This window comes from Chiloscyllium plagiosum, unplaced genomic scaffold (assembly GCF_037043375.1).
Source record: "Chiloscyllium plagiosum isolate Xiang-an unplaced genomic scaffold, Cpla_swu_hap1 HiC_scaffold_12, whole genome shotgun sequence".
Classification (NCBI taxonomy): domain Eukaryota; kingdom Metazoa; phylum Chordata; class Chondrichthyes; order Orectolobiformes; family Hemiscylliidae; genus Chiloscyllium; species Chiloscyllium plagiosum.
This window is the reverse complement of record NW_028270150.1, coordinates 18,088,537-18,376,894: the sequence shown is the minus strand read 5'-3', so window position 1 is coordinate 18,376,894 and position 288,358 is coordinate 18,088,537. Positions and strand designations below refer to the sequence as shown.

Here is a 288,358-nt window from a genome sequence, read left to right as displayed (position 1 = left end):
GATATCCCTTTCACAAAACCATGCAGTCTAGTTCCATTATGTTTCTATAATCTCTTTTAACAATTAATTCTAACACACTTCCCATGGTAAACATGATGTTGAGGTGCTGGTGTTGGACTGGGGTGGACAAAGTTAAAAGTCACACAACACCAGGTTATAGTCCAACATGTTTACTTGAAAGTACAAGCTATAACCTGGTATTGTGTGATTTTTAACTTTGTCCACCATGGTAGACATCCATTTTAATGACTTATAGTTTCCTGCTTCCCCCTTTTCTTCAACAAAAGAGTTATATTTGCTACTTTTCAGTCCAATTAATTTTTGTCTGAATCTAGGGAATCTTGGAAAATTAACACCAAAGCATCCATTAGCCCATCAGCAACATTCTTTTCTGACCCAGAGATAATATCTATCTGAACCCAGAGCCTTGTCATCCTGCAGTTCCATCAGTTTGCTTCATACTATTTCTCTCGTGATTGTAATTGGCCAAGTTCTTTTCTCTCTTCCACATTCTGGTTTATAGCAATTATTGGAGTGTTTTATTCTCTCTGTAGTGAAGACAGAAGCAAAATATTTTTCATTTCTTCTGCCATTTCCTTATTATCTACTATTGACTTCTCATTCTCACTTCCTAGAGGTCCATCACTGATCTCACTTTTCTTCTGTTTAAATATCTGTAGAAACTTTTGTATCCATTTTTACATTCCGAGCAAAATTTCTCTCCTAGTCTAATTTCTTTTTCCTGATTAATATTTTAGTTATTCTCTGCCATTCTTTATGTTCTGACAACCAGCTGACCTACAATTCATCTTTGCGCAGTTATGCATCTTTCGCACTTGACACTTGCCATAACTTTAGTTAGTCACAGTGGATCTTCCCTGTAGCATTTTTCTTTACAGTAAGTATATACTTATTCTGAATATTCTTAAATGTCCCATTAGGCATTTTCCACTCTGCCTATGATGAAATTCATATCTGCAAGCACAGCTTTCATGCCAAAATTGTTGCTGTTATTTAGATTTAAAACACAAGTCATAAACACAATTTGTTTGCCTTTCAGACTGGGTGTAAAGTTCAATCGTATTAGAGTTGTTGCTACCTCGTGCAGTCTTCATTCTGAGATCATTAATTAGGCCTGTCACCATACACAATACTATGTCTAACAACCAGTTTTCTGGTCAATTGCAAAGTACACACCTAGAAACTAGCACAAAAGCCTTCTATGAACTTTTCATCCAAGATATTACCCAAATGTGATTTCTTTCTAACTCATTAGATTAAATTCACCCATGATTATTGCATCCCTTTATCACAATCACTCATTATTACTTCTTGCATACTTTATCCCACATTGTAGTTACTGTTAAGGTCTGTAGACCACTCCCACTAGCGATTTCTTGCCTCACTATTTCTCAACTCCACCCAAACCTATTCTACATTCTGACCTATTGTTTTAAGAGAAAGAAAAAATGGTTGGAGCAGACGAGCTCTGACACAGGTGCCCTACTCCACTACCACTTTGGATCAGTTTGAGCTCATGCAAAAACTCTGGTGCTTTTTTTAAAAGAACTGCATAACTACCAATTCACTGATCAATATTGGCTCATGTCCACGGATTAACTTTTAAAGGTCTCCTCCCTAAATTCAAAAACCTCTGGAACTTGCCCCAGCTTATCCTTATAACATCATTCAATCCTACGACCCTCCAAGAATTCTCCATCCTTCCAAACCTTTTGCAATCTCTCCTTCTTTCCTGCAGCATTGGTGGATATGCCTTAAAAACTCTGGACTTCCTTCCTAAACCTCCTCATCCCTTTGCGTTGTTCTCCTCCATTCAAACACCCTCTTTCAACTTTCCGTTTTTTTTTAAGTTTGTTAATCTTTATCTTGTTCCACTCTAGTGAAGTATCCTGGGATGTGCTAGAGAACTGCCTGTTATTCCTATAATTTACTTTAAATACCTTACATTTACAAGTGCTATGCAGAAATTGTTGAATATTACATAACGATTACGGATTAAGGTTTGGGCGGGAGAACGATTTAAATAACTTCCTGCGCACACACGCACACATAATAGCTTTTTAAAAAAATCTCTACCAGTGATTTGGTTTAAATAAGGGTTTATTGAGCGGTGCCGGCACCACCCAGCTTTCTAATGCCACCCACGGGGTTGTAACCTGAGATTGCGGCACAAGCCAGCAGTCAGAAAAGTGTAGTGCAACCGCAAAGCTGACGAAGAGCGACAGGCTTTGGGAATTTAGTTTGCAGAAATTTGAGCTTAATACCAGGAATAAGAAAAATAAATAAAACTAATACTTAAAAATAACGCCAGCAAGCTACCAAGATCGGGCATGGAAGTTGGTTTCGGAAGAAGACTGCCCAAAAGTTAGGCGGAAAGGAAAATCTCGGTTCGTATTCCTTTTCTTTCTTTTAACGTGGTGGATCCTCGATCCGATCAGTGGTCAGAACATCTGCTAGAAACGTGCACCAAGGAGGGAAGACTCGGCTAACCGGCCTGAGGTGCTTGTGATTTGAGAAACTGGGATATTAAAAGAGAGAACAGTTACGAATTCATCGTGAATGGACATCTTGAGGACTTACGGAAACTGTTACTTTCTTGCGTGTCTTCTCAATGTATTTTCAGGTGGGAAACAAAAACAGCTTAAGAAACACTACTGAGAAATCGTGCTTGCCTGAACCTGAAAAAAGTGTCATTCTTTTGAGGAAAGATCAGAGACGAAATATTCAGTTCAGAAAGAGAACTCTTTGGCACAAGCATTAGATAGTTTTTTAAAAAATACTTACCCTAAACAATGCTTTAAACTCAGACCGGAAAAAGAACTAATGAAGTTAAATTTAAATTCCGTCCAAACAGTCGATAAACAGATGAGGAAGAATTTTTTAAGGTGTTAGTGTGCCAGACTAGGTAGCATGTAAACAGTAGATCTGTGTAAATGGAGCTCTATGCTATAATGAAACTATTTTCCCTGGATCAGGGAACCGTATAATTTGGAGGTTTGTTTTAAGTTTAAAGGGCTTTGATATGAGTATAACAGAATACTTATTTCTCTAGTTTAGGATCCACTAATGACAAGTCATCATGGAGTCATTGAGTTATACAGCAGGGAAACAGACCCTTCAATCCAACTCGTCCATGCAGACCAGTTATCCTAAATCAATCTAGTTCCATTTGGCCCTTATCTCTCTAAACCCTTCCTATTCATATACTTATCCATGTGCCTTTTAAATGCTGTAGTTGTATCAGCCTCCACCACTTCCTCTGGCAGCTTATTCTATACTTGCACAGCCCTCTGTGTGAAAAAGTTGCCCATTTGGTCCTTTTTAAAACTTTCCCCTCTCACCTTAAACCTATGCAGTCTAGCTTTGGACTCCCCCAGCCTGGGGAAAAGATTTTTACTATTCACCCTATCCATGCACCTCATGATATTATAAACTTGTATAAGGTCACCCCTCAGCCTCAGATGCTCCAGGTAAAATAGCCCCATCCTCTTCAGCCTCTCCCTATTCCTCAAACCCTCCAATTCTGGCAACATCCTTGTAAATCTCTTCTGAACCCTTTCAAGTTTCACAACATCCTTCCTATAGCAGGGAGACTAGAATAATATGCACTATTCCAAAAGTGGCCTAACTAATGTCCACAGCCACAATATGACCTCCCAACTCCTATACTCAACACACTGACCAATGTAGGCAAGCATACCTTCTTCACTAACCTGTCTACTTGGAGCTCCACTTTCAAGCAACTGTGAACCTGCTCTCTAAGGTCTCTTTGTTCAGCAACGCTCACCAGTACCTTACCATGAAATGTAGAAGTCTTGCCTTGATTTGCCTTACCAAAATGCAACACCTCACATTTGTGTAAATTAAACTCCATCTGCCACTTGTCAGCCCACTGGCCCATCTGATCAAGGGCCCATTGTACTCTAAGATAACATTCTTCACTGTCCCGCTACACCACCAATTTTGTTGTCACCTGCAAAGTTACTAAACCCATACCTACTATATTCATGAGAGGAGTGAGGTTAGAATAAATTTATTTTAGTCCAATTGCAGCTTGAGAGAAATTATATGGTTGAATTAACTTCTTTTGTCATTTTATAATGCTTCAAATAGTGAGAAGCATTCATTTAATTGCTTTCACATTTTACATACTGAGAATGTGTTATTGAATGATTCAGAGTGTTTCAGTGCACACTGTGAAGACTGCATATCTTCCTACTGCTGCAGAGGTTCACCTCCATACTGCTGTTCATACTACGCCTATATCAGAAGCATCTTATCGTAAGTTGGCTAACCCAGTTATTTTGAAACCATGCAAGCTCATTCCGAATGTAAGCTCAAAGGATACCAGAGCTACTATCACAGTTTTATGGGAATGCTTTGTTTAAAACATGTTGAAATAAATTATACAAATGTATTGAAGAGAGAATGGGGAAGATGGTCAGAATATTTCCAGAGTTTAAGACTTTATGTGTAAAGTATTGCAGGGCTAGATTGTTTTCACTAGGAATTAGAAAATTTAGGGGGGTGGGTAATAAGTAAAGTCCTTGAATCCCTGAGAACTTCAGAAAATTTTGATGCAAATAGGTTACCTACTTAGACTGTTATTGGTCTTTCAGTTCTCCATTCTGCGTGAGAGCAACCAAAGTTAATTAATTAAGGAAACCAATTAAACTGTTTTTCTGTACCTGGCCATAACTAATCTTTTCATTTCAGAAGCTTAAAAATAGGGGCACCTCACTGTGACTTGGTGCTGGATGCAATTTTGAACTGAGTGCTGTGACTTTAGTGAATAAAGGAGTAAGGTGAAGAGGGGAAAGAGATGCTGCTACTTTACTTTCTCAAGTATTTTTTCACACTGTAGGAATTGGTTCTTACATTACTACAGGAGAACATCAGTTTGGTGTGTACCTAGTAAGTGATCAATGTTTATTGTGTTCCTAAGATTTAAGATAGTACAGGGACTGGTGGTAAAGTTCTTGAAATAGATACTGAATTAAATAATTAAGTCATCAAAATGCATTCAGTTAGATGGCATTGGTGTTGTGTTGAGATTGCAGAATGTGGAAACTCAGAGATGCCAGTGTGATCTGGAGCAAACACATCTGCATTAAGTTTGCAGTTCATGCAACATTGGTTCAGATTTGATGAGCTGAAAGATTAATTACAGAAACTGTGAAACACCTTTATTCCAGGAGGCTGTCACACATTTTAGGGCAGGATCTTCTGATTTGATCAATGGTCAGGAAAAGGTGTGTGTGACCATGTGTGACACAGGCAAGGAGACCCGGAGTGCAGGAGTATAGGAGCCTTATCACAATTATCCAACACTTTTGATGATATTTCAACTTAGAGTCATTGAGTCATAGAGATGTACAGCATGGAAACAGACCCTTCGGTCCATCCCGTCCATGCCGACCAGATATCCCAACCCAATCTAGTCCCACCTGCCAGCACCCGATCCATATTCCTCCAAACCTTTCCTATTCATATACCCATCCAAATGCCTCTTAAATATTGCAATTGTACCAGCCTCCACCACTTCCTCTGGCAGCTCATTCCATACACACATCACCCTCTGCGTGAAAACGTTGCCCCTTAGGTCTCTTTCATATCTTTCCCCTCTCACCCTATGGTCACACCTATGCCCTCTAGTTCTGGACTCCCGACTCCAGGGAAAAGACTTTGCCTATTTACCCTATCCATGCCCCTCATCATTTTTTAAACCTCTATAAGGTCACCCCTCAGCCTCCGACGCTCCAGGGAAAGCAACCACAGCCTGTTCAGCCTCTACCTATAGCTCAAATCCTCCAACCCTGGCAACATCCTTGTAAATCTTTTCTGAACCCTTTCAAGTTTCACAACATGTGGAAACAAGTCGGGGGGCATAAAGGAATATCATGGTCATAGGAACAATACAATGAGGGGTGGTGACACAATGCTGTGCAGCAAACAGTGAAGCTCTCAATTATTATGTTGTATGCCCGGTCCCAGGGGTGGCCTTGGCTCAGGGATGGAGAGGAACTTACAGCATGAGGGAAGGGGTACAATCATCATGATCTGTGTAGGTACCATTAACATAGGCAGGCCAAGGAAAGATATTCTGCATGACTAGTCGAGGAGCTAGACACTGAATTAAAAAGCAGAACATCAATGGTAATAATCTCTGTCTATTGAACCAATTCTCATCTGAGTCATGTGCAAATGGGCCAAATAAGATGAATATATAGCTCAAGGACTGTTATGGCAGAAGTGGGTTCCAATTCATACAACCAGAACTTGGGAAAGTCAGGACTGTTAGGACAGTCTGCATCTAAACCATGCTGGCAGTGATGTTCTAGTGAGCCATATCTGAGAGAAGTAGAGAAGACTTTACACTAAACATGGGGGCAAAGGATCAAATTTCAGAGATGCCATAAATCAATGATTAGGGACAAGGGAGGAAAGAAAATATTTATATGAGAAATAATACACACATTATAATAGAAAGGGATAGTACAAATCTAAGAGCAAGTCAATAGATAAGGCCAGGTGTTACAGAAGAACAGGTACCTGAATTTTTAAAAATACCAGTTTGTACTTATTTACTCATGGGACACAATTCTGGCTGGGCCAGCATTCAGTTCCCAATCACTAGTTAACCTTGAGAAAGTGGTAGTGAACCACTGCAGTCCATGTGATCTAGGTAGGTCCACAATACTGTTAGGTAGGGAATTCCAGAATTTTGACCCAGTGACATTGAAGGAACGGGACGTATTTCCAAGTCAGAATGATGAGTAGCTTAGGGAGAAACTTGCAGGTGGTGGTATTCCCATGTATCTGCTGACCTTTTCCTTCTATATGGTAGTGGTTACGGTTTTGGAAGTTGTTCTGAGGAGCTCTGGTGAATATCTGCAGTGGATATTGCAGATGGTACATACTGCTGCTACTAAGCATCGGTGGTAGAGGGAGTGGATGTAGTGTAATCAAATAGGCTTTGGCCTGGATGTTTCAAGCTTCTTGCGTTTTGCTGGAGCGACAGTCATTGAGGCAAGTATGAAGTATTCCACCATACTCCTGAGATATGCTTGTGATAGTGGTCAGGCTTTGGAGAGTCAGGAGGCAAGTTACTCACTGCAGTATTCCTAGCCCCTGACTTGAACTTATAGCCATTGTATTTATATAGCTAGTCCAGTTCAGCTTCTGGTCAATGGAACCCCAATAATGTACACAGTATTTCAGATGTAGTATTATCAATGTCTTGTATAATTGAGTTCAAAATCATACAACGCTAGGTTATAGTCCAACAGGTTCATTTGGAAGCACTAGCTTTTGGACCGCTGCTCCTTCATCAGGTGGTTGTAGAGTATAAGACGTAAAACACAATTTATAGTAAATGTTTACACTGTGACGCAACTGAAATTATGTATTGAAAAAGACATGGATTGTTTATTAAATCTCTCATCTTTTAAAATTGCAGGCAAAGATGTAAATTTGCCGATGACACGAAGGTTGATGGAGTGATGGATAGTGTGGAGTGCTACTGTAGATTGCAACATTGACAAGATGCAGAACTGGGATGATAAGTGGCAGATGGAGTTCAACCTGGAAAAGTGTGATTAATTTTGGAAGGTTGAATTTGAATGTAGAATACAGGGTTAAAGGCAGGATTCTTGGCAGTATGGAGGAACAGAGGGATTTAGGGCTCCATGTCCATAGATCCCTCAAAGTTGCCACCCAGGTTTGAGACAGTTATAAGGAAGGCATATGGTGTGCTGGCTTTCATTAGCAGTGGGATTGAGTTTAAGAGCCACAAAGTTATGCTGCAGCTCTATACAGCCTTGGTTAGACCACACTTGGAATAATGTGTTCAGTTCTGGTTGCCTCATTATAGGAAGGATGTGAAGCTTTAGAGAGGGTGCAGAGGAGATTTACCAGGATGCTGCCTGGACTGAATGGCACGTCTTATGAAGTAAGGTTGAGGGAGCTAGGGCTTTTCTCACTGGAGCGAAGAAGGATGAGAGGTGATTTGATAGAGGTGTACAAGTGGTGGCACAGTAGTTAGCACTGCTGCCTCACAGCGCCAGAGACCCGGGTTCAATTCCCGACTCAGGCGACTGACTGTGTGGAGTTTGCACATTCTCCCCGTGTCTGCGTGGGTTTCCTCCGGGTGCTCCGGTTTCCTCCCACAGTCCAAAGATGTGCAGGTCAGGTGAATTGGCCATGCTAAATTGCCCGTAGTGTTAGGTAAAGGGGTAAATGTAGGGGAATGGGTGGGTTATGCTTCGGTGGGTCGGTGTGGACTTGTTGGGCCAAAGGGCCTGTTTCCACACTGTAAGTAATCTAATCTAATCTAATGATGAGAGGCATAGATACAATGGATAGCCAGAGAAATTTTCTCAGGGCAGAAATGGCTATCACGAGGGGATCTAATTTTAAGGTGATTGGAGGAAGGTTTAGAGGAGATGTCAGAGATAGATTCTTTACACAGAGAGGGTGGATGCATGGAATGCACTGCCAGTGGTGGTAGTAGAGTCAAATACATTAGGGATACTTAAGCGACTCTTAGGTCGGCACATGGAAGATAGTACAATGTAGGTTAGTTTGATCTTAGAGAAGGATAAAATGTCAGCACAATAGAGAGGGCCAAAGGGCCTGAAATGTGCTGTACTGTTCTATGTTCTATGTTCAATACTGATCCCTGTGATATACCTTTTGGTACATCTTGCTAAACATAAAATGACCCATTTAAGCCTACTGTTTCCAGTTAGCTAGCCAATCTTCTATCCATATGAATATACTACACAATAAGTTTTTATTTTCTGTAATAACCTTTGATGTTGAAACCTTATCAAATGCCTTCTCGAAATCTAAGTACAGCATATCCACTTGTTCCCCTTTATCCACATCTATTACTTCCTCAAAAGAACTCCAATAAATTGGCGAAATGTGACTTTCTTCACACTCTAATTTTCCTTCCTTGTTAATCTTTTAGTAATTATTTGCTTGTTGAAATATTCTGTTCAATCTTCTGACCTGCCACATTTTTGCACAATGTGCTTTTTCTTTAAGCTTGATACTATATTTAACATTCTTTTGTTACCAAAAAGTAAGTGAGTCCTCCTCTCAGAACTTTTCTTTCTTGTTGCACTGCATCCACTCTGCATTTCTGAAATATCACTTTAAATGTCTGCCTCTGCATCTCTATTGACCTATTACTTTGCTTAACTGACAAGTTTACTTCAGCTGGCTCTGTGTTCATGCTCTCTTTATTGCCCTTACTTATGTTAAAAATAATTGTTTTGGACACATTCTTCTCCCCCTCCAACTGAATGTAAATTTAATTCATATTATGATTGCTATTATGTAGGGCTGCCTTCTCTATATGAGGTCATAAATTAATCCTATCTCACTGCACAATACCAGGTCTATGTTTTAATACAGCCTTTTTTCTGATTGTTCCAGAGCCAAAAAAAAAATGAACACTTCATACAGGCCATTTGATTTTTCCAGTCTATGAAGATTAAAACCCCCATGATTATCATGGTATCTTCCTGACAAGTATCTATTATCTCTTCTTTTACACTCCATTCTACCACAAGGTTACCATTCAGAGACCACGCCACTCCCACAAGTGACTTTGTGCCTTTGTAATTTTTCATTTCTACCCTAATCACTTCTACATCTTGATTTTATGAACTTAGGTCACCCGTCTCTCATGCATTAATACCATTATTAATTAACAGAGCCATCTTTCCACATTTACTAACTTGTGATCTTTCCTAACTGTCATTTGGACAGAAGAGAGAAGAATTCAGGAGGTGAGATGAAAGTGACTGCCCTGGACACTATGGTTGCATTTGACCAGGTGTGCCAGCAATGAGCCCGAGGAAAGCTGGACTCAATGGAAATCAGGAGAAAAATTCTGCTGGTTGGCATCAGACCTAGCACACAGGAAGATGGTTGTGGTTGTTGGAGGTCAGTCATCTCAGCCTTGGAATATCTCTGCAAGATCTCCGCTTCCCCTGAATGCGAACATCCTAAGCTGCCTCATTAGTAATGGTCCCTCCAATGTAAGGTCAAAAGTGGGTGTTTGCCAATGATTTCACAATGTTCAGCACGATTTGCAGCTTCTCAGGTAATGAAGCAGTCCATGTCCAAATGCAGTAAGATCTTGTCAATATCCCAGGCGTGGGCTAAAAAGTCACAAGTAACATACTCACCACACAAATGGCAAGCAATGACCATCTCCAATAAGAGACAGTGACAGACAGACAGACAACCTAACCACTGCCTGTTGACATTCAAAGGAGTGACCATTACTTTGACAGATCAGTTTTCAAGATGCATACGTCAGGAATATAATGTTACCATATTAAAGTCACTAACCTTCTGCAACACATTGTAACATTATTGCTTATATCCTAGTTACCTTTTCTAGAAAAAAGTTCTTAAACTGCAAGTGATACTTGCAAATGCCCTTCTGTTATTCTAAGCAGGTGCCAGGCATTCTTAAATAGCAAGTATAAGTGAGTTTCAAAGCCACATTAACAGACAGGATAGAAGCAGATGATGAGAATGTCAACTAGTGAAATGGGCAGATGCATTGTAGATTAAATTCACAGCAGAAAACTGAAGTGCTGCATCTGAAAAATGATCACATAAACAATGGTACAAAGACTCTGCTTTCCTTATAATGTTAAAATAAAGAATTGCAGATTTGGAGATCTGAAATAAATACAAAAACTGCTTGTGCTTTCCAGGATGGATGTGGAAGCACTGGAAAAGATGCAGAGGAGATTTACCAGGAGGGAAGGTCTTATGTGGAAAGGCAGAGAAACTTGAGTCTGTTCTCATTGGAAAGAAGGCTCAGAGGGGATTTGATAGAGACATAAGATAATCAGAGAATTAGATAGGATAGACAGTGAAAGTCTTTTTCCTAGGATGATGGCGTCAGCTTGTACGAGGGGGCGTAGCTACAAATTGAGGGGCGATAGATTTAAGACAGATGTCAGAGACAGGTTCTTTACTAAGAGAGTGGTAAGGGTGTGGAATGGGTGGAATGCCCTACCTGCTAATGTAGTTAACTCAGCCACATTAGAGAGATTTAAACAATCCTTGGATAAGCACATGATGATGGGATAGTGTAGGGAGATGGGCTTAGATTAGTTCACTGGTCAGCGCAACATCGAGGGCCAAAGGGCCTGTTCTGTGCTGTATTATATTATGTTCTATGAAACTCAGCAGGTCCATCAACACCTGTGGAGAGAGAAATAGAGTTAACATTTCAAAGTCAATATGACTCTTCATTGAAATTGAAGCTACATGGAAATATTAACTCCATTTCAATGCTGTTTTTCACTTTTGCCTTCCTTCACTACTACTTTTCTTTACCTTCCTCACAATAAAAGAACAGAAGCTTACATATCTGGCATTATTTACATGGTGTTGATAAAACAGAGAAAGTGTTCTGATGAAGGGCTTATGACCGAAATGTTGATTCTCCTACACCTCAGATGCTGCCTGACCTGCTGTGCTTTTTCAGCACCACACTCTCGACTCTGATCTCCAGCATCTGCAGTCCACACTTCCTTCTTGAGAAGGTAGTGGTAAGCTGCCCTCTTGAATTGATGCAGTCCATTTAGTGTAGGTATAACTACAGTGCTGTTAGTGAGGGAGTTTGAGGATTTTTACCTGAGCAACGGTAATCATAGAATCAATATATTTGCTACTCAGGATGGTGACAGTCTTGAAGGGAAACTTGCAGGCAGTGGGGTCCCCATGAATTTCCAATCCTGCTCTGTGATGGTCTCAGTTCTATGTTATAACTACGCCTTATTGGTCTGGGAGGGTGGCTGTCTGCAATTAGCTTCCAAAAAGAGGAACTCTAGGTCTGAATTTTGAAGTGAGTAGTACCCCTTGCCCTGTGTTCCAGTCCTCTGTCGCTTATGTTACACATCAATCACTGCAATTCAATAAGTCTAAGGTCTATTGCACTTAGAGCAGCACTCTTATCAGTTCTGCCACCCAAAACCACCGATTAGCAGCAACCTTTCCTGCCAATTAATGGGCTACTCAGATTAATAATGGAGCTTGAGATTGCTTTCGACCAGACAGTTCTGATGTTAGTTTCCCAATCACAAAAGGAAAATCTTGTCCCTTGTGACGATAGATTATGGAACAATGCTTATCTCTATGTGTGCTGAGGTTTGTGTGTAAGCATATTTGTGTAACTACTTTGATGTGTAACTACTTCTGTATCTGAGTGGCTGAATGTTTGGTTGATTGTGCTTCTGAGTGGTAAAGAGGTTCAGCATCTTTGTTCATGGAACATGCATGCTCTGAGTGACGGTGTTGCTTGCATTTAAATATTTCTACATAATGTTTGCTATTTTGAATAGCTGATTGTATTTGTATGAATGTATGCTTGAGAAGATTGTATTTCTGATTTTGAGTGACTGTGAACTTTAGTTATGTCTTAGTAGCAGTATCATTGAATGGTTATGTGTCTCACTATATTAGATTAGATTAGATTAGATTACTTAGTGTGGAAACAGGCCCTTCGGCACAACAAGTCCACACCGACCCTCCGAAGAGTATGTTTGAATAGCTATTTATTTGTGTTTAACTGATTTGATTATGTTTAACATGCTGTGTTTCAATGGCTGAATATTTGACTGATCATGTTTAGCTATATTTGAATAACTGCATGTGTTGATTGCATTTCTGAGTGGGTACGTGTTCAGATGTCTATTCACATAGTTGTTTACCTCAATGGTTGCATATTTCAGGAATGTTTGTGATAGCTTCTGTTGTGTGTGTTTAAAATATGATTTAGTATCTGCATGGTTGAATGGTACCCCAAGTAGCTGGATTTGCTTGGGTTTGGAGATGGATGATCACCTCTACTTTAAATGACAGCATTTCACTATATTTATGTAAACATTAAATATACCAAAAAGCATTTCAAAAAGAACAAACAGTTCTTCCTGGAATTCTGACCAACACTATACCCTGGACTGCCATTACCAAAAACAGATTAATTGGTTATTCAGTGGATAGGAGATACCTGTGTCTAAACATTTTGGCCAGCAGTTGTTTTTAACAATAATCACTGTACCTCAAAGTAATTAACTGCATATAAGTTGATTGATTGAAAATATGTCTAAGTGATGTGAGAAAGTACTGTGCAAGTGCAAGACTTTCTATTTTGTTTTCAAATAAATTTTAAGTATGTACGTGAACTGGGATGACAGCTTGTTTCAAATATATTATTTTGATAAAACATTTAATTTATTTACAATTAAAGGTCACTTGTTGACATTTTGAAAAAGGCAAAGTAATCTCTTTATTTTGCTGTCATAGCAGTTGATGAATTTGCATGTTTCTAGTATAAATGTCCTTTAGATGTGCACAGTTGATTTAAAGATTCCTTGGCTCATAACGATAAACGACTGACAATTTGGATTTCACTTTTGGGAGATTTCTGAAAGAATATAAAAAATGGGAAACACATTCATGATTCCTAACAGATAAAGACAAAGGCAAAGATGAATCTTGCTTCCACAGGTGAATCAGCACCGACCAGTCTTATGTTTGTAATGTCTTTTTCAATGCATAGTCCTACTCAGCCTGGCTGCTTGAAATCCATTGCAGAATAAACAACAGTTTATTAAAAAATAAAATTGCTGATCCCTTCTGACCCCACATCTTTTACACACTAGTATTGTCATCTCCTTACAAACATCAAAATAGTAAAGACATTACTCAATGTAATTATTTTTATGTATTTTCATATTCTTCCACATTTCCTATGTTGCAAATAATCCATGACAATCTTATTGTCCAAAAGGCCAACATTCTAGTCACAAATCTGTCTACAATAATGTTATTTTCCTCTTTACAATTTTTGCTGTATGTAACTGATTCCTGAAATATCTTACTTTGTTCCTCTAACCTTTAAGACGTGATATGTTATTCTTACCTCTGAATCTTCATTTTACAGAAATTAAGGTTCAAAGCATCATGTCTTTAAAATTCATTCTATACCGTTAAGTTTAGTATTAGCTAATAACTTTTAAATTTATCTTCTTTCTTTATCTTATATGATCTTGCACAATAAGTGTTGGACCATTACTTACATATTTCAGCAGTTAAAAAAAGACGCCAAAATTAAGTTTGAAAGTTCAGCAATAACCTGCAGAACAATCCCAGAGAAGGTATGGATTGACCAGAGCCTGGGATACTTGAAAAATAGTCGATTTGGTTTATTAGCTATCTGTTTCAGAACTGCCTAAATTGACCAGCGTAAAGCATATAAAAGATCCATCTACTGTGTGTGTATATATAGGTGGTCTGAATATAGGAAGTAAAAGCAAAATGGAAAATAGTCAATACTAATTATTTCAATCCTACGTAAACCAACTGGGAATGTTCTCTTGATTTCTTGGCTATCAGCATTTCAAAACATCCATGCTTTGTCTGCATTGTGCCAACAGCATCACCATGGAGGTACTATTTTATTACTGACAAATAGGCAGACTTGTTATTTGTTGCTATAGAAATAATACACAAAGCTCTTGACCGGCACCCATTGATAAGTGAGCTAAAATATAGGACAAGCTGTAAATTAGATGAACAGTTTTTTTTGTATTGTTTTCAGATTCTGTTAATTAATTGCAAACTTCATTAACAGGCACTTCTGTGTCCCTTGCATTCCTAATCTGTATTTTGGAAGTGTACTGACTTTAAATGCTAAAACAGTAGTTCCATTTAAGCTCTTAAAATCTTAGCTTAGAAGTTGCTGTTGTACCAAGGTAAAGTGACAATAGGATTTTTCAGGACCATGCCTTGGAAGATTTTCTCAAGGGATATCCAGATTGGAACTTGGATAACATACTTGTCATTTTTTTGCCATTGGAATAGAACACCAGTGAGAGAATAAAAAAATGATTGAACTAATCTTAAAGAAGAGATTTATTTAGTGGAAAAGTTTTATATAACATCTTTGACCAGTGCTTATATAAATTGTTACATCCTGTCTCAATTGATTTATTTCTCCAGATATTGTTTCTAATGATCTTTCTTTGAGCATACCGGAGGATGGCTATTTATCTAGACTTTTCTCTAACAAAAGGAAGAGATAGACTTTATAATGCCTAGTTATATCTCTCAGAACACATGCCCTTTATAAGTAATTCCCTTGATTACCCATTTAACCAAACAATGCCTTTCCAAAGATCCGAGGCTATGGTCAATACATCTCTTCTTTGCAACTGTCTTAAAAGGATCTCTACTCAAGGAAGATCTCTACTCAACTCTAATAGGCTGTTTAAAAGTTTTTTTTTTGTCTTTCTTCCTGAAAAACATAAGAAATAGTCCAACAGCATTATTAGTTGAAGAGGAAACTGGATGAATCCATGAGCAGTCATTAAACAATACCAAGTCAAAGGGAGAAAATTAATTCAAAGGGCATGTTGCATTGACTTTTTAATTTGTATTGAACAAGATTTGAACTAAAGTAACAGCATATTTCATATTTAGATAATTGGAGGATCAAAGTAAGCAATTCAGTTGTGTAATGACCTTATACACAAGAAAAGTCCAAAATTATTAATATAAATAGATGTAGGAGACTGGAGGCTGTTTAAATTTGAAAGGTACCTGGGGACCACCACCTCCAAGTTTCTATCCAAATTAGACACAATCCCACTTTAAAAATAATTGCTGTTTCTTTCATTGTCAGTGGGTCAGGTTCTCAGTGCCCACAAAGGAAAAATTCTAATATGGAGAGAAATCAGAGTTAAAGTTTGGGTCCAGTGCCCCTTCCTCAGAACTCTGTCAGAGCCCAACCTCTCTCAAAACCCAAAACATTAACTCTGATTTCTCTCTACAGATACTGCCAGACCTGCTGAGCTTTTCCAGCAATTTCTGTTTTTATTTCTGATTTCCAGGATCCGCAGTTTTCTCGGTTTATAAAAATTCCTAAGGTTTAAGGTCAAAGAGAAAGATTTAAAGAAGATGTGCAAGGATTTTTTTTTTTCCCCCACACACAGGATAGTTAGGTCCTGGATGTGCTGCCAGGGGAGGTCGTAGAAGCAGACGCAATAGCAACATTTAAGAGGCATTTAAACAGACGTGAAGAGGCAGGAATAGAGGGATACAGACCATGTGCAGGCAAATAGGATTAGTTTAGAATGGCATCATGGTAGGCACAAATATGTTGGGCTGAAGGGCCTGTTCCTGAGCTGTACTGTTCTATGCTGTAAAAGCATTTTGGATGTATGTAAGTCCCACTGACTGCAGTGTTTTAAGAAAGTGGTTCAACATCTTCTCATTGCCCAATTAATCTCATTTGCCAGCAATGTCCATATCCTGCCAATGAATAAAAATAATTGAACATAATCTTGTTTTCAACTGACAGCTACAGATAATATTTTCTAGCAGGTATTTCTGAATAATCAGGAGCCAAAGTCCTGATTCCGTTTCCTCCTGTTCCTCCTTAGCTTTGGCATTCCTGAAGAAGGGCTCATGCCCGAAACATCAATTCTCCTGCTCCTTGGATGCTGCCTGACCTGCTGCGCTTTTCCAGCTCTGATCTCCAGCATCTGTAGTCCTCACTTTCTCCTTTGGCATACTATAGCCAATTGTAGCATCTTTCAAGCTGAACATCGGGAAATGAACCTAGTATATTCTAAACTTCATGGGTCAATTAACATTCTAAAGCATGCTTACTAATTAAACCATCAGCAAACCATATTAGCTTCATAGATACAAAACAGAGTTTCTTATGCCTGCTAAGGTATACCTCACCTAAAGAACACGGCTATGATCCCAGCTGATGTTAACACTAGACAAATCAGAGCACAGAGTAAAATATGGCTTGGTAGATCCTAACTTTTTTTTAAAGGTGAAGGTTAGCTGTTGAATACATTAACAAACATCTGCCAGTGTACCTTTAACACAATTATTAAACAAGAACGAACATGATCTACATTATACTAGATAAAATGGTTGGAAATATTTCAATACCGACATCAGAATTTCACATTTTTTTTGTCTTCAGTAAGATCCTTGCAAACACCCAACCTCAGCAAAGAGTCATCACTATCTCCACACTAACTCTTCTCAAACAGACCAGTGTCACTGAGCACATTTTTCTCCAGTGAGTTTCTATGTATGCACTAGATGCTAATTTTCTTCAGCTGGTAAATCTTCCTGAGACAACTAAAACAAACTACAAACTAAACTCAATCTTATTTTAACTTTAGACCAAACACAAATTCCATAAATTCAGTTTCCAGCAGTTCCTGTCAAATTTCTTATGAGGGTGTTTGACACCCCAGCATCCACTCTATCATATTCACACACAGACAGACTGACTTTCTGGATTGATTTCTCTGATCATTTCATGTCTACTGTAATCTAGTTTTTTCTTCTGTGTGTCAGTAGACAAAAACATTGCTTTTACACTTTAACACACTGAACTATTCACATCCAGATCATCATTTCAAAAACCTCATTAAGGTAATGTAAATGAATAGGCTTCCAAACTCCTCGGTCACCAAGTTCCCAAGGACTCGAAAGCCATATCTTCATAACACAAAACAAAATACAAAATATAAATTCAACCTAACATTATACATCGCTTCTGACAACACGTTTTGTTTTCATAAGATGTCACAGTTTCGCAGAATAATGCCAATTTCAAGACTTCTTGTACATTTCCGATGGGGCCATAGTTCCAGATTTAAAACACACAGATCAAACTGTAACCATAATTTATTGTAATTCTACTAATTGTGCATTCTCCAGTATAGCCACCAGAAGGACTGTTAAGTACTAAGCAAGTAAATTCTTTAAAGCTATAGAAATGCAACTTTTCTTAACATTCCAGACTGTCTAAAATTTATCAGATATTGATCCAATCAAATGTTGCACCTATGAGATGACAATTGATTCAATATATAGTTAATTAAATTGCTGCTTCAACTGGAGGGAGTGCTTGGCAATTGGAAGAGGGGACATAAAAATATAAGTACTGTATTTCTTGTCCTTGCAAGGAAAGGTGCTGTTGGAAATGGAGGGATGTTGAGTAATTGAAGAGCTGAATCAAGCTTTTGCAAAGGGACCTGTCACTTTAAAATACTGAAATGTCAGGGAAACAGATGATATGTTAGTTGGTAGCAAAGTGTTAGAGATGGCAACAATGATCTTTTCAATCTGGAGGCTGATGGGGCTGGAAAGTGAAGACAATGGAAAATTAATACTATCACTTTGTATTCACAAGATTTATTTTCCACTAATTTTTGTAATAGTTCCTTGAATTTTCTGACAAAATAATTATGTTTAACATGCATACTATTATTAGTGTGTAAATAGTCAATCAGTTTGTGACAAAGAAGCAATGTTCTTTGAATTACTGCATAATTTGTGCCATTCTTCTGTTGAACTTATGAAAACAGCACCTTACTGATGACCTCCATATGTGTTTTTAGAAATTGCAGTATTTACAAGTTAATTACCAATTAAACCTACTGTAGCAACAGAGGGCTGGTACCTAACAGCACAAGGACCAGTTTAATGATGAGGTTTATGACAACTTCTCAGAATGATAAAAGGAATAATTGGAACTTGAGTTTGATTCATGTAAGCCATAAATTGTTAGTGGAGCTTTTAAATTTCAGATGTCTCTTTTTTTCTTCTTTTTCTTTCCGACCTCTTTTACTTTGTTATTTTTTTCTTTCTCTTCATTATCTTTCTATGTTTGATTTAATTTAAATTCATTCTGTTTATTTCATCAGTTTTTGTATTTTTCTCAACCCTTAAATCTCTTAATTTAAGGAAGTCCACTAGTCTCTAAGGTGCTTGTGCTCCATTGCCCTTATCACATTGTTACGACCTCAAATTTGCAGCAGTTTTCAGCTTGAACCATTTAAGAGCTGAACAGTGTAGGATGAGGCCTAGGTACTGGAACATGCTGTAGATGCTTATTGCCAAATTCTGGGCCAGTTACACAATTTCATGAACAAATTATTACTCTTAAGTAATTTAGAAGATACATGCAGAGCAATTGTCACAGTGGAGGAGTCTGAAGAATCTGCTTGTTTCTTTCATACATTTGTTACTCTGTAGGTTTCACACTCCGCCATTTAATGACCAACGCTCAGCAGTCATTACATATGGAATTAATCGCTGACTTTTTATGGACTTTTATGCTATGGTGTACAGGGGATCTCTGATTTACTAACGTCCATTTGATGAGCCTTGTACTTATGAACATGATCCTGTACGTGTTTTTATGTTTAAAGACCATTTAAAGGCCATATGAATATTTCTTGTCCTCCCACCCAGTCTCCTATAAAAATGCCATCCCTTATTCCCAATTCCTACGCCTCTGCCGCATCTGCTCCCAGGACGACCAATTCCACCATAGAACTGCCCAGAGGCCTCCTTCTTCATAGACCACAGTTTCCCCTCCCACATGGTCAACGATGCCCTCCAGCACATCCTGTCCACTTCCTGCACCTCCACCCTTGAACCCCACCACTCCAATTGCAACAAGGACAGAATACCACCATCACCTTCCATCCCACCCATCTCTGGATATATTGCATCCCCCTCCACCATTTCCGCCACTTACAAACAGACCCCACCACTAGGGAGATATTTCCCTCCCCACCCGTATCTGTGTTTCGGAGAGACCATTCCCTCTGTGACTCCCTTGTCAGATCCACGCCGCCCACCAGCCCACAGCCCACTTCCAGCACCTATCCCTGCCAATGCAAGTAGTGCAAAACCTGTACCCACACCTCCCCCCTCACCTCCATCCAAGGCCCCAAAGGATCCTTCCACATCCGACAAAAATTTACCTGTATTTTCACACACGTTATGTACTGTATCTGTTGCACCCAATGTGGTCTTCTCTCCATCAGGGAGACAGGATGCTAATTTATGGATCATTTGCCTGACCTCAGTGGTGGGCAAGTTGTTGGAGGGAATCCTGAGGGACAGGATGTACATGTATTTGGAAATGCAAGGACTAATTCGGGATAGTCAACATGGCATTGTGCGTGGGAAATCATGTCTCACAAACTTGATTGAGTCTTTTGAAGAAGTAACAAAGTGGAATGATGAGAGCAGAGCAGTAGATGTGATCTATATGGACTTCAGTAAGGCGTTCGACAAGGTTCCCCATGGGAGACTGATTAGCAAGGTTAGATCTCATGGAATACAGGGAGAACTAGTCATTTGGATACAGAACTGGCTCAAAGATAGAAGACAGAAGGTGGTGGTGGAGGGTTGTTTTTCAGACTGGAGGCCTGTGATCAGTGAGTGCCACAAGGATCGGTGCTGGGCCCTCTACTTTTTGTCATTTACATAAATGATTTGGATGCGAGCATAAGAGGTACAGTTAATAAGTTTGCAGATGACACCAAAATTGGAGGTGTAGTGGTCAGCGAAGAGGGTTACCTCAGATTACAACAGGATCTGGACCAGATGGACCAATGGGCTGAGAAGTGGCAGATGGAGTTTAATTCAGATAAATGCAAGGTGCTGCATTTTGGGAAAGTAAATCTTAGCAGGACTTATACACTTAATGGTAAGGTCCTAGGGAGTGTTACTGAACAAAGAGACCTTGGAGTGCAGGTTCATAGCTCCTTGAAAGTGGAGTTGCAGGTAGATAGGATAGTGAAGAAGGCGTTTAGTATGCTTTCCTTTATTGGTCAGAGTATTGAGTACTGGAGTTGGGAGGTCACGTTGCGGTTGTACAGGACATTGGTTAGGCCACTGCAATTCTGATCTCCTTCCTATCGGAAAGATGTTGTGAAACTTGAAAGGGTTCAGAAAAGATTTATAAGGATGTTGCCAGGGTTGGAGGATCTGAGCTACAGGGAGAGGCTGAACAGGCTGGGGCTGTTTTCCCTGGAGTGTCGGAGGCTGAGGGGTGACCTTATAGAGGTTTACAAAATTATGAGGGGCATGGATAGAATAAATAGACAAAGTCTTTTCCCTGGGGTGGGGGAGTCCAGAACGAGAGGGCATATGTTTAGGATGAGAGGGGAAAGATATGAAAGAGACCTAAGGGGCAACGTTTTCATGCAGAGGGTGGTACGTGTATGGAATGAGTTGCCAGAGGAAGTGGTGGAGGCAGGTACAATTGCAACATTTAAGAGGCATTTGGATGGGTATATGAATAGGAAGGGTTCGGAGGGATATGGGCCGGGTGCTGGCAGGTGGGACTAGATTGGGTTGGGATATCTGGTCGGCATGGACGGGTTGGACCGAATGGTCTGTTTCCATGCTGTACATCTCTATGACTCTATGACTCTTAATTATTTCAGTACAACACCATGGTAAAATATGTATATGAGCCTAACAAATTTGCTTATCTGTTTTTCTCTTCTCTTTGCCCACTCCACAGATAGAAAATATTTAAAGTTCTTTTGAGGAATGTTAGAGAAAACTCAAATTGTGAGGAGCAAAGCTTGAAGCTGTTTGTCTACATGTCTTTCACAGGCCATCTTAAAAAAAAAGCTTACTTTTCTGTAATCTTTAATTAATGGTAGTTGCTCTGATGCTTATTCAACTGGAGCACAAGCAGCTGATAGGATTACAAGGGTATGGCATGAAAAGCATAGAATAGAATGGATTAGAGATGTAAGGGACACCGGTTGCAACAAAGATACTAATTTCATGTGGATATTTTTCAGATCTTTGCTAAAGTTAAATTACTTTATTAGAGGAGGGCTATTTTCAGTGGATTAAGGATGGCCCAGTACTGAATAAGTTAGATTGAACGATTACAGGCAAAACAATAACAGAATAATGATGCCTTTAAAAAGAACATAATTAAGTCGCCATTTAAAGTCACATTTGCGTTTCTAAAAATTGCGACTTTAAGTGAGATTACCTTAAGTGAAGCATGCTTTCCCTTAGGAATCAATGTTAAAGCCAGAGCTTGGATTCTATGGACATTTCTAGCAGAGAAGTAATAGCATAGAGATTAAATACTGATCTGTGTGTATTCCTAGCTGAAATATCTTGCAAAATCAAATCACTAAATACAAAAGTAACATTACAGTAAGGTATTTAAGGATTTTTATCAGCACAAAACAGTTAAAAAATGAAGTTGAAATGATGTACAATACTAGATCCCTACATTAATAAATAAAATAACACTGATAAATTTAAAAATTAAAATAAATTCAATATAAATGTAAGTACAGGGACTGTAAATGGGCGGCACGGTTTGTGGGCGGCACGGTGGCACAGTGGTTAGCACTGCTGCCTCGCAGCGCCAGAGACCCGGGTTCAATTCCCGACTCAGGCGACTGACTGTGTGGAGTTTGCACGTTCTCCCCGTGTCTGCGTGGGTTTCCTCCGGGTCCTCCAGTTTCCTCCCACAGTCCAAAAAGATGTGCAGGTCAGGTGAATTGGCCATGCTAAATTGCCCGTAGTGTTAGGTATAGGGGTAAATGTAGGGGTATGGGTGGGTTGCGCTTCGGCGGGTCGGTGTGGACTTGTTGGGCCGAAGGGCCTGTTTCCATACTGTAATGTAATGTAATCTAATCTAATCTAATCTAAGTGCAGCATGTTAAAATTGCACTGTTCTGAAGGAGTTTAAATTGACCAGGTTCCATCTAGTGGCAGACACTGGTTGATGCAGACGGAAGAGCGGGCTGGAGAAATTGCAAACATTTCAAATTTTGCCAGATGCTGTCAGACCTGCTGAGTTTCTCTAGCTATTTTTGGTTTTGTTTGTTTCAGATTTCCAATATCCACAGTTTTGTTTTATTTTATGCAAACATTTCATCCTGTTTCCAAAATAGTATTTAGAAAAACCCGGTCACAACAAATCAATGAATTTAATGAGCTGAGAAAAGTTTTAGAAATAATCTGGTAAAAAATTAATTCACTTACACAATTATGACACTAATATTATTTAGGGAAGGAAACTGCCATCCTTACCTAATCTGCACTCCATATGAATCTGGACCCCATAACAATGGCTGACTCTTAACTGCTCTCCGAAGTGGCACAGCAAGTATCAACACTAGAAAGTCACAAATGAGAATCAAAACTGAATGGACTACTTGACTTCATTAACTAAATATGAAACTAAACGGAAATGACAACAGCATACAGAGCCTTGTCAAGCCTGTAAAGTCCTCTTTACTAACATCTCGGGACTAGTACAAAAACTGTGTCAGCTGCAAAGTAATAGCCTGACATAGTCATATTTACAGAATCATACATTACACACAATGCCCCAGCCAATATCATCATCTCTGGGTACATCGCAGAGGCAAAAGCAGAGGTGGCAGCACAGAGGTATAAAGTTGGAAGTTTCGTTCAGAATCCTCTACATTGGCTCTGATCTTGTGAATCTCATGGCATCCAAAGCAAGAAAGCCTGCTGCTGATTATCTTTACCTCCTCTTACCCACCACCCCCATACTTCAACTGATGAATCAGTACTCCATGATGAACACTTTGTGTATGAAGCATGAGGGTGAAAAAAGCATGGAATTTACCAGGGTAGTATTCAATGTCTATCACCAAGAGTGCTTGAAAGCATCACTAATGATAAGCAGGTTGAGTCCTAGAGGACAAAGCTGCCAGATTGGGGTGAAGAAGGGCTTATGCCCGAAATGTCGATTCTCCTGTTCCCTGGACGCTGCCTGACCTGCTGCGCTTTTCCAGCAACACATTTTCAGCTCTGATCTCCAGCATCTGCAGACCTCACTTTCTCCTCAAAGATTGGGGTTGTGGCAGGCAGGAAGATACCAACAAGAGGGAAAAAAACACTTGACCTCATACACATCAGGTTACCTGCTGCAGTTGCATCTATTCATGACAGCTCAGTGAAAATAACTACGACATAGCCCTGGTGGAAACAGTTCCTGATGAAGGGCTTTTGCCCGAAACATCGATTTTACTGCTCCTCGGATGCTGCCTGAACTGCTATGCTCTTCCAGCACCACTAATCCAGAATCTGGTGGAAACAGAAGTCCAGTCTTCACATTAAGAATATCTTCTATCGCATTGTGTGGCACTATCACCATGCTAAATAGGATAGTTTTCAAACAGATCTAGCAACTGAAGCTCAGCATGCAGGAGGAGTTGGGGACCATCAGCAGCAGAATTGTACTCTAATACAATCTGCAATCCCACGGCCTGGCGTATCATCAACTCTACTATGATCACCAAACCTCACCCTGGCTCAATGTAGCAGATTTCAGAAGGGTACATTAGAAGCAGCACAAACTAAAGCTAAAACTGTTGTTTCAAGCTGGTGAAGAAACAACAGAACTATTTGTGTGCCAAACAGCATGTGACAGAGCTAAGCTATTCCCAAACCAAATATCCACAGTCCTGCCATATCTAGTCATGAACAGCAGTGGACGATTAAACAACTCACTCGAGACATCCCCATCCTCAGTAATGGGGGAAACAGCACATCAGTGCAGAATAAAGCTAAAGCAATCTTCAGCTCGAACTGCTGAAGATTGAACATATTTCAAAGAAAGGAAAATGGTTGTAGTTTTTGGAGGTCAGTCATTTCAGCTCTGCGACATCATTTCAGGAGTCTGTCAGGGGAGAGTTCTTGGCCCAACCATCTTTAGCTGCTTCATCAATGACCTTGCCTCCGTTATAGGGTCAGAAGTGGGGATGATCACTGAAGATTGCACAATGTTGAGCAACATTCACAACACCATAGATGCTGAAGCAATCCATGTCCGAATGCAGCAAGACAACATCTAAGTATCTGCTAACTACTAGGAAGTTATATTTGTGCCAATGACCATCTCCAAAAAGAGGGAATCTAACCATCACCCTTTGACATTCAGTATTCTAGGTGTTACCATTGACCATACAAGTGTTGTGGCTATACTGGCATTTCAGAGGCTCAGAATTCTGTGGTATTTCACCTCCTGTCACTGCAAAGCTATCCACCAACTACAAGGCACAAGTAAGGAGTATCACAGAACATTCCCATTTGCCTGCACCTCCACAATGTTCCAGAAGCTTGAAACTATCGAGGAAAAAGCTTGATCGACACCACATCCAGAAACATTCACTCCCTCCACCACTGACACTCAGTAGCAGCAGTCTGTACCACCTACAAGATGCAAAATTTCATCAGGACAGCACCTTCCAAACCCATGACCACTACTATCATGAATTTTAAAAAAAAGGTTGATTAGGGAAAAGCAGCATGAATGTGCTGGAAGGCAACTTACGTAATTTTTCTGATATGGTATATCTTTTCCTGAAATTACCTGCCTGAAGTTAAGACCATGACCTTCACCATTGGTATGGTAAGGAGGCAGGTCCCAAATCCACACTAGCTGAAATGGGGATTAAACCCCACGCTCCCTGGTTATAGTCAGATTAACACTGGCTGTCCAGTTAAATGAGACAACTAGCTGCTTTTCTTTCTCTCTCACCGCAAGAAGTCCAAGTTGCAATGGTGATATATCTGTTTGCTGTCTCTCAGTTCGAGGATGATGTCTACTTAGAGCTGCAAGTTTTAGACTTTTGTCTTCTTTGTGACTGAAAAGGCTTATTTTTGATCCATAGATCTTTGAGCCCAGTGTCCCAGGATTTTGATTGCTTCCTTTTCTTTCCTTCTGTTTCCACACTGCCTCAACATTAATGCATTTGGACTGAAAGCCTGATGTAACGTGATGGACAAATTGCCATTGTGGGAGAGTATGTAATTAATGAGAGATGCTTGGTAAAATATGGAGAGAAACCTCCCTAGACTCAAGGCAAAGCAGTCAAACAGCTCAATGTAACTCATCAAGCCAAAATAGTTTAAATTTAATTTCCAATTGCATCCCCGTCTCGCAGTAACAATTCTTTGTTTTACAGAGGCACAGCAATAGCAGGTGTCGTATTTGGGATTGTCTTTCTCATGGGAGTGGTTGCTGGAGTAGCTATTTGTATCTGCATGTGTATCAAAAACAGTGGGAACACACGTGTGGGTGTGATACAGGCATCTCATATCAATACCGTCAGTCGATTCACTGGTAAGAAACAAAGAATCAGCAAAGTTTTGATTTAACAGTCATTTAATGAACCCAGACATGTGCCAATTTCTCCATTTATCCACCTCGGTTTATTGGACCTCCACTCACTTTAATTTTAACTTCTATGCTTTTACTTTTGTGGAACTTAATAATTACGAGATGAAAATAAAACAAATTCTGTCAAATTTGATTTGTAGAATTCTGATAAAAACATGTCTCAACAGTCGTAGAGGACTAACCATGACATAAACGTTTTGTTATAATAATGAGGTTGATGAGGAAGGTCACTGGGCCCGAAACGCTAACCCTGCCTTCTTCTCACAGGTACTGCCAGACCTACTGAGTTTCCCCAGCAACTTTTGTTTTTATAGAACTGCTATTATTTGGAACTGTCTTTAAGGTAAAATGAAGGACGGTGTATCGTGTTTAAAAGAAATACCTTCACAGAACTGATTCACAGCTATCAGCTTCTATTTTGAAATCCATGTTCCAAATGATGATAATATATATTTTGTTACATCCTCCATTGTTATGACACAGCCTGCTGTCATTGCCTACAAGTGTAAAAGCCTTTTATTTTTCCCAGTAAAACAATCTGAACTTTATGTTCCCTTTCCTGAGGAAACTTGGAACCATTAGAAGCTGGCAGAAACTATGGACTAAGGTCCCAGTTCTGAGCAAGGGTCACTGAATCCAAAAGTCTAGCAGCATGTGTGGAGAGAAAGCAGAGTCAATACTTCAGGGCCAGTACCCTGCTTCAGATTTTTTAGTAGCTAGGGAAAGGTTATATATTTGCTGAAGATGGGGTGGAGGAGGGGAGCATGAATTTTTTAGTCTTATTATTCTCTACATGGACTGTAACACTTTATCAATTTGTCTGCAACAGACACAGAAGAAACTCACAGTGGTGGAATGCTTTAGAAATCAAAAGGTTTAGAATCTTGTTCTTCTCCCAACCATAAAATAGTTGTCCAATGTCACATATCAAATTATTCATATGCTGATCCCAAAATGTCTGTGAAAGGAAATACATCTAATCTGCCTTGTAATGTGCAAATCTTCTCCTATCTAGTCATTTCTCATGTTAATTCTGCCTTTATCCATTCTTCTACATTGCCTCTGTCTCAATATGTGTTAGAACCACAGAAAAGAAGAACAAGAGTGGGCCATTTGGCCCACTGAGCCTCCTCCACCATTCAATGTTTTCATAGCTAATCCTATATCTCCATCCTGTACTCCCATTGTCTCCTCATGCCTCTTAATACCTTTACTGTCTAGAAACGAATCTACTTCTCTCTTACATTTTTTTTTCTCTTAAGAGAGAAGCAAGAGTGGACATTGGACCACTGGAAAATGAGGCTAAAGTAGTGATGGGGAACAAAGATGGCAGAGGAACTGAATAAGTACTTTGTATCAGTTTTCACAGTGGAGGACACTAGCAGCATACCAGAACTTCAGGAGAGTCAGGGGACAGAGGTGAGTGTAGTGGCCATCAATAAGGAGAGGGTGCTGGGGAAGCTGAAAGGTCTGAAGGTAGATAAATCACCCATACTGGATGAACTACACCCCAGAGTCCTGAAGGAGATAGCAGGGATTGTAGAGATTTTGAAGGTGATCTTTCAGGAATCACTGGAGTCAGGAAGGATCCCAGAGGACTGGAAAATGGTTAATGTAAGAAGGGACGGAGGTAAAAGAGGAAACTATAGATTGGTTAGCCTGACTTCAGTCATTGGTAAGTTTTTAGAATTCATTGTTAAGGACATGCAGAGTATTTGAAAGTGCATGGTAAAATAAGGCAGAGTCAGCACAGTTTCATCAATAAGAGGTCATGCCTGAAGAATTAATTAGAATTCTTGAAGAGGTAATGACCACATTAGATAAAGAAAAGCCAGTGGACATGACCTATTTGGATTTCCAGAAGGCCTGTGACAATGTGCCGCACAGGAGGCTATTAAATGAGTCAAGAGCCCATGTTGTTAGGGGCAAGATACTAGGATGGATAGAGGATTGGCTGACTGGCAGAAAGCAGAGAGTAGAGACCAAGGGGTCTTTTTAAGAATGGCAGCCGGTGAATATTGGAGTTCCAAAGGAGTGTGTGTTGGGACAACAAGCATTCACATTACAGTATATAATGACTATCTGGATGAAGGAACTGGAGGCATTGTGTTGTTTGCAAATTGAGCAACAAAGATAGGTAGAGAGACAGGCAGTGTTGAAAAAGCAGCGAGCTGCAGAGGAACTTGGACAGGCTAGGAGAGTGGACACAGAAGTGGCACATAGAATACAGTGTTTGAAAATGTGAGGTACATTTTGGTAGGAAGAATACAGTGTAGACTTTTTCTAAATGTGGAAAGGTTTCAGAAATCTGAAGCACAAAGAGACCTGGGAGTCTTAGTTCACAAGATAAGTTATCATGCAGATTCAATTGGCAGTTAGAAAGGCAACTACAATGTTGACATTCATTTCAAGACAGCTAGAATACAAGAAAAGAGATTTACTGCTGGGGGCTATAAGGCTCTGGGCAGACCACATTTGGAATGCTGCAAGTAGTTTTGGGCTTTGTATCTCAGACAAGATGTGCTCGCACTGGTGAGGGTTCAGAGGAGGTTTACAAAAATGATCCTGAGTATGAAGGACTTGTCGTATGAGAGGCAATTGAGGACTCTGGGTCTGTATTTGAAGTTTAGAAGGATGAGGGTGATGTGACTGAAACATTCAGGATACTGAGAGGCCTGGATAAAGTGGAAGTGGAGAAGAAGTTTCCACTAGTCGAGAAACTAGGACCCAAGTACACAGACTCAGAGTGAAGAACTGAGAAAAACTGAAGGAATTTCTTCAGCCAGAGAACAGTTGATCTGTGGGACTTACTGTCACAGAAGGCTGTAGAGGCCAAAATAATTGAGTATATTTAAGACAGGGATATATAGGTTCTTGGTTAGTAAGAGGATCAAAGGTTTCAGGAGAATACAAAAGAATGGGGTTGAGAAACATTTCAGCCATGATCGAATGTCAGAGCAGAGTCTATGATATGAATGGTCTAATTCTGCTCCTACATCTTATAGTCTTTATGCCTTTTTAGCATTTTTATTCACTTTTTTGTACAATGGCCCTATTTGCTGTTAACCTTGATGTTCCTGTTTCTACTTTGAGCTTTCAATTCTAATTTTGTTTCTCTTTCCTGTGTCTTCCAACTCAGGTTCCCTTTCCCTTCCATTTTACTTTAAACCTTAATACCAGCAAATGACCCTGGGGGATATTAGGCCAAGTCCTGCTTGGGTAAATCCATCCAACTTGTACAGGTTCCATTTTCCCCAGAATCAGACCCAACACCTCAGAAATCTAAATCCTTCTTTCTACAACATCTCTCTAGCCACTAATCTTGTCAGTTCTATTGTTCCAAAACTTGCTAATACTTTACACTGGGAGTAATCCCGAGATTGTGTACAGGTCAAATTTTGAAAATGTTTTTTTAAAAGCTGAAATTAGGAGGTCGACTTATACGTGGGCACAAGTTTTGAGGGGCTGAAATTCATGCTGCAGTTCAAAATACAGAATTATTAGCAAAAGTCAATTTGATTGCACATGTTTGCACATTCTCCCCATATCTGTATGGGTTTCCTCCAGGTGCTCCGGTTTCCTCCCACAATCCAAAGATGTGCAGGTCAGGTGAATTGGCCATGCTAAATTGCCCAAAGTGTTAGTCAGGGGTATGGGTCTGGGTGGTTACTCTTCGGAGGGTCGGTGTGGACCTGTTGGGCCGAAGGGCCTGTTTCCATACTGTAGGGAATCTAATCTAATCTTTTGAAAAAAAAAAGTCACGGGCAAAGAAGAAAAACACAATGAATTATGGTAAAGATAATTACCAGATAAAAGCAAGAGACCGGTACGAAAATTTAACATGTCAAAGATTCATTGAAATCCTGCAAAATCATCATGGCCTGGTATAATGGCACACTTAAAATGAAATATTTATTAAATTCTGGATGTGTAAGTATCTTGAACTTTCCCATCAAATTCTTCCCTTTCCCTCCCATTTACTCTCATATGTCATGGACCTCAGCAACATTAACACATTTGTCAAAGAATTAAAGATATACTGCTATGTCGCTAATATATCTCACTTTTATTCAGATATAATGGCACAATTAAAATGGTTAACTTTTTAACAATATTAACTTTTGGATGTATAGAGAACAAACTGTGAAAAGTACCGATAGACTTCATACTGGTCTGAATGAATGAATGAATGAATGAATCAAAACGTACTGTAGTAAACCAAGTGCCATAAGTACAGTTATGAATGAATGGAGATGCGATAAAGTGAACAAAGAGCGATGAATAGAGTTACCAATATGAATGAATGCATGTCATCTAATGCGATATGGTAGGGTCGACTTATGTACAAGATCTCTGGAAAATACAAGATTTTTTGGCAAAAACTGAGGGGCCAGTTTATGCATGTGATCAACCTATGCACAAGTATATATATGGTACCTTTGAGGTCGTGCCTTTATTTTCCAGCTCCCCATTCTTTTTTTATTTATGTTATTGGAACTATTGTTGACCATAAGCCAAGCACCAGGGAGGCAACAGACCTTGTGTGATATCTGTCGCCACTAGCAGTTCCTGTTATGATAGAATCCAGTATCATTATTGCTCTTAGACTTTTTCTCCCCCTCATGCAGTGCAGCTGAACCACACATGGTAACAGATTTGGTTGTTGCTGCATCCCACTGAGAAACAATCTCCCCCAGCAGTTACCAAAATGAAAAATCTGTAAGACTGGAAGGTGGACCCAGGGACTTCTGCACTACCTTTCTAGTGCTTTTACTCTGTCTGGTGGTCACCCCATTCATTTTATGCCTGTACATACTTTACCTGCACTGTGAGCACCTGACTGTATGTATTATCCACAAAAATCTCAATCTTGCAGATTTGCCATAATGACTCAAACTGCTGCTCCAGATCAAAAGTATAGATTTCCAGCAGCTGCAACTGGAGACAATTTCTGCACATGTAACAGTCACCAATGTTCCCTGTAAGCTGTACCATACTGAGAATCTGCTCATGCTGATTGACTTTGTTTTCTCCGCTCTTGCCAGACACAGATCTTGGAGGTCTGTGCAGAGGCTGGAGAAACTGGAGAAAATTAGGTCGTTACCCTGGACACATAGAATCCCTGACTTTGCATGGATAAGTCCCCTCGCAACCTTCTTCTCTCTAACACAACCTGCCTCAAGTCCCACAACCTTTCCTTGTAAAACTTTCTCTCCATACCAGGCAACATCCTAGTAAATCTCCTCTGAAGCCTTTTCAAAGCTTCCACATCCTTCCTATAATGTGGTGACCAGAACTGCATACAATACTCCAAGTGTGGCCACACCAGAGTTTTGTAGCTGCAGCATGACCTCGTGCTTCTACTAATTCCTCTACTAATAAAAGCTAACACACCATATGCCTTCTTAACAGCACTATCAACCTGGGTGGCAACTTATGTACATAGACACAGAGATCTCTCCGCTCATCTGAACTATCAAGAATCTTACCATTCGCCCAGTATTCTGAATCCCTGTTACTCCTTCCAAAGTGAATCACCGCACACTTTTCTGCATTAAACTCCATTTGCCACCTCTCAGCCCAGCTCTGCATCTTGTCCATGCCCCTCTTTAACCCACAGCATCCTTCAGCACTATCCACAACTGTACCTTTTGTATCATCCGCAAATTTACTAACTTATCCTTCTACACACTTATCTTTTATAAAAATGACAAACAGCAGTGGACCCAAAACAGATCCTTGCAGTACACCACTAGTTAATGAACTCCAAGATGAACATTTCCCATCAACCACCACCCTCTATCTTCTTTCAGCTAGCCAATTTCTGATCCAAACTGCCAAATTGCCCTCAATCCCATGCCTCAGTATTTTGTGCAGTAACCTACCATGGGGAACTTTATAAAACACCGTACTGAAATCCATATACAACACATCAACAACTTTACCCTCATTCACCTGTTTGGTCATCTTTGCAAAGAGCTCAATAAGGTTTGCGAGGCACGACCTACTTTTCACAAAACCGTGCTGACTACCCCTAAATCAACTTATTCCTATCGAGATGATTATAAATCCTATCTCTTATAAACTTTTCCAACACTTTACCCACAACCAAAGTAAGGTTCACTGATCTATAATTTCCAGGGTTGTTTCTACTACCCTTCTTGAACAAGGGTAAAACATTTGTTATCCTCCAGTCTTCTGGTACTATTCCTGTAGACAATAACATAAAGATCAAAGCCAAAGGCTAGGCATTCTCCTTCCTGACTTCATAGAGAATCCTATGATAAATCCCATCAGGCCCAGAGGATTTAACTATTTTCACACTTTCCAGAATTTCTAACACCTCCTCGTTTGAACCTCAATGCAGTTCAGTCTCGTAACCTGTTTCTCAGTATTCTATTAAACAATGTTGTCTTTTTCCAATGTGAATACGAATGAAAAATCTTCACTTATCGCTTCTCCTATCTCCTCGGACTCCACACACAGCTTCCCACTACTGTCCTCGATTGGCCCTAATTGTACTCTAGCCATTGTTTTATCCCTTATATTCCTAAAGAAAGCTTTAGGGTTTTCCCTGATCCTATCCGCCTTCTCTTGTCCCCTCCTTGCACGTCTTAGCTCTCTCTCTAGGTTTTACCTGGCTACCTTGTAACTCTCAATCGCTCTAACTGAGCCTTTACATCTCATCCTAACAAAAGCCTTCTTCTTCAACTTCCTTAGTAAACTATGGCTCCTGCGCTCAACAACTTCCTCCCTGTCTGACAGGTGCATACTGATTAAAGGACACACAGTAGCTGTTCCCTGAATAAGCTCCACATTTCTATTGTGCCCATCCCTTGCAGTTTCCTTCCCCATTCTATGCATCCTAAACCTTGTCTAATTGCATTGTAATTGCCTTCCCCCCAGCTGTAGCTCTTGCCCTCCAGTTATACCTATCCCTTTCCATCACTAAAGGAAACATAACTGAATTGTGGTCACTATCACCAAAGTGCTCACCTACCTCCAAATCTTGACATCTGGCCGGGTTCATTACCCAGTACCAAATATAACGTGGCCTCGCCCCTTGTTGGCCTGTCTACATACTGTGTCAGAAAACCCTCCCGCACACAATGGACAAAAACTGACCCATCTAAAGTACTTGAACTATAATATTTCCAGTCAATATTTGGGAAGTTGAAGACGCCCATAACAACTAACCTGTCACTCTCGCTCCCATCGAGAATTATCTTTGATATCCTTTCCTCTAAATATCTGGAACTATTCAGAGGCCTATAGAAAACCCCCAACAAGGTGACCTCTCCTTTCCTGTTTCTAACCTCAGCCCATACTACCTCAGTTGATGAGTCCTCAAACATCCTTTCTGCAGCCATAATACTATCCTTGACTAACAATGTTACACCCCCACATCTTTTATCATCTTCCCTGTTCTTACTGAAACATCTAAATCCCAGAACCTGCAACAAACATCCCTGTCCCTGTTCTACCCATGTCTCTGAAATGGCCACAACATCAAAATCCCAGATACCAACCCATGCTGCAAGTTCACCCACCTTATTCCAGATACTCCTGGCCTTGAAATAGACACACTTCAAACCAACTTCTTGCTTGCTAGTGCCCTCTTGTTATATTCCACTCCGTGGAAACACAAATGCATGGAGACAATGGTACCCCCGAGACACCCCAACTCCTTTCAGTCTCATCAAGATGGAGGATGCATCATTCAGGATGGCTTGACATTAAAAATCAATCATCTCAGCTATCATACAATTGTTAAGAGAAGCTGTGCCAGGGACAAGCAGATCAAAATCACGTTTGTTGTTTATGGGCACTTCAACCAGTTTATGTATTAAAAACAATTTCTCCACTTTGCTCTTGTCAGTGAGGCTGACAAAGGGATACAGAATTTGGTTTACCATTCGACTTGATTTTATTAACAAAATATTCCTTGCTAAAACATATGTGCGCATTTCCAAAAATTCCCACAATATTTACTTTCTGTCTAGTTCTAGCTGTCTAAGAAAGTATACTAACCTGAATCCAATATAATCCACATGTTTGAGCATGGCCATTAGAATCTCCATCCTTTCCCACATAGGGATGGCTTTCTTCTACAAATGTGGATCTTACAAATCAAGGTAGATCTTCTCCTGGTCTTCTAGGGTTGCTGGAATTCTTCACTGCACCTTCACCAAGGGGCTGGCTTTCAGGTGTGTTGCTTTTATCCTTCCTCACACTGGACCTTCTATAAGGTTCTGTGACCTTTGGCCAATGAGATCATGAGTTGGGTTTAAATCATCCAATAGGGTCACACCAACACCCTTCACTGTTGCCATTCTGGGAGGTGTAAAGTGCACAAATTCAGGCAGTCAATACACAATCCTTGGGCTGGTTGTAAACTGGTTCCCCTTCAATCTTTGATCTTCATTTACACAGTTCTCTATAGCTAGTTCTCTGGCTGCTATCTAATTTAGTTTGACCAATTTTCTGTCAAGGTTGATTTGTCCAGCTGTGGTTCAATTCATAATGTCCAATTTTGAGCCTTGACCACACCTTTTTGGGAAGGTCCTGTGAACTTTCGTGGTTATGACCCCAGCTGATGAAATCTTTGGACAGCTGAGGTCCATAATGAAAACTGGTATGATAGATTATATGTTTAATTTGTATGATTGGTTACTAGTTAGTCATTGATTCAGATTAATATGAGCTGCAGATTTTTTTGCAACAGAATGCAAATTTATGACAAAAAAAGGGGGCAGAGTGAATGATGTGGTCTATGGCAAGATGTGTGGCAAAACTGGATGTCATATCCAGCAAGGTTCATATCGACATCAAGTTCATTTCAATTCATATTTTATGCATTTCATGAGCAATGTGATTAGATGCTTACCATGGCACCCATTTGGACCCTAGCATTGCCTGCCTTTTCATAGGATATATGTAACAGTCCATCTTCTGAAGTTACACTATCATCATACCCCACTTTTTGCTCCGCTACACTGGTGACTGTCCCGGCGCCACCTCGTACTCCCACAAGGAGGTTGAACAGTTCATCAACTTCACGAACACCTTCCACGTTGACCTCAAATTCACCTGAACCATCGTGGACACCTTCAAACCCTTCCTAGACCTCTCCGGCGACTGACTGATCACAGACATCTACTTAATACCCACCAACTCCCATAGCTACCTGGACTACACCTCCTCCTACCCCCACTCCTGTAACAACGCTATCTCTTACTCCCAATTCCTCTGCCTCTGCTGTATCTGCTTCCACTCCAGGACATCCTAGGTGGCCTCCTATTTCAAGGACTGCAACTTCCCCTCTCACGTGATCAACAATTCCCTCCAGCACTTTTCCTCCATTTCCCGTATCTCTGCCCTTGAATCCCACCCTTCCAACTACAAGGATAAAAACCCCTGGTCCTCACCTTCCACCTAACTAATCTCTGGATACAGTGCATTATCATCTGCCATTTCCGCCACGTACAACCAGACCCCACCAGCAGAGATATATTTCCCTCCCTGCCCAATCTGCATTCCGCAGAGACCATGCACTCCGCAACTGTCTCATTAGGACCACCCTCAACCCACCTTCTACTCCCGGCACCTTCCCTTGCCACTGCAAGAGATGTAAAACCTGCGCCTACAAGGTCCCAAAGGTTCCTTCCACGTCCGCCAGAGATTTTTCTGCACATCCAAACACCACATCTTGATGTGGTCTTCTCGACATTGGGGAGATAGGATGCCAATTTGTGGAACCTTTCAGTGAACATCTCTAGGACACACACCACCCACCAACCTCACTGCCCGGTGGCCAAGCACTTCAATTCCCACTCCCACACTGCCAAGGACATGCAAGTCTTGGGCCTCCTCCACCGTCAAATCCAAGCCACCTGACGATTGGAAGAAGAACGCCTCATTTTCCACCTTGGCTCCCTCCAACCACACGGCATCAACGTCAACTTCAGTTTCCTCATCTACCCCCCCCCGCCCCCCCCACACCTCATCTCAGATTCAACCCTCCAACTCGGCACCGCCCTCTTGAACTGTCCTACCTGTCCATTGTCCTTCTCACCTATCACCCTCCCTTCCAACCTATCACCATCATCCCCCACCTGCATCTATCACCTTCCCAGCTGCCTTCTCCCACCCCACCCCACCCTCCTATTTATTTCTCAGCCCTGTTACCCCACCACCCCCCACCCATATTCCTGATGAAGGGCTTAAGCTCAAAGCATCAACTCTCCTGCTTCTTGGATGCTGTCTGACCTGCTGTGCTTTTCCAGTGCCACACTTTTCAACTCTGATATCTCCGGCATCTGCTATTCTCACTTTTTCTCTGCATGCTCCAAATGACCTCCTGGTTGCAAACCAGACAGCAACATATGAGGAGAGGCTCATAAGCTCTAATCACACTAATCCCAAAATCCACAGACATTGGCATCCACATGTCCCACCTTCTATGAGCCCTCATGGCATATCTCCAATCCACTTACAATACTTCTGCATTTCAGGGATTTTGTAGTTGATATACCAGTATACCCAGACCCTTCTCTTCCACAGCATTCTGCAAGCTCTTATTTTAAATAGTATGTTGTTTTCTATTTGTGTTCCCAAAGTGGAAAACCTCACATTTTCCAACATTATACTTGCAGCTTGTTTTCCTACTTATTTTTGTGTCATTATCAAAAATAGCTACAACATAATAGGCTCTCATTACTACTTTGTTATATAGCTAATGTGTTTCAGAATAATGACATTCATTTCTATGTGTGTAAAAGTTTGTAATTTACAGTACATTAAAATGTGTACTCTAAGCTATGGACCTAGCTTCCAACACCTTCTACAGTTTGTCTACCCTCCTCTGGTGTGAATTTTACTGCTCCCATGCTGCCACGTCCCACACCACTCCCTCACCCCACCTGCCCCACCACTTATATATTTGAAAGCAAGCTAACATCTTCCCCAATGCAACCTGACCTTACATAAAGGAAGCAGATAGACTTCAGCAGAGGAAGATAGAAGAAGGCAAACAGCCTGGCAGTTTTGACAGTGCAAGTTGCTGTTAAGCAGGAAGACGGGATATTTCTAGTGTCAATCAGAAGCACCCCTCCACCCCCCAGCCTTAGAATGATGCCACCCTTTTGAGCCCTCACTCAACTTTTCTAACCCTCTTCCATAACTCCATTCCCACAGCCACCAAACTCTCCAGACTTCCTTGTGACTGTTTTTAATCCCAGTGACCTCCTGTATTGTTGGTCTGCATGGATCAGTCATCAGACACATGTAAGACCATTAGATAAAGGAGTAGAATTTGGCATTTCAGATCCTAAAGTCTACTCCACCATTCAATCATGGCTGATATGTTTAACCCCATTCAACTGCCTTCTCCCTGTAACCCTTGATATTCTTACCAATCAATTGATCTAGATTGTTAACATATAACATGAATAGTTGTGATCCCAACACAGAACACTGCAGAACTCCACTAGTCATCGGCTGCCATCCTGAAAAGTACCCCTTTATCCTTACTGTCCACCTTCTGCCAGTCAGCCAATCATTTATCCATGCCATTACCTTGCCCCTGACATCATGGGCTCTCATCTTATTTAGAAATCACACAACACCGGGTTATGGTCCAACAGATTTATTTTGAAGCACTAGCTTTCAGAGTGCTGTTCCTTCATCAGGTAGATGTGGAGCAGGATCATAAGACACATAACTTAGAGCAAAAGATCACAATGTTATGCAATTTATCAATATATTGAACAAACCTAGATTGCTGTTAAGTCTAGATGAGTATATGAATAGGAAGGGTTTAGAGGGATATGAGCCAAGTCCTGGCTAATAGGATTAGATTAATTTAGGATATCTGGTCAGCATGGATGAGTTGGACCGAATGGTCTGTTTCCATGTTGTATATCTCTGTGACTCTAAGTAAGTCTTTAATCTTTTAGAATGGGTTGCAGGTTTTAGTTCATTGACATGTAAATCCAGAACTTCTTTCGAGTCACATTCTCGAGATAAGGTTTTATAATAAAAGGTAGCATCTCATCTCAGATAATGCACTAAAGGTGTGAGGTTAAAGTCTGTCTGTATCTCAATCTTAAGTCAGACTGGTTCTATTTCCAAAGTAGCAGTTTATAAAATGTCACATGGATTGACTGCCTGTAGATTGTGTGCTTTTTGAACAAAATAGAATGTATCTGCAAATATAATTCTGCATATGCAAACTCACCCCATACTTACATGCGTGTGTATGTGTGTGTGTGTGCAATGTGAGGGAGAGAGAGAGAGAGAGAGGGAGAGAGTATGTGTGGGAGTGGGAGTGTGTGCAAGTCAGTGCGTAACTGTGTGTATGTGAGAGTGTGTGTTTGCATGTGTGCGTGCATGGTAGAGTGTGTGCATGAGTGTAACGGAGTATAAGCCAATGAGAGGGTGTGTACGTGGGTATGAGTATGAGAGGTGTATGTCTGTGTCTGAGAGAGAATTTGTGTATGACTGAGGGTCTGCTTGAGTGTGTATGTAAGACTGTGTGTGTATGTATGTGGGTGAGAGAGTGTATAGTGTAGTGGGGTCACCTGTACTGTGACATGAACCCAAGGTTGAGGAAGGCTTCAACTGGGACCTGCAATCCATTCTAAAAGATAAAAGACTTAACAGCAATCTAGGTTTGTTCAATATATCGTATCAGTTGCATGACACTTGATCTTTTGCTTTAAATTCTGTGTCTTATGATCCTGCTCCCCAGCTACCTGATAAAGGAGCAGCACTCTGAAAGCTAGTACTTCCAAATAAACCTATTGGACTACAACCTGTGTTGTGTGGTTTTTAACTTTGTCCACCCCAATCCAACACCGACACAACCACAACATCTTTTGTAGACATGTACAACACGGAAACAGACCATTTGGTCCAACTCGTTCATGCTGACCAGATATCCTAAATTAATCTATTCCTATTTCCCTCTAAAGTCTTCCTATTCATTGGCCCATATCCCTGTAAACCCTTCCTGTTCATATACCGATGCAGATGCATTTTAAATGTTATAATTATACGAGCCTCCACTATTTCATCTGGCAGCTCATTCCATACATGCATCATTCTTTGCATGAAATAGTTACCCCTTAGGTCCCTTTTAATTCTTTCCCCTCTCACCCTAAATGTAGGCCCTCTCATTCTGGCCTCTCCCACCCTAGGGAAAAGACCTTGTCTATTTACCCCATCTATGCCCCTCATGATTGTATAAACCTCTGTAAGGTCACCCCTCAACCTCCAATGCTCCAGGGAAAACAGCCCCATTAATAAGTTAGAATGAATAAATATGAAAATGACTGACTAAATAAAGTATTTGTGTGGCAGAACCTCAGGGGATAGTGTGAGCATAAAAATAAGCAAAGCTTTTGATTAGCATCTAAGTAACTTTTCTATAATCCATTAATTTATTTTGCTGGATAGCTGTGAAATAACCAACAACAAAAGTGTATTTTTCTTGCATTCCTGAGTTACAAAAATGTCCCAGTTACTCAATTCGAGTGGATAATTTTATAATTTTACTGGGTATCATTAGTAAAATATATTGCTGTGTGTAGGTGTATGCTGTCGAATGATTTATTACATCATTTGTTTTGCTGTAGACAATGTTTCAGAGTAGACTTTTTTTAATATTCCAGTTATTATTTGTAAATACTGTTGGCTGTCACCTCTGTTCATTTATTTTGTTCTCAATCTTTCTTTTCAGTCCCTCCTCCTCCTCCGCCTTACAGTTATGACTATGAGATGGATTATCCTGCAGATCTCCCACCACCTTACACACCCACACCTCAGGCTTCCTTGCAGTACACCCCACCTCCACCATATCCAGGATGTTCAAGAAAATAAATTCTCACTCAACATCACTAAACACAACGTTGGAAGCTGATTGAAATTCCATTGATCTAATAATAAATGAGAGCAGGTAGTGCCTAAGACAGCAAAAGCATCATTGTTCTTCTGATTTATTCCAACTCTGTACTTGGCAATAGTTTCCCCCTCAGCTCTTCAAGCAATTTTCTTTCCTGCAATGTTATCGACTAGAAAGATTGAATTTTTTTTTGATAAGTTATTAGCTTTAATGCTGTTGACATAGTAAGTTATGAATCCAGTGATTTTTCTATCCAGACTGTGAACTAAAATATCCTAGCCACCATGAGAGAGCATGACAATCGAGGATGTGAAACAAGGTGAAGTGCATCATTTCTACAAATGTAAAGATGAACAGGCAATTGGCCTGTAATAAAAAATACTGATATTTATAAAAGACATTGAGTAAATGCATTTCTTTTATCTTGCAGTTTTTATTGTCTCTTCTTGCAAAGCTGTTAAAAAATAAACGCAAGATATTATGTCGAATCAACAACAAAGCCTGTGTACGGAAAAATAAATACGATCCCAAAATAACAAGTGGATCTATGTATATAGAAACATAGAAAGTAAGGCTTGTTTATTATTATACCAGGATAGTAACAAATTCTGCATATAAAAGAATATGAATAGTATGCCATGATAATTTGGAGTCTGTACATAGAGAACTATAATTAACTCAGTTGGGCCTTCCATACAACATACATACGCCTGCTGAACAACATGAATAATGAGGATTGTCAACTGGAATGGCTTCTCTTCCTGCTCCCTTTCACATACCTCTGGCATGCCCAATAACCTATCCTTGGCCTTCTCATATTTTTCATTTAAATACTTAGTCTTGATAACATAATAGCTTGTACATTGATAAAACCCAGTCTCGCTCACACCAAAAAGTTGCTTTTGAATCTGCTTCTACCACCCCCTCACTCCCCCCCCCCCCCCCCACCACAGTAATGCATTCCAGGCACCTAACGCCCTAAGTGTAAGAGACTTGCCTCACATATCTCATTTAAAATCTTCCCATCTCACCTTAAACCTAAGCCCTTAGTATTTGAAATTTCCACCTTGGACTCTGACTAACTACATTATGCATGCCATTTATAATTTTATATACAACAAACATTTTATTAACTAGCATTTATGGAACCAGGAGTGTGCCGGTTGATCCAATATTCCAGACAATTAAGAGGTACAAATAACCACAGTAAACCTTGACCAAATGAAGCTTCAAGACATCAACATCCCTAAAAAAAAATCTATGTAAAAGCATCAATGTACCTTCGCAAATTAATGTAAAAACACACAATAAGTAATAGAAATGCGGGAGGAATACACATCACTGTTATACTTTACTTACAGCATGAATACTCGGACATCGTGGAAGAATACGGTACTGCAGGCGAGCAAGCTAAGATTCTGGCGTTGTGAGGCAGCAGTGCTAACCACTGTGCCACTATGCTGCCCACCAAGGTAAGGCATTAGTGGGCGGCACAGTGGTTAGCACTGCTGCCTCACAGCGCCAGAGACCCAGGTTCAATTCCCGCCTCTGTGTGGAGTTTGCACATTCTCCCCGTGTCTGCGTGGGTTTCCTCCGGGTGCTCCGGTTTCCTCCCACAATCCAAAAATGTGCAGGTTAGGTGAATTGGCCATGCTAAGTAGCCCGTAGTGTTAGGTGTAGGGGATTGGGTCCGGGTGGATTACGCTTTGGCGGGTCGGTGTGGACTTGTTGGGCTGAAGGGCCTGTTTCCACACTCTAAGTAATCTAAATCTAATCTAAACATCATATGTGCTGAGAGCCCAGATCGCTACATGGGAATATGATATTGTGGCCATTAGAGTTGAGAAACAGACAGGACTGGCTGCTCAATGTTCCACGGTTTCATTGTTTTAGACAGAATAGACAGGAAGGTTGAAGAGGTGTGGAGTTACATTATTAATCAGGGAGAATGTTATATCTGCACTCAGAAAGGACATACTGGAAGGCTCATCCACTGAGGCAACATGGATCGAGCTCAAATAAGATGGGTGCAATCACCCTGATACAATTATACTATGGAGCCATTGAGATATTGAGGAACAAATAGGTCAGTAGAGTTGTCATAGTGGGTGACTTTAATGTCCCCAACATTGATCCTTAGAGCAAGAGGCTTAGATGGGGCAGAATTGGTTAAGTGCATCCAAGAGGGTTTCTTTAGAGTATTTGGACAGTCCAACTCCAGGAGAGGCCATACTGGAACTTGGAGAAAGTGAGGACTGCAGATTCCCGGAGAACTGAGTTGAAAAGTGTGGTGCTGGAAAAGCACAGCACATCAGGCAGCATCCGAGGAGCAGGACAGTTGATGTTTTGGGCATAAGCTCTTCATTGGGAATAAATTCACGATGAAGGACTTATGCCTGATACATTGACTTTCCTGCTCCAAACTGGAACTTGTACTGGCTAATGAGCCTGGTCAGGTGACAGACCTTTTAGTGGAACAGTATTTTGGATTCAGTGATCGCAACTCCTTAAGTTTTAAGATAGCTATGAATAAGAATAAGTCAGGACCTTGTTCCAAGGTACTAAACTGACAAAGGGCAAATTACACCTATACTAGGCAGGAGCTAGGGTTTGTTAACTGGGAAGAGATGTTATCAGATAAGTCCACATTTGACATGTGGGAATTGTTTAAAGACTTGTTCGTGGAGGTTTAAGACCGGCATGTTCCAATATGGAGAAAGGACAAGGATGGCAAGGTAAGGGACCCTTGGATAATGAGGGAGGTTATGAATTTAGGCAAAAGGAAAAAATAAACACGTCAGGTTTGAGAAGCTAAAATCAAACAGGGCCTATGAGGAAAATAAAGAAAGCAGGGAAGAACTCAGACAGGGGGTTAGGAGAGGAAGAAGGGGGCATGAAATGACCTTGGCAAGTAGGGTTAAAGAGGCATTTCTGTAGATACATTAAAAAAGAGGATAACTAGGGAGAAGATAGGACCACTCAAGGATAATGGAAAGAACTTGTGCTGGAGGCAAAGGATGTGTGTGAAATCCCAAATGAATACATTACATCAGGATTTACCCAGGAGAAGGATACGGAGGATCGTGAGGTTTGTGTGGAACATGCTAATACACTATAGCATTTTAAGATCAAGAAAAAAGTGGTTTTGGGTCTCTGGAAGGTGGATAAGTCCTCAGGATCCGTTGGTATTTACCCCCAGGTTATTGAAAGAGGCAAGAGAGGAGATTGCTGGTGCCTTGACTGAGATCTTTGTATCTTCGCTAGCCACTGGATAAGTACCGGAGGTCTGGCTAGTAGCTAATGTTGTTCCTCTATTCAAGAAGGGAAGCAGAATAATCCAGGAAACTATACACATTAGTAGTTGAGACTCACATTAGTTGTTGGGAAGCTATTGGAGAGAATTCTTAGGGATAGGAGTTATGAGCATTTGGAAAAGCATGGCCTAAATGGGGACAATCAGCATGGCTTTGTGCAGAGCAGGTCACGTCTTACTAACTTGATTGAATATTTCAAGGAGATGATAAAGGTGATTGTTGAGGGTTGTAGGATTGAGCAAAAATCCCTATCATCTAAACAGTACAAAACCAGATAATAATTTGAAAACACTTTCAAATAAACCTGTTGGACTATAACCTGGTGTCGTGTGATTTTTAACCATGTCCAACTCAGTCTAACGCCTCCAAATCACATCTAAAATCAAAATACATTCACACATACTCTTAACCATCAGGAAACTGACCTCAAAGGGAACACCAAAACATAGATTTGAGAGGAGATAATGGGGCACAGAGGCTGGATAATTGTCAGCCCTGATCTGACCAGAGGGAGAGATCCTTTTCAACACCAAGCTTCTGCAGAAACAGCTTTCCCACAGACTCTAGCCTCAACAAGCAGCTTCAAACCAAGAACAGATAAGCTAATTCAGGAAGATAAACCAAGAGCATCATCGCAACCAAGGACATCTGAGAGGGAGGATGCCAACCAAGTGCTATCTGAATAAGACCTTCCAGACATGAACTAAGAGAACCAACAGCAAGAACCTCAGCATTTTAAAATTATATTTTCTCAGTGTGAGCTGAAACTCCCAAGACCACAAATTTTCCAACCTGGCTAGCAGGGAGGGAAAGGCAGGTGATGACAGTGCAGGGAACCCCAAAGGGTAGGATTTTGTTACTATAACTGCCATTTAGCTTCTTATATGTATAGCCTGTGTTTAATATTAATCATCTGTTTAATTACTGTCTTCTGTATAATTTGTGTTAATTTCACTGCTTATTACATTTGCCTTTAATTCTTGTGTTAGGATCATGCCATTTACTATATACTTTCCTCTTGCATTTGAAATCCCAAAATGCATCACCTCACACTTGTCTCAATTAAATTCCATCTGCCATTTCTACTCCCATCTTTCCAACAGATCTACATCATGTTGTAGCTTTTGACAATTTTCCTTTCTATCCACGACTCCACCATTTTCATGTTCCCTGCAAATTTACGAGTTAGACACCCAACATTTTCGGCCAAATAATTTTTACATATAATACAAATAATAGAGGTCCCAGCACTGATCCTTGCTCTTCAACTGTTGCTAAATTATCGAAATACCTGTCTGACATCCACTACTTGATGAGCAGTTAAACCATTGGTAGACTGAAGCCATTGCCTTTGATCTTTGCTACAAAGAACAGAAGAACCATGAGCAGAAGTAGGCTGTCTGCCCCTTTGATTATGCTCCACTATTCAATAAGATTATGGCTGATTTTTTTCATGGCCTCAGCTCCACTTACCCGCCCTCTCACAATAACAGTTCATTTCTTTACTGGTCAAAAAATTATCTATCTTAGCTTTAAAAACATTCAATAAGGAAACCTCAATTACTTCACTGGGCAGGGAATTCCATAGATTCAAAACCCTCTGGGTAAAGAATTTCCTCCTCAAATCAGTCCTAAATCTGCTCCCCCTAATTTTGAGGTTACGCCACCCTGTCCTCATTTCAACCGCCAATGGAAAATCCTCTCTACTTCTATCTTATCTTTTCCCTTCATAATTTTATGTTTCTATTTGATCCCTCCTCATTCTTCTAAATTCTAATGATTATAATCCCAGTCTACTGAGTCTCTCCTCATAAGCCAACCCCCTCAACTCCAGAATCAACCTTGTGAACTTCCTCTGCACTCCCTCTAGTGTCAGTACATCTTTTCTCAAGTAAGGAGACCAACACTGCACGCAGTACTCTTGGAGTGGCCCCTCCAGCACCCCATACAGCTGCAACATAATCTCCCTGCTTTTAAACTCAATCCCCTTAGCAAAGAAGGACCTAACAAGGGAGTCACAGAGGGAATGCTCTCTGAGGAACGCAGATAGGGGTAGGGAGGGAATATATATCTCCAGTGGTGAGATCTGATTGTTGGTGGCAGAAATGGCGGAGGATAATGCACTGTATCCGGAGATCCGCTGTTTCCACGTCTCCCTCGTTAGGTCCACGCACCGCCCCCCCCCCCCCCCCCCCCCACCACACCTGCGCCCACACCTCCCCCCTCACCTCCATCCAAGACACCAGAGGGTCTTTTCACATCTGGCAGAGATTTTCCTGCACTTCCAAACACCTCATCTACTGTGTCCGTTTGGTCTCGATGTGGTCTCCTCTACATTGGGGGACAGGATGCCAACTCACAGAATGTTTCAGGGAACATCTCTGGGGCATATGCACCAAACAACCCCACTGCCCTGTGGTCAATGACTTCAACTCCTCCTCTCACTCTGCCAAGGACAAATCCAAGCCACCACACCAATGGAGGAAGAATGCCTCATCTTCTGCCTTTGGACCCTCCAATAACACGGCATCAAAATTGACTTCACTAGTTTCCTAATCTCCCCTCTCCCCACCTCATCCCAGATCCAACCCCCCAACTCAGCAGCACCATTTTGAACTGTCTTACCTGTCCATCTTCCTTCACACCTATCCACTCCACCTGCCCCTCCAACCTATCACCATCATCCCCCCCACCTGTATCTACCTATCACCTTCACAGCTACCTTATCCCCACCCTCCTATTTATCTCAGCCCCCTTACTTAACCCCTCCTCCACATTCCTGGAGAAGGTTTATGCCTGACTCCCCTGCTCCTTGGATGCTGCTTGACCTGCAGTGCTTTTCAACTCTGATCTCCAGCATCTGCAGCCCTCACTTTCTCAAGGGCTGTCTGTCTCCATAATTACATCAAATTCCACTCACCACCACTCCTGCGCTTGTCAGCATATATTGGTTCTTGGATTTTAAAGTTCTGATCCCAGTTTTCCAATTATTCCATGCCTACTTTGTCCTTCATATCTCTAATGTTCTTCAGTCCAATCAGCCCTCTGACATATGTGCTCTATTCTACTTCTAGACTCTTTACCTTCCCCCATTTTAGTTGATCAACATTGGTGGCCATGCTTTCAGCAGCTCTGACCTTCTAGGCCTTTCAACATCTCTTTCTCCCTTTAAAAATCATCTCTTTCAAATAGCTTTGAAAAATGACATTTGACAGATGCAGCTTGGTGTTAAACATCACGCTAACATGTCTGTGATGCACCTGGGGCTTGGTAATACGTTCAAGGTGTTATATAAATAGCTGGGATTGCTTAGCTCAGTTGGCTGGACAGCTGGTTTGCAATACAGAATGACCTTGCCTCTCACATATAGCCTGGGGTCCCGCAGGTTAAACTCACCACCAACTGTCTCTCTCTCTCTCTCTCTCTAATGAGAGAGCAACCTCTTGGACTATGGTGACTACCTTTTCTATAAATAGTGGTTGTAATTGTAATTTTCCTTAGCTTGTGATACCATTAATGTTTTGGTCACTCATTTTCAATGTGTGTTAATTGTATTTCAAAATAATGTTGCTAGATTAAAATGATCATTGTTTCCTAACAGAAAAATTGTGTAGGTTACGTAGCATTTGTGAGAAAAAAAGTCAAAAAAACTTAATACTAAAGAATGTAGATATGAAATAACATCACACATGCAGCACCTAGACGGGTGGCACAGTGGCTCAGTGGTTAGCACTGCTGCCTCACAGCATCAGCGTCCCAGGTTTGATTCTAGCCTTGGGTGACTGTCTGTGTGAAGTTTGCACATTCTCCCTGTATCGGCATGGGTTTCCTCCGGGTGCTCCAGTTTCCTCCCACAGTCCAAAGATGTGCAGGTCAGGTGAATTGGCCACGCTAAATTGCTCGTAGTGTTAGCTGCATTAGTCAGAAGGAAATGGGTCTGGGTGTGTTACTCTTCGGAGGGTTGGTGTGGACCTATTGGGCTGAAGGGCCTGCTTCCACACTGCAGGGAATCTAATCTAATAACACGATATTAAGTAGCTGAGGAGTTGGCATTCGTGTTAGATGTCAGGATAGATGATGGGTAGGTAAGGGTGTCATCTCTGAAAAAAGGAACAGCTCAGAAGAAAAAAATGAACATATATTTACAAATTACCTTTTCATGGATTAAGAACAAGTTCTTTATGGGAAATTATGTATTTCTTTTATTCACTCATGGGACATGGGCACTGCTGGCTGGGTCAGCATTTATTTTCCATCCCTAGTTACCAAGAAGATGGTGGCGAGTTGCCTTTTTGAACCGCTGAGTCAAGGCATTGACCCACAATGTCATTAGAGAGGGAATTGTCCCTTTAAATTCCCACATGTCATTGGCACTTTGGGTGGGAAACTGTTTAGAAAAACCTTGCTACCTGCAAAGTGAACCGCTCCTTATCAAAGTTCCTACTTTGGTCTCCTGGTCCTTCTTGGAACGTAACACAAGAAGAAAACCTGATGATAGGAATTAAAACTGCTTAAAGATCCACTGGGTCAATCCACTGATTCATTGAAATAAAAGTGTTTTGTTTACCCATTCATGGATGTGGGTTTCATTGACAAGTCCAGCATTTATTGCTCAACCTTAATTGCTTGGACGCAGTTAAGGATCAATTACATTGATGTGGATCTGGAATCACATGTACTGTAGACCAAGAAAGGACCCTAAAGGATTTTAGTCAATCAGATAGATTTTTCCAACAATGGTTTCATGGTCACCATTAGATTCTTAATTCCGGATTATTTTTAAATTGAATTCAATTCCACTATCTGCCATGGCAGGATTCAAACTCAGGTTCCTAGAACATTAATTTGATTAATGATCCAGTGGGAACACCACTCAGCCATTGCATCACCCTTGTGGTTCTCATGGTAAATCTTGGAGGCACTTCAATAAGAAATCAAAAGTCCCCTTTGCTGCATTGAAGCAGGTACAGTCAGTAAGGAATAAAAACAAAAGGACTTCACCTCAGGGAAGAGGCAAACAGTGCTCCCTATGTGCTGCATTCTGAAAGAACACTGACTAACGAATGCCCTCTACAGAGGAAATGTTTTCAGTTACTGCTGTAGTCTTAGGAAAGAAAAAGGTAACTTCAGGAATATCTTTTTTAAAACCTGAAAAGCAAGATAATGTTGACATTTTTGAGGTACACTATGCTACAAAGGCCCTTGCCATTTAAAAAATATATGGGAAACTTTGGCTCTCTGATGAAAAGAAAAGCTGTAACTAATACACACAGAGATTCCATTATTTTCTTCAAGCTAACAAAATTGAAACAGATATAGTGGTCCTTGTGTTCCTCACTATTATGGATGAAAATCTTTTGGCCTCCTGAGAAGCCTGGTACAGCTAGTGGAGCTGGATTCCAAAACGTATGAAGAAATAGTAGGAATTAGATTAGATTAGATTACTTACAGTGTGGAAACAGGCCCTTCGGCCCAACAAGTCCACACCGACCCGCCGAAGCGCAACCCACCCATACCCCTACATTTACCCCTTATTACCTAACACTAAGGGCAATTTAGCATGGCCAATTCACCTAACCTGCACATCTTTGGACTGTGGGAGGAAACCGGAGCACCCGGAGGAAACCCACGCAGACACGGGGAGAACGTGCAAACTCCACACGGTCAGTCGCCTGAGTCGGGAATTGAACCCGGGTCTCTGGCGCTGTGAGACAGCATTCTACATAATCATTTTACACGAAAACCATTGGTGATTGCTGAAAGGTTCAGATTCCACAAACATAACCAGCATGATGGTGAATCTATCTCCCAATTCATTGCAATTTTAAAGAAGTTAGAAGAATGCTGCAAATTCAGAGACAACTTAAATGATGCTATCAGAGACAGATGGGTGAATGAGTTAAGGTACGAAGTAATACATAAGAGATGATTGATGGAAAGGAACCCACAATTAAAGAAAGCAGTGAAAATGTTTGGTGAAACAAGCAGTCAAGGAAGCTCAACAGTTAAGCTTGAGCATCAAGAGCTTTCAAAATGGTGGCTGAGACAGTTCACAAAATGACACCTGAGAGATAAGCATCAATCAAAACTGTCATCAGTGATGAAAAGCTGGTCACGCAACTGAAAATTGTTGATATAAAGAAACTGTATTCAGAAACTGCAGGAAAAAATATTCACACTGAATGGGTGTTTTTGACGATGATATATGAACAACATACAGTAAAAGTACAGGAAGCAAAGGGTAGAAAGAAAATCTATTCAGTACAAAAAGAGCATGAGAAAAGCCCAGATTCATAGTTTGAAGAGAAGCTATTATTAAACATATTGGCCATTGCTGGTGACACCATGCAGTACTAGGTCACTCCCTTACTGAATGACGAACCAGTAAGAATGGAGGTGAACACCTGAGCGACGGTTTCATCAATACGTATACATCAGAAATAGCTGAGTCACATGGCGTTGCGACTCACAAAAATTGTACTAACAACATACACACGGTGAAGTAATGCCTTAAGGAGTTGTATAAATGTGAATGTTCAGTTATACAGTCAGTCTGAAGATTTGTCAAAGAAAATCTTCCAAATTTATTGGGAAGTACATGGTGGGAATTAAATCAAACTCAACTGGGCTGAGGTAAATCACTTGATTTATCACAAATTCTAAAGAAACAGGCCATTGTTTTCAAAGGGGATCTGGGTAGCATTGATAAGATCTCTATGAAATTGAAAACTCAAGGATAAAAATATTACAAGGCTCGATCAGTGCCGTATAGAGTCATAGAGATGTACAGCACGGAAACAGACCCTTCGGTCCAACTTGTCCATGCCGACTGGATATCCCAATCCAATCTAATCCCACCTGCCAGCACCCGGCCCATATCCCTGTAAACTCTTCCTATTCATATCCCCATCCAGATGCCTCTTAAATGTTGCAATTGTACTAGACTCCACCACTTCCTCTGGCAGCTCATTCCATACATATACCACCCTCTGCGTGAAAAAGTTGCCCCCTAGGTCTCTTTTATATCTTTCCCCACTCAACCTAAACCTATGCCCTCGAGTTCTGGACTCCCCGACCCCAGGGAAAAGACTTTGCCTATTTATCCTATCTATGCCTCTCATGATTTTATAAACATCAAAAGGTCACCCCTCAGCCTCTGACGCTCCAATGAAAACAGCCCCAGCCTATTCAGCCTCTCCCTATATCTCAAATCTTCCAATCCTGACAACATCCTTGTAAATCTTTTCTGACCCCTTTCAAGTTTCACAACATCCTTCCGATAGGAAGGAGACCAGAATTGCACGTAAAATTCCAAAAGTGGCCTAACCAATGTCCTGTATAGCTGCAACATGACCTCCCAACTCCTGAAATCAATACTCTGACCAATAAAGGAAAGCATATCATCTTCTTCACTATCCTATCTATCTGTGACTCCACTTTCAAGGAGCTATGAACTTGCACTCCAAGGTGCTTTTGTTCAACAACATTCCCTAGGACCTTACCATTAAATGTATAATATTTGGTTTCCCAAAATGCAGCACCTCGCATTTATCTAAATTAAACTCCATCTGCCACTTCTCAGCTCTTGGCCCATCTGATCTTGATCCCGCTGTAATCTGAGAAAGTCTATAGCTTTAAAACTTGTCCTTAAACATTAATGCAATCAGACCAAGGGTCAAGGCAGAATTAGGCTGGTCTCGACTGGGGGCTTTCCTTAAATCCATAAATGTGAGTGATTGGACCACACCTATTGTATGAGTGATGAGAAAATATGGATCATTGCACACGTGTAGTGATTTTAAGGTCACTATTAATTCTGTACTGTGTGTTGAGCAGTATCCTTTGCCTTTAATTGTTGACCTATTTGCTGGACTAGCTGCAGGTCAGCTTTTCAGTAAAATTGATCTGAGGCAAGAATGAAGATTCTGAATCAAAGAAGTGCTTGTAATTGTAACATGTCAAGGACTATTCAAATACAAAAGGCTTCCATTTGAAATCACATCTATACCTGCATTATTCTAACATCCTATGGATCAGATTTTAAGTGGATTGGAATGAGTCATTACCTAGACAGAAATCGCTACAATCAGGGAGGGTCCCAGAGGAAAAATTAGCTGGAAAATTGATAATGTGACATGCCTGTTAAAAAAAGGGAATAAGGCAAAAGACGGAAAATTACAGACAGGTTTGCCTAACCTCGGTTGTGGGTAAGATTCTGGAATCCAATGTGATGGATGAGATTTCTGATTATTTGGAAGTGTATGGTAAAATAGGGCAAAGTCAGCATGGTTTCATCACAGGAACAAATCTGCTTGAATTCTTTGAGGAAGTAACAAGTAGGTTATACCAGGGAGATTCTGGATTCTGGAAGAACACAGCAGTTCAGGCAGCATCCAAGGAGCTTCGAAATCGACGTTTTGGGCAAAAGCCCTTCATCAGGAATAAAGGCAGTGAGCCTGAAGCGTGGAGAGATAAGCTAGAGGAGGGTGGGGGTGGGGAGAAAGTAGCATAGAGTACAATGGGTGAGTGGGGGAGGGGATGAAAGTGATTGGTCAGGGAGGAGAGGGTGGAGTGGATAGGTGGAAAAGGTGATAGGCAGGTAAGACAAGTCCGGACAAGTCATGGGGACAGTGCTGAGCTGGAAGTTTGAAACTAGGGTGAGGTGGGGGAAGGGGAAATGAGGAAACTGTTGAAGTCCACATTGATGCCCTGGAGTTGAAGTGTTCCGAGGCGGAAGATGAGGCGTTCTTCCTCCAGGTGTCTGGTGGTGAGGGTTGATTGGTGCAGGTGTCCCGGAGATGTTCCCCAAAGCACTCTGCTAGGAGGTGCCCAGTCTCCCCAATGTAGAGGAGACCGCATCAGGAGCAACGGATACAATAAATGATATTAGTGGATGTGCAAGTAAAACTTTGATGGATGTGGAAGGCTCCTTTAGGGCCTTGGACAGAGGTGAGGGAGGAGGTGTGGGCGCAGGTTTTACAGTTCCTGCGGTGGCAGGGGAAAGTGCCTGGATGGGAGGGTGGGTTGTAGGGGGGCGTGGACCTGACCAGGTAGTCACGGAGGGAACGGTCTTTGCGGAAGGCGGAAAGGGGTGGGGAGGGAAATAAATTCCTGGTGGTGGAAATGTCGGCGGATGATTTGGTTTATGCGAAGGTTGGTAGGGTGGAAGGTGAGCACCAGGGGCGTTCTGTCCTTATTACGGTTGGAGGGGTGGGGTCTGAGGGCGGAGGTGCGGGATGTAGACGAGATGCATTGGAGGGTATCTTTAACCACGTGGGAAGGGAAGTTGCGGTCTCTAAAGAAGGAGGCCATCTGGTGTGTTCTGTGGTGGAACTGGTCCTCCTGGGAGCAGATCCGGCGGAGGCGGAGGAATTGGGAATACGGGATGGCATTTTTGCAAGAGGTAGGGTGGGAAGAGGTGTAATCCAGGTAGCTGTGGGAGTCGGTGGAAACCCATTGTACTCTATGCTACTTTCTCCCCACCCCCACTCTCCTCTCGCTTATCTCTCCACGCTTCAGGCTCACTGCCTTTATTCCTGATGAAGGGCTTTTGCCCGAAACGTCAATTTCGAAGCTCCTTGGATGCTGCCTGAACTGCTGTGCTCTTCCAGCACCACTCATCCAGAATCTGGTTTCCAACATCTGCAGTCATTGTTTTTACCTCATTGATTTTAACCCTACTGCGAATCCTCTTGCAAGGATGCCTGCCTTGAAGAAGTTTTCCTCCTCTCTCTCTCTACAAGAATCTCAGGGAGTCCCTCTCCCACTGCAACTCCCAGGTCATTTCCTCAGCCCTGAAGCTCTTCAACCATGTCCTGAAACAAACTCGCTACCACAGCCACATTTGCTTCCTCAGTGCCTGCCTCCGTAACCAACTCATCCCACACGGACTCCAGACCACCTTTAAACCAGCAGAGTTCAGACCCAAACAGGACAAACAGTACAGACTACAGATTCAAAAACACCAGCAACAGTTCTCCTTCAAGATCCTCCGCTCCACGCTTGCAGCAATGCGCCGGCACCTAACCTCTCTACAGTCAGCCTTGCCTCAGCTGAGGGCCACACTCTCTCAGAATTGCAAAGGACCCACTCTGTACTACATCCTCAGGAGAATTCATACTCTCAACAAACAGTATTTCAATTCCATCTCAAACATCAAAAACTGTAAGTACAACAAACTTTTAGCGACCCACCTCCATAACTAGTGCTCCTCAAACATTCCAGAAGATTCCCCTGGCCTCGGAATTTACTTAGACGCCATTAGCCATGCAGCTGCCACCCCCACGCTGATTGATGATGTCACTTCTGCCCCCATCATGGCCACTCCCACAACCACTTCCACCCCTCACAATTCCTCATGCATCACACATGACATCACTTCCGCCCTTCACATCATCACTGATGCCACATGCTGTGACTTCCGCCACCCCTACTGCAGTGGTCACCACCACTTCCGCCCCCACCAGCGCCACTCACCTGCATTCTGCTGACATGCCCCCAACAGACCCCACTGTCACTATCCCCACCCCCCAGAACCCGGAGGGGAATACTACCCCTGCTCATGACTCCATCCCCATTCCCCACACCATCACACCCACCCCAGTTACAGGTTCCGCCCCCACTCCCAGCTCTACACCCACACCAGATCCCAGCTCCCAGCCCTGCCGAGTTTTCACCATCTCCCCAGGCCTCCCCCTCACTGAGGACGAATGATCAGTCCTCAGCAAAGGACTCACCTTCATCCCCCTCCGCCCACGCATCAATGAATTTAATACACGCCGTGACATCGAACAATTCTTCTGTCGCCTCGCCTCCAAGCTTACTTTCACAATCAGGATTCCCGCCCACCTTCCGAGGACCCCTTCGCCCACCTCCAACACACTGCATCCACCTGGACACCCCGCGCTGGCCTATTACCTGCCCTCGACCTCTTCATTTCCAACTGCCGCCGGGACATTAACCGCCTCAAACAGTCTACCCTCCTCCCCAACTCCAACCTCTCACCCTCACAATGCGCAGCCCTCCAATCCCTCTGCTCCAATCCCAACCTCACTATCAAGCCAGCGGATAAAGGTGGCGCAGTGGTAGTCTGGCGCACTGACCTCTACACCGCTGAAGCCAAACGCCAGCTCGAGGACACCTCTTCCTACTGCCCCCTCGACCATGACCCCACCCCCCATCACCAAACCATCATCTCCCTGACCATACAGAACCTCATCACCTCAAGAGATCTCCCACCCACAGCTACCAACCTCATAGTCCGGGAACCCGCACTGCCCGGTTCTACCTCTTTCCCAAGATCCACAAGCCTGACCACCCTGGCCGACCCATTGTCTCAGCATGCTCCTGCCCCACTGAACTCATCTCTACCTACCTCGACACTGTCCTATCTCCCCTAGTCCAAGAACTCCCCACATACGTTCGAGACACCACCCCCGCCCCCCACCTCCTCCAAGACTCCCGTTTCCCCAGCCCCCAACACCTCATCTTCACCATGGATATCCAATCCCTCTACACCTCCATCCGTCATGACCAGAGCCTCCAAGCCCTCCGTTTTTTCCTCTCCAGACGTCCCCAACAGTACCCTTCCACCAACACTCTCATTCGTTAACACCCTTAACAATTTCTCCTTTGAATCCTCCCACTTCCTCCAGACCAAAGGGGTAGCCATGGGCACACGTATGGGCCCCAGCTATGCCTATCTCTTTGTTGGCTACGTACAGCAGTTGATCTTCCGTAATTACACCGGCACCACTCCCCACCTCTTCCTCCGCTACATTGATGACTGCATTGGCGCCACCTCGTGCTCCCGCGAGGAGGTTGAGCAATTCATCAACTTCACCAACACATTCCACCCTGACCTTAAATTTACCTGGACCATCTCTGACACCTCCCTCCCCTTCCTGGACCTCTCCATCTCCATTAATGACGACCGACTTGACACTGACATTTTTTACAAACCCACCGACTCCCACAGCTACCTGGATTACACCTCTTCCCACCCTACCTCTTGCAAAAATGCCATCCCGTATTCCCAATTCCTCCGCCTCCGCCGGATCTGCTCCCAGGAGGACCAGTTCCACCACAGAACACACCAGATGGCCACCTTCTTTAGAGACCGCAACTTCCCTTCCCACGTGGTTAAAGATACCCTCCAACACATCTCGTCTACATCCCGCACCTCCGCCCTCAGACCCCACCCCTCCAACCGTAATAAGGACAGAACGCCCCTGGTACTCACCTTCCACCCTACCAACCTTCGCATAAACCAAATCATCCGCCGACATTTCCACCACCTCCAAACAGACCCCACCACCAGGAATTTATTTCCCTCCCCACCCCTTTCCACCTTCCGCAAAGACCGTTCCCTCCGTGACTACCTGGTCAGGTCCACACCCCCCTACAACCCACCCTCCCATCCTGGCACTTTCCCCTGCCACCGCACGAACTGTAAAACCTGCGCCCACACCTCCCTCACCTCTATCCAAGGCCCTAAAGGAGCCTTCCACATCCATCAAAGTTTTACTTGCACATCCACTAATATCATTTATTGTATCCGTTGCTCCCGATGCGGTCTCCCGTACATTGGGGAGACTGGGCACCTCCTAGCAGAGCGCTTTAGGGAACATCTCCGGGACACCCGCACCAATCAACCACACCGCCCCGTGGCCCAACATTTCAACTCCCCCTCCCACTCTGCTGAGGACATGGAGGTCCTGGGCCTCCTTCACCGCCACTCCCTCACCACCAGACATCTGGAGGAGGAACGCCTCATCTTCCGCCTCGGAACACTTCAACCCCAGGGCATCAATGTGGACTTCAACAGTTTCCTCATTTTCCCTTCCCCCACCTCACCCTAGTTTCAAACTTCCAGCTCAGCACTGTCCCCATAACTTGTCCGGACTTGTCCTACCTGCCTATCACCTTTTCCACCTATCCACTCCATCCTCTCCTCCCTGACCGATCACCTTCATCCCCTCCCCCACTCACCCATTGTACTCTATGCTACTTTCTCCCCACCCCCACCCTCCTCTAGCTTATCTCTCCACGCTTCAGGCTCACTGCTTTTATTCCTGATGAAGGGCTTTTGCCCGAAACGTCGATTTCGAAGCTCCTTGGATGCTGCCTGAACTGCTGAACTTCCAGCACTACTAATCCAGAATCTGGTTTCCAGCATCTGCAGTCATTGTTTTTACCTATACCAAGGAGAGCCAATGGATGTTATCTACCTAGACTTCAAGAAGGTTTTTGTCAAGGTGCCACACCGGAGGCTACTGAGTAAGGTAAGGGCCCATTGCTGTCAGAGGCAAGGTGCTAGCATGGATAGATGCTTGGCTGTCTAGCAGAAAGCAGACAGTAGGGATAGAAGAGTCCTTCTCAGGATGGTAGCTGGTGGCAAGTGGTGTTCCGCAAGGCTCAGTGTTGGGACCACAATTTTTCACTTTATATATTAACGATCTCGATGAGAGAACTGATGACATTTGGCTTAATTTGCAGTTGATACAAAGAAAGGTAGAGGGACAAGTTGTATTGTGGAGGCAGGGAGGCTGCAGAAGGATTTGGACAGGTTAGGAGAGTGGGCAAAGAAGTGGCAGATGGAGTACAACATGGAGAAGTGTGAGATCATGCACTTTGGTAGGAAGAATAGAGGCATGGACTATTTTCTAAATGAAGAGAAAATTCAGAAGTCTGAAACGCAAAGAGACTTGGGAGTGTTACTCCAGGATTCTCTCAAGGTAAAGTTGCAGGTTGAGCCAGTAGTTAGGAAGGCAAATGCAATGATGGCATTTATTTTGAGAGGATTTGAATATAAAAGCAGGAGTGTACTTCTGAGGCTCTATTAGGCTCAGGTCTGATGACATTTGGAGTATTGTGTGCAGTTTTGAGCCTCATATCTCAGGAAGGATATACTGCCCCTAGAGCGTGTTCAGAGGAGGCTCAAGGGAGTGGTCCCAGGAATGAAAATTTTAACATATGAAGAACGTTTGAAGACTCTGGGTTTATACTCAATGCAGTTTAGAAGGATGAGGAGGTATTTAATTGAAAGATATAGAATATTGAATGGCCTGGACAGAGTAGATGTTGGAAAGATGTTTCCATTGATCGGAGAGACTAGGACCAGAGGACATAGCCTTAGAGTAATGGAAAGACCTTTTAGAATGGAGATAAGGAGAAACTTTTTCAGCCAGAGAGTGGTGAATCTGTGGAATTCATTGCCACAGAAGGCTGTGGAGGCCAGGTCATTGAGTATATTTAAGACTGAGATAGATAGGTTCCTGAGTATCAAGGGGATCAAGGTTTATAGGGAGAAAGCATGAGAATGGGGTTGAGAAACTTATCAGCCATGACTGAATAGCGGCATAGACTCAGTGGACTGAATGGCCTAATTTCTGCTCCTATATCTTATGGTCTTTTTGTCATGGGTGAAATGAAAACCAGCATCTCCATAATTTAGATTCTACTCTGCAGGGACTTGAAGATTATGGCTTAACGTGAGTAAAGAATAAAGTGAATTTTTTTAAAATCTCCCATTGACTATTTAGGCCATGACATTGATGCTAAGAGACTATCCAAGTCTCCTTCAAAAGTAAAAGCCATAACTGAGACACCAGCACCTAAAAATATAAATTAACTGTGATAATTTTTGGTCTTGCTAAATTACTTTGGCAGGTTTCTTCCAAACCTTGCAACCATTGTTAAGCCTTTGCAAAATTTATTGTGCCAAAACAAGAAGATCAATGTGAACCAGCTTTTACACAAGTCAACGAGACTTTATTAAAGTTAGAAATCATGACCAAGTTACCATTGTACATCACACTAAGGAGTGGAAGCATTCATTTCTCACATATTACCCAATGGTGAAGGGAAGCACAGAGCTTTTGTATCAAGATCGTTAAGCAAAGCAGAAACAAACTATGCACAGATAGAAAAAGAAACTCAAGAAATAATTTTTGGCATTAGACAAAATTTGAACATCTTGCTTGTAACAACCGTTCACAATTTTTTTCAAAGAGTTTACGGACTATCTAAAGCAGAGTGGATTTAAACATACCCAATCAGCTCCTTATCACACAACCAAAAATCCTTTGGCACAAAGGTTTGTTCACACAATGAAATCTCCTTAAGGGTAATAAGGATCACTATCTAAAAGATTAAGCCAATTTTATTAACATTGTAAAATCACAGAACCCGACAGTGTGGAAGCAGGCCATTCGGTCCACTGAGTCTGCACCGACCCTCAGAGCATCCCATCTAAACCAATCCCTTCCCTATCCCTGTAACCCTGCATTTCCCATAGTTAATCCACCGAAGCTACACATCCCTGGACTCTATGGACAATTTAACATGGCCAATCCACCTAACCTGTACATCTCTGGACAGTGGGAGGAAACCAGAGCAGCTGGAGGAAACCCACACAGATACAAGGAGAATGTGCGAACTCCACAGTCTGTCATCCAAAGCTGGAATCAAACCCAGGTCCCTGGCACTGTGAGGGATCACTGTTAACCACTGAGCCACAGTGCCATCCAACACACTGGACATTGTGAAGCATCAGTTGCACATGCCATTTCATTTGCTGAACGCACCCATGACTAAAGACACTGTTGACAGGAAACAACAGAATAAGGTTTTCAAATAGGAGAACAAAGCCAGATGCCGCATGTTTCAAAAAGGTCAAGAAGTGTTGTTGACGAATTATATCACTGACAAGACATGGGTACCAGCCATCCCTGGAGCACAGACTAAACCAGTCTCTCACAGCATACAGACAAGAGGCAATTTGGTAAGGAGAAGACATGCAGATCAACTCTTGGCAGCCAGAATAAACATGCCAGAAACAAAGTTAATCAATGATCCACAATAGCTGCACCGAATAAGAGACCTAGATTTACCTGAAGATAGAATAGTAAGTGGCACATGTAAGGAAGACCATACCTTAGTGTAGAATACCATGACATTTTGTGACCTTCCAAACATTGAGTTGTCTCAGGAAAACACAATGACAAATCATGTTCTTAGTACATCTAAAACACCAGAGGTTAAAGCCAACAAGAAAAATAAACAGACATTTGAGGTGGTCCCACAGCTATATAAAAATAAGGGTTCTCCAGAACTTCTTACTTTCTGACTTTTTATATATGATTGTAAATATGATTGTACAGTGAATGTTTCACTGTAGGAACCTCTCATGTAAAAGGAGAAGTATGTTGTGCATCTGGTATGTATGGTAGATAGTCACTTTAAGAGTCCAATCACATCACATCATGATGACCTCACTGTCATTTCACGCAGGAAACTGCTTCACCTAATCTTTCTGCCTGCTGAGTGAATAACCCCTTAATAAAGTTCTTGCAATTTAATATTTTTGACCTCATCCTTCTTAGAATATGAAAACTCACTGAAGAAATGGTGATGTCCGAGTCAAGATGTTGAATGGCTTGGAGGAGAACTTTCAGGTGTTCCCATGCATCTGCTGTGCTTGTCCTTCTAGATGGAAGTGGTTATAGGTTTAAGGATGTTTTCTAAATTTCTGCAGTGCATCTTGCAGATTGTACACATTGCAGCTACATAGCGTCGATGGTGGAGCAAGTGGATGTTTGTAGATGTTGTGCCAATCAAGTGAGCTACTTTGTCTTGGTTGATCGCAAGCTTCTTGTGTGTTCTTGGAGCTGCAATCATCCAGGCAAGTGTGGAGTATTTCATCACATTCTGATTTGTGCCGTGTAAATGGTGGACAGGCTTTGGGGAGTCATGAGATGAGTTGCTTGCTGCAATACTCCTAGCCTCTGACCTGCTGTTGTAGCCATTGTATTTAAATGGTTAATCCAGTTTAGTTTCTGGTTCATGGTAACTCCCAGGATATTAACACAGGAAGATTCAGTGACGGTAACACCAGTGAATGTCAAAGGCTGGTGGTTAGTTGGACATAGTTATTGCCTGGCATTTGTGTAATGCGAATGTTGCTAACCACTTTTCAGCATAAGCCTGGATATTATCCAGGTCTTTCTGAATTTGGACATGGACTGCTTCAATACTTGAAGAGATGCTCAAGAGTTGTTACTGCATTGAAACAGCTTGGCTAGGGTAGTGGTAAATTCTGAAGCATGCATCTTCAATACTATTGCTGAAATGTTGTCAATACCCATAGACTTTGTAGTATCCAGGATTGTGGTGTAGGAAACAGCAGTTAATTTGCAAAACACAAGCACAAGTAAAAAACTGACTAGATCATTTGTTTCAGATATTTGCTTTTGCATAACCAATGACTGGACACAGATTCTTCTCTAAATAACACGCAGGGATATTTTATATACATTTGAAAGGTCAGATATTTTACATGCAACTGAAATGCATCGTTAACATCTCATCCAAATTATGGCACCTCTAATAGTGCAGAACTCCCACAAAGTTTCAAAGAAATGTTAGCATAGATGTTGGCTCAGAACTCGCTATTCCAATTGTAGTGAACACTGGGGAGGTTCATAAAAGTGCTGCAAACTCTGTAAATCTGATTTAAGCTCAAATTCATAAGTCACAATGTACCTAAGTGAGCTCCAAAAGAACCCAGTCAGACCTATCATGTAGGAAATTCACCTAATTTCCATTTTTACAGGGATTTATTTAGAGCTGCTCTTAGTCAGTAGAACTGCTTAGGAACACTGCTTTTTAAATGAACAGCTCCTCTTACCACTTCACCCCACACCTCCCTTTCCTCACAGCTTCTGTTTCTGACTGAGCAGCTGGGTTAGGAAGTATAGGGTCAAAGGGGAGACTGCAGCCAGTACACCAGAGAGACTGCAGCCAGTACACCAGAGAGACTGAACGGGATAGGAGATGTGAAAGCAAGAAGCTTATGCTGAGGTCTTCACTGCTGACTAAATGATTCTGATCCATTTATTCAAGTTTCTGGAATGTGACTGAGCACAAGCTTCTGATTCAAATGGAAGAATGCTACGACTGAATAAAGACAGAGCTGTAAATAAAAAATAAAAGTTGAAAACAAGAACAAAATCACACCTTGTAATGAGGTCCCTGATTGGGGTTATTAACCTCGTCCACGAAGGGAGTCCTGGCTGACAAATATAAAATGAAGTGTCGGGGTTCTGTTTACTCTAAGACCCAATTCTGAGCCAGCTGGGCCAGTGTCATGTACTATGCATGTGTAAAAAAAGGATGACTTGGTAATGTGGTACCAGCCTTTGTTGAGTTATTTCATACCTTTAATGATTTGTATAATTTCACTGATCTGTTGGTACCATGTGGATAATGTGGACAAATATTTAAACAGAACTGGGGAAAAAAAAAATGACAAGATAAACATTATGCCACAAACTCTAGAAATTAAGGATTTGTGAACAGAAATTTATTTAATTGGATTGGATAAAAGGTGGTTACTCCTCTATTTAGTATCATGTTACAGAAGTGCAAGTGGTCTACTGAGCCACCTGCATATTAAACATGCCATCACTTTGCAAAACACTTTTCTAGCAGTTCTTCCACTACAGTCAATAATCAAACCTATTTCTTTTGACAGAGTAATATTTCATAAATTCAAGACTGCTGCAACCCAAATAATCAGACAAGGTGTGAGAACATAGCCCATGCTATTTCAAGTGATTAGGTATCTACTTCGACCCATTAATATTATATAAAAAGTGTTATGGGCAGAAGAGATTCATTTACCCTGCTTTCCAGCAGAAACATCAGATGATCTATATAACAAAAAACTATATAAGAAATATCAAGAGTGGGAGGAGGCCATTTGGCCCCTCAAGCCTGCCCAACCAATCAATAAAATTATGGTTGGTCTGCACAAGTTTATTAAAGCCCTCAATTCAATATTTAAAAATCTAATTACCTCCACTACTTACCATGATCTAGCCTCCATAATCCTCTGGCGTAGAGAATTCCAGACATTCACTTCCCTACATTAAACTCCATCCAGTTGGTTTAGGATCTTAGGTTTCCAGCTGTTCACTGAAAAGACCATTTTGACAAATGCTGCAGAGAACGCATCATCTTTCACTTGGAGATTAGTTTCTGATCAAGCTCATATACAAGTGTCACCTGCATACTTGGCTGATGATTAAGAGGTATATGCAAGCAATCATGACTATCTTGGTTTCATTATATTTGTAATTGATGTTTTTAAACATTCTTCCAGCAAATTGAGCGATCATTTGTGAACATTTCAATGTCAAAAATGAGCAGCAACAAAAATTTGTACTAACAATATATAGTGATAACAGCAACCAATATTTTGCCCTATTAACACATGTCATGCAATGGTCCTTAGTCGAGCCAAACGATGTCAAGTTCAAAAGTTCCAAAAAAATGTTGCCAAGTAGTGGAGAGATTCAAATTGTTGACAAGCTCATCTTCTTCTTCTTACATAATCATGAGGATCTAAAATCTGGATTTAGGCTGTTGTCAGGAGCAACCATTTAATGCATGCTTTTACTAACTACAAAATAGCTTCTTAGTGCAAGTAACATAAAATAACATAATAAAATGGCTTCTAGGAGCAATGGCATCTGACTCTCTTGAAAACTGCATTCCTGAACTAATTGAAAGAGATTAGTAAACAATGCCCTGTTCATAGTATGAATTAACTAAGTAAGAAATGACATGATTAAAGTATCCCAAATTGACCTTGGAAATCAGGTGTCACAGAGATAAAGAAGCACAAAACAAGTCAGTTCCCAGGAAATATCATTGGCTTAATTTTATGTCTATTTGTCATATCATTTCATTTTATTGGATTAATTTTGCAATTAAGGCTGTTCTGTTTGTTAAGAGACCTATAAAAGTTGTCTGTGTTTTAACATTGTGCGCAGCTGTTACAGGGTGTACAGCAGTGCTTAACCCCTGCGTTGGATACAGAACTGTCTCAAACATGGAAGACAGAGGGTGGTGGTGGAGGGCTGTTTTTCAGACTGGAGGCCTGTGACCAGTGGAGTGCCACAAGGATTAGTGCTGGGTCCTCTACTTTTTGTCATTTACATAAATGATTTGGATGCGAGCATAAGAGGTACAGTTAGTAAATTTGCAGATGACACCAAAATTGGAGGTGTAGTGGACAGCGAAGAGGGTTACCTCAGATTACAACAGGATCTTGATCAGATGGGCCAATGGGCTGAGAAGTGGCAGATGGAGTTTAATTCAGATAAATGCGAGGTGCTACATTTTGGGAAAACAAATCTTAGCAGGACTTATACACTTAATGGTAAGGTCCTAGGGACTGTTGCTGAACAAAGAGACCTTAGAGTGCAGGTTCATAGCTCCTTGAAAGTGGAGTCGCAGGGAGAAAGGATAGTGAAGAAGGTGTTTGGTATGCTTTCCTTTATTGGTCAGAGTATTGAGTACAGGAGTTGGGAGGTCATGTTGCAGCTGTACAGGACATTGGTTAGGCCACTGTTGGAATATTGTCAGCAATTCTGGTCTCCTTCCTATCGGAAAGATGTTGTGAAACTTGAAAGGGTTCAGAAAAGATTTACAAGGATGTTGCCAGGATTGGAGGATCTGAGCTACAGCGAGAGGCTGAACAGGTTGTGGCTGTTTTCTCTGGAGCGTCGGAGGCTGAGGGGTGACCTTATAGAGGTTTACAAAATTGAGGGGCATGGATAGGATAAATAGGCAGAGTATTTTCCCTGGGGTTGGGGAGTCCAGAACTAGAGGGCATAGGTTTAGGGTGAGAGGGGAAAGATATAAAAGAGACCTAAGGGGCAACATTTTCACGCAGAGGGTGGTACGTGTATGGAATGAGCTGCCAGAGGATGTGGTGGAGGCTGGTCCAATTGCAACATTTAAGAGGCATTTGGATGGGTATTTGAAAGGGAAGGGTTTGGAGGGAAATGGGCCAGGTGCTGGCAGGTGGGACTAAATTGGGTTGGGATATCTGGTCGGCATGGACGGGTTGGACCGAAGGGTCTGTTTCCATGCTGTACATCTCAATGACTCTATAGCTTTTGCCCAGCGTTGCAATAAATTGTTAAAACTTGCTAAAAGAGACCGAGCTGCGGAACCGAGAGGCCCCTCTCGGGGTCCAGATTTACAACCCCTTGAGACTTTCTTTGACTTATGGGTCCCAAGGTGACAAAAAAGACTATTTTGGAGGATCACAACCTGCCACAGGTCATGCAGATGGTAAGTGGAACCAGCTAATACTGCAGAATTAAAATTTATCAAGCTTCAAAATGGTCATGAACAGAATCTCTGCTACAGGATATCTCAACTCGATGTGATCTGTTCAGTGCCTGCAGATCCATGATCACTGTTACATCAGTCCTTCGAAAATACAACCTAGTAGTACCAACGGTTGCTACATTTGGCAAATTCAAGAATCTTTAATCCTGACCACAGCTGAGCAAATAGGTTTTTGTGCTTAAAACAGAAAATAGTGGACATATTCAGCAAGTCAGTACCATTAACAGAAGATTCTGTAGTCTGCTGAATATGACAAAAATTTTATATTTTTCTTCAAGGTTTGTAAAATCTGCATATTTTGTGTTTGTAATCAAGCTACTGATCTTCACAAAGCCATCAGGGACACCAAGAGACAATATGAGACTAAAGTTCTAGACAAACTATACAAACACACGTCAACGATGGCAAGGCTTACACGATATAATGGGCTACAAAGCGAAGTCAAGTAGAATCACTGACAAAAGGGCATTACTCCTTTGAGCCTAATGCATTCCATACTTATTTTGAACAGAAGGTCAGTGAAATGATGTCACATGCCCCTACAGTCCTGGGTGCAACTGTACCTACAGTCACTGCGGCAGACATCAGATTGGCCTTCTTGAGAGTGAACAACTGGTGCATTGGAGTCTCCAGCCGTACACTCAGATCCTGTACAGATCAGCTGGTGGAGTATTTGCAGACATTTTTAACCTGTCCTTACTACGATGTAAGGTTCCACATGCTTCTATCACCTCAGTGCCAAAGAAAAATCAGGCAACATGCCTTAATGACTAACACCCGGTGGCTCTGATATCCATCAATATGAAGTGCTTCGAGAGATCAGTAATGGCAGACATCAACTACAGCCTCCCAGAATGTCTTGAACCACTGCAATTTGTCACAATAGGTCCATGGCAGATACCATCTCCCTAGCCCTCCACTATCTCTGGAACATCTGGACAATAAGGATGCCTACATCAGACTCTTATTTATTGACTTTAGCTCTGCCTTCAACACCATCATTCCAACAAAATACATCTCTAAACTCCAAAATCTAAGACTCTGCTCCCCCTCCGCAGCTGGATCCTCAACTTGCTGACCTGCAGATCACAATCGTAAGGAGAGACGACAACACCTCTTTCCACAATAATCTTCCAACACAAGGCTTCATACTCAGCCCCTTACTATTTTCCTCTTAGATTCACAACTGCGTGGCCAAATTCGACTCTCAACTCCATTTACAAATTTCAGCACCGGGGGTTGGATCTCAAACAACAAGACAGAGTACAGGAAGGAGATAGGCAGCTTAGTGACATAGTGAAAAGACAACAATCTCTCCCTCAATGTAGCAAAATAGAGGTGCTGGCCATCGACTTCAAAAACACAGTGAAGGGCACGCCCCCGTTTGTATCAAAGGCCACGAGTGGAGGTAGTCGAGAGCTTCATGTTCCTACAGTAAATATCAATAATGGTTTATCCTGCTCTACCCACATCGACACTACAGTCAAGAAAACACATCAATGTCTCTACTTCCTCAGAAGGCTAAGGAAATTCGGCATGTCCACAATAACTATGACCAATTTTTATGGACGCACCATAGAAAGCTTCCTATCCAGAAGCATCATAGCTTGGTATGGCAACTGCTCTGCCAAAGATTGCAAGAAATTACAGAGAGTTGTGAACATAGCCCAGTCCATAATGAGCACCAGCCTTCCTTCCATTAACTCTGTCTACACTTTCCATTGCCTCAGGAAAGCAGCCAACACAATCAAAGACCCATCACATCCTGGTTATACTCTCTACCACCCTCTTTCATTTGGCAGAATATACAAAAGTTTGAAAATACGTACCAACAGCTTTAAGAATAACTTCTTCTCTGTTATCAGACATATGAACAGACCTCTCATTTATTAGAGGAGAAAGTGAGGACTGCAGATGCTGGAGATCAGAGCTGAAAATGTGTTGCTGGAAAAGCGCAGCAGGTCAGGCAGCATCCAAGGAACAGGAGAATCGACGTTTCGGGCATAAGCCCTTCTTCAGGGATGAGGAAAGTGTGTCCAGCAGGCTAAGATAAAAGGTAGGGAGGAGGGACTTGGGAGAGGGGCGTTGGAATTGCGATAGGTGGAGGGAGGTCAAGGTGAGGGTGATAGGCCGGAGTGGGGTGGGGGCGGAGAGGTCAGGAAGAAGATTGCAGGTTAGGAAGGCAGTGCTGAGTTAGAGGGATCCCTCTAACTCAGCACCGCCTTCCTAACCTGCAATCTTCTTCCTGACCTCTCCGCCCCCACCCCACTCCGGCCTATCACCCTCACCTTGACCTCCCTCCACCTATCGCAATTCCAACGCCCCTCTCCCAAGTCCTTCCTCCCTACCTTTTATCTTTGCCTGCTGGACACACTTTCCTCATTCCTGAAGGGCTTATGCCCGAAACGTCGATTCTCCTGTTCCTTGGATGCTGCCTGACCTGCTGCGCTTTTCCAGCAACACATTTTCAGCTCTCATTTATTAGAGTTGATCTTTCTCTGTACATTCTCTGCAGCTGTCACACTACATTCTATATTCTGTTCTATAACCATAATGTACTAATGTAAGGTGCGATTTGTCTGGTTAGCATGCAAAATAATGCTTTTCACTGCATCTTAGCACATGTGGCAATAAAAAATCAAATCAAATCAAATATTGGGAGGAGAGATCTACAGTTCCTGTTCTGTAGTTTTATTTACTTGTGCTATTTATTTGGTTTGTCTCAGCTGAAGACCAATGTTGTTCAGTTCAATAACTTCTTCCCTACACCACCTTAAAGAATGCAATAATCTCACTTGGCTACAGATAGCACTGGATTCAAAATTTAAAAATCTATTCTGCCTTCCAAAATCTAAAAAGGACGAGATGTGAAAGTTGGTTCTCCATTTATGTTTTTACACCTCAAAATATTGGCAGATGTGGTGTGGAAATTCCAAAGCTTACAACTTAGCAGTTTCTGATTCCGAGGATGAAAACAATGGAATAAGTTAACTACATTGGATCACTTTAAAATGGGACTAGTTTTCAGTTTAGAGATCGTTCAGGATGATGATTGAAGCATATCAAGCAGGTGTATTCTTAGTAACACTGGTGATGTGCGCTATATGAACAACCTTTATCATATTCAGATCGGATTGTAAGTAAGAAGTTGCAGTATTAGTTACAGAAAATGTAAACAAACTCATCTAATGAACTGGTTAATGGTGGCAAATAAGGGCACTGAATATTTTTCAAACTCTTCACACGGTTTTTGTTTAGATGTAATTGTGTTAAATTTCACTTTTAATTTGAATTTTCAAATACAATGACTGTAAGTATTTTGATGTTTTCTTTACAATAAACAATGCACAGTTTATGAAGGTTGCTACATAATACTACATTTTTATTAGTCTGAAACTTTAAAGACAGACCAACAAGAATGATTCAAAAAGTACAGAAATCAATTTTCTCCTGGTTTATTCTTGTCATGGTAATAAAAGCATTAATGAGAATGTGTGAGCAATTATCAAAATTTAATTGAGGCTAAAATTATAATTGAGGGATGTTTTGAATCCTTTTGTAGCCTAATATTGACCCGTTATAGTTGAGCAAATCTGTAACAGTGCAGCATGAATATTATATCAGGAGAGAATCAAACACTTGCAAATAAACATGTACAGAACTATCATAACAACAAGTAGTATGTACAGCGAAGAAAGATACAAGATAAGAGCAGGAAGAAGCCATTCGGCCCTTCGAGCCTGCTCCACCATTCATCACGATCACGGCTGATTGTCCAACTCAATAGCCTAATCATGCTTCCTCCCCATAACCTTTGATCCCATTTGCCCCAAGTGCTATATCTAGCCGTCTCCAGAAACATTCAATGTTTTGACATCAACTACTTCCTGATGAAACCCACAGGCTCACCACTCTTTGGGTGAAGAAATGTCTCCTCATCTCCGTCCTAAATAGTCCACCGAGTGTGACCCCTAATTCTGGATGCATCCGCCTTCAGGAACATTTTCCTTACATCTACCCTGTCTAGTCCTGTTAGAATTTTGTAAGTCTCTATGAGATTCCCCCCTCACTTCTCTGAACTCCAGCAAAAATACTAATCTAGTCAATCTCTCCTCATACATCAGTCCTGCCATCCCTGGAATCAGCCTAGTAAACCTTCGAGAGCAAAAGCATTCGTCCTCAGAAAAGGAGACCAAAACTGCACACAATATTCTAGGCATGGCCTCACCAAAACTCTGTATAACTGCAACACATCTCTTCTCTTGCACTTGAAATCTCTCCCAATGAAGGCCAACATATCATTTGCCTTCTTTACCGCCTGCTGCACCTGCATGCTTACTTTCAGCGGGACACCCAGGTCCCGCTTCACACTCTCCTCTTCCAGTTTACACCCGTTCAGGTAGTAATCTGCCTTAATGTTTTTGCTTCCGAAGTGAATAACCTCACGTTTATCCAAATTATACTGCATCTGCCATTGATGTTCCCACTCACCCAACCTGTCCAGATCATGCTGAAGAACCTCAACATCCTCATCAATTTGAAAAGGACCCATTAATTCCTACTTTTTGTTCCCTCTCTGCCAAACAGTTTTCTATCTATCTCAATACACTTTCCTCAATCCCAAGCACTTTAATCGTGCACAATAATCTCTTATGCAGAACTCTGTCAAACACTTTTCCCCCTTGTCAACTCTACTAATTACATCTTCCTAGAATTCCAACGGATTTGTCAATTATGATTTCCCTTCATAAATCCATGCTGACTCTGTCTGATTCTGTCATTGCTTTCTGAACTCTCCATTATAAAGTCCTTGATAAAGGATTCGAGAATTTGCCCAACTACCAATGTTGGGCTTATTGGTCTCCCCTCCAATCTGCAAGGTCTCTTCCAGAGTTTATAGAATCCTGGAAGATGACCACCAATGCATCCATTATTTCTAGAATCACTGCATAAGATAAGATGTAGGAGCAGAATTAGGCCATCCAGTCCATAGAGACTGTTCCACCAGTCAATCATAGTTGATATGCTCCTCATCCCATTTTTTTGCCTTATTGCCATTTCTCTTCAACCCATTACCAATTAAAAATCTGTCTAATTCCTCCCCAAATTTACTCACTGTCCCAACATCCACCACACTTTGGGATAGCGAATTCCACAGATTCACAACGCTTTGGGGAGAAGTAGTTTCTTCTTAACTCTGTTTTAAGATTTGCTAAGACCAAGACCTCTCGTCTAAGAATGCCCCATAAGTGGAAGCATCCGCTCCACTTCTATTTTATCCAAAATGAGGTAAGAAGGTAAACTGGCCAATAATATAAAGGAGGATAGTAAAAGTTTTTTTTAGGTATGTGAAAGGCAAAAAAATGGTTACGACTAAAATTGGGCCCTTGAAGACAGAAACGGGAATATATTACAGGGAACAAAGAAATGGCAGAAGAATTGAATTGGTACTTCAGATCTGTGTTCACTGGGGAAGACACAAGCAATCTCCCTGAGGTAACAGTGGCTGAAGGACCTGAACTGAAGGGAATTTATATTTGCCAGGAATTGGTGTTGGAGAGACTGTTAGGTCTGAAGGTTGATAAGTCCCAGGGCCTGATGGTCTACATCCCAGGGTACTGAAGGAGGTGGCTCGAGAAATCGTGGATGCGTTGGTGAATATTTTCCAGAGTTCGATAGATTCGGGATTAGTTCCTGAGGATTGGAGGGTGGCTAATGTTGTACCACTTTTTAAGAAAGGTGGGAGAGAGAAAATAGGAAATTATAGACCAGTTAATCTGACCTCAGTGGTGGGAAAGCTGCTGGAGTCTATTATAAAGGATGAAATTACAACACATCTGGATAGTAGTAACAGGATAGGTCAGAGTCAGCATGGATTTATGAAGGAGAAATCATGCTTGACTAATCTTCTGGAATTTTTTGAGGATGTAACTCTGAAGATGGACGAGGGAGATCCAGTAGATGTAGTGTACCTGGACTTTCAGAAAGCTTTTTATGTAGTCCCACATAGGAGGTTAGTGAGCAAAATTAGGGCGCATGGTATTGGGGGCAAAGTTCTAATTTGGATTGAAAGTTGGTTGGCTGATAGGAAACAAAGAGTAGTGATAAATGACTCCATTTCGGAATGACAGGCAGTGACCAGTGGGGTCCCGCAGGGATCAGTACTGGGACCGCAGCTTTTTACAATATATGTTAATAATATAGAAGATTGTATTAGCAATAACATTAGCAAATTTGCTGATGATACTAAGCTGGGTGGCAGGGTGAAATGTGATGAGGATGTTAGGAGATTACAGGGTGACCTGGACAAGTTAGGTGAGTGGTCAGATGCATGGCAGATGCAGTTTAATGTGGATAAATGTATGGTTATCCACTTTGGTGGCAAGAACAGGAAGGCAGATTACTACCTAAATGGAATCAATTTAGGTAAAGGGGCAGTACAGAGAGATCTGGGTGTTCTTGTACACCAGTCAATGAAGGTAAGCATGCAGGTATAGCAGGTAGTGAAGAAGGCTAATAGCATGCTGGCCTTCATAACAAGAGGGATTGAGTATAGAAGCAAAGAGGTTCTTCTGCAGCTGTACAGGGTCCTGGTGAGACCACACCTGGAGTACTGTGTGCAGTTCTGGTCTCCAAATTTGAGGAAAGACATTCTGGCTATTGAGGGAGTGCAGCTAAGGTTCACGAGGTCAATTCCTGGAATGACGGGATTACCTTACACTGAAAGACTGGAGCGACTGGGCTTGTATACCCTTGAGTTTAGAAGACTGAGAGGGGATATGATTGAGACATATAAGATTATTAAAGGATTAGACAATCTGGAGGCAGGAAATATGTTTCCGCTAATGGGTGAGTGCCGAACCAGAGGACACAGCTTAAAAATACGGGGTAGACCATTCAGGACAGAGATGAGGAGAAACTTCTTCACCCAGAGAGTGGTGGCTGTGTGGAATGCTCTGCCCCAGAGGGCAGTGGAGGCCCAGTCTCTGGATTCATTTAAGAAAGAGTTGGATAGAGCTCTCAAGGATTGTGGAATCAAGGGTTATGGAGATAAGGCAGGAACAAGATACTGATTAAGGATGATCAGCCATGATCATATTGAATGGTGGTGCAGGCTCGAAGGGCAGAATGGCCTACTCCTGCACCTATTGTCAATTGTCTAATAGAAGGTTTTGCTATTCTTTTGATATTTTGTGCTAGTTTTCTTTCATAATTTGTCTTAGCTCTTTTTATTAATTTTTTAAATATCCCTTTGTTTATGTCTGAAAGGTTCCCAATCTTCCATCCTGCCACTGACCTTTGCAATATGGTATGCCTTAGTTTTTTGACTTTATATTGTCCTTGACCTCCTTGTTTAGCAGTGGATGTTTTTTATCCCCAATACCATCTTTCTTTCTCACTGGGATATATTTTAGTTGTGAGGAATTGAGAAGCTCCTTAAATATCTGCCACTGTTCATCAGCTGTCCTATCATTTAGCCTTCCCTAAGTACTCTGGGACTAATACAAAGAGAAGCATATTGTCTCAGGATAGTATACACCACCATCTTTAGGGAAAAATGTTATCTCAGGATAGCAATAAGGCCTATATTTGAAGAAATCTTAATATTTTGGCATAGGACATGGCTGTGTACACAGAAACATGAACGTAATTCTATTTAGTAAGAGATCCTGAATAATGAGAAAGTAATCCAATATTGTTCAAGAGCTGATATTAACAGATCTAAATATCATCAATTCATTCATATCTTTTAGGGAAGGAAACTGCCATTCTTAGCCTACAAATGACTCCAGAACCACAGCAATGTGGTTAACTCTTAACTGTCCTCTGGGATGGGCAATAAATGCTGGCTCAGCCAAGGATGCCCTCATCCTGTGTACAAAAAAAAGTTATTGTTCCAAACATTTTGGTATGCTCACCTAGATTGAAAGGCATGTTATTTTGCATGTGGGATTCCTGATGCCCCGAATTCTCAATAACTTAAACAAACTTATTTATTGTCAAACACAATCCAGATAAAGAGAATTGGTAACATATTAGTTTAATAATTAATCAATTAGCACTAGTAGTTAGTGTTGCATGCATCTTTGGTAGATCCATAATTACATTAAGATAGATGCCAGCAGTTGTGGAAATTAAGTTTCTTTGCCCTTTACATACAGTCTCAGGTTAAAATCATCAGAGGCAGAACGAGCTCCCAAGTGTGCACTAGGAATACGTCTTCAATCTCAACTTAGAAGAGTACCTGCACTTTATGGCTATTAAACAGCAATAACTAGTTTTATAGTACAAATTTAAATTCACTTAAGCTACATAAATTCTCGTCAAAAGTATGTCATTAAGGATTTTTACCAATTTGAACCTCATTCAACTACATTTTAAATTTGTTCTTGAAACATGAAATGAATAAGGCCGCATTTATTGTCTATTTCCTACTGTCCTAGGAGGCAGTGTGTATCCTCTGCAGTAACTGAAATTATGATTCATCCAAAATTCTGAAGTATGAAATGCCAGGATGTCTTATAGTTTCAAACCACTTCAGAGTGTTAAACATTTGAATTCTACTCCAGACTGACACAGTAGCAATGCTTGTATTCTATTTAAACAATGCTAAGGTTATCTGTAAGCATACCTCAAGGTTTATTCAAAATGCACGCTTCCTTCTGCATCCACTTTCTAGTAATTATGTATCCATCCAAATTCTGACATTAAATTATAATATTTCCATATCATCCTTCAACGGTGAGGTACTGCATTTGTGTTTGCTGTAGGAAACCAAAGCACAGAACCACCTAGTGAAAAAAAGTGTCAGCAATTGCAAACCAATGATTTGATTGCCAGACTGAGACCCCTGCCCAGACTATATTGATATAGAACTCCTTATTTTGAATGTCTCAAAATAGCTAACTGACCACATCCAAGTCACTGGACTGATATCCTTGACAAACTGTGCAGAAACCTACACTACCAACTTGCTGAAGTTCTGAAGACGAGTCATACCGGACTCAAAATCTTAATGCCATTTATCTCCCCACACTGCTGCCAAATCTGCCGAGTTTCTCCAGCATTCTCTGGATTGTATTTGAATTGAATTGGAGAAGTGCCATGATGTTGTGGTGAGGCTAGTGGATGAAAGCTCGCAGCGTCCAAAACCAGCTGCTTTGATATTACTACAACACAGATAAAAAACCCAGCAATGTGGACTCACCTGGTCAGAGTCATACCTAAGACAAAGGAAGGTGATTGCAATTGTCGGTAGTCAGTCATCTCAGCTCCAGGACATTTCTCCAGGAGCTCCTCAGCATAGTGTCCATGCTGGTCCCCTGAAGAAGCAATTCACCTCATCCCAATAGTATGCTTTTTGTCAATTGGCCTGCACACTTTTCCTTTCCAGATAATGATCCAATTCCCTCATGAATGCTTCAATTGAACTTGTCTTTACCATATTCAGGCAGTGCAGTTCAAATCCTAACAATTCACTGCACACAAAAGAAATTTCTCATTGCTTCTTTTGCCAAATTACCTTAAATTGGTCCCCTCTGGCTCTTGACGTTTCAACCAATGGGAATAGATTTTAGTTCAGATCCTCATGAGTATCTCCACTCAACATTCTTTTCTCAAGGAGAGTTGTCCTAGTTTAACTGAAGTTCCTTCTCCATAGAACTACAGAACTATTCCCACAAATTCTTTTCCAAACCCTATCTAAAGACACTCTATTCTTCCTGTAGAGATTTTTAAGAGAGATTTTTAAGTGACCTATGCTTAAGAAATAAAACAAGAGGATGCTTCAACCATGGAGTGGTGTGGAGAGGGTTGCTGGTCACCACAAAAGATCTGCAGAGGGGTTGAGGTGAGAGGAAGGTAGGTGAGTACTGCTCACCGTAAGAGCAAGGAAAGGGAGCATTTGTACGCATTCAGAGTTGGAAGATTGGAGCTAGAGTAATGTGGGGGGAGGGATTGGATCTAGGATAAGCTCACCCCCACCTTCTCCCAGATCCAACCCTCCAACTCAGCACCACCCTCTTGAACTGTCCTACCTGTCCACCTTCCATCCCACTTATCCGCTCTACCCTCCACTCCAACTTATCAGCATCCTCCACCATCTTCATCCACCTATCGCGTTCCTAGCTACCTTCCCCACAACCCCACCTCCCTCCCATTTATCTCTCAGCCCCCTGGCCCCACCGCCCATTCCCAATGAAGAGCTTATGCACAAAACGTCGACTCTCCTGCTCCTTGGATGCTGCCTGACTGGCTGTGCTTTTCCAGCACCACACTTTTTGATTCTGTCCTAGGTGGTCACGTATCCTCTGCAGTCCACAGTAGGAAATGAAATTTTTATTCTTCCATAATTCTTAGAAATGAAATGTCAGGATGCCTTAAACTTTCAAACTACTTCAAAGTGTTAAGCATTTGAATTCTATTCCAGACTGATACAGCAGAATGTCTGCAATCTATTTAAACAATGCTAAGGTTATTCTTACGCATATCTCAAGGTTTATTCAAAATGTATGCTTCCTTCTGTGGCCACTTTCTGGTGTTAAGGTGTCTACCCCAATTCTGACATTACATTATTCAATTTCCATATCAATCTTCACCAGTGAGCTACTGCATTTGTGCACTGCTGTAGGAAACCAAAGCACAGTACCATCTAGTGGAAAAAAAAGTTCTATCTTCACAATTCATGCAACTGACACTCTGAGGCTCATTTCTCTGTTGGCTGCCATAGTGATAGGGAACAAATTGTGTCCATCCATGCCGTCAAAATAAGGGACAATATCTTATAAATAGAAGACAGTTGGTTTCCCAATCTAAACCACTAAATGATTCGAACCCAAACAGCAAATACATTAGGCAGCACACCATCAAATGCCTTCTGGTAACTCAGGTACAGCATTCAGTTACACCAGTACTTTCTTCAAAATTGTAACTAAGTTATTAATACAAGTCGATGATGCATATTACTGCTTTGCTCATTTGAATATATCTTGTGTAGTCTATAAAAATTAAATGATGAAAAGAACAAAATATGCAATGCACACTTCTTTCAATTAAATTCTGTTTAGAGACATACTTACAAGAGGCATGAAAATGCATGTAACACAGCATGCCAATGCATAGAAGGTACTCTCTTCTCGTTAAGTGGCACTGTCCATGCATCCTCCTTGTTGGGTACTGCTTAAGACATTTTTCTCTGTGATAGCAGATTTTGACCATTAAGGGCAGAGTGGGGCACTGCACAATACAGATTTACTATCCCTGGCTGCGTGGCACTACAGTCGAGAGTGTGGTGCTGGAAAAGCACAGCAGGTCAGGCAGCATCCGAGAAGCAGGAAAATTGACATTTCAAGCAAAAGCCCTTCACCACCACTACCTTGTTGGGTAGTGCTAAAGTTTTGGTAATGCTATACTTTGAAGACAAAGCCTCACATTGAAAAGATATCATTGGGACAGATACCAAACAGATCTAGCAACTCAAAACTAGGTACCCATGTGGCACGTGGGCCAGCAGCAGCAGAATTGTATTCAATAACAATCTGAAACCTCATTATAACATGCCCTACTCTACAATTACCATCTATTTGGGAGATCAATCCTGGCTAGAGGATCATTACAGGAGGGCATACCAGGAGCAATGCCAAGCAGATTTTAAAAATTTGTCGTCACCTTTGTACATCTACAGTTCAGAACTGCTTACATGTTAAACAATGGAAATAGCATGCAATAGATTGTGCAAACAATCCCTGAAGTATCAGATCATACCCAAGCTCTGCAGTCCTGTCACATCCAGTCACGAATGATATTGATCAATTAAGCAAACTCGCTGGATGAGGAAGCTCCATAAATACTCGCATCTTCAATGATAAGAGAGCCCATCACAACAGTGCAAAAGGTAAGATGGAAGCAATTGCTTCTATTTTCTGCCTGAAGTGGCCAGGATGATCCATCTTGGCCTTCCCCAAAGTTCTCAGCATCATAGATGCCAGGCTTCTAACCAATTCAATTCACCCCATATGATATGAATAAACAGTTGAAGGCTCTGGGTTCAGAAAAGGCTATGGCCCTGATGACATTCTGGTAATAGTACTGAAAACTTGTTGTCCAGAATTAGTTATGAACCAAGCCAAGTCGTTCCAGTCCAGGTAAATTACAGATATCTACCCAGCATTACCAAATTATGCCCTATCCACAAAAAGGGACAAATCCGATCTGACAAAATACCACCTAATCAGTCTACTCTTGATGTTCAACTAAAGTGATCGAAGTCATTGTCAATAGTGCTATCAAGCAGCATTTGCAAAAGAATAACCTGCTCATGGATACACAATTTATGTAGAGCTCCAAACTTTCTTACAGCAGTGACTCAAAATGAACAAAACGCTGAAGTCCAGAGCAATTATGATGGGCAATAAATGCTGGCCAAGCAAGCAAAAACCACATCCCATGAATGAAAAGTCACTCTTTCTGGTTGGATGGCACTGCAGGCGATTCCTGTCACTCCTCTACCCAGTTGATGGATGTCATCGTGAAGCAGGTGGAGAATGGTGACAAATGACTGTGGGAAGCTGAATTTGAGGATGATATTCCACAATTCTTCACAGTTGACCAAGTCAAAGGCCCTTGTGAGATCAAAGGAATCCATGTACAGACGTTCATACCGTTTCCTGCACTTTTCCTGAATTGTTGCACACTGAAAATCATGTCAATTGTGCCTCTGACAGGCAGAAGCCACACTGACACATAGGAAGGAGCTGTTCAGTCACTTGATGAAGACAGTTGAAGAGGATCTTGCGATCACCTTGCCTGTAGTAGCCAGGAGGGAATCCCTCTCATTTCTTGAAGATGGTTACACTTACGGCCTCACTGAGATCTCCTGGCATGCTCTCTTCCTTCTGCATTATCCCCTTCTGTGGAGATTCCATCAGTGCCCAAGGCCTTGGTGTTTTTTGAGTGTTGACCTTGTAGCAAGTTGAAGGTGTGCTAAAATGGCTATAGGCAGTGTGTTGCAAGATGGTGTTGACAGCACTTGTACCGAAGGCTAAGTCTTGATTGCAGAGGTCCTCAAAGTGCTGTCTCCAGCAGGCGTTGACTGCCTCTCAGTCTTTGATGACCAACTCTCCATTTTTAACTCTCAGTGGAATAGGTCCCTGGGTATTTGTGCTATAGATGTCTTTGATTGAGCTGAAGAAGCTGTGTACGCGATGGTTATTGATGAATTGTTAGTATCCTGCGTTCTTTCTACTCACCATTTGTCGCACCTCGACTTTCAGGTGGTTAAAGACTTCTCTCTTCTCACTTGAGTTTTGGTGGAGCTGCAAGTTCAAGAACACTGCATTGACAGTTTAGAAGATCTGGATCTCCTGATCATTATCATCAAATTAGTCTTAGTGTTTTCTTGTTAAGAAGCCCAGTGCCTCCACACAGATGCTGAGTAAGGTGGCTTTAGGTTGGATCAGGTGTAGTGGGCACTCTGCGACTGTGGCACATTGGTGGCCATCAAGAAAGACTGAGTAGGTCTTTCTTCTCAGAGCCTTTGAGTCCAGCAACACTGAGTGACACGTAGGCAATCCCAGTAACTCTTCTTCCCTACCTGGGGTGACATTGCAGGCTCTCCCAATCAGTTCTTTTCCCTGATTGAATGAGAGCTTCTTGCCTGCTATTTCAACATCACAAGCTCCAGGAACACACAATAGAGATTCTAGTTAATTTTCAATAATGTGTTGCACCAAGACAGTTACAATTTAGGAATGCTATCTTTTGTACTTTTGACAGGAATGAAGGTCGAGACTCTTGATCTGCATTTTGTGGAAGTAACTAAGTAGAAGGTAAAGTGAGATCCTTCCACTTGTCATTTATTGACCATAATAAATATGATTATGAAATTTAAAAATAAAGACATTGCAAGTAATCCCAGTCACTGCTCCTCCTGACTCGGAGACACTGCGTGCAATTCCCACTGGTATGGTGCTGCAGACGATTCTCAGCACTCCTCCTCCAGCTCTGAAGGTCACTGGATCCGAAACGTTAACTCTGATTTCTCTTCACAGATGCTGCCAGACCTGCTGAGCTTTTCCAACAATTTCTGTGATGTGGACTAGAGTAGACAAAGTTTAAAAAACATCACACACCAGGTTATAGTCCAACAGATTTATTTCAAAGTATAAGCTTTCAGAGTGCTACTCCTTCAGCAGGTAGCTAATGGGGTAGATACATAGGACATAGAATTTATTAGTAAAAGATCAAAGTGTTATACAACATATGTGATGTAAAGGACAAACCTAGATGGCTGTTAAGTCTTCAATCACTTCAAATGGGGAGGCACTCTTCCATTGAATATGTAAATCCCAGAATTTCTTTCAAGTCACAGCCCTGAGATAACTTAAGGTTATATCAGTGGATAAAAAAAGGTGACATCTTAGCTCAGACAATGCATTAAAGGTTTGAGGTTAGAATCTGCCTGCATCCCAATCTGGAGTCAGACTGGTTTAATTTCTAAAGTAGGAATTTTTTTAGAATGTCACATTGACTGATTGCCTACGGATTGTGTGCTTTTTGAACAAAATACAATGCATCTGCAAATACAAATCTGCAAATGCAAATTCACCCCATACACCTACATGTGTGCATGCGTGTGTGTGAGGGAGAGGGAAAGTGCTGTGACTTGAAAGAAATTCTGGGATTTACATATTAATCAATAGAAACCTGCATCCCCACACTAAGTGATAAAGATTTAGCAGCCATCTAGGTTTGTCTAATACATCGCGTCAGTTGTATGACACTTTTATATTTTTAACTAATAAGTTCTGTATCCTATGTACCTGCAGCATTAGCAATCTAATGAAGGACTTTCAAACAAACCTGTTGGACTATAACCACAAGACAGTAAGACATAAGAGCAAAAATGAGGCCATTCAGCCCATTGATTAGGACCACTGCTGTTTGTAATATACATAAATGATATGGAGGAAGGTATAGGTGGTCTGATTAGCAAGTTTGCAGATGACAGTAAGAATGGTGGAGTAGCAGATAGTGAAGAGGACTGGCAGAGAATACAGCAGAATATAGATAGATTGGAGAGTTGGGCAGAGAAATGGCAAATGGTGTTCAATCCGGCCAAATGTTAGCTGATGCATTTTGGAAGATCCAATTCAAGAGTAAGCTATACTGTAAATGAAAAAACCCTGGGGAAATTTGATGGACAGAGAGATCTGGGAGTCCAGGTCCATATACCCTGAAGGTGGCAATGCAGGTCGATAGAGTGATCCAGAAGGCATATGACATGCATCCCTTCATTAGACGGAGTACTGAGTACAAGGGTTGGCAGGTCATGTTACTGTTGTATAGGACTTTGGTTCGGACACATTTGGAATATTGCGTACAGTTCAGGTCGCCACGTTACCAAAAGGATGTGGATACTTTGGAGAGGGTGCAAAGGAGGTTCACCAGGATGTAGCCTGGTATGGAGGGTGTTAGCTATGAAGAGAGTCATAGAGTCATAGAGATGTACAGCATGGAAACAGACCCTTCGGTCCAACCCGTCCATGCCAACCAGATATCCCAACCCAATCTAGTCCCACCTGCCAGCACCCGGCCCATATCCCTCCAAACCCTTCCTATTCATATACCAATCCAAATGCCTCTTAAATGTTGCAAGTGTACCAGCCTTCACCACGTCCTCTGGCAGCTCATTCCATACACGTACCACCCTCTGTGTGAAAAAGTTGCCCCATAGGTCTCGTTTATATCTTTCCCCTCTCACCCTAAATCTATGTCCTCTATTTCTTCTCTCCCCAACCCAGGGAAAAGACTTTGCCCCTCATCATTTTGTAAACCTCTATAAGGTCACCCCTCAGCCTCCGACGTTCCAGGGAAAACAGCCCCAGCCTGTTCAGCCTCTCCCTATAGCTCAAATCCTCCAACCCTGGCAACATCCTTGTAAATCTTTTCTGAACCCTTTCAAGTTTCACAACATCTTTCCAATAGGAAGGAGACCAGAATTGCATGCAATATTCCAACAGTCGCCCAACCAATGTCCTGTACAGCTGCAACATGACCTCCCAACTCCTGTACTCAATACTCTGACCAATAAAGGAAAGCATACCAAACGCCTTCTTCACTATCCAATCTAACCGCAACTCCACTTTCAAGGAGCTATGAACCTGCACTCCAAGGTCTCTTTGTTCAGCAACACTCCCTAGGACCTTACCATTAAGTGTATAAGTCCTGCTAAGATTTGCTTTCCCAAAATGCAGCACCTCGCATTTATCTGAATTAAACTCCATCTGCCACTTCTCAGCCCATTGGCCCATCTGATCAAGATCCTGTTGTAATCTGAGGTAACCCTCTTCGCTGTCCACTACACCTCCAATTTTGGTGTCATCTGCAAATTTACTAACTGTACCTCTTATGCTCGCATCCAAATCATTTATGTAAATGACAAAAGGTAGAGGACCCAGCACTAATCCTTGTGGCACTCCACTGGTCACAGGCCTCCAGTCTGAAAAACAGCCCTCCACCACCACCCTCTGTCTTCCATGTTTGAGACAGTTCTGTATCCAAATAGCTAGTTCTCCCTGTATTCCGTGAGATCTAACCTTGCTAATCAGTCTCCCATGGGGAACCTTGTCAAACGCTTTACTGAAGTCCATATAGATCACATCTACCGCTCTGCTCTCATCAATCCTCTTTGTTACTTCCTCAAAAAAACTGAGTCGTTTAGGATTATTTTCATTAGAAAGACAGAGGTTGAGGAAGGGCCTGATTGAGGTCTACAAAATTATCAGAGGTATACAGAGGGTGGATAGCAAGAAGCTTTTTCCCAGAATGGGGGACTTAATTATTAGGGGTCACGAATTCAAGGTAAGAAGGGAAATGTTTAAGGAAAGTTCTTTATGCAGAGGGTGGTGTGTGCCTGGAACACGTTGCCAGTGGAGGTGGTAGAGGCAGACACGATAGCGTCATTTAAGATGTATCAACAGATACATGAATGGGCAGGGAGCAGAGGGATATAGTTCCTGAGAAAATAGGCGGCAATTATAGATAGAGGATCTGGATCGGCACAGGTTTGGAGTGCCAAAGGCCTGTTCCTGTGCTGTAATTTTCTTTGTTCTTTCTTGAGTCTGCTCCGCCATCCAATCATGGCTGATAGGTTTTTCAACCCCAATCTCCCACTTTCTCATCATAACCCTTGATCCTCTCGATACTCAAGAACCTATCTTTCTCAAACTTAAATGTACTCAATGACCTGGCCTCCACAGTCTTCTGTGGCAATGAATTCAATAGATTCAATACTTGCTGGCTGAAGAAGTTTCTGCTTAATTCTATTCTGAAAGGTCTTTCCTTTACAATCAGGCTGTGCTCTCGGGTCCTCACCTTTCTTACCAATGAAAACATGTTCCCAACATCTACTCTGTCCAGGCCATTCAGTATGCCATATGTTTCAATTAGATTCCCCTCATCCTTCTAAACTCAATTGAGTCTACACCCAGAGTCCTCAAACTTTCCTCATATATTAAGCTTTTCATTCTTGGGACCATTCTTGTGAACTTCCTCTGAACACGCTCCAGTGCCAGTATATCCTTCTTGAGATAGGGGGCCCAAAACTGCACTCAATACTCCAAATGTGGTCTGACCAGAGCCTAATAGAACATCAGAAGTTTAGCCCTGCTTTTATATTCAAATCATCTCAAAATAAATGCCATCATTGCATTTGCCTTCCTAAATACTGACTCAACCTGCACCTTAAGAGAATCCTAGACTAGCACTCCCAAGTCTCTTTGCACTTCAGACTTCTGAATTTTCTCCCCATTTAGAAAATAGTCCATGCCACTATTCTTCCGACCAAAGTGCATGATCTCACACTTTCTCATATTGTACACCATTTGCCTCTTCTTTGCCCACTCTTCTAACCTGTCCAAATCCTTCCGCAGCCTCCCCGCCTCTTCAAAGCTACCTGACCCTCTATCTGTATTTGCATGATCTACAAATTTAGCCAAAATGCCCTCAGTTCCTTCATCTACGTCATTAATGTTTAAAGTAAAAAGTTGTGCTCCTAACACTGAGACTTGCGCAACACCACTGTCACTAGCAGCCATCCTGAGTTGTGAAATGTTATTTTTAACATTTTCTCTGTGTATTTCCGACTCACTCCTCCTCTGATGAAGGAGCGGAGCTCCCGAGCTAGAGTGCTTCCAATTAAATCTGTTGGACTATAATCTGGTGTTGTGTGATTTTTAACTTTGTACACCCCTGTGCAACACCGGCACCTCCAAATCATGACTACTATCTGTTCAGGGCGACGCTGCAAGCGGTTCCCAGTCACTCCTCCTCCTCCTAGCCGGGTAGCGCTGCAGGCAAATCCCAGTCACTCCTCCAAGCCAGGGGTAGTGCTGCAGGCGATTCCCAGTCACGCCTCCAAACCAGGCTGCGCTGCAGGCAATTCTTAGTCACTCCTCCAAGCCGGTGGTGGCGCTGCAGGCGATTCCCAGACACTCTTCCAAGCCGGGGTGGCCCTACAGGGATTCCCAGTCACTCCTCCAAGCCAGGCTGCGCTGCAGGCGATTCCCAGTCACTCCTCCATGCCAGAGGTGGCGCTGCATGCGATTCCTAGTTATTCCTCCAACCCGGGGATGGCGCTGCAGGCGATTAACAGTCACTCCTCCAAGCCGGGCGGCGCTGCAGGCGATTCCCAGTCACTCCTCCAAACTAGGCGGTGCTGCTGGCGATTCCCAGTCACTCCTCCAAATCGGGGGGCGCTACAGGCAATTCCCAGTCACTCCTCCAAGCCCAGAGTGGCGCTGCAGGCGATTCCCAGTCACTCCTCCAAGCCAGGGTGGCGCTACAGGCGATTCCCAGTCACTCCTCCAAGCCGGAGTGGCGCTACAGGCAATTCCCAGTTAGTCCTCCAAGCCGGGTGGCGCTGCACCTGGAGTGCACCGAGCTCTCCAGCCAGTTCTGAGACACTGCAGCGTCTGATGGCGGTGCCGTCTGACGGAAAGCCGGGCGGGATTGGGGAGGGAGGCTGGCTTCGCTAGGTGGCGGTGCCGAGCCGGCCTGGAGTCGAGGGGGAATGGACTGAGGCGGGACCGGCTTGGAATGGATGGGATGGGAGAGGGCGGTGCAGGTATCGCACACAACACCAAACCTCGCTCACACTTCACTGGAACCATCAACTGAGTCAGGAGCTGAGAAAGGGTGTGATTTTCTTTTAGAAGGCAGTCAGAGAGCGATCTTAACGCCGTGGAATTTAAAATCCAATCGGGTATCGCAAACGGAAAAGTGAAGCGGCGATGATCCCGCACTTACCTTGTCGACGAAGGATGCTGCTGCTTCTGATGGCGGTGATCGTCCTTCCCTCGCTCTGCCAGGCGCTGGAGGTAAAGGCGCCGGTGTATCCGCCGATCAACGGACGCGCTTTCAAACCTGCGGCAGCTCGAGACCGGGGAGGCCAACGGTCACTGAGGGGAACGGGTGGGGGAGGCGCGGGGTTTACTGACCCCGTGGGCAGGGGGGGCGCGGGGTTTACTGTCCCCGTGGGCAGGGGGGGCGCGGGGTTTACTGTCCCCGTGGGCAGGGGGGGCGTGCGGGGTTTACTGTCCCCGTGGGCAGGGGGGGGCGTGCGGGGTTTACTGTCCCCGTGGGCAGGTGGGGCGCGGGGTTTACTGTCCCCGTGGGCAGGGGGGGCGCGGGGTTTACTGTCCCCGTGGGCAGGGGGGGCGTGCGGGGTTTACTGTCCCCGTGGGCAGGGGGTTAGGCGCGGGGTTTACTGTCCCCGTGGGCAGGTGGGGCCCGGGGTTTACTGTCCCCGTGGGCAGGGGGGGCGTGCGGGGTTTACTGTCCCCGTGGGCAGGGGGGGTAGGCGTGGGGGTTACTGACCAGTGGGCAGGGGGCTAGGCGTGGGGTTTACTGTCGCCGTGGACGGGGGTGGGGGGCGCGGGGTTTACTGTCCCCGTGGGCAGGGGGGTAGGCGCGGGGTTTACTGTCCCCGTGGACGGGGGTGGGGGGCGCGGGGTTTACTGTCCCCGTGGGCAGGGGGGTAGGCGCGGGGTTTACTGTCCCCGTGGGCAGGGGGGTAGGCGCGGGGTTTACTGTCCCCGTGGACGGGGGTGGGGGGCGCGGGGTTTACTGTCCCCGTGGGCAGGGGGAGCGCGCGGGGTTAACTGTCCCCTTGGTTAGGGGGTGGCGCGGTGTTAACATTTGCTGAAGGCTGGGATCACTGCCCCCCTCCCCGGGGTGGGGTGTGTTCACCGTCGCCTGAGGGTTTGGAAGGAGGGTGGAGGTGGTATTCACTTCTCCTTGAGGGCACTTTTGTTGGGGCTGGAGGTTCGCTGTTGCCGAGGGTTTACGGGGTAGGGGTTCCACACTTGACCCTCTTGCCCAGGGGTTCCTGAGGTTGCCTGATACTGGATGTTGGCTCTCGCTCTTTCTTTCCCCATTCCCGTTTTATTCACAATCGGGCTCCTGCATTTTCTTTGTTTAGATTGTCCCAATTCCTCTGTGTCTTGTATGTTCTTCATTTGTTAATAGGAATAAATGGCGCACCACTCCTTCCCCCTTCCCAAATTCTTTGCCTTTCTTTTACCTCCCGATCCCATTGCATACTTTTATTTTCCTCCTTTGTAAATTAACGTTGTAAATCTTTAACATCGGATCCGAACGCTGTTGGCTGGCTGCCCCCAAGAAGATGGCGCCTCTGCAGTGCGCAAACATCCTTTTGCTTGGGTTGTGCTTCCTTCTCTTTAATATTTGTATCATATAAATAAACGTAAAATCATTTTCAAAAAGGTTTATTTGTTTTGTTGTTTTCATTATTGATTATTTTTTGTTGCTGCATGAATATATGGGATTTGACATTTTTCTCTGGACAAGATGTATTTTAAAATGGGAGAGGGCAAAAATGATTTGAACGAGAAAAATCTGCCAGCAAAATGGAGTGGGAGACTCGACCCATCTAAATTCTGATTTACCACCTGTCTAGGAATTTCCACATATAAGTCTCCTATGTGCGTCTCCCGTTATTTATTCTGTCCCATGTCGTTTGTAAAATTATGCGTCTTTAGTTTTATTTGTGTCCGTCCTGTCACTGTCTTTAACTTTATCAGGTGTGCTACTTTATGTCTGCCCGCTCTGTCTTGCCAGTCTGGCAGTTTGCCTGTATTTTTTAATTTGTTTGGGTTCGTGACCTAGGTTCTTATCCTTGATACTTTCTCCCTTAATTTACCTTTATCCAATTGCCGATTGCATCGCTGTAATCTGAGAAGCTTTAATTTGACAGCCCAGCTCAGAACAGGACATATGGCTTTGTAATTGGGTTGATATTTAGTAAACCTTTCACATTTTGTCTTTGTAGTAGTTTAGTCTTCAAATGATTTTTGAACTTTAGTGCTGTTTTATTATGGAATATTCCTTCATTTTAAAATATGGTCCTGATGTACATTCAAAATAAAGCATTTGACAAGATGTCAAGTTCTTCCCTATTATGGCCAATCTCAACGCAATGTGGAAAAAACCATTGGTGTTATTTACATGTTGAAAGTGATCTAAATCGCAAACATCTTATAATCACATTTTTGTGCAGGTTTTGTCTCGTGCTGTTTTAATTGGGAGGAAATATGTCTTTCAATCATAAATTAAAGCTTTTCTATTAGAGCTGACTTATTTATGTTAATATGCATTGTGACAGAAAAAAAGTGTCAAAAAAATCAGCATTGCAAAGCAGATTAGTCAGAGTCTGGTTCAGACTTTATCAGAGCTGCTGCCAGAATTTTCGTGTTATTTTATTGTGGAATATATTACCATTGTAACTTACTAAATATTGCAAAGTAGGTTGCATTTTGAAATGTCCTTGATATCATCATAAATTAATCTTGTTTGGATCTGCTGGTGTCTTATTTCAGTATCGGTTAGTTCTCACGGTACTGTCTGTCTTAGATAATACATTGTGACTATTTGATAAATGAAGGAAACTATATAAAGAACTTGTTTTCCTTTTAATACAATCTTATAAGAGTTTTTTTGCGATTTTTGAGAAGTTTTTTCCCCCTGAGACAGTATATATGAAGAAAATTCTGTATCATAGTTGTACTATTCTGGGCACTTCTGTGTGCGAATCAAGTTAGCTGGCTTCCATTCTTTTTTCATAGACCCTAGTTTTTGTCATGAATCTTGGAAGTGCACTGATTCTAACGAGCTTTCTGTATGCATAGATCAGGAAAAGTGGGACGCAGAAAGCAAGCAGTCGTCACACCCATCTATTTGTAGGCAGTAACATTTTGTCCATCTTTTTATGAGCATGAAGTTAGTGAGGTGGATGCATCTCTTTGAATTAATTCTCTTTCAACCCTTTCAAGGGATGTGGCAAGAGATGCCAAGGGTAGCATTTGTTGCCCTTGAACTGAGGGCAAATTGCACAGCCCAGACCATCATGGAAGACAATCTCCCATTCAAATTGGAACCAAGTTGGACCAAATTGCAGATAAGAATGGACAAAATTGTTATGGATCTGGAGTCACATAGATCAGACTGGGTAGGAATGGCAGATTACAGATTGATTTATTGTCACGTGTACCGAGGTATAGTGAAAAGTTTTATTTACGAGTAGAACAAGCAGATAATAGTAATCAAGGATGTACAGATCAAAAGAACTTAGACGGGGTCATACGGGTTACGTTGCACAGGATGCGCACTAGGCGAGAACAGCATTAACAAGATCAGCATTATTCGAGGCGAGAAAGTCCATTCATCAGTCTAATAACGGCCAAGAAAACGTTGTTCTTGAATCTGCTGGTGTGTGTTTGCAGGCTTCTGTATCTTCTTCCTGACGGAAGAGGTTGTAGGAGATCATTATCAGGTTGCGATGGGTCTTTGATGTTGGTAGCCTTTCTGCTGCAGCAAGCTGTATAAATGGAGTCCATGAATGAGAGATTGGCTTCCATGATGGTCTGGGCTGTGCACACCACCTTCTATAATTTTTTAGTCTTGGGCAGAGCAGTTGCCATATCAGGCCATTATACACCAGAACAGTGTTTTCACTGGTGCATCTGTAGAAGTTGGTGAGGGTCCTTAGGGATATGCCAAATTTCCTGAGCTGCCTGAGGAAGAAGAGGCGTTATTGTGCCGACTTTACCATTGCATCTACACTAGACGTCCACGGCAAGTTGTCGCTTATCTGAGGAATTTAATGCTCTCCATCCTTTCCATCTGAGATCCATTGATGTTGATGAGGGCAAGTTCTCTTTCTTTCTTTCTGATGTCAGTGATCAGTTCTTTAGTTTTGGCAACATTGAAAGAGAGATTGTTCTCATTGCACCACGTCACCAAGTCTCCATCTCCCTTTTGACTCATCATTGTGAAATATCTGTCCCATTGCAATGGTGTTATCAGTGAACTTGTAGATGGTGTTCATTTGGAATTTTGTTTGATCTCCAGCATCTGCAGTCTTCACTTTTGCCTTCGTTTGGAATTTGGCAACGCAGTCTTTGATGTACAGGGAGTACAATAAGGTAATGAGAATGCATCCTGGGTGGGGGGAGGAGGAGCTCCAGTGTTGAGTGCTGTTTTGGAGGAGGTGTAATTACCTATCTTCACTGATTGCCGTCTGTGGGTCAGAAAGCTGAGGATCCAGTTGCAGAGGGCAGAGCCAAGACCAAGGTCACAGTTTTGAGATCAGTCTGGAGAAGATAATGGTGTTGAAGGCAGGTGTATGACATAGGCGTTCTTGTTGTCCAGACAGTCTAAGGAAGAGTGCAGGGCAAGGGATATGACATCTGCTGTGGACCTGTTATGGGCGGCACAGTGGTTTGCACTGCTGCCTCACAGCGCCAGAGACCTGGGTTCAATTCCCACCTCAGGCGACTGACTGTGTGGAGTTTGCACATTCTCCCAGTGTCTGCGTGGGTTTCCTCCAGGTGCTCCGGTTTCCTCCCACAGTCCAAAAAAATGTGCAGGTCAGGTGAATTGGCCATGCTAAATTGCCCGTAGTGTTAGGTGCAGGGGTAAATGTAGGGGAATGGGTCTGGGTAAGTTGCGCTTCGGCGGGTCGGTGTGGACTTGTTGGGCCGAAGGGCCTATTTTCACACTGTAAGTAATCTAATGTATTGTCAGTTAGCAAATTGTAGGAAATGAGTTTTTGTGGCAGTAGACATGAGGCTAGCTTTTAAATCCAGATTTAATTAACTGAACTTAAATTTTTACCAGCTACCTTGGTGGGGTGGATTGTGTTCTCAAAGCCTGGACCTCTAGATCTCTAGTTACATTGCCACAATGCCACAGTCTTTTTCACATTGAATCCTAGTGTTTACAAAATGATAGAAACTGTCTTCTCTTTTAAACTGCTAGAGTACATTTTCTAGTGATCTCTTCAACTCCACAGGTCGTAACGTCAAATCCAAAAATGTAATGCATTCATCTGGAAAAGAATTTTCACGTGCGTTTTTGCTGTTTGTGATTTAGAAGCTCATTAAAATGTTTTATTACTGTACTTCATTTACTTAAAGATCAGAAAGGTTTACAAGTGGATTCCCAAGTATACATTGAATCACAGAATCTCAGTGCAAGTGACCTTGGCAAGTTCTGCAATCAATCTCAGTAGTCTATAGAGAAAAAAGCGATCAGTTGGGACTTATACTTCTGATAACTATCCAATCTTAGTCCTGTTCTGACCAATATTCATTTGTGTGTAATTTCCGGAAACCATTGTGCTTTCAAAATCTGAGCTTGTTTTTCCCTTTCCATCTTTCCAAAGATGTGCTCACAAACTCTTTGCTTCTTTACCGTTTAAATCTGTTGAAGATGCATACAACATGATCTTTCCTAGTAATTAATGTTTCACAGGCGGTGAATGGTTTGTTGACTAAATGACCCACTTGATAAATATCATTGCATACCTATAAGACCATTGGCTGCTGTCTATTGTTGCAAATCAATTGAGAGATTAGCATATGCAAAATTTCAAAAAGACTTGAGTTCTTTTTATCTTTTGCCTACAAGAGTTAGAACGCGTTTTAAGACTTCTGCAGCAAAAATACACTGAAAATGTTACGACTCAATCTTTATTTGTGTGTAAAGGAAAACAGGAAGCAATGTGATTCTGGGCTGTATTAACATATGATTCATTAGTGTTCAATTCTATCTTCATATTGTTACAAAGTATCTACTGTATATTTGCTAATGATGATGATGATCAGGACAAAAGGTGTCAAAACTTCTGTTAGCAGCTTTTGCCATTTGTTGACAATGGTTTATATGCTCGTGCCCTTCTTAACCAGCAACAAAAACCTTGGCTTGGCTGACTGCGGTACTGGAGAATTGTAGGATGGGAAACTTTAAAAATGGGAGAAATTTTGGGATATAATACTTTTAATGTTAAATTGTTTTGGATTTTGCTTGAGAAATGTTTATACATGGTATGAAACATTTAAAATTACATCCCGAAGTGCTGACTAAATCCAGATATAGAAACAAGATTTTGTTTGTTCCTATGTAGAATGCAATTTTCTGCCGAACCCAAGCATGAGTATGCACACAGACATAAAAGGCTGCTACTGCTCCTCGGATGCTGCCTGAACTGCTATGCTCTTCCAGCACCACTAATCCAGAATCTGGCTTCCAGCATCTGCAGTCATTGTTTTTACCCTGTTAGTCTTTGTAGTTCAGTTTGTGATATTCAAAAGGTATGCATAGAATAATGTTCTGCTAAAAGACTGCTAGCAGGTTTCCTTTTTATTAGTGGTTTAAAGGTATTGACAGGTAATTGTGCACAGCGGCTATATGTGCTGCTGTCCAGCTGTGGGCATACTTTAGAGGAGGTTATCTTAACACCCTTTTTAGTGTCATTCAACTGGGGCAGTCCACTAGTGTGTTTTTTTAGGAAAGCTTTTAATTTCAGAATTTTTATTGAATTCAAATTTTGCCATGTTGGGATTAAAACACATCCATAGAACATTCAGCTCAGGTTCTTGATTAGGAGTCCATTGACATTATCATTACACCATAACTGACTCTCCTTTGTTTAATAAGTGTCTACCATGGATAAAGTAAAACATTCAACAAATCAAATGCTGCCGCCTTTTAACGGCGCTTCAGCCAGCACGCCATTAAAACTGTTTTCTTTGTGTATTTAATCACTTTCCTTCATAGTGTCAACTAGATTTTTTCGCGCCTTTGCCTATTTTGAAGATAAAGTTGTTACTCTGGGTTAATTATTGGCTATGGTTAACTAGTCAAGCCCTTTCCAGTACTGCAGCAACTGAGAATTAAAATGTAAGTGACTAGAAGGGGTGAAATAGTTCCTTTTTCCTTTCCTTTCCCTTCCTATGTATCTGAATTGCCAACTTTTGTCTTAAATTGCTTGAAAGATTAGTTATGAATTTTGGAAATGATTTGAGCAATAAGTCCTGATACCACTTTTGGAGAGGTGATGACAAAGGAGCTTCACTTGTGGTGCAATAACAAAATTATTGATTTATTGAGAAATGGAGACTTAATTGGCAAAAATGTAAAGCTAGTTAACATGAATTTGAAATATGCAAGTATAAATCTCAACCCCTCCTTATAATAATCCCAAAACTGCCCATTCAAACTAGGAAATGAAACATTGGGATAAAGAGAGATCTTGTCAATGATGTTCAGTTCTCAAAGGCAAAACATATGAGATATAGAATGCTCAGAAAGCTGTTAGTCTGGCATGTTTAGACAGGTATAATCAAGCATAGACAGTTGTCTCCTGATCTTTGTAAATTTAGCTTCCCTAGAACACAGTATCCATGATTCTTCCAGATACTCTTCAAAAGAACAATTAAGTTTCATATGGGATTTCATTATGATGATTCTTCCAGGAACAAGAGAGCTAAGCTGCAAAGCTCCTTTTCTTCAGGTTGGGCACCAGCAACCCAAAAAATATCTTAAGCAGTAACTGAAACTTGACAGTCATAAATCCAAGCAGGTAGTCTGTAGTAAATAAGTAGTTGTAATGAGATGTGGGATAACCAATAAATTTCTTTTTTGTGAGAAAACAGTTCCAACATTCTTTGATGCCTTTTTAAACAAAAGATATCCACAATCTTTCAAGAAGTGCGAAGCCATGAACGTCTTTACGTCTGAAATCTGCCATCCCACTTTTGAAGTTCAATGACATTGCCATCACTGAATCCCTTTCATCAATATATTTGGGGTTGCCATTGACAGAAACTGAAATGGATCAACTGTATCAATACTGTGGCAAGATCAGAGGCTAGGAATTCTGCGGCAAGTAACATACCTCCTTGTTTCCCCATTGCTGGTCCACCAGCTACAAGGTACATGTTCAGGAGTGTGATGGAATATTTTCCACTTACCTGGCTCACAAAACACTCAAGAAGCTTGATATCATCGAGAACAGAACAACTTGATAGACACCCCAGTCACCACCTTCAGCATTTTCTTCCTTTGCCACCAAATGTGGATACTATCAACAAGACATACTGCAGTATTTCACCTAAAGTTCCTCCAGCATTACCTTCCAAACTTGTGACATCTACCATTTAGAAGGGTGAGCGAAGCAGATGTGTGGGAATGCGACCACCAGCAAGATCCTCTCTGAGTCACAGATGTGGCTTGGACCTATACTGCCATACTATTGCTAGGTCACAATCATAGAACTCCATTCCTAACAGCACTGTGTGTACACCAATTGACTGTAATAGTTCTAAAAAGCAGCTCTCACCACCTTCTCCAAGGCAACTGGGGAGCAGTGATGACCACATCCAAGAATTTTTTTTAACAAGTATCTTTAATATACAGTTGAGGCATTCTTGAAATTAATTTCATTAATTTTATCTATATGACATGGTCATGTACCTGTGAAGTAATTAGATGAGGTGAATATTCAAACTTCATTTTTCTGTAACAGTTCACCCGATAAAATGACCTGGAGCCTATCTAATTTATTTTGAATTGTTTTCATTCCAAATCTAGAAAAGATACATAATCATGGTTTGTCCTTGACAAAATCCATAACCTTCCTAAACAATTTTTTTTGCATATGAGTTCAACGCTAAAACAACTTGAAGTTTCATATGATTGGCTTAAATCAGCAGCCAATTCATGTTTCTTTATTTTCATAAGCAAGTCAATACTGAGAGTTCATACATGCAGCTTTAACACAGAAATGGTACTTTCCATCACTGTCATGCTATTTGTTATGATTTGGAGATGCCGTTGTTGGACTGGGATGGACAAAGTTAGACATCACACAACACCAGGTTATAGTCCAACAGATTCGTTTGGAAGAATAAATTCTGCTTTTGCTATAAATTCTATCTTATGCTGCTCCACAGCTACCTGATGAAGGAGCAGTGCTCTGAAAACTAGACTTCCAAGTAAACCTATTGGACTATAACCTGGTGTTGTATGGTATTTGTTAAACATAGTGTATATAGCTGAGTCCTCATTTAGTCCTTCTGCATTTTCTGGCAGTATTACATGAACCTTTCCACATCTCTATCACAAGATCTAGATAAATCTGGCAACTGGCTCTTAATCCTCTGCAAAGCTGAGCATCTATTTTTCAGATGAAAGCTTGTGTTGCGGTATGGTCGTATTCTACTAAAGATTTTGAGTAGTTTCAAACTTCTGATGAATATATTTTCCAAACATTCATTTATTCTGTCAGATGCAAATTACTTTTGGTATACAAATTGACTAGTGGTGGATTTCAGCTGTCACCCATTTCTTTCACTATCTCAGAATTATAAGGTGGGGAGCATTATGACAAAGCAACCTATCAAAGTTAGAAATATGATCCTTGATTGAGTCATATTGTGCAAGACATTCTTTTCCTTCTACTGCTAATGTAGTGGTTTGGAATCAGCTTTTATATCCCTGCGTAAAAGCTAGTACTGCATAGCATTCCAGAATGTCTTAAACAAATACAGATTTTGAGAAGATTGTTTGCCCAATAACTAATGCTGATAGCGATCAGCCTTCAATGGTCATACTAAACAGTGGTGCTTACATTTTAGGAAATGTAGTGATGGTGCATTCAGAATGACTTCTGCAATAGAATTTGTATGACTTGGGAGCTCTGCTGAATCTTCTATAAATGCTGCCTATCAGACTCTTAAGTTATATAATTCACTTGTCACTCGGATTGCTGAAAGTGCAACTCTAATCATGAGTTTTAATTTTAAATAGCTTGTGTTTTTCTCTATCAATGTGTCATTTTCATAATTGAGAAATTTAGACATCTGTTGGCAATACCACAAACTCAAGATGGCATCCAGTTAACATGAAACCTTAAAGGTTTTAAACTTTTCTTTTTCCTGTCTCTCATCCACTTCACCCTCAAAGTGAGTGTAATTATTGTTCTTATAAATGTCACACTTCAAATCCCTATATATGACCAATGTATCTGCAAAATCCTGCATATCCGCTGGTAGGATGGACATTCCAATACTGGTGCCCACTGTCTGGCCAGCATCAAGGAATTTGAACTTCCCAAGAGATAAATCAGAACTTTCTCCAATTTTAGTTGTATGATGTTACTGGTGCAATGATTCTTTCTGTGTTGGTGGCATTGACCTTTTCTAGCTGTGAAGATGACAACCTAAAATTAAATTATAAGTATGTGTGTGGAGGAGAGAATAACTAATGGGCATCCAGTGTATCAAAAAGACTGCTTACAAGCTGCATCAGAAAGTCCACATCATCCAGATGCCGAGCATGACTTCCAAAACAAGATCTCTCTTCCAAACTCCTGACATATCTGCCCCTTCTGGCTTGGTAAGAGACTTTAAGGTCGACCTCAAAGGTTTCCTAAAGAAACACAGTATCCCTACTAGTGTATGGTAATCAACACCTGCAAAGATCCAGCTATTCTGTACAATTCTGACAGGCCAAGAAGGATGTTATGCTAATACAGCAGAAGCATGCAAACATCTAAACATCCCATCCAAAGCTGCCTCTTCAAACTTCACCTGCCCTGTTGTGATCAGGTGGACAGGTCCATCATTGGATTCCACAACTCCAGAGTGGAAAAAAGCCACACCTGTTCTTGAGGGACTGTATAAGAAGAAGAAGAGCAGCCACCTTAATCTTTGTTCAGGCCATGGAAAATGAGTCAACTCAATGCTGTCTAATTTTGATCATGAAAGGTTATAACTTAAGAAAATTTATAATTTCATTGGTTATAAAAATGTAATGTACTCTTTCTTTGTTAAAAATCACACAGCACCAGGTTATAGTCCAGTAGGTTTATTTGGAGGCACTAGCTTTCGGAGCATTGCTCCTTCATCAGGTGCTTGTGGAGTATAAGATTTCTTCAGCATGTTTAATTTACTTTGTATTCTGTCATCCGCAGGATGTATTGGCTAAGAATGCAGTAACTGTATTTGTGTTTGATTGAAAAGATATGCAGTGGAGCAGTTTGAGACTTGCAAATGGCTCACTTAAAGAGGACCTATTTTTGTTAAATCTTACGGAGAAGATAGAATTGTTTCATTGATTGTATGAAAGAGGAAAGTGGCCTTTGAAAATGCTGTAGTCTGGTATTTAAACTCTATATTTGGATATACTGAGCAAAACATAGGACTTTATTACAACTAAGCTGGTTCTTAATCAGCCTGTAATTGATGATCACCTTTCAGGCATGATGGATTCTCAATGCTGAACTTTGTCGTGTACATTTAAAAACATTTGGCTAGGTACATGAATAGAAAAGGTTTAAATTAGATTCCTTACAGTGCAGAAACTGGCCCTTCGGCCCAACCAGTCCACACTGACCCTCCGAAGAGTAACCCATCCAGACCCATTTCTCTCTGACTAATGCACCTAACACTATGGGCAATTTAGCATGGTCAATTCACCTAACCTGCACATCTTTGGACTGTGGGAGGAAACCGGAGCACCCGGAGGAAACCCAAGCAGACATGGGGAGAATGTGCAAACTCCACACAGACAGTCGCCCGAGGCTGGAATCAAACCTGGGACCCTAGTGCTGTGAGGCAGCAGTGCTAACCACTGAGCCACCAGTTTAGAGGGATGTGGGCCACATGTCGGCAAATGGGACAAGTTGGACTGAAGGATCTGTTTCTGTGCTGTTTGACTGTATGATAAAAACTCTGTCCAAGACATGTATTTGCAGAAGCTGAAATAATATTTTTCTCTTTCGTGCATCAGTGGTGTTCATTTTTACAACCTCTTGAAAAAAACCAGGGACAACATAACCTTGTTAAAGGAGCAGTGTTGTCACCCTTAGCAGTGCGGGGCTTGTTTCTGAAACAGATTAAACGAGGTAAAGTGTTGCATTAGATAGTAGAGCAACCACATAGAATTGAGGAAGGGTCAAGGATAACACTCAGCCGATACTGACTGGTTTACACTTGACATTTAAGTTTGGTAAAGTTTTGTTTTATTAAAACAAATCTTTCATTTGGCCCATAAGAGCAAACAATTTTTTAAGTTATTAATCATCATCTGTTAAATGTATTACTTCTTAGTAGAAGCTGTTGGGAGGCACCTCATATGGATGAATTAATATTTTAAATTAAATAACAAATAATAAATTAAATAAGATCTATTATTAAAGGCTGATGACTTTCCCCTCACCATGCCCAAGCTTTACCAAAATTATAGCGTATATAAGATTTACCTGCTTTGTCAAATAATCAGCGAAAAGCAAACGCTTTAACTGCAGTGATATTACTTGGTTTCATAGCCCAGTTTTTCTGGGTTATTTTCCATTTTACACTTTGTGCACTGTACTTGGGTGTCTTCCTTTTAATTCAAGGTAGAGGAAATATTGGAGTGTTGCAGGTTTGTTTCAGAAACAGTTCTTCTGTTTATTTTTAATCTTATTATAAATGTGTTTCCATTTTAAAGTGCTGTGTAAATTCAACTTAGTCTCTGAAATTTTGTTGCATGAATTCTAAACACAAATCCATAACTCTGAACATCTTTCAGTATTTTTAGCCCCTTCTGCATCAGTGTTTCAGACCAAATTTAGGCTCTGAATGTCAGGATCGTATTCACAACTTTGAGCTAATTTTAAATCCTGTTAAATATAAAAGTACAACAGACTGATCATGGAATAAAAATGGAGGACTTTTAAATCCTTTTCTTATACATGCACAATGGTAAAGAAGTCTGTTTCCAATTATAAATTGTCTAATCCCTAAAATGTTATCCCTGATACAGTACCAGTATTGTAACTTAATGGGTTGGGATAGCTGCATCCATAAGAGCAATTAGATTGTTGTAAAGCGTTTTGCCAGATAGTACATATTAATGTTCTAGGCTGTGTTAGAAGGTGTCGCATGACTGAGCATGGATAAGTGAATCTGAAATGTGAGTTGAGATATTTGCTGGGCTTGCATGCTTTAGAGTTATTGGATTGTCATAAAGCATTTTGTCAACCCTAGTGTTACACCAGCAAGTCCTCATTTAAGATTCATTAATTGTGGAGGATAAAAGCTTTTAAGTTTGATAGTCAGCAGTAGTGAAATTGAAGAGAGAGAGAGAGAGAGAGGCTTATCCTTTCATGCTTAGAAGCTGATGGATAGATAATTTGTTGGACTGATGCAGGTTTTATGAGAACTGCCATTTGATACATTAGTTAATTAAAGTTGTCCAGATTCTGTTCTTGAATGGACCTCTAGGGAAAAACTTTGAGTTTAGGGTATTTGTTACTTTCCTTCCCTGTTTAAACCTCTGAATGATGTGTTTGAGGTTTAGATTCTCTTTTCATTTGGGTAAATATGTTCTGTACTGTATAGTTAGGCTTGTAATGAATTGTGGTGTCTAGTTATTTGAGGTTTGTTGCAATCATCTGGTATTTTCATTACAGCCTTTGAGTATGCATAAACCAAGAAGAGGTAGGCTTGCTTTTATTCTTGCCATGTTCACGTAGCACATGTAGATTGTACAGGATATTGGTGAGGCTTCTTCTGGAATACTATGTCCGTTCCTGGTCAACCAGTTGTAGGAAGGATATTAATACGCTGGAGAGGGTTCAGAAGAGATTTACTAGGATGTTGTTGGGTTGGGAAGGTTTGAGATATGAATAAAGGCAGAATAGTCTGGCACTTTTCTCACTGCAGTGTAAGAGGTTGAGAGGTGACCTGAAACGTTTTATAAAATAATGAAGGATATAGATAGGATTAATGGTAGTTGTCTTTTCTCTAGGATGAGGGATTTTAAGACTAGGGAGCACATTTTTAAGTTGAGAGGGGAGAGATTTAAAAAAGATGTGAGGAGCACATTTTTTTCAGAGGGTGATACACAGGTATATTGAACTTCCTGAGGAACTGGTGGGTGGGGTGGGCTATAACATTTTAAGAGGTATTTGGATAAGTAAATGGAAAGGTTTAGAGGGATGTGGGCCAGGCGCAGGTAGGTGAGACTAGTTTAATTTGGGTTTACATTCGGCATGGACTGGTTGGACCGAAGGGTCTGTTTCAGAGCTCTGTGACTCTATTATACCATTGTAAACTGGAGAATTCTATGCTTTTTCCATAGAAAATTAATGAGCAAATTATCATAGTATGCATTTGTGCATTTTAGTAGCCATTAATGAAGTGAGGTCCCACTAACTTTGTTACTAAACTGATAGAAAGAAGAGCAACTTGAAAAATGAGTTGAAATGTGAAACCTAAAATAGCGGCACAGTGGCTCAGTGGTTAGCCCTCCTGCCTCTCAGCGCCAGGTTCAATTCCACCCTGTTTGGAGTTTGCACATTCTGGCTGTGTCTGTGTGGGTTTCCGCTGGGTGCTCTGGTTTCCTCCGTCAGTCCAAAGATATGCAAGTGGATTAGCCATGTTAATTTACCCATTATGTTCAGGGATGTGTGGGCTAGGTACATTAGCCATGGGAAATGTATGGTTACAGGGAAAGAGTAGGGGAATGGGTCTGTGTGCGATGCTGGTCGGAGGGTCAGTATGGACTGGTTGGGCTGAAGCGTCTGTTTCCACATGGTAGGGATTCTATCTATCTAGAAAAATTCTGATTTCATCCTTTTAATACATTTAACACATTCTATAAAACTGAATCTGCTTTGATGCAGGAATATTCTTGCATCTTGTAAGAATCAGAATTAGACTGAACTTTACATTAGTTTCTTGCCAATCATTATTTATGAAATGTTTGATCGAAGTAGAAGGTATCCAGTCTTAAAACTTCAACCTTCTTCAATCTCGAGAGCTTGATGCATCCATAAATTTTGCTAGCGTATGCATTCCTATATACTAACCCCAAGCAGACGAGTTTGTAATTAGATTACATGTCTGGCTTTGGGTTGACTTTGCTACTATCTCTAGTTAATTGTAAGTAGGAATTACTGCACGTCTTTAAATTATGGGAATTGAATACACTTGTACCATTCAATATATATTCATAATAAACATTTCTTATTTGCATCTTTCAAGAGTTCATGTTGATTCCTTGGATCACTGCAATAGGTTAGCTTGCTCCTATTTTAAACCAGTTATTATCCGGGCAGTGAGAACGAGACGTATGAATTTTCACATGCAGTCTTTGGTTAACCTCCCCTCTTTTCATAACTAATATTGTCTTTCAGGTTAAGCCAGAAAATCCTTGTACTCATTGTCTCATTCTAAATGAATTTTTCATCTTTTTGAACAATACAAGCTTTTATTTGAAGTGGAGTTGAAGAAAATGCCCTTCATTGTGTGTCCTCTTGCATCAAGATCAGAAACCTGTTTCCTGACAAAGCAGGTATGCAAAGATCCCATTACCTTGTTTGCCCAGATCTAAATCCCCTATGAGAAGTAGTTGGGCTATCTATTGCAAGATCAAAGAAATGTGCCATACAGATTTGGGTGTAACAAATCATTTATTGATTCAGTTGCAGAGACTACACTTGAGGAAGTATTTTGAAATGCATTAACTTCAATCCCACAGAAAGATAAGAATTACTCTGGGTACATAAGGCCACTATTATTTCAAATTTCTTTTGTGTACAACTGTATTTAGTCCTTTTGAAAATGAAGAATGTGAACTTAGCTTGTCAAGTGTTATGGTTTTGGGGATGGGGCAGGCACATAAGAAAGTGGATTGGAAGTCGCAATCAGATCATCCATGATCTTATTGAATGGTGTTTCATCCTCACAGAGCTGAATGGCCTATTCATGCTCCTTTTTTTTCAGATCTTATGCTACATCAGCCCTCCTAGTCAAGTGCAAATACTGACTGGGTCAAGAGACCCTACTTCAGCTGTTCTTTCACACTGGCATTACAGTAAACAATTGGGTTTGTTAAGTTCCTGATATCAAAAGTTACTAAATGGCTGGGATCATGTAATATTGTTTTTTAAAAAATGACATGTAACTTGTGTTATTTGTAAATGATTCAACGACAGCTAAAATATATTGAGCATTTACTTACATGCAGTATTTTAGCTACTCAGACATCGTGGAATAAGTATTTGCAACAAGTCAGATCTGAAAACTTATTCTTTGTTTTGTACTTTTTTAGTGTAAAAACATCTCCACAAACTTAAACTCAGCACACTGTTCCCTTAAATTGTGACTGTATTTTGTTGAAATCTGAATACAATTGAGTTGGTCTGGTTTTTTCTGGTTGAGCTTGAATGATGGGCATGTGAAATAATAGACTTTCTCAGCACCTCTGATTTGCTTATCTAATCTTGTAATGTAATTTCCAGTCAACCTTAGCCACTTGCCCCTCATGCCCTCACTTTGTTTAGAATTAAGATCCTAGTTTTTGTCTAAATAATGCAAATGCACAATAACATTGATTATATTGTGATTGCTGTTCCCCAGAGGCTCTTTAACTGCAAGGTTATTCATTAATTCTGAGCATGGCACATTAATGTTCACTTGTGTGTTTGTGATATTCTGGTCTCAACACTACAATGAAATGTTTCTGATCCACACCTTTAACATTCTTCTAAAGTTGAAAGTAACAGTGCAAAACTTGATTAATGATGTTGCTTTTAGTTTATTAGACCCTTGGTTTATTATGATTTAATTTGATGCTTTGAGGTCACCCTGCCCTATCTGTCAAATGGCAATTTTCAGTAATACATTGCCCCATGTTTACTGTGGTTATTGAAGTCTTTGCCTTACCCATTTGAGGATTAGATGTTGTAATTAAAACCCTTGTGGGTTTGACAAGGTTGTCAATCTTTTTAAAGAATAAGTTCACTTCAGTGAATATTATACAATTTGCAATATTTATTCTATACTTTAGAATTAACATGGTAAATAGGAATTAACAGGCAAATGACATGGTTTATGCCATATGGCAGATGCATTTCCGATGAATCCTGTGAATTTGTCATCAATTCACCAAGACGCTAATAGGCAGAGAATGGCACAATCCCATGAACAATCTGTCTTCCTCTCAAGGTTTTCAGCTCTTTACATCCAAACGTCTAGCCTCTGAGCTTTCCTTAAAAGGCTTTGGATTGCCCATAAACCTGCTCACCTCTATTGATTCAGTCTCTTGTGGGGGTGTAATCTGTTGAAGTTCTGAGGCTATATTCCAGCACCAATTCCCAGACACACTCTGCTCTTTTGTCCCTATGAGCAGGATGTCATTTCTTAAGGAGGTACCTTTGCCCAGCCAGCAGCTTGGTGCCAATGACCGTCTGCCTTATCAGCTCCTGACAGCTTCTTCTGAGCCTCAACTGTACTTAATAGAGATCTGTGCATTTTCTGAAATCTAATTCTGACTCTTGACTAGATCTAATGGTTCTTGAGACTTTTGAGTTTTTGAGTCTTTACTATCCCAAGCCTGCTAATTGCAGCTTTTATTGGTCTGGGGCCAAATCGTCTGGTTATTTGTCAGTGCTCTCTTCTGTAGCACAGGAGTCACCGTACTAGGCCCCATGGTTTTAGTTTTTGCATCATTTCATCACGCAGGAGCACTATTCCTTCACAGGTCCTTCAGTTGTAAATGAAAAAGCTTGAACTGGTCATGTGGTGTCTGTGACGCTGCTGTGTCCCACATGTGCTATGGACCACTCAGGAATAAACATCTTTCTGGAATCCAAAAACAAGGTAAGCTTGTATTTCATAACAAGCTGAATTGCTTCTGGCATTTACTTTGGTAGTTGACCTTGGCCAAAGTGGGAGAGAATAAAAACTGGTGGTTTGCTGCGTATTAATAAGACACGCATGACCTCTCTGTGATCTCGACTCAATTGTGGTTAATCGAGTGGAAGTGGCATTTCTGCCAGGTCAACAACATTCTGCCTTTTATCTGTGATTTAATGACTGCGCTTACTGATGGAAACAACTTTTTATGTCGCATACCAAAGGTTAGTTTACTGCGATTGTTCAAGTAGCCGCCTTCACTTGGCAGCTTTCTTACTATGCCTTTCCATTGTTCCACTGTTTTTATGTCTGCATGGTCATGAGCCAATGTATATATCGAAGGAGTGCTACTCCATACATCTTGAAGAACATATTTGATTTGATTTTTTAAAGTTGATATTTATTTATTATGTATATTTTGTTAGAAAATCAATGAAAAGTGTTGCTACTCTCTGGCACCATCTTAAAACACAGAAAAATAAACATAGAATATAAAGGCAGAAGAATAAAGAAAAAGTATTCATTGTAGATTCAACTGATCATCATATTTTTCCTGTTCAATTCCTTGTTCATAACATCACAATTTGCTGTTTCCATATGGCTGATATCAACTTAATTCTGAATTCTCATACATTCACATACAAGACTTTTGTTCCATTCTCAGATTTTCCTACTCTTGTACGATTCCTTGCTGCAATGTGACATTTGCACATTCTATCTTTTCCTTTCTTTTATTCTGTGGTAACCCCACTAACCTGTACTCCCACCTTTTCCTTGAACTTTGATTTTTGTAATCTTTGTGGAACCACCCTGCCACCGCCCCGTGCAAACTATTTCGTTTATAGCCCTGTCTGCAACCCTGTAATGTGATTTGTCAGGACTCTGGTACCAATGTGATTCAGATAGAGCCCATCCCATCAGAACAGCTCCCTCCCAGACTAGCGCCAATATGCCATGAATTTGAACCAGTTTTCCCTCATTAATTTTTGAGCCATGCATGTACCTTTCAATCTTATTAACCCTGTGCCATTTAGCTTGTAGCTCCAGTAGTATCCTGAGATTATTACATTTTTGGTTCTGCTTTCGAACTTAGCAGCTTATGTGTCCTTAACAGCACTTCTTTCTCCATTCTACCTATATCGTTGATATCTGTGTGGACCTCGACAATTGGATCTTTTCCCTCCTACTCCAAGTTTCTTTGTAGCCCATACAGCACAGCCTGAAGAATCTATGGGCAGTATCTTTATTTAAAATATTTTCTTCTCTCTTTGTCTTCTTTCTGGTCTCCACTGGCCACGTGATTCTATGATCAAGTAATATACTTCCAGAATTCTGCTTATTCTGCATTTTCTGTCATGACTGGAAGCAAAATAACAGCAACCCAGCAGCTCATAATATCATCGTGATTTTTTTCCTCCTGCCATGTATCAAGCAGTTTGGCTTGTGCTCTGTTTCTCCACAAAGCTGACATTGTGAATTTGAGAGAATGAGTCTGCCATCTTTCATTTTGTGACTTTATCCTTGATGTTTCAGTACATTGGAGCACATGGAAGAGAACCGTTTTCTCAGTTTCAGTGAAGATTAGATTTGAAGTCCCTCCTGAATATCAACAAAATGAGTTGCATGAATTTTCACCTTTGCTAATGATGAGGGTCCCTCTGCTCCAACCCCAGCCTCACCATCAAACCAGTGGACAAGGGGGGTGCTGTGGTAGTTTGGCGCACTGTCCTGTACACCGCTGAAGCCAGGCACCAACTCGAATGACGCCTCCTCCTATCGCCCCCTTGACCATAACCTCATCCTCCATCACCAAACCATCATCTCCCAGACTCTGGACATAATCTCAGCACCTCAGGGGATCTCTCACCCATAGCTTCAACCTTAGTGGGCGGCACGGTGGCACAGTGGTTAGCACTGCTGCCTCACAGCGCCTGAGACCCGAGTTCAATTCCCGCCTCAGGCTGTGTTGAGTTTGCACGTTTTCCCCATGTCTGCGTGGGTTTCCTCCGGGTGCTCCGGTTTCCTCCCACAGTCCAAAGATGTGCAGGTTAGGTGAATTGGCCATGCAAAATTGCCCGTAGTGTTAGGTAAGGGCTAAATGTAGGTGTATGGGTGGGTTACCGGCGGGTCGGTGTGGACTTGTTGGGCCGAAGGGCCTGTTTCCACACTGTAATGTAATCTAATCTAATCTAATCTCATAGTTTGGGAACCCTGCACCACCCGATTCTACCTCCTACCCAAGATCCACAGGCCTGACTACCATGGCCGACCCATCGTCTCAGCCTGCTCCTGCTCCACCGAATTCATCTCTACCTATCTCAATACTGTCCTATTCCCCTCCGGTCCAGGAATTCCCCACTTACATCTAGGACACCACCCACACCCTCCACCTCCTCCAAAACTTTTGGTTCCCTGGCCCCCAATGCCTCACCATCACCATGGTCATCCAGTCCCTTTACACCTATATCACCATGACCGGCTCCTCCAAGTCCTCCTTTTCTTCCTCTCTCGATGTCCCCACCAATACCCTTCCACTGGTACTCTTATTTGTTTGGCTGAACTGGTCCTCACCCTCAACAGTTTCTCCTTCAAATCCTCCCATTTCCTCCAGACAAAAGGAGTAGCCATGGGCACCAGCGTGGACCCCAGCTATGCTTGTCTTTTTGTAGGCTACATGGAACAGTCCATCTTCTGGAGTTACAACGGCACCATTCCCCACCTTTTCCTCCACTACATTGATGACTTGCATCAGCGCCACAATTCATCAACTTCACCAAGACATTCCACCTTGACCTTAAATTCACCTGCACCATCTCTGACCGCTCTCTCTCCTTCCTGGACCTCTCCATCTCCATCAATAGTGACCGACTCAACACTGACATTTTCTACAAACCCACCGACTTCCACAGCTACCTGGACTACACCACCTCCCACCATGCCTCCTGTAAAAATGCGCTATCCCTTATTCTCAATTTCTCAGCCTCCTCTGCATCTGCTTCCCCGGAGGACCAGTTTCACCACATGGTGTCCTTCGTTAACGACCACAATTTCCCCTCCCACATAGTTTATGATGCCCTCAGCGCATCTCATCCACATCCCGCACCTCTGCCCTCGAACCCCACCCCTCCAACCACAACAAGGACAGAACCCCCCTTGTCCTCATCTTTCACCCCATCAACTTTCGCATACATCACATCATCCTCTGCCATTTCTGCCACCTACAAACGGAGCCCACCACCTCTATCTGGTTTCCATAAAGATATTCCCTCCATGACTACCTGGTCAGGTCCACGCCCCCTAACAATACACCCTCCCCTCTTGGCACCTTCCCCTGCCACCGCAGGAATTGCAAAACCTGCACCTACACCCCCCCCCCACCCCCACCCAACTCGGTTCAACGCCCCAAAGGAACCTTCCACATCCATCAAAGTTTCACCTGCACTTCCACACATGTCATTTACTGTATCCGTTGCTCCCGATGCAGTCTCCTCTACACTGGGGAGACTGGACACCTACTCACAGAGTGCTTCAGAGAACATATCCAAGACACCCGCACCAAACAACTCCACCACCCCATGGCTGAACATTTCAACTCCCCCTCCCACTCTGCCAAGGACTTCCAGTTCCTGGGCCTCCTCCAACGCCACTCCCTTACCACCTGACGCCTGGAGGAAGAATACCTCATCTTCCGCCTTGCAACCCTTCAACCCCATGGCATCAATGTGCACCTCATTCGCCCCCCCACCTTACCCCAGTTCCAACCTTCCAACTCAACACTGTTCTCATGACCTGTCCCATCTGCCAATCTTCCTTCCCACCTATCCATTCCACCCTCCTTCCGACACTCACCTCCATCCACCTATTACACTCTCAGCTACCTCCCATTTATCTCTCCACCCCCAAGGCTCCCAGCCTCATTCCAGATGAAGGGTTTTGCCCGAAACGTCGATGTTCCTGCTTCTCAGATGCTGCCTGTCCTGCTGTACTTTTCCAGCACCACTCAAATCTTGGTCAGTCTAAGATCAGAAATTACTGCTGTCTTGAACAATTCATTGATTTGCTTCGGGCTCTTGCTATGCAATTCACAATGCTACATCACCTTGGACATCACGAAGATGGAGGTTGGTCTCACTGATGTTTATACAGTATACATACAATTGTAATTTAACTGAATCTCTTGGTGCCAAGAACAATACGGTATTTCATTCCTTTTCAGATTCTGGTACACACTTTGGGCCTTCACATAAGTAACAGAGTTTGGCTTCCATTTAAACCTGCCATGGATGCTTATGGAGATTATTTCTGGGTGAAGATCTTGAAGAAGAGGCTTAGGTGCATGGATATCTATATTAAACATGATGCATATATTTACAGCATTTTAGAATTCAATGGAAAGTGGCCAGTTCACTTTCAGAAAACATTTCTGATTGCCAACATCTGCAGTTCTTTTGAGATTTTTTTTTGTTGCAGAAAGCGCATGTCTCATCTAGAAAAAGAGAATTATGATGGTGAAGTTCACCTTCCTACGTCTGAGTCTGTTAGAAATGAAATCAGCATAGTGTTCCTAATGGCATTAATTGTGAGAAAATCACTACTTTTGATCTTGTTACCAGAAAAATCCATTTCCATGGAATGCACCTCCCCAGCAGGTGATGATGAATAATTTTCTAAATATAACAGTTCATCAGATCTTTACCACAATAAAGAGAGATGCTTACGGTGACTTTATGCTGCCTACTGCTATGCAAGTTGCTATTCTATCCATTTTGATTTCACCTTTGAAAACAGAGGAGAGAAAAAGGGAGCTTAAAATATGATTGACAACTTTAATGAAAACCAGAGGATGTACTGAATCGTGGTTTGCAGAAAATGTTTGGATTGCAGTTGAAAATTGAGCTTGTTTAAGACATTTTGCATGACTGCTCACTGAACTTGATACAAGTTCTGCAATTCAGAATTGGTCAATAAATACGGCACCGCCAGCAATGCACACACTCTGAACAAATTTAAAAGGATCCAGCTCCATCAATTCATTTTCATGCTGTTGTTGCAAGAAACCTCAGTGCACACACTGCAACCTTTTAAATAACATAGGTGTAATTTTCTAAACTAGATGTAATTTAAAGCAACCAATTTTTCGGATCACTAAACTTTTGCAGAGCCAGGCACTTTTCTATATATTTAGCTAATCTGAAGTTCAAGGTTAAAAGAGCACCCATTGTGACCTATGCCTTTACAACAACAACCACCAAGCAGTTATGTCCAACCACAAGAACTTTCCTTACAGGAAAGCTATTGGAAATAAGGGAATGAAGAACCTAGTGACTGCTACCTGACCACGTCTAATTTGAATACTGTCAGAACAACAGCAATCATCAGATGCAATGGGTGGGATCGGGCGTGAACAAGACAATATGCAATGGAAAGGTGAAGGCAGAGTGAAGAGAAATATCTCAAATGGCAGAACTCTGTAATCAAAAATTCAGAAATATGTCAGTTGGTGAAACGTTTTCATCCCAGAGTTGGGAATTGCTGCTCTACCTTTATATCACAATTTACTTTCAAGTAATTTACTTAGGCCATCACCCCAATATAGATTGTGTTGTTTAAAAACAAAAGTCCGAAAGTTCAAGGCTATGAATAAAAGGAATACGTTTTACAAATAATGTCTCCCAGAATTTAGTCATCTTTTAAACTGGACTCATTAAAAGTCATCTAATTTATTAAGAACTGAGTCCAGGTGACTGTCATTTCATCCTTGAAACTCTTACAACTTGCAGGGAAAGGATGAGTTTGTAATTAAATACAGCATTATTAATGTATTGATCTATTAAACGAAAACATTGATCTGTGAAATGTAAATATTAGGAACATGCTAACATTTGCATAAGAAAATTTAAAATTTCTGCCTGAGCTCATTCCAATCATTTACTTTGTAAACAGTTCTTTTGCTTCACTGTTCAAATTTACACAAATACATGTTCTATGCAAGTAATAACTGATCATAGAACATAAACATGCTCATCTGTTCATATTGGCTATTAAGGAAAGAAGGTATTTGTACTTTTGAAAGGGCAAATAAGATTATTAACGTAAATTCTTTAGTCAGTTTTTAAAAGGGGATTCAATAACAGAAAGTTGGAGGCTCATATATACAATTCTTGAAAAGTGGAAGAACAACCTGTTAGGAAACCATACAGGATTGTTTTCCTATAAAAAAGAGACACTGACCAAATTCTGATAGTCATAATTGGCTAACATAAATTCTTTAGTGTACAAAGATCTGAAAATGATGGACATGTAAAGATCACTCAGTCCATTGCAGCTTGGAGTGTCGTGGGACGCTTTGTACAACTCCCACAGCCAGGTAATCTCCTAGAATAGGGAAATAAACATAGCCAATTCAGAATGAACAGCACTCAAATTTGTTTTAAACTGCTTCATGAGAAGCAACCCAATACATTAACTATTATGTATTTCAAAGCCCTTTTCTTTGTTTAGTTCTGGTCAGTATATTGAGTATCTCCAAATTTTACTGGAAGAGTTGAAATATTATTATCCTGTTCCTATAGTTTTATGCTTTCTTGAGTCACTGCATCACATAATTTTTGAAATTTTGCAGTGATCGTATATGTATCCCTGTACATTTCTGTTGCCTTCCAGGGACAGACTGATGAGTGTTCTTGTCAAACAAGACCACTTGTAAAACATCAAATAGATTTATTTTATGTGAGATGTGCAACTGAGCAACAAGATTTACGTACATCATTGCTCACAAAATCAAAAGTTATAAATGATGCAGCATTTTAACTTGGCAGGGGCCTTTCTTTGCAAGTCAGAGTTGACAGTTGTCACTGATTTTAATAGAGACAGAGACTTCTCCACCTGTCTTGCTGCAGTAGACTTGGATCTATTGAATTTTTAAAATTCCTAATATATGGAAAGGGAGAGAACACCTGAAAATGGCCCAGCTGTCTCCCCACATGGTGCTAGTGGTTTCACTGGTCAGCTGAGATTCCTACTGCACTCAGTGGTTCAAACCCAGCCAATATTATGTGATCTTTCTTATATATGCTAATGAACCCCCTCTGTTGTCTGAAATTGATGTTTACAAAGAATGTACACATTCTGTTAATTACTTCAACTGATGCCCTAACTGATCCAGCCAGTGGTCAGATAACTTGCATGTTGTTGCTACTTAACTCCATCATGAGTTGATTGTAATTTTACAGCAAGGTCTTAAAACAAATTACCCTGTTTTCCTTTCTGGACCAGACATAAGTCTTTGTGTGTGTATGTATACGTGTGTGGTTATTTGCATATACGTTTGCAGCATAATAGCTACACTAACTTAGCACCTTATACATGTAGCAATGTACAAAAAGGTATTCTGAATGGTGATAAAGCCGTTATATGGCATCCTACATGGACATCAGCAAAAGAGATATGAAGATGATGGACTGACATCTAGGAGGAAGTCACTGCTAATTGTAACCTCATGGAGACTGACTGACTGGAAGGGAATTGAAAGAGTCAAGCATAAATGAAAAGCTCAGCTGGCGAAGGAACCACTCAGAGAAATTCGCAGGTGATGTACACCTGGCAGCCCCCCTGTCTTTTCAGCAAAAGTAACAAAGACTGTTTGCCAGAATGGGCTCTTGAGCCATATTTGGTGATGTTTAACAGAATTGATCATAATGTGCAAATGTCTTAGAAACAGAAAGCTGCCTCAGGAATGTATTTACACTGAGCTAGGACATCACTGCAGAAGTTCCTTAGGGTAGTGTACTGGGCCCAACCACCTTCACCTACCTCCTCTCCTGCACTGATCAGAATTGAAGATAATTGTACAATTTTCAACACCATTCCCAAATCTTTCAATACTGAAGAAGGCTATGTCCAAATGCAGCAAGATGGGATAACATTCAGGCTTGGACTAACAAGTGTCGAGTAAGATTCGCACAACACAACTACCAGGCAATGACCATCTCCAACACGAGTGATTCCAGTTATCACTGTTCAATATTGAATGGTATCAACACTGTTGAATCTCCCACTATAATTTTACTCATTTATGTCAATATCTCTTTAGGCCTATGACTTGTATGATAATGAGTTGTATTTTTTAATGTCTGTATGCATCACTGATTATCATTCTCTTTTTTTTAAATCAGAATCAATATATCTGAAAACTTGTCTTTATTTATAGAATTGCCCATAATCAAAATTTGAGCAATAGACTACAGTCTAAAACATTGATAGGCATATGTACTCACTAGTTAGCATTTAAAATAGATTTTAATGGCAGTTGTTTCATCTTAACAATTATTCTTTTTCTGCAGCACTGGAAAGCTGGTCCAGTAACACTTATGCATTTCTTTGGAAACCTGTTAAAAGTAGCAATGAGCAATAGCTTCAGCACTGGTAATGCAGTCTGGTGCCTTGTACATTTTGCCAGCCACCATGTCTTAGCTCCAAAGAAAATTGCACACCTGAAGCAATTCTGGATTGTTGATATGGGCCAGGTACTGGCAGTTGGGACTCTATTGGGTTGGGATATCTGGTCGGCATGGACGAGTTGGACCAAAGGGTCTGTTTCCATGCTGTACATCTCGATGACTCTATGTCCCTAGCTTTACCAAATTAGGATCCTTCAGGTTCATTACTTGAAGCAACTCTACCTTGGCGTCTTCACCAGATTCCAAGCATCTTGTGGTGAAAGCATTTGGATGGGAGAAAATCTAATCATATGGAATTTAGTCCTTCGACTCTAGGACAGTCAAAGCAGTTATCCATGAATATTGGGATCTTGTGTTTCTAGAATTGTACAAAGCAGTCAAGTAGCTGAACTCATGAAGTTAAAATTGTTAACAAACTGAGAATGCTGGAGAAACTCAGCATGTCTCGCAGCATCGGTGGAGTGAAATAGGGTTAACATTTCGAGTCTGGTACGATCTCTGAGCGCTGTGTTAACTTTTTGTTTCAAACCATAGTATTTTGTATTCAAGGAAAAGTTATTGATATCTTCTAGACCTTTTGATTTGTTTCATGCCTGACTGGCAAGTGGTTGACAAGGTTAAATCACCTTGGATTTTAAAAAATTTGCCAATGAGTAACAAGTCATATTTTTCAATTCTGGACATGTTTGTAAAAAGTGAAATTTGATCTTTGGATTGCTTACCACTGACTGCAGCTTGGTCTTTAGCATGCTAAATTTTACCTGGTGTGCATCTGTTTCAGCTATATTGAAGTTGGGAATGCGTTCTTGATACTCTTAAGTCAGTCATCCAGCTTTGAAATGCCTGTAAGCAAATCTTCCCCAAATAGTCACTTGTAGACAAGGTTATGTTACGATAATCAGTCATTGTTATGATAAAGTTGTCTACATACATTTTCTTTTGAACAGCTTTCAGCTTTGTCCATAAAGTTATCTTTTGTTAATGCAATGTTTGGGTCATCGATAATTGTATCATTACACCAAGTAAATACTCAGCCTGGAGCCCAGTTACAAGTGGAGTTCCGCAGGGATCAGTTCTGGGTCCTCTGCTGTTTGTAATTTTTATTAATGATTTAGATGAGGGAGTCGAAGGGTGGGTCAGTAAATTTGCAGATGATACGAAGATAGGTGGAGTTGTGGACAGTGAGGAGGGCTGTTGTCGGCTGCAGAGGGACTTAGATATGATGCAGAGCTGGGCTGAGGAGTGGCAGATGGAGTTCAACCCTGCCAAGTGTGAGGTTGTCCATTTTGGAAGAACAAATAAGAATGCGGAATACAGGGTTAATGGTAGGGTTCTTAGTCAGGTGGAGGAACAGAGGGATCTTGGGGTCTATGTACATAGATCTTTGAAGGTTGCCACTCAGGTGGATAGAGTTTGTAAGAAGGCCTATGGAGTATTATCGTTCATTAGCAGAGGGATTGAATTCAAGAGTCGTGAAGTGATGTTGCAGCTGTACAGGACTTTGGTTAGGCCACAGTTGGAGTACTGTGTGCAGTTCTGGTCGCCTCACTATAGGAAAGATGTGGAAGCTTTGGAGAGGGTGCAGAGAAGATTTACCAGGATGTTGCCTGGAATGGAGAGGAAGTCGTACGAGGATAGGTTGAGAGTTCTCGGTCTTTTCTCGTTGGAACGGCGAAGGATGAGGGGTGACTTGATAGAGGTTTATAAGATGATCAGAGGAATAGATAGAGTAGACAGTCAGAAACTTTTTCCCCAGGTACAACAGAGTGTTACAAGGGGACATAAATTTAAGGTGAAGGGTGGAAGGTATAGGGGAGATGTCAGGGGTGGGTTCTTTACCCAGAGAGTGGTGGGGGCATGGAATGCGCTGCCCGTGGGAGTGGTGGAGTCGGAATCATTGGCGACCTTTAAGCGGCATTTGGATAGGTACATGGATGGGTACTTAATCTAGGTTAGAAGTTCGGCACAACATCATGGGCCGAAGGGCCTGTTCTGTGCTGTATTGTTCTATGTTCTAAGAGCACCTTCTCCAATCATCTGTATCTGCACACATTCCATTCTTGAGACTCCCCACAAATGATGAAATTTACAAGTGTGGTTAACACTGCTGCCTCACAGTGTTAAGGTCACAGGTTCAATTCCAGCCTTGGGCGACTGTGTGGAGTTTGCACATTCTCCCTGTGTCTGCGTGGGTTTCCTACAGGTGCTCCAGTTTTTTCCCACAGTCCAAAGATGTGCACGTCAGGTGAATTGGCCATGCTAAATTGCCCATAGTGTTAGGTGCATTAGTCAGAGGGAAATGAATCTGGGTGGTTTATTCTTTAAAAAGGCCCGTGGCTCATTGGTCTCTGGGTATAATGCTTTGGTTCTTCAACTACACCTACTTGCAAAAGATCCCTGGTTCCAATCCAGGACGAGCCCACATTTCTGGGGCGGCACGGTGGCTCAGTGGTTAGCACTGCTGCCTCACAGCACCAGGGTCCCAGGTTCAATTCCAGCCTTGGATGACTGTGTGGAGTTTGTACATTCTCCCCGTGTCTGCGTGGGTTTCCTCCAGGTTCTCCAGTTTTGTCCCACAGCCCAAAGATGTGCAGCTAAGGTGAATTGGCCATGCTAAATTGTCCATTGTATTAAGTGCATTAGTCAGAGGGAAATGGGTCTGGGTGGGTTACTCTTTGGAGAGTCAATGTGGACTTGTTGGGCTGAAGGGCCTGTTTCCACACTGTAGGGAATCTAATCTAATTAAGCTCAAAGTGAAGACATTAGGGTAGAAACAAAGACAACTTCTCAACGTTAAGAATGCGAGGTACAAAGACAATACCAGATCAGGACTTAATGTGTGGTCAACAGAAACAGGATTGAAAAAAGTGGCTAGCCCTGAATCAACATTCTGGGGTTTATCATTTTCCAGAAAATGAACCGGACTAGCCAGAAAACAGTGGCAGCAAGGTATATCAGTTACTGGAAATTCAATTATGAGTAATTCATCTCATAGCTCCTCAAAGCCTCTCTACAAGTCATAAGTTAGGAGCGTGGTAGAATACTCTCCACTTATTGGACCTGCACTCATTCAAACACACACAAAACTTGTCACCACACTGGAGAAAGCAACTACCCAAATGGCATCCAATCCAACACCTTCATCATGCTCTTCCCCATCACCAATGCACAGTTGCAGAAATTTTGCAACAAGATGCCAAGGCTTTTTAGATGGCTTCATTCAAACTCAATATTTCTACCACCTAGAAGGATAGAGGTGACAGATACATTTGGAAAGGCAAGGACTGATTATGGATAGTCAATATGGCTTTATGCGTGAGAAATCATGTCTCACAAACTTGATTGAGTTTTTTGAAGGCGTAACAAAGAGTATTGAAGAGGCAGGATGGTTAATGTGATCTATATGGACTTCAGTAAGGCGTTTGACAAGGTTCCTCATGGGAGACTGGTTAGCAAGATTAAATCTCATGGAATACAGGGAGAACTAGAGTTTTGGACACAGAACTGGCTCAAAGGTAGAAGACAGGGTTGTGGTGGAGGTTGTTTTTCAGACTGGAGGACTGTGACCAGTGGAATGCCACAGGTATCCGTGTTGGGTCCTCTACTTTTCATCATTCATATAAATGATTTGGATGTGAGCATAAGAGATATAGGTAGTACGTTTGCAGATGACACCAAAATTGGAAGTGTAGTGGACAGCGAAGAAGGTTACCTTGTTAAAGTACAGATTTGAGACTGCCCAGGGAATCTCTTGTGGACTCAACCTGTAAGCCCCTCTTGGTTCATCTCGGAGATTGTATTCTTTGATAGTCTGGAATAAAAAAAACCTCTTACAAACATTTTAGTTATCCCCTTTATTTACCAGTAGCATCACTGTTGCAACATAACACTGATACCAAAAGCTAAACTAACTAGGTTCTAACAACCAGGAGACTAGGATATCACTCTTCATTTAAGAGCTCTCGCAGGCTGCTCTGTCTTACTGTCACAAACAGGCTTCCTTTATACAAAAAATTTACAAAAAACACTATGTTCTTAATTAAACAGATAACAGTGAAACACAATTCGTAAGGAGGAGAAGTTAATTGACAGGTCTGTGTGCGCTTGGCTGATCACTCCTGCAGGCCTTGAGCTATCCATCAGGTGGGCAAAACAAATCCAGCCAAGTTAGGCGTCTGCTGGCAGGATAAGTTCCTATCACAGAGAAGTGGGAGATGTCATGAGGTAACCTTGCACAACTTGCATGTCAGATTCAATTGTTTATAAAATGGCTCCTTAGTAAGGAGGGCAAACTTTTGACCATAAAATGGCTTCCAGACACATTGTGCCAAAATCTCTTCAATGTTAGGTTTAGAATAATTTTTAAGCTAGGAGCAGACTCCTTTTTATCTTAAGCACTGAAACATTCTGTACCTGAGGCTGAGCTGTTACCGTAAGGTTGCATTTAAACTGATTCATTTGTCTCGAATTAAACATGCTTTCTTTTCAAGGTTGTGATTCAAGTTCAAGTAAAACATCAAATCTGACCAGTAATAACTGACAGTGGGGGAGTCCTGGTCTGTAAAAACAGCAAGTAAATTAAAGCTTCATCAATATTACCTTTTATAGAGTTTTCATTTTATAACCAGTGATAGCTACTGAAAATCATCATAACGTCTCAAAATGCAATTAAATTCAATCCATAGCAAGTAAGCACAAAGAGTTAATTTTCTACTGGCTTTGGCAGTCCCAGCACTAAAACTGTCTCTCTTCACCCTGCCTCCCTCCCTCTCTTCCCCCCTACTTTCTCTCTCACTTCTCTCCCCTCCACTTCTCTCTGCCCCCCACCTTCTCTTTGCCCCCCACCTTCTCTCTCCCACCGCCCCCTCCCCCACCCCCGCCCTCAACATTAGCCCCTCAGACCCTTTCATTGTCATGGAATTAGTTTAATGCAAATATTTTAGGACCATTATATATAAATGACAAGAATCCGATGAGTTGTTTTGAGCACAAGCTGCTGCTAGCAGTGTGCAATCTCTTTCCTAAAAAAATTGGACATTATTATATAATGAAGAAATGGGTACCTGTCAGCAATTACTTACAGCTACTGTGACATATTTAATTCCAAACTGCCTGAGTGCTCCACTCATTGACATTCTGTTCTGTATCTGCCATGGTAAGTGAGTAAGTGTGCTACTGAAAATGCGATGCAATATAATGACAGCGTTGAAGAAATAAATCCTGAACTTTCCCTAAAGTTCTGCTTATTTCATTGGAAACTTTTGTTTTAAATTAAAATTGACATGTTGAAAATAGGTCAAATAGCATTTAAGGACAAAGAAATGTTTAACCTTTCAAGACAAACATCAGCTGTCAGATATTTGTATTGAACAGCTTTCAAACGAGCGCAGAATCACTGAAAAGAAACTGATCTTTTTACTGCTTCTGGTTACATTGCTGAGTCCAAGTCAATAAAGTAATATTTCAGTTTAATAATTATACGCTGGTACATGTGGTTCCTTATTGCTGGAATGCAGAATAACCAATATTTGCCAGTGTACCACCAATATCGTCAGCATATCCTTAAAAGCTTCTTGCATTAGTAACCTAATTTTACTGTTTTATTTTACATATTGCATCCTGTGGCAATGATAGCTTTTGGCTTCAGGTCTATTACAACTAGGGTGGCAGTTAAAAATCTTTCAACACCAGGTTATAGTTAAACGGGCTTATTTTGAAGCAATAGCTTTCAGAGCACTGCTCCTTCATCAGGTGGTTGTGGAGTGTAAGATCGTAAGACACAGAATTTACAGTGTGAATCAACTGAGATTATATATTGAAAAAGACATGGATTGTTTGTTAAGTCTCTCATCTTTTAGAATGACCATGTTGGTTTCAGGGCTTTCATATGTTAATCCCAGAACTTTTTTTTAGGTTACATTCTCAAGTTCTCAAATGAACTTTAACACTAGGTGCCGTGTCAGCCCAGATAATGCATTGAAGGTGTGAGGTTCTCTGTGCGAGGCTGTCTGTGCCCCAATGTTCAGACTGATTGTATTTCCAAAAAGGATTTAGAGAACCTTACATGCATTCATGCAGTTTTTGAGCAAAATAAAATTTAATTCTGAAACTACAAATTCACCCCACAAACTTGTGTGTGGGTGGGGGAGGGGGCGGTGGCGGGGTGGATGGGGGCTATGAGTGTCCATAAGAGAGTATGTATATGTGAGAGTGTAAAGGGGTATAAGTCTGTGAGAGGGTGTGTACGTGTGAGCATGTAAGACAGAGCTTGTGTGTGAGAGAGGGTCTGCGTAAGTGTATGGGTCTGTAGGAGTGTGTTTGTGTGTGTGTGTGTGTGTGTGGTCATCTCTAGTGTGACATGAAAGCAAGGTCCCGGTTGAGGCCATCCCCATGGGTACCAAACTTAGCTATCAGCCTCTGCTCGGCCATTTTGCGTAGTTGCCTGTCCCGAAATCTGCGTTGGAGGATGGTCACCTGAAGATCCGAGGTCGAATGTCCTGGAACGCTGAAGTGCTGTCCGACTAGGAGGGAACACTCCTGTCTATTCATTGTTGTGTGGTGTCCATTCATCTGTTGCCATGGCCTCGGCTAGGTCTCATAAATGTACCATGCCTCAGAGCATTCTTGCCTGCAGCATATGAGATGAATAATGTTTGCCGAGTTACATGAGTACCTGCTGCTGTTCGAAGTTCAGCTTCGTTTGTGAGTATACAGAAGCAATCATCCCAACACCCACAAACAAAGCTGTATTCGGACATTGTTTCAATGAGCCACCACACATTGCAGCACCAAGGAGCTAAAAGAGCAGAAGAAAATTACTTATATAGTGTTTTCAAGAAGAATGGGTATCCAATAAACACAGACTGCCGATTTCTCAGCAACAAATCAAAACAAGCAGACAAAACGTGCCCAGAAACCCTAGCCACTTTACATCAAAGACAAGTCTGAAATGACAGTCAGACTATTCAGACCTCTTGGCATCATAGTTGCCCACCAACAAACTCAAATAGCAGCTAATGAACTTAAAAGACCCGATACAGACAACAAGCAAAACAAACGTCATTTACAAAATACCTTGCAAGGACTGAAACAAAAACTACGTTGGACAAACAGGCAGACAACTAGCCACCAGGAACATGAACACTAACAAGCAACAAAAAGGCATGAACTACTATCACTAGTATCCTTAAATACAGACGAGGAAGGACAGCACTTTGATTGGGACAACACATCCATCTTGGAACAAAATAAACAGACACACACGAGAATTCCTAGAAGCATGGCATTCCAACCAGAACTCCAGCAACAAATACATCGATTTGGACTCCCATCTACCATCCTCTGAGAAAAAGCACCGGAAATTACATCATCAAACACCCAAAGAAACTTAAACATAAGTAGAAAGCGGGACGCAATACCAGCACTTCACTGGAGGTTCACTGATGTTACCTAGTATGGTGACGAGACGTCTGAAACTGAACCTTTCAGCTCAGCAAGCAAACGCACATCCGTTCATCTGTGCTTGTGGAGCAGCACTTCACTTAGGTTTTCCAATAATGATCTGAGTCTAAAAGACTACAGAAAATATGGGTTGGAGAATGGAAAGTAGCTAACTAGTGTGCAGTGCTGGTGCTTATTTGCCCATAACTTATTTGTCTTCGTTAACTGTGATGGGGCAGTAGAAAGAGTGGATAGCTGTTACCTTCAAGCCCTCCACTGAAGTGTAGATTCTGTATGCATGCCTCCTACACAGCAAACGTTCTTCATCTACTTTTCAATTGTAAGATTTAAATCATAAGCTTTATAAAGCATTGACTTATTACTTGTTGAAAGTAGCAGTCCACATCATGGTTATAGTTGTGCTGTCACTCTGAATATTGCTTTGAAGATGCAGTGCCTGAAAATCCCATGTCAGTAATTAGATTAGATTCCCTACAGTATAGAAACAGGCCCTTCGGGCCAACAAGTCCACACCGACCCTCCGAAGAGTAACCTACCCAAACCCATTTCCCTCTGACTAATGCACCTAACACAATGGGCAGTTTAGCATGGCCAATTCACCTGACCTGCACATTTTTTTTGTGATTGTGGGAGGAAACCAGAGCACCTGGACGAAACCCACGCAGATACGGGGAGAACGTGCAAATTCCACACAGACAGTCAACCGAGGCTGGAATCGAACCCGGGACACTGACGCTGTGAGGCAACAATGCTAACCAATGTGCCGCCCCTAATGACCTGAAAGAGAGAATGAATCTGATTATATTCAAATAAAAGCAAACTACTGCCAATACTGGAGATCTGAAAGTTAAAAAGTGCTGGAGAAACTCAGCAGATTTGGCAGCATTTGTGTAAAAAGAGCCAGATTACTATTTCACATCCCATTTTATTATTCATTTTCCACTTGAAAAGCTAACCTGATTTTATCCATGCTCTTTGTAAAGTTTATTGTAAAAAGCCAATTGTTTTCATGCAATCCCACATGCTCTCTCTTTAGTTCCAACAATGTCAGCCACTTTCAGATCCGTTAACTATGTCTGTTTTTTTGAGTTATATGACTATTGTGAGATTCTGTTCCTAGCAGGTAAACCAAATCCAGCCCTTTTTTTTAAATCTACAAAGTCATTTCATAGCATGGATAACTGAATAGTGATAATGAGATCGAGAGAAGAAACACTGATATTTTTTCAAGTGTTAATTTTGGCTCAATTTGTACTGGTTTCTTCTCTGAATCTCCGGGGTCAAGCCACACTAGAACCATGAGCAATAAAATTTTGGCTGACACTTCAGTGCAGTGCTAATGGACCACCTCCCTGTAGGTGCCATCATTCACACAAGATGTTAATCCAAGGCCCTAAATGCCTGTCAAATTTAACAAAGCAAAGCCATGTCTTGCACCCATGGATAATTATAAAAGATTCCATCACACTATTTCAAAGTGCAACAGAATGATCTGTTAGGTCCTGACATTTATGTCCCAGGATGGTACGGTAGCACAGTGGTCTCGCAGCGCCAGGGACCCAGGTTTGATTCCAGCCTTGCATGACTGTGTGGAATTTGTACATTCTGTGTCAGTTCGGGTTTCCGCCGGGTGCTCTGGTTCTTCCCACAGTCCAAAGATGTGCAGCCTAATTGGATTGGCCATGGTTAAGTGGATTCGCCATGGTAAATGAGGTTATGGGATAGGGTGGTGGTTGGTTTCGATGTGTTTCTCTTCGGAGGGTCGGTGCAGACATGGTGGGCCGAATTGCCTCTATCAACACAGTAGGGATACTATGATTCAGTATTCATCCCTCAATTAGCATTACAAAGATTTCTGGTCATTATCACATTGTATATGGGAGTTTGTTGAGTCTATGTTGACTGCCATATTACAACAAAAACTATCTTCAAACCTCAGATTTTTATCTCAAGTGTTTTGAGATGTTCGGTCATAATAAGTGCTATTTAGGTGCAAGTCTTTTTATTGTAGCCCAGTAATTGTAATAATTATTGTAATGATAACTGCTGAAATAGTTTGATTATTTTGGCTCAGACTAGAAATTCCTGTTTTGGCATTAATATAATGTGTAAGAATAAATCCATAAACAGCAGTTTTCCCTGTTCATTGACTTCTTTGGCCTCCCTGGATGATAAGAGGAAAAACTATGTCAGTGTTGTGTTTTTCAATTGTTGATTTATTTATGCAAAAAATTAATTTTAAAAGCTTGCATAGGGAGGGGCCATTTTTGAATACAGTAGTTGTTTTAACTTCAGTGTGGAAATATTGGATCACTGCAGTTTTTATCCAAAGCTCTATTGTAATAAATTATATCAGCGTGTAATTGCTGGTGATTAGAATTGTCCATCATGTTGATGATTAAAACAGGACAGCTCACTTGGTACAGAAGTTCTGTGCACTTTATTCTCATAGATAAGTTGGCAAATATGATTTTGCTAGAGCATATTTCGATTTGATCCCAAATTTTTGCCCTATGCAGTCTTTTAAATTCATTTTTGGGCTGTGGGCATTGCTGGCTGGGCCAGCATTTACTGCCTGTCTCTAGCTGGAGGAGACAGTGAGGTCTGCAGATGCTGGAGATCAGAGCTGAAAATGTGTTGCTGGAAAAGCGCAGCAAGTCAGGCAGCATCCAGGGAACAGGAGAATCGACGTTTCGGGAGCCCTTTTTATGTTGTCTGGATTCTACCAAGAGCTTTCCTGAAGAAGGGCTGCCCTTGAGAAAGTGTTAGTGAGCTGCCTTCCTGAACTGCTGCAGTCCACCTGCTGTAGGTTGACCCACGATGCCATTAGGTAGGGAATTCTAGGATTTTAATCCAGTGACAGTGGATATATTTCCAAGTCAGGATGGTGGGTGTGGCTTGGAGGGAAGCTTGAAGGTAGTGGTGTTTCCATGTAGCTGCTGCCCTTACCCTTCTGGATGGAAGTGGCCGTGGGTTTGGAAGGTGCTATCTGAGGATCTTTGACAAATTTCTGCAGTGCATCTTGTAGATAGCAGCTTTGTGTACTACTAAACGTTAGTGGTGGAGGGAGTCAATGCTTGTGGATGTAGTATCAATCAAGTGGGCTACTTGCATTATTGTATAAGTATTATATGATTGGTCACTGCATTGGTTCAAACACTGACTAGTGAAATGTCATATCTATGCTATCCATTGATGGCTAGCCTCATTCCTGATGAAGGGCTTTTGCCTGAAACATCGATTTTCCTGTTCCTCGGATGCTGCCTGACCTGTACTTTTCCAGCACCACTCTAATCTAGAGTCTGATCTCCAGCATCTGCAGTCCTCATTTTCGCCTACCCTATAATATCTGTCTGTTCTATATGGTTCAGTTGATTAGTAAAGCATTATGAGCTTGAATCATTTCTGACCCTGGTTAAAGACTGGGTTGGATTTTCCAAGTATTGACAATTTAATACAAATTGCCACTGTATCTATCCCTTTTTTATGAAACAATGGGGTCTGCGTTTCTGAAGGAGAAAGCAACAACACCTCTTGGCACAAACAAGCTTCCCTATTTGAAATATAAAGGCTGAGAATCTCTCTCTGCTACTTTTGACAGCTGCTATCAAGCATTAAATACATAAGGCAAGGATAGGGTACCAAGTGAGTAGGGAGATAAGGTACTAGGTGAGTTGGGTGTCATTGATGCAGTGGAGGGGTGGGTGGCAACAGATCGGGTCCAGGTTGAAAGTGGAACAGGTGGGTTGTTTGGCATAGAGTTGGACTGCATTGTCAAATCCTGCATGCAGAGGGGCAGAGATGTCTCCTCAGAGTCTGGGCTAAGCAAAATATATTTGTGGATTTAAAAGACAAATATTTGGTTAGTTAAATAGCTATTTAGAAATTAAGACTATGTATTTAATAATCTCACTTTTCCTGAGTAGCTATTTACTTAACTTGATTGTAACCTTCCACGTTCTCCAATTTAAATGATGCTTTTGGAGCAAAAAGGGATTAAGTGAAATCTTAAATTTCCCAGACTATTTCTTCGGCGTATACTCCGATGGGGATTCCACAGGGTTTGCATATACAACACCCATCGACCCTGGAATGCCAACTTGCCATTTGAAAATCCTAAGTTTTTACATAGACTGCAACTGATCTGGACTCCCATCACCTCCATCTTCAAGTTGTAACTTATCCCTGGCTGCAGTTTCAAAAATCTGCAACACCCATGGGAGTATGCCGATAATGGATTAAGCGAGTGACAATATGTGTTGAAAGAAGGATGGATATGACTCATTTGTTAATTAAGATATTCTAGAAATTATGAAATAAAAACTGTTGGAACAGGTTTCAACATTTCCTATATTTTAGAGACAGATATTCACTCCTGACACTAGGCACATGAAAGATTTATCTGCCCTGAGGATATTCAAAGTGGATAATGATGAATTTCCTCCTGGCCTTCGCAACAAGTACAGGCAAGGAAACCTGATTATCCCCTTCTCCCCGTCACCCTCCCAATTAGCCACCTTCAGTGTCACTAGGTCAAAATCATGAAACTCGCTCACTAATGGCTAGGTGGATGCCAAATGGACTGTAGCAGTTCATGAACCCAGCTTATCGCCACCACCTTGAAGGCAACTAAGGATGGGCAATAAATGCTTGCCCAGCCAGCAATTTTCACATCCCATGAGTGAATAGAAATTAAAGATAGCAATTCAAGATGGGGCATCCATGAGGCACTAAGAGCCATCAGCAGCAGAATTGTATTCAGCCCACAGTCTGAAACCTTACAGCTTGGTATATCATTTTAGCACCTTTAATCTGAATTATAAATTGATCAGTTTATTTTACACAGCCATTTTAAAACAGTTAATCGTGGTTTAGCAGTTCACCGCTGTTTATTTGGAAATAAAAAGTTTAGATTTAAATGGCCCTTTTTATGTTGTCTGGATTCTACCAAGAGCTTTGCACCAATGAATTGCTTCACTGTAATAAAACACAACACTGAAACCACTCAGCTGATCAGTCAGCATCTATGAAGAAAGGAACAGCACTAACATTTTGAGTTTTTGATAATCAGAGCATTACTGTGCCATGCTGGCAATACGCTAAATTCAATTTTCTTTCTGAAGCATTTGTATACCTCTGGAAAAATTAGGGTATGATGGTCTGATTTTAGCAATATAAACTGTGGGTCGTCTGAACTAAATTTGTGCTAAACAAGTAGCAATATGAAAAGTAGCATATTTAGCATTGTAACATTTGGATTGTCAGTAATTCTTTCTTACCTTAAGAATTTGGTCCTCAACACTTCAGAGTTAAATTCTTCTTTGTTTGCTTTCAAAGTAGTTGGCACTTGGCATAGTAAATTTAGGTGAAGGCCATTAAGATTTAGGATATGCTGCCTGCAAGGGTGTTGGAAGCAGATTTAGTGTCCATTCTCAAAGCTAAAATAGACAAATTATTCGAAGAGGAGAAAGTGAAGACTGCAGAATGCTGGAGATCAGAGTTGAGAGTGTGGTGGTGGAAAAGCACAGCAGGTCAGGCAGCAGGAGCAGAAGAATCGACGTTTCAAGCATAAGCCCTTCATAAGGAATGAAGATTGTGGGCCGAGGGCTGAGAGATAAATGGGAGGGGGGTGGGCTGGGGGTAAGGTAGCTGGGAATGTGATAGGTAGATGAAGGTGTAGGGGGGAAGTGATAGGTCGAGGAGGAGGGTGAAGCGGATAGGTGGGAAGGAAGATGGACAGGTCAAGAGAGCATTGCCAAGTTGGAGACTTGGGACTGGGATAAGGTGGGGGTAGGGAAAACAAGGAAACTGGTGAAATCCATGTTAATCCTGTGTGGTTGGAGTCTCCCAAGGCAGAAGATTCCCAGCTACTTTTCCCCCAGCCCCCCCACCTCCCATTTATCTCTCCGCCCTCCCGCCCCCCCGGCCCACAAGCCTCATTCCTCATGAAGGCTTATGCCGAGCATTAATTCTCCTGATCCTTGGATGCTGCCTGACCTGGTGTGCTTTTCCAGTGCCACAAATTCTTCAAAGAGAAAAACATGCAGAGCTACCGTGGAAAACAAAAGGAGCCAGGTTTAATTGGGAAGCTTTTTCAAAGAGTTGGAACAGTAGTGGTGGAACAAATGACTGTCTTCTATTGTTGGCGCTATGAAAACTTAATTTAACAATTCACACCAACTCATTTGATGTGCTTCTGGAATCATAATTAAAACCAGACTTGGTCATTAGAATTGTAACATTCATATGCCCTTCCAACTACTTCTGGTCCAATTGTGTAATATTTGAAGGAGGAGTTTCCCTTTCAATGTGAGGGCCCACCTTCTCATTCAGATGGGAGCTCTTAATTCTTTAATTTTATACTCATTTAGAGTGAAAGCCAGGTATTGATATTAATTTCCTACAATGATGCCCATGGTTAAAAATAGCTTCATTGTCTGCAAAGCACTTTAAGCCATCCTAAGGTTATGAAAAGTGCTATAAAAATGAGATCTTTCCACTTGTCAAGCTTGTACTTCTTTTAAGACGATGTAACCTGTCCATGCAGGGAGGTTAAAAGGGTTACCATGTTAATGAAGCTTGCCCCCAAAGGCTGGTAAATATTTCTTGGGATGCAGTGCTCCAAATGATGTTCAGTCACAGCTTTATACAGCTGTAGTGTAACTTCGAATCCTTTGTATTTTCGATATCTTTGAAGTTAAAAGCCAAAATTCCATGAGTCTTTTTAAATCTTACAGAATTGTGATATTTCAGAATCTCTAACTTTTCATGATTCTTGTATTTCCTAAATTTCTCTGTTCCTGCTCAATGACTTTATGCCATTTAGGAAGTGTGCTATTTTTCTTGAGTTCAAAGGGAGTGAACTCATACTTTCCCACATTAAACACTACAGACTATGATTTTGTCCAATCATTTAACTTTTAAAATTTCTTTTCTGCTTCAAGGAGATCAATTCCTTGAAGGAATTCCTTCAAGGAGATCAATTCCTGTTCTTCTGTCCTAGAAATCTTCCTGTAAATCTTTTCCACACACTCCAAAGTTTGCACATCTTTTCAACTTGTGATCACAGTTTGACCTATCCCTCCAGTTGAGGTCAAGTGAGTATTTCATGAAGGTTCATCTTTACTTCATTACCTTTGTACTCCAAAGCTATGGTTCCTTGTTTTGTCCATGTCTTTTATAAACAGGGTGAAAAACTGAGGCCATGGTACACCTTTTTGAGAGACCCCATTAGTTGCTTTCCAAAGCTATTATCTCTTAATTATCCCCCCAACCCGAGTGAATTTTCTATCCAAGCCAATAATGCTACATCCAAACTCTTCTCTCATTGTTAAACCTCTCGTGTTGAACATTGTTAAAATTATTCTGAAAATCATTTTAAAAATCATTTTGCATTATTCTCTTTTCTGGCATTCAGTTACCTTCTGTGCTGGATATTTCTATTCTATGGTCTTAAATTTTCTTAAATTAATATCTGTTCATAATTTAAAAATTCTAAAAATGCTTTGAATCTGGTAGTGTTGGTCATTCTGACCACTTCCATGCTGGAATCATGGTTTGCCCAAAAAGCCTGTAGTGATGATGCAAATACACTTCAGTTTCTTACTTTACATAAGGAATTAGCATGAAGATACAATGAGGTCACCCACAAAGGACTTTTCTCTGTCACAACCTCTCCCTTCACCGAAGGAGTGAGACTTTCAGGTTAAACCATCGCCAGTCATTTCTCTGATGAGGGAGCAGTTCTATGATCTGATAAGACTATGGTGACTAATTACAGTTGTAGTAAAAAAATGGACTTTGAATATTTAGCCTTCTTCATTTGACTTTAATATTTGAGATGCTCTGATTTAAGAAGGGTATTGCTGGCCTGAAATACTGCTCTGATCCCCATACACATCCAAAGAATCCACATGGAATATGCAAAGCTGTCAGTATCAAAATTATCATTTAATTGAGGCATTGAAATTCATTGAAATGTCAAAAAATTCACATTTCTTGTTTTGTATGCACTTGAATAATACCTTTGTGTTTGTGTAAAGATTTGTAGCTTGGATGCCGGCTGTTGTAATTATGGACATGTTTGCCAAACTGGGAAGTTGATTTGCAGACATTTTGTCCCCCTATGCTTTGGAGCCTCCTGTGAAGCACTGCTGTACTGTCTCTTCTGGAATTGATTTGGTTCCGTTCCTGCTGCTTCTGGTTGCCGGTTCCGGTTGTTTGTTGTAGTGGCCTGTATATTGGGTCTAGGTCTGTGTGCTTGTTGATTGAGTCCATATATAAGTGCCATGCTTCTAGAAATTCTCTGGCTGTCCTCTGTTTAGCTTGTCCTATGTTTGTTGTGTTGTCCCAGTTCAGTTTGTGGTCCTTGTCATCTATGTGTGTGGCTACTAGGGACAGCTGGTCGTGGCCTTTAGTGGCTAGTTGGTGTTCGTGGATGCGGATTGCTAGTTGTCTGCCTGTTTGTCCTATATAGTGTTATGTGCAGTCTTTGCATGGGATCTTGTAAATTACATTTGTCTTGCACATGATGGGTATAGGGTTCTTTGTTCTGGTGAGCCGTTGTTTGAGCATGGCTGTCGGTTTATGGGCTGTCATGAATCCCAGTGGTCGGAGAAGTCTTGACTGTCAGTCTGAGATGTGTTTTATGTAAGGTAACGTGGCTAGTGAATTAGGTTGTGGCATGTCCTCGTTGCGCTGTTTGTCTATTAGGCATCTGCGGATGAAGTTGCAGGGATATCCATTCTTGGCGAATACTCTTTAGAGGCGTACTTGTTCTCTTGGTAGGTTGGGAGTGCCGCAATGTGGTGTAGCCCTTCTGAACAAGGTCCTAATGCAGCTTCTCTTGTGTGTGTTTGGGTGGTTGCAGTTGTAGTGCAGGATCTTGTTAGTTGGTGTGGATTTTCTGTACTTTTTTGTGGTGCATTCACTGTTCTGTATTCTTTCTACCATCACATCCAGGTTTCCTCCTCTCCTGTAAATCTGATCCCTGTGAGCATGGTGTTGACAACCTTCATATGTTGGGAGCAAAGATAGCCTGTAATATCCAGCTTGGAAACTAGCAACACAGACATTGAAATCCGCAAAGGAGTGCTATTTGAACAACTGCCTTTGAGTCATGAGAGAGAAAGCAAAATAACATAAATTATACTGAAAGGTCTTCTTGCAGTCTGTTACAACTGCCAAAAACCTGGTGAAAAATTACTGAAAAATCACTATTCACTAAGAAATCAAGGCTAACTGCAAGTGTCCACTCTTCCTGAGGAAACAGGACAAGATACATAGTTGATATACGACTTCCTCAGAATTCAATGAATCTCCAGAACTTGAAACTGCAATTGATTTTTCTTTCCTATATATGTATTAAGCACCCTACCTTTCCATTTCTTTGTAATTTTGTTACTGATTTTTGTGTATATTTGTAGCATTTTTTTTATTTAGCTGTAATAAGTAATCCACTTCTCCTTTCATTCGAGAACTTTGAATAGGCTTCTTTGTTTTGATCTGTTTAACAATATTTTAATAAATTAAAGTGATAGCTGTATGCTTTAAAAAAAAGTTAAATTGTTGTGACCAACAGAGAAGTGGTGTTAAAAATGAGAAGTTAATCTGCCCTCTCCAATTGGAAGGAAATCGGAGTTAATATTTCAGGTCAAATCACCCTTCCTCAGTTCTGATTTCTTGCCACAGATGCTGCCAAACCTGAGTTTTTCTGGCAATTTGTATTGTTGTCTCTGATTTACAGCATCCACACAGTTCTTTTGGTTTTTAATCCTCTTCAATTGGTCATAGGAATGAGACCTTGGATGAGAGTAAAGTTCTGCCTTCAAACCCATTTATTGTTCAGATGGAATGTGAGTTAGTAGGAGTGGGAGGGGGGAAAATAACATGAGACTAGAGCAACTTTTCCTTACCTTGAAAAATAACACTGCAGGCCATTATAAAACTGGTGGATGGCCAAAATTGCCTTCTCTTCATGTACTGTTGTGGTCCGTTTTACAGAGAGGAAACACTTATGTAGTTTTTTGCTCACTGGGCCGTCAGATTCCTCTCTCTACTGGGCTTTATTTAATAGGGTACCCATTGAAAAATATATTGGATTTATTCTGTATGATTACATAACAGCAAGAATCACAGACTCTCATTATTACAGGTTTATCACTCAATTGTAATAAACCAAACTTGCATCCAAAGGGATGATCAGCTGATGAAAGGAAGAAGCCTCAAATAGTGTAAAATAACAAATTGTCCCCAAGATAGATAAATGATCTCCAAATTGAATGTGGTAATATAAACTTGTACCACCTTGCATTGACAAGCTTTGCAGCCTGTACTTACCTAACTACTGTTTTCAGTTTTGAGCCAGTGAAAATACATTTGTAGCAATTAACTGGATGTTTTTGAAGTTGACTTCTAATTCATCATTTCTCTGTACCAGTTAGACTACAGCTCTCGCTGACTTAAAAGCCCTAAAATCCAGATGACTTTCTGAAACATAATGACCTCCTAAGACAATTGGACAACGAAAGGTTGGACTGCAGTGGTTCAAGTGGATGACTCACCAGCTTCTTCTCAAAGACAGTTCGGGGTGAACGACAGATGTTGGCCATTGCCAGCAATGCTCACAACCCATAAATAAATTTTGAAAACTGGAAGAATTGTGGATGCTGTAAATCAGAAACAAAAACAGAAGTTGCTGGCAAAGCTCAGCAGGTGTGGCAGCATCTATGAAGAGAAATCAAAGTTAACATTTTGGGTCCAGTAACCTTTCCTCAATGTTATTACTTTTTATAAGATCCTGTGGTTACATGATGTGGTGTAATTGACTATAGCCTTTTGAATGGATATGTCACCTTGCACATAAATCCTAGATTAAATCTTCCTTAATATTTGTTTTCAATGTTTTTTAAAACTACATCAGGTTCAGTCTGCTTTCTTGAATGCTAACAAGTTTGACCTAAATGCTTTTAAAACTAGGGTCACTTGCCATTTTCCGGTAACTATTTAAACAACTAATTAAAGCTAAATTAGGGTGCGCTCCTTCATCAAAACTTCATGGAATTCTAAAATGGCAATCCAGTTGATTTGTTATTCATAGGCACTGTCTTGGCTTTTTAATATTCCAGTATGAATGTTTCCAGACAGGCCCGGAGTATCAAATTTGGAGATTGTTCTTAAAGCAAAACTATGTTGTTCTGTCTTTATACTGCTTAGCAAAATCCTTTGACATGCTACATAATTTAGTTCATGCTTTTTTAGTAACTGAAATGATTCTGTTTACCAGGTGCCAACTGATGGAGGTACTGGATTGTTGGCGGCAGAACCCCAAATCGCCATGTTCTGCGGCAAACTAAATATGCACATGAATGTACAGAGTGGCAAGTGGGTGTCTGATCCGTCTGGAACAAACAGCTGCTTTGCAACTAAAGAAGGAATCCTGCAGTACTGTCAAGAGGTAAATACTCAGTTGGAAATTTTTTTTGTCTCTGTTACACAGTTTAAAATTTTTGCTGTATATAATCTGGTTAATTAGATGCTAATATTTGTTATGAAGATAGAATGTGCTAGAGCTGTAGCAAATTGATTTGCTGGCACTGCAATGATTTTGGTAACCATTCTTTGTATTTGACCAAATTAATTTAATACTTGTATACATTATTCTTTATCAATACAGAAATGGAGTAAATGAATTGTCCTATGTGATTTTGTTTCTTACCATTCTAATTGGAGGTACAGGTGCCATTAGCCAGAGCAACAGTTCATTGCTGCTACTTGCCCTTTAAAAGATGTCAGTAGACCTTTTCTTGAATGGTACAGTGGGTTTGTATTGAAGGTAATCTAAATATTAGGATTTTGACCCAGTGAAAACAAAGTAACAGCAATCCGTTTCCAAGTTGAGGTGGTGTGTAAATTAGAGGACGTGGTATTCAATTGAACCTGTTTGCCCTTTATAGGCTTTTCCTGGCTTTGGTGAATTTTCTGCTGTGCGTTTGTTTTGATAGTACACCTCGCTGTAAACCAGTGGTGGAGCAGGTGGATGTTTAAAGTGTGAGTGGGGCACAAATTAAAAGTAGGCTGCTTTTTCCTGGATAGTAGTGTTTCCTTCTTGTCCTGTTGCGTGCAGAAACAATTCCCGACTGCTTCACTGTATTTGTTTTTGCTTTTTTGCAACTCCCCTAAGGTTTGTACTCATCTGCGTGTTGTACCTATGGGATGTTTAAATCCCTCCTAATTCAAGTTGACAAGAACAGTTCATTGCCTTACTCACTTTGTACTAGTGATTTATCACAAATACTGATCAATCTTTATTGCCTAGTTTTATTTATGTCACTTGAATCATGTGCTGTTCTGAAGTGTCCAGTATTTTTAAGGTGCAATATAATTATTCCTCATGAATATGTGACTTCCTCATAGGGTTGGCTATCCTTTGTCGGCCATGTTTGAGTTGCCAATCATTTTCACACTTTCTTGCGTATATCTTTAATCATAATGCATTACTCCTTGGGCTGTTTGCATTTGTATAAAAGCTTTTTAACCTCTGTTTCATATGTCTTTATCTTTATTTGACTATCATTTATAGTCTCTTGTTTACTGTTTCTCCTGGCTAGCTTTGGTCTGCTGTTCATTTTATCCTCTTTGTAAAGATTACTGATGTAGCTCAGGTGAAATCTGTTGTTCTAAGAAAGATAACTTGGGATTTTGTTATTTGAGTGTCTTGCATTGCCTAATAGCATTCCGTAGCTACTGGATGTTATTATTGAATATCTGAGTCGCACAAAACCTTTCATGTTGATCATTGATGGGTCCAACTTGACTTATGTCCTGTTGCTATGGATCAGACCAAACCCCCCTCAAAATATATCAAGGACATAGCCTAGACCCTAACTTTGATCTTATTTAAAGGCAAATATAAGGTGTTGTGTTCCACATGTGATTAGATTCGTCAAACTACTAGGCTTCAAGTAAAAGACACATTATTTTCTTACACCACGTTAAAATACAAACAAAAAAAGAATTGGCATAACTTGAATTCTATCAAAATATGTAACAAAACAATACATATTATTTAACTACTAAATATCAACTGTCCCAATATAGCAACATCCCATAAACACACCCTTGGCCAAGGCAAATTCAGTAAAACAGATTTTCGTCACATACTATCTCCTCCAGTCCAGGAGAAAGGAACATCGAAATAAATAGTCTAGCAGCAGAGAAATAACTCAAACTTTTATCTAGCAGCTTCAAACCCCAACTTTAACTGCAATCAAAACTAAAACCCTGCATCCGTGAGAGCCTGACTCCAACCACTCATGCTTCTTTCTCTCATTAAAAAAAAAACACTTAGGAAACTCTAAGCTGTTTACCCATTGATTCTGAAGTACGTTCTGGCACCACTGGAAACACCTCCCTGCAAGAGAAACAGCACAGAACAAATGCTTCTTAAAGGCACCTAGTGTCATATGTTAGAGTTGAAGTACTTCTCTATCTGTTTCTCAAGTCTAAAAACCGAATTGCTCACGTGCTTCATAGACATTTTGGGGACACCACAGGAAAAGGCCAAGTGGCAGCCAGATGATTGGCTGGGTTATTCCAGATTCTGCCTGATATGCATTCAGTACAAAACCAACAGCACACAGTTTTAAAAATGTAAATAAACTTAAATTTCAATTTGTGTGAGATTTTAGTCTTTGGAGAGGCCATACCCGAACTCAAGCTATCATGAAATTATTTTACTAGCCCTGTGTTGGGATCAACTAAAAACATTTTAATACTGAAACATTACTGTGACTTATTCAATGAACTTTGCTATGTTCTTTGACATGTAATGCTCATTTACAGTAAAATTGCTGACACTGAATTTTTATAATAGTTAAACTGGCATTCTGCAATACAATAACATGACACTGATAGTTAGTCCACTTAGTCACAGCAGCTACAATGAGCAGAGATTTAGACATCTATAAGTTATGAAATCAGCAGCAGCTTAATATTTACAGAGTGCGTTTAATTGAAGAGAACCACATAAGGCAATATTACAGCTGATCACCAAAAGCTTCTTTGAAAAGGTAGGATTTAGGGGTCACCTTAAGGAATTAATGATGGCAAGATGTGTAAGCATCCTAGAGCTTGGGACCGAGGCAACTAAGGACAAGACCATCAATGGAGTAGCAACTAAAATTAGGGATGCTCAAGAGGCCACATTGAAATGTCTGCAAGTTTCTTGGGGGCTTGAACAGCTAGAGGAAGTTACAATGCTAGGTAGTGGTGAAGCCATTAAGAGATTTGAAAATAAGAACTGTAATTTTAAAATCAAGGCATTGTTTGGCCAAGAGCCAGCCTAAGTCAGTGAACGCATTGATATTACATGATGCAAGTAACAGCAACAGTTTTGGATGATCTCAAGATTACAAAGGGAGACCAGCACGGAATGCATTGAAATAATCAAAACTAGAGGTAACAAAGGCACGTTTCAGCAGCAGGTGAGATGGGACAAAGTGAAGTGGTGTTACAAGGATGAAATTGGATGGTTTTGGCAATGATATGGTGGTTTTGTGTTTGAGACCTCATCTTGAGGTCAAATTTAAGGAGTATCTGGTTTATCCTCAGATATAAATGCATGGTGTTCCAAGCAAGAAGAAAAGTGGAAAAAAAAGTAAAAAGGCAAATGGAAAGCGTGCCTTTTTCATGAAGTGGGGAGGATTATGTGAGAACTGGAGAGCATGTTGGCCAGATCCTGTTTCAACTACTGCATTCAGTTCTGGACACTGCACTTTGGATATGTATTGGATATATCACGGGTGCCCCCAGGTTTACCAGAATGCTGAAATGATTAACATTACGAAATTGGACACACATTACAAGATGAGCCTTGTATTCCTTTGAGTACAAAAGATTATGAATAAATTGAGGTGTTCAGCATAAATAATTAAAGGAGTTAATATATAGTGAGAAACTATTATTGATTTGAAATCCAGAACGTTGAAAAAAACTAGACTATCCATTTGGTGATGACAGGAAATTGTTCACTGTGGAATGAAAACCTAAAATTCTTCAAATAGGTGAAGTTATGGCTCAATTAAAATTACTAATCTGATTGGCTTTTGTTAAAGATACAAACATATGGAATCAAAGCAAATTTTAATGATACAGATCAGACATTATCCAGTTGAATTGCTGAATAGACTTAAATAGCTGAGTCATCCATTCTTGTTCATAGGCATGTTAGGGGTACCAAGGGAAAGGCCACACTGCATTTACATGAGCGGTTGAATTATTATGGACTATACCTAACTTGCATTCAGTTCAAATTCAACAACACCAAGTTCTAAAAGTGCAAATAAACATAAAATTTATTTTCAATTTGCAAATGTATAAAAAGGAAAAAGCAAAGAATCATCTCATCACTGAAAGGCTATTTTTATTGTTGAATCCATGTCCATTTTCTGCAAATCCCATTTCCACCCACCCTTTTCTCTTCTCAAGTTTTTCCCAAGGCAGTCAGAGTATTTATTTAAACTATGGAAATAATGGTAACAGGACCTTCTTCAACTGTGGTGACATGTATGGATTCAAACTAGAATAGAAGAATTGATCAATATCCCCAATAATCGTCACCAATCTAGTAAAATTAAAGTCACAGCATACAAGGAGCATTAATCTCATAAACACCACAGTCTTTAAATTGGCATAAGACAACAAGCATAAGCTTTTATTTAAATAAAACTGACACATTTGCTACCCAAAAAGCAATCACCCTCAGCACACTTTCTGCTGACTAGTAAGACCACAGTTAAATCATTGCATGCTTTTCTCTGAGAACCACTTTCTTGCATAATTCATAGTGTATTAGGCGCTAAAATACGCTAACACAAATTGTTTGTGTTTGATTTCATTATACAGTTGAAAGTGCTTGTTACAATTGGATTCACTATATTTTCCCCATATAGTAGCTCCTGAACTTGTGCAGCTTCAATTGAGAAACTATGTATTAGTTTGCAAGAAGTTTATTACCTCAGTTTTCCTATTCTCTGTTAGGTGAATATTCTTCTGTTTAAAGTTTAAAATTATTTTTTGTCCTTTGCAGAATCCTTCCCATTGCATTCGCAGGTCCTCAATTCTCCAATCCCTGAGGCTCCCCTTATTCCCCATGTATAGATAAACAGAAATTGTCATCGGCTGGGGAAGCTTGAGCTCTTAGTTTGGAACTTGTTCAGTAGCTGGAGTTGCTGCGGAGAAAGCCAATGTAATATCCCATTTCTCCTGATGGTCATCCACTGTTTCAGGATGAACACAGCAGAGTTGGGTGGAGAGAATCATGATTAATGAGCACTGAGTGCATTTTGCTGGCCAGTTAATTCTGAATATTGTTGTGGCTGGTGACTTCTCTGGGGAATGTAGCCAGAGCCAAGTCTAAGGCACGGAGCTGGCACAGCTGTTTGGAAGGGGTGTGTGTCTGTCTGTCTGTCTCATTTAGGAAGGTAATTGTGATATATTCTAAAGATGTGGTTACAAATAAGTTTATCTGGGAGTGCAGATTTGATTTCAGGATAGTCCCAAGATCCAGAATGATTCTCAGTGGCTGCAGTGTATTTTGAGGGGAAAAGTTTGAACAACTATATTAGTATGAACACCAGAGGTAGAAAGAGGATTAGGTTCTGCAGGTAGATCTTGGTGATCTAGGAGGGAAACTAATAAGTACACCTCAGTAGTGTAATCTCTGGATTACCATTGGTACTATGTGTAGAAATAGAAGCAAATGATTGAATGGCTGGAGAGACAATGTGGATAGGGATATCCCTAAAACACTGAGACCAGTTCTGGTTATGGTGGGTTCTGTAAAAGTAAGAAAGATTGCATCTCAACGTACCTAGAAATTGCATTTCGTTTGGGCAGTTTGAGGGTCAGGGTGCATTTTCAACCAATTTTCCAAGGTGATGGGAACCAGGATGCAAAATTAGAGAGAATAAATGAAGTGTGCAAAGAGTTTTAGGACATTTAATATGCAAAGAAATATTAAGGTTTCAGTCGGGGCAGGGGAATTTGACTGGTGGTGGTAACTGCAAATGCTAAAGTATTTGCTACTTTGGGTGTTACAATCTAGAGAGAGAGAGACTCAGGTACAGGTTCATTCAGAGAAATATCTCTTACAGAACAGGTGCTCTTGATTTAGCAATCCTCAACAGTCAATGCAGAAGGTGAGAATTCTCAAGTTGGTTAGAAGAAAACTCCAGAAATAGAAGGCTGTGGAAGTATCAGAGGAAAATGTCAACAAATCTATTGAAGACATGAGTTTAAGGATCCAGCGTCCGCTGACAGTAGTGAGCTGAGGTGAGAGTTTGTTTACAAGTCTTAGATGTTAAATGAAGAGAATAATATTGAATGATGCATAGGACTTTGCTGAAAAGAAACAGATTACAGGTGTACCAGCTTTAGACAGAGGTCTAACCTTCTCTAAGGTTAAGGTAGTTGTTGGGGAATCTTTTGATATTTGTATGTTAAGTCCAGTAGTCATTGTATAGTGTAATATACATGTCTTTATTTTGTGTAATGGATCTTTTTATTTTGTTTAAAAGTACATTGGCAACCTCTTGTGAATTTTAGATAACAAGCTATCCCATTCCTATTGTGCCATCTGTATAATCTTTCCTTATTAGACAATCCCAATATGCCATGAATTAGTTTAGTGAACTTTCTTTGCACTCCCTCTTTGACAAATATATTTTTCCTCTTGTAAGGGCACCAAAGCCCCCCCACACTTATCTGGGTGGTTTCACCAACGCACTGTAGATTTGTCATAAAACACCTTTAATCCTATATTCAATATCTTATGGAAGGCCACAATACCATTTGCCTCCTTAATTGTTTGCTATACCTTTACACTAGCTTGTGACTCAAAAACAAGGATGAGCATTTCTCTCTGTAGTTTTGCAAACATAGGCTGGTTAAACATACTCTGCTGATCATTGAGGTGAACACCCTACATACTTGACATCATACCAGCACTGAAACACATGCCATACTTCAGGTTTGTGTGGTCCACAGATGTGTGTTTGGTTTGAGGACATCATCTTGTTAGTGGAGAATACCATTTTTGTGCATGATGATGAACGGGCATATGTTGCTGAGGTATTTGTATCAACAATAGACATGGGTGAGGTGCCGGAAGACTGGACGTTGGCTAACATGGTGCCACTATTAAGAAAAGTGGTAAGGAAACACCAGGGAACTAACAATCACTGAGCCTGACAGTGGGGGTGAGCAAGTTGTTGGAGGGAGTCCTGAGGGACAAGATTTACATGTATTTGGAAAGGCAGAGATTGGTTAGGGATAGTCAGCATGGCTTTGGGAATGGGAAATCATGTCACACGAACTTGATTGAGTTTTTTGAAGCAGTAACAAAGAGGATTGATGAGAAAGAGCGGTAGACGTAATCTAGATGGACTTCAGTAAGGTGTTTGACAAGGTTCCCCATGGGAGACTGGTTAGCAAGGTTAGATCTCGTGGAATACAGGGAGAACTAGCCATTGGGATACAGAACTGTCTCAAAGGTAGAAGACAGAGGGTGGTGTGGAGGGTTGCTTTTCAGACTGGAGGCCTGTGACCAGTGGTGTGCTACAAGGTTCGGTGCTGGGTCCACTGCTTTTTGTCTTTTATATAACTGATTTGGATGTTAGCATAGAAGGTATGGCTAGTAAGTTTGCAGATAACAGCAAAATTGGAGGTGTAGTGGACAGCGAAGGAGGTTACCTCAGAGTACAATGGGATTTTAATCCGATGGACCAATGGACTAAGGAGTGGCAGACGAAATTTAATTGAGATAAAGGTGAGGTGTTGCATTTTGGAAAAGCAGGAGTAATACACTTAATGGCAAGGTTCTGGGGAGTGTTGATGAATAAAGAGACCTTGGAGTGCAGGTTCGTAGTTCCTTGAAAGTAGAGTCGCAGGTAGATAGGATAGTAAAGAAGGTGTTTGGCATGCTTTCCTTTATTACTCAGAACATTAAGTATAGAATTTGGGAGGTCGTTGTGTGGCTGTACAGACCATTGGTTCGGCCACTGTTGGAATATTGCATGCAGTTCCTGTCTCCTTCCCATCGGAAGGATGTAGAAAAGATTTACAAGGATGTTGCCAGGTTTGGAGGATTTGAGCTACACGGAGAGGCTGAAAAGGCTGGGGCTGTTTTCTCTGGAGCGTCAGAGGCTGAGGAGTGACCTTATAGAGGTTTATAAAATCATGAGGGGCATGAATAACATAAATAGATAAGGTCTTTTCCCTGACGTGGGGGAATCCAGAACTAGAGGGCATTGGTTTAGTGTGAGAGGGGAAAGATATAAAAGGGACCAAAGGAACAACTTTTTCACACAGAGGTCGGTGCATGTATGGAATGAACTGCCAGAGGAAGTGGCGCAATTACAGTATTCGAAAGGTATCTAGATGGGTATATGAATAGGAATGGTTTAGATGGATATGGGCTAAGTGTGGCAAACGGGACTAGATTAGGTTAGGATATCTGTCGTCGTGAGCAAGTTGGACCAAAGCGTCTGTTTCCATGCTGTACATCTCTATGACTCGATGTCTTCCGTGTTTGTCCCAGAAAAAGCCTAGTCTATCTCTGATTGCCCTGCAAAAGAAAGGTGTCTCAAAAATGTCAACAATTGAAGCTAGTTGCTGATGTTGTGCAAATGAATTATATGGTAAATGAGTTTCACTGCCAGTGTGTTCACAGTAAGGTGTACACTCAACAACTGGTGGATTATATCAAAGAATGTGAGCTGAAAATGTGTTGCTTGAAAAGCGCAGCAGGTCAGGCAGCATCCAAGGAACAGGAGAATCGACGTTTCGGGCATAAGCCCTTCTTCAGGAATGAGGAAAGTGTGTCCAACAGGCTAAGATAAAAGGTAGGGAGGAGGGACTTGGGGGAGGGGCGTTGGAAATGCGATAGGTGGAAGGAGGTCAAGGTGAGGGTGATAGACCGGAGTGGGTGGGGGCGGAGAGGTCAGGAAGAAGATTGCAGGTTAGGAAGGCGGTGCTGAGTTCGAGGGATTTGACTGAGACAAGGTGGGGGGAGTGGAAATGAGGAAACTGGAGAAATCTGAGTTCATCCCTTGTGGTTGGAGGGTTCCTAGGCGGAAGATGAGGCGCTCTTCCTCCAACCGTCGTGTTACTATGGTCTGGCAATGGAGGAGGCCAAGGACCTGCATGTCCTTGGTGGAGTGGGAGGGAGAGTTGAAATGTTGAGCCACGGGGTGGTTGTGTTGGTTGGTCCGGGTGACCCAGAGGTGTTCTCTGAAATGTTCCGCAAGTAGGCGGCCTGTCTCCCCAATATAGAGGAGGCCACATCGGGTGCAGCGGATGCAATAAATGATGTGTGTGGAGGTGCCGGTGAATTTGTGGCGGATAAGGAAGTATCCCTTGGGGCCTTGGAGGGAAGTGGGGGGGGGGGGAGGAGGTGTGGGCGCAAGTTTTACATTTCTTGCGGTTGCAGGGGAAGGTGCCGGGATTGGAGGTTTGGTTGGGGGGTGTTGTGGACCTGACGAAGTAGAGGTCCTTTGCAGGTCAGTGAAAGTGTTGTCCTGAGCTGGGGTAGGTCTAATTGCAGGGAATGTAGGTAGCGGCGCATGGCTGCAAGCGTGGAGCGGAGGATCAGGAGGGGGAGGTCTTTTGCTGGAGGCTACGGATTTGTTGTAGGTACTGGTTGTCCTGGTTGGGTCCAAATTTTGTTGGTTGGAACGTAGTCCGGAGTCCGTGCGAGATCAGTCGGTTCCGTAGGCAGGTGCTGAGGAAGGAGATGTGGCTGTGGTAGCGGGTCTGTTTGAGAACGTGGCTGAAGAGCTTCTGTGCAGAGGAGATGACCTGGGGTGTGCAGTGAGAGAGGGACTCACTGAAATCCTTGTAGAGGGAGGAAGAGAGCTTCTTCAAGGAAAGCACCCTTGCGAGAGGATTCGCAGTAGGTTAAAATCTTCGAGGAGAAAGTGCGGACTGCAGATGCTGGAGATCAGAGCTGAAAATGTGTTGCTGGAAAAGCGCAGCAGGTCAGGCAGCATCCAAGGAACAGGAGAATCAACGTTTCGGGCATAAGCCCTTCTTCAGGAATGAGGAAAGTGTGCCCAGCAGGCTAAGATAAAAGGTAGGGAGGAGGGACTTGGGGGAGGGGCGTTGGAAATGCAGTAGAGGTCCTTAGCAGGTCTGAGAGTGTGTTGTCCATTTCACTGTCTGTAAAAGACTGTGTGATAACCATACTCAACTAGTCCATTCTTGCAAAGTTTAGAACATAGAATCACATTTTGAATAACATTAACTAAATAATCCAGCCTGTGCTGAGAATTGCTCCGAAGGTTATTTAAAATTATCATTTGGGCTTGCAGTTTGTTTCATTTACATGTTTTATTAGCTCACAAGACCCTGTTCTGTGTAACATGAGGTTTGTGTACGCCTTACATCTTTTCCATGGAGAAAGGTCTGTGGCAACTGTGAATCCCTGCTGTGTGTATAGTGACAGCCCTCTGACCTGTCAGTCTACCTACTGGCCTGAGATTAATCAGTGAACTACGATTGACAGTTAGCAAGTCCGGCTGTATCTGCATACCATCAGTGATCCAATGAAACAGCTTAAATGAACTTTTTTCTCATATTGTATCAATTGGCATTCTGTTTCAAAGTTGGGTTTCCTGTGTCTTAGTTATGATGGGGGAAAGAAGGAAAGGTATAACTTTGTGTCTCTTTTTAACAATGGAATAAAATCCAATGGTCGCAGCCTGCCAACCTGCAAATAATCTGTTTATTCCTACTGTTTTCTGACTATTAGCTAGTTCTCAAACTTTGCCAGTATATGCCTTCTAATTCCACAAATTTTACTTTTGTTTACTTCCTATGCAGATTCTTTTGAAAGCCTTTTAAAAGTCTGAATATACCTACTGTTTCTTCCTTATCTATTCTGCTGGTTACATATTCATAAAGTACAAAACCGATTTGTGAAACATGATTACCCTTTCTTAAATTCATGTTGACACTGTTCAAACTTACCAAAATTTTCTAAGCATTCTGTTGTTGCATTCTTTATCATAAATGCTAGCATTTACCCGGCGCAACAGATGCTATTGTAACAGAGCTGTAGTTCCCTGTTTTCTCTCTCTCCTCAACAGTGGGGTTACATTTGCTGCTTTCGACCATTCCAGAATCTTTCAAACTTTGAAAGGTGACCACCATCATTCAACTGCACAGCCATTTCTTTCAACACATTGGGATGCAGATCATCAGATCCAAGGGATTTATCCACTCTAAGTCTCATTAATCTCTCTTATTATTAATATCTTAAAGTTCTGCATTTACATTAGTCCCTAGATTTTTCACTCTATCTGTGAGGTTTTTAATATCCTTTTTTCCATGAGGATAGACACAAGATATTTTCATTTTTTCTGCAATTTCCTTATTCCTCATTATAGTTCCTCCTGATTCTGCTTATAATGGAGTCTTATTTATTTCTGCTAATTTTTCAGTTCTTACATACCTGTAGGAGAAAGTGAGGACTATTGATGCCTGACAGTCAGAGTTGAAAAGTATGGCGTTGGAAAAACATTGTAGGTCTGGCAGCAGCCAAGGAGCAGGAGAGTCAACATTTCAAGTATAAGCCCTTCTTCAGGAGTGATGTTCTTGATGAAAGGCTTATGCCCAAAAGATCAACTCTCCTGCTCCTCAGATGCTACTGGCCTGCTCTGCTTTTCCAGTGCCATGCTTATCAACTCTTACATACCTGTAGAACCTTTCATGCCTAATTTTGTGTCTTCCTTGTTTTCTTTAATTCCATTTTCACTTTCTTATTCCTTTGCTTGGTCTTATTTTGCAGAATTCTAAAATCTTCCCAATCCTCAAAAGTTGCGATTTCAACTTTAAAGACCTTTTCCTTTGATCCAATACAGACCTTGACTTCATTTGTTAGTTGTGACTAGAACATTTTCTTTGCTGGGTTTTTGTGCGTTGAAGGATTGAATTTTAGTTATTCATTCACTGTCAGCCTTCATATCATTTTTAATGTTGTTTAGACAGCTAATTTTGCTTCCCTGCTCCAGAGTTTCCTTTCTTAAGATTAAAGATCCTCGTTTCTGATTGTTTGAAAATGTGGGTAAATGTAAAATGAAATTACAGTCACTCTTTCGTAAGAGCTCGATAGCAGCAATTAATTTGCTCTTTATCACTGCATAAAACTAGACTTACGAGTATATTGATTCCAAAATGTACTGATCCAGAAAAACCATCCCACGTACTTTAAGAACAAAGAAAATTTACAGCCCAGGAACAGGCCCTTCAGCCCTCCAAGCCTGAGCCGATCCAAATGTACTGTCTAAACCTGTCGGTCAATTCCTAAGCCTTTGTATCCCTCTGCTCCCCACCTGCTCATGCATCTGTCCAGAATTCTGCCATGCTTATTCTATTACCCTTGTATGCGTGTCTTTAACTTTCGGTTTGTACTGGATTTACATTGACTGCTGTTTGGTGGCATATAGTTAACTCTCATTAAAACCTTTCAGACCCCTGTTGTTTCTTGGTTGCACCAGACTGGTTTTACGCTTGAACCTTAGAATTTCTATTTGAGTTGACCTTTCAATTGCAAAGACTGCAGGCATTCAGACGCAGAATATTGAATTCATTTTTTTATAATCTCTTACCAGACTTGGGAAATTAATATTAAATGATTGCATTTATAACTTTGAACAGCAGACATGCTATTGTATCCTGTGATTTAAGGTATCTCATTTACTCATTGCTTGCTGGGCAACCTAGTCTGAAGCATTTTCAATTTTGCACTTGAATGATTCAGTAGGATAAACATTCTATGTTATCTACACTTAAGTTTCTCTTAAGTAGCATTTGAAAATGTTTGCTGTCTATGAAAATCTCACATTCTCCCCAAAACGTTGTGGGAAGCTAGGGAAGAGATTACTGGCCCCTTTGCTGAGATATTTATATCATGGACAGCTATGGGTGAGGTGCTGGGAGACTGGAGGTTGGCTAATGTGGTGCCATTGTTTAAGAAAGGCTGTAAGGAAAAGTCAGGGAGCTATAGACTGGTATGCCTTATGTCATTGGTGGGTAAGTTGTTAGAGGGATTCTGAGGGACAGGATTGAAATGCATTTGGAAAGGCAAGGACTGATTAGGGATACTCAGCATTGCTTTGTGCATGGGAAATTGTGTCTCACTGACTTGATTGAGTTTTTTTGAAGAGATGAGAAAGATTCATGAAGGCAGAGCATGTATTCTGTATTGACTTCAGCAAAGCATTCAACAGTGTTCCATGTGCTGGACTGGTTAGTAAGATTAGATCACATGGATTCCAGAGGAGCTAGCCAATTGGATTCAAAATTAACTTGAAGGTAGAAGACAGAGGGTGGTAGTGGAGGGTTGATTTTTGGACTGGAGGCCTTTGACCAGTGGTGCGCCACAAGGATCGGTGCTGGGTCCACTTTTTTTTTGTCATTTAGATAAATGATTTGGATGTGAATATAAGAGGCATGGTTAGTAAGTTTATAGATGATTCCAAAATAGATGGTGTAGGGGACAGTGAAGAAGATTATCTCTCTATACAACGAGATCTTGATCAGATGCACCAATGGTCAGAGGAATGGCAGGTGGAGTTGAATTTAGATAAGTGTGAGGTGTTGCATTTTGTAAGGCAAATCAGGGCACAACTTATACTTAATGATAGGGTCCTGGGGAGTGTTGCCGAAGAAAGAGACCTCAGTGCAGGTGTATAGTTCCTTGAAAGTGGAGTCATAGGTAGACAGATTGGTGAAGAAGGCATTTGGCATGCTTGCCTTCATTTGTCAGAACACTAAGTATAGGAGTTAGGATATCACATTGCAGTTATATAGGACATTGCTGAGGCCACTTGTAGAATACTGTGCACAATTCTGGTCACCTTTTTACAGGAAGAATGTTGCTAAATTTGAGAGGGTGCAGAAAACATCTACAAGGATGTTGCTGTGATTGGAGGTTTTCAGTTATACTGTAGGGAGAGACTGAATAGGCTGGGAGTTTTTCTCCCTGGAGCACTGAGATTGAGGGGCGACCTTATGGATGTTTGTAAAATCATGAGGGGCATGCATAGACTGAATATCCAAGGTCTTTTTCCTAGGTTTGGGGGAGTGGGGAGGGAAAGCGGTGGTGGGGGTCCAAAAACTAGAGGGCATATGTTTAAGGTGAGAGGGGAAAGATTTGAAAAGAACCCGCGGGGTAACTTTTTTTTACATAGAGTGGTACATGTATGGAACAAGCTGCCAGTGAAAGTGATGGTGGTAGGTATAATTAGAACATTTAAAAGGCATCTGGGTAGGTATATGAATGGGAATATTTAGAGGGACTTGAGCAAAATGCTGGCAAATGAGACTAGAGCAAAGAAAGAACAAAAAAAATTTGTAGCCCAGGAACAAGCCCTTCAGCCCTCCAAGCCTGAGGCGATCCAATCTACTGTCTAAACCTGTCACCCAATTCCTAAGCATCTGTATCCCTCTGCTCCCCACCTACTCATGCATCTGTCCAGATGCATCTTAAATGAATCTCCCGTGACTGGCAACAAGGCACCTACCACCCTCTGTGTAAAGTACTTGCCACGTGTATCCCCCTTAAACTTTTCACCTCTCACCTTGAAAGCGTGACCTCTTGTTATTGAATCCTTCACCCTGTGGAAAAAGACTTATCTCTATCTACCCTGTCTATATCCTTCCTGATTTTGTAGACCTCAATCAGGTCCCCCCTCAATCTCCTTTTTTATAACGAAAACAATCCTAACCTACTCAACCTCTCTTCATAGCTAGCACCTTCCATACCAGGCAATATCCTCATAAACCTTCCCTGCACCCTCTCCGAAGTATCCACATCCTTTTGGTAATGTGGTGACCAGAACTGTGCACAGTATTCTAAATGCGGCCGAACCAATGTTGTGTACAATTTTAACATGACCTGTCAGCTCTTATACTCAATACCCCATCCGACGAAGGCAAGCATACTAAATGCCTCCTTGACCACTCTTTGCAGCTGTGCAGCAATCTTCAGGGTACAATGGACCTGAACTTCCCCAAGGCTCTTCCATTTACTGTATAATTCGCTCTAGAATTAGACTTCCCAAAATGCATCACCTCTCATCTGCCACTTCTCCACCTAACTCTCCAGTCTATCTATATTCTCCTATATTCTTGATAGTACCCTATGCTTTCTGCTACTCCACCATACTCTGTGTCATCTACAAACTTCTGATCATACCAACAGTGCCTTCTTCCAGATCATTTATGTATATCACAAACAACAGTGGCCCCACCACTGGCCCCTGTGGAACACCACTGGTCACCTTTCTCCATTTCGAGAAACTCCCTTCAACTACTACTCTGTTTCCTGTTGCTCAACCAGTTGTTTATCCACCTAGCTAGAACACCCATCACACCATGTGACTTCACTTTCTCTATTAGTTTACCATAAGGAACCTTCTCAAACACCTTACTAAAGTCCATGTATATGACATCTACAGCTCTTCTTTTATCTATCAACCTGGTCACTTCCTCAAAGAACTCTATTAAGTTGGTATGGCACGATCCATCCCGCACAAAATCATGTTACCCATCACTGATAAGCCCACTCTTTTCCAAATATAAAGAGATTTTATCCCTTAGTACCTTCTCTAGCAACTTTCCTAACACTGATATTTGGTTCACTGGTTTGTAGTTACCCGGAATAACCCTACTACCCTTCTTGTACAGGGGGACAACATGAGCAACCCTCCAGTCCTCCGGCACCTCGCCTGTGTTTAAGGACGCTACAAAGAAATCTGTCAGGGCACCAGCTATTTTCTCTCATTCCCTAATTAGGCTCATTCCCTAATACCAGGTCCAATATGGCCCCTTCCCTCGACGGACTGTTGACATACTGCTCTAGAACACTCTCCTGGAAGCTTCTTACAAATTCCGCCCCATCCAGACCTCTGATGCTAAGAGTATCCCAGTCAATGTTGGGAAAATTAAAATCTCCCATCACCACCACCCTGTTGCTTTTACATCTTTCCATAATCTGTTTACCTATTTGTTCTTCTACATCACGCTTACTGTTGGGAGGCCTGTAATATAGCCCCAATAATGTAACTGCACCCTTCTTATTTCTCAGCTGCACCCATAATGCTTCACTACTCAAGCCCTTCATAGTGTTCTCCTTTAGTATAGCTGTGATATCATCCCTGACCAGCAATGCAACTCCTCCCCCTCTTTTACTTCCCTCCCTGTCCTGTCTGAAGCATCTATCTCCTGGAACATTTAGTTGCCAATCATGCCCTTCCTTCAACCAAGTCTCTGTGATTGCAATAACGTCATACTCCCAGGCACCAATCCAAGCCTAGGTTCATCTGCCTTACACACTATACTCCTTGCATTAAAGTATATGCACTCGAGGCCACCAATTTTTTTTTCATTTGTCTGCTCTCTGCCCACCCATCCCCTTATTAATGCTATCTTCAAGATTCCTACGGTCTCCAGTTTCCACCTCGCTGTCTACTTGTCTTCTCTTCTGGTTCTCCGTCCTCTGCCACATAAGTTTAAAACCTCCCCAACAGCAATAGTAAAAACTCCCTCAACATTAGTTCCAGTCTGGTTCAGGTGTAGACCGTCCAATTTGTAATAGGTCCACCTTCACCAGAACCAGTCCCAATGTCCAACAAATCTGAACCCCTCCCTTCGACACCATCCCTCAAGCCACGTGTTCATCCTGCCTATTTTTTCATTTCTACATTGGCTAGCACGTGGCATTGATACTAATCCCGAGATTACTACCCTTGAAGTCCTTTTTAACTTCTCTCCTAGCTCCCTGAATTCTTCTTTCAGGACCTCATCTCATTTTCTACTTATATCATTGGTGCCTATATGAACCAAGACAACTGGCTGTTCACCCTCCCTTTTTAGAATGCTCTGCAGCCGATTGGTGACATCCCTGACTCAAGCACCTGGGAGGCAGCATACCATCCGGGAGTCCCATTTCCGGCCACAAAACTGTCTATCTACTCCCCTCACAATAGAATCCCCTATGACTATGGCCCTACGAGTCTTTTTCCTGCCCTTCTGAACAGCAGTGCCCGCCACGGTGCCATGATCTTGGCAACTGCTGCCATCCCTTGATGAGCCATCTCCCCCCAACAGTATCCAAAACTGTATACCTGTTTTGGAGGAGATGATTGCAGGGGATACCTGCACTGCCTTCCTACTCTTTTTCTGCCTTTTGGTCACCCATTTGCTGTCTCCCTCAGCAATTCTAACCTGCAGTGTGACCAGTTCACTAAATGTGCTATCCACGACCTGCTCAGCATCGCGGATGCTCCACATTGAGTCCGCCCGCAGCTCCAGAGCTGTCATACGGTCAAACAAGAGCTGCAGCTGGGCACACTCGGTCAGATTGGGATGTCTAGTCAACGAGTTGGACCATAGGTTCTGTTTGTGTGCTGTATGACTATGATTCTATGGCTCTGTAAACTTATCATGTCGAAAATGGGAGTCAAAACTGTTCATCACCACCAAATTAAGCAACTGCTCATTCATATTTCTTCAAAAAAAACAGAATTTACTGATTACTAAGTGTCTAACAACATTTACATAGTCTTGATGGACATTGCTATGTGTTTTGTACTAGAGCAATGGGGAAGAGTTGTGATATTTAATGATAGAACCTACTCGTTCTCAAAGTAAATAGTCCGCCAGTCCTGTCATTAACAATGAGTATTATGAATATGTGCACCTAGAATTTTACCCAGACATCCTGTAACATAATAAAAGTTTCAATTCTGGATTTGTTTACAGAAAGTTTATCTCAACTCTATTGTAATGAAAATGGCATGCATAAAAGATAGGTAGTTATGCTTGGACTGTGGGAGTGATCCTGTTTGAAATATTTCCTTGGGTTTCAGATTTATTGGCTTCATTTACATAGTTGATCGTTAATATTAAGTTAATAATTAACTGGTGTAAAAGTTTTACTGATAAACCTAACAGGCACTTGTAATTAAAATGAGCTGAATCTCCCCACATAGTATTTCATCACCAAGTTACGCGTGCAGGAAATCTTTTACTAGTTGTGTTGAGAGAAATGTGATTAAAAATGCAGAATTCTTGAAAGCTTCTGTCTTCAGTCCAAAATATCTTGAACTCGAGCATGTTAAATCAGTGAAAAGGGCATGCTTGATTTGCTCTGTATAGAGCTCAGAATCAGGTCAATTGCTGGCAAGGAGATATAAACTCATCCGCGAACTTGAAATGCCAAGAGCGGCATTTGATTTCAAGCATACTAGCACAATGTGCAAGTGCATCGAAGCAAAGAGCACCAGTACTTTCAAAATGTCCTCCTTTGGCAGAGCATGCTGTTGCTGTTGCTTTTCATTACTAGCCTTATTTGAACATACTGGAAATGAAGCACATTCCAGTGCTAATTCCTTGGCGACCTGATGATCTGCCCCCATTTTCAGCATTGAGTCTTTGAGCTTAGTGTAGCTCCTTCCATAACCTCAGCATCAGGCAAGTTGTTGATCACTCAAGTGCAGTGAATTAGCATGATAACCTTGAGAAGCCTTTGTGAATCCCTATGGATTTATGCGGCAGTTTTGAACAGTAAACTTCTGTTGTCATGATGAAATTAGTAATGATCTTCACCATTTTAAGCTGTTTTTGAATTATTTTATTCATGGGATGTGAATGAGTCCTTTGTACATCCCTAATTGGCTGTGAGAAGGTAGTGGTGAGCTAATGCCTTGAATTCCCTGCAGCCTGTGTGTTGTCGGTACACTCAGTTTGCTGTTTGGAACAGAGTTTCAGAATTTTGAGCCAGCGACTGTGAAGGAACGGCAATTCTAGTTCAAGTCAGCATGTTGTGTGGCTTAGAGTAGAATTATTAGATAGCAATGTTTTGATGTGTTTGCTGCTGTCGTACTTGTGGTTGGTGGAGGCTATGGGTTTCAAACATACTGTGCAAGGAGGCTTCATGAGTTGCTGCAGTGCAACTTGCAGATGCATGGACTGAACTGTCAATAGTGAGTGCATGAGATGATGGGTGCACTGTCAGTGAAGTGGGCTGCCTTGTCCTGGGTTGTGTCGAGCCTCGTGAGTGTTACTGGAGCTGCACACATTCAGACAAGGGGAAAGGACTTAATGGGTTAAGTTATGAGGAGAGATTAAATAGAATAAGCCTGTTTTCTCCAGAATTTAGAAGGTTAAGGGTGGCCTAGTAACGGTCTTTGAGGTATTAACAGGAAAAGAAGAGGTAGATAAAGATAAACTATTTCCACTGTTTGGAGATTGTAGAACTAGTGGACGTAGACTGAGAATTAGAGCCAGGAGAGTTCTTAGGAAGCACTTCTACACACAAAAGCATATGATATTTGGAACTCTTTTCGACAAACCGTATTTGATGGTATTTTTGTTCTTAATTTTAAATCTTAGCTTGGAAAAGTTTTGTTCAGAAAAGGTATTAAGGAATATGGGCCAAAGGAACGGATATGGAGTTAAGCCATAGATTAGCCATTATCTCATTAAATGGTGTTACAGGCTGGTGGGGCTAAATGCCTACTCCTCTTTACTATGAAAGAACTCTATCCTTGAATTTTTGCTGTCAACACAGAATTTAAATGAGATTTTGGAGAAGATTTGTAGCTCGGGTTGTGGATCAGGTAAATTTGCTCGCTGAGCTGATAGATTTGTTGTTGGGCGTTTCATCACCCACCTAGGTAACATCATCAGTGAGCTTCTTGTGAAGCTTGCTATTTATCTGTCTCAGTTTGTTGTGGTGGGTGATATCATTTCCGGTTCTGTTTCTGAGTGGCTGGTAAGGGGGTCCAAATCTATATGTTTGTTAAGGAGTTCTGGTTTGAATGCCAGGCCTCTAAGAATTTGCATGTGTGTCTTTGTTTAGCTTGTCCCAGGATGGATATATTGTCCCAATCAAACTGGTGTCCCTCTTCGTCTGTTTGTACGGATACCAGTGATAGTTGGCCATGTGTCCTGGTGGCTAGTTTCCTGTCTGTCCAATATAGTGTTTGTTGCAGTCCTTGCAGGGTAATATGTTTACGATGTTTGTTCTGTCGTTTGTTGGTACGGGGTCCTTAACAGTCCTACCACCAACTGAAACAGCCCCTGATGAATTTAAAGGACCCTATACCAACAACCAATACAACACATGTCATATACAAATGCCATGCAAGGTCTGTAACAAACATTACATTGGACAGACAGGCAGGAAACTAGCTACCAGGATACATAAGCATCAACTAGCCACCAAAACACATGGCCAACTATCATTGGTATCCGTGTACACAGACGAATAGGGGCACCAGTTCGACTGAGAGAATACATCCATCCTTGGACAGGCTAAACAAAGACACATACAGAAACTCCTAGAGTCCTGGCATTCAAACTGAAAATCCATTAACAAACCTATAGATTTGGATCCCATTTACCAACTTCTCGAAACGGTGTGTTAGCCTTTGTTAGTGGAGGAATTGAGATTTGGAACCACAAGGTCATGCTGCAGCTGTACAAATTTCAGGTAAAGTGTGGCCGCACTTGGAGTATCGCGTACAGTTCTGGTCACCACAATATAGGAAGGATATGAAAGCTTTGGAAAGGATTAATAGAAGATTTACTAGGATGTTGCCTGGTATGGAGGGAAGGTCTTATGAGGAAACGCTCAGGGACTTGAGGCTGTTTTCGAGAGAAGAAGATTGAGAGGTGACTTAATTGAGGCATGTAAGATAATCAGAGGGTTGGATAGGGTGGACCATGAGAGCCTTTTTCCTCCAAGGGGGTATAGCTTTAAATTGAGGGGTGATAGATATAGGACAGATGTCAGAGGTAGTTTCTTTACTCAGTAGTGGGGGCATGGAACGCACTGCCAGCAACAGTAGTAGACTCGCCAACTTTAAGGGCATTAAAATGATCATTGGATAGACACATGTGGATGAGGATAGATTAGTGTAGGATAGATGGGCTTCAGATTGGTTCCGCAGGTTGGTGCAATATCGAAGGCCAAAGAGCCTGTACTGCACTGTAATGTTCTAGAATTGGAAATGATATAGTCAACCACAATAAACTGAGACAAAAAACAAGCGGGAGAGAACACCAGCACTTCACTGGAGGCTCACTGATAATGTTATTTAGCATTGTGACGAAACATCTGAGAGCAAATCTACCAGCTCAGCGAGCAAACTTACAAACAGAATTTAAATGACTGGACAATTCCAAGGATATTGATAGTTGGGAACTTAGGGGAATGCTATTCACGTAAAGGGGGAATGGGCAAATTCTCTTGTTTGAGTTGGTCATTGCCTGGCATTTATGTGTACAAATGTCTATTGCCACTTAACAGCTCAAACCTGATTGTTGTTCATGTTTTGCATATGGACATGGACTGTGTTAGTATCTGAAGAGTGGTGGATTGTACTGAGCATTGTACAATCATCAGCAAACACCTCTTCTGCTGACATTGAAGAAGGTGCTGAGGATGGTTAGACCTGAGAAACTCCCTGAGGAGCTCCTGCATTAATGTCTTTGATTCGACACAATTGTTCTTCAACAACTATTGCCACCTTCCTTTGTGCTGGCATGACTCCAACCATTACACCTGATTTCCATTATGTGAAAACCTTCATTTTGACGTTTCTATATTTTTATGAATTGAAATGGTAAAATGTAAAAACCAAGGATTGCTGAAGGATTATTACATTTTGAAGGCAAATAACCTGACATTCATTGTAACTGTTGTTTGCACAGCTGCCTTTTCCAGCAGTAGTTCAAGTGTAATTTGTAGGCAAGCTGGAGCCAAAGGATGTGTACAAATGCAGATTCATCTGGCAACAAGTAGTTGATTAGTCTGTGGAATAATGACTATTTATTGATGACAATTGCCCTTTTGCCTGCTAGCAACAATGTGATTGTTTTTCAAGTTGCTGAACAGATTGTGGCTGTAAATAAGATAGTGAGAAGCTATCAGGCTTCTACCAGCTCAAGAGCTCTCCCTGTTCTCTGCAATAAAGGCATATTAAGCCTGAAGAACATCAGTTCATGTTTCCTTCAGTTGCTGTAAGCTGTGATTTGTAATTAATGTCAGAGACCTTTTTAAGTGTAAACTAGTCATTCTGTGCTGCTTGCACAATAGCAAAAATCCAGAGAAGAGAGACCATTCTACAGCATTCTGATCAACACCGGAATTATCTGAGCAGATCATGGGAATAGAGACACAGAACTGCTTTCCCAGCTTTGCCACTGCCCAGGAAACCAATTGTTTTTCTGCTTGTGTGTGTTGAGGGATTTTATGGAATGTTACTGCTTCAACTAGAAGTATATGTTGCAGTTCATAACTGTTCACTGATTTGTAATAGATAGTCACTCCCATTGAATACAGAAACTTGGACTTTGCTTTGTCAAACTGGGTCTTAATGTCAAGTAATTTGGGAACTTTGTGTGCTTTTAAAAATGATTAACTTTTGTGACAACTCTGGGAGTAGCAGGATTCAATTCCCAACATAGTAAGCTTACAGGTTGAGTCAGTAGTTAGGAAGGCAAATGCAATGATGCCATTTATTTTGAGAGGACTTGAATATAAAAGCAGATATGTATTTCTGAGACTTTATAAGGCTCTGGTCAGACCACATTTGGAGTATTGTGGGCAGTTTTGGGCCCCATATCTCAGGAAGGATGTACTGGTCCTGGAGCATGTTCAGAGGAGGTTCACAAAATGGTCCCAGGAATGAAAAGCTTAACATATGAGGAACGTTTGAGGACTCCAGGTCTATACTTGGAGTTTAGCAGGATGAGATGGGGATCGAATTGAAATATACAGAATACTAATTGACCTGGACAGAGTAGATGGTGAGAAGATGTTTCCATTTGTAGGAGAGACTAGATCTGAGGGCACAGCCTTTTAGAATGGAGATAAGGAGAAACCTCTTCAGCCCGAGAGTGATGAATCCACAGAAGGCTGTGGAGGCCAGGTCATTCAGTATATTTAAGACAGATAGGTTTTTGAGTATCAAGGGAATCAAGCGTTATGGGGAGAAAGCGGAGGAATGGAGTTGAGAACCATATCAGTTATGACTGAATGGCAAAGCAAACTCAATGGGCTGAAAAGCTAATTTCTGCTCCTATGTTTTAATGGTATTATGATTTTGCAGAGTCAACTGCAACGTGTGCCAATGCCAATACCAGATGGTCAAGCTTTGCTGTAACAGTTTTATACAATTGCACAGTGACCCAGTGGTTAGTACTGCTGCCTCACAGCACCAGGGACCCAGGTTTGATTCCACCTTCAGGTAACTTTGAAACTCCATACAGATCTTTTCCCTGTGTCTGTGTAGGTTTCCTTTGGGTGATCTGGTTTCCTCCCACAGAATGATGATATTCAGGTTAGTTAGATCAGCCATGTTCAGAAGATTGGACTCAATGGGTTCAATGCCTGCTTCCATGTTGTAAGGATTCTGTGAACTGAATGACTGATTGGGGGTGTGGAACACGTGTAGGCCAGACTTTGGTAAGGATGGCACATTCTTTTCCCTCATGAACAAGAGTGATAATCCCAACAATCCAACAGCTACCATTACTAGCTTTTTGTTGCAGATTAGTTAATTAATTTAATTTAAATTCTGTTGATTTCTGTGAATGAATTTGAATTTGTGTCTCTGGAGCCTTTGCCCTGTTCACAAATTTACTCATTGAGTGACATTCTCATTTGTCACCACTCTGATGTTGAGAGGAGAAATATTTGAAGCCTTTACCAGCTGCCCTTGAAACCATAAAAGTATTTTCTATTGCATCAAGGTCCAAAATTAGTACTAAATTAAAAAAGAGAATGAATCTGTTGTAATGAATTGTATTAATTTGACTCTTGTTTATTTTATCAATTCACTTGCATGTTTTCCTCCACCTGGAATCTCAAACCTATAGTCATAAGACCTTAGTGTACTGTAGTCAATGTGTAATTGTGCTTCATCCACACTAAGCTGAATAACAGATTTGGAAACTCAATTGCTTTGCAAAGCAAATGCTATGATTAGCACTTTGAAGTTTACCCTGCTGAATAAACAAAAGTAAGGTCTGACCACTGTAGCTGGATTTAAATATTTTCCACTTCTCTCCCCCCATCTCTGTCTTCACCCTCTACCTCGCTCGACCTCTATCTTTCTTTCTCTCTCTTTCTTCCCCCCCATCTCTCTCTCTCTTTCTCCCCATCTGTCCCACCCCCATCTCTTTCTCTCTCTCCGCCCCATCTCTCCATCTCTCTTGCTCCCGCCCTGCCCCCCTCGCCCTATCTCTCTCGCCCCGCCCCGTCTGTCTGTCTCTCTCGCCTCTGTCTCTCTCGCCCCCATCTCTCTCTCTCTCTCTCTCGCCCCCGTCTCTCTCTCTCTCTCTCGCCCCCATCTCTCTCTCTCTTCCTGCCCACTGTTTCCCCTCTCTCTCTTGCCCCCAACTGCTTCTCTTTACCCCTTTCCCTGCACACAAAAACAAACATGCCTAAATCATCAAAGACTGCATAATTTCAGTGCTAATCTTGGGTGTTACTGAGCATAATGATCATTTCATCAGTTTCATCGTCCTTAGGCAAGCACCTGCAATCATGGTGGGTCTTGCACTTTTGTCAGTAGCCCACAACTGAAATAAAATTTGAATGTTTGGTAATTAAAAATTTTGGTTAAAACTATCCTGAAGCAAGTGCTGATGTGATAATCCTATCAAACAGATTTATTTTCAGGGGAGCACAATTACTGCCTGGAACTTGCACTGGCTTTCCACTGAGCCTTTTAATAAGATTTGTATTTGAATTATTCATAGTTTTAAACTGAGTACTAACAGCTCTTTCGAATTTGATTTAAGCTTCTCAGGTTCTTTTTGCAGAATTTTTGCAATTGGAGTAATTGTGATTTACCTAACTCATCACCTACCTCGATACTGTCCGATCCCCCCAGCCCAGGAACATACATTTGGGACACCACACACGCCCTCCATCACCTCCAAGACTTATGTTTCCCTGGCCCCCAACACCTCATCTTCACCATCCCCTATATACCTCCATTTCCAAACTCTCAATTTCTTCCTCTTCTGACGTCCCCACCAGTACCCTTCCACTAACACACTCATTCGTTTGGCTGAACTGATCCCCACCCTCAATAATTTCTCCTTTGAATTCTCCCCCTTCCTCCAGACAAAAGGGGTAGCCATGGGCACCCACATGGGCCCCAGCTATGCCTGTCCCTTTGTCGATTATGTGGAACAGTCTATCTTCAGTAGTTACACAGGCACCATTCCTCCTTTTCCTCTGCTACATCCATCACTATATCGGCACCACCTCATGCTCCTACAAGGAGGTTGAACAGTTCATCAACTGCCTTAAAACACATTCCACCCCAACCTTAAATTCATCTGGACAATCTCAGACATCTCCCTCCCCTTCCTGGACCTCTCCATCTCCATCAACGGTGACCAACTCAACACTGACATCTACAAACCTATTTACTCTCACAGGTACCTGGACTATACCTCCTCCAACCCTGCCTCCTGTAAAAATATCCCTTATTCCCAATTACTCCACCTCTGCCACATCTGCTCCCGGGGGACCAGTTTCACCACAGAACACACCAGATGACCTCCTCCTTTGAAGACCACAGTGTCCCCTCCCATGTGGTCGATGATGCCCTTCAGCGTATCTCATCCACTTCCCGCACTTGCACCCACGAATTCCACCCCAACAGCCGTAACAAGGACAGAACCCTTCTCTTCCCCCCTCCCGTTCCTCATGTTCAAACCCACCAACCTCCATACACGTCGCGTTATCCTCCACCTTCAAATGGACCCCACCACCAGAAATATATTTCCCCCAGCACCCCTATCCGCTTTCTGTAAAGACTGTTTCCTCTGCTACTCCCTCGGCAGGTCCACCCTTCCACCAACCCACCCTCTTCTCCCCCCCTCTCTCTCTCTCTCTCTCTCTCTCTCTCTCTCTCCCCCCCCCCCCCCCCCCCCCCCACCTCCCGGCACCTTCCCCTGCCACCACAAAAACTGCGCCCACACCTCCCCTCTCACCTCTGTCCAAGACCCCAAAGGAGCGTTCCACATCCATCAAAGTTTCACACCTGCACTTTCACGCATGTAATTTGCTGTATCCATTGTTCCTGATGCAGTCTCCTTTGCACTGGGGAGGCAGGATGCCTACTTGCAGAGCGCTTCAGAGAACATTTCTGGGGCACCCGCACCAACCAACCCCACCAGCTCATGGCTGAACACTTCAACGGCCCCTCCCACTCCGCCAAGGACATGCAGGTCCTGAGCCTCCTCCATTGCCACACCCTAATTGCCTGATACCTGAAAGAAAAACACCTTATCTTCCACCTCGGGACCTTCCAACCACACTGCATCAAGGTGGATTTCACCAGTTTCCTCATTTCCCCTCCCCCCCAACCTTTATCCCAGATCCAGCCTTCCAACTCTGCACCGCCCTCATAACCTGTCCTACCTATCCATCTTCCTTCCCACCTATCCACTCCATCCTCCCCTCTGACCTATCACCATTACTCCCACCTCCATCCACCTATCGCGCACTCAGCTGCCTTCTCCCCAGCCCCACCCCCCTCCCATTTGTCTTTCAGCCTCATTCCTGATGAAGAGCTTTTGCCCGAAGGTCGACTCTCCTGCTTCTCGGATGCTGCCTGACTTGCTGCGCTTTTCCAGCACCACACACTAATGTCCAACATCTGCAGTCCTCACTTTTGCGCAGTTGTGCTTTCGTCCATTACTGCATTGGATTCATATAGAGCCCCAGAAGCAGAAAGAGGGCATGGCATCCTTGTGTACCACACAGTTGTAGGGTAAGAATAATGTACTCTGCCAATAACTGGCATTTTTAGTGGGTGTTTTTATATTGCTGTATTGGTAGTGGTAAGACTTGTACTTAATTTATAAGTTATAGATGATTAGTAATCAGGGTGATGAGCAATAATATATCACTACATGATACTGAATGGATGGAACAGTGTCTTAAATCTGTGAGTTCCCAACTTCTAGGAAGTAGACGTCAGAGGCTTCTCTGTTTGAATGTATTTTAGGCCCATTTAGGTTCATTGAGAGAAGTACAGACAAAAACATTGGTGCATGTCAAGCACTTGTCCTCAACTTGCAGGAAGAGTAAGTATAAAGTGCAGTGAGGAACATAGAACAGAACAGCACAGTACTGGTCCTTCAGCCCTCAATGTTGTGCTGATCTGTAATCTTTCTCTAAGATCAAACTAACCAACGTTTTACTATCATCCAGAATCGGTGAAGTTGAGGGCTACGAGGTGGTATTATCAAAGATGAATTACCACCTGGGGCAGATCAGCCATGTTCATAAAGAATGGTGGGACAGGCTTGATCGGCTCAATGGCTGACTCCTCCTCTTTCTTTTGCTCTTATGTGCAATAATAACATACGTCTTGCTGCCAAATTCATTTTTTAAAGTTCCAAAGAGAATTCAATTCCAATCTCTATATCCTCACAGTAATTCACAGAATCATTGAATCACTACAGTGTGGAAACAGGCCACTCGGCCCAGCAAGTCCGCATTGATTAAGAAAGCGAATGCAATGTTGTCTCTTATCTCAAGAGGGTTGGAATATAAAAGCAGAGATGTACTACTAAGACTTTATAAAGCTCTGGTTAGGCCCCATTTGGAGTACTGTGTCCAGTTTTGGTCCCCACACCTCAGGAAGGACATACTGGCACTGGAACGTGTCCAGCGGAGATTCACACGGATGATCCCTGGAATGACAGGTCTAACATATGAGGAACGGCTGAGGATACTGGGATTGTATTCGTTGGAGTTTAGAAGATTAAGGGGAGACTTAATAGAGACGTACAAAATAATACATGGCTTGGAAAAGGTGGATGCTAGGAAATTGTTTCAGTTAAACGAGGAGACTAGGACCCGTGGACACAGCCTTAGAATTAGAGGGGGTCATTTCAGAACAGAAATGCTGAGGCATTTCTTCAGCCAAAGAGTGGTGGGCCTGTGGAATTCATTGCCACGGAGTGCAGTGGAAGCCGGGACGCTAAATGTCTTCAAGGCCGAGATTGATAGATTCTTGTTGTCTCGAGGAATTAAGGGCTACGGGGAGAACGCTGGTAAGTGGAGCTGAAATGCGCATCAGCCATGATTGAATGGCGGAGTGGACTTGATGGGCCGAATGGCCTTACTTCCACTCCTATGTCTTATGGTCTTATGGTCTTATGACCCTCCGAAGAGCAACCCACCCAGACCCATCGAATCGAGTCTGGATTCGAACCCTGGTCCCTGGCACTATGAGGCAACAGTGCTAACCACTGAGCCACCATGCCACCCCGTTACTTTATAAACTAATTTGATTTGTTTATAATCAACAAAAGCTTGAAATTAATGTATCTTGTTAGAGAAGATTCAGAAATACTAAATGTGCCAGTTTATTGGCAGCTAACTCACAAACTTGATGTTTCCTAGATATCCTTTATATTCTAACTATAGAGATATTCTCCTTAATTTGGAGACTTTAGGACCAACTTTGGAGATAGTAACAAGAAGCTGGTGGAATGAGTGAATATGACATAATGAAAAGGAGGTTAGATTTTTTTATAGGGAGGATAGAGAGAAGCAGTATGTGGTAAGTTGTGCAATTTTGAAGGAGGTGTAAGAACAGATTTTTGTGCACAAAGCATTGAAAGTGGAAGAACAAGTCAACAAAGTAACAAATAATGTCTGGATTAACACTAGTTGGATTGGCATATCCAATTCTGGGCATTATACATTAATAAGGATGTGAAGGCTTTGGCAGAAGTATGGAAAGTATGTAACAGAATGACTGACTGTGGAGCTGTTCTCATCACAGCAGTAAAGACTCAGATTTGCTAGAGGTAGAGTAAGAACAAAAAAGAAAAGATAAACTATTTCCAGTAGCTGTCAGGTTGATAATCAGATGTAAGAATGCAAAAGAACTGAACACAGCACAAGGAAAACCATTTCGTTTTTGGAATTTGGAATGGAGGCAGTCCTGATGACAGGCTTATGCTTGAATCGGTGACTCTCCTGCTCCTCGGATGCCCCCAGACCTGCTGTGCGGATGCCCTCAGACCTGCTGTGCTTTTCCAGCGCCACATTCTTGATTCAGATCTCCAGCATCTGCAGTTCTCACTCTTCCCCATTTAGCATGCACTGCCTGATAAGCGAGTGGATACAAATTCATTAGGAATGTTACAAAATAAATTTACATAAAATCATAAAAGAAAATCTTTCAGAACTATGATAAAATGCCTGGGTAACAGGCAGTGTAAGGCTAAAAGAAGCCAACATTGGCATGATGGGCTGACTGCCATTTATCCTGTGACTCTACAGCTTTGTCAGATTGTGGCTGTTTTGTGTCCTGAAACCATATTGCAGTTCGAAGTTAAAAATCACACAACACCAGGTTATAGTCCAACAGGTTTAATTGGAAGCACACTAGCTTTCAGAGCGACGCTCCTTCATCAGGTGATTGTGGAGGGCTCGATCGTGACACAGAATTTATAGCAAAAATTTGCAGTGTGATGTAACTGAAATTATACATTGAAGAATTGATTGTCTGTTAAGCCTTTCATCTGTTAGAATACAGTGATAGTTTCACTTCTTTCATGTGTAAATCACAAAACCCTTTTTTTTAAAAGTTGCATTCTCGAGTTAGCTGTTAACAATGGTGATAGCTCAACAATATGTTGAAGGTATTAGCCCCCTGTGTTCTCTGTCTATGACCTGATGTTTAGATTGATTCTAATCTAAAAAGTGAGATAACAGAGTTTTACATAAATTCATGCAGTTTTTGAGCTCAGAGTTCGAAATGAATGTATGCAGTTTTTGAGCAAAGTGCAATGTAACTCTGCAAGTACAAAAAAGTCACCACACAAAATATGTGTGCATGTGGGTCTTTGTCTGTGTGTGTGTCTGTCTGGGGTGGGGATTGAGAGTGTGAGAAAGTGTGTGTGTGTGTGTGTGTGTGTGTGTGTGTGTAGTGAGTGCAGAGTGTCTTAAGTCTGTGAGGGGGTGCATGTGTGGGAGTGTGTGTGTTTATAAGGGTGTGTGTGTGGGTGTCTGTGTGCGCGTCTGTGTGTACCTGTGTCCATGTGTATGTGAGTGTGTGTGTGAAGGAATATCTGTTTGTGTGTGTGTGTGTGTGTGTGTAGTGCAATGGTGATCACCTGTAATGTGACATGAACCCAAGGTCCCGGTTGAGGCCCTCCCTATGGGTACCGAACGTAGCTATCAGCCTCTGCTCAGCCACTTTCCTCTGCTGCCTGTCCCGAAGTCCACCTTGGAGGATGGTCACCCGAAGGTCTGAGGCTGAATGTCCTGGACCACTGAAGTGTTAAGTGGACCACTGGGAGGGAACCCTCCAGTCTGTTGATTGTTGTGCGGTGCCCATTCATCCGTTGTCGTAGCCTTTGCTCGATTTCCTCAATGTACCATGCCTCCGGGCATCCTTGCCTGCAACATATAAGATAGACAATGTTGGCTGAGTCACATGAGTACCTGCCATGTTCAAGGTGGGAGTGTTCCCACGCGTAATAGTGGTATCTATGTCCACAATCTGACACGTCTTGCAGCGTCCACCGTGACAGGGTTGTATGGAGTTGTCCTGAGAGCGGGGCAGTTTGCTACGAACAATGATCTGTTTGAGGTTTGGCGGTTGTTTAAAGGCAAGTAGTGGAGGTGTGGGGAAGGTCTTGGTGAGGTGCTCATCCTCATTGATAATGTGTTGCATGTCACGAAGAACATGGTGTAATTTTTCAGCCCCTGGGAAGTATTGAACAACGAAGGGTACCCTGTCAGTTGCAGCCCGTGTCTGTCTCCTGAGGAGGTCATTACGGTTCCTTGCTGTGGCACGTCTGAATGGGTGGTTGATGAGTTGAGCACGTACCCCGTTCTTGTGAGGGCATCCTTGAGTACTTCCAGGTGTCCGAGGAGAAAGTGAGGACTGCAGATGCTGGAGATCAGAGCTGAAAATGTGTTGCTGGAAAAGCGCAGCAGGTCAGACAGCATCCAAGGAACAGGAGAATCGATGTTTCGGGCATAAGCCCTTCTTCAGGAATCTGCCCGAAATGTCGATTCTCCTGTTCCTTGGATGCTGCCTGACCTGCTGCGCTTTTCCAGCAACACATTTTCAGCTCTGATCTCCAGCATCTGCAGTCCTCACTTTCTCCTCGAAGATTTTAACCTACTGCGAATCCTCTTACAAGGATGCCTTCCTTGAAGAAGCTCTCTTCCTCCGATTCCTGAAGAAGGGCTTATGCCCGAAACGTCGATTCTCCTGTTCCTTTGGATGCTGCCTGACCTGCTGCGCTTTTCCAGCAACACATTTTCAGCTACTTCCAGGTGTCCGTTCATAATAGTTGTACTGGTTCTTTGCCAATAATAATCCTAATCTCCTGTTGCCAGTCTATTGCATTTCAGATATTTATCCAATTCTCACTTGAAAATGTGTTTGCAGAACCATGGGAAAGTTCTTTATTTAAACTACTGGTATTCTCTACCTTTACAGACTGAAATAAATGAGCAAGGAACTGTTTCAATAACCAATGACTATTGAAGAATTCCTGCACTTAGAAACAATTAACCTGACATTTATTGTAGGTACTGTTTACACAGGGGTTTGTTGAAGCAACAGTGGTAGATTGGTTTGCAGGTAAGCTGGAACCAAGAGGTGTGTATGACTGGAGTTTTGGTTGGTGACAAGTAGCTGATAGCTCTGTGGATTAGTGACCAGATGACTGTGGCTTTCAAGAAATGCCTTGATTTTTTTTTTAAAAACAGTTACAAGATCCCTTCATTGACCTTCATTCACATTACTCTTGCAACATTTAAGTAGTACCTGGATGAGTACTGAAAATGCTGGGACATAATAGACTATGGGTCAGGTGCAGATAAATTGTAGGTTTAATGTAGTGAGTGTTTGTTGATCAGGATAAACATTGGTTGAAGGGCTTGTTTCGATGCTGTATGACCTCTATTTTTTTTGGAAAAACAACTGGGTTTCTCCTGAATGCTTCAGACTTAAGTCTAAAATCTAATTAAGTACAGTTCTGAAGATGCTTTTATTTTATTTATTGCAGACCTCTTCAGTGTTGACAATCTTTTCCAATTTGGCACAAAATACAAAATTAGAAATACAAGTTTGGTTTGAATAATTAATTGTAAATTGTGAACAGCCATTTCAGCACAATTCTATTCTTGGCCACTCTGGCTTCCTTTTGTTTCACCAATCCTCTTGATTTGTTTTTCAGCCAGCAATCCATACTGCTCATTCTCTGACCTTATTCTTTACTAGACTTTTACATGGAACTTCATGGAATGCCATATAGAAATAAAGGTAGATTACATCTCGTGCGTTACCCTTATGTAAACCTTTTGTTACATCGACTAAAATTACAATGCAATTATTCAAAAGCAAGATTTTTCCCGTTAGAAATTCATGTTGAATAATTATATTTCTGGTTCAAGACATTTTTTCTTTTTTTTTAGTAAGAATCCGATTGTTTTCCTGAACATCAAATATTACTGTATCTGCCTTGGCAATCTTTGAGATTTTTCAAGTAGTGGCCAGCCTGAAGGTAAAGAGCATCCCAGGTGAGCTCTCCTGGTTCTGGCAACCTTTGTAGGTCTAATGTGATGTGAGGAATACTAGTCCCGTCTGAACCCTGACTGTCCTCTTGAAGAGGGTTCAGAAGAATCCTCAAAACTATTTCCTGGGCAAGCTGCATTGGCAAGTCTCTCAAACATCTGCCCATGTTTTGTGACATATCTGCACATGCCAGAGCACCAGACTGTCAACTATCTGGACATTCCACATCTTGTCCTTCTCTCCAAGGTTTTGCCGCTTCAAAACACCACAGTATTCCCTGGCCAACATCTCTGTCTCTGTCTCAGGCTTATTGCGGCATAACTCAGCACAAACTGGAAGAACAGCATCTCATTTTCCGCTTGGGAACTGTACAACCTTCAGGACTCAATATTGAGTTCAACTATTTTAGGGCTTGAAGCACCTTCCTCCCCTATCCTTACCCCAGCCCCACACATCAGGCCTTGTTATCACATGGTCTGCTAGTACACACAATCCATTGTCCCTATTAGTAGCTTTTCATTCTTCCAGGTGATCGTTATCCACTCCTTTGTCTATCCAATTGTTCTCTCCTCTCTTTGGGCTCTATTTATACCTATTGTTTACTCCTACACCCCGCCCCCCAAAAACGAATCCCTATCTTCTGCATTTTTAAAAAAAACTCAGGGTGGAGAGATAAATGAGAGGAGGGTTGGGGGTGAGGTTAGATCTGACGGAATACAGGGAGAACTAGCCATTTGGATGCAGAACTGGCTTGAAGGTAGGAGACAGAGTGGTGGTGGAGAGTTGCTTTTCAGACTGGAGGCCTATGACCCGTGATATGCCACAAGAATTGGTGCTGAGTCCACTACTTAGTGGCATTTATGTGAATGATTTGGATGTGAGCATAAGAGGTATAGTTAGTAAGTTTATAGATGAGACCAAAATTGGAGGTGTAGTGGTCAGCGAAGAAGATTACCTTAGATTGCAACAGGATCTTGATCGGATAGGTCAATGGGCTGAGGAACGGCAGGTGGGGTTTAATTTAGATAAATGTGAGGCGCTGCATTTTGGAAAAGCAAATCAGAGCAGGACTTATATACTTAATGGTAAGGTCCTAGGGAGTGTTGTTGAACAAAGAGACCTTAGAGTGCTGTTCATAGTTCCTTGAAAGTAGAGTCGCAGGTAGATAGGATAGTGAAGAAGACCTTTGGTATGCTTTCCTTTATTGGTCATAGCCATGAGCATAGGAGTTGGGAGGTCATGTTGCAGCTGTACTAGACATTGGTGCGGCCACTTTTGGAATATTACATGCAGTTTCGGTCTCCTTCATATCGAAGGATGTAGAAAAAATTTGCAAGGATGTTGCCAGGGTTGGAGGATTTGGGCTGAATGGTCTGGGGCTGTTTTTCCTGGAGCATCAGAAGCTGAGGGATGACTTTATAGAGGTTTATAAAATCATGAGGGGTATGAATAGGGTAACTAGACAAGGTCTTTTCCTGAGGTGGGGTCCAGAATTAGAGGGCATAGGTTTAGGGTGAGAGGTGAAAGATATAAAAGGTACCAAAGGGGCAACTTTTTCTCACACAGTGTGGTGAATGTATGTGATAATGTGTATAGGGTATAAGCAGGCAGGGAAAGAGTTAAGTTCTGAGTTTTGTGAAACAAGAGGTTCAACTGAGCATGACTCATATCGGATAAGAATTTAGTTAACAATGGGGTATTGGAGGCAAAAGTAATGGGTTAAGAAGGTGGAAAAGCATTCATTATGTACAGCCATTTAGCAGTATTGGAAGCATTCAGTATGCAAGGTCAGTTGACAAGGGAAAAAATATCCATTGTATGAATCCAGTTAACAAGTTTAAGAACATTCATTGTATAACAGTAAAGGGCTTGGTCTCTGCTATTGATACTCATTGATTATAACAGTCACCTGATCAATATGTATATTGCCTTAACTGGATGCTCCTCCCTGTAAAATGACTATATAATTCATTAAGAAACTGCTGTTCCAGAGAAGACAGTGACCTCATGTCTCTGTACACATGAGCGATCATTCTCTCTCCCTCCAGGGTCCAGAATAAAGATGAAGGAAGTAAATGCGTACTGTGTCCCTGTGCTTTGCTTCGACAGAAGGGGACAGCGGGACAACATATGGAATGAGCTGCCAGAGGAAGTGTTGGAGGCTGGTACAATTACAGCATTTAAAAGGCATCTGGGTGCTTATATGAATATGAAGTATACCTATATCCATATCCTATATCAGTAGGAGGGATATAGGCCAAGTGCTGGCAAATGGGATGAGATGAAGTTTCCGTGCTGTACATCTCTATGAGTAATAGATATTCCTCTTTTTTTTTCTCTGAAAAGATAAGTAATATGGATTATGTGAAACTCCATAAGACCATAAGAAATAGGAGTACAGTAAGACCATTCGGCCCATCGAGTCCACTCCGCCATTCAATCATGGCTGATGGGCATTTCAACGCCACTTACCCACACTCTGTCCGTATCCCTTAATTCCTTGCGAGATTAAGAATTTATGTCTTTGGCTTGAACTCGTGACATGCGCAGCTCCAGATCTTTCCCCAAATTATGAGGCACAAACTCGATGAAGATTCTCTGTCAGTGCATTGCTTGATCTGTGCTAAGTTAGCTGATCTCTCTGAATCACGTTCAGTTTTCTGGATGAGCTGAGTAAAACAGAAAACAAGTTATTATTTTAATTCCTTGCTTGAACCATACTGTCAAGTTTGTATGTGAACAGGATTTACATGGCTGTGGTACATCCCACATCTTGCCAATGCTAAGTGTTGAAAATGCCTATATTTAATGATTTAGAGATGATGGTGTTGGACTGGGGTGTACAAAGTTAAAAATCAAGCAACACCAGGTTATAGTCCAACAGGTTTATTTGGAAGCACTCGCTTTCAGAGCACTGCTCTTTAATCAGGTGGTTGTGGAGCATAAGATCATAAGACACAGAATTTATAGCAAAGGTTTACAGTTTGAGAATGTAATTATATATTGAAAAAGATTTGGATTGTTGAATTAATGAATGACCACTTGAGCAAATGTAGTTGGTTGGGATACTTGAGCCTGTAGAGGCAAAGAGCTCAAAAATGTAGCATTTTCTTAAAATATGGATGCCTAATGCTCAATTGAAACTATCGTGCAGTACCATTGTGACTCAGCATTTATCTTCTATAAGACTAGTCATTTGTTGTACTTTACCCTTTACCTCTGTTTGAGATTTTTGCTTAATAAGCTTATTCACAGTACCTTGCCAATTACTTCAGGAAGTGAATAAACTGCAACATCAATATTAAATGCAGTGGCCCAGTTGTTTTTACATGAATGGTCAGGAGGATTGTTATTTTTAAGGTTGATTGTAACCAGTCGATGCATACAGGACTTCAAAGGTGGGGCTTTTTTAGGCCTATTTTATGTGCATATGAACTTGTTTCAGCTTCACCTCAGTAAAACCTGGTGCAGTCAACCAAATTCACTTTAAGTAAGCAGTATAAGCTCATCTAAAGGATGTCACCTGACATCAGCTGCAACTGGCACATTTTAATATACTACTTTTTTTGGTAAAATAGCTGAGTGATCTTATATGAATATTGAATGGATTTTGCTTCGCATTGCATGAGCCAAGAGCAAAGGCTGGTACTCATGCGGCATTGGTCAAACCTTAATGTGTAAGTAAGCCATGCAACAAGAGGAGAACTATCAGACTCCCATCCACATCACCCAACTTTGACTTCCATTTCATTTGGGTTTTTCTCCAGAGAGGGTGCTTCAAATGAATTGATTAACTGACCTGAGATGGGGTGGGGTTGGGTTGTTTTTTTCCTTGATGCACTTGGCATTGTGGATGGAACAGTGTGCAACTTCAATGCTTTATGAATAAGCATTTAGATGGCAAAACAAAATACTCCATTGTGCATTCAGTTGCTTAAACTTGAAGCCCTGAGGGAATAAATTTCTTGTGTGATAACTAACTTCATTATGTAATGCAACTGGAATGCAAGTTCCAAAGCTGCTGATAACTGGAGTTTCAGTAATTCAATCCCAGGTATGATAAGCATTTTTACAGATTGTGAAAAAGAGGGATGGCACTTCTGAGGTTTTTCGAAAGAATCTTTGTCTCCAGATTGAATACCCATAGGCTTTATGCACTTTGGTTTTAAACCACTCCAACTGTTATCCTTTCATGCTTCCAATGCAAAGAATGAGAGACCTAATCTCAAAAAGGGTCACTTCAATGCATTTTGGACAAGTTGAGTGCACTTAGCAGCCCCTTGTTAAATTGTACTGCACTTACTTCAAAAGGAGTCATTACAAGTAAAATGTAACCTAGGTACTGAAAGAAGGGTGAGTAAAATTCTGTTGCATTAAGCAGTCACCATTCTACTGATATCCTGCAAACTATTCTACCCATGGTAATGCATTAGTGCAGCATGAGAAACACGGTAGCATAGTGATTGAATTACTGGTCTACTAATTCTGCACATCCAAGCACCCCAACTACTGTGTCCATTGCTCTCGATGTGGTCTCCTCTATGTTAGGGATACCGACCGCCAACTCGCAGAACGGTTCAGGGAACATCTCCATAACACACACACAGCCCAAACAACCCCACCGACCTGTGGCTGACCATTTCAACTTCGCCTCCCACTCTACAAGTCTTGAGCCAAATCCAAGCCACTCAATGACTGGAGGAAGAACGCCTCATCTTCTGCCTTGGAACCTTCCAACCACACAGCATTAATATCGACTTCATCAGTTTCCTTATCTCCTCTCCCCCCCCACCACCACCTAGATCCAACCCTCCATTGCCCTTTTGAACTGTCCTCCCTGTCCACTCCACCCTCCCCTCCAACTATCACTATCAACCCTGTAACCTGCATCTATGTAGCACCTTCCCAGTTACCTTACCCCCACCCTCCTATTTATCTCTCAGCCCCTTACCCCCCACATTCCTCATGCCAAAAACGTCAACTCTACTGCTCCTTGGATGCCTGACCTGCTGTGCTTTTCTAGTACCACATTTTTCGACACTAACCTCCTGCGTCTACAGTCCTCGTTTTCTTCTAATGAAGAGATCTGGTCTAATGACTGGGACTTATGAGTTAAACATCTCTGTCGTAATGGAGGATTTAATTTGAAATCATTGAATAAAATATGGTACAAAAAACTTTTCTCAGTAATGTGTTCTCTAACATATTTTTGGGATGGAAATCTGTTTTCTTTGTCCAGTCTGGCCTACATATGACTCCTGACCATTGCAATTTAATTGGCCCTTCTGTGACTTCTGAAAGGGCCTAGGAAGCCACGCAGTTGGTGTTTCACACTTTAACAAATGGCATTTAGTGGTGGACAAAAATATTGCGGGTTGTGTTAGCCACATTCTAATGTATTCAAAAAAAGATTTAAACCATGCCCACATAGCCTTGTTACTTGTCAGTGACTATTTTCCATGCATATAGTTTCATTAGTATTTATCTTATGGGGCTGGTGGTGTTAGTTCAGTCTTGTTCATTTTTGGTTCATGTTTTACAATAAAATGGCTGGCATTGTTTAAAATCTAGAAAATAGTACAGTTGTTGACCTTTTCTTCTCAAGGGCTCCATTGTGCTTCTCTAAATAGAGAACAGCAGAAACAATTGTGCTGTGCAACACTGAAATACCTATGTGAGGTGTGTTTAGCTTTTGATGATTAACTGTGTGCGACCAAGGTAGCAACGTTTTAAGCATTGGATCTTTTCACTTCCACAGTCACATTTAACATTGATATTGAAAGTAACTGCAATGTGATTTCAGTTGTCTTGGGGATTCCTATTTCGGACTCAGCCTTTTTATTTGAAAAAAAAATCTAGTAATCAGCCAAAAACAGACTTTATATACAGAGGACTATAATGAAAATATTTTTTTCAAATTTTGAATGCAATGTTTGATTATCCTTCAACAAACATTTATACAAAGGTAGTAGCATGTTTGTGAAAAATAGCCAGCAAAGAATTTTCATTCTGTTCCGTTGATTAAAAATGCAGGTAGTCAGGACTTAATGGAATTTTATGATAACATTTTTTTCATCTCTAGTAGCTGAGCTGTAATACAGTCTGGACTAGTAGAATAAACCTATGTATAGTAGTAAGTATTCAATTTGACTTGTTAGTTTCAACCAGGATTCCAGTGGGCCTAGGTCTAGAACGCAGTTGCCTATATTTAAATGGCAATTGAATGAGCTCTCATTCAAAGTCAAGTTTTAAAAATGGGAATGCCACTGATAAAATGAAACTTGCTTTAATATGTTTGGCATCAGACTTTTTATGCAAATAAATGAATCTTCACATTCTGTCTCGTTCATGCTTAGAGGTCATAATCCTTGATGCCACATAAGTGTCAAACACAAAGAAATCAATGGAAAGGTTTCTACTGAATAGATAGAGATGGTTGCTAAACATAAAATGCAACAGTAAAGGAAGGTTTTGGGATCTTGAAATATCGGAATTGAGTGTCTCACATGGATCTAAGGATTGTACGTGCACAGATGTAGTGGAAATTGAGGGAAGAACATTGAAATTTAGGTTGAATATTGCAATTTTTGATCATGAAAAGTTATTGACGGATATGGTCTTTGGCATAGAATAATGAAACAAGGTACTTTGAAAATAATTGGGAAAGGAAGAATTTAAAAGGTAAAATTATAATTAGTGTTAAAGATTTGATGGATAAACATCATGAAGTTGGCAGTGCAAGTTGTTTAAGCTGAATGTTTTACTGAGTCCTATCATATTTGCAAAGAGGTATAGAGCACTGGATTAATGTTGACTTTATGATCAAGTTGGGGTGAATTTGCACTGTTTTGGTTATGTCATTATAAGGAAATAATAATGGCTTAAAATCAGTGTGTAGGTTGCTAGAATGTTGCCACAGAGGCAAGATATATTAATAGAGACAAGAAGTTAAGGGGGTGACCAATTTGAATCTTAAATTATCGAGTGTTATGTTGAGGTAAATAGTTCTTTTCACTGACGAGCAAAGTGATAACAAGCTTAGGAGATCAAGGCTAAAATAAACCATGAAAAAGAACTTACACAAAGGTAGGCATATGTGAAACACTACCACAGAATTTGCGTCTATGACACATGGTTTTAAAAAGAGTTTAATAATTGCATTTAAAGTGGAACACGAGTGGGTGAGTGATGGAGGTTTCTTTATACAGTAAAAATTTTCCATTTTAAGTTGAATTTAAGATTTCCTTCTTAACTGACCTGAAATGCCTTTCTAGTTATGACACTATTGAACTTAAAATGCATGTTATTTTCAGTCGATCAGCTAGAATACGTATTTCTTTCCTCTAAGCCCCAGAATGCATTGTTGTGTTGATCCTTGAAAATACATAGCCAACCAAATCAGTTTCTCCAGGGAATAGTTGTCACTGATGAATTGAGCTTCAAGAGCAAAGTTGTTTTCAGGCATGCAAAAGACTGTCCTGTGTGTCAAAGAATCAGTGACAATGAAAATTGCATATTCAGCAATTCAGAAATATGACCATCAGGGATTTGAATGCTGGCTGAATCAAGGTTACAGAGTTTGATATTATTACTTTCAAGATTGTGTTTTTAAATTTATATTTTTCTCTCCTAGGTTTATCCTGATTTGCAAATAACAAATGTTGTTGAGGCCAACCAACCTGTCACAATCCAAAACTGGTGTAAAAAGGGCCGTAAGCAGTGTAAAGGCCACCCCCACATCGTCGTTCCTTACAGATGTTTGGGTATGTGGTGTTGCTTTCTTCTTTATTTCAAGTTATTCTTGTAATTGTTTATAAACTTACATGTCTGAAATGCTCCACATTGTCTAGAAGAATAGTCTCTGGAAATGAATTTTTTTGAACATTCTCTGTTTTAAGAGCTCCTCTTATAACACCCACATAACATCCAGTCATAATGGAAACAGTAGCGAAAATGGTACACCATTCTTTTGTTAAAATGGAGATCAAGTTCAATAATTCTATACTAAAATAATTGTAGTAAGCATGCTTTTGTCTTGAACGCAATGTTTCCTATAATCTAATATTTTTGTCAAGCTTTTTCCAATGCACTTATTTGTCATGTTTAAATTTTTACCCTGTCACATTTATGATGGAGTTCTTTCTCTGCAGTGAGTAGCATCGCTGCCTCTGAACTAGAGCTCTGGATTTGAGTCCTGCTCCAGAACTTGAAAACGAAGAAAGATGTATTCATAATATGGTCATACAGGTTGAGTATCAACCTATAAATTTTTCAGTGCACTCATGACAGATTTTAATAATAGGAGAGTCTCCCAGTTGACTATATTGATGTGGACTGGCAGTCTTCAAGCTGCAGTTTCTGCAACAGGCTAGTGACCTGTTTCAGGAAGAACTAGCCATGGAAACAGACAGGAAACAGAAGCATATACCTTGTCTACGTTTTGAGCCATTAGTCAGAGGAAATATCTAAGTCTATATGAATGAGAATCGTCCAAATCTGCCATCCTAGCTAACACTTCATTCTTGACACTTCAATGTATGTTAGTCTATTCCCAGTACAATTCCATGACTGTGTTGCAGTTTTTGAGACAATGGTTCCATAACAGCTTTCATATCATTCAACTGTGAGTACCTTGGTTTAGTTACATAAAGTAATTAGCCTACTTAATACAATGAAGCTAGTCCACAATTTATAAAATTGGTCAGTATAACACTGAAGTCATGAGCAAGATCTGTTTTTGACCAATGATTTTACTACAGGTAAGTTTGAAGTTACCTTAGGCTGGGTCAACACCAAGATTGGAGGAGAAGTTGAAAACTTTTGCCATCTCTTACAATCAGTGTCCCTGACAAATAGCCCATTTGCAATGAGAAACAGCTCAATTCCTGTTTGTGGCCCTGCTAGGTTTAAAGGAATCTCCATGTGCAGAATCCCATCCAAATACGCATAGTGTGATATTAGAGCTTTGTTCCTTCAAAATCGTTGGTCACCTCCAGAATACTGAAACTCCCAATTTGCACGATGTGAATCACCTTAATCATAATTAGATTAGATTAGATTACAGTGTGGAAACAGGCCCTTCGGCCCAACAAGTCCACACCGACCCGCCGAAGCGAAACCCACCCATACCCCTACATTTACCCCTTATCTAACACTACGGGCAATTTAGCATGGCCAATTCACCTGACCCTGCACATCTTTGGATTGTGGGAGGAAACCGGAGCACCCGGAGGAAACCCACGCAGACACGGGGAGAACGTGCAAACTCCACACAGTCAGTCGCCTGAGGCGGGAATTGAACCCGGGTCTCTGGCGCTGTGAGGCAGCAGTGCTAACCACTGTGCCACCGTGCCGCCCACAAATAATGACTGCAGCGGTTCAGCACTGTGGTTTACCAACCCCTTCTGAAGAGCATTTGGGGTTGGGCAATAAGTTCTCACCTCACAAATGAATTAAAAATATACCATCTCTAATGAACATCTTGAGGGTTAAAAATATTTTTAAAATATTGGACTAGCACTATTCCAGAATGAAACCAACCTCTGCAGTATCTAACTTATTTATTCTCATTACTAATTTGAAGTGCTTCAATATTAGAGTACTCTCAACCTTCCTCATAACTAATGTCTGTTACATAGTTGAAGAATCTAATGTTAATCTATTGTTTTTCAAATTTCTTTTTGCTATCTACATACTAAAAGCAAAATGGGTGCACAGCTGCTGGAGAGAGTGCTCAATCAGCCAAAGACATAATCTCTTGAAATCCTTTTACTCAATTAGGTTTACACAATTTCTAATTAATTTTTAAATATAACGGAACCAAATGCAAATACCTTCCCAATGTGATCAATATCCAACCATGAACTGTCTAGTTAGGTTGATAAATGAAATACTTTGGATGAGAGTGTTGGACAGAAGAGTATATGGAAGAATGGGTAATGGGATGATCCATCATCAGTTCTCAACAACATCTGGCATTCAGCAAGTTTAGAATAAAATAAACATTTTATCACATAGGAGATTTGCACAAAATCTCATTAATTCACCTTAGAACAAGTACAGTGTGAGTATTGCACCAACATGGCTGACCTCCCAAAGTGAAACTTGTGTGGTCTCTTTAGCTGAGTTTAGTGAAATATTTCCAGTTGCTGATGTTGAAAGATCAATCCTATTTAAATAATAATTTATAATGCCTCAGATCAGCCTCGGTATAGTTTTCTCCCTTTCAACAGATATTGATATTATGCCACAAGCTGCGCTAGTTGTGAGCTGGGGCAAGTTTCCACATTTACTTACCATTGAATGTGAATTTTGCCATGAACCAGTCCATTCGCTTTGAAACATAACTTTTAAAATATTTTTGCTTAAACACCATTCCTTGATTTATTTTTGGTAATTTGGTACAGTTTTAATACATCTGAATATGTGATTATCACAAAAAAGAAGCATTTTAATCAGTATACTTACTGATAGAATCAAATAGAACATTACAGCGTAGTACAGACCCTTTGGCCCTAGATGTCGAGCCGACCTGTGAAACCAATCCGAAGCCCATCTAACCTACATTATTCCATTTTGATCCATGTGTCTATCCAATGACCATTTAAATGCCCTTAAAGTTGGTGAGTCTACTACTGTTGCAGGCAGTGCTTTCCACACCCTTACTACTATGAGTAAAAAAAAAACCTCTGATATCTCTCCTATATGTATTACCTCTCAATTTAAAGCTATATCCCCTCGTGCTAGCCATCACCATCCAAGGAAAAAGGCTCTCACTGTCCACCCTATCTAACACTGATTATCTTATATATCTCAATTAAATCATCTCTCAACCTTCTCTCTAATAAAAACGATCTCAGGTCCCTCAGCCTTCCTTCCATACCAGGCAATGTCCCAGTTAATCTCCTCTGAACCCTTTCTAAAGCTTCCACGTCCTTCCTATAATCCTGTGATCAGAACAGTATGCAATATTCCAAATGCGGCCGCACCAGAGTTTTGTACAGCTGCAGCATGACCTTAGATTACTTACAGTGCGGAAACAGGCTCGTCGGCCCAACAAGTCCACACCGACCCTCCGAAGAGCGACCCTCCAAAGAGCAAACCACCCAGACCCATTCCCTTGCATTTACCCATTCACCTCACACTACGGGCAATTTAGCATGGCCAATTCCCCTAACCTGCACATCTTTGGACTGTGGGAGGAAACCGGAGCACCCAGAGGAAACCCACACAGACACTGGGAGAATGTGCAAACTCCACACAGACAGTTCCCCGAGGCGGAAATTGAACCCAGGTCTCTGGCTCTGTGAGGCAGCAGTGCCACCGTGCCGACCTCATGGCTCCGAAACCGAATCCCTCTACCAATAAAAGCTAACACACCGTATGCTTTCTTAACAACCCTACCAACTTGGGTGGCAATTTTCAGGGATCTATGTACATGGACAGAGAGATCTCTCTGCTCATCTACACTCCCAAGAATCTTATCATAAGCCCAGTACTCTGCATTCCTGTTACTCCTTCCAAAGTGAATCACCTCACACCTTTCCGCTTAAAACTCTTTTGCACCCTTTTAACCCAGTTCTACAGCTTATCTATGTCTCTCTGTAACCAACAATATCCTTCAACATTATCTTTAGTGTCATCTGCAAATTTACTAACCCATCCTTGTACGCCCTCATTCAGGTCATATATAAAAATGGCAAACAGCACTGGCCCCAAAACAGGTCTTTGCAGTTCACCACGAGTAACTGAACCCAGGATGAACAATTTCCATCAAATACCACCATCCTCTGTCTTCTTTCAGCTAGCCAATTTCTGATCCAAACCGCTAAATCACCCTCAATCCTATGCCTTCATATTTTGTGCAATAGTCTACCATGGGGAACCTCATCAAACGTCTTACTGAAATCCATATACACTACATCAGTCACTTTACTCTCATCTACCTGTTTGGTCACCTTCTCAAAGAACTCAATAAGGTTTGTGAGGCATGACCTTCCCTTCACAAAACCGTGTTGACTATTCCTAATCGAGTTATTCCTTTCTAAACTATTACAAATCCAATCTCTTGTAACCTTTTCCAACTCTTTACCTACAACCAAATAAGGCTCACTAGTCTATAATTACCAGTGTGTCTCTACTCCCCTTCTTGAACAAGGGAACAACATTTGCTGTTCTGCAGTCTTCTGGCACTATTCCTGTAGACCAAAGGCTCGGCAGTCTCCTCCCTGGTTCCCAGAGAATCTGAGGATAAATCCCATCTGGGCCAGGGAATTTATCTATTTTCGCACTTTGCAGAATTGCTAACACCACCTCCTTGTGAACCTCAGTCCCAGTAGCCAAACTTTAAACAACTGAGAAAGCTTATGTATTTGAAACTATTTTCTAGTTGGCTAATATTAACATTGTGTTCTAATTAATTAAGAAGAAATTATACTGAAATTCATTATAAATGTTCCTTTCAGTCTCCTTGCACCAAAATAGCTGGCTTGAATTTAAGAGAAACTGGACAATATTAGCAACGATTTTCAATCATGGATCATTCTGTTTTGGGGATGTGGCCAGTGTTGTGACTGCACTGGCTTCCAACATAATATTGTGAACTGTGAGGAGAATAGTGACAGATGTCATGAGGGCAGAGTCTGGCGGAATTGGTGGGGAACAGTAGGCCTGTTCAGAACTAATAGCAGTTCAAGAAAGCAGCTTACAACCACCACCTCAAGGATAATTGGGGCAGGCAATAAATGCTGGCCCAGTCAGCAATGCCCACATCCCAAGAACAAATTAAACAAAAAAAAACTTAATGCAGAAACACAGCAAGTGATTTTTTTGGTGAAGAATGAGGATAGACAAAATAAAACAATGGAGACCATCCTCAAGGTGTGCAGGAGCGGAAGGGACTGGGGTATATCTACAGAAATAACAGGTTGGCAGGGCTGGTGTGAAGGTGGTTAATGAAGCAAATATAATCCTGGGATTTATAAACAAAAGGCAAGTTGTGTAGAACCTTAATAATGCAAGAGTTTGGCCTGAAATGCTGTCGTCTGTCCAATGTGCTTTGAAGTGAAGTCGCCATAACCATCCTAGACTATAGAGATATTTCCTCATTAGACAGAGAGACATCTGGTAGTTTAACCTGAGGCTTAAGATTAACAAGGAGAGTCCTTCATGGTAGCCTCAGTCAGTACCTGAATTGAACCCACAGGGTTGGTATTACTGTATTGCAAATCAACCATCCATCTGACCGTGCTTACTCAAGGACACATTAAAGAGGGAGCTGTACATATTTACAACAATGCGTTTCAACCCTGAAGCTCGTTACATAGCTAGAATGGAGAAGTTGGAATGGTACTCCTTTAAAGTATGAAGTGATTAGGTTTTGGTAGGACAGTATGGTGAAAGCAGATTCAATCATGGCTTTAAAAAAAGCACTGGAAAATTTTCAGTTTCACGGAAAGAAGGTTGAGAGTTAGCTAACTGAGATGGTCTCTGCATTAGTAGGGTCATGATGAGCAAAAATTGCCTATTTCGGTTGTATAGCCATTCTCTCTCAATGATTAAACTAGTGTAATGGATCAAGAAATTTGCTTTGTTTTAGATTGAATTGTGCTTAAACAATCTACAATCCTCTGCACTAAAAAATGTACAACTGAGTGGAAACTTCTAATCAAGATTTATAGCTGAATAGAAGTGAGAACAATGTCAGTAACTTCTGATTTATTTTCTTTCATTAGTGATAAAAATCATTCTACATTACCTTATTTCCAAAATTAAAATGTTTTAGAATGAATATATTTGATTTAGGTTGCTATAAGAGAGGTCACTTGTTATAGAGTCTTAGAGATGTACAGCACGGTAACAGACCTTTCGGTCCAACTTGTCCATGCTGACCAGATATCCTAACCTAATCTAGTCCTATTTGCCAGCACTTGGCCCATATCCCTCTCAACCCTTCCTATTCATATACACATCCAGATGCCTTTTAAATGCTACAATTGTACCAGCCTCTACCAGTTCCTTTGGCAACTCATTCCATACATGCACCACCCTCTGTGTGAAAATGTTGCCCCTTAGGTCTCTTTTACATCGATCCCTTTTCACCCTGAACCTATGCCCTCTAGTTCTGGACTCCCCCACCCCAGGGAAAAGATTTTGTCTATTTATACTATTCATGCCCCTCGTGATTTTATAAACCTCTGAGGTCACCCATCAGCCTCTGACGCTCCAGGGAAAACAACCCAGCGTATTCAGTCTCTCCCTGTAGCTCAAATCCTCCAACCCTGACAACATCGTTGTAAATGATTTCTGAACCCTTTCAAGTTTTGCAACAGTTGTAATGTTTTACTTAGTTTTGTGGATCCAATACATTGCACTTCTCTCTCAGCAAACTAAAATCTTCTGCTGCCCCAGTAACAGCAATTAGTAAGTTTTACTTGTGCAGCTTCAATCTTAAATGTTCACATAAAGGTGTGACTCTCAATTGCATCACAAGAAGAAATGCTTACATTGGCAATGGCCATGCTCCATGTTGTCAAAAGGTTGTCCTGATTCTGCCTGCTCCACAGCTGTCATTTCTCGGCCTACCCTGGACTCTTGACCCCTGACGCATAGTTATTATCATTAATGTTGAGGTGGTGAAATGCCTTCAAATTAAAACCATGTTGCTGATCAAATGAGATTGGAGGAGGAACAAAAGCAGACAGTTCTTTAACAAAAAGAATTCATTCAAATAATTGTTTCACCCAGGTTAGACTTTGGGAACTGGAGGGATATTATTATGCTTTTTGGAGAAGACGAAATTAATTCTCACATAGTGCTAGCTTGCTTCACAGTCTTTCATCGCTCCCCCCCCCCGCCACCATAAAGTCCATTAACCTTCAGTACTCCCATTGTAGTGCACTAGTATAAGTGGAGCAGGGATACAAGAAACTCAACAGCAATGCTTTAAGATTGAAAGATTGTCCATTAGCAAGTATAAGTATTTTATTTTGTGCTTGATGTAATTCCAGCGAGTCAAAAATCGTCCTTCTGTTAATTTCATAGAATCATCACAACACAGGAAGCCATTTGGCCATCAAGTCTATGTTGACGCTCTGTAGGGCAGATAAAGATGTCACCCTCCAATTCCCTCCTCCATATGCAGAGGAAATTGAAAGATTTATGGCTGGTCCTTCTACTATCTTCACTTCCTTTAGGAGCCTGCGATGCAAGCTATCTAAACACGTGACTTATCATCTCTAAATATAGGAATGATGTATTGGAAAGACTGACTATTAATTTGCACCCCATCTGTCTGCCATTTCTACTACTTATGATATTCTGTCAACATTCACTTCCTTATTAAACACCAATATAAAAATACTGTAAGCATTCTAACCTTGTCCTACATCTATAAGCATTCACCAATTTCTGTTTCTAATAGGACACATCCCAACTTTCACTACCTGGTTGCTATTTATGTTTCGGTAGAAGATTTTTGGATTCCTTTTAATATTAACTGCCATTCTGTTTGTAGACAGTCTCTATGCCTCTCTTAATTCCTTTCTAAAATTACTGCGTTTAGTATGATTCTTCTTGATTGTCATCTATTCATCTGTTGAGGAGAAAGTGAGGTCTGCAGATGCTGGAGATCAGAGCTGAAAATGTGTTGCTGGAAAAGCGCAGCAGGTCAGGCAGCATCCAGGGAACAGGAGAATCGACGTTTCGGGCATAAGCCCTTCTTCAGGAATGACAGGAGAATCGACGTTTCGGGCATAAGCCCTTCTTCATTCCTGAAGAAGGGCTTATGCACGAAACGTCGATTCTACTGTTCCCTGGATGCTGCCTGATCTGCGCTTTTCCAGCAACACATTTTCAGATCTATTCATCTGTTGTCATGCCACAAGTAAAATCAGCATTTAATGTTCATCCTTTGCTCATCAGGAGATGCTGTGAGCCACCAATAATGATCCTTATGCTTTGAGAAAATCCTTGTCTTTTTTGCAAGCGTCACTTGTCTGGACAGCTTCATGTGGCTGAATGGCCTCTTCTTATCCCTGTATGTTTTGTAATAAATGAGTCATAATGGACTCAAAGCATTAACTCTTGTTTTCTTTCCACAATAATACCCCAGACCTGTTAAGCTGCTCCCGCAGTTTGTTTTTGTGTCAAGTCTTATCAACCTCAGAATTTTGTTTCATTAAAGTTAAGCTCTAGCTTTAGTTCCTGTAGAGTTGAAAGCTAATTGGGGTGGTGTCAGATTCAAGCCTGTTATGGCACAGTCCTGCTATTACAGACCACAGAATTCATGAGAGGGGAGGCAATCAAATTTTTCAACAAGTAGACTTGTTTTTTGATTTGGCAGTAAGGACAAAAAAACTGCCTTGAAACTCTGCATGAAATGAGCAAGATTAAAAGGACGTAACCTTGAAAATGGAGCAAATACACCAGGCATGCAAAAACCAGTGTTTATACCAGAGGACCAAACTGTAAACAAGATATTTTAGTTGGTCAATTGATGAAGAACTCTGGAAAGCTATGCCATCAGGATTGTTGTAATGAACATGAGAGAGTGTTCAAAGATGTGGGTCTGGTTGCTATTACTTATGCAGGAACGTCTACCTGATGAAGGAGCGGCGCTCCAAATGCTAATGCTTCCAATTAAACTTGTTGGACTATAACCTGGTGTTGTGATTTTTAACCAGGAACATCTAATTGGGCTATATTAGAGTGGAAGTTGAAGAGTATGGAGCTGGAAAAGCACAGCTGGTTAGGTAGCATCCGAGATGCAGGAGAATCAATGTTTCAGGCATAAGCCCCTCATCAGGAATGAGGCTTGTGGCCCAAAGGGGCTGATAGATAAACAGGAGGGGGGTGAAGCTAGGGCTGAGGGGAAGGTAGCTGGGAATTCGATCGGTAGTTGAAGGGGGGGTGGAGGCAATAGGTCGGAGAGGAGGATGGAGCGGATAGGAGGGAAGAAAGATGGACAGGTAGGACAATTCAAAACGGCAGTGCCGAGTTGGCAGGTTTGATCTGGGATTAAGGTGGGAGGAGAAATGAGGAATCTGGTGAAATCCACATTGGTCCCCTGTGGTTTGAGCGTCCCAAGGCGGAAGATGCGGTAGTCTTCCTCCAGGCGTCGGGTGGTTAGGGTTTGGAGGAGCTGGCCCAGGACTTGCATGTCCTTGGTGAAGGAGTGGGGGTGGGGGGAGGTTAGTGTTTGGCCATAGGGCAGTGGGTTTTTTGTTTTAGTGCATGTGTCCCAAAGATGGGCTTCCTCCACCGCCAAACCCTAACTACCTGACGTCTGGAAGAACACCTCATCTTCTGCCTTGGGACCCTCCAACCACACAGGCTTAGTGTGGATTTCACCAGTTTCCTCATTTCTCCTCCCACCACCTTATCCTGGATTCAACCTTTCTACTTGGCCCCTCTTGAGCTTTCCTACCTTTCCATCTTCCTTCCCACCATCTGCTCCACCCTCCTCTCTGACCTATCACCTTCATCTACCTATCGTATTCCTAGCTACCTTTGCCCAACTGCCGCCCCCCTCACCTCCCCCACACACACCTCGCATTTATCTCTCAGCCCCCTTGGGCCACAAGCCTCATTCCTGATGAAGAGCTTATGCTCTAAACATTGATTCTCCTACTTCTCTGATGCTGCCTGACCTGCTGTGCTTTTCCTGCACCACATTCTTCGATTCTGATCTCCAGCATCTGCAGCCCTTACTTTCTCCTATATTGGAGTATAAACCAATTTGATGGGCTAAATACAGTTGAACACAGACTACAGCTGCTGGCGAATATGACTTTAGGAGCAAATCCTTTCAGTGGGAAAGGTGAGAGTTCTGACATAAGAGGTTAGGTCGGAAAAGCTGAAAGTTTCCAAATGATACCACACATCAGGGTGAGAGAAAGAAGGACATGGCTGCTTGTGACTCCATGAAGGATATCTTTGTTCTATCAACTAAAAAAAGTGAAATTTGCCAGCTTATTTAAAATAAGTTTCTATTGATTAATGTTTTAATTGTTGATTTTAGTTGGTCTGTTATTCCATTGGTTTTATTCCCATTGGCATTACAGTGATTTCTTTCTTGTAAAAAAAAAGATATCGGTCTCTATAAAAACTTCTGAACAAATTGAATGGCTTGCTCGACTGTTTGAGGACAGTTAAGCTAGTGAAGCCAATGGGTTTTAATTAAGTTTATTTAAATACCCCAGCTATCATTGGGAGATTTGAATTTGTATTTCTGGATAAATACTGGTGCAGTGATGTAACTATTTTTCTATTGTACAGAAGTGAAATTTGGGCCATCACCTCAAACAATGGGCCTAAATTCACTAGTTACTGTTGGAGATGTTTTCATTCCTGAAATCTGGTGCTTTGGAGCGGGTGGCATTCTAACAACTGGCCATGTAACTTATCTTTGGATCTGAAGCTTAGCTATTTAGCCACCTTTTTGCCATCTTGCTATGTGGAATCTGTCAAATTGACTGAACACCTGGCTTCTACAGTTGGTCCTTCAGGCAGAACTTGAAGCAGATTATCACTTGATTAGCCAAAAATCATTTCAAAACCAAACCCTTATATTTTGCTTCGTTGAAGATGAGGATGTCCTCTGATTATTTATTTAGTTGTCCTGAATGTGGCAAAATTTTGATATCCATTCATTTGGATAGCTTAGCCAGGCCCTACAATGTTGGATTGAATTAAGAAGTGTTTGTTCATAACGCTAAAATGGCAGCTGTAATCCATCTGCTTGGGTACCTGTGATGTCATGTATCAGTTCAGTTGCACCCATGAGGTCATGCCCACATAACATTAAACTTTAATCTAACAGTAAATGCATCAGCAATTATAAATTTCTTCGGTAAGAGGTTTCATTGAAAAAAAGGTTGATAATTGTCAGACCATGTTGAACTGTACCTGTACAAAACCAGACTATTTTGCAATCTCCAGAAATACTGATTGGCAAGAATTTTACAGACGTTTTCTGTTTTTTCCCAATTAGTTTCCCGTTTATTTTAAGAAATTGTTGCAGTCTGGTTACTTGTTTTCTGCTGGGAATTAATTTCAGTATAGTGGATACATTTTGTTTGACACATTCAATCACATTCCTTTCACCCTCTCAAATTGCCATTCTCTTACCCACTGGTGACATGGCCCATAAACTCAGCCTTGACTTCAAGAACATGACATTGAATCTACAACACAACTTAATGGCTAAAATTTAAAATCGTAAATAAGAATCTGTCCTTCAAGCTTGATCCGCCACTCGCTAACATTATGACAGATTTTCAACCTCAGCTCCAGGTTTCTGCACTCCATATCTTTCAATTCTCATACTTAAAGATAAATCTACCTCTGGTTTGAAAATGCTGAAAGTGAGATATCCACAATACTCCAGGATAAAGTGTTACAAAAATTGAGAAGCATTTAAATGATGAAATTCGTGCTCACTTGGACGACTGACAGCTTCAGAAATTGTAACTGTCAGTTTAGACTCTGAAGCTGGAAAGTGTCTTGCCAGCAGCAATACTATTCAAGCTCCTTAAGAATTTTTTATTTTTCAATTTGATCATCTCATTCTTCTAAATTCAAGAAATATATGCTTCAATCATGCAATCTGTTATAACGACAATCCTTCATCGTAGAAATTAGACTAGATCACTCTCCTATAAAAAGTAAATTCTTTTGATTAGAGGACCAATGGTATGCAAATTAGACCATAAGACATAGGAGTGGAAGTAAGGCCATTCGGCCCATCGAGTCCACTCCACCATTCAATCATGGCTGATGGGCATTTCAACTCCACTTACCCACATTCTCCCCGTAGCCCTTAATTCCTCCAGAAAGGTTTCACTCTATTTGGTTTGTAATAAATGCTAACAGACCATTTGTTTTTCTAATTGGTTGCTGTACCTGCATATTAACTTTTAATTTAGATTAACAAAAGCAGGAACCCCATGTACAAGGGGTTAAAAAGGATCTTAAAGATTTCCATACATTTTCATAAAATGTGTAGTTTAGTAAATTTGAAATTTAAACATTCAGTAAATGGGATAGGTAAACATGTAGAACTAATTTTCTTTTTACTTTGAAACTCCTATCCTATTGCACTTCAGGTGCTGCTCATTTACCATCCCAGTTATTACTGACCAACAATGGATCCTAATTCCTGAATACCTCCCGTTTACTAGTCATCTTTGCATGATCCCTCGTGCCTTCATTTCTTGGATGTCACTTTGCCACTTCATTATTCTCTAACCCACTCCTTTAACTATGCTTTGCTCTCTCTCTGACTTTTGTGCATTTCAGTCCACAGCAACCATGAGTTAGCATATGTTCAAACACTCAGAGTCATAGAGTTGTACAGCATGGAGACACACTCTTCAGTCTAACTCGTCCATGGCGGCCAGATGATATTCTCCATTATTCTAGTCCCATTTGCAGGCATTTGGCCCGTGTTCCACTCAACCCTTCCTAATCATGCATCCATGCACCTTGTGATCTTATAAACTTCTATAAGGTCACCTCGCCACCTAAAATGCTCCAGGAAAAATATCCCCATCCTATTCAGCCTCTCCCTACAGCTCAAACCCTCCAACCCTGGCAGCAGCCTTCCAAATCTTTTCTGGACCCTTTCAAGTTTCACACCATCTTGCCTATAGAAGGGAGACCAAAATAGAACAACGGTTATTGTTTGAATGTTACATCCTTTTTACACAATGTAAGTATATATCTATCGCTAAAATCAAACCACTACACATGAATTTTGGCTTTCATTGCTGTCTCGTTGTTGAAGCAGGCCATTTGTGAGAATAGCAAGGATTCCTTTACATTCAAGAGATGATTCAAAGAAAGCAGAAGCCATCAGAAGTCCAAGTCGAATTAAGCTGATTGTTTCTGTATGAGTAGTGTGATATGTTGTACTGCACAGAACCCATGTACCATTTTTGGTATATGCTTTATTTGTGTTTGCAGTGGTTATTTCTGTTGGTAGTGCTCAAGATAGTCTTTGTCTTTCAATTTCCTGGCGTCTCATTCTATTTTTATGTCTAACCTTCTATCTGTTCATTTGGCATCGTTATCAGTTAGAGGTCCATTTACTATTTGGCCTAGACAAGCACATGCAGGAAATAGCACCAGTTGAAGAAATTTGAGCTCAGGAGTTGCAATTCAAGTGACGGCGGGAGTCACTGTGGTTCAGAAAGCTACGAGGATAGTATGTTTAGAGAAGTGATCATGTTGCCAGCTAGGAGATGCAGGCAGTGAGGAAATAAATGTCAAATGGTACTGGCTATCTTGCAGGTAGTGCAGCCATCCACAGAGGCTGTCTGCTCCTAATTATGAGGGTGATGGTTCATCAGAGAATGCTAATTAGTGAAAGGAAACATTCAGTCCATATCTGCCCTGTCATGTCATGTCCTGTAAGAATTGTTTAAGCTTCAACAAGATCACTTTTCATTCTTTAAAACTCTCCAGAAGACAGACTCTCTTCATAAGGCGAATACGTTGATGCAGAAATTTGTCTTTTGAATCTCGACTGACTTTGGTAGGTACAACCCATGTAATAGGAAAATTGAGTGAATGAATAAGTGACCGAAAAGTGGCTTAGGAGGAAGGGTTTTAGATTTATGGTGCAGGTAGAACCTGTACAAGATGACAAGTTATAGAGTAGCGGGACTGGGATTAGTAACCTTACAGGCATATTTGTTAGTGTTCTCAGATAGGTTCTCATTCTCCTCAAGCTAACTTGGATCCTATGAGGTCATTCAGATAGGAAAAACAACTGGTTATGGAAAGTGGGAAAGTTGTAAATTCATGTGGGAGATAGTAGAAACAAATCGCAACATCAAATAGAGAAAAAATATGAAAGCAGAATTTAAGGGCTATCTATCTGAATGCATGTAGCATAGACAAATTGTGAATTAATTGCACAAATAGGTAGAATTAAATGGTTATAATAATTGCCCTTCATCGCAGAGATGCGGCTGCATATGGACGAAGGCTGAGAACTGAATGTTCAAGATTTTTGATATTTGTCGTAAAGGTAAACAAAGGAAAAGAGGGTGTGGTAGTGCCAATAAGTGCTGGCATCAATACATTAATGAGGGTCTGTTAAGGTGAAGTTAAACATCATGGGCAGCCAGTAAGAGTTGTTTATGGGCCATCAAACAGTAGTGATAATTGTTGGGCATTGTATACAGCAGCAAATCAGAGATGTATCAGTTATAAGCGATTTTAATGCACATTTCTGCTGGATAAATGTAATATGCTACAATTCTGTGGAGGACAAGATCTTTAATTGTGTGCAAGACAGTTTCTTTCAAGCATTGTGTTGAGAAACTAACTGAGAAGCAGGCTATTTTACATAATTATGCATTAGGAAAAGGTTAATTATTTTTGTCGAAGACATTTTAAGCAAGAGTGACTGCAATTTGAATTAATTTTCCATAAAGTTTGCAAATGATGCTTAATCCAAAACTAGGATCTTCAATCCAAACAAATGAAACTGTTAACATGAAAGAGGCCAAGATGGCTATGGTAAACTGGGGAAAATATCTCCATGTACAGTGGTAGATTGGCAATGTTTAGTATTTAAAGACCTTTTACATGGCATAGAACAAATATACATTCATGCCCTTAAGGCACAAAAACCCAACAGGAGAAATGAGTCAACTGTAGAGGTTGATGATTAATTGTATTAAATCAAAGGAGAAGACTTATAAAGTTGTTAAACAGTAGTAGTACACTGAGAGATGAGAGCATTTTAGCATTCAGCAAAGTAAGAACAAAACTGATAAAGCATAGACTATCAATATGAACAAGTAGATTTTGGAATGGTTCCTGCAGATTGATAGTAGAAAAGGTAGCCCTGTTATTTAAGAAAGCACAGAAAATGAAAATGAAGAACGAGTCGTGACAACCTGATGTCAGTAGGAAAAATACTAGGATCTATTATAAAAAAAATTAATATATGTTCACTTAGAATGTAATGATCTGATTGGGCAGAATCAGCATGTATTCATGAAAGGGAAATTTTGAGACAAATTTATTGTTTAAGGATGTTACTAGTTGAATAGGTAATGAAGAACAAATAACATGGAGTATTTAAATTTTCAGAGGCTTTTGATAAGGTGCCAGATAAGAAGTTAGTAAACACAGTTCAAACACACTGCATGGCGGTGATCTGCTAACATGGATTGAGGATTAGTTGATGAAAAGCAAAGTAGGAATAACTGGGTTATTCTCAGGTTGGCATGCTGTGAATAGTGGGGTTATCAGTGCTTCAGTCCAGTGGTTGAAAATCTCGACAAGTGCTTTGGTTGTGGTTACCAAATGTAAGTTTGCTGATGATACAGAATCAGATGGAAATATATATTAGTGCGGAGGATATAAAGAAAATTCAAAAGCTTTGTCATCGGCATATCATGTCTGTCCCTCTACCTGCTGTACGGGACATTGATGAGGCCACTTTTGGAATGCTGCATTCAGTTCTGGTCTCCCTGCTATAGGAATGATGTTGTTAAACTTGAAAGGGTTCAGAAAAGATTTGCAAGGATGTTGTTGGCATTGGAGGGTTTGTACTATAGGGAGAGACTGAATAGGCTGGAGCATCAGAGGCAGAGAGGTGATCTTATAGAGGTTCATAAGATCATGAGGAGCATGGGTAGGGTGAATAGCCAAAGTATTTTCCCCAAGGTAGGGAAATCCAAAACTACAGGGCATACGTTTAAGGTAAAAGGGAAAAGTTTTAAAAGGGATCTATGGGACACTTTTTTATGCAGCGGGTGGTGCATGTATGGAATGAGCTGTCCGAGGAAGTGATGGAGACTGGTACAGTTATAACATTTAAAAGTCATCTGGATGGGTATATGAATAAGAACGATTTAGATGGATATGAGTCAAATGCTGGAAAATGTGACTAGATCAGTTTAGGCTATTTGGTCAGCATAGACAAATTGAACCAAAGGATCTGTTTCTGTGCTGTACATCTCTAAGTTTGTGAAATTACATGTCAATGCATAGAACAGTGATGACCTGCCCAAATCTTGTTCTGATAAATCATGATGTGGAGGAGCTGGTGTTGGGCTAGGATGGCTAAAGTTAAAACATCAAAGCACCAGGTTATAGTCCCAACTATAACCTGGTATTTTATGATTTTTAACTCTGATAACCCAAGCAAGTTTAGTACAACGGGTCTCTTGTAACTTTAGAAAAATGACCATTTTTTTTCTATTCTATTAATGTCTTCCTAAAAGCGTGTGAGATTTGAAAGTACCATTAAGCTACAATGCAGAAGCTAAGTGGCACATGTTTACATCTTATCACTAGCAACTTAAGATGGCCTCTCATCTGGGGGATGACGGGAAAGCTACCATTTCTCAGTCACCGAAGTCATTCATTTTTGCCTGTGACTGCTGTATCCATTGTTATTGAAGTCGAAAATCTTAATTCAGTATCCTTTACTTGGAACCACTCTTTGCAAATGGAAAAATATCGATAGCAGCGGTTTCTTGCTCCCAAAATAAAATTGGTAGATCGCTTCTAGTACTAGTTATTGGGCCATTGTTTTATTCTATTATAATGTATCATTATTAACTAGACCAAACTCCCTCAAAATATATTAGGAAGATAGTCTAGATGCCAATTTTTATTTTAGGGCAAATGTAAGGTGTGTTCCAGATGTAATTTGATTGGGGAAATTACCAAGCTTGAACCAAAACACACTTTATTCTTATATTATACTTAAAATACAAACAAATGAAAGATGAATTGGAATAATTTAACTCTACTGGAAAAGTTAATTGAATAATAGATTATCTAACCACTAAACAGCAACTGTACCAATACAGTAACATCCAATTAACACGCTCTTAGCAAAGGCAAAGTCAGTAAAATAGATTGTCTCTCGTGCAAGTCTCCAGTCCAGGAGAAAGGAACATCAGTAGAAGACTGTGTATATGTGAGAGAGAAAGAGAGAACTCAAGAATTCGTCTGTAGCAAGGAGAGATGTATAGCAGCTTCCAAAACCTGGCAGCTATTGAAAGTGAAACAAAATTCCTGTTCTGTGGGAGCTCAACTTCACCCCTTCATGCTGCCTCTATTGTTCTAACCATTTTTTAAACATACCCAAGACTTCACAAGCTATTTACTTTATTGGCTTGCAACAGACCGCTCGTTACCTTTGACTCAACCTCTCCATTTAAAGAACCAGGACAAAATACACCTCTCAAGCCATGGTATCATCATAGCATACAATCTTCATATGATTTTCAATATCTCCATGTAACTTAATTGTCAGAGTGACGATAATAAAGGTCAAGAAGTATTTCTTCTGGTAGTATATTCCCAGCATATTATTAGAATAAATCAAAGCTACAGGTGAGAATTAATCATGAATTAAATTGTACTTCCTAGAATCAAAAATTTAAGGCACAGAAAGAAGCAATGCAGTCAATCAAATCCATGCAGATGGAAAAGAGTATTCAAACCTAATCTCATCTATTGCTTCTCAAGGTGCTGTAACTTACAGGGTTGTGGACCAAATATATAAATTACTAAGTTATATATTAAATGTGATTTGGGTTTCTGCCCTTACCAACTTTCTAAAACCCTCTACGTAAAAGGAAATGCTCTTCAACTCACTGCTAATCTATTTCCAACTAATTTAAATGTATAGTTTGCACACGTGAATCCTATCAGAATCTCTTCAAATATTGTTTTGGAAACTAAAACTTTACTAATCAAGTCATGTTATCCTGTCTTGAAAGACTTGCAAAGGCATCATACATAAATCTGACAGCTGCTTTAAGTCATGCTTAACTGCACTAACGTTATTTTAATTTTTCTGATGGCAAGTGTATGTTATTCTTGCAGCTGATAATTATAGAACACTTGAACTCCATATCACCCAACGACCCACCTTGACTTAAAGGATACACCTATAATGTTTTGGAACAAATTCAGGTAGCCTTTTCTGATTGGACAAAGAGAACAAAGCAACAACTATTAGTTCTAGGAGTTTTTAAAAAATATATACTTCCAGCTTTGTTTTTGAGACTTTCCATGGTTTTCAAAGTTTTTACCTAACCTTTAGGTTCTATAGTTATGGAGTCATAGAAATGTACAGTACGGAAACAGACCCTTCAATCCAACTCATCCATGCTGACCAGATAACGCAACCTAATCCAGTCCCACTTGCCAGCACATGACCCATACCTTTCTAAACTCTTCTATTCATGCACCCATCCAGATGCCTTTTAAATGTTGCAATTTGTACCAGCCTCCACCATTTCCTCAGTTATTAGTCACTTGGCTACAACACATGTACAAATTTGAGCACATTAGTGGTCACAGAACTAAGTTTGGTGGTGCTTCATTTTTAAAATAAACATTTTCTGCTTCCAATGGATATGACTCCTTGTGAACAGTTGCACAGATACTGAATGCCCTGCCATGCCCATGTAATCATTTATTACGATTGTTCTGTCGACAGTGTTCTGATTGGCATTTCAAGAGGTACGCTGTCAAGTCTGATTGTGACTTCTTTTGATTCTTGTGACTACTTATATTTTTCTAGCAAGGTTCACTAATGGTTAGTGGAAATAGTGGATGATTCCTTTTTTTCTCCCCCTTACTTGGAGTAGTGATAAGTTCTCAATCCACACTTCTTTCTTTTTCATTGACATTGCATCTAATGGGGTGGGATGTACCTGACCCAACATGAGATTCACTATACTGATGCAGAAGCATAAACTGTGAGCATTCAATAAAAGAAACAAATCCACCTCAAATCTGCCTTATGTTGTTCCGAACAATCTCTATTTTAGCCCACTGAGATGATGGTAAAGACCTCTTGAAATAATCAGCTCCAGCCTGCCTTACTGGTTTTCCTGTGTATAGTAAATGTTCATGCATGAAGTGGAATATAAAGTTGAAACAAATTTTCCACCAAGTTCAGATCCAAGCAAAGAAGTGAGATTATTTGGAGGGTGTTGTCCTCCTAATGCAATTGAAAGGGCTCTCAGGACGAGACAACCAATTATAATCAAATTTAATATTGTCAGAACTTGAACAGCAGTTTTATAGGAACATTGTGTAGATTTTTCTGAGATACTTGGCTTGCTATTTCAGTGATCAGGTCAATGTAGCATGCTAGCCTAAGTTTATATTAATTTCTACTGTCAGGAGCCACATAATTAATCTGGATTTGGTTAATGTTCCAGCATCAGTACCTGCAGTTAACTATTTTGAAAAAAGCTGTTGGAGAGGGGCAACCGATCTGTAATTAATCATTCTTTGTAAAACTTTAACTTCTTTGTAATTTGACTAACTCTGTGGAACTGGTCACCTGCTTTCAAGCTTCACTTTGTGACTCTCAATCTTCCTTTCAACACATGCTCTTAGTTGGCACAAGCTGGACTAATACATAATTAGATGAAATATAATTAACTATATTCTGTGTAAACTGTGTTTCACTTTCGCACATTAGGTGTATGAAAGTCAGAGGCCTGTGATTACAGTTTGGTGCCTTGTTTAACATTGAACTTCTTTGTTGCATGGCACCATGTGAGGCTAATTTTGAAGAAATATATTCTGATCTCTTGCTTTGCTACTAAAGCTTTCCTGTTCTCCCAACACAGTTGGTGAATTCGTCAGTGATGCCCTCCTTGTCCCAGACAAATGCAAGTTTCTACATCGGGAGAAGATGGACACCTGTGAGAGCCATCTGTATTGGCACACTGTGGCAAAAGAGGTAGAGTCATTTTGCTGAAAGTATCTCCAGAAGCTAAGCAAATAGTTGTCTGAAAACTAGTGATTTTGAATTCCTTATTTTTTCATGAGCTAATTGTTTATGATATGGTTTTCTCATTTGAATTGAGTGTATTTGTGATGGATGTGATATTTTGGCAGAGCTGTCAGGCATTTTTTTCTGTTCTTTTGAAGAAAGAATCTTTCTCTTCTCCCTTAAATTATGTCATTGGTTTATCAACTACTTTTCATGCATAATTTATTTGTGGAGACTATAAGAGGATACCTTTATTTAGGGTTTCGGGTCCAGTGACCCCCTTCAGAAAATAGGTGTTTTGTAGAAGGGTCTTTGGACCCGAAACATTAAATCTGATTTCTCTCCACCGGTGCTGCCAGACCAGCTGTGTTTCCGGCAATTTGTGTTTTTGTTTGTTTTCAAAGAAGTGGTCCTGGGAGTCTTGAGCATTAGCTCTATACTGTATGAAGCTTCATGTGAAAGTTCAAACATGGGCAAATAGACATGTGGCTGATTGCATCCATAGCACCAAGTCCAAAGGGCACGCATGCCAGACAATGTGTGGCAAGTGACAAGGAAGCCAATGAGGGAAACACCTGCTTGAACCTATCCTTACCAAACTACCTTTACAGATATATCTAATTAAAACTGTATTTGTATGAGTGATAACCTCACAGGATTTGCTCAATTGTGTTGCGTGGGTCTACCACTATACTAAATGTAATGGAAACTCTTCCAGCTGAAGTGAATCTAAACTGGGTATTTGGAAGGTCCTGGGCCAACACCAGATGCAAAACTGTACTCAACAATAAACTAACAAACATGTGGCCCAGCATATGCCTCCATCTAAACTGGGATCAGCTCTAGTTCATCAAAGAATCTAGGAGATGATGCCAGAAGCAGCAGCAGATATATTAAAATCATGAACTAACCATGTGAAGCTGCAACACGGGATGAAAGGAAAAGGTCCCCTAGTCCTAGAGGAAAATGGGCTGCTTTTTTATTAGACAACTGATCGTGGTTAAACTGAGGTTCACCGCATCTCATGCAAGGGGAAGATTGAGAAGGTGGGACCTTCATGGTGACCTCAGCCAGTACAGAAATTGAACCTGCGCCAGTGACATTGGTTTATATCACAAACCAGCTGGCAACTAACTGACCTCCAGAATGACATGCATGCTAAACTATGGATTCAGAATGCTGTAGGTGCAGCTCAGTGATTCGATAATCAATGGGTCAGATCAAAGCTTTGAAGTCCTGTTTCGTCAATGTTTGAATGGTGGTGGGCAAGTAAACAGCTGACCAAAAGGAAATGTGTCATAAACATCCCCACCCTCAATGATGCCTGAGTCTTATGTGTCACTGCTAAAGACATGGCTGAAATGCAGGACCATTTATAAGATGCACTGCATGAATTTACCAAGACTTTCAAATCTACAACTGCCATTATCTAGAAGGACAAGGGCAACAGTTACATGTGAACACCATCATCAAATTGTGGAATTCTCTCCCTAAAAACACTGGGGATGTACCTCCACCAAATGGATTGCAGCAGCTCACTAAGTGACAAGCAGCTAGGGATGAGTAATATACGCAGGCCCATCTACATACCAGGAATAAATTTTCAAGGAAACTTCTTGAACCAGAAGTACAGTTTGGATGATCCTTCCAGGCTTGCTAATAAATCTCCAAGATCTCATATTTCAGACTTCAACTGATTTGATTCAGTTCATGTAATTGTTTAAAACAGCTGGAGGCAATGATACAGCAAATAGTTTGGGGCCTGACAGCATTCCAGCAGGAGTATGAAAGACCTCTGCATCAGGCAAACTGCTCAGTACATTAGCCCAACAATGTTTTATTTATTGACAGAAAGCAGGGAGATTCCAATGTAATCCAAAGATTACAGAATTCAGTTTCCTTCACCTGCAGTAATGGGATTTAAACCCATGTCCCAAAAATGTAGACTGGATGTCAATGTTATTCATCAAGATTTTTACCTGTCTAACCCTAAAAAGCAGATATGATGAGACTTATGCCAACTCATGACCTGATGTGGGTGAGCATGTCTTCGCTTCACCACTCAGTAGAACTGGATGGGGTCAGAGGAAGTAAGAGTATCAAGCACCAAGTTTTCTCGTTCTTTGTACGTTAAATCAGTCCTTCAAGATCTTGAATTGCATCTATCGAAATTTAGCCTTGGACATACAACATTGACTTCTTATAGGCCCATATTCTGGTTTAGTGGTACAGAAGAAAAACAAAGTGCTAGTGAAATTTTCATGTCTCGCAGCAGCAACACAACTCCACATCCAAAGTATTTTGCTTTTATCATGTAATACATAGCTGTTGTGTGTGAACAAAATTGACGGTTATGTTCTCTTATCCCTTCTCCACATCCCTCCCCACAAAAGCTGCCTGCAACTATTAATACGTGGCAAAACAATTAGGGCTTTATTTTTTTGTTTGATTATCAGAGCACATTCAGGCCAAATACAAAGATATTTGAGTAAACTATGTTAATATTCAGGAAGTATCTTGATTAAATTTTGTTTTAATACAAGTTAAGACTGAACAAATGGACCTAATTAAGTTTTTCTGTTCACCTAGTCGCTTCTCCAATCTCTCAAAGGTTCTAATAAATGATCAAGTTTAATTTGTATGACAAAAATAGAAGTTCTGAGTATTTCTAGCATTTTCTATTTTTGTCTCAGATTTCAAGCACTCACAGTAATTTGAATTTATTTATAACATTTCCTGGTGGGAGGGAAAGCTAAAGGGAATCAAGATAATGAAGAAAACTTGGGATATATGCTTCAAATCTTCCCAGTAATGCAAATTTTAGCTTGCATTGTTACCTGGCATGTAGTTACCCAGTAATTTGGCTTGTCACTTAGGGTTTTCAGTTGCTGAAATTATTCCCTTTAATATTTTATCAATGCAAGTGATTGATCATCATGTTTCTTTTACTCCAGCATTTTCACTGATTGGTAGTCCGTCCAATGCATTATGAGCTTTGGTAATCTTTGTTTCAGATTAAATTTTCTTTATTGTTCCACTCCATCCATCTTATTAATCTTCTCTTAACTCGCCCTCTGCCCTTACAAATGTGCTTCTTTATTTTCCCATGATTCACTTAAACACTTGTGCATTAAAAACTTCTTTGCATGGTGTGTATGTGCAAACAGAAACATTCCTTTCTTGCTTGTTTTTGGGAACATGCTGGCAAAGGCGTTCTACCAAAGCCCACTCATAAATCATGCATGCACGCAGGAAAATGAAATGAAAATCTGGTACTTTCTTTTGTGGCGTCAATTAAAGTCATTTAAAGCTTAACTAGAGAAAATGTCTAATGTAAGGGAAAAAAATCTTAATTGAAATAAGAACTATGTGAGAGTCTTTTTTTTTTACACTTCTTCAGACCTGTGGTGATAAGATAATGAACCTGCATGACTTTGGGATGCTGCTGCCTTGCGGTATCGATGAGTTTCGTGGGGTGGAATTTGTTTGCTGCCCCATTCCAGAAGAAAACGATAAGATTGATGACTCCGACATGGATGAAGAAGACTCTGATGTGTGGTGGGGAGGTGATGATGCTGACTATGCAGATGGCAGGTGAGGATTATCTTCCTGCATTTTAATTTTCTAAGCAACCTTTGTTCAAGGATAACAAAATTAAACTTACGTGAGGCAAATATTAAGGACATCAAATGATAAATGAAGTTTGTGCACTTTAAGTTACATTTCTATCATTGAACAAATTTGGCCAGTGTGAATCAAGAATATGCAAACACTTGGTCTTTTTGTGAAAATGTTTACTGGAAAAATTATTTTAAAGTTATATTTTGGAAGGTCCAGATGTCTAGAATCATATGGCAATACTATGGTAATGTCTAAATGGACACATTTTAAAAAATATTAATTTATCCATTTCCAAGGAAGCAATGACTTAGTGGTATTAGTGCTAGACTATTAATCCAGCGACACTGGTAGTGATCTGGGGAGCCAGGTTCAAATCACATGGTAAATGGTAGAATTTGGATTCAATTTTTTTTAAATCCAAAATTAATCTAATGATGACCATGAAACTGGTGTTGATTGTTGGTAAAACCTATCTGATTCATTGATGTTCTTAAGGGAAAGAAATCTGCCATCTTTCCCTGGTCCGGTCTGCCTTTGATTCCAGACCACAACCATGTGATTGACTCCTAACAACACTCCGGTCATTTGGGGATCGCAATAAATGCTGACCTAGCCAATGATGCCCACATTTGTGAACAAATAATTTTTAAAATTAAGATTTTCTTAAATAAACATAATTGCCGTTAATGACTATCGATAAATGCTTTAAGATGTCACTTCAACTTTAATGTATGGCATCTGATCCATTTGGGTTACATTTTTATCTGTAAGCTGTGGATGATTTCTAAGTTCCACATGTTCAGCAGAGATTCGACTGTTTTTAAACTGAACATTTCTTTCTGAAATTCCTCAAGTGTTAATACCAAACATTTGTTAACAAAAGCATTGGAAACTGACTGTTCCACAGTACTTACAAATTTCCCCGTATTTCAGTTTTGTCTCTGATAAATACAGAGACATTCTTTGCTGGAGCACTCTGGAAAAATATATCACTCTTGTGTTTAGAAACACAGGCATCAAAGTGTGCAAATCACAAATCGCTTTCCCTGAGTAGCTATCCAGGAAAGACTAGAGAGATTAAAACTTACTTTTAACACTTGAGTAACTATAAAATTGAGCACCCCAATTCACTATTGACCTCCCACTGACCATTACCCAGTCATCTGCCACTTTAGCCCCTCACTCACCTACCTGTCATCCTACCCTTCACTTCCCATTGCCTCATCGCCTGTTGCCCTCTCACCCACCACACCCCTCCTGCCTGTTGTCCACCTAGCCCCTCTTGCCTGCTGTCCTGCCCACCCCTCTCGCCCGCCGCTCTCCCCTCTTATTCAACCAGTTACCTTACACACTTAAACTCTCTTGGGTGGCTTGTGAAAGTAGCTTTGGAACCTTTAAACTCAGTTTTAACAGTGTAGCTTTGTAAGGAAAGTGTGTCTTGGTCTTAAGCTAATGTCCTCTTGTGCTGGAAGGCACTCCAATCAGGTAAGCTACATGTTGGTCACGCGGCCTGATTCCGAGGTCCAGGTGAGAAATGCAGAACTCTCAAGAAAAAGAGCGGAATGACAATCTGATACTGGTAACCACTCCTCAGAACATTTTGCTCAAGATTTCTTATCCATTGACAATTAGCTCATTGTACATGTCTGGGATAAGTAGAATCAGAGTTGGGTGTGATGATTTTCCTTTCAGGTTGAACATCCAAACTCTCCATATCAAGGTTCACATGTAAGTGGTTACTTGTGTGAGTTACTTAACCCAGCAAGAAAGGGGTATGAATTGGTCAAAAGGCAAATCACAAAATGTTCTGAAAGCTTGTATTTTATTATCCAATTTAAAATAACAGTAGTACTTTATGTAACCTAGTTTGTGCTCTGCTTAAATTGGACGTGACCTGTCTTTGTCTTCACTGGGGTGGGGAAGTCCAGAACCAGAGGATATAGTTTTAGGGTGAGAGGGGAAAGATATAAAAGAGACCTAAGTGGCAACTTTTTTCATGTAGAGGGTGGTGCGTGTATGGAATGGGCTGCCAGAGGAAGTAGTGGAGGCTGGTACATTTGCAGCATTTAAAAGGCATCTGGATAGGTATATGAGGGATATGGACTAAGTGCTGGCAAATGGGACTAGATTAGGTTGGGATATCTGGTCGGTATGGATGCCTTGGACCGAAGGGTCTGTTTTCATGCTGTGCATCTCTGACTCGATGACTCTAAGTGGTTATGGTGACCAGAAAAAATTAAAATTGCCATTGAGTACCAGTGGCATTAAAAATTAAACTCCTTTTGGAATTAATACAATATATTATGAATTTTTACATTTGTGTGAGCATGCTGTTTGTGGCAAAAGGTTTTGAAATAATGAGCCTTTGTAAGATCATTGCACTTTAATTATATTGGAGGCTAATTGAATTTTCATTGTTCAACTTGTCACTTTATTTAAAGTTCCTTTCGGCTTGTGTTGTTTCATTTAAAAATCACACAACTTTTTAACTTTGTCTACCCCAGCCCAATACCGGCACCTCCACATCATTGTTTTATCTAGTCAGTCCTTTGTATTTAAGCATTAGACTTGAAAGAATTTCAGACAGTTTAGCTTATTTAATTGTGGCTCAATTTTCACATATCACAATGAAATGGTGTGGGTTCAAGTCTCACTCCAGAGGCTTGAACCCACACACAAAATCCATACACAAAATCTAGACCTCCAGTCTGGTGCTGCACTTTTGATAGTGCCATCTTCAAATGGGACGTTGAATTTTAGGCCCCACACACTCTCTCACATAGGGGTAAAGGAGCCTCTGGTATTGTTTTGGAGAAAAAAAGGAGAGTACTTGTGTTTTAATAAATATTTATCCTTCAACCATTACCTAAAAAAGATCATCTACTTATTATCAATTGGGGGTTCTTGTGTGGAACCTGGTGTTCTCTTTCCTACATGGCAACAGTGGCTGAACTTCAAACGTACCATGTTGGCTGTAAACTACTATATGAATGCAAGTACTTCCTCCTTGTGGTTTTACATATGTTTGTTTCAAAAGGAAATTACATTCTGCAACAAGCATTCAGCAAAAGCAAAATACTGCAGATGGTGGAAATCTGAACTAAAAGCAGCAAATGCTGGATATACTGAGAACTCTGGCAACACTTGTGAAGAGTTAAACAGTTAATATTTCAGAAGAAGAATCATTCAACTCAATGAGATTCAAATTCATTTCAAAAAAATGCTGAATTGTTTGGAATGCTATGAATTTTAAACCATTGACATCACTCGTGAATAGGTGAATTAATAGATTTTACTCTAATGTATTCATAAGAAATAGGATAAGTTTGCATCAAGTCAGTGGTATCTTAAATTATTGCAGCAAATATTCTTTAAGTATTGATTCTTAAAGTAAGCCTTCATATTTTTCATGCAAGTGACTCAAGTTCATGAACAAATGTTGACTCGTTATTGAGCCACACACCTGTCATAGCCAAACCCAGTTGAATTATCATCTGATGCAGACACTCTGCAGTTACTGTTAATATTCCCCACCCCACCCCCAACCTCTCTCTTACCCTAAGGTGCTGAGGCCAGTTAGGACGCTGCTATTCCTGCCCTGTAACTTCCTGCTTTGTATGACTCACGTAATTGATCTTTAAAATGAGTGAAAAGCTAATGAAATAGCAGTTGTTTATTGTCTTACAAATTTCCGAATTAGGTTTCAGTAGCGCCTGAAGGGATTTACTGTTGAGCAGTTCCAACCATCTGTCATTGTTTGCAAATTATCACAGAATGAGAGCTTCATCTTGAATATTACCTTTGTGCTGACTTCAAATCTAGTGTTCAGATTGTAAAATTTTCAGTAACTGTAAAATTTTCAGTAACAATAAAATTAACTAAATGATATGATGTTCCTCTATCAGTATTGATGAAGTTAATTAAAGTACATATTCAGTACTTCGTCGTTGTTGATTCTCATATCACATCCCAGATCCTAGCTGTAAGAATAATAGGCTAGTTATGGCAGGGGATTTTAACTTTCCAAACATAGACTGGGACTGCCATAGTATTAAGGGTTTAGACGGAGAGAAATTTGTTAAGTGTGTACAAGAAAATTTTCCGATTCGAGATGTGGATGTACCGAGTAGAGAAGGTGCAAAACTGGACCTACTGTTGGGAAATAAGGCAGGGAAGGTGACTGAGGTGTCTGTGGGGGAGCGCTTTGGGGCCAGCGACCATAATTCTATTAGATTTAAAGTCGTGATGGAAAAGGATAGACCAAATCTAAAAGTTGAAGTTCTAAATTGGAGAAAGGCCAATTTTAACGGTATTAGGCAAGAACTTTCAAAAGTTGATTGGGGGCAGATGTTTGCAGGTAAAGGGATGGCTGGAAAATGGGGAAAGCCTTCAGAAATGAGATAATGAGAATCCAGAGAAAGTATATTCCTGTTAGGGTAAAAGGAAAGGTGGTAGGTAGAGGGAATGCTAGATGACTAAAGAAATTGAAGGTTTGGTTAAGAAAAAGAAGGAAGCATATGTCAGGTATAGACAGGATAGATCAAGTGAATCCTTAGAAGAGTATAAATGCAGTAGGAGTATACTTAAGAGGGAAATGAGGGCAAAAAGGGACATTAAATAGCTTTGGCAAATAGAATTAAGGAGAATCCAAAGAATTTTTACAGATTCATTAAGGACAAAAGGGTAACTAGGGAGAGAATAGGACCCCTCAAAGATCAGCAAGGCGGACTTTGTGTGGAGCCGCAGAAAATGGGGGAGATACTAAACGAGTATTTTGCATCAGTATTTACTGTGGAAAAGGACATGGAAGATATAGACCGCAGGGAAATAGATGATGACATCTTGAAAAATATCCATATTACAGAGGAGGTAGTGCTGGACGTCTTGAAACGCATAAAGGTGGATAAATCCCCAGGACCTGATCAGGTGTACCCTAGAACTCTGTGGGAAGCTAGAGAAGTGATTGCTGGACCTCTTACTGAGATATTTGTATCATCGTTAGTCACAGGTGAGGTGCTGGAAGACTGGAGGTTGGCTAACGTGGTGCCACTGTTCAAGAAGGGTGGTAAGGACAAGTCTGGGAACGAGAGCCCAGTAGGCCTGATGTCAGTGGTGGGCAAGTTGTTGGAGGGAATCCTGAGGGACAGGATGTACATGTATTTGGAAAGGCAAGGACTGATTAGGGATAGTCAACATGGCTTTGTGCATGGGAAATCATGTCTCACAAACTTAATTGAGTTTTTTTTTAAGAAATAACAAAGAGCATTGATGAGGACAGCGGTAGATGTGATCTATATGGACCTCAGTAAGGCGTTCGACAACGTTCCCCATGGGAGACTTGTTAACAAGGTTAGATCTCTCGGAATACATGGAGAAGTAGCCACTTAGATACAGAACTGGCTCATAGGTAGAAGATGGAGGGTGGTTTTTCAGACAGTGATCAGTGCTGGGTCCACTACTTTTCATCATTTATAGAAAAGATTTGGATGTGAGCTTAAGAGGTATAGTTAGAAATGTGTTGCTGGAAAAGCGCAGCAGATCAGGAAGCATCCAGGGAACAGGAGAATCGACGTTTCGAGCATAAGCCCTTCTTCAGGAATGGGGAAAGTTTGTCCAGCAGGCTAAGATAAAAGGTAGGGAGGAGGGACTTGGGAGAGGGGCGTCGGAAATGTGATAGGTGGAAAGAGGTCAAGGTGAGAGTGATAGGTCAGACTGGGGTGGGGGCGGAGAGGTCGGGAAGAAGATCTCCGGTTAGGAAGGCGGTGCTGAATTTGATGGATTTGACTGAGACAGGGTGGGGGGAGGGGAAATGAGGAAACTGGTGAACTCGGATTTCACCAGTTTCCTCATTTCCCCTCCCCCCACCCTGTCTCAGTCAAATCCATCAAATTCAGCACCGCCTTCCTAACCTGAGATCTTCTTCCCGACCTCTCCGCCCCCACCCCAGTCTGACCTATCACTCTCACTTTGACCTCTTTCCACCTATCACATTTCCGACGCCCCTCTCCCAAGTCCCTCCTCCCTACCTTTTATCTTAGCCTGCTGGACAAACTTTCCCCATTCCTGAAGAAGGGCTTATGCCCGAAACGTCGATTCTCCTGTTCCCTGGATGCTGCCTGACCTGCTGCGCTTTTCCAGCAACACATTTCCAGCTCTGATCTCCAGCATCTGCAGACCTCACTTTCTCCTCCTAAGAGGTATAGTTAGTAAGTTTGCAGATGACACCAATTAGAGATGTAGTGGACAGCGAAGAAGATTATCTCAGATTACAACAGGATCTTGATCAGATGGGCCAATGGGCTGAGAAATGGCAGATGGAGTTTAATTCAGATAAATGTGAGGTGCTGCATTTTGGGAAAGCAAATCTTAGCAGGACTTATACACTTAATGGTAAGGTCCCAGGGAGTGTTGCTGAACAAAGAACTTGGAGTGCAGGTTCATAGCTCCTTAAAAGTGGAGTCACAGGTAGCTAGGATAGTGAAGAAGACGTTTGGTATGCTTTCCTTTATTGGTCAGTGTATTGGTATAGGAGGTCATGTTGCGGCTGTACAGGACATTGGTTAGACCACTGTTGGAATATTGCCCGCAATTTTGGTGTCTTTCCTGTCAGAAAGATGTTGTGACACTTGAAAGGGTTCAGAAAAGATTTACAAGGATGTTGCCAGGCTTGGAGTGTTTGAGCTATAGGGAGAGGCTAAACAGGCTGGGGCTGTTTTCCCTGGAGCGTCAGAGGCTGAGCGGTGACCTTATAGAGGTTTACAAAATTATGAGGGGCATGGATAGGGTAAATAGGCAATGTCTTTTCCCTGGGGTCGGGGAGTCTAGGACTAGAGGGCGTAGGTTTAGGGTGAGAGGGGAAAGATATAAAAGAACCTAAGGGGCAACGTTTTCACGCAGAGTGTGGTACGTGTATGGAATGAGCTGCCAAAGGAAGTGGTGGAGGCTCGTACAACTGCAACATTTAAAAGGCATTTGGATGGGTATATGAATAGGAAGGGTTTAGAAGGATATGGGTTAAGTGCTGGCAAGTGGGACTAGATTGGGTTGGGATATCTGGTCGGCATAGATGGGTTGAACCGAAGGGCCTGTTTCTGTGCTGTACATCTCTATGACACTGTCACCAGTTAAGCTCAATCTTTTCCATGCATAGCAATTCACAAAGATGTTTTCCAACAAAGATTATTGGATAGCAAGAACGAATGGGAACTTGCACTGATTGCCTTTTTGTGTTTCCTAAATCTAAGCCTATAACTTAGTCTTACCAAAACTGAGACTGATTCCTAATCAGTAAGGGTATCAGACAGGCAAGTGGAGTTGAGGATTTTCAAATCAGCTTTAATCTCATTGAATTGCTGAGCAGATTTGATGGGTTGAATGGCTTACTTCCACTCCTACATCTTACACCTGCATCTTGCCTGAGTGCAGTAACCAATTATAACAGATAAAGTCACAATCTTGCAATATTCCAAGCCCATCACTTCAACAGTACTTCATTGGATTTGTTGTTATTGTTAGAATGTAGAAAACAGACATTCCAGATCAAATTAACTCAAACATCGAATATGTGTTTTTCATGTCTCCAAACTCTGTCTTTTAAAATCTGAGCACTGGTTACTAACCCTTTTAACTAATGGCCGATTTTTTTTAGTGAAATTTGCTGAAGGATAAATATTGTCCAGAAAACTGAAGTGAACCCCCTTGCTGACTTTCAAAACTGTGCAGTGAGTTTTTTTTTCATAGGATGCAGCCATCACTGGCAACACCTGCACTTTAATATCTGGTTGTAATTGTCCTTGTGATATTATAGAACATAGAAGAATACAGCGCAGTACAGGCCCTTTGGCCCTCGATGTTGCGCCGATCCAAGCCGACCTAACCTATACTAACCCACTATCCTCCATATACCTATCCAATGCCCGCTTAAATGCCCATAAAGACGGAGAGTCCACCACTGCTACTGGCAGGGCATTCCATGAACTCACGACTCGCTGAGTGAAGAACCTACCCCTAACTTCAGTCCTATATCTACCCCCCCTTAATTTAAAGCTATGCCCCCTTGTAATACCCGACTCCATACGCGGGAAAAGGTTCACACTGTCAACCCTATCTAACCCCCTAATCATCTTGTACACCTCAATCAAGTCACCCCTAAACCTTCTTTTCTCTAATGAAAACAGCCCCAAGTGTCTCAGTCTTTCCTCATACGATCTTCCTTCCATACCAGGCAACATCCTCGTAAACCTCCTCTGCACCCGTTCCAGTGCCTCCACATCCTTCCTATAGTATGGCGACCAAAACTGCACACAGTATTCCAGCTGCGGCCGCACCAGAGTCTGAAACAACTGCATCATGACCTCAGGACTCCGGAACTCAATTCCTCTACCAATAAAAGCCAGTACGCCATATGCCTTCCTCACCGCACTATTTACCTGGGTGGCAACTTTCAGAGATCTGTGTACATGGACACCAAGATCCCTCTGCTCATCCACACTGCCAAGTATCCGACCATTAGCCCAGTACCCCATCTTTTTGTTATTCTTCCCAAAGTGAATCACCTCACACTTAGCTACATTGAATTCCATTTGCCACCTTTCTGCCCAGCTATGCAGCTTCTCTATATCCTGCTGTAACCTGCCACATCCTTCCTCACTGTCAACAACTCCTCCGACTTTCGTATCATCCGCAAACTTGCTCACCCAACCTTCTAACCCCTCTTCCAGGTCATTTATAAAAATGACAAATAGCAATGGTCCCAAAACAGATCCTTGCGGAACACTGCTAGTGACGGCACTCCATGAAGAAACTTTCCATCAACTACTACTCTGTCTTCTTCCATCCAGCCAATTCCTAATCCAAACCTCCAACTCACCCTCAATGCCATATCTCCGTATTTTCTGCAGTAGCCTACCATGGGGAACCTTATCAAACGCCTTACTAAAATCCATATATACCATATCTACCGCTTTCCCCTCATCAACCTCCTTCGTCACCTTTTCAAAGAATTCAATAAGGTTTGTGAGGCACGACCTGCCCTTCACAAAACCATGCTGACTGTCCTTGATCACATTATTCCTATCCAGATGTGCATAAATCCTATCCCTTACAATTCTCTCTAAGACTTTGCCCACAACAGAAGTGAGACTCACCGGCCTATAGTTACTAGGGTTATCCCTACTCCCCTTTTTGAACAAGGGAACCACATTTGCTATCCTCCAGTCTTCTGGCACTACTCCTGTAGACAAAGAGGACATAAAAATCAAGGCCAATGGCTCTGCAATCTCCTCCCTTGCTTCCCAGAGAATCCTAGGATAAATGCCATCAGGCCCAGGGGACTTATCTATTTTCACCTTTTCCAGGATTTCCAACACCTCTTCTCTACATACCTCAAAGCCATCCATTCTACTTATTTGTGACTCAGTATTCACATCGACGACAATGCCCTGTTCCTGAGTAAATACTGAAGAAAAGTATTCATTCAGTGTCTCCCCAATCTCTTCCGCCTCCACACGCAACTTCCCACTACTATCCTTGACTGGACCTATTCCTACCCTAGTCATTCTTTTATTCCTAACATACCTATAGAAAGCCTTAGGGTTTTCCCTAATCCTACCGACTAAGGACCTTTCATGTCCCCTCCTTGCTGCTCTTAGCTCTCTCTTCAGATCCTTCCTGGCTACCCTATAACTCTCAATCGCCCCAATTGAAGCTTCACGTCTCATCTTGAGATAGGCCGCCCTCTTCCATTTAACAAGGGATTCCAATTCCTTATTAAACCACGGCTCCCTCGCACGACCCTTTCCTCCCTGCCTGACAGGTACATAATTATCAAGGACACTCAATAGTTGCTCCTTGAACAAGCTCCACATATCATTTACACTCTTGCCTTGGAGTCTACTTTTCCAAGCCACACATCCTAAGTCATGCCTCACCGCATCGTAATTTCCCTGACCCCAGCTATAACTCTTGCCCTGTAGTACACACTTATCCCTCTCCATCACGAGAGTAAAAATCACCGAATTATGGTCACTATCCCCAAAGTGCTCACCTACCTCTAATTCTAACACCTGGCCTGGTTCGTTACCCAGAACCAAATCCAGTATGGCCTCACCTCTTGTTGGCCTGTCTACATATTGTGTCAGGAAACTCTCCTGCACACATTGAACAAACACTGACCCATCTAACGAACTTGAGCTATAGCTTTCCCAATCAATATCAGGAAAGTTAAAGTCCCCCATAATAACCACCCTATTACTGTCACTCATCTCCTGAATCACCTTCCCTATCCTTTCTTCAATGATTCTAGGACTATTAGGAGGCCTGTAAAAGACTCCTAACGGGGTGACCTCACCTTTCCTATTCCTAACCTCAGCCCAAACTACCTCAGATGGCAAGTCCTCATCCATCGTCCTTTCCACCACTGTAATACTATCTTTGACAAGCAATGCCACACCTCCCCCTCTTTTACCCCCTTTTATTAGTGGTGGGCTGCTGCTTTGAACCACTGCTGTTAGAAAAGGAATTTCAGCATTTAAATTATGACATTGAAGATATTGCAATATATTTCCCAATGAAAGTGGTTTATGATTTGGAAAGAATCCTTTATTGATGCTCCCAAGCTCTTATTGCCCTTGTCTTCCTACTGGTCGAGGTCAAGAAGTTAGACCAGTGGACCATATTAGGCATAACTTCTTAATTAATGGAAAGAACTTTACCATTGCTCTTTCATACTAGGAGTTTATTATCTCACAACATGTGTAAAAATGTTAATTGGTGCTGCAGTAGAGTAAAGAACAAGCTTCAGACAAATAATAGGATGGCAACGTGTACAGTCCAGGCCCATGGAAACTGACCTTGTAAATGTTTGGCACTTGTAATGCATTATGTTCCAAAATATGTTTGCTCTGAGCACTCATTAGGTACACAAAGATTAACAGGATAATATGTACTATTTGTCATAAATACTTATACCCAGCAAAAGAAATGGGAGTTAACTTTAGCCTCGCTCGAGCACTGCAGTTGGCTTAAGAAATTTTAGTGTAGAGATGTGGTGTGTTGAAGTGGCAGGCAACTAGAAGCTTGAGGTTATTTTTATGGTCAGAGCATAGATGTCCTGCAAAGCGTTTGTCTAGTCTGAGCTACACATCATGAATCCATGCTAACTCCCTAATTAACTGAAATCTTTCAAGGTGATCAGTTACCTTATCCTTGATTGTAGACTCCCAACAATTTCCCCACCACAGAAGTTAGGTGAAGTGCTCTGTAATTCCCTGTTTTCCCTCTGTCACCCTTAAAGAGTGGAGTGACGTGAGCAAATTTCCAATTCAGAGGTACAACTCCTGAATTCAAGGAACTCTGAAAGATTACGATTGGAATATCAGCATTTAACAACTGTAAATGGAAACTATTAGGTCCTGAGGATTTGTCACTCCTCAGTTTCCCATTACAGTATTGATGATTTAGTTTAGCAAAGTTTATTTCAGCCTTGTCTTTGATCCTCTGATAATTTCTTTGGGACTTCTGGCAAGCTATTCTACCTTTCTTTTTTTGTGAATATTGAAGTAAAATAAATCATTCAGCATATCTATCATTTCCCCATGGTCATTGACCTTTTTTATAGCTATAAAAATCTCCTCTTATTTTTTAGAGGATTTATAAAATTCATTAAACTGCATTAGTATGTAAGGTAATTCTATATTTTGAATGGGATCAAGATGGCTCTATCACAAGTTTTTTAATTAATGATTTATCATTTAACCAGATTACAAACTCTACTACTTACTCTGTGCACCTTGGGACAAACATTTGAACTTCATAAAAGGCAATAACATGGGAATGTCATTAAAGTAGAGTATGTAATGACTTCTTCACATTTTGACATGTCTGGATATTTTAAAATTGCACACTAAGATAAGCAAGGACTTCACCTTTTGACTTGGGACTTAGTAACAGAGAGGAATAAGTAAAAGAATGCAATCCATACAGATCACCTCATTTAAATCTATGTAACGATATTAATAGAATTTTCCTTTTGATGCCTTTTGAAATACTTTGCTGAACTGACAGCTTAAACATGAGAAATAAGAGCATCAATAAGAGCCTCTCAAGCCTGCACCACCATTTAGCAAGATCACAGTTGATCTACCCCTGGACTCCATTCCTCTTCTCCTCTTCCATGCCAGTTCCTCAGAACCCTTAACTGCTCAATATTTCAAAATTCTAGCTACCTTTCCTTTAAATACTTCCATTATCTAGTCTCCATAGAATTGTAGAACAGAAAATTCGAGGCATTGACTACCTTTTTGGAAAAGCAAAGAAGAACACAGAACAATGCAACACAGGAAGAGATCCTTTTGCCCTCCAAGCCTGCTCCAACACGTTTTACCCTTCCACAGTAAAACTGTCTTCACTTAGAGGATTCATATCCCTCTATTCCATTCCTATTCATGTATTTATCGAGTTATTCTTGAATGATGCTGTTGTGTATGCTTCTGCCATCACCTCTGGCAATGCAGGTACTCCCCACTCTTTTTGTGGAAAAACTTGTTTCAAGCATCTCTCTTAAACGTTCTCCCCTCGTACCTTGAACCTGTGTCCCTGAGTAATTGACTCCTCCACCCTGGGGAAAAGACTCAGACTTTCCACTCTACCCATGCCATTCACAATCTTGTAAACTCCTATTATGTCACCTCTCAACCTCCAGTGAAAATAAACCCAGTCTAGCCAACCTTTCTTCACAGCTAAAATCCCTCAAACCATGCAATCTCCTGCTAAATCCTTTGTTTACCCTCACCAAAGTATCTACATCCTTCTGATACTGTAGTGACCAGAACTTGGAATACGCAATATTCCAAGTGTGGCCTAACTGAGGTTCTATAAAGTTGCAGCATAATTTGCCAATCTTTATCCTCAGTGCCTCTTCCAATTTTTTTACAACCTTCTCTACCTGCACTGCCACTTTCAGTGATCTATAGACCTGCACACCCAGATCCCTCTGCGTATCAATACTGCTAAGGGTTCTGCCATTCATTGTATAATTTCCACCTGTATTTGACTTGCAAAGTGCATCACCTCAAGCAGTTCCTTTGTACCTCAGTTTCATAATTTAAAACTTCCCCCACTAGTGGAAGCATTTTTTTCAACATCTACCTTGCCACCCACTAAGAATCTTAAGTTTCAACCCCTGTTCTTCTGAACTCTAATGAATAAAGGCCTCACCTGTTTAGCCATTCTTGAGAAGTCAACCCCTTCATCTCATGAATCAGCCTTATAAATCTCTTTTGAGTTGCTTCCAATTCCAGTATGACCATTTTGGAGTACAGTGACCAAAACGATACATGGTGTTCCAGGTGTAACTAACCAACAATGCACAGTTGTAGCAAGATTTGTCTATTTTTAAACTCCATCCTTGAACAATAAACACCAAAATTCCATTTACGTCCTCATTTACTTACAGCTCCAGTGTGATAAAGTTCATTTTCAAAGTGTTTCAGTCTAAGAACATCCGAATCCCTGTACAGTGCTTTTTTTTTTTTGGAGTCTCCCTTCATTTAAACGATAGTCTTGTCTTTTGATTCTTTCTATCACAGCATGACCTCATACTTTCTATCATTAAACTCCATCTGTCAAATTTGAATACATTAGACTCTGTCCCCTCCTCCAAATCATTAATATAGGTAGTGTGTAATTAAGGCAAGGATTGAGATCCCTGTGCGACTCCTAGTACTTTCCAACCTGAGAAAGAACCATTAATCCTGACTCTGTGTTAATGCTTCCTCAATCCTTGCTAATATATAATACCCAATACAGTGAGCTGCTATCTTGTGCAGTAGTATATTATGTGGCACCTTGTCAAGTGCTTCTGGAAATTGAAATACTTGCATCTACCTTTATCAACTCCGCAAAAGAATTCTTATCTCATTCATCAAACCTCAATTTCCTTTCACAAGACCATGTTGATTCTGTTTTATTGTATTGAGCTTTTTTAAAATATCCAGTAATTTCTCCTTAGTAATGGAATCTAGCATTTTCACAATGGCAGATGTGATGCTAACTGGCTTACAGTTTCCTACTTTGTCTTCCTTGCTTCCTGGGCAATAGTGTCCACTTAGCAGTTTTCCAATTCTTCGGAACCTTCCCAGAATCCAATGAGTTAAATAATATTTTAACCAATGCCTCCACAATCTTGCAACAACTGCCTTTAAAACCCTTGGATGCAAGCCATCTGGTCCTGGTGACATGTCTGCCTTTAGTTCGATTAGTTTGTCGAATACCTTGTCCCTTATGATAGCAACTATTACAGGATCATTCTCCCATTAGCAACCTCCTTATTTGTTCGAAAGCTAGTGCCTCCAAATAAACCTGTTGGACTATAACCTGGTGTTGTGTGATTTTTAACTTTGTCCACCCCACTTCAACACCGGCACCTCCAAATCATTGTTATCTACCATTGTCCTGTTTCCTGTTGTTAAATCTACATTTGCATCCTTTAAGGGTCCCACTTTTTTTCTGGCTACTCTTTTTATAAATCCATAAAAGCTTTTGTTTGTTATTATTTCTTGCAGGTTTACTTTTGTAATCAATCTTCTCCCTCATTAGCTTGTTCATCATTTAGTTCCTAAAGATAAACTTCCGATCCTCTGGCTGACCATTAGTGTTTGCTGCTACTTTGTATGCCTTAGTTTTTGATCAGATGTTCTCTTTGACAGGCTTTCTTAACCATGTGTGTTTCATCCTTCTCATTGAGTCATTCTTTTTGTCCAAAAGAAATTTTTGCTGAGCATTAATGAAATGATTAAATGTCTGTCATTGTCAATTAGTCTATTTTCCCAGTCTGCTTTAGACAAGTCTTTCTTCATAATCTCTGTAATTTCCCTTTTTAAATTGAGGACTCTGGTTGGAGACCCAATTTGCTGTCTTTCAAACTTAATTTGAAATCTATCATGTTGTGATTGTTAACTAAGTGATTTCTTAATAATTCGAATTCATTACAACTTACTCGACCTAAAATTGCCTGTTCTCAGGTAGGATCCATAATGTGCTGCTTTAAGAAATAATCTCTGATGCACTTTGGAAAATAATCTTCCATGTCACCCTTGTCCATATGATTTATCCAGTAATTGTGTAGATTAAAATTAACCAAAACAATTGTAGTACCTTTTGCCTCCACCATTTGCCAGTTTAAACTTTGTTGTGCAGTGAAATAACATTTTGGATCTGTAGATAAATCCCTCTTACTTTGCTATTCCTTATTCATACCTAAATTGAAGGTAAGAGTTATTACACTAATGTCCGACTCACCTTTAATTAACAAAGCTATCCAGGCTAGAATGTCAAATATCCTTGAACATTAGGTTCTCAGTCTTGTTACAAATGCTACGTGCAGTCAGAAAAAGAGCCTTAAACTTCGAGTTTTGCCATTATTACTTACTTTGGCAAATAACTTACTCTCATTTGTGCTGCATTCCTCTGCTTATGTTTTCTACCCCTTCCTGTTGCATCTTCATTATCATTTGCTTCTTCACTGATTGCACCTCTGCTGTCTCTTTGCATTTCTTTTTTTTTAACTTCAGCAGAACTGGTTGAGGCTCCTCCAAAGCCAAATTCTGGATCCGTATACCTGCCTCACTTGCAGTCACATCCTCCTATCCTTGACCAAATGCAAATTTGACATAGTTAATTTCGAGGGTTTGACTGCCTCATGAAACAGTGTCCAGGTACCTCTCCCTCTCCTGATGTCTGCATCATCAATTCTGAGCAGAAGTTTTTCGAGCAGACAATGCTTTCTGTGGATCACCAGCTCTGTGTCACTGCAGCTACTGTATATTGCCTGCCCAGCCATAACTTATACTTAATTCCGATGGTAAATATTTTAAGGGTGAATTTCTTAATTATATTCTTCAGCTGTAATAATGTATCCCAATTGAAAATCCTTGGCCAATAAGTAGAGACATGGATGAAGTAGCCACCAGTCACCTATCTATTTTCCTGTGACATCACACATTTGACTCTGACTCTGACATTTGACTCAGGTTGAAAGGGCTCTGAGTGACATTTTTTCCACGTCTGCCACTGCCCTTCTCATGGAAGTCAGCTCTTCATAAAGCTGCTCTTTCTTTTCGCTCTCTCTCTCTCTCTCGCTCAGTCACCGCTCTTAATACATGCATCCTCAGAGAGTACTGAATCCCAAGCTCCCTCAGTCTTCTCTGGACACACTCGTAAGATTTTTGTTTCTGGATCACCGCTGCTGAGAAGTCCTGAAAGAACATGATATTAGAGCCCTCGTAAATTAGGGTCTTCGGATCCTTCCCCGGACTCTGGAAGCCTCCATGTCTCTCTCCTTATCACGGTAATGATTGAACCGCATCAGGAGAGGACGAGTATGTTGACCCAGACCCGATCTCCGCGCTGCGACCTTGTGAGCCCCCTCTATCTTCAATCCTCTCATGACAGCCTCCAAGTCAAGGAATTTTAGCAGCCAGTCCTCAACAACTTCCACACCCTCAGGCAGACCGATGATCCGAATGTTTTTCCTTCTGCCCCCTGTTCTCAAGATCATCCACTTGGTCTCACAAATTACAGACCTGCATCTCCAGGGCTTGGATCCTATCCTTGGTTGAACTGGCATCAGCTTTCACGACTGTGACCCTGTGCACCACCTCATCCATCCTCTTCTCCAGATCTCCAAGCTGCTGCTCATTCTTCTGCAGCATGAGAGAGGTTGGAGCCAGCTTCCCTTCAATCTGTATCCCCAGTATCTCGTGAGACTTCAAGAGCTCATTCACCAAAACCTGGAATGTAATCGGCTCTGAGGATCCTGCAGGCTGAACTGCAGACCTGGCCTCGGATGCTGCTACTCCCCTTTTCGGCATCTGTGGATGGCTAAGTACTTTTTTAGAAGTTTCTTGGAACTCCACGATCTTTGCGGAGTCCCAAGATATCACGATGGCCTGGGTTGGGCAGGTTAAAGGTTCATCCTGCTTGTGCTACAATGCAGAGCTCTGCAGTGCGATCTTCTCAGATCATGCCACCTTGGAACCCCCCCCCAATTCATGCATCCTAACTTTTACCTTTGTCTATTTTGTGCAAAGTGGCATTCTGTTTCAACACACAAAATATATTGTTGCAGAAACTCAACAGGTCTGGCAACATCTGTGGAGAAAACAAGTTGGCTTTCAGTCAGTTTGACAGGGCAGTTTGCTTATTTAAACTTCATTTCTTACAGATTGTCAATGTGTTCATGAAATCCACATTCAAAAACTATTCTGCGCTTTGTTCATTTCAGTGATAAAATTGTTGAAGAACAACCAATAGAGGATGAAAGTGAAATTGATGATGACGATGATGACGATCTGGATGGTGAAGATGCTGACGACCAGTATGAGGATCCCACTGAGCATACAACCAGTAGTACGACAACCACTACAGAGGCCATTGAAGAAGTTGTGAGAGGTAATGGAAAGAAAAGGTTGCAGAAATTTTTATTATGCTACAATTTTGTCTATGGAATGAATCAGTTAGTATATTTTTTTTCTTCAGAAATGCATAGAATTGGAGCTTAACATGTTTTTCTCATAAAAATCAGAAATACTTAACAGGTTTGGGAACATCTGTGGAGAAAGAAACTTCATTGAAACTGTCAAGTCGTTTTGGGCTGGAAACTCTTCAGAATGGTGGTGGGGCAGGGGGGTGCTTCCAATAAAAATACCTATTTATTCAAGTTTGTGCTGCACACCATGACAATATGGACTAATTGGGAAAATGTTCTCATCCATGTTGATGTTTCAAAAAATGGAAAGAAAAGGTTGGAAGCAAGTTCATGGTCATGCTCTGAAGTCATTGTGAATTATTAAAATCCAAGTAACATTGGTTATTTCTCCTCTCTAGATGCCATGCTGTCTTTAAATGTGATGTTTACACTAATCTTACATGAGTACTTAAGGAAGAATTGGTCTGTGCAAGTACACTGGATTAGAATACATTCTCCAGTTACGTCTGAAGAGGCAAAGGGACATATTTGGTTCAGTTTCACAAGTGCGCAGTACTGTATTTAGATTGTGTTCATTTGTACTTTACTGGAGATTGAAGTTAAGGATAACTAACCCTCTATAGGTTGTTCGAAGAAAAATCATGAAGATTATAGTTGATTTTTGGAAAATTGTTCCGTACAATATCTATAGAAAGTTTGTATCAGAATGCATGAGCAGCCTCACAACATTTTTCTAGAACATCATAGGCATCTGCTGGGTCATCATCTAACCATCAAAGAATAGTAAGGGCGTTTTGGGGCAGACAGTAATCATAGGGGGACACAGTTTTAAATGTAGCAAAGAGGGTCTCTTCTGGTTTTATGTTTACATATAAAAATAAACTGCTTGAGAAAGCATCTCTGGAGAGAAAATCAGCTCTGAGTGTGTACGGAGTTTCTCCAGCACTTTCAGTTTTGTGACCTGACTAAATGCTCATGCTCATCTTCTTTCTGAATAGTTATCTCACGATGTAATGTTGCTCATGAAGCTGTCCAGTAGGTTGTGTAATTATTGCAACTGCAGCTAATGGTAGAAAGTAGTGCTAAAATATGAATGAATTTGGTGATTTTGATTTTGTATGCCTACCTATGTTGTATTTGGGTGAACAACCATTGAAATCAGATTATTATGCTTTGTTATGTCAAAAATTACCAAAACAACAATAATAGGAATTCTAGTCCCCCAAAATTGCTTGAAGTAAAAGATGAGTTAAATCATTGCAGTAAATCAAATGTGATTTATTTTGTTTTTAAATCCCCCTTATGCCTGCTTTGTCTTTTACTGATTTATAACCAGAAATTCTATTGATTGTACAATTCTGAGTGCACTAATCGATGTAAAAAATAGTCCATACTAAGTACCACCTAACTTCCAGCATACTGCTGATTTAAAAGGTGTTGAACTTCTTGATTAAAAATCTCACAACACCAGGTTATAGTCCAACAGGTTTAATTGGAAGCACACTAGCTTTCGGAGCGTTGCTCCTTCATCAGGTGACAGTGGAGGACTCAGTCCTATGACACAGAATTTATGTCAGAAATTTACAGTGTGATGTAACTGAAATTATACATTGAAAAATACCTCGATTGTCTGTTGAGTCTTTCATCTGTTTGAATACCACAATAGTTTCACAAAACCTTTTTTAAAAAGTTGCATTCTCAGGTTAGCTGTAACAATGGGAGATAGCTAGACAATATGTTGAAGACAAATTTTTGATATAAATTCTGTGTCTTAGGATTGAGTCCTCCACTATCACCTATGAAGGAGCGACACTCCGAAAGCTAGTGTGCTTCCAATTAAACCTTTTGGACTATAACTTGGTGTTGTGTGATTTATAACTTTGTACACCCCAGTCCAACACCGGCATCTCCAAATCAGAACTTATTGGTGTTGAACTTGTTGTGTTGTGATCAGTCTCTGCTTTTGGGATAGTTGACAAGGTGATGGAGGGTTCTGGTCCTGGTGTGGTAACTATTCAGTTCTGTCCAGTGCATAGCTGAGGATATTCTCTCGTCCTGTTATTGAGGTGTGCATGTGTAGAGAGTTTATACTGAGACACGGAAGAAATGAAATGGTTGCATTTATTTGTGTTAACAGTCATAGTCAGGAAAAATCCACCATCACCAAGACAGAGAGAGAATGGGTGTTAATAAAGGTGATAGATAAACAAGAATCAATCACACAAATGGTGGTCATCAAGAGATAACAAATGAGGGGGCCAAAATGGCAAAGAAATATATAAATAAATTTGTGGAAAAATATCACCAACATAGGTGATTGCATATAGATATTTCATCTCCCCCCGAAACCTAATCAGTCAGAAGAGGTAAAGCAGATCAGGAAATATGTATCAGGCTTATTTCTAATATATATGAAACCCTATAAGGAGATATTCCAAGAATCAAGGAGAGTAAACACTGCTGGTTATAGTCAGACCTAGGACAAAGACAGACGGCTTTGGATGCCAAAGGTCAATAAACTAGGCCATGGGATATTGCTGTAGACATTCTTCAGATTAGATATTTTATAATCATCATCCTGCACTGAGATCAGATGGGAGCAGGTGGGACCTGATCCCAGGTCTCCTGGCTCAGAGGTAGAGACACTACCACTGCACCAGAACAGCCCCTCCATTCTTCAGGCACTATCTTCAGCTGCTTCATCAATGACCTTCCAGCAAAAGTTAGGCTGTTCGCTAATAGAATCATAGAATCATAATAGAATCTACTGTGCAGAAAGCGGCCTCTCGACGCATAGAGCATTCAACCCTCCGAAGAGCATTTCACCCAAGCCCTGCCCCCTACCCTATCCGTGTAACCCTACATTAACCATGGATAATCCATCTGGCCTATATTTCTGTGGACACTAAGGTCAATTTAGCATGGCCAGTCTACCTAACCTGCACATGTTTGGACTTTGGGAGGAACCAGACCTCCCAGTAGAAACCCTCACAGACACAGAATGTGCAAACTCCACACAGTCACCCAAGACTAGAATTGAACCTGGGTCCATGGCATTGTGAGGCAGCAGTGCTAACCACTGAGCCACCATATCACCCATTGATGATTGCATAATTTTTAACTATTCCCAAGTACAGCAAGACTTGGACAACATTGACTTTTGAACTGACAAGTGTCAGTATCATTCATACATACATGTGCCCCAGTAAATGACAGTCTTTGACAGGAAAGAGTCCAACCATCTTGACATGTAATGGCAATACGATTGCTGAATCTCCTCCTGTCAACTTTCTGGTGGTTCCCCTGATCAGAAACTGAAATGGATCAGCTATATAACCGCTGTGAAGGAAAAAGTGAGAACTGGAGATCAGAGTCAAAAAGTGCGGCGCTGGAAAAGGACAGCAGGTCAGACAGCCCCCAAGGAGCAGGAGAGTTGACATTTCCTGATGAAGGGCTTATGCCCAAAACGTTGACTCCTCCTCTAAGATGCTGCCTCACCTGCTGTGCTTTTCCAGCACCACAATTTTTGACTATATAACTACAGTGGCTACAAGAGAAGGTCAAAGGCTCGTAACCCTGAACCAAAACTCACGACCTGACTCCCCAATTCTGTTTACCAAAGGTACAAGTCTAGATCGTGATGGAATACACCCCACTTGTCTGGATAAGTGTACCACTAACAAAAATCAAGAAGCTCGAAACCATTCAGGACACATTTCAGATTTCCAAAATGCCTTAGATTTAAAGTACCACATATTAAATCAAGTAATGTGACTAGAGCATATGGAGTCCGGGGTGGCAGAATGGATAATCAGCTGGCTTAAAAATAAAGAAACGAGAAGGGACCAAAGTAGCAATTCAGACTGGCAGAGTTAGAAGTTGTAATCTTAACTTTCGGTGTAGAGTTCATTGTCATTCGCAATTTAAGTTAGCAGTATAGATTTTAACATTTAATGCATGAACTTCTAAATTTGAAGTTAATGACAAAATTGCAGGATTAGTCAGTACTGTTTAATGACGGAACAAATTGCAAGAAAGATTAATAAACTTTCAATTGTGTCCATTCTGAAAAGTGGAATTCAGCAAGACAGACTTTATGTATTGCATTTTAATGAGAAAAACTAATGTCACATGTTCCTTGTAAAATAGTCGGAATTAAGTGAAGCAAAGTCATCATGGATACAAATCACTCAAAGCTGGAGTGAAGGCCAGTCAAGACTATAACAAATCAACCATGAACTCGGGTTTATTTAAAGGAGGATGAGATTGCAAAGTCTAGAATTAATCCAAAACGTGAATTTGAGCCTTGGTTATACCATCCTTGCATGAATTACTGCCTACAATATTGGTTGAAGCATTATGAAAAGAGTCAAGAGTAAGGTGCTGGAAAAGCACAGCAGGTCAGGCAGCATCTGGAGAGCAGGACAAACGACGTTTCGGGCAAGAGCCCTTCATCAGGAATGTGACTTGTGAGCAGGGGTGGTGGGGGGGTGTGGAGAGATGAATGAGGGGGAGGTGGGGCTGGGCTAAGGTAGCTGAGAGTCCGATAGGTAGACGGAGGTAGGGGTTATGGTGGTAGGTTGGAGAGGAGGATGGAGTGGATAGATGGGAAGGAAGATGGACAGGTCATGACTGTTGTGCCAGGTTGGAACTGGTATAAGATGGGGGAAGGGAGATGAGGCAACTGATGAAATCCACATCGCTGCCATGTAGTTGGAGGGTCCCAAGGCTAAAGATGAGATGTTCATCCTCCAGGCATCGTGTGGTTAGGATGTGGCAATGGAAGAGGCCCAGAACTTGCATATTGTTGGCAGAGTGCAAGGGGGAGTTGAAGTGTTCGGCCACGGGGGCGTTGGGGCTGGATGGTGTGGGTAACCCAGAGATGTTCTCTGAAGCGCTCTGCGAGTAGACGTCCTGTTTCCCCAGTGTAGAGGAGACCGCATTGGGAGCAACGAATACGGTAAATGACGTATGGAAGTGCAGGTAACACTGATGGATGTGGAAGGCTTCTTTGGAGCCTTGGGTGGAGGTGACGGGGGAGGTGTGGATGCAGATTTTTGCAATTCCTGTGGTGGCAGGGGAAGGTGCTGGGAGGAGATGGTGGGTTGGTGGGCAGCGTGGACCTGACGAGAGAGTCGCGGAGGGAATAGTCTTTACGGAAAGTGGATGGGAGGGCAATATATCTCTGGTGATGTGGTCCGTTTGTAGGTGGCAGAAATGGTGGAGAATGATGTGATGTATACGGAGGTTGGTGAGATGGAAGGTCAGGATCAGGGGTTTCTGTCCTCGTTGCGGTTGGAGGGTGGGGTTCGAGGGCAGAGGTGCGGGAAGTGGATGAGATGCGCTGGAGGGCATTATCGACCATGTGGAAAGAGAAATTGCGGTCTTTAAAGAAGGAGGTCATCTGGTGTTTTCTGTGGTGGAATTGGTCCTCCTGGGATCAGATGCGGCGGAGGCTAAGGAATTGGAAATAAGGTATAACGTTTTTATGGGAGGCAGGGTGAGAGGATGTGTAGTCCAGATAGGTGTGGGCGTAGGTGGATTTGTGGAAGATGGTCTTTGTTGAGTCGGTCACTGTCGATGGAGATGGAGTGATCCAGGGAGAGGAGGGAGGTGTTTGGGATAGTCCAAGCAAAGGTCAGGGTGGAATGTGTTGGTGAAGTTGATGAATTGTATGGGTGGTGTCCCAAACGTATGTGAGAAGTTCCTGGATCGGTGGGGGGATAGAACAGTATCAAGATATGTGAGGATGAGTTCAGTGAGGCAGGAGCAGGCCGAGCCGATGGGTCAGCTGGAGCACTCAGGTTTATGAAACTTGGTTAGGAGGTAGAACCGGGCGGTGCGGGGTTCCTTAACTATGAGGATGGAAGATGTGGGTGGGAGATCCCCTGAGGTGATGAGGTTGTGTACAGTTTTAGAGATGATGATTTGGTCATGAGGGGGCGAGGTCGTGGTCAAGGGGTCAGTAGGAGGAAGTGTCTTTGAGTTGGTGCCTGGCTTCAGTGTTGTAGAGGTCAGTGCGCCAAAACTACCACTGCACTCCCCTTGTCCGCTGGTTTGATGGCATTATGAAAATAGTACAATGATCGTGTGGAGGAAAAGCTTTCCAAGCATGATGCCAGAGCTGAGAAATTACCTGGAAAGATAAGCTGGGTCTTTTTTCTTTTGAATTAAACTTAATGGAAATGTTTAAAATAAATGAGTTTTGAATAGCACACGAAGTGTGTGTTTCCACTTATAAAATAGTTCAAAGGTTGAGATCATCGATTATAAAACAGTCACCATGAATTGCAGTAAGAAATTGAGAAGGAATTTATTCGAATGGTAAAAATTCAAAATTTACTGCCACGGAGTGATGGACAGAAAAAATGTATTGAGAGATTTAAGGAGAAAGGCAGTAGAAGGTTATTATGAAGTGACATGAGGATGAATGAGAGGAGGCTCAAATGGAGCATAAGTTTTCCTGAATGGTCACTTCAGTATTGTATATTCCATGTCATTAAATCTTCTTACATAGAACAGTACAGCACAGAACAGGCCCTTCAGACCACAATGTTGTGCCGACCATTGATCCTCATGTAAGGTAAACCTAGTGTACGAACCCTCAAATTTCTGTGACCATATGCATGTCCAGCAGTCTCTTAAATATCCCCAATGACCTCGCTTCCACAACTGCTGCTGGCAATGCATTCCATGCTCCCACAACTCTCTGCGTAAAGAACCGGCCTCTGACATCCCTCTATACTTTCCGCCAAACAGCTTAAAACTATGACCCCTTGTTTTAACAGTTTCTACCCTGGGAAAAGGTCTCTGGCTATCAATTCTATCTATGCCTCTCATTATCTTGTACACCTCAATTAGGTCCCCTCTCTTCCCTCTTTTTTCCAATGAAAAAAGTCCGAGCTCAGTCAACCTCTCTTCGTAAGATAAGCCCTCCAGTCCAAGCAGCATCCTGATAAACCTCCTCTGACCCCTCTCCAAAGCATCCACATCTTTCCTATAATAGGGCAACCAGAACTGGACACAGTATTCCAAGTGCGGTCTAACCAAAGTTTTATAGAGCTGCAACAAGATCTCACGGCTCTTAAACTCAATCCCCCTGTTAATGAAAGCCAAAACACCATATGCTTTCTTAACAACCCTGTCTACTTGGGTGGCAATTTTAAGGGATCTATGTACCTGCACACTAAGATTCCACTGCCAAGAATCCTGTCTTTAATCCTGTACTCAAATTTCAAGTTCGACCTTCCAAAATGCATCATTTCGCATTTATCCAGGTTGAACTCCATCTGCCAACTCTCAGCCCATCTCTGTATCCTATCAATGTCATGCTGCAGCCTACAACAGTCCTCTATACTGTCAACGACACCTCCAATCTTTGTGTCGTTTGCAAACTTGCTAACCCATCCTTCAATCTCCTCATCCAAGTCATTAATAAAAATTACAAAGAGTAGAGGCCCAAGAACCAAGCCCTGTGGAACACCACGCATCACTGACTTCCAGGCAAAATACTTTCCTTCCACTACCACTCGCTGTCTTCTGTCGACCAGCCAATTTTGTATCCAGACAGCTAAATTTCACTGTATCCCATTCCTCCTGACCTTCTGAACGAGCCTACCATGGGGAACCTTGTCAATGCCTTGTTGAAGACCATATACACCACATCCACCGCTCATCAACTTGTCTAGTAACCTCCTCAAAGTATTTTTTTTTTAAATGTAAGGCTTGCTTTTCTATAGAACTTCATAGAATTATAGAATCCCTACAGTGTAGGAACAGGCCATATAGCCCAACAAGTCCATACTGACCCTCCAAAGAGTAACTCACCCAGACTCATTACCCCCTACCTTATTACTCTACATTTGCCCCTGACTAATGCACCTAACCTACACTTCCCTGAACACTACGGGCAATTTAGTATGGCCAATTCACCTAACCTGCACATCTTTGGATTGTGGGACGAAACCGGAGCACCCGGAAGTAACCCACGCAGACATGGGGAGAATGTGCAAACTCCTCACAGACAGTCAGCCGAATCGAACCCGGGTCCCAGGTACAGTGAGGCAGCAATGCTTACCACTGAGGAACTGTGCCGCCCTAACTTATAACCTATAACTTCAATACATCCCTAAGCACTTGAGAGACCATTTTGGAGATATTGTCTTATTGGGCTCCATGTGTGGGGGCAGTGTGAGTAATTTGATTGGCAAAAATTGTGAGGAAAATATTAAATTGATAAAAACTGTCCAGTTTCCATAATCCTCCATCAAAATGGTGATTTTGTTGTGCAGAAAGGACTCCAGTCGGGATCATAGAAGAATCGTCTTGACATATTGGCGGGCTTGAACCCACTTGAACAGGTTTTTTCAAAACATTGCCCTTTGCTTACCGAAGCTTTCTGCACAATTATAGGCAGTACTGATGTGACTTTGGAGAAGCATAACCTGCCCAAAGGCACACTATTGATTAGATACTCTTTAACGTGGCAACAGGCCATTTGGCCCAACAAGTGCACACCAGCTGTACAAAGAGTAATCCAGCCAGGCCCATTCCCTGTGACTAATGCACCTAACGATATGGGCAATTTAGCATGGCCCATATGCATTGTGGGCAGAAACTGGAGTACCTGGAGGAAACCCACACAGACATGGGGAGAATGTGCAAACTTCTCACAGTCACCCAAGGTGGAATCGAACCCGGGTCCCTGGTGCTGTGAGGCTACAGTGCTAGCCACTGTGCCACCCTGACTATATCTGATTGGAAGGGAATGTAACATTCTTGCTGAAATATTTCAGCAAAGCTCATTCGATCAGCTTGTTGGCTGAGGCAGTCGGAGCGTTCAGCTCAAACTAATACTGACAAGCGTCTATTGCTCTGCTAAAGGCATTTGTATAGTAGATTTTAGGGATTTTGTGACATCAAATAAACATACTCAAACTGTTATTTACAATTCTGTACATTCATCTACAACTTCTGATTCGTCAACCCATAAAGGATGAGTATTGAATCGTAATCCATTTGAACTAATTTGCTAATAAGTTCCAAGGTGTGTTTGCTGTAACTTCAAAACCCCTGGCAAAACTGTCCGTGGCCACCACCATTACCACTAAAAAAAAAATGAATATTTCAGAGTTTTAATGATTGGGCCCAAAAGCCTCAGATGTGAAAGAGCCACTCGGTCTAAAACTATACAAACAGGCGAGTGGACTTCAGGTTCGATTCTTGGTGAGGAACTAGCTGATCTTAATTGGGAAATAATTGGTGTGCTACATTTACCCTTCATAATTATGTTGTGGAAAGTGCGATTGCAATCAGTCTAGGTTTCAAGTTTCTGTAAAAATACTGAATGAATGAAACTGAGATTTTGCTCTAGTGTAAAGCCATCCATAAGTCCATAAGACATAGCAGTGGAAGTAAGGCCATTCAGCCCATCGAGTCCACTCTGCCATTTACTCATCGCTGGTGGGCATTTCAACTCTCTACTTATCCGCATTCTCCCCGTAACCCTTAATTCCTTGTGAGGTCAAGAATTTATCAATCTCTGCCTTGAAGACGTTTAACGTCCCGGCCTCCACTACATTCCATGGCAATGAATTCCACAGGTCCACCACTCTGTGGCTGAAGAAGTGTCTCCTCATTTCCATTCTAAATTGACCTCCTCTAATTCTAAGGCTGTGCCTACGGGTCCTAATCTCCCCGCCTAACGGAAACAACTTCCCAGCATCCACCCTTTATAAGCCGTGCATTATTTTGCAAGTTTCTATTAGATCTCCCCTCAACCTTATAAACTCTAACAATCCCAGTATCCTCAACCATTCATCATATGTTAGGTCTACCATTCTAGGGATCATCCATGTGAATTTCCACTGGACACACTCCAGTGCCATTATGCCCTTCCTGAGGTGTGGAGCCCAATATTCCAAATGAAGCCTAATTAGAGCTTCATAAAGTCTCAGAAACACATCGCTGCTTTTATATTCCAACCCTCTTGAGATTAATTACATTCACTTTCTTAATCACTGACTCAACCTGCAAGTTAACCTTTAGAGAATCCTGGAGTAGCACTCCTGGATCCCTTTGTTCTTTGGCTTTACGAATTTTCTCACCATTTAGAAAATAGTCCATGCCGACATTCTTCTTTCCAAAAGTGCAAGATCTCACATTTGCTCACGTTGAATTTCATCAGCCATTTCCTGGACCACTCTCCTAAACTGTCTAAATCTTTCTACAGTCTCCCCACCTCCTCAGTACTACCTGCCTGTCCACCTAACTTTGTATCATTGACCAACTTCACCAGAATGCCCCGGGTCCCTTCATCCAGATCATTAATATATCAAGTGAACAGCTGCGGCCCAACACTGAACCCTGCGGGACACCACTTGTCACTGGCTGCCATTCCGAAAAAGAACCTTTTATCTCAACTCTCTGCCTTCTGTCAGTCAGCCAATCCTCAATCCATGCCAGTCGCTCACCCCGAACACCATGGGCCCTCACCTTACTCAGCAGCTTCCCGTGAGGCACCTTATCAAAGGCCTTTTGGAGGTCTAGATAGATTAGATTAGATTACATTAGATTACATTACAGTGTGGAAACAGGCCCTTCGGCCCAACAAGTCCACACCGACCCGCCGAAGCGAACCCACCCATACCCCTACCCCTACATTTACGCCTTACCTAACACTACGGGCAATTTAGCATGGCCAATTCACCTGGCCCTGCACATCTTTGGACTGTGGGAGGAAACCGGAGCACCCGGAGGAAACCCACGCAGACACGGGGAGAACATGCAAACTCCACACAGTCAGTCGCCTGAGGCGGGAATTGAACCCGGGTCTCTGGCGCTGCGAGGCAACAGTGCTAACCACTGTGCCACCGTGCCGCCCACGAGTTGAGATAAAAGGTTCTTTTTCGGAATGGCAGCCAGTGACAAGTGGTGTCCCGCAGGGTTCAGTGTTGGGCCGCAGCTGTTCACTTGATATATTAATGATCTGGATGAAGGGACCCGGGGCATTCTGGTGAAGTTGGTCAATGATACAAAGTTAGGTGGACAGGCAGGTAGTACTGAGGAGGTGGGGAGACTGTAGAAAGATTTAGACAGTTTAGGAGAGTGGTCCAGGAAATGGCTGATGAAATTCAACGTGAGCAAATGTGAGATCTTGCACTTTTGGAAAGAAGAATGTCGGCATGGACTATTTTCTAAATGGTGAGAAAATTCGTAAAGCCAAAGTACAAAGGGATCCAGGAGTGCTACTCCAGGATTCTCTAAAGGTTAACTTGCAGGTTGAGATAACATCCACTGGGTTTCCCTGGCCCTCACCTTACTCAGCAGCTTCCCGTGAGGCACCTTATCAAAGGCCTTTTGGAGGTCTAGATAGATAACATCCACTGGGTTTCCCTGGTCTAACTTAGTTACCTCTTCAAAGATTTCTAACAGGTTTGTCAGGCACAACCTCCACTTATAGGTCCATGCTGACTTGTTCTAATCCAACTCTGTACTTCCAAGAATTTAGAAATTTCACCCTTAACAATGGATTCTAGAATCTTACCAACAATCAGGGTTAGGCTAATCGGCCTATAATATTCCATCTTTTGTCTTGATCCTTTCTTAAACAAGGGGGTGAATCACTGTTGAAGCACTTTTGACCCCATCTTGGCTTATGTTGATGGCTGGCTTCCTCACTAAATCAGTGAATGTCTAATAAAACATATGCATCCCATCTCCAGATATTTCAAATCCACCATGGAACTTATTGGCAATTAGTTCTAATAGATACTGTTATAATTCTCATTCTTTCTGTGTTGACTAATCAGATGGTGAATGCACAGATTTGAAGATAACTTTTTGGAGGATGTGTATTTGTCTTTGCAAAGTTTTGGAATCTATTATACTAATGGTTTTTCAGGGCAGTGCTGTTACTGCTTTCAGAACTGAATGCTCCATATGCTTTAGCCAATAAGCTGTTTGCATTGTGTGACATGAGACAAAGTGCAAAGAACATTTGTTGATATGGAGGAAAAAAATTAGCTTAAAGGATGTGCACTTTGTGAAATGGTTTCACGTGCAATTAATTATTCATCTACTTTTGTGATCCCTTTCCAGTGGTCAGAAACTTGTACAAAATAAGCAAATTTACAGGTTGCGCAACAATTTGAGACAAGCAGTAAGTTATTTGTATTTGAGATGTTGGAAACTGTAACTTAGGAGACTGTAAAAAGTAATGTTTGCAGTTGAAATATCTATGCAATGCACCCCGAAAGTAGCTGAGTAAGTGCAGCAATGTGAATAGTCACTGCCTTGCTCAGGTAAAAGGAACACAAAATTTCATTTGGGTAAAGTAGAATACAGCAGTGTCTGTGGCATTGTGTGGCAGCAGAGAAATATTATAATGCTTGGTTTGATGCCAATATAATTGTATATTCACTGTGCTTCCCTATCCCCTCATTTAATTCTCATCACTCTCAATTATATTAATTCTTTCTATCATCTTTGAATGATACAGAAGAGTTGTTTATAGAATTTACTACTGCTACTTATTCGATGTGCATCCAGTTTTTCACTTCATGATTCATCATCAGGTTGCTCCCTCTATTACTTTCATGCCAAACAGTAGAAGCAGCATATGATAGAAAACCAAGCAATTTGGATCAACTCTAAGCTCTGCAGTCCTGACCCATCCAGCATTGAATGGTGATGGACAATAAAACAACTAACAGGAGGAAGCTTTCCAAATATTCCCATCCTCAATGATGGGGAGTCCAGCATATTAGTGCAAACTACATGGCTGAAACATTTGCAACCATCTTTAGCCAGACGAGCTGAGTGGATGATCCTTTTTGCCTGCTCCTGAGGTCCCCAGTATCATGGATGCTAATCTTCAACCAATTTGATCAACTCCACATGATATCAAGCAACAGTGGAAGGCACGAGATAATCAATGTTTATGGATCTTGATAATGTTATAATACTAAGGATTTGTGCACCAGAATTGGCTATGCATTAGTCAATCTTTTCTAGAACAGCTGTAATGTTTGCATTACACCAACAATGCAGAAAAAGGCCCAGGTATGTCTCGAACAGGAAATGTCAAACTATAATCCAATCAGGGTTCAGTTAGCACCAATATCAGTCTACTTGCTATCATCAGCAGATGATGGAAAGAGTCATTGACTATGCTATCAAACAGCTCTTACAAAACAATAACTGATGCTCAGTTTGTGTTCCAACAGCACCATTTGGCTCCTAACTCTCATACAACCATGGTCCACCTATCACAGCATAAGATGATTGTGGTTTTTGGAGGTCAGTCACCTCAGTGTGGGGTATCATTGCGGGAATTCATCAAGATAACGTCCTAAGCCCAACTATTACTATCTGCCTCATCAGCAATTTTCCTTCAGTCATAAGGTCAGAAGTGGGAATGTTTGCTGATGATTGCATAATATTTGTGATTCTTCAGATATTAAGGTAACCATCTATGCATGTAGCACAACTCAGACAATATCCATGCTTGAGCTGACAAGTGGCAACTAACAATTGTGACACACATGTGTTAGGCAATGACATTCACCAACAAGAGAAATCTGACCATCTCCTCATAACGTTCAATGGCATTAATGTTAATGAATCCCTCGCAATCAACATCATAGCACTTACCCTACCAAAGAAATAAAAGAACCGATCACATAAATGATGTGGGTACAAGAGCAGGTCAGAGGCTTGGAATACTGTAGCGGGTTAATCGACTTCAAACTCCCAAAGTATGTCCATTAATAAGGCACAAGTAAGGAATGTGATAGCAGTTCAACTTGCCAGATAAGTGCCAACAACACCAAGAATCTCAAGACCATTCAGGATTGTGTCACTCAAGTTGTGTTGCACTATCAGCAGTCTTACACTCCAGCATGGCAGGGGTGTATATTGTTTATAAAATGCGCTAAACCACACAGGCTGTTTTGGCAGCACTTTGCAAACCTCTTGTATCGAGAAAGACATCAGAAAGCAGATTCATGAGAGTGCCACCGTCTGCAATTTCCCTTCCACGCCATATACCATCTGGACCTCAAACTATGCTATGCTGTACATTCTTTGCTGTTATTGTGTCAATATCTTAGAAGTCCCTTTCTCATTGGACTCTGGGTAATCCTAACAGCAGTTCACAAAGCAGCTCACTACCAGTATCCAAAGAGCAGGTTGGGTTTGGCCCAAGCTCTCAGCCTCTGGTTCACCAACTAGTGGAATTTCAGTAGCTAGAGATCTCAGTTGTGGAGAAGGTCTGCTGAGGTTCATTTAACTGTCTAAAGAGGGCCTGATTACATCAGGTGTCCCATCAGACTGATGGGAGTTCCCGACTAATTCTCCCCACTGCTGGACAAAACGTGGGACCATGTTTTATAAATGATTCAATCAGTAATTCAAAAGCACACAAAATATTATAAGTGTGGGAAATTGAATTGCTATATCAATGTACTTAAAGCAAAATCATCTGAGTTGCTAATATTATGAAGCATTTAAGGGGTAGTTTTTATTTGTTGTAAATTTGTTTATTCCCCCTGACTGAAATCCTTGCATCTCTCATATTCAGAGGTTTGCTCTGAGCAAGCAGAAACTGGGCCTTGTGAAGCTATGATACCTCGATGGTACTTTGACATCAGTGAAGGAAAATGTGCACAGTTCATTTATGGAGGCTGTGGAGGAAACAGAAACAACTTTGCCTCTGAAGAGTACTGTTTGGCCGTCTGTAACAGCGTCAGTAAGTGAACCCTCCAGCTGGTTGCAGCTTCTGTGTGTCACTCTGCACTGAAAACCTCACCTAGTTTTACTGCTGTCTACCTGTAGGGCAAGTGCCACAGTTTGCCATCTTAACTCCTGCAGTAATGCTCTTCAACTGTTTTCTCCTTTTTCCCCCTTGAGTAGCTGTGCACTAACTGCTTTCTATATTCCTAACCTGGTTTTTGAATTGTAACTAAGCTTATTGCTTCTTTGGACATCCTTCAGGCTAGGAGCTTGCCTTGTGATCTTTGATATTTATTCTAGCTTACGAGACATATGTTTTCTCTCCTCAAAGCAAAGCATTATGTGATATGAAATATCAGAGTTGAGGTAATGTATAAGATTACAAGATGAACTACATTATCTTATCAAGCCTCCTTCAACAGCATTTCTGAAACCCATGGTGTTTACCACTAGAAAGACAAGGGCAACAGATCCATGGGTATATAACCGTATACAACTAGCCCTATGAGTGACACAGCATTCTGATTAGAACCATATCACCATTCACTGTCACTTGATCAAAAAGCTGGAATTCCCTCCCTGATAGCTCCAAGGATATACCTAAATCAAATGGATTTGATTTGTTTATTATTGTCACAGTTCTGTGATACAGTGAGAAGTATTGTTTTGCATGTTATCCAGGTAAATCATACTGTACATCAAGGTAATAGAACAAGATGCAAAATATAGTGTTCCAGGCACAGAGAAGATGCAGAGAAAGACCTCAAAGTAGATTTAAGAGAATATTGTTGGTAATTCTGACAGACTTAAAATTGAGATTTAAAAGATGTGTGTCACCGATCTGCTGGGGACAGCTTGCAGAGAGTCACCGAACTGCAGCAGATTGGAGATAGACCATAACTGCTGACCCAGGTAGTAATGTTTACATCCCAAGAGCAAGTTCTTCCAAAATGTGAATTGAAATGTTTGCAGTTGGAGTATTTGACTCTGGTTAAATAACAAAGTTTGGTTGGTGTGGCTAGCTTTGACCAGATACCCAACTATTTCCAGCTTGCAGGGGCAGTGCTAAAACTAACAAAATTGTCTTGCAAGTTAGAGTTCCTGAAATGACAGGGTAAAATTTCTAAGGAAACCCCAACTGATAGCAATTTCCATTTAGAAAAATGCTTTTTACAAGTCTAACTTTTGATAATCGGTTTACTGTGCATGAAACTAGGTCATTACAATATACAGCTAGGGACAAAGAGGATGTATATAACCCTTGATGGGGGTATAATCAAAGTATTATAGCCAACAACTTTGCAATGTGTTGAAGCTAATAGGGACATTTTCTTTGGAGAGTTTAATGACATACTTAAGTTTTATATCAGGCATTCCTATTCAATACTGTTATTATTTAACAAAATATAGTCACTAACGATGTAGACACTTCAAAGAGAACATACAATGTGACAGCGCAGTACAGGCCCTTCGACCTTCAATGTTACACCGACCTGTGAAACCAGTCTGAAGCCTATCTATGCTATACTATTGCAGTTTCATCCATATGCCTATCCATTGACCATTTAAATGTCCTTAAAGTTGGCGAATTTACTACTGCTGTAAGCAGTGTGTTCCACGCCCCTACTGTACTGAGTAAAAGAAACTACCTCTGACAGCTGTCCTATATCAGTCACCCTCAATGTAAAGCTATGTCCCTTTGTGCTAGCCATCACCAACTGAGGAAAAAGACTGTCACTGTCCACCCTATCGCACCCTCTGATGATCTCATGTCTCAATTAAGTCATCTCTCAACGTTCTTCTCGCTCACAAAATTAGCCTCCAGTTCCTCAGCCCTTCCTTGTAAGACCTTCCTCCATACCAGGCAACATCCCAGTAAATCTCCTCTGAACCCTCTTAAAGCTTTCACATCCTTCCTATAATGCAGTGACCAGAACTGTACGCAATATTCCAAATGCGGCCGCATCAGAGTTTTGGACAGCTGCAGCATGACCTCATGGCTCCGAAACTCAATCCCTCTACTATTAAAAGCTGACACACCATATGCCTTCTTAACAACCCTATCAACCTGGGTGGCAACTTTGAGGGATCTATGAACATGGATACCAAGATCTCTCTGTCCATCTTCACGGCCAAGAATCTTACCATTAGTCCATTTGCTCCTTCCAAAGTAAATCACCTCACTCTTTTCCACATTAAACTCTTTTGCCACCCCTCAGCCCAGCTCTGCAGCTGAAGTCTCTCTATAATCTACAACATCCTTCAACACTATCCCCAACTCCACCGACCTTAGATAAAAGCAAATTACTGCGGATGCTGGAATCTGAAACCAAAAGAGAAAATGCTGGAAAATCGCAGCAGGTCTGGCAGCATCTGTAAGGAGAGAAAAGAGCTGACATTTCGAATCTAACTGACCCTTTGTCAAAGCTGTTACAAAGAGTCAGTTAGACTTGAAACGTCAGCTCTTTTCTCTCCACCAACCTTAGTATCATCCACAAACTTATAAACGCATCTTCTATGCCCTCATCCAGGTCATTTATAAAAATCACAAACAGCAGTGGCCCCAAAACAGATCCTTGTGGTACACCATTAGTAACTGAACTCCAGGGTAAGCATTTCCCATTAACCACCACCCTCTGTCGTCTTTCAGCTCGCCAGTTTTTGATCCAAACCGCTAAATCACTCTCGATCCCATGCCTCCGTATTTTGTTCAATAGCCTGCTGTGGGGAATCTTATCAAATGCCTTACTAAAACCCATATACACCACATAAACCGTTTTACCCTCATCCACCTGTTTGGTCACCATCTCAAAGAACTCAATAAGGTTTGTGAGGCGCGACCTACCTTACACAAAATAGTGTTAACTGTCCCTGTCAATTTATTCTTTTCTATGTGATTATAAATCCAATCTCTTAAACCTTTTCCAACACTTTACCCACAGCTGAAGTAAGAATTACTGGTCTATAATTATCAGGGTTGTCTCTAATCCCCTTTTTGAACAAGGCGACAACATTTGCTGTCCTCCAGTCTTCTGGCACTATTCCTGTAGACACACCATGTGTCTTGACCAGCAGAAGTGGTCTGTGTCTAGTCTATCAAGCACTGTTCAGAATAATGTCTGTCTCAATGAGGTTGCACAGATTTTTTTCTGAACTCCAGAGTTTACTCAACCTTTTATCAAATGTCAAGCACCTCATCCCAGGGATCAATTTAATTGAATCTTCATTGTCCTACCTCCAGTGCAAATATATCCTTTCATAAACATGAAAACCAAAACTGCATGGGGTCCTTCAGATGTTGTCAAGTTTAACAAGGTTTCTTTATTTCAACGAGGTTGGAATATAGAAATAAAGGTCAACATGTCATTTGTCTTTGTAATTGCTCGCTGCATCTACCTGTTGACTTTTTTGTTCCTATACCAGCATCTCCAAGTCTCTTTATGTATCAGTTACTACATTTATACCTTTCTAAAAAAAAAATTCTGTTTTCTATTCTGAGAACCAAAGTGAGTATCTTACATTAAAATCCATCATCTTGTGCCCACTCTTTGACCTAGATATTCACATGGTAAGAGAGTCATTTTCTCAGCAGATTGGTGTTGCATTTTGGGGCCCTTCAGGATCCCAAATGCAGCAGACTTCATAGGAATCGCACAGAAAATGGAAGATGTAGATGAGCAATTCCCTAGTGTCTTGAACATTCTGCAAAACCTCTTAATATTGGAGAATTCGGAGGGTTCCTCTTCCATTTAGTTAGGCTGCCCAGGGAAACAATTAGACTAGTTTTTTTAAACTGTTTAATCTAACTCCTGAGTTGATACCAAGCTGATTTCTTTCTTTCTTTCTCTTAACTCCAAACCCCCACAATCAATAAGCATACCCCAAATGCCCCAACCATAGCCCCCTTGATCTCTTATATTCTCTGAATCCTTGACGCCCACTATCACCCCAAACATCATCAATGTTGATGTGCCAAGCCCCTGTCCCCTCTCATCGGTTAACTTGAACATTCCCTCCGCATTATCAACTGATATGTGACACCCATTCCTACTAATTCCTCTGCTCTACTCTACACTTAGCCTTCTCCTTTAACAAGTGTTTAGTTGTGCTGTTGGACAATTAAATATCATGACACAGCACACTGATTCCTGCAAAAGGAGGCATTGCTTAAATTCCTCTAACTGTCCTACATTATGAATGGGACAGTGTTGGTTTCAGGTGCGCTCTGCATTTCTGAAGGAGCTAAGATTGATATTCCTGGCTAGAAATTCATGGCTCAGACTTAACATAAGAAATTATGACTGGAGTGCAATCCAACTGAGAATGCCACTCCTGGGGTCATCTGAACCTGTAATTCTTTGTAGCCTTTGTTTCCTTTCCATGGCTTTCCTTTTCATCTAGTTTTGTACCATCGGCAAACTTAGATACATTGTTCCTGCATCACTAGACATTAATATAGTTTATATATAGCTGAAGTACCAGCACTGATTTCTGTGACACTCATCACCACCTATCTACACTCCACCCAGTGAACTCCATTTCTCTCACACTCACCTGTGACTTGGGTCCCTCATTGAGACAACCTGAGTAGGTAAATACATGGCAGGTGCAGCATAACATGGATAACTGTGAGGTTGTCCACTTTGGTAGCAAAAATAAGGCAAATAACTATTTGGCTGTGAATTGAGGGGGCAAGTTATGCAATGATCATAATGGCCAGGCAGGCTTGAGGAGTCGAATGCCTGCTCATCCTCCTATCTTCTCTGTTTGTGTTGATCCTGGGTTTATTTTGGGTACATTGCTGGAATCTATTGTCACTTCTGTCGTAATGTTGCATGGCCCTAAATAGAGTGAGCTTACCCTAAAAGCAACCCCATACAGTCCTCACTGGCTTTCTAAATAGTGTGAAGGTTCTAGTTGCCTGAATTTATTTTTGCCAATTTGACTTGCCTCACATGATGACTTTGTAACCTGTCTGGTATAGAAAATAATACTGTATGCTATTAGCAAACTAACATTTCAGACTTGCTTTCTCAGGGATGCTTTGGTCCTTGACTTTCTCGAACTGAAGTGGACTGTGTTCCCTTCCATTCTTGTTCCCAAGCTTGATAGGAGATTGCTAGCTTGATCTGCTGATTTCTGTTGAGTTGACGAGTTGAATTGCCAGAATAAGTTAGGAAGTGCCCAACCACACCTTTACAACCCCAATGCAGGGACATCTAGAAACATTCTCCTGATCAAAAATGAATAATCTTTGATACATTTTTTCTGGTATTTTAGTAAAGCTTCATTTGGTTAAACATTCTTTCGCCCCAGTCAGGTCTTGGTTTGCTACAAGAATTTTAATTACTGCAGCAGTCAGGCCTGATCTTTTATCAGAAAGGTTCTCGAAATGGTGAGAAATTGCATAGCTGGAAATGTAGAGGACTCAGTGTCCTTGTGCATGAATTGTGAAAAGGTTATGCAGATACATGAACTTGGAAAGTTTATTTTATTGTTAATTATAAAGCAAAATATTATTGTTTAGTGTGAGGGGAATTGAGTACAGAAGTATGTATGTTATGATTCAATTATACAGAGCATTAGTGAGACCGCATCTAGGGTACTGGGTACATAGTACAAGCCACCTTTATTGAAGGTAGAATGAAAATGTGTTGTAGGGAGTTCAGGGAAGGTTTACTAGACTAATACTTGGTATGGAGAAAGTGAGGACTGCAGATGCTGGAGATCAGAGCTGAAAATGTGTTGCTGGAAAAGCGCAGCAGGTCAGGCAGCATCCAAGGAACAGGAGAATCGACGTTTCGGGCATAAGCCCTATCACCCTCAGCTTGACCTCCCTCCACCTATCGCAATTCCAACGCCCCTCCCCCAAGTCCCTCCTCCCTACCTTTTATCTTAGCCTGCTGGACACACTTTCCTCATTCCTGAAGAAGGGCTTATGCCCGAAACGTCGATTCTCCTGTTCCTTGGATGCTGCCTGACCTGCTGCGCTTTTCCAGCAACACATTTTCAGCTAATGCCTGGTATGGGCAGATTTTCTTATAAGGAAAGATGAGACAAGCTCGGCTTGTATTTGCTACAATTTAGAAGAGTTAAGAGGTGAATTGATTGAAGCGTTTAAAACTCTGAGGGGTATTGACAAGTTAGATATGGAAAAAATATTTCCTGTAATGTGAAAATCTAGAACTAAGGGTCACTGTCTAAAAATCAAGGGTCACCCATTTAAAATCGAGATTGGGTGTTTTTTTTTAAATCAATGTCATGAGTCCTTGGAGTTCTCTCTCTGAAATGGTGATGGAAGTACCTGAATGTTTTTAAGGCAGAAGTGGGTAGGTTCTTGTTAAACAAATGTTGAAAGGTTATCAGGAGATAACAAGGAATGGGAATTTGAGGTTATGATTAGACCAGCCATGATTGTATTGAATAGTAAAACAGATTTGAGGGTCTGAATGGCCAACTCCTGCTCCTAATTCATAAGTTTGTTTGTTAGCACAAAGCATAAAAGTGTAATAGGCTTTGGATAAGTGAAAGTGAGATCCAAAAATACAAGATCTGTGACCAAATCAAAGACAACACAGATTAAATGACAAATGATTTTGCAGTTTCAAAGAAGCTAAAGGCAGTAGTAATTTAAGAAGTATCAGTGAGATGTGAATAACAAAACAGCAGCTATATGCTAACCTAATAAGGAGGAAGCAAAACAAACTTGGGCAAAAAAACTATACCAGGCTGTGGTTATGATTTAAAATTATTCCACTCAATGCTGAGTCCAGGCAGCTGCTATTTCTGGTTATAGGGAAATAGCCACATGAAATCTTTAATGTGACTGTCTTGAGGCAAAATTAAGCACATTGCAAATCTCTGATAATCAAAATAAGGAAAATGCAAATTTGGCAGAAGACACTTTACAGTAGATAGCCAATATCTTCACCTCTAACCTTTTCATGAAATTTCTTCCTATTAGTCAGGAAATTAGGTGGAGTGAATTGACACATAGAACAATTTGGGGGGTCTATCTAAATTTGTCTGTGTGAAATGAATTGACTACTACTTTTTCACCACCATTAATTTCTTGAATCCTGAATGGCACTAACTTTAGTTTGTGAACATGGACCTATAAATAAGTGCTCACTTGTGGGCTAGAATTTAGTAGGTTGAGAAATTGCAGACATGCTAGTTAAGAAGTAAGCTGTCTCACTGGTGCAGTGATAAGTGGTATGGGATAAATTGCATTATTGGGAGTAAGCAGACAACATTGAAAACTTTCCAAAATGGGATAGAGTTACATTTCTTCCCACTGACATCCAAATCACTGGGAGCACATTCATTGGGAAGAAGTTCTACTCATGAAGTTTTAGGTAGTACAAAGCAATTTATTGAGTTTTATATGTATCTGTCTGGGTGGTACAGTTATAAAATTTCTGATTTTAAGTAACTTGATGCTATCGGCTGCATTCCAAGTGAAGAGGATAATCATTTCATGCAAGGACATGGTGTAACCACAAATATCTAATCTACACATGTAGACAGCTTCAGCTGATATTGGAAGGCTATTCCCTGTTTCATTCTAAAAGTAGTAACCAATATTGAAATGGTAATGAGTAGAAATCATGGGCACCCAGCCATTTCCTTGCCATGTGCATAATATTTTTTCAGCTTCCATTTTTCTTGGGGTCACGAAATTGCTGGTCAAACACCTCTATAATTTTCTGTCCTGTTACATTATCTCACCACTGATTCTTTCCATCTGGTCGTCTTCCTGGCAGTTCCATCTCCACCACTAACTTCACCATATTTTCTCTATCTCTGCTGATAGAGATGACTGTGCTTGTGCAGTCTCTTTTAAGTCATTTTCTTTGAAATTGTCACAATCTTCACTGACACCTTCGGGGACTGGTTGCTGTTTTTGTTTTTTCTTAATACTCCACACATCCATCTCAGTGTTGACATCTCATTAGTCCCTAGTCATTGTTCTTCTTTTTGATGCTGCTCTGGTTTACTGCATGGAATAATGAGACGAGTGTCTGAAATATCTTACAGATGCTTCCTTTCAATTTCAGCAATGTTTTTCTGTCTCATAGCCCTGCACTGCACGTCTTCCAGTTCCTCCAACCAGAATTAATCTGTGACTTAATTTCCATTCCAATATTTAAAACTTCTGCCACTACAAAGCACAGGTGCTCGAAATGACACCAAGTACTCATCCATAATTTCAGTACCTCCAGTCTGATTGTGTTTCCTCGGTACAAGATGGCATTCCATAAATTGTGTCTTTGACCTACTGCTCTTCATACCCTTGTTTTCCATGACTTCTCCAGTCATGTCCTCACCTCCCTGCCTCCACCATCTACATACATCATTGACCGTGGCACTTGTGTCTTACTTGCTCAGTTTGAATACCCATGAAAATCAGAAAGAGGGATGGGTTCAATGCTTGTCCTTGATGTAAACGTTTTTGCTGGTTCTTCAACATCTAGGCTTTCATATATTTCTTCTTTGGCATGACTTTGTTGCTAGCAATTACTTTCTTTTTGCCTTATTTGTACTGTTCTTTATGCCCTTTGACCCTAACATTTTCCAGCTCTTTAACAGATTCACCTTTTTTCCAACTGCATTTTGTTTTACTTATGTTTTCACAACCTTTCTGACACTCGTTCACCAGATTTCCTCATCAAGTGTGCCACTGAGTTCCGCCATCTTCCATGTGACAATAACATTAACTTCGATTTGTCTTCCCAGTCTCTGCATGTTCTTTCTGATTTGCTCCTCCGCAAGTGGATTTTTCAGCTTCCACCATCTGATGTTCTATCTGCCTGCGACATCCTCCTCCTCCTCCTCAAACCCCCATCTCCCACCTTTTCTCTTCCCCCCCCCCCCCCACCCCCAAAACTGCTATTTTGTTTTCTATGCAGCTGTCTCTGCCTATGCAGCTGTCTCTGTCATCAACACTCAATGTGTAGCCTCTATGATGGGTGGTTAGTGCCTTAGTTGGAAAGTTCTTTGCATTTTCTTTGCTCCCTTTGCATGTTCCTTTCTAACCATGACATGGTCCAGCTGTATTTCTGTATTGCTACTGTAGATTGAGGTCATTTCTACATTTTTGGTATGAGGTATTTAACATTAGTAGTCAGTACAGGTATACAATCCTTTATACGAAATCCTTGGGCCAGTTGTTTTTTTGGATTTTGGGATTTTTTGGATTTCAGAATAAGTGACATTTTCACAGTGAAATAAAACAAAATCTTAGCAAAGAGCAGACCCACATGTGACTAGTACAAGCACTGAGGCACAATTGACACCTGGACATGCTGCCATGTCACATCTGAGTGAAGTCAGTCAAGTGGGTGTGGAGTTGGGTCATCTGTTTGCATGCCAAACAACCATGTTATACAGAAAAAAACTTTGGATTATAGAGCTTTTCAGATTTCAGAAAGTATTGTGTGCCTGTACAATACAGCAAACTCCAAGATGGTGACTTAACCTTGTGGAACTTAACCTTGTATCTCTCTTTCTTCTCACAAATATCTGCTTAAGTGACCAGTCATCACTTGGTGCTATTTGAATTGTTATCCATCTGTTCCAGAGTTCTTCTTTCTCCTCTAGTCTGCAAGTGCTCTCTAGTGTATGACAGCTACATTCCAGGTCCAGCCCCTGTCACTCCCTGTAACCCCTTATTGACAACCCCCCCCCCCCCCGCTACATCTGCCATAACTAATCCACCTAGCCTACACATCTCTGGACGCCATGAGCAATTTGGCATGGTCAATCCATCTAACCTGCACATCTTTTGACTGTAGGAGGAAACGCACAAACACAGGAAGAATGTGCAAACTCCACTGTGAGGATGGAGCCAAACTTGGGTTCCTCTGTCTGTTTGGGTTTCCTCCAGGTGCTCCAGTTTCCTCCCACAATGGAAAGATGTGTTGGTTAGATGATTTAGCCTTGGGAAATGCAGGGTTACAGGATCGAGTAGAATGGTTGGTCTAGGTGAGAAGCTTGGTGGGCTGAATGGCCTGCTTCCACACTGTATGGATTCTCTGATTCTATTGTGTCCAGCAACGGCTTCTGCTTAGTGGTTTCTGTAAGCATGTCAAGGATCTACCTTAAAATGATTTAGTACCAGCTCTTGAGTGAAGAGGTTGCTCTCATATTTATAATCTTAGTTCTCTGAATTCTGTGGAAGTCGTATTTGGTTAAAAACATTAACTTGGTTGCTCTCTCCACAGATGCTGTCAGACCTGTTGAATTTTCCTTGCACTCTCTTATTTCTGACATTGTCTGCCAAGAATTCTGTTTAGTGTTACCATGGTCCTCTGCCACTGCTGTAAATTTTTAGGAGAGATTAAAGAAAGAAAATTGAAGGACAAAAAGTCTCTTCCTTCCCCAAATCAGTAACAATTGATAACATTAATGTTCCTCTGCAATGCAGGCATCTAATTAGATAACAAAAGCAATTTTGCCCATTAAATCTACATCGTGTTTCTTCACGTGGAAACATCCAGGGAAAGCGTAGATTGTAAATTTGCATTGTCTTTGAGTGCGTATATAATGCACTTTTTTGCACAGCAAATAAAGAATATACAATAGACATGACACATCTGCAAAGTGGCGTGAATTATATTGAAATCTGGGCATGTAGAATTGATTCTACCTGAGAAAAATCTGAGGACTTGAAAATGAAAATTCTAGATGAACTAAAACGTTATTATAAATGCATTTCAGTAGGTCAAGGTTTAGCCCAATTTCCTTGGCAGCTTAAATGAAACTCCAAACAAATTGCTCCATGCTTTAGTCTGTAGTCTGGGTAAAGTAAGCACCTCAGCCAGTTTAGATGAGAAATCCCAATACTGTGAAAGTGATTACATTTGTGTAAATTTCATCTATCCACCACTAATCCTTTTGTATTTGGCTTCTCTGCTGGCACTGTTTAGGAACATATGACTTGGAAGTAGACTGTTTGGCCTTTCAAAGCTGCTGTGCTTTTTCAGTAAAGTCATGGCTGATCATTTTGTCATCACAGTTCAACTTTCCAGTCTGCCCCTCATAAACAGTCATCTTCCTTGTCTATCAGCAATCTATCTAGCTCAACCTTGAATAAATTCAGTGACCTAACATCAACTAGGGAAGAGAATTCCATACACTAATGATCCTCAGAGACAACTTCTGCTCATATCATACAGCTCTTTATGGTGCTAATCCCCCATAAATCAAAGCCCGTCTCTCCCACCAATCCTTGAGCCACATAATCATCTGGCTAAAAATGTTTAACCTACACCAATGTTTTGTGACTCAAATAATAATCCAGAGGTTTTGTAATTCTGCTTTACAACAAAGCCTTCAACTATTACTAATCCTTAAACAGAACCTCTTGACCTCTTTGTTGTTGTTATTGAAATGAATCTGTTGAAATTTGGATCCTCCATCTCCCACTGCAAGTCCCTTTCCAGCACAGAGCTCATTTCCTGATATCAAGAACGTTGGATGCTGAAACTCTGAAACAAAAAGAGAAATTACTGGAGAAACTCAGGAGTTCAGGCAGCATCTGTGGAGAGAAAGCAGAATTAACGTTTCGAGTTCAGTGACCATTCAAACTTGCTGATTTTTTCCAGCAATTGCTGAGTTCCTGAAACTTGGCACCAAACAGATCACACAGTCTTCTGGACCCAGCTATAGAGACTGAGTTTGACCCAATCTATTTAGATTCATGGACCTGGAATTCACAAAATACAACAAGTTCAAAAGTTTTCCCTTCTTGCCATCAACTGCCCGCCCCCACCCCCAAGCAAAAAAGGTCACGTTCTCTACTGTATTTCATTTGGTGAATAGCTTTCTTATTTTACATTTTGTTACAATTGAAACAGTATCTGAGCTGAGCTGCATACATCCCCCTCATCATTTGTAATTGTTTCACGCCGTTATCTTTAAGCAGAATTGGCTGTGCTTTTCAGGGTTGAATTGGATTGACCTTGAGTCCATAATGAAGTGAGATGAACGAACAGGAATATATGCAACTTAAAACCATTTTGTTTCAATACTTTAGTCCTCATTTCCAAAAATTAAGTTTTGATTAACGTTCAGATACCTTGCTTCATCAGTTATACACCCTCACCTCCAATAAGAAATTAGCAACTGGATGAAAGTTGAGACAATGCCACATAATGTAGGCTCATTCACAAGGACATGAGTTAACTGTTTGAGCATATTTCATCATTGTGCTAGATCTTGGCTGATGTATGTCTCAGTTTCACTAATCCACCTTTTCTCCATATCTTAATATCCGAGTCAGCTTGAAAATGTTTACCTCACCTTCTGTCAATGTGGTAATGCAGAGGTTATGATAATTAAATAACTAAGCAAGATAACAGTGCAAATTCCATCTTGTCAAATTATGAAGTAAAATTAGAAACATCTGATTATTCATGAGGTGTATCTTTTGCTGGGTACAGTGGTTCAAGAAGCCAGCTCATCACCCACTTTGAGGGCAATTAGGAATAGACATAAGTTGCTGGACTTGCCTGCGATTTACACCTCCCACACAAAAATATTTCTAAAATGCTGAAAAATAGACTTTATTGGATGTTCTACAAAAGCAATCTGTCTACAAAGTAGTGACACTTTAGACTGCATTCCTGTGTGTAAACCAAAATTAGCAAAATTGGTGGCCAACAGATCTCCCCTTTCAAACCTGGTTTTCCACTATTGAGGGAGAACACCAGGTCACTATGTTGAAGGGCACCTCAACTGATGATGGAACTTGAAACCTGCATGTTGCTGAAGTGTCTTTTCTGGGATATTCAAAATGACTGTGTGATAATATTTGTAAGTGCAGATCGCATTGTTATTCACTCAGCAATTCTGTGAAATGAAGTGGTGTGACACAAATTTCATCTGTGGGCTGCACTGAATGCTTACTGCACAAAGTCTGTCTCTTTGAGGTGAAATTTGACTTCCTTTTCCTATTCTGGAAAGGAAAGACATCCTTCAGATTAATATTTTGAACAATTAATGTGTTTAATCTCCCCGTTCTCAGACTTCAGACATACATGCAAGGTTATAACTGGAGTGTGACCTGAGATGGATTCTACATTACAACTTCAAACATTTTTCAGCTTCAAAAAGTTTCAAAACATGCATCGTTCCCAATAAATTTATTAATCTGCACTTTGGGAATATGGTATCATTCTAAGATGTTGTCTTACTAAAACCTATATTCGAAAAATGAAAAACCCAGATGTTGGCAATGTTACTATATTTTATTTGATACCATCTGCTACCTATTTGGATCCATTATTTTACCTACCTTTACAGAAAACTGAATGTCACTACCTTATCCTTGACTGTTATTTGTCTGTAAATTATTTTTGGAAAATCATCATCTTTGCGTAACAAATTCCACACATTTTTCATGGCCCTTTCCAAGAAGCAAAATTGGCACTGCCTTTTCTCTAATCTTAATATACTGGTAAATATTTATCCTCTTTCCCCTAGGTTTCTAAGCTGCCATTTCTTTTTTATTTTAACAACCAGCAGCACTGTTATCTTTTCCTCACCAGATATCTGGTTTCGACTGAGCATATTCCGAGAGTTGCTTAGATAGGGACTCAGTATATGTGAGGTACAGCTATTTTTCATTTCCTACCCTTACTCCACAGAGTCATCCATTTTAGTTATTGGTTTGCTTTGCTGTTAGATCAGCTCTTTTAGGTAGAATCAGTGTTTTTAATAATCTTGTCCATGTTGCAAACCATTTAGGGTTTCATAAATTGTTATTCAGGCTTAGTTCTAATTTTCTGCTGAAAAGCAATGGTCCAATGGCTTTGATTTGAAATTCCAGTTAAACCCCCTCCCAGAAATGAAGGATAAAATATGGTGACAAGATCCAAATCCACCATCCGTAGTGGGGTTACAACTGCATCAGATCCAGAACACGTAAAGATTTCTGTCACAGAGTTTAGATAACATTTGGAATCTTTAATTAACTATTCTGCACTTCTAGCAAAGGTAACATTCACTTGACTATATCCTCTGCCATCTGTTCAGGATACTTAGTGTTTTACATGTAATTTCCTTTGGGTCTTTTGAACAATCTGCCCCTCTCACTGATTATATTTAAGCTTGACTGTTTTGCTTCTGGTCAGGTCAACAAGTTGAGTTTTGAACTGACTACTTTCCACAACTTTTCCCAATCTTCTAGTGTATTATCCATCAGCAAACAACGAACATTTATTTTTGTGCCGTTTATAGTCAACGTGTCCTGAAGCACTGCTTTTCTGGTACTAGACTAGAGCAGAGAACTGTAAATTCCATGACAACAGGCAGTATATGTATCAACCAAAATGAAATATTCCTGTTTAGTTGAATGTAGACATAGAGTTACTTATAGCATGTAGTAAATTATTCTTCTTTTACGTTTTTGCTTGTTGTATGTATTTAAATGTGCTGAAAGAGATCAGAGAAAAAACCCCCTCGGTCATAGACGACTTATTGTGGAGCAACCTTTAATTTTCATAATATCCAGTTGACAAAAGGGCAATGTCTTTTTTAAAACAAACAGATACAGGTACTTACAGTGAAATATATTCTGATGTGGAATATCTGTATATCAAGAACTTAATGAGAAACTGCTAGTGTGGGTTTAAGTGGAGAGGAACCTTGATTTCCAAACTTTCAGGCTTCCTTTGGAGATAGGGTAGAGTGTGGCAGTTTTTTGTATTGGTTTCAGAAAGGTTTTGACGAAGTTTCACATAAAAGACTTCTAATTTGGAAAGGCCACAAGAATCCGTAATAAATTGAGCAAATAAAAACTGTAGATCGGAAATAATAATGACAATGTAATGGAGCACGTAATGGAGTTTAAATAGGCACACAGTTTTCAGAAGGGGCCAGAAATTAGTGGCAGACACTATGTGCAGAGCATATGGTAAATTACTTTTGAGAAGTAAATAAAGTGCTGGGATGCTTATCTAGATAAGTAGGACATAGGCTTTCAGCAATTAATGCTTTTTAATACGAAGACCTGAACTAGGAGTATTATGTTTGATTTTGGCTACTACATCACAATGTTTTCTGTGTGTTGGACTGAGGAACAATAACAAAAATATTTTCTGCGCGTATGCCAATTATAATAGGAACAAAGGGTGGTAAAGAGTTGCAGTCTATGTATGTGGCATAGCAGCCATAATGTGGAACCGTTGTGGAATGAGAGTTGGGGGTAGAAAACACATCTGTCTTTGGAAAGAGAACATCTCAATCAAGCACCAACTGTTGCCAAATTGATGAAATAGAAGACCAGAAAAATGCATTAGGGAAGGAGCTTGGAAATGAGAGATGTGGCAAGAAGCATTAACCAAGCTTTTCCATGCATCTTGGAGAAAGTGATGAATGCAGATGCTGAAGATCAGAGTCAAAAAATGTGCTGAAAAAGCACAGCTGGTAAGGCAGCATCCAAGGAGCAGGAGAGTCGACGTTTCGAGCACATTGCTGATGAAGAGCTTACGTTCGAAATGTCAACTCTCCTGCTCCTCAGATGCTGCCTGACCGGCTCTTGTTTTTCCAGACCACACGTTTTGAATTTTCCATGCACCTTGTCTAAGATGGTGAGGGGTACAAGAACTTTCTAAATTTTTGCCAAAACCAATGACTTCATGGAGTTGGACTTTTGCAGACTTTGAGTTATTTGGCCTTTCTAAGATTATACTACTTATTGGTTAAGAACACTTTTGTCGTTTTCACTTTTAGTCCCTACTACAGCTGCCAGCACTCCAGATGCTGTTGACAAGTACCTTGAAACACCTGGCGATGAGAATGAGCATGCGTACTTCCAGAAGGCAAAAGAGAGGTTGGAAGCCAAGCATAGAGAGCGCATGTCAAAGGTTGGCTTATTTTGACTTGTCCTATTCTGTTTTGATTTTTACATTTGTAGTTTGGATTAATAACAGTTTTACTGGTCCTATATCATATCAGTTGATCTATCTCATCAGTGTTGCAACTGATCTTAGTACCAATGTATTGTTCAACCTCAAGCAAATAAACCACAATACTAGTCCAGTTTGCTTGTGTGACTGTATTGAAGCCACTTCTCTGGGATTTTTTTTTCTATTTTGAGAAATATAAATCATGATCTGGGGTTTTAACTTACTAATCTGTCTTTAGATAATGCGGGAATGGGAAGAAGCTGAACGTCAAGCTAAAAACCTGCCTAAAGCTGATAAAAAGGCCGTCATTCAGGTAATGTGAATGTTTTGGGGAGTTTATGTATTGATCCTTTGCTTTTTATTTCAGGTGGAAAGGCAGCACTGTGTGTTTAGCATTGTTACTGTTTTGAAAAGGGAAGGAAATGCATGACCAGTTTTAAAACTTTACATCATTGAAATTTATTCTACATCTGTGTGTTCCAGCATTTTACATTGGCACGGCACTGTTATTCCTTTGTACACGAGAGCTTGTCTGAACTGTTAGTACAATTCATGAACATTGTCTTTTAAGTTAAAAATTGAAAGTTAGTACCACCTATTTTAATGGGAAACATTGTTGATCTTTAAGCGTTTCCAAGAGATGGTGGAATCACTGGAGCAGGAAGCAGCAAGTGAAAGACAGCAGTTGGTAGAGACCCACATGGCAAGGGTGGAGGCCATGCTGAATGATAGACGTCGTATTGCATTGGAAAATTACCTTGCTGCACTCCAGGCGGATCCACCCCGGGTAAGTGCACAAAATTGCCCATTTAGAGTTGGCACATCACTTAGTGGAAGCAATGCAGGGCACTGTTAATTCATGTTGAAGTTTTGGCTTATAATTTGTGTTTCACTTTGGAGTTCTTTTATACCAAAAAAAGTATAATTTTATACTGCAAAAGGGTTTTCTTGTTGATATTAGCTGTTCTATTTTCTCTTAATTGGTTTGCTGCATTTAAGATAGTGTTGATATTCAGTTGTATGTTCAGAGATCCGTGGGCTACTCCCTGTAGTATGCTGTTTCTTGGCCTCATTCCAGTTGTCCTATGAGAATGTTGCCAAACAGAGGCTAGGCGTTCTGCCCAAAGGAAGAAGGAGGTCCCATTACCTTGGGCCTTGTTCATTGATTTCCTATTTGGCAATGCATGGTGCCATTTGTGCATGTTACAGAAAAGGTCTCCTGCTCATTCATCCAATGAAAGATGCTAAGATACTGATGCAAAAGGGTAGGAATTGGTCCTTTTTAGTTTTTTTTTTAAAAGAACACCTTTACAGGTAATTTTATTTTATGCCTGGTTCTTAGTTTTTACAATGTTTGAGAAATTCAATGCCTGAGTTCTCACACAGCTGCCAGTGGCTCATTGGGCCAGCATGTTTGTCCCTCAGGCAAAGGATAGAAGTTGTATGCTCAACAATGTGAAGCCTTTATCTGCTTCAGAACAAGGGGTGCTGAGAGTGAAATAGATCCTTATCACCTGCTATGTGCCTGGTAGACAGATTGGTGTAGGGCACTGATGTTTAAAAAGCTTTCTGAAATCTTATTTCATGTCCTAAGTTAACAGACGGTAAAATATCTGGAATAAACAGAACAATGGTTTTATTGATAAGCTTAAGATATGCAAAGCATTTTATATTGCTATCAGTGGGATTTTTAACTTTTATTCATCTTCAAATTTGTGCAATGTTTTCTGCAAACAATAACGGTACTGCAATAGTTTTCTTGTTTCTTTCTAGCCCCGACATGTCCTCAATGCACTCAAGAAGTATATTCGTGCTGAACAGAAGGACAGACAGCACACACTGAAACATTTTGAGCATGTCCGCATGGTTGACCCCAAGAAGGCAGCTCAGATCAAATCACAAGTAAGATCCTCATCAAATGAGCACTGCTCACATTGCACCTCCACTTCGCATTCTGTTTTTGATCAAATTCAAGTCCAAACCAGTATGCCCCATTTAATTTCTCGATTTAGAGCCAAAAACAGTTACTCTCACATTATCCCAACCAGACTGTAATTGCAAAGATTGATTCAGTTAAGGCTTTAAATCTCAATTTAATTGTATTTTGCTCTTTGAAACCCTTCATCTCATCCTTATATCAGTTTAATCTGCTGAAAACCTTGTGCTATGAAGAAGGCCACTTAATGAACCCCACTAGCTTCTCTACCTCACCCAGTTCCTGTGGTTCTGTTCGCTGAGCTGGAAATTTTTATTGCAAACGTTTCGTCCCCTGTCTAGGTGACATCCTCAGTGCTTGGGAATCTCCTGTGAAGCGGTTCTGTGGTGTTTCCTCCGGCATTTGTAGTGGCCTGTCCCTGCCGCTTCCGGTTGTCAGTTTCAGCTGTCCGCTGTAGTGGCCGGTATATTGGGTCCAGGTCGATGTGTTTGTTGATGGAGTTTGTGGATGAGTGCCATGCTTCTAGGAATTCCCTGGCTGTTCTTTGTTTGGCTTGCCCTATAATGGTAGTGTTGTCCCAGTCGAATTCATGTTGCTTGTCGTCTGCGTGTGTGGCTACTAAGGATAGCTGGTCGTGGCGTTTCGTGGCTAGTTGATGTTCATGGATGCGGATCGTTAGCTGTCTTCCTGTTTGTACTATATAGTGTTTTGTGCAGTCCTTGCATGGGATTTTGTACACTACATTAGTTTTGCTCATGCTGGGTATCAGGTCCTTCGTTCTGGTGAGTTGTTGTCTGAGGGTGGCTGTTGGTTTGTGTGCTGTTATAAGTCCTAGTGGTCGCAGTAGTCTGGCTGTCAGTTCTGAAATGCTCCTGATGTATGGTAGTGTGGCTAGTCCTTTGGGTTGCGGCATGTCCTCGTTCCGTTGTCTTTCTCTTAGGCATCTGTTGATGAAATTGCGCGGGTATCCGTTTTTGGCGAATACCTTGTATAGGTGTTCCTCTTCCTCTTTTTGCAGTTATGGTGTGCTGCAGTGTGTTGTGGCCCTTTTGAATAGTGTCTTGATGCAACTTCTTTTGTGTGTGTTGGGGTGGTTGCTTTCATAGTTCAGGACTTGGTCTGTGTGTGTGGCTTTCCTGTATACCTTTGTGGTGAATTCTCCGTTCGGTGTTCTCTGTACCATCACGTCTAGGATTGGGAGTTGGTTATCCTTTTCTTCTTCTCTCGTGAATCGGATTCCTGTTAGTGTGTCGTTGATGATCCGGTGTGTTTTCTCTATTTCTGTGTTTTTAATGATTACAAAGGTGTCATCAACATATCTGACCCAGAGTTCGTAGTGTACTAATGTAGTGTACAAAATCCCATGCAAGGACTGCACAAAACACTATATAGGACAAACAGGAAGACAGCTAACGATCCGCATCCATGAACACCAACTAGCCACGAAACGACACGACCAGCTATCCTTAGTAGCCACACACACACAGACAACAAGCAACATGAATTCGACTGGGACAACACTACCATTATAGGGCAAGCCAAACAAAGAACAGCCAGGGAATTCCGAGAAGCATGGCACTCATCCACAAACTCCATCAACAAACACATCGACCTGGACCCAATATACCGGCCACTACAGCGGACAGCTGAAACTGACAACCGGAAGCAGCAGGGACAGGCCACTACAAATGCCGGAGGAAACACCACAGAAGCGCTTCACAGGAGGCTCCCAAGCACTGAGGATGTCACCTAGACAGGGGACGAAACGTTTGTAACAAAAATTTCCAGCTCGGCGAACAGAACCACAACAACGAGCACCCGAGCTACAAATCTTCACCCAAACTTTGATCACCCAGTTCTCTTGTTTGTGAATCAGGGATGGTGGCAGCAGCACTGGAGTAGGGATTTGAGGCATGTCAATACCTGACTATATGCAAGTTCAGTGAAATTTTATACCGTAATAATTCATGGTAACTTGAACACAAATATACAAACAGCAGTGAACTTTGGAATTTTGTTTGTACTTTGTTTGTTTGTAAGACATCACGGCAAAAAATGCTTACACAAGTTAGCAACAAGCTGTGAAAATGTGTCCTTTCTTGCTTTTTGTAAACTCTTGCATCTTTAAATCAGCAATAATAATTAAACCTATTGGAATAGATTCTGGTAACTTCTGTGTGTTTTGGAAGCATAGACAATGAAAGAGCTTGTTGCAAATATGAAGGTGAGAAAGAGTAAAACCATGGAAAGATTTGAAAACAAGGATAAGAATTTTAAAAATAGAGATGTTGCTTGACAGGAGGCTGGTGTAGATCGGTAAGCACAGGAACTTAGTGCAATTAATAACAGACTGGGTAGCTTTCGGGTTCCAGGTAATTGCAGAGATGAAACTGTAAACAAGGATGAGCATTTTTAAAATTGAGACTCAGCTTAATCAGAAGTCTATATAAATGAGCCAGAGCAGAAAGAGATGACTGAATGAGACTTTTGTTGCAAGTTAGGACACAAGCAGCAGAGTTTTGCATGAAATAAAATAAAACAAAGAACTGCAGATGCTGGAAATATGTAATAAAAACAAATTGTTGGAGAAACTCAGCAGATCTGGAAGTGTCTGTGGAGAGGAAGCAGAGGTAATGTTTCAAGTTCAGTGACCCTTCAGAACAAGTTTTAAATGATCATATTTGTGTGTCATGGAAGGAATCTCTGTGTAAGCATAGGGGGCATGCAGCTAGTTTGTAAGCATTTTGCAAACATAAGGAAGTTGCAAGTGCTTTTGTCAATTTCCCGTAGCAACAGTCCACACCAATGAGAATAAATATTTCCAAGCATCCGCAATGTATAGGTTTAATTAAAGTTTCTACCTTTTGTCTTTTTCAGGTAATGACTCACCTACGTGTGATTGATGAACGTATGAACCAGAGCCTATCTCTGCTTTACAAGGTTCCTTCAGTTGCAGAGGAGATCCAGGACGAAGTTGGTATGCCCCCATAAATGTGTTGGTTCTTGTATTTATTGTCTTTTTTTTAACCATATCACAAGTAAGGTCAAAGGTATATAGGAATAGTCATTGGGCCCACAAATCTGGGTAAATATAATGTCCAATATAATACTAATCTGTACAAGCTAAAAAGTCCTATTTTGAATTTAATTGACCCTGAAATCTTGCACTATAGAGAGAAAAGCCCATCTTATTGTGATTGTCATGGTGTCAGCCAGGTGGACCTCATAGGCTCTGATATTCCTGATTGGGAACTTCTTCAGGAAGGGCTTATGCCTGAAACATTGACTCTCCTGCTTCTCAGATGCTGCCTGACCTGCTGTGCTTTTCCAGCACCACACTTTTCAACTCTGACTCTCCAGCATCTGCAGTCCTCATTTTATCCTAGCCTACTAGTGTTGTGGAGAAAATATAGAGAACCACCAGGAGATGCAGAGAGTTCTTCAAGAAGTAGGTCTTTTATTTGCAAACTAAAAACCGTGACACTGAGAAAGCAGATTCTCGAATGCTCACGAACCTCAGGGTCCGTGGATTTTTTTTTAAATCATGTTTCTGTTAGCCTATCAGCATGTCCAACTATATTAATCAAAGTTCCTCACTCTAGCTACATAATAAACCAGTGATGTTAGTTCCCATTATCTCTTTAGTTGTACATTCTACTTAATGTTATTCTAATGTCACAGTTAGATATGTATTGCTAACTCTGCTACAGTGATCTTTCCATTCCAAACTAACCTGTCATGATAGATATTTAGCTATTCCATCTATTACAATAGTCTCCTGTCTCAAGCTGACTCTACTAACTGTTAATTAGATATTTTAATGTCATGTCCCAAATATTTATTGTCCCAATCCTGTTTCTCTGTTAACAACACTTAACAGAGAAACTTGCTTTATTACTTGTGTTATCTTATCCCGCCAGACTGACCTTTCAGCCTTAACCTTACTCTGCTAATTGGTGTAAGAACATTCCACTATGGTTATCCCATTCTGCCTTTCACAGACCACAGATTGCCAGTGGTCTTCATGTTTAACCCTTCCCATGCTTTCATATTCTTTACTTTCTATACTAGCTGAAGCCCAACTGGACTTCAAACAGACAACTGGCTTTATCATTGGAAAATGCAGGAAGTGGAGCATATGAGTTGCAGACATACTCCCTCCAATCCGATTGAGTTTGGGAAACACTACTTGAATGAAGGCAGTTGCATTGCCTCACTTAGGATATATCCTCTCAATTAGCCCATAGCAAAGCCCCAAAACAAAGCCAAGCCTCAGCCAAACAATTAAAATTTTCTGCAGGATCTGGGCTGGCAAGCCATTGTAGTTGCTGTCAGTATGCAGACTTGAGACAAATAGAGTTGCTCATCCCTCGATGCCCTTGAGAAGTCAGTGATGAGTTACCTCTTGAACCACTGCAGTTCATGTAGTGTAGGTTAACCTCTAATAGCCTTAGGGGGAAAATTCCATGATTTTAACCCAGTGACATTGACGTAACATACTTCCAAGTCAGGATGGTAAATGGCATGGAGAGGAACTTGCAAAAGGTGTTGTTCTCATGTATCTGCTGCCCTTGTCCTTCTAGATGGAAGTGATAATGGGTTCGGTGAATTTCTGCATTGCATCTTGTAGATAGTACACACTGCTGATACTGAGCATCGGTGGTGGAGGATGTGGATGCTTGTGGATGTGGTGACAATCAAGTGGTCTGTTTGTTCTAGATGATGTCAATCATCTTGACAGTTGTTGAGTTGCACTCATCCAGGATTGTGGGAGCATTCTGTCACACTCCTGACTTGTTTCTTGTAGATGACAACTAGGAATGAGCAAGAAATGCTGGCCAGCCAGCGATGCCTGCACCCCACAATGAATCATATAAGTGTAGCAGGACTGCAGAACTTGGATCCAATCCATTGTTTATGGGATCACCTTGCTCTCTTGATAGTCATTTGCTGCTTATTCTGTTTGGCAGGCAAGTAGTCCTGTTTTGTAGCTTCACCAGGTTGACACCTCATTTGTAGGTATTCCTAGAGGTGTTTCTGAATCTGCCCAGTTACACTCTTCATTGAACATTCATTGATTTTCATGTGCAAAGTTGCTGAGTGTTTTATGTGCCGTGTTGAATTTGCAGAACTTTTTATCTGGCTTAGAATTTTGTAAGATCCTCTAATGATTGTGTGCTTGTGACTTTGTGGTTTTTTTAAATTCATTCATGGATATGGGCATCATTGGCTACTCAAGCATTTATTGCCCATCCTTAATTGCCCAGAGGGCAGTTAAGAGTCAATCACATTGCTGTGAGTCTGAAGTCACATGTAGGCTAGACCAGGTAACGATGGCATATTTCCTTCCCTGAAGGACATTAGTAAATTAGATGGGTTTTTCCCTGATAATTGGCAAGGGCTTCATGGTCATCAGTAGGCTCTTATTTCCAGATTATTATTGAATTTAAATTCTATTATCTGTCATGGCAGAATTCACACCTGAGTGCCCAGTACAATACCTGCGTCTCTGGATTAGTAGTCTATCGATAATACCACTCGGCTATCACCTGTCCTTGAAACTGAGTAATTGTTGGCTGGGGAAGTAACATTGTCTCTATATACCTAAGGCAGTAATATTGGAGCAAAAATCTGCTTTTAATTCAGAGTACTGGAGTGTAAAAAAAGATGCTTGTTTGCAATTTCTACTGAGGTTTTCTTTTGATACTGCAGTATATTATTTCTGATGTATTACAACTGTCTCATTTCAGAAAAAAAGTTCCATTTACAATCTAAGGAACAATCTTTGAGTTTTTTTATTAATTTAACATGTTAAATAATCTCCTCTCCCACATATTCTATGGAGCATTCGTTAAGTGTTTTGAGCAAAACCATAATAGAAGTCTTTTGTACTTCCCAATAAAATTACATTCCCTGTTTACACTGTTGTTGTCAAAGTGCATTATAACAACTTAAAGACTGAGGATTGGGAGAAAAACTTTCAGAAACTAGGTTGCATTGAATGGTCTTCCAATCAATGGAAAGGAGATACTGCTGCACTTTGCAGTTTCCCCTCCACATTCAAACTGATGATGTTTGGACACATGGTATTTAGAATCTGTGTGAATGGAACTTCAGTTACAGATGTCAATGCTAATATTACATTTCATTACCTCTGCACCATTCCAAAACATTTGACTCAAACATTCTATTAACACAGATGAACTGCTGCAAAAGGAGCAGAGCTATATTGATGACTTGGTGGCAAATTCTGTCAGCGACACACGAATTAGCTATGGAAACGATGCACTGATCCCATCTCTCTCTGAGACGAAAACAACAATAGAACTTCTACCAGATGACGGGGAGTTTAATCTCGATGACTTTCAACCTCTGCACCCATTTGAGATTGACTCCATCCCTGCTAACACAGAGAATGAAGGTAACAGTGGAATGGGGAAGATTTGAAAGATGAAAAACAGATGGGCAGAATAAGTACAGTAATAGCATTTCAGCCAATGTGGAATTATTTAATATTGAGCCCTGTTGAGGGTGAGGACAGCTGTATCTGAGCTTTTCCATTTTACTGTCTTGATGTAAGACATCAAAGGGCCTGTAATTGAAATGTAATTTTAAAATTCTGTTTGGTATCATTGGAAACAAAAGTTTAGTTTCTTAATTAAACCACTGAATATTGGAGAGGAATAGTTATTTATTTTCTGCCAACCACCCTGCCTACCTCCTACAAGCTGGACAGAAGCAAACTAAAATTTTCCATTAATGGAAAATCACAAAGCCCTTTTATAATCTATAATACGCATCTTCTAATTATAAAAATACCTCATCATTCAAAGGATTATCTGCACATGACAGATGTTTCAAAAACATTCCAATTGATTCATTTGCGAGAGATAGATTACTGTGATGCTGGTTGTATTTGTTGAATCTGAACCTGACAGTTACCAGTGGCTCTGGTGAAAAAATTGTTCTGTAGCAGTTCTAGGGTCTGTTAGCTCAGTTGGCTGGACATCTGGATTGCAATGCAGAGTGACACCAACATCATTGGTTCAATTCCTGCAGTGGCTGATGTTCCCATGAAGGACTCTTATTCTCAGCTTTTCCACTTGCTTGACATGTGGTGATGTCCAAGTTAAACCACCACCAGTCAGCTCTGTCTGAGAGAACAGATCCATGTCGAGAGTGAGGTGCTGGTAAAGCACAGCAGGTCAGGCAGCATCCAAGGAGCAGGAGAATTGACATTTCTGTCAATTCCTGATGAACGGCTTATGCCCGAAACGTCAATTCTCCTGCTCCTCAGATGCTGCCTGACCTGCTGTGCCAAACTCTCGACTCTGATCTCCAGCATCTGCAGTCCTCACTTTCTCTAGAACAGTCTTATGGTTTGATACGACAGTGGCAACTTTACCTTTACTAATTGTTTAAAAGTTTTGGAACCCATCTTCTCTGGCTCTACCAGACTCCTCTAAGAAGATTATTTCTCTCCCATAATATGAAAGAACACAGGGACAAGGATATTTGCTCCCTTTTGGTTAGCTTTAACAAAATAATAATCTTCCTGTGTGGGAGTTCCAACTCAATGTACTTTCTCATTCAATCTTAGGGCACCAACATTTCCCTTTTTATTTATTCAAAATGGGATGGGCCTGAAGCACAACAAACTACAAAGAATTTAGCAGTACCTTGCTTTTTCCTGTTTAAAACTAAATATTCTTGGGGCTGGGGCTGTCTGGTTCTTTTTTAAGTCTATCCCAGCTCAAACATTGCCCTCCAACTAGGGCACATGTTACAGAGCTCCTTCATGGGGAAGCACATAGCCAAGCTTTTTCTGCACTATTCACCATTTTTTTTCTCCTTGCTGCCTGTATCTCCTTCAGTGCAGCATTGGCATCTTCTGATTTTTCTCTTATTTTTATTGGAGTGCATCCAAGATCTGCTTTGAGGATCATAATTCTGCTTTTAATTCAAGTCAATGTGATTTACTCTGTGAATTGCTAAGCAGTTTTCTTGTATTCTGTGTTATGGTTTTGAGAAGGACCAGGAGGTTGAAGTATTAAATAACAGCAGCAGCTTTATTAAGATGACATCGGTGATGGGCTTTTTGTATTCTGTGTTATGGTTTTGAGAAGGACCAGGAGGTTGAAGTATTAAATAACAGCAGCAGCTTTATTAAGATGACATCGGTTGCTGGAGGGAATCCTGAGGGACAGGATCTACATGTATTTAGATCGGCAAGGACTGATTAGGGATAGTCAGTATGACTTTGTATATAGGAAATCATGTCTCACTAACTTGATTGAGTTTTTGAAGAAGTAGCAAAGGAGATTAATGAGGGCAGAGCAGTGGATTTGATCTATAGTATAATAGAGGAGAAAGTGAGGTCTGCAGATGCTGGAGATCAGAGCTGGAAATGTGTTGCTGGAAAAGCGCAGCAGGTCAGGCAGCATCCAGGGAACAGGAGAATCGACGTTACGGGCATAAGCCCTTCTTCAGGAATTCCTGAAGAAGGGCTTATGCCCGAAACGTTGATTCTCCTGTTCCCTGGATGCTGCCTGACCTGCTGCGCTTTTCCAGCAACACATTTCCAGCTATAGTATAATAGAGTCTATTGACTTCAGTATATGGACATTCAACAAGGTTCCTCATGGTAGACTGGTTCACAAGGTTAGATCGCATGGAATACAGGGAGAACTAGCCATTAGGATACAGAATTAGCTCAAAGATAGGAGACAGAGGGTGGTGGTGGAGGGTTGGTTTTCAGACTGAAGGCCTCTGACCAATGGTGTGCTACAAGGGTCGGTAGTGGGTCCACTGGTTTTCATCATTTACATAAATAATTTGGTTGTGAACAAAGAAGGTATGGTTAGTAAGTTTGTTGATGTCACCAAAATTGGAGCTGTAGTGCACAGCTAAGAAGGTACCTCAGTACAGGTATCAGATGCGCCAGTGGGCTGAGGAGTGGCAGATGGGGTTTAATTCAGATAGATGTGAGATGCTGCATTTTCGAACGACAAATCAGGACAGTACTTATACGCATAATGGTAAAGTCCTAAAGTGTGTTGCTAAACAAAAAGACATTGGAATGCAGGTTCATAGTTTCTTGAAAGTTGAGTCTTGGGTAGATAGAATAGTGAAAACGGTGTTCTGTGTACTCGCTTTTATTGATCAGAGCATTGAGTATAAGAGTTGGGAGGTCATGCTGCGGCTGTACAGCACATTGTTTAGGCTACTTTTAGAATATTATGTGCAGTTCTGGTCTCCCTCCTATTAGGAAGGATGTTGTGAAACTTGAAAGGGTTCAAAAAAGATTTGCAAGAATATTGCCAGGGTTGGAGTGTTTGAGCTATAGGAAGAAGCTGAACAGGTTGGGGCTGTTTTCCTTGGAACGTAGGAGGATGAAGGGTGATCTTATCGGGTTTGATAAAATCATGAGGGTAATGGATAAGATAAATAGACAAGGTCTTTTCCCTAGTGTGAGGAGGGGTCCAGAACTAAAGGGTCTCGATTTAGGGTGATAGGGGAAAGATTTGAAAGGGACTTCAGGGGCAACTTTTTCACGCAGACAGTGGTACGTGTATGGAATGAGCTGCCAGAGGAAGTGGTGGAGGTTGGTACAATTACAAAATTTAAAAGGCATCTGGATGAGTATATGAATAGGAAGGGTTTAGAGGAATGTAGGCCAAGTGCTGGCAAATGGGACAAGATTAATTTAGGATTCTGGTCAGCACGGACAAGTTGGACCGAAAAGTCTGTTTCCGTGCTGTAATCTCTATGACTCTATTTCATTTAAAAAAAAATAAACATTTTCTTTACAACCTGCAGCAAGCACCATCTTTTCTATTAACAACGTCAAATCTGTTTTCCTGTCCTCCTCCACAATTGCACAGCCATGTTAAGACTGCTTTAATCAACACCATGGTGGACAACACCTTTCAAACCTAAACCTCTAACATCTATAAGGACCAGCGACAGAAAACATATAAGAAAGTCAGTGCCTGCATGTGCTTCCCAAGCCCCACACTATCCTGATGCAGAACTATATCATTGTTCTCTCACTGTCGCTGGCTGGAAAGCTTGGAACTCCTTTCCAAACAGCTTTGTGGGTGTACTAACCTACATAGGCTGCAGGGATGGGCAACAGATGTTGCTTTAGCCAGATCCTCTGAAACAAATTAAATAGTGTTGGCGCAATTTCAAAATTTGCAGGTGGTGTAAAGTATAGAAGTATTTTGAACTGTAGGGAGGGCAGTGTTAGATTTCAAGGGAATGTAGAAGGCCAGTTGAATGGATAGTGTTATGATCCTACCTGATATTATTAATGAACGTGTCATATCCCAGATGCAAACCTGGTCTGATAAATCATATTTTAACTTGTTTAATTTTAACAAAGTGGTTTCTTGTTGAAACATAAGTGTAAAATGCTACAGATTTTGCTATAACAATAAAACAAAAGATTATTAACAAAGGATAAAATAGAACAAGCCAAACCATCTATTTATGTTATAACTTGAAAATGTTTCAAATACAATGCAAATGTAGCTCCATTAATCCAAAGACGCTCCTTCATAAGTTAGAAAGAAACAGAAGTTTTTCAATAGTACTAGTTCATTATCCAAAAACACCATTTGTACGATATTCATACCAGAGTCCCTGAATCTAACAAACTAGTACGTTTAAGTCACTATGACTTCACCGTTTAGAAGATAGCTTGTTTGTGGAGCTATCATACACCCAAGTTTCAACATACTCAGCTTTAAGTAATGGTGTGAGATTTTTAACCTAAAACCTCTGATCCAGAGGTACAGTAACTGTTTATTCTAAGGCAGTTTAGTTCACTGTATCCTTCTCCAGAGCACAGGTCTGAACAATTAGTTAATCCAAGCATTTGAGCATTGTTTATGAAGGCTATGGAGAGGGTACAAAGAAGATTTACAAAATAGACAGTTACATGGACAGATTGGGGATTCTCTTTCCCCTCTTTGAAGAAGGGGATGTTGAGAGTCGAGTTGAAAGATGTGTTTTAAAATCATGAGAGGTTTCTCTTGATAGAAGTAAGTTCTTCCACAGAATAAAGGTTAAGAACCAGGGGATACCAATTTAAGATAAGTGACTAAAAGAGATTTTTTTGCAACATGTGGTTAGGATCTGGAAGTCACTGCCTGAGAGCCTGGTGGGGAACATTCACCCCTGGCTTTAAAAGGGGATTCAGTAACCCATCTGAAGAGAAATTTGTTTTTGTACAGATGGCAGGAGCGTAAGACTATTTGAGTTGTTCTTGCAGAGATCTAGCAGAGGCACGGTCTGAATAGGCTCCTATGTTATAACTATTCTTGATTTTGTGTTGCAATTCCAATCTTTCTGATTTAGTAGGAAGGGAGTGCTCAAAGCACTCGAGCTTCTGCAAGATGAAAATCTACCTCTCCTAACTCCATGTGGTGCAGATTTTCCCATAGTCCTGTAACGAAGAGGTTCAGGATTTGTGATCAATGGCAATGACGTAATGGCAATTATATTTATAAATCAGTGGTGTCAGAGAGACTTGGTGGAGAATTTATAGACTCTGGTGTTCCAAAATGTCTGCTGTCCTGGTCTTTTTTTAGACAAGGTATGTTGCAGATTTAGAAAGTGCTTTGAAGAAACCGTAGCAAGTTGCTGCAGTGCATCCTGGTAGACACTGCAACCATGTGGTGGTTCACCAGTGACGGAAGGTGTACTACGTTGGAGCTGCATCTAACTAAGCAAATGGAGCATTGACCAGACTCCTAACTTGTACACAGTGAAATGGCTTTCAGGAGTTACTCATTACAGAGGCTTCAATGTGTTTTGTATCGTATTCTTTGGCTAGTACAAGCCTCTACAAAGCCAGGTCAAGGGCAAAGAGGCCTCAGTAAAGCCTAAAACCCTATCTCCTGCAGAAATATTTCCTGACCCAGAGAGAGAGATAAAAATGGAAATATTCCCATTAAAGCTAAATTCAATTTTTTTTCTTGAATATAATGCTTTTCCTTCCCTCATTGATTACGCAGTTCTCTTTTATCTGTTAGCTAAATGGAAATGATGCTCTGGTTTGCAAGATATATTTGGTTGAAATAAATTGAATAGATCTAATCTACCTGCATGTCTCACTATAACAACCAAAACGAAAGCAAGACACACAGTTGGGGGTGGAGAAGAAACTTGCAGGAAAAAAAATATAAAATGCAACCTAAAACTTGAACCTAATCACCTAATAGTATAATGACTATAATGAGGTTCTGAAAATTCATAATTGTCTGCCTAATAGTCCATCTTTCATAATTTCCAGCATGCTCAGTTACATGTGCTGCCTCCAAGTGAAACAACTAAGAAAATTTTACAAGGGTGGGGAAAGAAATTAAAAGTCAAATGGGAAACCAGTACAATGACTGGAACCTTATCCCCTCACCTCTGAACCCTTGAAGCAAGCGCAGTCAAGACCAATAAGGGTGGAGGTCCCTATCACTTGTCCTTCATTCCTCCCTAGAACATCTTGACACCAAGAACAGCTATGTAAGAATCCTACTCATTTACTACAGTTCCGCCTTCAACACTATTCTCCCCTTGAGACTGATTACTAAACTTAGTAATCTCGGACTAAGCCTCACTTTCTGCAAATGAATCTTCAGTTTCTTGACCCATAGGCCACAATCAATGAAGATTAGAGACAATATTTCACCATCACTAACACTCAACACTGGAGCCCTTCAGGGATGTGTACTCAGCCCCCTACTGTACACACTGTACACCCATGACTCCAAATGATCCAGACTAATGCTATTTACAAGTTCGCTGATGACACACCATAGTCGGTCGAATCTCAGATGGCGACGAAACAGACTACAGATGGCAGGTGGGAGAACTGGATAAATGGTGCACTGAACAACCTAGCTCTCATTGCCAGCAAAACCAAAGAACTCATTTTTGACTTTCGGTGGGATGTTACTCATGCCTTTCCTACACATTAACAGCACAGGTGGAATGAGTGGAGAGTGTCAAGTTCCTGGGAGTAGTCATCCACAACAAGCTTTCTTGGACTCTTCATGTGCTTGCTCTGGTTACAAAGGCCTAACAATGTCTCCTCCTCTTCAGGTAGCTGAGGAAATTTGGCATGACAGCAAATACCTTTGCCAACTTTGATAGGTGCGCCATCGAGAGCATTCTGTCTGGATGTATTACTACCTGGTATGGCAACTGTACCATCCAAGATCGGAGACGGTTACAGAGAGTGGTGAACTCGGCCCGGACAATCACAAAGGCCAACCTCCCATCTATAGAATCCATCTACCAGGCCCCACTATCAAGGAAAGGCCGTCAGCATTCTCAAAGATCCATCCCATCTTGACAATGTTTTTTCACAACCTCTACCATCGGGGAGAAGATATAGAAGCCTGAACCTATACCAGCCAGTTTCAAAACAGTTTCTACCCTACTGTTGTGAGAATACTGAATGGACCCTCAAACTCTCAGCATTCGCCTGTACCTGTGTTTTCGTTTTTGCCACTGTTAACCTGTTATTTACTTAGCTACGCTATTTAACTGTGTGATCTGCCTGTATTGCTCGCAAGACAAAGCTTTTCACTGTGCCTCGGTACACGTGACAATAAATTCAATTCAATTCATTTCAATTCAATTCCCCTCTGATCATTTGTGAACTGATTTTATCACCTGGTTCCGTAAGATCTGGGCCCATACACTGCCCCCCCAGTCTGCCTCTGATTGATGTATTCATACAGATAACTTGATTGATGATGATTGAAGACAGTACCACACTGATGCAGTATAACCTCATAACATTTGGGGGCTGGAGCACATTATGGCAGTAAACCAGGAGTTGTTTTCCTGATTGGGGGTATGCTTGATGCTGAAATAAGGCCATAAGAAAGATTAACAGAAGTAGGCCTGCTTTGCCTTTCAGTAGGATCATGGCTGCTTCTCTCATCAACTCTCCTGTCCTTTCCCTTAGATACCCCAACTGATCAAAAATGTATCTATGCCAGCCTTAAATGTATGCACAGACATTCCCCCCTCCCCAGCTCTCTACGGCAAAGAGTTTCAAAGGCTCTCAACTATCTGAAAGAAGAAATTCCTCTCCATTTGAGTCTTAAATTGATGTCCCTTAATTCTGAGGTTATGCCCTCTGTCCCTGGACTCTCCCATGAGGGGAACCATCCCCTCAACATTTACACTGTCAAACCTCTTAAGAATCCTGTATGTTTCAATGATATCATCTCTCATTCTTCTGAATACCAATCAGTAGAGTCTCAACCTATTTAGCCTTATCTCATAAGACAGTCTGTTCATACCAGCAATCATCCTAGTGAACTTTGCTGAACTGCCTCAACTGAAATCATATCTTTTCCTTAAATAAAGTGGTAATGTAGGTGACCTATTCCTGAGCCTTTGCCGAAGTCATTTGGTAGAAGAGGTTTTCAGCGACAATTAGTGAAAGCTATAATCTACTTAGTGCAGAATAGTGTTGCAACATAGAACAAAGGAAACATTTTTTCGTGAGTTTGCATCCAGACAGACTTTTTAAGCTCGCATCATCAAGAATGTTGTTGTCTCACCTTGCTCATAGTGATTTCAAATGCAGTGCCCTTTAATCCTTATACCAGCTCATGTGAATGTTTTGCACTTGCCCAGATGAGCCAGCTTCCCACTCCCACTCGAACAGATTGTTCAACAATAATTCAGACCCGCAGTATGAAAGGATTGGCAGCTGGCCTTGTTAATGGAAAGTGATTGTGTGATGCCGTGCCAATACCCTACAATCACTTGGGAGGCCTACCAAATGGTGATACTGTTAACTGGATTCATAACAGATTTCTGTTTTATAACAAACACAATTCAACTCAGAATGAGTTTTAAAAGTGAATTTGTCAGGCTCTGTTTCAAATAACTTCTTAGTTGTGAAAGCTAATTGTGAAAAGATCATTTTCATGGAGTACAGCCTCTTGACTACTAACCAGATCTGAGGTATTCAGACAGCACAGTATTTTTCATTGTGCAACAAAAAGTGAAGACTGTATGTTAGTTTGTTAATGTACTAATTATGGGATGTGGGTGGTTTGCACATACTCACAGGTACTGTACCATGTCCTGTCTCTTCTCAGATGACTTTCTGAGACCTTATATCAAGATTAGATGAGTTCTTTCACCCTTTCTGGTTTGAAACTTTAGCAAGATCAAAATTCTGCAAAGAGTGACTTTGAAAATTAATTTTAAAGTTAAGCAAAGTTAAGGCTGTTTTTATTTAGCATAGCTGGTATGTCATAAAGCAAGGCAAAGTAATTTGCCCTTAGTTAGGTATGCAGTCAAAGTCAACCTAGATTTCTGTGCCCTACCTTCTGTTCTATTTATTGTTTTGCCACCCCCATCCCCTGACTCTCAAAATCTATTCCATTTCTCTCTTTCATAAATAACTTTCAAAGAATCTTACATTACAGACTCAGGTTTTTTTAATGCCTGTGCCAGTATTGAATGTAGTCCTTTATTCCACACTTTTCCCCATATCTCTGAAAATTAATTGTATTCAACTATATGTCCAATTGCCTTTCAAAAGTCCCTATGTAATCAGATTCCAGAGTGCTTCCATTACGGCAGCTTTAATTTAGAGTCTGTCAAATGGGACTTCTGATTGGCTATTTTTTCTAATCCTTTGCTTTTATGGACTAATCCAAAATTCCCACTTCTGGGCATATTTGCTTTTGGGTAGCATTTCCAGTCATAAAATTTCACTGTTATAAACAAAGGAACAAATACCAACAGACTTTTTCTTTTGTTCTTAACACGAGTGCAAGTTTCTCGTCTCAATCAATTGTGTGAATATTGTGCTACCCATTAAGTTTTGCAGAAGTAGGGCATGGGGAAAGAATGGTTTTGTTCTTAACATGGGTGCAGATTTCTAATCTCAATGAAGTTTGTGATTATTGTATTGGCCTTTGGGTTTTGCAGAGGTAAGGGCATGGGAAAGGATGGTTTTGTTGAACAATAATGGAAACAGTTAATATTCCATATTGCTGGTGTCATCAAGGCTAACCATATTTGTTTGGATTGCTGGCAGTTATCCTGTGTGGCTGATGCAGGGGCCTATACAAGCTGCTTATGCTCCTTTTAGTTGCTTCTAATTTTGTTTCCCTCACCACTTGCTGATTTTTACTTACTCTTTTGTTTCTACTTCTCAATGTACATGCCCAGTTGAACCAGTTGATGCGCGGCCAGCACCAGACAGAGGACTAACCACTCGACCAGGTATCCATTTGCTTGGCTTATGCTGAATGCTGATTTTAATATGGTTCAAATTAATACTTTTTGTTTTATTTTTACTCTTAAATTGCATCCCTTGTTTTAATTTGCACAAATATAGTGCCCAATGAGGGAGATCACAAGGAGCAAGGTTAACTTTTGGACAGAGCAGTTCTGACTTTGAAGAGGATCATATGAGGAATGTTTCGTTGAGGAAATTGACCATTTCTTCTCTTATTCTCTCTCCCTCCTGTTCTCTTTCTCCCTCCTCACTGCTTATCCTTTATTTCCTTCCCCTTTTCCTGTGTTCCTTCTTCATCCCCACCCTACATCTTTACAAGAGCTTGCTGCATAGAAAAGCAATTCTTGTTGATGCTTTATGGGGGTTGGAGAGTATGAGAGCAGAGAGAGACACCAGAGCATTCATTTATTTTCTTCTTATCTGAAGGCATGGTATTGCTAAACTCCAGCAGCAACAACAATACCCCTGCCCCAAGATCTCACCAAGTGCAATTCATATTTGAGTCCACAGTGAGTTTGCCCTTCCTCTTTCTCTGCATTTTATCTCCCCCTTCCCCTTGTTAGGATCCCTGATTACAATTTAAATTAACAAATATTTTTCTCACCCTTGCCTTGGAATGCAATATCAACTATGGCATTCCTACAATTCCCTTAATTGAGACTAATTAACTTGGCACAAAGTGTGGTCTTGGACATTGTCTTTGGGCGGGTACACATTCTCATTGCAAAGTTAGAAACGTTCCAAATGGTTTTGTATATACACAGGCTCTGGACTCACTGGCATTAAGACAGAGGAAATAGCGGAAGTAAAGACGGAATTCCGACAGGATTCTGGGTATGAGGTCCATCATCAGAAGCTGGTGAGTGATTTTGTAGTATAAACTATTTGGAAGGTATTCCTAATGATATGGAAACTTTAACATTGTGTCTGCTGATTTGGAAAATGGGCCTGTTATTAGTCGTGCCGTTTTAATCGACGAATGCTAAATCAAAACTAAGTCAGTTAATGATGTTTCATATTGACACAAATGTGCTGTAACCATCAGGTCAGGAACGTGATCAAATCTGCGTCATGTTCCATGCTGAGGACAGCTGTAAAACATTCAAAAAGATCAACACCATTTGTGATTTATACACTGCCACTGTACATTGTCCTCTTATACAAACGTACAGATTAGGAGCAAGGGTAGGTAATTCGGCCCTTCAAGTCTGCTCCTCCATTCAATGAGATTATAATTGATCTGATATGGCCACAACTCAACATCCCATCCTAGCCCTGAAAACCTTTGACTCCCTTATTGGTCAAGAATCTATCTACCGCTACCTTAAAAGTATTCAATGATCCTTCCTCCAGTGCTGTCTGACAAAGTGGGTTCCAAAGTCCTAAACCTATCAGAGAAAGGTAGTCCTTAACTGGGTCCTAAAATGTTGCTCTATGTACAATGTGCAGGTTGCAAAGCAATGACTTAACAAGGCAACTTCAATAGCGCATTCCTTTTCTGTGAAGTTCTTCACTAAGAAGGAAGCAGCACTAAATCTCTCACCATCCTGATTTAAACATCGCTTAACATTTCTTCCCCATTAGATGAACAAACGGAGCATATTGTATCCAAATTTGCTGGAGATAGAAAGCTAGAAGGCAGTGTGAGCCATGAGGAGGGTGAAAATAAGGAATGCTAACTGCTGTGATTGACTAGAAGGGTTAATGTGGGGTTGTGTGAAACTATCCAATCTGGTATGAAGAATTTTTTTAAAAGTTCAAAACAAGCAAACATTGGTATTCGGGGGGCATTGAGGGGGATCTTCGCATGCACACAGAATTAGCATTCAGTACAGCAAGCAATTAGGAACGTACATTAGTTATATTAAGTATGTTTGCTTTAATTGCAAAAGGACATTAACAATATAAGGGCAGGTTTTCTGCTGGCTAGACAGTCATTGTGCCATCTACTTTAGACGTTGTGCATGGGGAGCCTGCAGAATCCCTATTACAGCACACTGAAGGAATTGTCTGGGCACTTCTAAGAGACTAAGTTGAGAAACTGCACTCATAGTGTTGAGAATTTCTAGAATTTTCTACCTCAGCTCAATTGCTAAGTAGACTGACAGTAATACATTTTGGGACATGGAGAGAAAAGGACAGGAAAGTGGCATAGTTTAACTATGATTTTATTCACTAGCAGAATAGCAAATATTGTTCTACTTTTGTCACAGGGTCAGTATCTTATAATTTCCCACCCAACACTATTCTTGGAGCACCTTTAACTGTGAAAACTGTAGTGGTTCAAAAAGGTGTTCGGCATCATCTTGGATAGCTTGGCATGGGAATAACTGCAGTCTTGCCAGTGTTACCCACGCACTGAATTCAGTGTGCAATAAAATGTGGGCTGAGTCTGCTGACATCGAAAACGTGTTTTAAAAAAATGATAAGCTAGCATGTACATAAAAATGAAAAGATTTGAATGAAAAGAATGCATTGGGAAATGTAAAGTGTCAGTAAATTTTTAAAGAAAAATATAAATATTGGCTTGCTAATATGCATGTGGAGAATGAAAAAAAAAATTAGAGGTAAACATATGTAGTCAGCAGTTACTGGTAAATTGTTGATGTCAGCAAACACTTAATTGAGAGTGTTGTGGATTGGTAGAATATGCAGAATTGACCTACAAAAATTAAAAATGTAGCTTGGACACTCCTAAAAGAACCTGCAAATGAATTTTGAAGGCGTAGGTGAATCGGCAATAATTTGATGGTGTTAAAATTGAGAGAAAATGCGAGACTCTTTATTTTGGCTTTATGGCTAGAAAATTAGAAAGGTATTTAAATAGATGGAAACTATGCCGAGATATCTTAAACATCCAGAAAGTTTATGGAGGGTCAAATGTGGGAGTTTAGCTGTCATTGAATTGGAAATGTCAAGTTAAGAGACAACAGAATTTTGAGTTGGTCATATCTCTAACTCATAACAAGTCCCTTCACTTCTGTGCTCACTGACTGACAGTGGCAGCTGGTTCAGCTATACCTCCATTTATTATTTTCTTGTGTTTAAATTCTTCCCCAGCCTTAACTTTCCCTTTCTCAGACCACTCCAAATCTAGTCTTTTGACCATCCCTGAAGTTCATTGATCCACCTTTTGGCAGACGTTCTTTCAGCTGTCAAGGCCATTAGTTTTGGAATTCCCTCCCTCCCACTCTATGTCAATCCTCTTTTAAAATGCTCCAAAAAGTGCTTTGAGAAAGCTTTTGATCATCTGTTGTAACATATCCGGTGTCAGTTTTTTTCTGCCAATTCTCCTGCAAAATGTTTGGCTATTTTAGTATGTTAAAGGCACTATATAAATGTAAGTGTTGGTAATGACCTTGGATGTAATTTATTTAATTCATTCATCGGGTGTGGACATTATTAGATGGGCCAGAAGTCTGTTGTTGTTAAGCTGATGGTGAACTGTCTTCTTGATCAGCTGTTCTCCATTTACTTGAGGGAAAGGGTTCCAGGACAGTTCAAAGATAAAATGCTTTTACCTGCTTTGTGTCAGTGCTGCTTTGTTTTTAAAAACTGTAAAGAAGTAAAAGGTTGTAACATCTAAAACAATCAATGTTATTGCTTCCTAGATCAAAGCTCAACCAAAACTATTCTAATTTGGAACACTAGGTACTTTAAGCTGTCAGGAGCCAGATGCAGTTAAATGCCTGAAATGGGTACCTTAGTGTTAATTTTGATAATTAGACTCTGCAGTGAACCCAGAATAGGCATGATCACATGTCTTTTATTTTAAGAACCATTTTTCTCACTGCTTTGACACAATTGAGAATAATTGTAGTTTAGTGTGTGTGTTTTTGCGTATGTCCTTTTGAAGATTACCCTTATTTAGCAACGAGTCAGTGTAGGGTGTATACTCAAGAGAGGCCATGGTGAATATAAATGAGAATCCTTTCCATTTTAAAAATATACCTCGGCTTGTCTGTGCAGAAGTTGAATTCTTAGGCAGTGTGTTAAACATTCAGAATCTGCAGATGCATAACACTTTCCAAATAAACACGAGCTGCAGTCTTGTGGTTTTATGAAATATCACAACAGGTCTCAAGATTAAATGTCTTTCTATGTTTGAGACCTAGTGCAGCATAGATAAGAGCAGCTGTTTTTGCTAACAATATAAGTGACTGCATTTTTAATGTATAAATGACATATGCTGAAATTTTTAAAAATTCTATTCCTGCAGTAAATTGAAACACAAAGCTTTCTTGAAGTAGTCAAATCTAATGCAGGGCACAGTCTTATGAATGTTGTGTAGGAATTGTTGAGTTTGGGTTATATCTATGTGTAATTCTACTTCGTAGGTGTTTTTCCCAGAGGATGTTGGATCAAATAAAGGAGCTATCATTGGTCTCATGGTTGGTGGTGTTGTCATAGCAACAGTAATTGTCATCACCCTGGTGATGCTGAAGAAGAAGCAGTATACATCTATTCATCATGGTGTTGTTGAGGTAGGTAATTATTTACCAACTATTTCAACCAACCAGTGGTATATATCAGTATATTATGTTGGTATCAATGCTGCTGTCTTTAAGTTTTCCTCTCAACCACTGTTTTCTCCTGCTTTATTGAAGATTTTGATTAATTGCTGTTTGGACCAAGTAACACTTATTCATGTTGTGCCAATGATTGGTTCTGGCAAGTGAATTCTCATTACTTGGATTAGCTGAATAACTTGCATTGTCATTCCCTCCAGGGTTTTAATGTGAAACTGAAGTCTGCGGGTAACAAATAACGCTGATGGTGGTGAGTGTAGGAATTAGTTGCAGGATGGCACACTCCCTGTCACTTGGCCCATTTATGTACGAGACTTGACATCAGACTGTGAAAGCAATATGAATATGTCTCAGCAGTTAACTAAACATTTGTGCCTGAAAATAAACGAACAATTGGTTTTGTCGATCTTTTGGTTTTCTTAGTTTGCGCCTCCTGATTTCTTGCTGCAATATAGTTTTGTGTGCTGTAAGTCATTTGGTTCTTTACACCATGCCTCCAGTGTGAGCTTGAATTGTACATTAGCAAGCTATCTAACTTCACTCTACGGTCTATCTTGATTGTATGTGACTACTTTCATCATGTTACATTGCATTTAGAGGATAGTGACAGGCCATTCACCCCCTGACTGGTTTATGCTGCATACAGATTACCTCTTTCTCAACTGTGCACTGACTGAAATGTGTTGCCAGAACTCTTTCAAAGCTTAGCATTCAACTTTTTGTTTTGACTACCCCATGTCTAAAATCCTGAAACCAGTTATAGTTCCACCTCCTCCCTCTGTTTTTCTCTCTTAACCATCATCACCATTCCCCCATACCCCTCCTCCAAACTCCCAAAACTACTGTGACCCCAACTGAGATCAACCATCTGTGCTCAGAGCAGGAATTGAACATAGAGTCTTGCTATTTGGCAAAGTGCCATATCAGGCAATACGTTATCATACTATTAACAGGCAGTGTTGTGGACAGTGTAGGAAACATGAATAAATGAATATAGATGAGATGGATCAATTAGAGAGTTCAGAGCTCTGACCCCATCGACAGCAGTGCTAGGTTTTCTCCTGATAACTGCAGTGCAGTGAAATCTCATGGAGAATGGATTGCAGAACAGTGCAGCAGGTTCCCACAGTGACATTATTTTAGCATAATTATATTGCATTTGGGGCTTCTAAGAGAAACTCAATTACTTTATTTGCATTTCATGTTGATTCCCAGAAAAGCCATGAATGATGCCTTGCACAATTTATGCTCATTTAATCTACTAAGCACTGAAATATTTTTCCATATTTATCGAAGCCTTCCTTGTCTTTGCCTTCATGCCTCCATAAGAACTGCTTATTATTACAACGAGCGCAAGTAAACGGGAAGAGATGGTCATGTTGACATTCTCTTACTGGGTAGACCATTGGGACACCACAAACCTTCCCTTAAAGCAAGCTTGAATAAAGCTCCATAAAGACTTGCATTCAGTGTTCCAGTCCTTTTTGTTTAAATATTAAATTGGAGTGTGGTGTGGTGGTGATGTCACTGGGCTAGCAATCCAGACCCAGGGTAATATTCTGAGGGCTTGAATTGAAATCCCATCCATAGCAGATGATGAAATTTAAGTTCAGTAAAAACCTGGAGTAAAATGCATATTTAATGCATATCAGGGCAGCACGGTGGCTCAGTGGTTAGCACTGCTGCCTCACAGCACCAGGATCCCAGGTTCAATTCCAGCCTCGGGCAACTGTCTGTGTGGAGTTTGCACATTCTCCCCATGTTTGCGTGGGTTTCCTCTCACAATCCAAAGATGTGCAGGTCAGGTGAATTGGCCATGTTAAATTGCCCATAGTGCTAGGTGCATTAGTCAGAGTGGGGTGGGTTACTCTTTGGAGGATCGGTGTGGACTTGTTGGGCCGAAGGTCCTATTTCCACACTGTAGGGAATCTAATCTATCTAATCTAATCTAATGGCAACCATGTAACCAATGTCAATTGTGGTAAAAAATCTATTTGGTTCACTAATATCCTGTCGGAAAGGAAATCTGCCATTTTATCTGGTCTGTCTTCCATATGGCTCAGACCCTTGGGCAGTAAGGGATAGGCAGTAAATGCTAGCGACACTTATATCCTATTAACAAATTTTTTTTAAGTTACAAGCAGGTGCATCAGTTTCCCCGTTATATATCTATCGTTTTATCAATCATGACTTGATGGATAGCATACTGTCCTCTGAGTCAGAAGATGAGAGTTTTAGTCCAGCTCCAGAGATGTAAGTGTAATGCAGAGTGATACTGTCAGTGTGATACTAAAAGGGCAGTACATCATCATAAATGCTGCTTTTCAGATGACGCCTTATAGTTAACCTCTTAGGTGAATGTGAAACATGCATCGCACTACTTTGAAAAGGAGTAGGGGAGTTCTTCCTGGTATCGTAACTAATACTTTCCCTCAATCGACAAATAAAAACAGCTGCTCTCATCATCACATTGTTGCTTCTGGAATTTATTGTGTGAAAATTTGTGTTTGCCACATTCCAACAGTGACTGCACTTCATGGGTTATGACACATCTTGTGGAATTGAAAAGTGCTTTATGAATGCAAATCTTTTTATTCTTGGTGTTTTAATATAGGCCACCTTATCCTTGACTTCCATTACTTTGTGTACCAGGTTTTAACTATCTTCAGTAATGCCCTTTGGAAATAGAAAATCCCAATTAAAACACCTACTGCAATTGCTGTTGGCAAGCCAATTTGTTTAAAAAAAAGGTTGGGTTTACTTTCTTATGGTTGCTAACAATTTAGGCACTGCCTCTGTAGCCCCAAAATGGCTTTCAGACACTACAGTCCTTCACGGTGAGTGTGCTGCATCATATGATATTTTTAAATATCAACAAAATGGTATAATTCTTCCTTGCCTCTTGCCCAACAGGTCGATGCAGCTGTAACCCCAGAGGAACGCCACCTCTCAAAGATGCAACAAAATGGATATGAGAATCCAACATACAAATTCTTTGAACAGATGCAAAACTAAAACATCCTCACGCATCCGTTCTAAAAAGTAGTGTAATCTCCCAAGCTGGACAGCATATGATAGCTTCTACCGTGTGGTGTTCAGTTTGCCCAAGACACTCCGTGTACCATTATTCTGCTCATTCTCGCCTTTTTTGAACAGCTGTGCTGTAACACAAGTAGATGCCTGAACTGGAAGAAGTGAAAATTAAGAAACAAACACAAATGTATTCTTGATGAGCATTTTAACTGTTTCACTACATGATTATTAATGAATGTTTTTTTGTGAATTGTTAGGATTTCTCTGTACTTAGTGCATGATGATATTTGTCTTCTACCCAATTGCTATTTATCATGTAGTTTGTTAGCAGGTTGTACTGTAATCTTGTGATTTTGTGCAGATTATGAAGTCCTCCTTAAATTGCAACATGCTTTAACATATTTGTGCTACAGTCGGTGGGGAGGGGTTATGTGGGTGCTTCTGTCTTGGTCAGTTTTAACTGCTTTGCAGGTGAGCGGATACCATGCTGGTTTGGTATTTTTTTTTGAGGTGGGTGGGAGGGAGGGATGGATATGGGCAGAGAGATGAGAAAAAGCAGGCTTACTATGCAGTAACATTGTAGTGTTAGTGTTAATTATTCCAGGTAACACAACAGAACATTTTTTTTCTTTGCAAGGGAGCTGCTGTTAAACTGAATCTTCTTCGATGCTGTACAGTGTCTGTGAGCTGCAGAATAAAGGAAATGTCTGGTTTCTTGTGCCTGTGTTTTGTGTACCAATTTAAGCGTCGTTTACTTCGAATCTTTTATTCATGTTAAACCTTGATTCTTTTTCTGAATGTAACTGTATTAGATGTGTCCCTGTGGCCTGCATACCCCCATGACCGAGCAAGCAACTTCATGGGGACATGCTTGAAACAGATGTATATACTGAGATGTGCTCTCAGTGATAAGATGGGTTGTACAGATGTAGCTTTAAGAATGGCTTTCTACAATGTATTACATAAATAAATTTAACACGATTCTTAATGAACTGTGGCTTGAATACCGTAGTTTTGTTTCTTTCAACACCTTCAATATATTTGTTTGAGAAATAGCAATAGCATCAGAATTTCTTATATATTTCTGCAGTGAGACTCACTAATTAGGCCAACATTTATTGCCCATCATTACTCACCCTTAAAATGTGATGAAGAACTCCTAACTTGATCTGCCACTGCACTCCAATGGTGTATGTACACCCACAAGGATTTTAAGAAGGCAGTTTCAGGATTTTGACCCAGTTACTATGAATGAGTGGTAATAAGTTTCAAGTCAGAATGATGTATGACTTGGAGAGAACTTCACTGTAATGATGTTCTTATGCATCAACTGCCCTTGTCCTTCCACATGTTATAGTTTGCAAATTTCGAAGGATCCGTGAAAGGAGCCTTGTTGAGTTGCTGCAGTGAATCTTGTAGATGGAACACACTGCTGCCATGTGCTTTAAGATTGCCAGGAGTGATTATTTAAGGTGGTGAATAGAAATCCAATCAAGCAAACTGTTGTGTCCTGGACAGTATCCGGCTTTTTGTTGCAGTGGTGCTCATCCAGGCAAGTGGAGGATATCCCACAAATAACCCCATCCTAAATGATAGAAGGGCCAACAAAAGATAAGGCTGAAGCATTCACAGTAATCTTCAGCCAGAAGTACCAAATTGATAATCCATCTCAGCCTCCTCCAGTGGTCTCCAGCATCACAGATGCCAATCTTCAGCCAATTCACTTCTCTCTATGTGATATCAAGAAATGGTTGGAGACGCTCGATACTGCAAAGGCTATGGGCCTTGATGATGCCCAATATGTCCTATACACACACAGCAGGCTAAATACAACCTGGCCAATTACCATCCCTGTCAGTCTGCCCTCAATCATCAGCCAAGTGATGGAAGGGGTCATCAACAGTGCTATCAAGCAGCACCTCCTCAGCAATAATCTGCTCAGTGATGCACAGTTTGAGTTCCACCAGGATCACGCAGTTCCTCAGAGACCGCAATTTCCCTTACCACGTGGTTAAAGATGCCCTCCAACGCATCTCGTCCACATCCCGCACGTCCGCCCTCAGACCCCACCCCTCCAACCGTAACAAGGACAGAACGCCCCTGGTGCTCACCTTCCACCCTACCAACCTTTGCATAAACCAAATCATCCGCCGACATTTCCGCCACCTCCAAAAAGACCCCACCACCAGGGATATATTTCCCCCCCCCCCACCCCTTTCCGCAAAGACCGTTCCCTCCATGACTTCTTGGTCTGGTCCACACCCCCCTACAACCTACCCTCCCATCCTGGAACTTTCCCCTGCCACCGCAGTAACTGTAAAACCTGCTCCCACACCTCATCCCTCACCTCTATCCAAGGCCCTAAAGGAGCCTTCCACATCCATCAAGATTTTACTTGCACATCCATTAATATCACTCATTGTATCCGTTGCTTTCGATGCGGTCTCCTCTACATTGGGGAGACTGGGCGCCTCCTAGCAGAGCGCTTTGGGGAACATCTCCGGGACACCCGCACCAATCAACCACACCGCCCCGTGGCCCAACATTTCAACTCCCCCCTCCCACTCTGCCGAGGACATGGAGGCCTGGGCCTCCTTCACCGCCGCTTCCTCACCACCAGACGCCTGGAGGAAGAACGCCTCACCTTCCGCCTCTGAACACTTCAACCCCAGGGCATCAATGTGGACTTCAACAGTTTCTTCATTTCCCCTTCCCCCACCTCACCCTAATACCAAACTTCCAGCTCAGCATTGTCCCCATGACTTGTCCTACCTGCCTATTTTCCACCTATCCACTCCACCCTCTCCTCCCTGACCTATCACCTTCATCTCCTCCCCCCATCACCCATTGTACTCTCTACTACTTTCTCCCCACCCCCACCCTTCTCTAGCTTATCTCTCCACGCTTCAGGCTCTCTGCCTTTATTCCAGATGAAGGGCTTTTGCCCGAAACGTCGATTTCGCTGCTCCTTGGGTGCTGCCTGAACTGCTGTGCTCTTCCAGCACCACTAATCCAGAATCTGGTTTCTAGCCTCGGCAGTCATCGTTTTTACCTAGTTCCTCTTTACAGCCTTGGTTTGAACATGGACAAAAGCTGAATTCTGAAGGTGAGGTTAGTGTGACAGCCCTTGACATCAAGACTACATTTGACCCAAGTGTGGCATCAAGGAACCCTAGCAAAACTGAAATCGGGGGCAAACTCTCTGCTGATGAAGTCATACCTGACACATAGGAAGGTTGTTGTGGGTTTTGGAAGTCAGTCATCTCAGCTTCAGAATATCTCTGCAGGAGTTCCTCAGAACAGTGACTTTGGCCCAACCATTTCACTGCTTCATCAATGACCTTCCATCCATCATGTAATTAAAAGCAGAGGAGTTGCCAATAATTGCGTAATGTTCAGCACCATTTGTGACTGCTCAGATACTGAAACAGTCCATGTTTAAAGGCAACAAGATCTAGACAATATCTAGGCCTGGGTTGGCAAGTGGCAAATAACATACTGCACAATGCCAGATAATTGTCAATCCAATCTAACTGCCATTCCTTGACATCCAATGGTGTTACCACTACCAACATCCTGCAAGTTACCATTGATCAGGAGCTAAACTGGGCTCACCATATGAATAGATTGGCTGCAAGAGAAGGTCAGAGGTTAGGAAGACTGTGGTGAATAACTCACCACCTGAGTCATCAAAATCTGTCCAGCATCTACAAAGCACAAAGGATACTGCCACCTTATCTAATTTAGTGCAATTCCAACAACACTTAAACTCAAGAAAATCCAGGACAGATCAGCCCACTTGATTGGCACCACATCCACAAGCATTCACTCCCCCCAATGATGGTGTGTAGCAACAGCGTGTATTATCTACAAGGTGCACTGCAAAAATTCACCAAAGATTCTCAGACAGCACCTTCCAAATCCACGACCATTTGTATCTAGGCCGACAAGGGCAAGAGAGCCTTTGGAACGCCATGATCTCCAAGTTCCCATCCAAGCCACTCACCATTCCAACTTGGAACAAATCGCCATTTCTTCAGTGTCACTGGTTTAAATTGTTGAAATTCCCAACGTAAGGGTCATGTGGGTCAAAGTACATCAAAGAGGCTGCTCACCACCACCTTCACAAAGGCAACTAGGGACAAACAATGCTGGGCAGGCAGCAATGCCCATGTCCCACAAGTAAATAATTTTTAAAATTCCATTACGCTCCTGCTTTATGCCTTGTATGTGGTGATTGGGCAATGGCAAGTCAGGAGGTGAGTTAAATAGAGTCATCGAGATGTACAGAACAGAAACAGACCTTTTGGTCCCAACCTGTGCATGCCGATCAGATATCCTAACCTAATCCTTGTCCCATTTGCCAGCACTTGGCCCATATCCCTATAAATCCTTCCTTTCATGAACTCATTCTGATATCTTTTAAGTATTGTAATTGTACCAGCCTCCACCACTTCCTCTAGCAGCTCATTCCATGCTCTCACCACCCTCTGCATAAAAAAAGTTGCCCCTTAGGTCCCTTTTAAATTTTTCCCATCTCACCCTAACCCTATGCACTGTAGTTCCAGACTCCTACACTCCAGGGAAAAAGATCTTGTCTATTTACTTTATCCATGCCACTCATGATTTTATAAACCTCTATGCGGTCACCCAACAGTCTCCAAAGCTCCAAGGAAAACAGCCACAGCCTATTCAGCCTCTCCCTATAGCTCAAATCCTCCAACCCTGGTGGAATTCCCAGCTTCTGACCTGTTCTTGTAGCCACTGACTTTTTTATTACATTCCCTACAGTGTGGAAACGTCCTTTGGCCCAACAAGTCTACACTGACCCTCCGAAGAGTAACCCACCCAGACCCATTTCCCTCTGACTAATTAACCTAACACTATGGGCAATTTAGCATGGCTAATTCACCTGACTTGCACATCTTTGGACTGTGGAAGGAAACCGGAGCATCCAGAGGAAGCCCACGCAGACCTGGGGAGAACATGCAAACTCCACACAGGCAGTCGCCCAAGGTTGAAATCAAATCTGGGACACTGGAGCTGTGAGGCAGCAGTGCTAACCACTGTAATGGGATGTCATGGGGGAGGTGGTTAGATTCTCTGTTGCTGGAGATATTCAGTGCAGGGCACTTGTTTGAAAGTTACCACTTACCATCCTAACCATGAATGTTGTCCAGATTTTGCTGCATTTGAATACGGATGCAGACTGCCACATCTGAGGACTTCTGAATTGTATTGAACACAGCAATCATCAACAAAAGTCTCACCTTCTGACCTTCTGGCAGTCATTGATGAAACAGCTGATTATAATTGGGTCTGGGACACTATCCTGAAAAGCCCCTACATCAATATCCTGGGGTTGTGATGATTAACCTCCAACAAGCAAAACTATCTGCAAGGCATGCATCAAATCCTCCCTCATACCTACTGATTTCATTTTTTTGATGCAGCACTCTGTCTAATCAGGCTGTCCAGCGATGGTATTCTACACCTTTTGAAGCGACTTGAACCTGGGCCTCCTGGCTCAGATAGGAACACTACTACTGCACCATAAAATGCTGTCTCAATATCACCACCTCTCTACAATTGAGGTCTTGTATCCATATTTGAACCAAAGCTTTAATGAGGTCTGGAAACAAAGGAACCCAAATTGAGTATAGCTCTCTATGGTTTACTTTTATTTAAATGTAATGTGTTTTTGTTAAGGGACTTTTATTTTGTGCAGATATGATTGCTGCTACTAACTAGGGCTTATAAGAAAATATGTAATAGTAGCAGATCTGGGTCATGAGACCCCTCAAATCTGCTCCTCCATTCAATAAGATCACAGCTGATCTGTCTCAATGTCTCTTTCATGACAGTTTGTCATGGCTGTCAACTCCTGGTTATAATTGGGTCTGGGACATTGTCATAAGAAGCCCCTACAGCAATGTCCAGGGGCTGTGATGATTAACCTCCAACAGGCAATACCATCCTTTTTGCAAGGTTGCATCAAATCTGCCCTCATACCTACTGATTTCATTCGGATCTATCTACCTTCCCTTTAAATACTTTCATTGATCAGGCCTTAACCACTCTATGGGGGCAGATAATTCAAGATGTTTGCTCCCCTCAGAGAAGAAATTCCTTCCCATCTCAGTTTCAAATGAGTGTACTTGTACATCCTGTAAGTGTTTCCTTGTTAGAGAAACCTCCATCTGTAGAAACTTATTAATATCTGCAGTGTCAAACCTCAGTATCTTGTTTCAATAAAATCACATAAATTCCAATGAATAAAGGCCATGTTTAGCCATTTTTGATCAGTTAACCTCTTTATCCTACAGATCACTTCAGTGAATCTCTTTTGAAGAGCCTTCAGTATATCCCTTTTTTTAAATACAGGAACCAAAAACTGTACACAGTACTCCAGGTACAGTATCACTAATGCACCCTGTACAGTTGTAACAAAACCACTATTTTTAAACACCAAGCCCTTAGCAATAATGACCAAATTCAATTCATCTTAATTACTTGCTGTACCTGCATGCTAACCTCTTATTTCACATGCAAAAGAACATCCAGGATCTCTGTGTTGCCCTTTTTTAGAGTTTCTTTCAATTTAAGTAATAGTCTACCTTTGATTCTTCCTGCCAAAGTGCATGACCTGTGCAGATGTTAAACTAACTAACCTGTATTCTTCTGCTTTCTGTCCTCCTTCCTTCTTGAAAACCGCATTACTGGTTTCCAATCACTGGAATCTAGCTCTGAAATATTTCAACCAATCCTTTCACTATGCCTGCAGCCATTTCCTTTTAAGTCCGAAAATGCAAGCCTTTAGTTTCATTAGTTTGTTCAGTGCACTGTACCTTGTGACAGAGACTGTCATAAGACCTTTCCTCCCATTAACAGTTTGCTTATCTGTTATCTTTGTGATCTATTCAGTTTCCTCCACCATGAAGACTGATGGAAAATATTGGTTTAAATTATCTGCCATTTCCCTTCTCTACTTCAGCAATTCCCTACCCATTTCCCCTAAGGGTCCCACATTTAGAAGAATCCCTACAGTGCGGAAACAGATCATTTGGCCCAGCAAGTCCACACTGACCCTCTGAAGAGTAACCCACCATTCCATTCTCCTACCCTATTACTCTGCATTTACCCCTGACTAATGCACCTAACCTACAAATCCCTGAACACTATGGGCAATTTAGTATGACCAATTCACCTAACCTGTACATCTTTGGATCGTGGGAGGAAACAGGAGCACTCAGAGGAAACCCATGCAGACACAGCGAGCACGTGCAATCTCCACACAGATAGTCCCGAGGCAGGAATCGAACCAGGTCCCTGCCGCTGTGAGGCGGCAGTGCTAACCACTGTGCCACCCATTTATTTAAGGTACTTCGTATTTATCCATAGGAGCTCTTGTTATTTTTAATACAATTTGCCAATTTATTTTCAGAATTTATTTTCTCCATCACTTTTTTTTTTACTCATCTGCTACAGATTCCTAAAAAACAAACTCCCAATCATCTTGCTCACCATTAATTTTTGCTGCCCTGTATTGTCTTTGATTGGATCTTTCTCATTGACACCTTTTTGATTGGGATAAATTTTTACAGAGCATTATTAAATATGAGCTTAAATGTCTGCTACTGCACATCCAGACTTTAATTTATTTTCCCAGCCTGTTTTAAACAACTCTTTCTTCATACCTTTGTAGTTGCTTTTATTTGAGGCCTTCTTTTGAAAGCTTAACTGGTCTCAAAATGAATTAGAAATTCTGCTATGTTGCGATTACTTCCCCTTGAGGATTCATGACTACGAGATCTTATTATTCCTACCTCATTACACATTCCTAGATCTAAAACATTTTGTTCCCTGGGTTGCAGCAAACTACTCAAAGAACCAATCACTGATGCACTCTAGAAATTCATCTTCCATATCACCCTTACCTACTTGACTTGTTCAGTCAATTTGAAGATTAAAGTCACCCATGACCATTCTGGTAAAATTGTTACATGTCTCCATTTTTGCCAATTTGGATCTTGTCTGAAAATTAAGCAACTCTTCTTGTGCCTGGCCTATAGATTACTCCTACATGTGACTTTATTCCCTTGCTATTTCTTATTGTTTCCTAAACCTATTCCACATTATGATCTATTGTCCAACTATATCATTACTTGCTGCCAATTTTATATCTTTATTAGCAAATTGTGATATAGAAAAGTGCAATATATTGAAAAAGACATAGATGCTAACCAGATGAAGCTGGGCTGTGGACAAAGAACAAACAAAGCAGTGGGGAAACGCAAGGTCAGGGATCTGTACAGGCTGAATGAGTAGCCACTGCTGGGGAGAATCAGGGTGCACCCAAGTATTTGAAGTAAGAGGAGGTCACATTTGGGAGAATCTCTGAGGCAGTTTGATGTTTGTTGTGGTTCAGTGGTACTGGTCTCTTGAATCAAAAGTTGTGCTTTTAACTTGCATCCAAAAGTTTTCGTGCATAATTCTTCCTGACATTTCTTGCAGGATTGAGGGGAGGCTGTCTTTCAGATGTAATGTGAAACTAAGGCGTTACCTGCCAAATTGTAATGCTGTTGCTCAGAAGAGCAATGTTTATCCCACAACCAGCATGTTTAAAAAAAAGGATAATCTGGTTGTTATCAGCTTGCAATTATGGCATTCTGTGCAAATGGAAATTGAGTGGGGTGTGTCACACTAGGACACAATTTCAGATTTCACACTTTTTAACTCTTATGTTAAGAACAGAGGCTTGGTTTTTGTAAGCATTCCATGCTGATCCGCGCAACTTGAGGACTACGGCCGCAACAGCTCTGCATCATGCCTTCACATAGAATTTAACCCTTGGAGTCATGGAGGCCTGACCTGAGCTGCTATAGAGGTGGTGGGAAATGGTGTGGAAGAGCTCTGGATTCTGTACCTTCCTCAGAGTATAGTATATAAGCCATGGCGTTTGTTGAAGCTAAAAACTCGAGTGCAGCTGCTGCTAATCCAAGCAAGACGATTGAGTAGAAACTCTTGTCAGCGGATTAAGATCCATTCCTTGAACAGGACCTGCCGAGATACTCTGGGGGAGGAATTTTGTTTGGAGCAGTTAGTACCTGTTCCAGATAACTCCATCCCAGAACCATTTGTCATTTCATTAAAACATTTGCATTGAGTTTAGGAAAAAAATGTATTAATAAATCTCTTCCTGCAAGGCATTGCTTAACACAGCTGAAAAATATTCAGACACAGCCTCTCAACATTAAAAGCTGCAAATGGCAAATAAACTGGATACTAATAACAGTCTGTTTGAGGCATTAAAGATTGAACAGCCACATTAGACCCTTCATGCCAACAATTTCAGCTTTTACCTCGAATTTTTCTTATGGTTAAGTTGGTAGCATTCTCATCTGAGACAGAAGGTCATGACTCTATGGATTTTAGTAAGGCCTTTGACATGGTTCCACATGGTAGAACTGGCTATCAAAGTTAGATCACATAGGGTTCATTGACAGCTGGCCAATTGGATACAAAATTGGCTTGATGGTAGGAGACAGGGGCTGGTGGTGGAAGTTGTTTTTCAGATTGAAGTCCTGTGACCAGCGGTGTTCCACATATCTGTTAAGGTGTTATATCACTCGAGCACACAATCTTGCCTAACACTACTGCAGAAATGAGGAAGTGCTGCACTGTTTGAAGTACAGTCTTTTGGTTGAAACCTTATTTTGAGGCTGTCTTAAGGTGGCTGTAAATGATTCTACAATAATATTTCAGAGAGAATCCGGATTTTCTTCTCATGCCCTGAACAATATTTGTATCTCTTCCAATGTTTGACAATGTATGTTTACATTGCTGTTTGTGAGAACCTTCTGTGTAAATTCGGCTACATTGTTTCCACTTTGCAATAGTGACAGGCCTTCTTAGACTGTAAAGTATTTTTGGGGTGTAATCAAAACAGCAACTGACCATTAACTTCACCGATCTGCCTTGCCTCCACATCCTTCTACACATTGTCTAGCAAAAGCCTAACAGTCTCAAACTTACAGTTATTAATGCTTTGTGATCTTTAAGGGTAAAATTACATTTAATCCCCTCTGCACTTCTTCAAAATATTCCAAGCCTAATGCTAGATATAGAGATGACAAGGGAAAGCTCAGTTTCACAGCTAAAAGCATGATTCAGAGCTGTTGCAGCTGTAGTGCTCAAGTTGAGTATATCAGTGTGGAATGCTTTCAAAAATCAAGCCTCAGTTCTTAACCTTAGAGATATAAAAAGTGTGAATTCTGAAATGGAGGAAAGTGTAGGTCAATTGGGATCAGAAAGAGGAAAATTTATTTCACAAGTATCATCCATCTCCCAGTAATTCAGAACTGGTTCTTAATATTCATTGTTCCACAGACCATACACCAACATGTCATTCAACCTGATGGTCTATACCCAACACAGGTCTGTGAGTTAATGGTGCTATAGAGACTTACTGTGAACATAAAGTGTGAAAATTGTATATTGTGGTGATGCATTAGGAGGCTGTACATTTTCAAAATTCTACTATGAGCCTACTTCATTACTTTGAGAAAATGAGGACTGCAGATGCTGGATATCAGAGACGAAAAGTGTGGTGCTGGAAAAGCACAGCAGGTCAGACAACATCCAAGGAACAGGAGATGTTTCGGGCATAAGTCCTTCATCAGGAATGTGGAGAGGGGATTAGGGGACTGAGAGATAAATAAGAATGTGGGGGTGGGGGTGGGATGACGGAAAGGTAGCTGGGAAGGCAATAGGTCAATGAAGGTGGGGGGTGATGGTTAGAGGTTGGAGGGGAAGATGGACAGGTAGGACAGTTCATGAGATCGGTGCTGAGTTGAAGGATTGGATATGGGATGAGGTGGGGGGAGGGGAGATGAGGAAACTGGTGAAGTCAACGTTGATGCCGAGTGATTGGAGGATCCTAACATGGAAGATAAGGCGTTTTTCCTCCAGACATTTGAATTTGGTGATGGAGGAGGCCCGGGACTTGTGTATCCTTGCCAGAGTGGGAGCGGCAGCGGTGGTGTTGTTTGATGCTTGTGTCTCAGAGATGTTCCCTGAAACGGTACGTGAGCTGACGTATTTAACAATTAAACTTAATTACTGTGGGCTATGAAATAGTTTTCTTTTAATTTCTCTCACCATTCCCATCTATTGCATCTTGAACTGTCACGGGTGTTTCTGGTTTTCACGAGATAATAATTGTGATGTTTACTGTCAGCCTATAATATCTACAAGGGGATTCTTGTGGAGAAGTGGTAGTGTCCTTACCTCTAAGCAATTTTTAAAAAGGCCCACCACTACTCTGTTAATGGCAACAAGGGATGGGCAAGAAAATAGTTGCCTTACCAGTGACATCCATATTGGCTTTTATTTTTCATTAAATCTTCATTAGACAATTTTTTTTGCGTTCCCCCTATCTTTGCTGGATTTCCCAAATTCTGCAGGGCCTGAGTCCATTAGCATTGACACACTTTAATTTCCACATGTTGGCAGGATATTTGACCATGAGTACCTCCCAATCCAGCAGCCGCCCAATGCCTGTACACTTTGTCAGCAGGTGTTTAACTAGAGCCAGGAGGCTGGAAATTATATTTGCACTCATCCAATTGGCGTACCCAATTTAATCTTCATACTAATATGGGTGTTCCAGTGGATGGCACAGGCTCTCTAAAGGTTTAGAATGTATTACAAAGGTGATGTGTGTCTGTGATAGTCCATCAGGAATGAGAATGATGCTTGCTCATGGCAAGAGCCTGTACTTGGATTCTTTTAACATGGGAAGGCTGCCATGCTGCAGCTACCACATCGTCTGACTGACCAGGAACCTCGCTCACTCCTAGTCGCTGCCATTGGTATCCAATTTACCGTGTTATGAAACATTTTCCATAAACCCTGGGATGCTAACTGCTTCACAAGAATTCCCTACGTTATCAATAGTAGAAGATGATTATTTTTCTGCTTTAAGTTAGGGAACTCGTTCATTTATGTGATCTATGTCTCTATAGCACCGCATTATAAGGCTTGTATAAATAGATATGTCAATTGTCAATGAATAAACAAGCATGAGCTCTTTATGATCACAAACTATTGATATGAAATAAATAATTTTGCTTTGCCAAACTTCAGGCTGAATATCATGTTCAACAATTTCTGATCATAAGCACTACCCCCATTTTCTCAGACAGTGGCTGTCGGTAACGATTCTGCTTTTACCATTTACACTTCCTGTGGTCTCACCTTTTATTCCTTGTCTCATTACCATGCCTTTAATTTTGTATCATTACATTGGGTGAGAGTTAGAGGGTGATATAACCTGGGAGTTTGGACTGAAGCTGCTTTTATCTCAATGTGTCAAATTGCAGAAACACCTTGACCAAGATCAGCTAATTCAGCACACTTCAATCTGGAATTGGAAAAGTCTAATCAAGAAAAGTGGGAACCGACCATTGAGAGGGAATGTATTTCTCTGGTCAGTGATATAATGGTACAGACTCTACCTGTAGCCAAGAGATACGATTCCCACCTACTATGGAGGTCTATCACAACATATCCAAACTTGTTACTTGAAGTTTTTTTTTATATATATATAAACCTAAAATATCATGGTGGATAAGTCAGTTGAGTGTCAAACCCACATATAGCATCAGAGCAGAAACTGGCACAGAACGCAACCAACCATTGATGACGAGTGGAAAATTCAGCTCAGAGTTACAGCAGTGGCTCAATTTAAACTGTGTGACTCTGTTTAACACACCGTGAAATTAGTCAAAGGAACTACACCTGCATGCACTGTCCAGTATAAACTGAATGAGCCCAGTCCTCCCACATGAAAATTATCACACAGCACTCTAAATTGAAAAATGTTGGACAGTGAGCTACAAATCTTAGCATGCTGTGACCTGAGGTTTTAGAGCACAGTTCCAACTTCCAACCAAATCCTGAGAACTCCCAAGTTATGTTCAGCACCAGATACTGGGGAAAATCTTACATTGTGCACATCAGTGGCTTTCTACCTACCCCAGCACAGTGTTTTCCCCCCTTCTCCACAGGAGCTACAGTTCCCTAAGGGCTTTTCAATATGAACATTCTTCAGGGTTGATTGTAGAAAGTGGGAACACAGCAATGGACCGTACGGTGATAGAGATGTGCACTGCAGGTGAAACCGATGCAAGGTTTTTAATCTTGCCTAATATTTCTCTTGCTTCCTAATTCAAGCTGACCCAGCACTCCTGCAACAACCTTCCCCCCCCATCTGACTCACAACACTATAACTTACTCCATTCTTGGGCACTGAGATCAGATAACTGAACCAAGAAATTGACCCTAGCCTGGTGATTATATGTCAAGGTTAGAGTGGTGCTGGAAAAGCACAGCAGGTCAGGCAGCATCCGAGGAGCAGGGAAATCGACATTTCAGGCAAAAGCCTTTCCTCAGGAATGATCCTGATGAAAGATCCTGATTTTCCTGCTCCTCGGATGCTGCCTGAACTGCTGTGCATTTCCAGCACTACTCCAATCTTGACTCTAATCTCCAGCATCTGCAGTACCCACCTCCGCCCTGGTGATTATGTGGTCTAATTACATGGTTGTTGAGCAAGCCAAGTTTCGCTGGTTTAATGATTTAAGGATGGTAGTGTTTCTGGAACTGGCAGCAGATGACAAAGACGTTTGCAGGCAAGCTTGGCAAACCACATCCACCTCTTTGCACCCTAATCCATGAGGAATTCTGGATGGTTGTCATTGATACCAGCAGCCTCCCTGCCCAACCTGCACTTTAAGATACAGGACACACCTCCTTTCTTCATTTGCTACTTTGAAATGTTAAAAGGAAATGTTGGTATGTTGGTCCCATGGTATGAAAGTACAAACAGAATGAGGTAGCTTTCAGTGGTCTTACTGAAATATGTGTCAATCCCCAGGTGATCTAAACAAAAACTACTAACAATCTGAAACAGCAATATTCACTGTTAGAAACGAAAATCGCTTCTCAATAATCGCTCTAGACAAATTCAGGAAAACAAAGTTTTATTAACAAGTCTGCAGAGTTGGGCACCCTTGAAAAAAAAAGACGCGCCAGGCTAACAAAGTTTTCGATTAAATACAGTTCAAGCTCCTCCCTTCTATAGCTCTAAAGAGTCACGAGGTTCACATTCTGAACATTCATTATTTTTCCATTCTGGACCCTTATCACAAAGTCTGCAGTATATGTCTCCCTAGTTGTTTTTCTAGCCTGCAGTCTTATCAGTCAAGGACTTATTCTTCTCTGTCAGAGTTAGTGGTCTTATCAATCAAGGACTTGTTTTTCTACTCTGTCTTGTCCTTTATTATAGAGAAGCATGTTTTACCCTACCCCCACGGCTCTATTCCCCTTAGACTCTGAGGTCATGCACATCTTAACTATTTGTACCGAAATCGTCTCTCACATTCACTAAATCCCTTTCCCCAATTGCACTTCTGCCCACTCACCCTCCTCTCTCAAGAAAATGGTGCTGGGTGAAGTGCGTTAATCGAGTAAAACACACATTTAATTAGAAAAAGCCCTTTTCCAGTCCCAAACGCGAAGTTACCTTCAGTCTTGCCTGCTCAGAATATATGGGATCTGTGATGTATACATACCTGTTAATGAGGTGTGGATAATCGGTTAGTAACCACACCATGATTGCAGTTACTGTTTCTCGGGTGTTGACACTTTCACAAGTAGAGAAGCTGCTAATGTCCCTATGACATCTGATTTCAGCCTAAAAGTGAAACAAAGTTTCCTCTTCACCCTCACTCCACAAAGATGGTGAAATACAAGCCAGGGCTAAAGGCTGAAAAGATGGGTTAACCTTCCAGCTTGTACATGTTTGCAAGATGGAAACCACCGACCTCAGTATATCACAGAATGGCATCAATGACTGTACAGCTGAATTGGCTTTTTCAGATTAGACATAGGTGGCTAATGTGTTTAACATGAGGGCATTAGCTCACTATGTCAAAGCCTTTATTGTGTTGGGACCTGCTTATTTACGTATGGGCCTTTTCTCGACACATAATGTCAATAGAGTGTTCAGTATCAAGATATCCTATGACCTTTGACTTAGCAGCCAAATTAAGTTCTGAGACACACAGAGCATGACCTGTTGCTATAAAAAGCCAAAAGGGTTGCTCAGAGCTGAGACTGGCGGTTCTGTGGTCCTTAAATTATCTCTTGGAATTCAGTCTAGTGGTAGGATCATTTGCTTCTACAATGATGAAGGACCACAGTGTTGATCCAATGTCCCCTCAGACTTGCTGGATATTTCTATAGAATTATTGTCACAATGCTGTCAACCTCAGCACCTGCCCTGTCACATTCCACAGCACAGTACTCTGCACCTGTCGGACCAAAATCACTGGAAAAGAGTAACAGGAGTAGTTTGTTCAGCTCCTTGAATCTGTTCAATGGCTTCCTGTCCTCACAAACATCACTCCTACCCATCTGCTGACTGACAGATACAGGTATCTCCTGCTTTACACCACTTCACTTTTACAAAAGACCTACATTAGTACATGTTTTCGCTAACCAAAAGAAATCTGAAGGAAGTTTCACTTTTACAAGAAAAGACGAAACTTTTCCCATATAAATTAATGCTTCTTCACTTTACGTCTTTTTGGCTTATGAAAGGTTTCATAGGAGCGTTCTACTTCCAGAAAGCATGAGAAACCTGTACATACAAACTGCTTGGAACCATTCATACTGCACCCCTCTCACGAGTTCCACAATGATATGTTCAACCTACCCACTGGCCGCCATCCCACTTCAGTGTGCCACATAGAGCAGCCTTCCTGAGTAAAATCCACACAGCAGGTATCCTTTAGAGAAAGAGAGTTACAATCAAGTTTGTAGTGACAACCCCATCAATTGAATGGCATGTTTTGAATGACCATAGCAACTAAAACGTTTCAAGATGATCCAGGACCCCTGCACTACACCACTGGTCAGGCTGCATCTGTGGAGAGGGACAGAGAAAGAGAGAGAGATAAAACTTCAATTAGATTAATGGCCTCTGATTATATATGGCATTAATTAATCATTTTAAAATATGCAATAATTATTGTAACTATAAAGCCCAGTCCTGAGCTCCCATCCAAGACTGAACTTGTTCCTACTGAGTGATGTCTTCAGCTATGGCATAAAACGAAACAAAAGTCAACAGATAGAGTCATAGAGTAATACAGCATGGAAACAGGCCCTTCAGCCCAAACTGGTCAACACTGACAATAGTCCCCACTTGACCAGTTCTGTATCCAAATGGCTAGTTATTGCTAGCTTTTCCTTACCACTTTTCTTAAATAGTGACACTACATTAGCCAACCTCTTGTCTTCCAGCACCTCACTTGTGGCTATCGATGATGCAGATATCTCAACAATGGACCCAGTGATCTCTTCTAGTGTACACCTCATCAGGTCCTGGGGATTTTATCCACTTTACGCATTTTAAGACATCCAGCACCTCTTCCTCTGTAACATGGACATTTTTCAAGATGTCGCTATTTATTTCCCCATGTTCTCCATCTTCCATGTCCTTCTCCACAGTAAACACTGATACAAAATACTCATTTATTATTTCATCCATCTCCTTTGGTACCACATGTCAGTGGCCTTGCTGATCTTAAAGGGGCCCTATTCTCTCCCTAATTACCCTTTTGTCCTTAATGTACTTGTAGAGTCCCTTTGGATTCTCCTTAACCCAATTTGTCAAAGTTCCATTATGTTCATCTCCTGATTAAATCAGATAACTGATATAACATTTCACACGACTGTCAGAAGTTAAAATGAATCCTCCCTGGTCTTGTTTGGATCAGATGAATAAGGAAGTCAGACTGAGAGTCCCCTTTTTGAAGCACATTATTGAAACATTTGAATTTCTTTTTCCAACAATACAGCAGCTTTCAAGCTCATTTTGTTCTTGGAGCCAGCCCACAAATGAGTTGCCATGGTGTATTTTAAATTCTCATGTTTACAAACTCATCGCACTGAAAACATTCTCTTCCTGCTCCAACTGTCTCCCTTTAATGTTCTTCTTTGGGAAAGGTACTGGCAGAGTGGGGACGTCACTGAGATACTAATCTAGAGGTCACAGAGCTCATGATCTGAGGACATAGGTTTAAATCCCAACACTGCTCTGGTGGAATTTACATTCAGGGAATGAATTTGGAATATTTATCTAGTCTCAGTAATGCAGACATCAAAGCTATTGCTGCTTGTCATGAAAAATGCATTTGGTTCAGTAATGACCTTCCGGGAACAAAATCTGTCAGCCTGATCTGGATTGGTCTGTACGTGACTCTGAGACCCATAGCAATGTGTTGACTCTCAAACATCATCTGAAACCCCTTGCAAGCCACTCAGTTCAAGGGCAATTAGGAATGGGCAGCAAGTGATGACACTGGCAAGGCCACTTTTAGAATACTGCGTACAATTGAGGTCGCCCTTCCATGGAAATGATGTGATAACTTGAGAGGGTGCAGAAAAGATTGACAAGGATGTTGTGGGGACTCAAGGGTTTGAACTACCTGGAGAGGCTGAATAGGCTGGGCTTTCTTCCCTGGAGTGTCGGAGACTGAGGGGTGACCTTATAGATGTTTATAAAATCATGAGGGGCATGGATAGGGTGAATAGCCAAGGTATTTTTCCTAGGGTGGGGGAGTCCAAAACTAGAGGGCATGAGTTTAAGGTGAGAGGGGAAAAATTTAAAAGGGCCTGAGGGGTAACGTTTTCACACAGAACGCGGTGTGTGAGCTGTCAGAGGAAGTGGTGGAGGCTGGTGCAATTGCAACATTTAAAAGGCATCTGGGCCAGGTGCTGGCAAACGAGACGAGATCAGATTGTGATATCTCGTCGATGAGGATGAGTTGGACCAAACGGTCTGTTTCTGAGCTGTATGACGCTGATTCTATGACTCTTCTCAGTAACACACATAGCTCATGAAGGAAAAGAATACAGCATGTTCACAGTGAATCACAGTCTAATGTTTAATATGTGTGGCTATGCTTTATATAGGGCTAAAAATGTGTTGCTGGAAAAGCGCAGCAGGTCAGGCAGCATCCAAGGAGCAGGAGAATCGACGTTTCGGGCATGAACCCTTCTTCAGGAATGAGGAAAGTGTGTCCAGCAGGCTAAGATAAAAGGTAGGGAGGAGGGACTTGGGGGAGGGGCGTTGGAAATGCGATAGGTGGAAGGACGTCAAGGTGAGGGTGATAGGCCGGATTGGGAGTGGGGGAGGAGAGGTCAGGAAGAAGATTGCAGGTTAGGAAGGCGGTGCTGAGTTTGATGGATTTGACTGAGACAAGGTGGGGGGAGGGGAAATGAGGAAACTGGAGAAATCTGAGTTCATCCCTTGTGGTTGGAGGGTTCCTAGGCGGAAGATGAGGTGCTCTTCCTCCAACCGTCGTGTTGCTATGGTCTGGCGATGGAGGAGTCCAAGGACCTGCATGTCCTTGGTGGAGTGGGAGGGGGAGTTGAAGTGTTGAGCCATGGGGTGGTTGGGTTGGTTGGTCAGGAATGAGGAAAGTGTGTCCAGCAGGCTAAGATAAAAGGTAGGGAGGAGGGACTTGGGGGAACCTACTGCGAATCCTCTTGCAAGGATGCCTTCCTTGAAGAGAAGGGCTCATGCCTGAAATGTCGATTCTCCTGCTCCTTGGATGCTGCCTGACCTGCTGCGCTTTTCCAGCAACACATTTTCAGCTCTGATCTCCAGCATCCGCAGTCCTCACTTTCTCCTCAAAGCTTTTAACCTACTGCGAATCCTCTTGCAAGGATGCCTTCCTTGAAGAAGCTCTCTTCCTCCCTCTACAAGGATTTCAGTTAGTCCCTCTCTCACTGCACACCCCAGGTCATCTCCTCTGCCCAGAAGCTCTTCGGAAGGTCTCATGCCCGAAATGTCAATTCTCCTGCTCCTTGGATGCTGCCTGACCTGCTGCGCTTTTCCAGCAACACATTTTCAGCTCTGATTTCTAGCATCTGCAGTCTTCACTTTCTCCTCTATGCTTTATATAGGAGTGAGTGTTAGGAAGCTATTCCACCATGTAATGTTACAGATCTCACACAAGACACACACTGTTCCAAGCTAAACATCACCCCACTTGGAAATACATCACCGTAACTGCAGTGTTGCTGAGTCAAAATCCTGGAATTCCCTCCCTAATGACATTGCGGGTCAACCCACAGCACATGGACTGCAACAGTTCAAGAAGACAGCTCACCACCACCTTCTCATGGGCAACTCAGGATGGGCATTAACAGTGGCCAAGCCAATGACACCCATACCCCTTTAATGTATAAAAATAAAATGTGGACTGATTCATCCTAATGTGACTAGGTGCTGAAATTTAACTGAGAGTGTTCCTGTGTCATGCCTTGGGACACTTTAGCACAGTAGACTCGCTCAATAAATGCCAGTCATTGGTGACACAGAAGTGTAGAAGTAAATTTGATCACCAATAGCTTGTAGGTTGATGGTACATCATTTTTCACCTTTTACAGGACATGGGCATCATTGCCAAAACCAGCATCTGTTGTCCTTTCCATTTGCCCCTTGAAGCTAAATGGCTTGCCCCACCATTTCAGAGGGCAGTTAAGCGGCAACATATTGCGATATGGCTGAAGGATGACAAATTCTCTTCTGCAGTGGAGATTACTGAATCAGATGGATTTTTATTCAACCCGAGGGCATCAATGTGGACTTCAACAGTTTCCTCATTTCCCCTTCCCCCACCTCACCCCAGTTCCAAACTTCCAGCTCAGCACTGTCCCCATGACTTGTTCTACCTGCCTATCTTCTTTTTCGCCTATCCACTCCACCCTCCTCCCTGACCTATCACCTTCATCCCCTCCCCCACTCACCTATTGTACTCTATGCTACTTTCTGCCCACCCCCACCCTCCTCTCATTTATCTCTCCACCCTTCAGGCACTCTGTCTGTATTCCTGATGAAGGGCTTTTGCCTGAAACGTCAATTTTACTGCCCCTTGGATGCTGCCTGAACTGCTGTGCTTTTCCAGCACCACTAATCCAGAATCTGGTTTCCAGCATCTGCAGTCATTGTTTTTACCTAGATGATAATTTCATGATTAACATTACTGAGGCTAGCTTTCAACTGCAGATTTATTGAATGAATTTAAATCCCACCAGCTGCTGTGTGCCTGGGAGGATTAGTTTGGATCACTAGTCTATTGCTACTGCCACCAAGCCACTGACTTTACTTGGCTATCATATATACTTAGGCTAATGAGTGGAAAGGTTAGACAGAGCTATTATTCCTGGCCATTAGAGAAGTACTAGCTACTGTCATTTGACAATGTAATGGGAACTTTAGAGGCAGCACCAAATTGCCTCGGCAGTAGAGCTGTACATGAAACTTGAGTTTAGGTAATTATCCCCATCATTTCCTGTCACTGAAGCTACATAACCAGTGAGACAGTAAGAGGGCCTGGATAGCTACAAGGAATAAATCTCTGTTGTGTGTGTGTGTAAATCAATCCAGTGGCTCATGTGCTGATGTGCTCTATAGACCTGCTTGCCTTGCATGACAGGTTGGAATTGGCTGTGTAACACAGCATCACCAGCCTGACTGTTGAGCACAAGGCGCTGCGAATGCATTCCTTCCTGAGCTTCAATTGGAAGTTAACATGTCGATACTGAAGTAGGTGAATGATGTTCATGTGAATGAAAACAAATACCTGGGGCACATTATGTTTTAATGCTCTCACGGAACTGGGGTGTTCTTTGGGAATTAGGGCAAAGCAAGGGGGGCAAGGTGCCAGATATGTATTCCATAAAACCTGCCTGCATTAAAGGACAAGGAAGGGTTTCCAGCTGGGGAACAAAATGGCACATTGATTCCATCATTGCCTATGTATCCTTGCACTAATCAAATTCTCAGATATGCTCCCCTTTTCAGAATTTCCAATCCATGGTCCATTGTCTCAGCCTTAAAACAGGTGAATGTACACCGGCTGTCTCCTTTCTTGGTGATTCATTTCTGCATCATGCTTTGTGTCTTTCCATAAATGGCATCAGGATATCAAAAATCTCATTTCCAGTACCAAATCATTGCTTGGTGAACCACCACAGTGAAAGGACTAGGTTTCAATTAACCTCCAACTTCAACCCTTAATCCAAGGTGTTCAGTTTACTTCGTCATGCTGAACCTTTCCTTTTTTTCCCTAAACAGCTTTTAATTCCCTATGACATTAAAACCTATATTTATTATGTTACGCTATGAACCAGCATGGTAGTTCAGTGGTTAGCACTGCTGCTTCACAGCGCCAGGGACCCAGGGTTAGATTCTACTCTTGAGTGACTGTCCATGTGGAGTTTGACCATTCTCTCTGTGTCTGAGTAGATTTCCTTTGGGTGCTCCATTTCTTCCCACAATTCAAAGATCTTAGAATCTTAGAATCCCTACAGTGTGGAAGCAGGCCATTTAACCCATCAAGTCCACACTGAATCTCTGAAAAGCATCTCACCCAGACTCACCCCCTAAACCCTATGATTAACCCACCTAGCCTGCACATCCCTGGACACTATGGTCAATTTAGCATGTCCAATCCACCTAACTTCTACATCTTTGGATATGCAGGCTAGGTGTTTAGCCATGGGGAGTGCAGGGTAGGGGACAGGTCAGTGTGGATTTGATCTGCTTCCACATTATACGGATTCTATGTGAAACAAATGTTCACGCAGTGAATGCCTGGAGTGTACAGCCTGAGAGTGTGGTGGGGGCAGACTCAATCAAGTCATTCAAGGTGAAATTCAGCTATTATTAGTAAAGAAGGAATGTGTAGGGTTAAAGCAGGAAGAATGTTGGAGAATCATATTGAGTGAAATTCTCATTTGGAAAGCAGGCATAGATATGAGGGGCTGA

At 41.2% G+C, this 288,358-nt stretch overlaps 2 protein-coding genes across 5 annotated transcripts; both read left to right on the top strand.

The window, feature by feature from the left end:
* The first annotated feature begins 2,256 nt into the window (after window positions 1-2,256).
* Window positions 2,257-40,790, top strand: cyyr1 (cysteine/tyrosine-rich 1). The gene is made up of 4 exons (XM_043701396.2): window positions 2,257-2,644; window positions 4,200-4,302; window positions 25,881-26,038; window positions 39,837-40,790. Exons 1-4 carry the CDS (start codon window positions 2,581-2,583, stop codon window positions 39,974-39,976), a joined length of 465 nt encoding a protein of 154 aa, XP_043557331.2. The 5' UTR covers window positions 2,257-2,580; the 3' UTR covers window positions 39,977-40,790.
* A 42,849-nt stretch (window positions 40,791-83,639) lies between these two features.
* Window positions 83,640-267,440, top strand: appa (amyloid beta precursor protein a). Of its 4 annotated transcripts, XM_043701397.2 has the most exons (17): window positions 83,642-83,895; window positions 128,773-128,943; window positions 168,774-168,903; window positions 188,770-188,882; window positions 192,316-192,509; window positions 209,818-209,984; window positions 224,603-224,770; window positions 240,493-240,626; window positions 240,907-240,981; window positions 241,297-241,455; window positions 242,442-242,570; window positions 245,482-245,581; window positions 248,804-249,025; window positions 258,817-258,870; window positions 259,651-259,745; window positions 263,224-263,370; window positions 266,329-267,440. In XM_043701397.2, the coding sequence occupies exons 1-17, from the start codon at window positions 83,809-83,811 to the stop codon at window positions 266,428-266,430; spliced, it is 2,247 nt and encodes a 748-aa protein (XP_043557332.1). In that variant the 5' UTR covers window positions 83,642-83,808; the 3' UTR covers window positions 266,431-267,440. The 4 variants fall into 4 exon arrangements, with proteins under 4 accessions (XP_043557335.1, XP_043557334.1, XP_043557333.1 ...); XM_043701399.2 differs by lacking the exon at window positions 224,603-224,770 and having other exon boundaries at window positions 83,641-83,895; XM_043701398.2 differs by lacking the exon at window positions 258,817-258,870 and having other exon boundaries at window positions 83,641-83,895.
* The last annotated feature ends 20,918 nt before the right edge of the window (window positions 267,441-288,358 follow it).

Coding starts and splice junctions, on each gene's coding strand:
- appa (XM_043701397.2), top strand. CDS start 83,809: ATGATCCCGCACTTACCTTGTCGACGAAGGATGCTGCTGCTTCTGATG. Junction 128,944..168,773: donor TCCTGCAGTACTGTCAAGAG/GTAAATACTCAG, acceptor TTTCTCTCCTAG/GTTTATCCTGATTTGCAAAT. Junction 259,746..263,223: donor AGGTCCATCATCAGAAGCTG/GTGAGTGATTTT, acceptor TCTACTTCGTAG/GTGTTTTTCCCAGAGGATGT.
- cyyr1 (XM_043701396.2), top strand. CDS start 2,581: ATGGACATCTTGAGGACTTACGGAAACTGTTACTTTCTTGCGTGTCTT. Junction 4,303..25,880: donor TATATCAGAAGCATCTTATC/GTAAGTTGGCTA, acceptor TTTGTTTTACAG/AGGCACAGCAATAGCAGGTG. Junction 26,039..39,836: donor TACCGTCAGTCGATTCACTG/GTAAGAAACAAA, acceptor CTTTCTTTTCAG/TCCCTCCTCCTCCTCCGCCT.